Here is a 265,000-nt window from a genome sequence, read left to right on the forward strand (position 1 = left end):
AGAAATGAATTCTTTGACAATGTCATGACAACATTGAGACATTTGGCAAGCTCAGGGGCAAGGGGGCTGGTTCAGAACTGTACACAGAAACGTAATGAAATGCCGAAACACTGTACGGCGAGAATGGTACTAACAAGGAAATGGTACTATTTCATTTGTATCAATCCGTAGTTGGAATACACATGGTTTGAACCGGCACCAATGCAAAATTGAATAGCCATTGCATGACATAGCATGTGTTCAGAATGAGGAAGAGATGAAGCTTAGTTAGGATTCATTTCACTAAAATGAATCTCAACTAACTAATCTAATCAAACAAGGCAGTTTTACATACAGAACGCTGGTTTACCATCAAAATCTGCACTGATTGACTTCCAGATAGTAAACTGAAAGCTGTTGATCTCAAACTTTGATTATAAACAGAACTGAAAGATGAAGTGACAATATTGGATTCAGGATTGCAAACTGACATTGGTGATTAAGCAACTGATAGAGACCATCCATGTAGTTAATCTTGAATTGGCAGCATTACAAGTGACCAGGACAATACCTGCTCTGTAAAAATAAGAAACAGAAGACAACTGAGATGCAAAAATGCGACATTCAATTAGAATTACAAAATACCTTAAGCAAACAATTTTATTTCATTCACATATATTATCTGCAATAATATCCATTTAATATTGGTTCTTCCAAACTGTTGCAGCACTTTGACATTAAAAGAATATTCCATCACAAGTATTGCTTGCAATAAAAATCCCAGCACGTTCTGAAATCCTTGGAATAAAAGTATTTCAATCCGATGGTGCTCCTGCATTATTCATCAGTTCCCCACTCAATGGTTATGTTCTGATATGCAGGAAACTTCTATTGTTCGATATGGGGATGGGGATTAACTTGGCATTGTTCTAATGGAGGCAGCACTGACAGATTATAATTTTCTTCCTGTGGGCTCTGTAGTCCAGATTTTTCTCTCCTCCATTATATTGCATTAAAGATCAACAACATTCACCATTTCCTCAGTCTGAGAACCGACCATGTTAAAAAGTGACCAATTAAAGTGTTGCATTGCCTTCAATTTCACAAGGACTGAACTAATCTGCTGCTTACGACACTGATTGCAAAATTAAACCATGAATTGAGAACAAAAACAGCGGGATTTTGTACTTTGAGAGATAATAGGAACTGCAGATGCTGGAGAATCCAAGATAATAAAATGTGAGGCTGGATGAACACAGCAGGCCAAGCAGCATCTCAGGAGCACAAAAGCTGACGTTTCGGGCCTAGACCCTTCATCAGAGAGGGGGATGGGGGTGAGGGTTCTGGAATAAATAGGGAGAGAGGGGGAGGCGGACCGAAGATGGAGAGAAAAGAAGATAGGTGGAAAGAGTATAGGTGGGGAGGTGGGGACGGGATAGGTCAGTCCAGGGAAGATGGACAGGTCAAGGAGGTGGGATGAGGTTAGTAGGTAGATGGGGGTGCGGTTTGGGGTGGGTGGAAGGGATGGATGAGAGGAAGAACAGGTTAGGGAGGCAGAGACAGGTTGGACTGGTTTTGGGATGCAGTGGGTGGAGCGGAAGAGCTGGGCTGGTTGTGTGGTGCAGTGGGGGGAGGGGAAGAACTGGGCTGGTTTAGCGATGCGGTGGGGGAAGGGGAGATTTTGAAGCTTGTGAAGTCCACATTGATACCATTAGGCTGCAGGGTTCCCAGGCGGAATATGAGTTGCTGTTCCTGCAACCTTCGGGTGGCATCATTGTGGCACTGCAGGAGGCCCATGATGGACATGTCATCTAACGAATGGGAGGGGGAGTGGAAATGGTTTGCAACTGGGAGGTGCAGTTGTTCGTTGCGAACTGAGCGGACGTGTTCTGCAAAGCGGTCTCCAAGCCTCCGCTTGGTTTCCCCAATGTAGAGGAAGCCACACCGGGTACAGTGGATGCAGTATACCACATTGGCAGATGTGCAGGCGAACCTCTGTTTCATGTGGAATGTCATCATGGGGCCTGGGATAGGGGTGAGGGAGGAGGTGTGGGGGCAAGTGTAGCATTTCGTGCGGTTGCAGGGGAAGGTGCTGGTGTGGTGGGGTTGGAGGGGAGTGTGGAGCGAACAAGGGAGTCACGGAGAGAGTGGTCTCTCCGGAAAGCAGACAGGGGTGGGGATGGAAAAATGTCTTGGGTGGTGGGGTCGGATTGTAGATGGCACAAGTGTCGGAGGATGATGCGTTGTATCCGGAGGTTGGTGGGGTGGTGTGTGAGAACGAGGGGGATCCTCTTTGGGCGGTTGTGGCGGAGGCAGGGTGTGAGGGATGTGTTGCGGGAAATATGGGAGACGCGGTCAAGGGCGTTCTCGATCACTGTGGGGGGAAAGCTGCGGTCCTTGAAGAACTTGGACATCTAGGATGTGCAGGAGTGGAATGCCTCATCGTGGGAGCAGATGCGGTGGAGGCGGAGGAATTGGGAATAGGGGATGGAATTTTTGCAGGAGGGTGGGTGGGAGGAGGTGTATTCTAGGTAGCTGTGGGAGTCGGTGGGCTTGAAATGGACATCAGTTACAAGCTGGTTGCCTGAGATGGAGACTGAGAGATCCAGGAAGGTGAGGGATGTGCTGGAGATGGCCCAGGTGAACTGAAGGTTGGGGTGGAAGGTGTTGGTGAAGTGGATAAACTGTTCGAGCTCCTCTGGGGAGCAAGAGGCGGCGCCGATACAGTCATCAATGTACCGGAGGAAGAGGTGGGATTTGGGGCCTGTGTAGGTGCGGAAGAGGGACTGGTCCACGTAACCTACAAAGAGGCAGGCATAGCTGGGGCCCATGCGGGTGCCCATGGCCACCCCCTTAGTCTGTAGGAAGTGGGAGGAGTCAAAAGAGAAGTTGTTGAGGGTGAGGACGAGTTCGGCTAGGCCGATGAGGGTGTCGGTGGAGGGGGACTGGTCGGGCCTGCGGGACAGGAAGAAGCGGAGGGCCTGGAGGCCATCTGCATGCGGAATGCAGGTGTGTAGGGACTGGACGTGCATGGTGAATATGAGGTGTTGGGGGCCAGGGAATTGGAAGTCCTGGAGGAGGTGGAGGGCGTGGGTGGTGTCACGGACGTAGGTAGGGAGTTCCTGGACCAAAGGGGAGAAAATGGAGTCCAGATAGGTGGAAATGAGTTCGGTGGGGCAGGAGCAGGCTGAGACGATGGGTCGACCAGGGCAGGCAGGTTTGTGGATTTTGGGAAGGAGATAGAAACGGGCCGTGCAGGGTTGGGGAACAATGAGGTTGGAGGCTATGGGTGGGAGGTCCCCTGAGGTGATGAGGTCATGAGGTCATGAATGGTGTTGGAGATGATGGTTTGGTGCTCGGGTGTGGGGTCATGATCGAGGGGCGGTAGGAGGTGGTGTCGGAGAGTTGGCGTCTGGCCTCGGCGATGTAGAGGTCAGTGCGCCATACTACCATTGCGCCACCCTTGTCTGCAGGTTTGATCGTGGGGTTGGGGTTGGAGCGGAGGGCTGCCCGTTCTGCAGGGGAGAGGTTGGAGTGGGTGAGAGGGGTGGAGAGGTTGAGGCGGTTAATGTCTCGACGGCAGTTAGAGATGAAGAGGTCGAGGGAGGGTAGGAGGCCTGGGGGTGGTGTCCAGGAGGAGGACTTGTGTTGGAAGCGGGTGAAGGGGTCAGTGGAGGGAGGGTTAGGTTCCCGGTTGAACAAGTAGGCATGGAGGCGAAGACGGCGGAAAAACTGCTCTATGTCCAATCGTGACTGGTATTCGTTGATGTGTGGTTGTAGGGGAACAAAGGTGAGGCCCTTATTAAGGACTGACCATTCGTCCTCAGTCAGTGTGAGGTCTGGGGGGATGGTGAAGATGCGGCAGGGTTCAGTGTGGCTGTCTCCTCTGGGGTTGCTGGCTGTGGAGGTTGTGGGCAGAGCGATGAGGTCGTCGACCGTGGGCGGGGTTCCATCGGCGTCGGCCGTGGGCGGGGTTACGTTGGCGTCGGCCGTGGGCGGGGTTCCTTCATCAAATCCAACCTGTTTTGATGAGATACTTTTGACTGTATAATCATCCCTCCATACGAAAGCCTCTTCCTCTCCATCCATTGAATTCAATACTCTCTGACTTTGCAATGAACTGCACATTAATTGCCCTGGGCAATCTAAAAACATTTCCGAGTTGAAAACTTATGGCCAACTCCCAATGTGAATAGATTCCTAAATGTACAGTTATTAGCTGAGAAAATGGAAGCAGGTTCACTTACATGCCAATGTACAGGCCTAAACATGCACTTTAGTTTTGAAAAACTGAATGGTGGCTGGGAAAACGTCAGTTTGTATAGGTAGAAAATGGGGAGGTGGGTGGGGTCAGGAGCAATCAACAGGGTGGAGCCCAAAGAGAAAGACAGTTGAACAGATTTAGGAGTTGCTAATGATCAGGCTGGGAGGGTGAATAGTTGTTAATGGGGACTGTTAGTCATGAACAATAGCGGGTGTGTCGGGGGAGGCTACGTGGTAACAAGGCCTGGTGTGTGGGGTGGGGGAGGCTGGGACATGGGAGAGTTTCGGCCCAAAAATTATTCAACTCAATATTGAGTCCGGAGGGCTGGAGGGTCCCCAAGCACAAAATGAGGTGTTGTTCCTCCAGCTTGCACTGGGCTTCACTAGAACACTGCAGCAAGCCGGAGACAGAGATGTTGGTCAGGGAGAAAGGTGGTGCATTGAAGTGGTAGACATATTTTTCAAAAATCTGATCTCAGATTTAGTCAAACCCTTCCCTCCACCAGTTTGTCACTGTTAGAAAATTTGGCCAGTTCATTAAATCCCTGAGTCCATGTTGTTGGTGGTAACTCCAAATAGGCAAGATCCTAACATGATCCTCGGACACCACAGCAAGTACTCTTACCAGTCTCAATCTTGATACCACTTCTCAACTGAAAACTCACCGCTTCAGCCAGTTTCAATCCATTCCTGTGTTTTGTTTTAATTCTACCACAATGAGCTTCAATAGCTCTGTTACATGGAACTTTGCTGAAGTTTCTTTTTTAAAGTCTAGATATATGTCAAATCAGGTAATGATCTAAATGAATTGCGAAGCAGACTCATAGATCCAAATGACCTTCTCCTATTTCTGCATCTTGGAATTCCCACAGTCTACCTGGAACATGATTTCCTCTAAAAGTTCAAAGTGGTTCGTCAGCCAGACTGCCCCTTCCAAACCTACATGTTGGCCAATGTTAATTAGATTAGCTGTTCGACCCTCACTCCTCACAATCATTTCCAGTATTTTACTCCGACCTTGGTTAAGTGTAATGAACTTTAAGTTTTAGAATCCTTACAATGTGGAGACAGGCCCTTCGGTCCAAAATGTTCAGTTGGATCCTTGGAACATCCCACCCAGACCCATCCCCCTATAACACACCTAATCTACACATCCCTGGACACGATGGGCAATTTAGCATGGCCAGTCCACCTAACCCGCACATCTTTGGACAGTTGGAGTAAACCGAGCACCCGGAGAAAACTCACACAGACACAGGGAGAACTTGCAAACTCCACACAGACCGTCACCCAAGTCTGGAATCAAACCCGGGTCCCTGGTGCCAAGAGGCAGCGGTGCTAACCACTGCACCACCATGCCGCCCTTAAAGACATGTCCTTTGAGTCAGAAACAAACCAGCAACCAGAGGATCTTTTTGGATCTTTATTTGAAAGTTAACCTGTTTCCAATTTGTATTACCAAGATATTCCCAGAATATAATTTCCTCGTAACAATTACCAGCACATCACAAATAAAATCCCTTGGCTCCCTCAACACCTGAAATACACGCTATTAAAGCCACTTGCAAAACTGAAGACTGCATTCTCAACAAAGCGACTGATAGATTGCCACAGCACATACCAGTAGAAATCAGGAACCATAGACAAGAGTGATCTTTATCGTTACTATCCCAAGGTCCCACAGACAAACTACTCTTATGTTGAGTTGATACAATGTAGCCCCTGATTATTAATTCAACCTGGAACTATTTTGTTACAAATCGACGAGACACTTTCATCACAATGGGAGCAGATTAAATGCTGTCTCATTTCAATGTATTTCAATGCTGTCTCATTTTTGAATGTTTTTTTATTACGTCATTATCGTGTGTTACTGCTTTAGTGCATCAGCAGCCAGGTAACCAACAAATTCTCTGATGTATCACTGGCAATTATGGACTTCGGGCCAGGTTCATTAATGCTTTGATTTTTCTCTCTCCTTCTACTTTCAGGAATCCCAGTGTTTCTTGGCCTTCCAACTGACCTACCAGTGTTCAAGGATATTCTTTTCCATACAGCAAGATATTATTTTCAGAATTATATCCCCAAAACATAATCTAGCAATTTAACACAAGAAATTCAACTGGCATACGCCAGCTAGAGTTATCACATTCGTAACCCTTATGACAATTGTTTGTAGATTCTCTACATCCTCTCAGCATTGTCTGGCCAATACTTTCCTCCATGTACTGTGTTAACAGCAAAGTCACAAAGTGAAATTATATTCTATTTGTGTCAAATTTCAGAAGTACAATGGATTCACTGGTAAAGAAATACTAACTCAAATACAGCAGCTATAGGTAATCAGTTTAACCTTCCAACCAAAGCAGAACAACAACCAAATGACAGACTGCCAAACTATACACCCAAAACAACAGCAAATTCAAAATAAGAAAAGCCATGATTAAACTGCTCTCATGAGAATGCACTTGATAACTGCACTCGGATACAGGGAAAAATGCCAAGCCTGGAGGAAAAGTGCAGCACACCCCTAAGGTAAACTCAGGTTGTTGAAGGCATGCTTCACAAGAAATAAATTAAAGAAATTTTGGCTTTACTGCTGGCAATCACAGCAAATGGCTGGTGAAAACAAATGAGACGTTTCTGAAGGAAGGCTCAACTTCAAAAACATGTGCTCCAAAGAATCAACATGACAAAACAAAATAAGAAAATCAGATGACACCAAAAACAGAAGTTGCTGGACAAGCTCAGCAGGTCTGGCAGCATCTGTGAACAAAAATCAGAGTTCACATTTTGGGTCGGGTGACCCCTCCTCAGAACACAACCGTCTTGTTTGTCCGTTTCTATGCATAATGCAAAATGTAAAACAGTTGTCTAATTGCAAAGATTTTCATCATGTTTTAGTATTTCAGCCAGAACATACTGCTTATTAGATGATTAAATTGGTCTTTCATGACAAGCCTGCTCATAAAGTTGTGTCTAAACTGCAGTGGGTAATCACTTGAGCAATGCTGGATGTGTCAAAATGTCAAAATGCTGCTTGGCCTTCGGTGTCCATCCAGCTCCACACTTGGTCGTCTCTGATTCTGCAGCATCTGCAGTTCCCATCATCACTGATACAATTTTGTGACTTACCCATTTACAAACCAAATATTTCAGAAGATATTCTAGACAATAGAAGAAATCTGTTGAATTACTTTATGTTGAATCTTTCAGGGTAATGCTAAGAGTATGTTTTTGCATGTTTCAGTTTTCAAATCAGATGCACAGCAACAGGACGCCTCCAAGTATTTCTAAACAAGACAGATTTGATTTTTTGTGGTGGCACAGAAGCAGAACAGTTGTTGCCAGTCTCCAAAAGTCTATTACTTTAGCATATCAGAGTCTCTGGGGTAATCTCACAGCATACTCACGACAAGATCACTCTCAAAGCCACACACAAATCAAATCTAATTCTAGACGGATTCTTCTCTTTACTTCTGTTCATTTTAAAGCAAACATTTGTACGGAAAAGAATTTTACAATCAGACTGTTTGAATCAACTGCTTTAGAAAAAGGCCGACAAACAAACACACAGCACGCAGTTCTGGGCAAATTATTGAGGGTCTGTCTACCAGTCCTAACCATTTCTTCATGAGGACCATAAATCTTTTTGAATCCTTATATTTCCTTGTTGACCTTGTCAGCATTTCATGATAAAGTACATATAAATGCTTAAAACAAGTCAAAATCCTGGAATTCCCTCCCTAATGTCATTGCGAGAGTAGCTATATCACATGGCATGCAGCGGGTTAAGAAAGCAACTCACCACCACTTTCTCAAGGGCAACTCAAGACAGGCAGTGATGTCCATATCGCAAAAGTGAATAAAAATTGTATGTTGAAATAAAGATACACAAAAGTAAGTCTCACCTCAGGTGAGGAAACTACTGGAAGCAATTCTGTGGGACAGAATTAATCCACACTTGGAAAGGCAGGGCAGTCATGGTTTTATTGAGGGGAGGCCATGTCTGAATAACTTGATTGCATTTTTTGAAGAAGTAACCAGGTGTGTACAAGAGGGGATTACATTTGAAATAATCTACTTGGGCTTTAGCAAGGCTTTTGTCAATGTCCCAAATGGAAGACTAATAGTGAATAGCCCAAGGGGTCTGAGGAAATTTGGCTACTCGGATCCGGAATTGGTCGAATGGCAAAGAACAGAGGATGATGATTGCTTGGTGTTTTGGTGATTGGAATTCTGTGTTCAGTGCAGGGATCAATGTTGGACTTTTTGCTGTTTGTGTTATTTATAAACAATTTAGATATCTATACAGCAAGACAGATCAGTTAGTTTGCAGATGGTGCAAAAATTGGTGGTGTAGTCATTCATGAGGAGGTTAGCTTTAGATAACAGGGGAATATAGATAGGCTAATCAGCAGCAAATGGAATTCAATCTGGATACACGTGAGAGAATGCACTTCAGCAGGACAAATAAGGCATAGGAATATATGATGAAAGGTGGAAGCACTGAGGATCCCAGGGATTTTAATATACATGTACACCAGTCCCTTAAGGTATCAGGTCGGGTAGATAAAGTAATGAAGAAGGCATAAGGGACACTTATCTTTACTAACTAAGGCATTGAGTTTAAGAGTAGGGTGGTTATGCTGGAACTCTGCAAAACATTGTTTAGGACACAGCTAGCGTAATGGGCACAGGTCTGGAATCCACAGTGAAGGGTTGGGGGGATGTCACTGCACTGGAGAAGGTGCAGGGGAGATTTATCAGGATGCTGTCCAAGGTGAAGAGTTTTTGAAATGAAGAAAGATTGAACAGTCTAAAGTTGTTTTCCATAGAACAGAACAGATGAAGGGAGAATATGATTGAAATGTATAAAATTATGAGAGACATAAACAGAAAGAAACTTTTCGCTTTGGTGCAGGGATCAATGACTGGTCACGTAGATTTAAGGTAAGGGGCAAGAGATTCATAAGGGATGAGAGGAAAAATGTTTTTACCAAGAGGGTGCAGGGATCACTGCCAGTAAGGGTGGCTGAGGCAGAAACCCTCGTAAGATTTACGAAATAAAGGTGGATACTTGCTACGCCAAGGCATACAAGGCAAATGGTACAAATGCCGTAAAATGGGATTAGAATAGTTCGGTGGCTGTTTTTCACAGGCACAGTGCCAAAGGTTCCTTTCCTGAGCTAGAGGCCTCTATGAGACAATAACCAATTCATGAGCATAATAGGTAGTTCATAACATCAATAACTTTGGTTAAAGATATTGGCTGAGAAATTCAAATTCGATTGCCTAACATGACCATTTCTGGGAAATAGCTCAGAATGACTCCCGAAGTGAGCAGTGAATAAAGAAAAGGATTTAATCTAATTACCATTAGATACTGTTTCAACAAATCTCCTGTGCTGTGTTAAAAACCTGCCTGCCCTGCCCAAAATCCACAAGCCTGCCTGCCTGGGTCGACCCATTGTCTCAGCCTGTTGTTGCCCCACCAAACTCATCTACACCTATCTGGACTCCATTTTCTCCCCCTTGGTCCAGGAACTCCCCACCTACGTCTATGACACCACCCACGCCCTCCACCTCCTCCAGGACTTCCAATCCCCTGGCCCCCAACACCTCATTTTCACCATGGACGTCCAGTCCCTATACACCTGTATTCCGCATGCAGATGGCCTCAAAGCCCTCCGCTTCTTCCTGTCCCGCAGGCCCGACCAGTCCCCCTCCACCGACAGCCTCATCCGCCTAGCCAAACTTGTCCTCACCCTCAACAACTTCTCTTTCGATTCCTCCCACTTCCTACAGACAAAGGAGATGGCCATGGGTACCTGCCTGGGCCCAAGCTATGGCTGCCTCTTTGTAGGTGACATGGAACAGTCCCTCGTCCGCACCTACACAGACCCCAAACCCCACCTCTTCCTCTGTTACATTGATGACTGTATCGGCACCGCCACTTGCTCCTCAGGGCAGCTCGAACAGTTCATCCACTTCACCAACACCTTCCACCCCAACCTCAAGTTCACCTGGGCCATCTCCAACACATCCCTCACCTTCCTGGACCTCTCAGTCTCCATCTCAGGTAACCAGCTAGAAACTGATGTCCATTTCAAGCCCACCGACTCCCACAGCTACCTAGAATACACCTCCTCCCACCCACCCTCCTGCAAAAATTCCATCCCCTATTCCCAATTCCTCCGCCTCCGCCGCATCTGCTCCCAGGATGAGGCATTCCACTCCCGCATACCCCAGATGTGCACGTTCCCCAAGGACCGCAACGTTCCCCCCGCAGTGGTCGAGAACGCCCTTGACCGCGTCGCCTGCATTTTCCGCAACACATCCCTCACACCACGCCCCCACCACAACCGCCACAAGAGGATCCCCCTCGTTCTCACACACCACCCCACCAACCTCCGGATACAACGCATCATCCTCCGACACTTCCGCCATCTACAATCCAACCCCACCACCCAAGCCATTTTTCCATCCCCACCCTTGTCTGCCTTCTGGAGAGAGCTCTCTCTCCGTGACTCCCTTGTTCGCTCCACACTCCCCTCCAACCCCACCACACCCGGCACCTTCCTCTGCAACCGCAGGAAGAGCTACACTTGCCCCCATATCTCCCCCCTCACCTGCATCCCAGGCCCCAAGATGACCTTCCATATTAAGCAGAGGTTCACCTGCACATCTGCCGATGTGGTATACTGTATCCATTGTACCCAGTGTGGCTTCCTCTACATTGGGGAACCAACCGGAAGCTTCGGGACCGCTTTGCAGAACACCTCTGCTCGGTTCGCAATAAACAACTGCACCTCCCAGTTGCAAACCATTTCCACTCCCCCTCCCATTCTTTAGATGACATGTCCATCATGGGCCTCCTGCAGTGCCACAATGATGCCACCTGAAGGTTGCAAGAACAGCAACTCATATTCTGCTTGGGAACCCTGCAGCCCAATGGTATCAATGTGGACTTCACAAGCTTCAAAATCTCCCCTTCTCCCAATGCATCCCAAAACCAGCCCAGTTCTTCCCCTCTCCACAGTGCATCCCAAAACCAGCCCAACTTGTCTCCGCTTCCCTAACCCGTTCTTCCTCTCACCTATCCCTTCCTCCCAGGTCAAGCAGCACCTCCATTTCCTACCTACTACCTCATCCCGCCTTCTCGACCTCTCCATCTTCCCTGGACTGACCTACCCCCTCCCTACCTCCCCACCTATACTCTCCTCTCCACCTATCATCTTTTCTCTCCATCTTCGATCCGCCTCCCCTTCTCTCCCTATTTATTTCAGAACCCTCTCCCCATCCCCCTCTCTGATGAAGGGTCTAGGCCCGAAACGTCAGCTTTTGTGCTCCTGAGATGCTGCTTGGCCTGCTGTGCTCATCCAGCTTCACACTTTGTTATCTTGAATTATCCATGTAATGGATTATAAAGTAATTTGAATGAAAGAGAGAGCATAACCCAGGAATATGGGTATAAATTACATAGTTGAGATTATGTTACGAATACTGAGATTCATAAAGCTTTCCCTGGACAAAGAATTCACTAAGCATGTTGGTCACAAATCTGTAAATAGTTTTTTAAGCCACTCAACTCAGAATCACACTGTGTGCTGAACTAAATCTTTTCACATTTTTGACACATGCAATACAATTCATCAAAAGATATTGCTTTCAGCAGAAACACACACGGCTGTAAAAATTGCACAGCTCTTAATAAAAGTCAGTCAACTCACTGTATCTCCTTGAACATAATGAAAACTTGACTGAAATTAACTGCATAGAGCTAATTATAAGCCGAACTCTGGCAGCTCCCGTTCATATGACAGCACCACACAATTAATAAAACAGCTCCACAAAGTGTTCACAATCAAAAGACTGAGATAAGTACTGAATGACCTGGGTAACTGGAGGTCGAGTCTAGAATTTTAACTCATTGTACGAGTCAAGGTTGCGCTTGGTTATATAAATTAATGTTATGATTGGAATAGCGTAGTTTCTCTAACTGTGTGTGACTGAAATTAATCAGAGCTAACATTTCGGGTCCAGTGACTGTTCCTCAGAACTGGACCCGAAACTGGACAATAACCGGCTCGTTGTTGCTCATTTTGGGTTCCATCAGGGCCAACGTAGCTTCTAACTTTAATACAATCTCGGTCCAAACAGAGACAAAAGAATAGTTTTCCAAAGGTGACAGAAAAGTAACTCACCTTGACATCAAAAAGCCTTCCGAAAACTGAAGTCAATTGGGAATCAGGTGGGAAATGGCCGACTAGTTGGAGATATAGACAGCAAAAGGCAGGATTGGTTGTGGTTGCCGGAGATCCATCAGCTCAGTACTAGGTCATCGCTGCAAAGTTCCTCAGTCTGGCCAGCTTCAGCTGCTTTATCAATGAACGTAACTCCTACACAAAGTCAGAAGTGGGTATAGGCACTGATTACTGCAGTCCATGTCCATATGCAGCAAGGCCTGGGCAAAGTTTAGGCTAGGGCTGACAAGTGGTACGAATTATGCATTACAAAAAAGTGTCAGGCAATGACAATCTCCAGTAAGGGAGAATCTAAATCTCTTTACTTGACAAAAACAGAAGTTGCTGGAAAAGATCAACAGGCCTGACAGCATCTGTGAAGTGAAATTGGAATTAACATCTAAGGTCCGGTGACCCTTCCTGAGATATATATTTGAAAGTGCTGAATTTAGAGGCCTACAGAGACACAGCTGGGTAGCTCTTTCAGGAGCCAGTACAGACAGAGTGGGCCAAATGGCCACCTTCTATACTGTAAAATTCTATGATTCTTCAGTTCAGAAATATTAGAATTTGATTGTGATGCAGGATAATGGAGTCGAAGTTGATCACCAAAAAAAAAATCGCTGAGCTCACATTTTTCCGCACTTCAGTTAAAGAATAATTTACCAAAAAATCTCACTCAAATTTTACTAGTTACTTGCGCAATTTTCCTGAAAGGCTGTTACCTTGCTGGAGATGTACCCAACAGTTCCTCCATACTCATCTGTTTTTCAGCTATACTCTACAACAGTGGGTGGCAGTCGCTACATTAATTCAACACAGCACATAACTCTCAACCAAAATGTCTTTGCTGAGGACTTTCTGGCCCAAAATCTTTTCAGCATACACAAATCAAACTTGTGTTAGAATGCCTACAGTGTGGAATCAGGCCTTTTTCTGATCCAAGCCCAGACATAGGTTCAATTGATCAACTGTCAAATTGAGGATCAATGTGGTGATCGGTGACACGACACCATTGTCAAAAAGCAGAGGAACTGTGAGAAAGTCACCTCATTTACCCCGCTTTTGGCTGAGAGTCTTGTTCTGCAGGGTTTGTTCTTTTTACTGATATCTCCCACCCACGATACTGCAGAATAACTGTTCGTCTTGACTATCCTGCCACCTTATTGGTGACAAGTGTATGCATGTCTGCACCTGAATGTAGAATGGTTTAAGTTTACATGTTCATCATTAATAATCCACTTTGTCACTTGTTAAAGAATACATTTAAAATAATAAATGTACTTTTTCCCCCATTAATTGATGAAGCCTGGAGAAAATTTCTTTTATCCTCAATAACGGTAACAGTCAGACATTCACAATCCTTGAGATTACACTCGTCATATTTACAATTATTTATGGAATAGTGGGGTTCAATCTCTAGTAGGCTCTTCCAATATAGATTGTGACAAATCAAAAAAAAATTTACGTCCCAAGAAAATGCTGCTCAAAACAGGTTCATAATGATAAAATCAAATATATATCAAGTGTTTTCACTGAATGTACTTAAGAACAAAATTTACCTTCATTCTCTCAGGGAATCGAGGGACTCAGGGAGCAAGCAGGAAAGCAAATTTGAAGCCCAAGATGAGCCACGATTGTAGTGAATGAGGAAGCAGGCACAGTGGGCTGCACAGTCTTCTCCTGCCCTTGGTTCTTATATTCCTTTACAGTATTATTAGATTGGATCCAAAGCCAAATTGAAACTAAGCACAGCCCTGGATCCTAGCTGAACCTGTTAAAACGAGTGGAAGGGATGCACTGTCTTTAAGTTTTTCACAAAGCCTTTCTTTATTGTTCACAGGAGTGCATCAAAATATTCTGGACAGCTTTTAGTGAAAGAGCATTCCAACTAATATCAAATAGGCAATCAGTATCAAACACCAACAAATCTTAAAAGAAAGGCAGTAAACCTTTAGCAGAATATTGCTGGCCTACTTTATAAAGTACATTGTTGCATACAACATGGATACAAAGTTCCAAAGTTCTTGTCTTGACTAAATCAAGCTTTGTACAGCTTCATTTACTGTTCAGGTTTCATACAAAGTTCCGCTAAATCCTTTCACCATGTATATTTCGTAATCAAACAACAAACTAAAAGGAATTTGTGATTAGTTGCAAATAATTAGTAGCGTGTTATGAAAGTAAAGAGTCAAAATTCATAGTTTCAATGTGCAAGAGTCCACAACACAAATAACCCACAACTCTACAATCTGTGAAATATCAATTGGAATGCAAGCTGATTAAAAAAGCTCAAAGGCAACAGAAATGAGAATTAATGCTATTGGTGAAACTCCAAAGGTTAACATATCACACTGCATGCACCTTTGTATACATGGGAAGGTAATAAATGAGATTTGATTTGACATATTACCGTCACATGTAGACAGACACAGTGAAAAGTATTGTTTTACATGCTAACCAAACTAGGTTGATACGGCATCAGGAAAGCCAGTGCCAGACATGAGACTGCTGAGTGAGAGAGTTTATTTCAGGGGATAATGTTTGGTGTAGGAACCAGAGGAATGTACCTGCATGAGTAACGGGCATGGTCAATGTGAGGTCAGGTTGAATGACATATAAAGATCAAGTAGATGCAACAGCCCTGAACGAGAATGTCACCAAGACCATACGAATGCTGCAAACTCGCAAACAGTGCAGGGGCACAACGTGCCCAGCTCCTCGACAGCCTTTCCAATAGTTTGGGAACATGTGTGTTCGACTTCTCGGTCAAGATTCTCGGAATCTGAGATGGTCACTGCCTCGACGCCTTTTCCGCTTGCAGAATAAAACTGATTTCTTGCGAAATACTCTCGGTGCAAGAGGCAGGCTACTGCACATTACACTCTGCCCGTATCCGAGACAGGATTAGAGGAACCTGACCCGACGCTAGAACATCCAGAAACCACAAAAGAAAAAGAACCAGCCTGTGTCCTTGAACTCAGAAGGGGAGGAATATATTGAATGTAATGAGGTCAGCCAGATGGACAGCACAGAGTGAGTTTCCTGAATGGGGCTTAATCTGGTCCAGTCAGGAAGCCCTGGCTGATTGATAAGAACTGGAGTGTCGGACATCCTGCTCACCCTGAAAGAGTCGGTTGAGTGTCAAGGACTCTCAGTTTGTAAATAAAAGGTGACTTGGTGACAGGATACCAGCTCTGCGGAATTATTTCAGGTCCCTCTTAAAAACAAAATTTTTGATCCCTTCCACTGCGACAAATTAAAAATTCTGAGTGAAAACCCAAGAGGACAGCGGATGCTGTAAATCAGAAATAAAAGCAGAAGTTGCTGGAAAAGCTCAGCAGGCCTGGCAGCATCTGTGAAGGAAAATCAGAGTTACCATTTCAGTGAACTTTCCTCAGTTCTGAACAAGTACATTCATCATATGAATGCTGCAAACTCGCAAACAGTGCGGAAGCATGACATGCCCAGCTTCTCGACAGACTTCCGATAATTTTGAGCATCTTGCTAAATCTCCTCTACACCCTCTCTAAAGCTTCCACATCTCTCCTATAATGAGGCGACAAAAGCTGAACATAAAAATACAAGTGTGGAGGAACCAGAGTTTCAGAGAGCTGCAGCATAACCTAATGGCTCTTAAAATCAATTCTCCTGTCAATGAAAGCCAACACACCATATGCCTTCTTAAAAACCCTCTCAACTTGGGTAGCAACTTGGTGGGAGCTTTGGATATGGACCCCAAGATCCCTCTGTTTCTCCATACTTCCATTAACCCTGTAATCTACATTGAATTTGAACTTACAAAATAAATCAGTTCACACTTTTCTGGTTTGAATTCCATCTGCCAGTTCTTTGCCCAGCTCTGCATCCTGTTGCAACCTGCAACAGCCCTCCACACTATCCACAACTCCAACAACCTTTGTGTCATTGGCAAACTTACTAACCCACCCTCCCACTTGCTCTTCCAAATCGTTTATAAAGATCACAATCAGCAGGCGTCCCAGAACAGATCCCTGCGGAACACCACGAGTCACCGAGCTCCAAGCTGAATACTTTCCATCTACTACCAACCTGTCTTCTATTGGGCAGCCAGCTATGTATCCAGACAGGCAAATTTCCCTGAATCTCATGCCTCCTTACTTTCTGATTGAGCCTACCATGTTGAAGCTTATCAAATGTCTTGCTAAAATCCATAGACACCACATCCATGGTCTACCTTCATCGATGTATTTTGTCACATCCTCAAAGAATTCAATAAGGCTTGTGAGGCCTGACCTACCCCTCTGAAAGCCATGCTATTTCGAATCAAACTGTGCTTTTCCAAATAATCATAAATACTATACTATTCATATTGGGATATACCCACATCACATGGACTGCAGTGACTTATTCTCACCTTCTCAAAGGCAATTAGAATTGGACAATGGACACACTCCATGAATGATTTAAGGAAAAAAAAAACTCCGTGTCTGTCATTTTTGTTCCACTGACACAGTCAACCTCTTCTTTCCACCCTCTACCCAGTTAGAAATTTTAGGTTGAAGCTCCAAACCAGGACTTGAGCACAAAATGATGGCAATGTTGAGGGAATGCTGCAATGCTGACGTACCTACTCTTGGCATTCTTTCCGAAGCCTGAATTCAATGGAAGTCTGCAATAAAAAAGTTAGCCAGAACGTGTCCATTAAACCATTCTCAATTGCCATTTGGTTCACTAATGCCCGACACAGAAGGAAACCTGGCCTAGGATACACGTGATTCCAGTCTTCGCATTCATAAAATCACAGAATCATATGGTACAGAACAAACCCTTCAGTCTAGGCCATGCATCATAGTTTACGCTTAACTGCCTTCTAAGCAATTTGGCATGAGCAATAAACAGTCACCTAGCCAGCAACACAAGGCCCATTTAGAAAAAGTACTGATAATATTGGCTTCCAAGAGTTACTGACGTCGACACCATCAAGAAGCTGAAATAACATAAATATAGTGATGCAAAAATTGACTCAGCGGCACCTAACTAAGCTCCTTGATAATGAGCAGAGACTCAGAATCTCTAAGCTGGTAAACTCAATGTCATTACTAATCAAAGCAAAGGATGCAGAGGTAGATGCTGTTAATCTTAGTTGTGTGTCACTGGTCAAGTTCAAAAAGGGGGCCACAATGATGATTAAGAGCGTCTAAGTTGGCGGTTGGTTGGCTGACTGTCATAAGCCAAGCTCATTATGTGCTGAGGATACAGAATGACTTGTATGAAAATAAATTAATTTTAAAAATTATATTTCCTCATTAGAAGTACAGGATAGTGTTAATAGCCCTGAAGGGAACATTATAAAGAGTCACTTTAGGCTTTATGTTTGTTTTGCTTCTGTCCTACAGGGGTTATGCGTGTAGAACATAGAACAGAGAACAGTACAGCACAGAACAGGCCCTTCAGCCCACAATGTTGTGCCGACCATTGATCCTCATGTATGCACCCTCAAATTTCTGTGACCATATACATGTCCAGCAGTCTCTTAAATGACCCCAATGACCTTGCTTCCACAACTGCTGCTGGCAACGCATTCCATGCTCTCACAACTCTCTGCGTAAAGAACCTGCCTCTGACATCCCCTCTATACTTTCCACCAACCAGCTTAAAACTATGACCCCTCGTGCTAGCCATTTCTGCCCTGGGAAATAGTCTCTGGCTATCAACTCTATCTATGCCTCTCATTATCTTGTATACCTCAATTAGGTCCCCTCTCCTCCTCCTTTTCTCCAATGAAAAGAGACTCAGCTCAGTCAACCTCTCTTCATAACATAAGCCCTCCAGTCCAGGCAGCATCCTGGTAAACCTCCTCTGAACCCTCTCCAAAGCATCCACATCTTTCCTATAATAGGGCGCCCAGAACTGGATGCACTATTCCAAGTGCGGTCTAACCAAAGTTTTATAGAGCTGCAACAAGATCTCACGACTCTTAAACTCAATCCCCCTGTTAATGAAAGCCAAAACACCATATGCTTTCTTAACAACCCTGTCCACTTGGGTGGCCATTTTAAGGGATCTATGTATCTGCACACCAAGATCCCTCTGTTCCTCCACGCTGCCAAGAATCCTATCCTTAATCCTGTACTCACCTTTCAAATTCGACCTTCCAAAATGCATCACCTCGCATTTATCCAGGTTGAACTCTATCTGCCACCTCTCAGCCCATCTCTGCATCCTGTCAATGTCCCGCTGCAGCCTACAACAGCCCTCTACACTGTCAACGACACCTCCGACCTTTGTGTCGTCTGCAAGTGTAATTTTCATCAAAAATGATTAGCTGCTCTAGGCCGGCCCAGATTAAAATTCTAGCAGTTTGGTAGTGGCTTGACCACTCGACCATAAATATAGCATAAAGACCCATTCATTCCTTGGCAGTTTTATTAACTCCAATACCGTTTGTTATTAGAAAGGCTGTCAAAACATATCAGAAAGAATCCTTCAAAGGAATCAGCTGAGAATACAATACTGCAAAGATAATTTTCTCTTCAAGTTGTCAAATCATTTTATTTTTAAGGGTGGACAACTATCGTGGACAAACAAGAGACACAAAATTCTACAGGTGGGGGTGGAGTAGTGATATCATCGGACTATTAATCCAGACCCACAAGTCCTTGGGACTTGGCTTCAAATCTCACTATGACAGACGATATAACATATTTACTCTCTCCTAATGTCCCCTTAACTCCTCAATACCTTGTACCTAAACATTGGAAATTAATTCCCTTTATACAATTACAGGAATAAAAATAATTTACATTTTCGATAGTCAAATATCAAACTTCTAGTTAGATATATGTCACAACCAACTCATACCTGACCTGATCAGAATTATAAAACTTTCAATGAATGTTTAAAACAAAACCAGTGTTATGACAGTGGATCAGAGCTTCAAAATACAAACAGGCCTCTTTTCACTTCGCATTTCAAAATTACTCACTTTTGAAAGAAAAACAGGACTGCTACAGAAAGTATAAACTGTAAATGTGAACTCACTGAAAAGATCCTACAAGAAGCCCACGTAATGCTGTAAAGAATCACAGAAATTTCAAACAGGGACAGACCTCCTAAAAAGACAGACCGAGGGGCTGACTGCACCCCTGTCAGCAAACAGCCACCTCTTTCAGGCATATCTGTGTTAGCCTCCAGAAATGTATGAAAAAGAGGTTAAAAAGTGAATGCAACAATGAGCCTGTCACTATTAGCAGAAAATGTCCTGGTATATGGCCCAGAGTGCTGAGGGACACAGCTTTGAGAATAGCGATTTTTAACAGCCCTATCCTACCAGAAAAAACATAGAATCACCCCTTCTTCCTCCACATGCTGTCAGTGAGTTCAAAAGTAATCACAAAGGAATTTTGATTACAAAATCAACATCAAAACTGTCAGCTCAACTATCAAGGTCAACGCTACTGGCCCAATCCAATCACAGCTGCTACATCTTTGCACTTGCTCCTCACAAATAATTCAGAGGCTCATCTGCATTTTGCTTTTACTTTTATCCAGTTGCACTCATCGCTTACTTTTATAAGTTTAGTAGTTTAATTATGTATTTTTTTATTTTGAAGAAACTGAAAAATGTTTGGGAGGAAACAAATGCTAGGAAAGTCAAGGAAAACTGTCTCAACTCCCCTAGTCAATTTTCATCATGGGATATCACATCCCTGGAATTATTGTAAATTGCTTCTGCTCTGCATCCAACATATTCACAACATTCCCATAGTATTGGAGGTTTTCATCTGCCATGGTGGCATAAACCTATTTAGAAGTAACCTTGCCAGAATCTTCCTGGAAAAGGTAAATCTGACGAGCAGCAATTCTAACATGTGAAGCTGTAAAGGCAACAATACACATTTTCAGCTCAGACAGCAGAAGGGAAGTTCTCCATGGAAAGAGAAAAAAATAGCAAAGAAATAAACTGTAATAATGGCTGAGAGACAGTGGGCAAGTGGCAAATACAGTGAACTAAAAATCCAGAGACCCAGGCTGATGCTCTGGAGAATGTAGGTTCATGTTCAAACACTGTAGCTGGTCAAATTTACAATTCATTAAAAAAATACCCAGAACTAAAAGTTATTTCCAGTAACGCTATCATGAAACTATCAACAATTGTTGGTAAAAATCCATCTGATCCACTCATGTCTTTTTGGGGAGAATTTGATCATCCTTACCCCATCTGATCTACATGTGGCTGCAGAGCCACAGCAATGTAGGTAGCTCTGAACCACCCTCCCAGCCATCCACTCAGTTCAACAGCAATTAGTGAAGGACAACAAATGATACCTTCACCGGTGATAGCCACATCCCTTGCAAGAATGGAACATGTTATAATGAAATGGAAGGACTTGATCAATGTAGTGTGAAATTATCAACAGATGAATGGATAGAATTGGACACAGAATGCAGTTCATCAATATGATGAGATGGTGCAAAACAGAGGATATTGCTTTCAGGATTCCTGTCATTAAGGCAAACTCGAAGACTCAGCAAGCAGTTAGGGCACTCATTAATGTATGAGCAGAAACTAAATAGCCATGAAAACCAACATAAAAGTACAAACAGCAGGCTCTTAAAATTTTTTGGAGATGTGCAAGGCAATATTAAATTATGCCCTGAAGTGGTTAAGTTCAGTTAATCCTATTATAAATAGCACTGAAACTCACTGTCAATTACACATTAGTCCAGAATTTTCGAGGCAATAGATAAAGTGAAGCAGAATACCAGTTTCCATGAGGAACAAACATAATTTGGAAGTTAAAGGGATGAAAGGAATTACTTTTCTGAACAACGTTCTGAATAAAGACAGGCAGAGGGCAGATTGAGAATATGAAACATTGAGGAGATGGTAAGTAAAGAAACAGGTTTGGAAGCAACAGTGTGGTAGAATTGTAGAAGTTCTCTGGCCTCATGCAACATCAGGAATGAATACATTTGATCTTTATAGAACAGAATGTCGGAGAAGGGGGGGCTCTCTTCCAAAATGGTCAAGCTTACAAAATGTAGGAAAAAGGCTGCCTTCCTCTTGGTGCTTCTCACTGGATGAACACTCGAGGAAAGTTGTGCTCATGGGTTGCGGACATGTTGGTGGTTGCTTCGTTCATATCAGGCAGATTCTCCCACAGCGGGTGAAGGTGTGGTCACAGTCTTCACTGGGGGCAACTGAATCTATTCCTCTTCTTTGTTCTTTCATGCAAGTTCTGTGTTTGGATTCCTGATTGTGGCTACAAACTCATCTATCTGTCCCTCGAACGATCAAGTCTCCGATCACTCACGTCCTGTTTACCTTACCCTTTTCCGCCGTGCCCCAGAGCCAATTACACTTTACTTTAAACAAATTTTCAGTCCAAATCACGGTAAAAGGAAGCCATTTGGTCCATCATGTTTGAACTAGCTCTCCAAATACATATCACAAATTTGTGCCTTTTCCTTACCCTGCACATTATTTTTCTTTCATTAATCAACTAATGCTCTCTTGCATCTTTTGCTGAAACTGCCTCCTCCAGGTAATGCATTCTATAGACTGTGATAAAGCTATTTCTTACAGGGCAGTTACTTCTTTTGTCAATCACTGCAAACCTCTGCATCCAATTCTCAATTCTGTCACAAGGTAGCAAAGTCTTCCCGTCGTCTGCTCTGACCAGACCTCAAATGATTTTGCAAGATTCAACATAATCTCTTCTAAGTCTTAGCATCTTCGAGGAAAGCTGTCCCAATTCCTCTAATCAATTTTCATGAGATATCACATCACTGCAATCATTATTGTAATTTGGTCCTGCTCTGTCTCCAACATTTTCACAAAGTTCCCTCAGCATGGAAGGTTTCTGCACCCATTCAGAATGGTTCCTTCCATTTTATGTACTGTTTTTCCGACCGAACTTAACCACTTCACAATTTTCTGTATTACATTTAATGTACTACATCAACTGGTGCCTCTCCTCACCTTGACCTCTAACTTGCAGCCTCTCTCCACTCCCAAACCTTTGGGTTGTGCCCTCTCCTGCTTCTCAATCTCTAAGTAACAGCCTCTTTTCCTTCCCTCCGTGACCTCAGGGATGCAGTCTCTGCCTCCTCACCTCCTGCTGCTATTCAACAATAAATAGAACACAGAACAGAGAACATTACAGCACAGTACAGGCCCTTTGGCCCTCGATGTTGTGTCGACCTATCATACCGATCTCAAGCCCATCTAACCAACACTATTCCATGTACGTCCATATGCTTATCCAATGACGACTTCAATGTACCTGAAGTTGGCAAATCTACTACCGTTGCAGACAAAGCGTTCCATTCCCTTACTACTCTGAGTAGAGGAACTACCTCTGACATCTGGCCTGTATCTTTCACCCCTCAATTTAAAACTATGCCCCATCGTGCTTGCCGTCACCATCCCAGGAAAAAGGCTCTCCCTATCCACCCTATCTAACCCTCTGATTATTTTATATGCTTCAATTAAGTCACCTCTCAGCCTTCTTCTATCTAATGAAAACAGCCTCAAGTCCCTCAGCCTTTCCTAAGACCTTCCCTCCATACCAGGCAACATCCTAGTAAATCTCCTCTGCACCCTTTCCAAAGCTTCCACGTCCTTCTGATAATGCAGTGACCAGAACTGTACACAATTCTCCAAGTGCAGCCGCACCAGAGCTTTGTACCGCTTCACCATAACCTCTTGGTTCCGGAACTCGATCCCTCTATGATTAAAAGCTAAAACACTGTATGCCTTCTTAACAGCCCTCTCAACCTGGTTGGCAACTTTCAAGGATCTGTGTACATGGTACAATTTTATTCATTTCGTTAATCTAATATTTGATATTATAGCAGCACTAAGTAGAGCTGAAGACTAAAAATGGCAGGAGATCCCAGACCTGTGTTATGCTGCTCTTACTCAATGTGGGAGCTCAAGGACGTGGCTGATGTCCGTGACTCCTTCACGGGCAGGAAGTGTGTCCAGCTGCAGCTCTCGTTAGACCACATGATGGCTCTGGAGCTGTGGATGGACTCACTTTGGAGCATCCACGATAGCACATTCAGCAAATTGGTCATATCGCTAATGAGGATAGCTGAGGGAGAAAGGGAATGGGTGACCAAAAGGCAGAAAAAAAAGCAGGAAGGCAGTGGTGTCCCCTGTGGCCATCTCCCTCCAAAACAGGAAGGACAGGAAAAAGAGTGGAAGGGCTATAGCCACAGGGGATTCTATTGTAAGGGGAGGAGATAGGCGGTTCTATGGTCAAAAACATGCTATGTTGCCTCCCAGGTCCACCGGTCAGAGATGTGTCAGATCGACTGCAGGACATTCCAAAGGGGGAGGGTGAACAACCAGCTGTAATGGTGCATATAGGCATCAATGACATGGGTTAAAAAAAACACACAATGAGGTTCTACATGCAGAATTTAGGGAGTTAGGAGCCAAGTTAAAAGGTAGGACCTCAGGAGGTAGTAATCTCAGGATTGCTACCAGTGCCACATGCTAGTCAGAGTAGAAATGAAGAAATAGGCAGGACAAGTGAGTGGCTTGAGAGATGGTGCAGGAGGGAGGGGTTCAGATTTTTGGGACATTGGGACCGGTTCTGGGGGAGGCGGGACTATTACAAATTGGACCGTCTACACCGGGAGCCAATGTCCTCGGGGCTGCTTTTGCTAACGCTGTTGGAGAGGATTTAAACTAATGTGGCAGGGGGATGGGAGCCAAATGCACAGGTTAGTGGGCAGTAACAAGATAATAACTGCAGCCTGTAAGGAACTAGATAACGAAGTCAGTGTGACTAAGAGGAAGAGTAGACACAGAGCAGATGATGAATGCAGACGGACAGGTGGTCTGAGGTGCATTTGTTTCAATGCAAGAAGTGTGTAGTGCGCTATCAACGCAAGGTCGCTCAACTGTGGGGTCCTTACAAAAGTTATCTCAAAACTGAACAAGTTGAACTGCTGGGACCGGACAGATTTAGCAAATATCATGTGTGGCACAGCACAATTTTTGACAAAACAAATCTGAATTCTCAGAGATAATGGGAACTGCAGATGCTGGAGGGTTCCAAGATAATAAAATGTGAGGCTGGATGAACACAGCAGGCCAAGCAGCATCTCAGGAGCACAAAAGCTGACGTTTCGGGCCTAGACCCTTCATCAGAGAGGGGGATGGGGAGAGGGAACTGGAATAAATAGGGAGAGAGGGGGAGGCGGACCGAAGATGGAGAGTAAAGAAGATAGGTGGAGAGAGTATAGGTGGGGAGGTAGGGAGGGGATAGTTCAGTCCAGGGAAGACGGACAGGTCAAGGAGGTGGGATGAGGTTAGTAGGTAGATGGGGGTGCGGCTTGGCGTGGGAGGAAGGGATGGGTGAGAGGAAGAACAGGTTAGGGAGGCAGAGACAGGTTGGACTGGTTTTGGGATGCAGTGGGTGGGGGGGAAGAGCTGGGCTGGTTGTGTGGTGCAGTGGGGGGAGGGGACGAACTGGGCTGGTTTAGGGATGCAGTAGGGGAAGGGGAGATTTTGAAACTGGTGAAGTCCACATTGATACCATTAGGCTGCAGGGTTCCCAGGCGGAATATGAGTTGCTGTTCCTGCAACCTTCGGGTGGCATCATTGTGGCACTGCAGGAGGCCCATGATGGACATGTCATCGAGAGAATGGGAGGGGGAGTGGAAATGGTTTGCGACTGGGAGGTGCAGTTGTTTGTTGCGAACTGAGCGGAGATGTTCTGCTGAATTCTCAGATAAAGATGCATGAAAACTGATGCTATCATAAATCAGGAACTATATTCAGAATTCTCAGAAAGCTCAATGATAAACTGTATTCATCAAGAACTACTGTAATATTTATATTTTATTATATACAATCTGATTTAAGTATTTCACAAACAATGAAAGTGCATATTTTTCACATTTTTCATTTCAGTGGTTCAGCCAGTTATTTTCTAACCATCTTTATCAGGCCGGAAAGCCATAACTAGTGGAGTGCCACAGGGATCAGTCCCAAGACGACAATTATTTACTATCTACGTTCATAACTTAGAGGAGGGGACAAGGCATAAATCCATCCAAATTTGCTGATGCTACAAAAATAGAGTAAGGGAATGTTGTCATGAGGACAGAAAGAATCTGCAAGGGGATAGACAGGTCAAGCAAGTCGGAAAAAAGTTGGCAGAGAGAGTTTAATGTAGGAAAGTACACTTTGGTAGGAGGAATCAAAAGATAGACTCTTACTTAAATAGAGGGGGACTCTAAAAAAATGCAGGGTAGGGGACTTGGATGCTCTCGTCCATAAAACACATAACAGCATGCAGGTGACTGATTGCTTTATCGCTGTCACATGTACTGAGATACTGTGAAAAGTGTTGATTTGCATGCTGGAGAGGCGAATCATACCGTACAAAGTGCAGAATACAGTGTTTACAGCCACAGAGAAGATGCTGAGAGAGAGAGATCAGAATTAACATTTGAGAGGTCCGTTCAATAGTCACAACAGGAAAGAGGCTGTTCTTAAATCTATTTGTACGCTTATTCAAACTAATATCCTCTGCCCGACAGAAGAGGATGGAAGAAAGTATAACCAGAGTGAGGGGGTATTTTGATTATGTTGGTTGCTTTCCCAAGGCAGTGGGAAGTGTAGATGGAGTCAATGGATGGAAGGCTAGTTTGCGTGACGGATTGGGCTGTGCTCATGATTCTCTTTAGCTTCTTGCAGTCTTGGGAACAGCAACTGCCATACCACACAGAGATGCATCCAGATAGGATGCATCTACAAAATTAGGTAGGGTCCTCATGGACATGCTGAATTTCCTTAGCCTCCTTGACCATCATGTTGACATGGGTAGACCAGGACACATTGTTGGTGAGCAACATTCCCAGGAGCTTCACACTATCAACCATCTGCACCTCAGCACCATTGCTGCAGACAGAAGCTTCCTGAAATCAATATCCAGCTCCTTCATTCTGCTATGTTGATGGACAGATTGTTATCTTTCCATCATGCCAGCAAGCACTCAATTGTTTTTCCTGTAATCTGACTTATTGTTGTTTGAGGTCCGACCTACAATGGAAGCATCATCAGCAAACTTGTAAATGGAGTTGGGGCCACACAGTCATGATTCCATAAGGAGTATAGAGTAGGGGCAGCTCTGCTGGGCACCGGTGTTGAGGCTTACGGTGGAGGAAGTGTTGTCATCTATCCTTACTGATTGTGGTCTCTGGGTCAGGAAGTCGAGAATCCTGTTACAGAGAGGGATGCTGAGGCGGAGGTCTCAGAGTTTAGAGAGGAGATTGTTTGGAATTACAGTGTGGAAGGTGGTGCTCTGATCAATAAGTAACAGCCTGATGTAGGTATCCTTGTTATCCAGACATTCCAGGGATGACTGTCAGGCCAGGGAGACGGTATCAGCTGGAGACCTGTTGCAGTGGTAGGTGAATTGCAAAGGATCAAAGCACTTTGGTAGGTTGGAGTTGATGTGAGCCATGACGATGGTGATGCAAGTAATTAAGAAGGCAAATGGAATTTTGGCCTTTATTGGAAGGAGGTTTTAGTTCAAAAATGGGCAAGTTTTTTTGCAACTGATCAGGCTATCGAGGAGGTCACACTTGGAGACATACAAGAAAGGATACACAGCCATGGGAAGCAGTTCAAAAGAGATTCACTGGGCTGATTCGTCGGATCATGATTTATCAAGAATGGTTACACAGAAGGTCTTTATTCATTCAAGTTTAGAAGAATGAGGGGTGATCTTACTGAAACACAAAATTTTGAGGGGGCTTGACAGGCTAGATGTGAAGACAATGTTTCCATTAGTGTGGAAATCTCAAACTCAGCAACATAGTTGGGCAACAAGAAGGGAACATTTATTGAAACCGGAGATGCAAAGGAATTTCTTCTCTCAGCAGGTAGCGATTGTTTAGAATACAAGAGAATTGTGAAAGGTACATCACTGAAAGAATTTAAACAAGGTGGTCGATAAGATTTTTGAAATAGAGAAGTTGAGGGCTCTGAGAAGCTGATATGGAAGAGGAGTTGAGTCCTGGGCAGGTCAGCCATGTTCTTAAAGGATGGTGAGGCAGGGTCGAGAGGTAGAACATCCAGATCCTGGTGCTATTTCTTATGTTTTTGTCTGCTTTCTAGAACTGATAAGGAGTTTTATTGTGCTAAATGGCCAAGCAAGCTACTGACACAGAACAAGACTGAAATAATTTGCTCAATAAAACATTTCATGAGGCTTTATGGGATAAAGAATATTTTCATGTACTACTTTGCTGACATCAATCAAAATCTGCTCAATTGAAAGAAATACATTCAGTTCACACAATTTTATGTCATTCTTTCCTTCAATGTATCAAGTATATCTTTGTTGTAATTCATTAAAGTTTGTCTTTCTCAGGGACTTAAAATATGAAACAATACATAATACTGAAGTGTACAGCAGTGAGCACAATGGTCCAATTCCAAATACTTTTAGATGGATCGGGAAAAATATCTGCTACCTGCAGCTTCATCATGAATATATTCAAATTGTTCCAGTCCTGAACCATTTCAGACTGTAGTTCGGATGCTCACATCTCTCACAATTTGGATTTTGTTTTGCGATTACATTCTAAAGTGCAGACTACAGACCAGAACATTGTATTTTTGGAAAAGAAATATTATAAAACTAAATAACTTCATGAACCATGATAATAAAATATGAATTGCTTGCTTAAATTGAAAGGGTTCTTTATCTTGCTCATATATTTGAAGCCAAATTATTTGTACATGCTTTCTACAACAGATTGGCTAGTTTAGAAAATGTTTTCACTGTTACTTGTATAAATTTCAACCTCATATTTAAGTCATCAAGCTGGTGAGAAATCTTTGGAGAGAAAGAGACATCAAGTGGAGATAACTGACTGGCCAGATCATTTAATATTTTGACTTCTTGTTTGACTGGGGCAATTTCTTCTTTAAAAACCTAATGGAGAGGAAGCGTATAAAATCTGAGAAATATCCTGAAATTAATGATTAAATGTAAAGAAGAAATTAAATTAAAACTAACATCCTAATATTAAATACAAAATACAAAAGCATCTGCTGAAAATGACATTCAATTAATAAAGATCTCGAGTTAAAAGTAACAGTGATGATGAAACTATCATAAATTGTTGTAACAGAAAACTGAATTCACTAAACTATTCTTCAGGGAAGGGAATCTGCCTTCCTCAGCAATTCTGGTAAATGACTTCAAATTCACTGGGATATGGCTGACTCTCTACTGACTTCCAAAATGGCCCACCAAGCCATTCCTGGATGGGAAATGAATGTTAGCCTTGCCAGCAGTGCTCTCATCCTGTGAAAGAATGCTTTAAAAAAAAGTGGATTTAATAAATGTCGAAGTAAGTAACAAAACAGGACAAAACAACTCAAAAAGGCTTTGAAGGATAATACTACTAAGTCCTGTTCTTCTTCCTTACTTTATGCTATCTGTATGCAGAGCTGCATTTGAAATTACAATTTGACACCTGCCTGATGCACATCACACATAAAGACATCCTGAGGCATCCCAAAACTCAATCTGTTAACCAGTTCCAATTCAAGCCATTAGGAAATCAACCTCTGGATGTCGGGTATGCGTTGCCTGAACAAGCATAAACTCTTCCCTTTTTATATATACCACCAAGCAAATAGCAGACAATTAGGTTTAATGCAGAAACGGTTTTAGGTTTTGGTTGGGAAAATCAGGGCAGAACTTATACACTTAATGGTGAGGTCCTCAGCAGTGTCGCCAAACAAACTTGGGGAGCAGGTTCAGAGTTCCTTGAAAGTGGAGTTGCAGGTAGAGAAGAAGGCGTTTAATATGCTTGCTTTTCTTGGTCACAGCACTAAATATAGAAGTTGGGAAGTCATGTTGCAGCTACAAAGGACATTGGTTAGGCCATTTTTGGAATACTGCATTCAATTCAGGTTTCCTTGCTATAGGAAAGTTGTCGTGAAATTTGAAAGGGTTCAGAAAAGATTTACAAGAACATTGCCAGGGTTGAAGGGTTTGACTGTAGGGAGAGGCTGCTTTCTCTCAAGTACCTGCTTCAAAATCTTCCCACCCCCAGCCTCATCTCATATCCAGCCTGACTGATCCAGACTGATCAGAAGGTAACAATGTGACCACCTCTGAATGGCACTTCTCACAAGACATAAGAAAAAAGTCGCTCAGCAACATCATTTCTTTTTCTGGCAACAGAAGTTTTAATTGCAAGAAATTACAAAGAATTAATGAAAAGAAAAGCATGCTGCTGTTCGACTCTTCAGAAATATGACAAATCCCAAATTTCCAGTTAAATCTTGGTAAAAATGGAGTGACGAAAATCATCTGCACACAGAGTGCGAGCAGCAGCGGAGGCAAGACGGACCCGGAAGACTGCAGCTAAGGTAAAGCAGTTTATTTTTAAAATTACTTACTGGTAGCGGGCAGCGGTGTTTTTCCTCTTTCAGAGAAGGAGCGGGAGCAGCAGAGGAAGTGACGAGGACCAGAGGGGCAGCCGGGAAGGAAAGCAGTGACCATATATATCAGCAAGGCGTGTTAGGGAAATGGAGCTGGAGCTGGATGAACTACGGATCATTCGTGAGGCAGAGGGGGTAATTGAGAGGAGTTACCGGGAGTTGGTCACTCCTAAGGCTCAGGACGAGGATAGATGGGTTACAGTTAGGGGGAGGAAAGGGGACAGACAGACAGTGCAGAGATCCCCTGTGGGCATTCCCCTCAGCAATAAGTATACCGTTTTGGATACTGCTGGGGGGGATGACCTACCAGAGGAAAGCCATAGTAGTCAGTTCTCTGGCACTGAGCCTGACACTGTGGCAAAGAAGGGAAGGGGGCAGAATAGAAAAGTACTCGTGGTAGGGGACTCGATAGTTAGGGGAATCGACAGAGATTTTGTGGGCAAGATCGGGATTCCCGGAAGGTATGTTGCCTCCCTGGTGCCAGGGTCCGGGACGTCTCCGATCGGGTGTATAAGGTTCTAAAACGGGAGGGTGAACAGCCAGAAATCGTGTTACATATTGGCACAAATGATATAGCCAGAAATAGGTTTGAGGATATAAAAAGTGATTTCAGGGAGTTAGGATGGAAGCTGCAGAGCAGGACGAACAGAGTAGTGTTCTCTGGTTTACTACCGGTGCCACGAGATAGCGAGGTGAGGAACGGGGAGCGGGCGCAGCTGAACACGTGGCTACGCAGCTGGTGTAGGAGGGAGGGCTTCAGATATGTTGATAATTGGGATGCCTTCTGGGGAAGGTGGGACCTGTACAAGAAGGACGGGTTGCATCTGAACTGGAAGGGGACCAATGTCCTGGGTGGAAGGTTTGCTCGAGTAGTTCGAGAGGGTTTAAACCTGAGCTGTATACCAGAGGTGAGCGTTGATGCAGGTGAGGCAGTAACAGGAGGTAGACCAGCTAGTGGGAAGGATTTTCCTGGGAAGGAACCAAGGGATCGGTTAAAGTGTGTTTGCTTTAATGCAAGGAGTATCAGGAATAAAAGTGATGAACTTAGAGCATGGATCAGTACCTGGTGCTATGATGTTGTGGCCATAACAGAGACATGGGTTTCTCATGGGCAGGAATGGTTGCTGGATATTCCAGGGTTTAGAACATTTAAAAAGAATAGGGAGGGGGGAAAAAGAGGAGCGGGTGTAGCACTACTAATCAGAGAGGGTATCACAGCTACAGAAGCTTCCTTTGTCGAGGAAGATCTGCCTACTGAGTCAGTATGGGTGGAAATTAGGAACAGCAAGGGAGGAGTCACCTCGTTAGGGGTTTACTACAGGCCCCCCAATAGCAGCAGGGAGATTGAAGAAAGCATAGGTCGACTGATTTTGGAAAAGTGCGCACGCAGTAGGGTTGTTGTAATGGGTGACTTTAACTTTCCTAATATTGATTGGAACCTCCTTCGAGCAGAAGATTTGAATGGAGCTGTTTTTGTAAGGTGTGTTCAGGAGGGTTTCCTACCGCAGTACGTTGACAGGCCGACGAGGGGAGAGGCCATTCTAGACTTGGTGCTCGGAAACGAGCCGGGGCAGGTATCAGATCTTGTGGTGGGAGAGCATTTTGGTGATAGTGACCATAACTGCCTCACGTTCTACATAGCTATGGAGAAGGAGAGGATTAGGCAAAATGGGAGGATATTTAATTGGGGAAGAGGAAACTATGATGTGATCAGACATGAGTTAGGAAGCATGGACTGGGAGCAGTTGTTCCATGGTAAGGGAACTATAGACATGTGGAGATGGTTAAAGGAACAGTTGTTGGAGTGATGAGTAAATATGTCCCTCTGAGACAGGCAAGAAGGGGTAAGATTAAGGAACCTTGGATGACGAGAGCGGTGGAGCTTCTAGTGAAAAGGAAGAAGGTAGCTTACATAAGGTGGAGGTCAAGTTCAGCTTGAGAGGATTACATGCAGGCAAGGAAGGAGCTCAAAAATGGTCTGAGGAGAGCCAGGAGGAGGCACGAGAAAGGCTTGGCAGAAGGAATCCGGGAAAACACAAAGGCATTTTACACTTACGTGAGGAATAAGAGAATGATCAAAGAAAGAGTAGGGCCGATCAGGGATAGCATAGGGAACTTGTGTGTGGAGCCTGACGAGGTAGGGGAAGCCCTAAATGAGTTTTTTGCTTCTGTCTTTACGAAAGAAACGAACTTTGTAGTGAATGAAACCTTTGAAGAGCAGGTGTGCATGCTGGAATGGATAGAGATAGACGAAGCTGATGTGCTGAAAATTTTGTCAAACATTAAGATTGACGAGTCGCCAGGCCCGGATCAGATTTGTCCTCGGCTGCTTTGGGAAGCGAGAAATGCAATTGCTTCGCCACTTGCGAAGATCTTTGCATCCTCGCTCTCCACTGGAGTCGTACCTGAGGACTGGAGAGAGGCAAATGTAATTCCTCTCTTCAAGAAAGGAAATAGGGAAATCCCCGGCAATTATAGACCGGTAAGTCTCACGTCTGTCATCTGCAAGGTGTTAGAAAGGATTCTGAGGGATAAGATTTATGACCATCTGGAAGAGCATGGCTTGATCAAATACAGTCAACACGGCTTTGTGAGGGGTAGGTCATGCCTTACAAACCTTATCGAGTTTTTTGAGGATGTGACTAGAAAAGTTGATGAGGGTCGAGCTGTGGATGTGGTGTATATGGACTTCAGTAAGGCATTTGATAAGGTTCCCCATGGTAGGCTCATTCAGAAGGTCAGGAGGAATGGGATACAGGGGAACTTAGCTGCTTGGATACAGAATTGGCTGGCCAACAGAAGACAGCGAGTGGTAGTAGAAGGAAAATATTCTGCCTGGAAGTCAGTGGTGAGTGGAGTTCCACAGGGCTCTGTCCTTGGGCCTCCACTGTTTGTAATTTTTATTAATGACTTGGACGAGGGAATTGAAGGATGGGTCAGCAAGTTTGCAGACGACACAAAGGTCGGAGGTGTCGTTGACAGTGTAAAGGGCTGTTGTAGGCTGCAGCGGGACATTGACAGGATGCAGAGATGGGCTGAGAGGTGGCAGATGGAGTTCAACCTGGATAAATGCGAGGTGATGCATTTTGGAAGGTCGAATTTGAAAGCTGAGTACAGGATTAAGGATAGGATTCTTGGCAGCGTGGAGGAACAGAGGGATCTTGGTGTGCAGATACATAGATCCCTTAAAATGGCCACCCAAGTGGACAGGGTTGTTAAGAAAGCATATGGTGTTTTGGCTTTCATTAACAGGGGGATTGAGTTTAAGAGTCGTGAGATCTTGTTGCAGCTCTATAAAACTTTGGTTAGACCGCACTTGGAATAGTGCATCCAGTTCTGGGCGCCCTATTATAGGAAAGATGTGGATGCTTTGGAGAGGGTTCAGAGGAGGTTTACCAGGATGCTGCCTGGACTGGAGGGCTTATCTTATGAAGAGAGGTTGACTGAGCTCGGTCTCTTTTCATTGGAGAAAAGGAGGAGGAGAGGGGACCTAATTGAGGTATACAAGATAATGAGAGGCATAGATAGAGTTGATAGCCAGAGACTATTTCCCAGGGCAGAAATGGCTAGCACGAGGGGTCATAGTTTTAAGCTGGTTGGTGGAAAGTATAGAGGGGATGTCAGAGGCAGGTTCTTTACGCAGAGAGTTGTGAGAGCATGGAATGCGTTGCCAGCAGCAGTTGTGGAAGCAAGGTCATTGGGGTCATTTAAGAGACTGCTGGTCACAGAAATTTGAGGGTGCATACATGAGGATCAATGGTCGGCACAACATTGTGGGCTGAAGGGCCTGTTCTGTGCTGTACTGTTCTATGTTCTATGTTCTATGTTCTACAACGGGGTGGCCTGTTCTTGAATCCATAGTATTTATGTAGCCGATCTTGTTCAGTTTCTGGTTAATAGTAACACCTCTGATGTTGACAGTGGGGGATGCAGCGATGGTAACAGCAATAAATATCAAGAGATGATGGCTAAATTCTCCCTTGTTGGAGATGGCCATTGCTTGGCACTTGTGTGGTGCAAATATTACCGAGCACTTATCAGCCTAAGCCTGGATAATATACTGGTCTTGCTGCATTTAAACATGGACTGCTTTATTATCTAAGGAGTTGGAAATGGTACTGAACATTGTGGAGTCATCAGTGAACATCCCCACTTCTGACTTTATAGAGAGAAGCTGAAGCAGCACAGATGTTTGGGCCTTGGATGCTGCCCTGACGAACGCTGAAAGAGATGTTCTGGAGGTGAAATGACTATGTCTAACAATCACAAACGTTTTCCTTTGTGCTTGGTATGACTCCAATTAACAAAGACCTTTTCCCTGCCTTACAAGAATCTAAGTCCACCTTAAAATATTCAATGACCCCAACTCTGTCATCTTATGAGGCAGCTAGTTCCAATGTCATACAACTATCAGAGAAAAAATGCTCTGCTCATCTGTCCTGAAGTGGCAAGTCCAAATTTTGCATAAGTGTCCCGAGTTCAGCGCTCGCCAAAGTATAGGAAAAATCTTTCTACATATTCCTCATGAAGACCATTCGGAATCATATATACTTCAAGGAAATCACCTCCTTACTCTTCTCAACCTCAGCAAAAACAAGCCCAGTCTATCTAAGACAACAAAGTGTGGAGCTGGATGAACACAGCAGTCCAAGCAGCATCCCTGGAGCACAAAAGCTGATGTTTCGGGTCTAGACCCTTCAGCCTCTCTGATGAAGGGTCGAGGCCCGAAACGTGAGATTTTGTGCTCCTAAGATGCTGCTTGGCCTGCTGTGTTCATCCAGCTCGACATATTGTTATCTCGCATTCTCCAGCATCTGCAGTTACCATTATCTCTCCAAAATAAAGGCTGATGTCTTTCAAAACCCAATGTCAGATTTTGCAGACAGTCCTCACCATGGAAAAATACTAAATATGTAAAAAGAAGAAAACTGGAGGTGAAACCATTCAAACAATTTTCATTGGCACAACAAATGTTCAAACTGTAAAAGCAGGTTAAGCACCTGTATATGAGGAAACTGTACTCAAACTTTGACCAGACACTTAGAGCTAACAAATGCGAGAAATATCCATTTCTTTCTGGATTACCAATTTTGCTGTTGGGAAAATAGGCCTAGACTTAGCAATGTAAATTCAAACAAGATAGCAACCTCTCAGATCTCAACACTCACAGTCGTAGAGTTCTGTTTTCACAGGTTGGAGTATAATAGCATCAAGTACAATACACCAAATCTTCTTTGGTACCTTTTCCTTCCATAAAACTGTTTTTAGTCGATGCGCACAGAATTCATTTTATACACGTTGAAAAGTTCAAGAGGCCAGTTCCAGCACTTGGACTTGCATCTTCTTCATCATCACAACAGAACAAAATAAAGACCCACTCTTTCGAAGTCACGTTTTCCATTTTTAGTGACAAGGTGAAGTGCAAGAACTGCTCACTTGATGTTAAAATCTCTTAACTATGTACCTATATATTTCAATTCTGTGAAATATGTGGAATGAGTTCGAGAAAAGGATTAATTTTGTTGCTCTGGGAGAGAGCTGGTACAGATAAAATAGGTTGAATGGCCTCCTCCCATGCTAAAAATGTCCATAACTATTCTTGGCCGTGCTAAATTAAAGTGGGCATCCTTTCATTATGACTGTGAGACGCAGCATGTTACGATAGATGGCATAATGGAGAAATCCTTTGTTATTAATGAATTTGTCGGCACTAGGCATCCTTCCGAAGTCAAATGTTTGACATGTACCTGTTGCACTGACTTGGTTCCAACCACTTATAATGTGGAGGTGCTGGTGTTGGACTAGGATAGACAAAGTCAGAAGCCACATGGCATCAGGTTATAATCTGACAGGTTTATTTGAAATCACACAAGATTTGAAGTGCAGTCCCTTCATCACATGCGGTCAGAGAGGAAAACACACAGACACACAATTTATAAGCAGAGAGATCAAAAGATCATACAACTGGTGTGAGTGGAGTGTCAGATAATAAGTCTTCATCCAGGACGTTTGTTTATTTGCAGATATTTTGTTGAAGAAGCACACAACTTGTAGTTACAGTCAGTGTGGTATCTTATAAATTCTTGCTTTTGAAATAAAGTTTAAAACTCTACGACAGATTCTGAACACAAGCCTCTAAACTACAAGTCAGAGTCTGACCTGAGATGTCACCTTTTGTACATTCCTGTTGCGCTGCCTGATTATCATGACAACACAGCACTGACATTGACTTTATAAACACTCTCCTTGCCTTTAACACTCTTGGTCGCCTGGAAAGAGTTATTATCTGACACTCCACTCAGGCCAATTCTATGATCTTTTGATCTCTCTGCTTATAAGCTGTGTGTCTGTGTGGTCACCTCACAAACTGCACCTGATGAAGGGGCTGAACTCCAATAGCTTGTGTGAATTGAAATGAACCTGTTGGACTATAAGCTGGTGTCATGTGACTTCTGACTTCACACAGTTGTAGGATATGTTTTCAATCCTACCATGACTTGACAATAAGCCAACTTAAAATTTATAAAATGAGAAGTATGTCTAACCTTGAGCCTTTAAAAAAGGAAATATTACAACCATAGTATTCCCCATGGTAGGCTCATTCAGAAGGTCAGGAGGAATGGGATAAAGGGGAACGTAGCTGCTGGGATACAGAATTGGCTGGCCAACAGAAGACAGCGAGTGGTAGTAGAAGGAAAATATTCTGCCTGGAAGTCAGTGGTGAGTGGGGTTCCACAGGGCTCTGTCCTTGGGCCTCTACTGTTTGTAATTTTTATTAATGACTTGGATGAGGGGATCGAAGGATGGGTCAGCAAGTTTGCAGATGACACAAAGGTCGGAGGTGTCGTTGACAGTATAGAGGGCTGTTGTAGGCTGCAGCGAGACATTGACAGGATGCAGAGATGGGCTGAGAGGTGGCAGATGGAGTTCAACCTGGATAAATGCGAGGTGATGCATTTTGCAAGGTCGAATTTGAAAGCTGAGTACAGGATTAAGGATAGGATTCTTGGCAGAGTGGAGGAACAGAGGGATCTTGGTGTGCAGATACAGAGATCCCTTAAAATGGCCGCCCAAGTGGACAGGGTTGTTAAGAAAGCATATGGTGTTTTGGCTTTCATTAACAGGGGGATTGAGTTTAAGAGTCGTGAGATCTTGTTGCAGCTCTGTAAAACTTTGGTGAGACCGCACTTGGAATAGTGCATCCAGTTCTGGTCGCCCTATTATAGGAAAGATGTGGATGCTTTGGAGAGGGTTCCGAGGAGGTTTACCAGGGTCCTGGCTGGACTGGAGGGCTTATCTTATGAAGAGAGGTTGACTGAGCTCGGTCTCTTTTCATTGGAGAAAAGGAGGAGGAGAGGGGACCTAATTGAGGTATACAAGATAATGAGAGGCATAGATAGAGTTGATAGCCAGAGACTATTTCCCAGGGCAGAAATGGCTAGCACGAGGGGTCATAGTTTTAAGCTGGTTGGTGGAAAGTATAGAGGGGATGTCAGAGGCGGGTTCTTTACACAGAGAGTTGTGAGAGCATGGAATGCGTTGCCAGCAGCAGTTGTGGAAGCAAGGTCATTGGGGTCATTTAAGAGACTGCTGGACATGCATATAGTCACAGAAATGTGAGGGTGCATACATGAGGATCAATGGTCGGCACAACATTGTGGGCTGAAGGGCCTGTGCTGTGCTGTGCTGTACTGTTCTATGTTCTATGTTCATTGTACAGTCTGGCAGTAAAGACAGAACGAATGATTTAATCGACTGTGTTTGACACCTCACAATTAATCCCCCTGATGGAAGAAAGGTTGGCTGTGTTCTCTTTCTTCAGGAACATCCAGCTAATACCATCTTACTACTGCTTGTTTTATTCATCTGGTGTTCCATCTAATTCCTTTCAGTCTTGGTCAAACCTTCATGTAATTTATTTAAATTTTCAATAAAATAAATTTAACTTTATATTCCACAATTTTAACATTTCCTTTGAAGGTTTGAATGGTTCACTTAGTACACTGCACATGTCGTGTTCATAATTGGAGAAGATGGTGGAAAAATCAAGATATATTGACAAGTAAACAAATGGCTAACTTCTGCTTTCTTGTCAGTAAAGCCTTTTGAACAGAACATAAAGTTGCGCAACTATGTAGAGATAACAATTTAAAAGTGGGAAGACCACTGTTTGTGGTCCCCACACCAATCTCTATTCACTACCTACGGACTGCATTACTCCTCCTTGGCAACAATGTTATGTTACACTTGTCTCAGCACAACCTTGGCATCTTGTTTATCCCACGATGAACGTCCGACCACACATTCATGCAATCCCTAAAGCTGTCTCTTTACATCTTTTTAATACTGCCTACCTGTCTCTTGTCTTGACTCATTAGCAGTGAAACCTTCATCTGGAACTACTTCACTTCTGGACCTGACAACTCCAATGCATTGCCTGTTTGAGTCCCACATTTGCCCATTGAAAGCTTGATGTCGTCTAAATCTCCACTGCCCGAGTCTCATCTTGAACCAAATCCTATTCTCTGTACTTTCTACCTGACTGATAGTATTAACAGTAATTTTATTAAATTCTCATTTTTGTTTCCAAATCGTTCCTTGGCTCTGCCAATCGCTATTTTCGTAATCTCCACCAGTCCAACCATAATTCAGGATATCTGCACTCGTCTAATTATGTCCTCTTGCCCACTCTTGATTTCAAACGGCCCACTACTGGTTGCCAAACATTTAATTGTGTAGGCTTCAAACCCAAGAAGAGACTTCCTACACCTTCAGCGAGCAAACTCACATCCAGAACCTCAACCTGAGCAACAAATCTTCGCAAAACTCACTAACTTCCGACACCTCTTAGCCTCTGTACATTTCCTCTTTTAAGGCACTTTTTAAAAGAATCCTCTTTGATCAAGCTCTTGATCATCAGAACTAACAACTTAATAAGGCTCAGTTGTATTCTGGGATCGTTAATACTCCTTTCAGATGTCTTCAAAGTTTCTCTCCAATAAAGAGATTACATAAGTGGTTGAAGTCATTGCCAAGCAGAGGGGGACGAATTGGGGAGTTATTTCAAAGAGCTATGATATGCCAGGAGACCTCCTTCCACACGCCAACTCTGATTCTACAAAAGCAAAAATGAGTTTCAGACTTGGGAAGATCCTTCAAAAATGTCACAAGTAACCAGCTTTTGGGCAGAGTCGAGCTGCTGAGATGATAGACCAGGATTTAGGGGTACCAGTAGTGATAATATGCTGAACACAATCAAATTTTGAGGTTGTAGAATGATGCGGTCTTCAGCATTTTTGACACTTTGACCATTTTCCTTCCTTTCCACAGAACAAGTCAAATAGCAGCAGCACAATGTTGCATGGCCGCTCAAGCCTGCTCCACCGTTGATGATGATTGTGGCTGGTCTTCCACATCAATTAAACTATTGCTCATATCTCATCCGCTTTTCAAAACATCGATTTATTCACGTGTAGCATCCCTCTCGCTAACTTCATGAGAATTCATTCCAATCACTGAACTCCTAACGCTGACCCACCCCAGGTCAAAAAATTCAGCTGAGATCAGGAACTGATCTCGCCTGTATGGCTGAGCTGGCTTTTAAAAAGTTTGCCAGTGAGATAGTCCCAGCGAGAAACATTCATTCAAAAAAATGGCTAGCACGAGGGGTCATAGTTTTAAGCTGGTTGGTGGAAAGTATAGAGGGGATGTCAGAGGCAGGTTCTTTACGCAGAGAGTTGTGAGAGCATGGAATGCGTTGCCAGCAGCAGTTGTGGAAGCAAGGTCATTGGGGTCATTTAAGAGACTGCTGGACATGCATATGGTCACAGAAATTTGAGGGTGCATCCATGAGGATCAATGGTCGGCACAACATTGTGGGCTGAAGGGCCTGTTCTGTGCTGTACTGTTCTATGTTCTATGTTCTAAAAAAATAGAATTGCATGGATTGCTCTCCAATCCTAAACTCTATTCAAATTCAGTTGGCTGAACGGTTGGTTTGTGATGCAGAGTGATGCCCTGCAGAGAGGGCTCAATTGCCACACCAGTGACCTTACCACAAAGGGTCTTTGCCTCAACCGCTCTACTTGACTGAGGCATGGTGATCTTCAGGTTAAATCATAACCAGTTGTATCTCTCTAAGGAGTGGCCAAATGGCGTGGTAAGGCTTTACCTTTAATCCTGATAACATGGCAACAAGCAGATAACTCAGCTGATGTCACTGACTAATAGAATCCTCAATTATACTAATATTACCGATGTGATATCATCAGAAGGCATGCTCAACGAAGTTTTAATTTGCAAATTAAGTTAACAACCATTCAATCAATATTACTTCACTACTCATATTACTGATCGTCTCGATACAACATTGTGGTTACATCTGTTCATAAGTGAAGTGTAATGTAATTGCACTGACTGTGGTTTTATCAATGTGATCCTGCAATGAGTCAATAAGCAGTTCACCCACAGGTTATCAATCAGTGCGGACCCCTTCAGCTGTTATCACATGAGACTCATGATCATCCAGAGCTTTCTGCAGTTCTTGAAGTTTCTCTAACACCTTTTCCACCTGTTCCTGCCAGTTGCTCGCATGGGTTTTCAATTGCTCCCAAGTTTCCTTCACTTCTATTGACTGTTTGCGGACAGCTTTGGCAATTCTCTGGGCTCTCTCTTCCGGGGTAGGTTCTGGAAATATGAAGTGCAAATAATTTATCAACTATTCATGACTTGGATCTATAGAACTTCAGTTTTCTTTCTAAACCCCTTTCCTCTAAAAGGTCTCTCTGGACTTTCTCCTGAAATTGGGAATATATAAGTATAAGACTAAAGATTTTATGACAGGCACATCAATGACAAATTCTCTAATTAGCTAGCAGGTCGCGGAGCCATTAACAGGGAATCACGGAGAGCCAATGCCAAGCCGAATAAAATTCTGCAGATATTTGAAATTTATGACTCCCAAGGAAACTTTAAAAAAGGAGAAGGATTAGAGTGACTAAATGGGTAAAATTCTCAACAAAAGATACGAACAATCCTTTCAGGATCTCTTTCGTAGCTATGAAACAAACATCCAACATAAACCAACTTTCATCTTTCAGGGCAGGCAAGTTAGAATGATAAACCCAAAGTCTACCCTGCATAGTTCTCTCTAGAGCTCACTTAATGAGGTTCTCAAGAGATATAGACACAACAAAGTGTGCAGCTGGATGAACACAGCAGGCCAAGCGGCATCTTAGGAGCACAAAAGCTGACATGTTGGACCGAGACCTTTCATCAGAAAAGGGGGAGGGGAGAGGGTTCTGAAATAAATAGGGAGAGGGGGGAGGCGGATCGAAGATAGATAGAGGAGAAGATAGGTGGAGAGGAGACAGACAAGTTAAAGAGGTGGAGATGGAGCCAGTAGAGGTGAGTGTCGGTGGGGAGGTAGGGAGGGGATAGGTTAGTCCGGGGAGGACGAACAGGTCTCGGGGGTGGGAAGCGGTTAGGAAGTAGGAGATGGGGGTGGGGCTTGAGGTGGCAGGATGGGCTAGGTGGGCTGGTTTTGGGATGCGGGAGGGGGAGGGGAGATTTCGAAGCTTGTGAAGTCGACATTGATACCACGGAGACGCAGGGTTCCCAAGCGCAATACGAGGTGCTGCTCCTGCAACCTTCAGGTGGCATCGTTGTGGCACTGCAGGAGGCCCAGGGTGGACATCCTATCTGAGGATTGGGAGAGTCAAAACAGTTCACGACTGGGAGGTGCAGTTCTTTAGTGCATTGAGCATAGGTGATTTGCAAAGCAGTCCCCAAACCTCCATTTGGTTTCCCCGATGTAGAGGGGGCCACAAAGGGATCAGTGGATACAGTATACTACATTAGCAGATGTGCAGGTAAACATCTGTTTGATGTGGAAATTCTTCCTGGGGTCTGGGATGGGGGTGAGGGGGGAGGTATTGGGACAAGTGAATTTTAAACAATATGCTGACAATATTTGTGGATATATAGGGAAAAGTGCTGGGTGTAGGGGGTGCTGGAGGCGAGTGTGGAGCGGATAAGGGAGTCACCTAAGTGTGGAGGGAAAAATGTCTTTGGTGTGGGGTCGGATCGCAGATGGCAGAAGTGTCGGCGGACGATGCATGGAATCCGGAGGTTGGTGTGGTGGTAGGTGAGGGTGAGGAGGACACTGTTTTGGTAGTTATTATGGGGAGCGGGTATGAGGGATGAGTTGTGGGAAATGCGGGTGACACGGTTGAGGGCGTTTTTGACTATTGAGGAGGGGGATGTTGTGGTCCTTGAACAACCCTCAACAATTTCTCTTTCAATTCCTCCCACTTCCTACAGACAAAGCGGGTGGCCAGTGTACCCACCTGGGCCCAAGCTATGCCTGCTGCTTTGTAGGTTACATGGAACGCTCCCTCTTCCGTACCGACACTGGCCCTAAACCCCACGTCTTCCTCCGTTACATTGGTGACTGTATCGGCACTGCCTCATGCTCCCACAAGGGGCTCTAACATCCACTTCAGCAACACCTTCCTCCCGAACTTTAAGTTCACCTGGACAATCTCTGATACCTCTCTCCTTCCTGGACCTCTCTATTTCCAACCAACAAGAAACAAATATCCATTTCAAGTCCACCAACTCCCACCAAATTCCCGCAACAATTCATCCACTTTCCCCATTCTTTTGACTCTGCATCTGCTCCCAGGATGAGGTATTCTACTCTCGTATATCTCAGATGTCCTCATTTTTCAAGGACCACAACTTCCCCCGCTCGGTGGTTGATAACGCCCTCGACCGTGTCTCCAGCATTTCCTGCAACAAATCCGTCTCACCCCACCCCACAACAACAACCAAAACAAAGTCTCCCTCATCCTCACGTACCACCCCACCAACCTCCGGATACAACGCATCAGTTCCTTCGAAACTTTGATATTCTCTGGGAGGCTACAGAGGAGGTGGTGGAGCCTTTGGCCTTCATCTTTGAGTCCTCATTGTCTACAGGTTTAGTACCAGAGGAATGGAGGGTTGCAAATGTTGTGCCTTTGTTCAAGAAGGGCAGTAGAGATGACCCAGGTAATTATAAACCATTGAGCATTACATCTGTTGTTGGAAATGTTTTGGAAAGGGTTATAAGAGATAGGTATTATAATCATCGAGCAAGCACCAATTTGATTGGAGATAGTCAACATGGATTTGTCAAGGGCAAGTCATGTCTCACAAACCTCACTGAGTCATTTCAGAAGCTGACGAAGCATGTGGATGAGGGTCGGGCAGTTGACGTGGTGTACATGGACTTCAGTAAAGCCTTCGATAAGGTTCCACATGGTAGGCTACTGGAGAAAACATGGAGACATGGGATTGAGGGAGATTTAGCAGGTTGGATTAGAAACTGGCTTTCAGTAAGAAGGCAACCAGTCGTGGTTGATGGAAAATATTCAGCCTGGAGTCTGATTACTAGTGGTGTGTCTCAAGGATCTGTTTTGGGACCACTGCTGTTTGTCATTTTCACAAATGACTTGGACGGAGGCATTGGTAGATGGGTTACTAAGTTTGCAGATGACACTAAAGTCGATGGAGTGGTGGGCAATGTGGAAGAATGTTGCAGGTTGCATGGAAACTTGGATGAACTGCAGAATTGGGCTGAAAGGTGGCAAATGGAGTTCAATGTGGATAAATGTGAGGTGATTCACTTTGGGAGGAATAATAGGAAGGCAGAATATTGGGTCAATGGAAAGATTCTTGGTAGTGTTGCTGTGCAGAGGGATCTTGGTGTTCATGTACGTAGATCCCTGAAAATCGCCACCCAGTTTGATAGTGCTGTTAAGGCGGCTTACGGTGTATTAGGTTTTATTGGTAGAGGGATTGAGTTCCAGAGCCGTGATGTCATGCTGCATCTGTCCAAAAAGCTAGTGCGGTCTCACTTGGAATACTGTGTACAGTTCTGGTCACCCCATTCCAGGAAGGATGTGCAAACATTGGAAAGGTGCAGAGGAGATTTACCAGGATGTTGCCTGGTCTGGAGTGAAGGACTTCTGAAGAAAGGCTGAGGGACTTGGGTCTGTTCTCGTTGGAGAGAAGATGGTTCAGAGGGGATTGAATAGAGACATACAAGACGACCAGTGGATTAGATAGGGTGGACAGTGAGGGTCTTTATCCGAGGATGATGATGTCAGCTTGTATGAGGGGGCACAGCTAAACATTGAGGGGTGATAGATTTGAGACAGATGTCAGAGGCAGGATCTTTACTCAGAGTGGTAAGGATGTGGAACCCCCTGCCTGCCAATGTAGTTGGCTCAGCCACATTAGGGGCACTTAAACAGTCCTTGGGTATGGATGATAATGGGATCATGTAGGGGGATGGGCTTAGATTAGTTCACCGGTCCGCCCAGATTGTTGCAATGGGCAAAAAAGCACACCATTGTCTCTACTTCCCAGGAGGCTAAGGTCATTCTGTGCGTCCACAAGGACAACTTTCACTGATGTACCACAGAAAGCATCCTATCTGGATGCATATCACAGCACGGTTCCTTCAGCTAAACAATCACAAGTTATTATGGCTCCTGCCTTTCTTCTTCAAGGCAGAATTGTTTCTGCTTTGTCATAACTATATTGGGAGAAAATCCATGCTCAGTCCAAGTTAATTCTTCCAACAATTGAGATACCATGGAATACTGAGCAGTGAGTTGGTGTGAGAGAGAGAGAGAGAGAGACAAAGACAGAGAGGTTGGTCGGGGGGGGGGGGTGGAGGGAGACAGGGACAGAGAGAGAGAGAGAGAGAGAGAGAGATGGGCGATGAGGGAGAGAGAGAGAGACAGTCAGACAGACAGAATGGGCGACAGAATGTGAGCGTGTGAGTGCCTGCATCAGACAGTGTGAGAGATGTTGCTGAGGTGGAGATAGTTGAGAGTGTCGATCACCAATGATCTCTCCTGGTCCACCCAGATCGTTGCAATGAGTGAAAACAGCACACCAATGTCTCTATTTCCCCAACAGCAGCTTCTTCACCGCTGCTATTGGACATCTGACAAAGGAAGTCAGGAAACATATCAAAGAAAAAGAGACAGCCTATAAAATGGCCAAGAGCACTGGGAAATCAGAAGATTGGGAAGGCCACAAAAACAGACAGAGGATAACAAAGAGAGCAATCAGGAAGCAGAAGATCATATATGAAGGTAGGCAAGCTAGTAATATTAGAAATGACAGTCAAAGCTTTTTTCAATACGTAAGAAGCAAACGAGAGGCAAAAGAAGATATTGGGCCGCTCCAGATTGATTCTGGAAGGCTATTGATGGGAGAAAAGGAAATAGCTGAAGAACTTAATAAGTACTTTGCGTCAGTCTTCACAATGGAAGAAATGAGTAGTATGCCAACAATTAGGGAGAGCCGGGGGCAGAGTTGAGTACGGTAGGCATTACAAAAGAGCAAGTGCTAGAAAAGCTCAAGGGTCTAAAAACTGATAAATCTCCTGGCCCCGATGGGCTACATCCTAGAGTTCGGTGGGAGGTGGATGAGGAAATCGCAGAGGCTTTGGTCGTGATCTTTCAAAAGTCACTGGAGTCAGGGAAAGTCCCAGATGATTGGAAAATTTCTGTTGTAACTCCCTTGTTTAAGAAAGGATCAAGGCAAAAGATGGAAAATTACAGGCCGATTAGCCTAATCTCGGTTGTTGGTAAAATTCTAGAATCCATTGTCAAGGATGAGATTTCTAAATTCCTGGAAGTGCAGGGTCAGATTAAAACAAGTCAGCATGGATTTAGTCAGGGGAGGTCATGCCTATTCGAATTCTTTGAAGAGGTGACAAATATGTTAGACCAGGGAAACTCAGTAAATGTTGTCCATCTAGACTTCCAAAAGGCCTTTGATACAGTGCCTCACGGGAGGCTGCTGAGCAAGGTGAGGGCCCATGGTGTTCGAGGTGAGATACTGGCTTGGATTGAGGATTGGCTGTGTGACAGAAGGCAGAGAGTTGGGATAAAAGGCTCTTTTTCGGAATGGCAACCGGTGACGAGTGCTGTCCCGCAGGGTTCAGTTTTGGGGCCGCAGCTGTTCGCCTTATATATTACTGATCTGGATGAAGGGACTGGGGGCATTCTGGCGAAGTTTGCCGAAGATACGAAGATAGGTGGACAGACAGGTCCTACTGAGGAGGTGGGGAAGCTGCAGAAAGATGTAGACAGTTTAGGAGAGTGGTCCACGAAATGGCTGATGAAATTCAATGTGAGTAAATGTGAGGTTTTGCACTTTGGTAAAAAGAATACAGGCATGGACTATTTTCTAAATGGTGAGAAAATTTGCAAATCAGAAGTGCAAAGGGATCTGGGAGTGTTGGTCCAGGATTCTCTGCAAGTTAACTTGAAGGTCGAGTCCGTAATTAAGAATGCGAATGTAATGTTGGCGTTTATCTCAAGAGAGTTGGAATATAAAAGCAGCCATGTGCTTCTGAGGCTTTATAAGGCTCTAGTTAGGCCCTATTTAGAAAACTGTGTCCAATTTTGAGCCCAACACTTCAGGAAGGACATACTAGCCCTGGAGCGTGTCCAGCGGAGGTTCACACGGATGATCCCTGGAATGCTAGGTTTAATGTATGATGAACAGCTAAGGATCCTGGGATTGTCCTCGTTAGAGTTTAGAAGGTTGAGGGGCGATCTAATAGAAACTTACAAGATAATGTATTGTTTAGAAGGGGTGGACGCTCGGAAGTTGTTTCCGTTAGGCGGGGAGACTAGGACACGTGGGCACAGCCTTAAAATTAGAGGGGGTAAATTTAAAACTGAAATGAGACGACATTTCTTCAGCCAGAGAGTGGTGGGCTTGTGGAATTCATTGCCGCAGAGTGCAGTGGAGGCCGGGACGTGAGATGCCTTCAAGGCAGAGATCAACAAATTCTTGATCTCAAAAGGAATCAAGGGCTATGGGGAGAGTGCAGCGAAGTGGTGTTGAAATGCCCATCAGGCATGATTTAAATGGTGGAGTGGGCTTGATGGGCCGAATGGCCTTACTTCCACTCCTCTGTCTTCAGGTCTTATGGACAGGTACATGGATGGGCAGGGAGCAAATGGACACAGACCCTTAGAAAATAGGTGACAGGTTAGACAGAGGATCTCGATTGGCGCAGGCTTGGAGGGCCGAAGGGCCTGTTCCTGTGCTGTAATTTTCTTTCTTCTCTTTATTTGTACTCTTGCCTCTCTCTTACCTTTATAGCTGAAAAAAACTCCTGCAATTTTTTTTTAATATTACCCTCATTAATATTGCCCTCATATTTCATCATCTTCCCCCTTATTGCCTTTTTAGTTGTCCTCTGCTAGTTTTTGAAAGGCTTCCCAATCCTCTGGCTTCCCACTCACCTACACCACATTTTATCCTTTTTCTTTTGCTTTCATCCTGTCCCTGACTTATCTTGTTAGCCATGGTTGCTGATCTTTTCCTGATCTCAACTCCACTCTCCTGCCAGCTCCCCATGGCCCTTGATCCCTATTTTTCATCAGAAACATATTTATTTCTTTCCTGGATCGGTTGATTGGTGCTGCCTCCATTGCATTCAGGGGCAATGAATTCCACAGATTCACAACCCTCTCCTCATCTCCATTTTGAACATTCCATCTCTCACTCAACAGCCACAGCTTCTTGTTTGAGACTGTTCCACAATGCAGAACATGTGCTCAATGCCCATCTTTTCAATCCCCTTTACTATTTTATATACCTCAATCAGAACCACCCCCTCACTCTTTCGAACACCAGCAAGTACAAGCGCAAGCTACTTAGCCACTTCTCATATGACAGCCCTTTCATCCCTGGAATCAATCAGTTAAACCTCCTCCGAACTGCCTCCAGTACAAACGTATCCATCCTCAGTGAGGGGATCTAAACTGGACACAACACTCTGGTCTCACCAACACCCAATGTATGAGGAAAAACACTTTGTTACTTTAATGATCCAGTCCTTTTGTGACAAATGCCAGAGTTCCATCTGCCTTTCTTATGCTACGCTATACCTGCATACCCACTTTCGGCTATTCATGCACAAAGGCAGCCAGATAACACACTTTGAATCTTCCTTCCATTTAAATAATAATTCGCCCTTTTTTCCCCTGGGCAAAATAGGCAAGCCTTGTGCTTATCCACATTAACCACCTGCCAGATTCTGGTCCATTCTCCTCGCCTGTCAATGTTCCGCTGTGTATGTTCTATTTCACATCACAGGCTGTTGTCCCACCTATTTCAGAATCATCCATGCATTCTGTTATGTTACATTTTGTCTCTGCTTACATATCATTTGTATAGGTTACAAATAGTTGAGGTCAGAGAACTGAACCCACAGCACCCCACTAGTGACAATTCACCATCCAGGCAAAGACTCATTTATCCTGACACTCAGCTTTCTGTCAGTTAGCCAGGCCTTTATTCAAACCAATATTCTACCCTTCATCCCCTTGGATCTAACGTTCTGGTTCACATTTTTATGCAGTAACTGGTCAAATTCTTGCTGGAAATCTCAATATGCCACATCCCTCGGATCCCTGTACAATGTCCTCAATTGTGCCACCTCATCAGTTCCTGACTTCATTACAGCTTTTGTTCAAACATGGTCAAAAGACTTGAATTCCGGAGGTGAGCTAAGGATGGCTACATTTGACCGAGTGTGGCATCAAGGAGCGCTACCAAAACTGCAGCTGATGGGAATCCAGCAGAAACTCACCACTGGTTCGAATAATATCTGCACAGAGGACGATATTTTTTCCATTCTTTCATGGGAAAGAGGGCATTGCGGGTTAGACCAGCTTTTATTGCCCATCCCAAATTGCATAACTGATATCTGGAGTTCCATGTAGGCCACACCAGGCCTAGCCCAGTTTCCTTCCCTAAAGAACATAAGTGAATCAGATGGGTTTTTCCAACAATTGGCAATGGATTTACGATCATCATTAGACTCTTAATTCCAGATTTTCATTGAATTCAAATTCCATTATGTGCCATCGTGGAATTTGAACCAGGTCCTCAGCACATTACCTGAGTGTTTGGATTAATAGTCTAGTCATAATACCATTAGGTCATCGCCTCTCCTAATAGGAGGCATTTTGGTTGTTGGAGGTCACCTGCAGGAGGTCCTGAGAGTACAGTCCTAAGCCTAACCATCTTCAGCTGCCTTATCAATGACCTTCTCTCCATCATAAGCTCAGAAGTGGGGATGTTCACCAGAGATAGCAGAATATTCAGCATCATTCACCACTCCTCAGATAGTGAACCTGTCCATGTCCAAATGCAACAAGGCCAGAACGATGTCTAGGCTTGGGCTGCTAAGTGGCAAGTCGCATTTATACTTTACAAATACTAGGTAATGACCATCTCCAGTAAGAGAAAATCCATAAATTGTCCCTCGACATTCAATGGTGTAACCATCACTGAATTGTCCGCTATCAAAATCCCAGGTTTTACCAGTGAACAGAAATTCAACTGGACTTCCTATTTAAATGCAGTGGCTACAAGAGCAGGCCCAAAGTTTGGATTACTGCATCAAGTAACTCACCTCCTGATTCCCCAGGCCTGTCTACCAGCTACATGGAACAAGTCAGAAGAATGGTGGAATACTCCCCACTTGCCTAGATGGGTGCAGATGCAAAAGCACTCAACAAGTTCAACACCACCCAGGAAAAAGCAACCTACTCCCTCCAGTGCTCAAAAGCAGCAGTGTGTACCATCTATGAGATGCACTGAGAAATCTGCAAAAGATCCTGAGATAGGACTTTCCAAACCTATGACAAATTTCAGCCACAAGGGCAAGGGTAACAGATATATGAGAACAGCACCACCTACAACACCCTGTCTAAGCCACTCACCATCTCAACTTGGAAATATATTGCTGTTCTTTCACTATCACTGGGTCAAAGTCCTGGAAATTCACCCCTGACTGACTGAGTCTACCTACAGCACATGGACTACAATGATTCAACAATGACAAGGGTAACTAAGGATGGGAAGTAAATGCTGGCCCAGTTAGTGATGCCAGTGGCCCAGAAACAAATAACAATTAAGTATCACCTATCTCTTCTTAATTCCAGTTTCTCATGCAGCACCATTCTGATTAATCTATAAAACGTGGTCTTTCTATAGCAATGCTCAAAGCTACACACAGTACTCAGTTGTGATCAAATCATAGTCTGCACAATATTAAGAACCATCACTGGCTGATGAGTATGATTGCCCAGCTAGGAAATTCCATATCACAGGCCCTGAGCTCTGTGCGGGTTGATTAGCCTGAACTGGAGCCACATATCTGACCACACGTTTAGGTCGTCTTTCGGAGTGGTGGAAGTGGTCTCGGCCTTGAGAACATTGGCATTCCTTTCTCCAGTTCCTTTCCCACACTTGAACTTCTTGTCTGGTGTTCATGAAGAATTATGTGCCTTCATACAGGAGATTCCCCCAAGTTGGTTTCTTCTGAATGGGGATATCCATACTTTGACCTCCAAGTACTACTTCTTGAAGGAACATTTCAAGGTCTTTGAAATGCTTCCTTTGACGACTTCTTGTTCAGATGCCTTCCTTGAGTTGGCAAAAATTTACTTTGGTAGTCATAACTTCGGCATCCCAAGTACATGGCAATCCCAATGAGGTTTGTTTCAAATCATCATGGCGTCAATGCTGATGCTGGGAGGTTTTTCCTCCTCGCTGATGTGGAGAATCCATGACAAAACTGTGCTGAACGGGTCTTGAAGTGGCAGCTCTATGTTATCCAGGTTTCACAGTCATATAGAAGAGGCTGAACGATGCATGCCTTGAACTCAAGGATCTTGCGATCAGCACAGATGTCACAATTGAGCATTCTCATCCTTAGGAGTCCAAAGGTGCCACTCGCAGATTGGACGTAATGTTAGAATCTCTGTATCGATGTCAGCCTTAAAAGAGAGAGAGCGTCCCATCTAAGGGAAATGTTCTACATTTGGGAGGATTTCTCTATTAATTTTGATGAAAAGATGGACCACAACATGACAGATTGGTAAAGGATTTGAGTCATCTTGAGGTTCGAACACAGAACATAACAGCGCAGTACAGGCCCTTTCGGCCTTGATGTTATGAAACCAACCTGAAGCCCAACAAACCTACACTATTCCATTATCATCGATATGTTTATCCAACAACCATTTAAATGCCCTTAAAGTTGGCAAGTCTACTACTGTTGCAGGCAGGGCATTCCACGCCCTTACTACTCTCTGAGTAAAAAACCTACCTCTGACCTCTGTCCTATATCTATCACCCCTCAATTTGAAGCTATGTCCGGCCCGTGTCAAACATGGCCATCCGAGCCAAAAGATTCTCACTGTCCACCCTATCTAATGCTCTGATCATCTTGTACGGTTCCATTAAGTCGCCTCTTAATTTTCTTCTCTCTAACGAAAACAGCCTCAAGTCCCTCAGCCTTTCCTCAAAACGCCTTCCCTCCATACCAGGCAACATCATGATAAATCTCCTCTGCACCTTTTCCAATGCTTCCACATCCTTCCTGTGATGCGGTGACCAGAACTGTACGTAATACGCCAAGTGCAGCTGCACCAGAGTTTTGTACAGCTGCAACATGCCCTCATGGCTCTGAAACTCAATCCCTCTATGAATAAAACCTAACACACCGTATGCCTTCTTAACAACCCGATCAACCTGGGTGGCAAATTTAAGGTTGAGGCTAATTCTTCAGTATACTTCTGCAAAGGCCTTAAGGGAGATTTGAAGACTTCTGAGAGCGGAAATGACATTGTGAACCACATACTGAAGTTCCATATGCGAGGTCAGTGTCATTTTCTTCTTCGATTTCAACTGGTTGAGGTTAAAAGGTTTTCCATCAATCCTGTCCAGGCCACTGGGAAGCTTGTTCTTCACGAGATTAAGAATGGCGGTGACAAAGCTGGAGAAAAGGGTGGGCGTGATGGCACATTCTTCCTTGAGCCTCAACTTGACCTCAAAGAGCTTCTGCACAATATTGCATTTCTGGTATTGAAGCCTGATTTAAGCTGTTGGCCTTTTATCATTTTAGCAAACTACTTCAACTTTGAGGGAAGATTGTATTTAAATGGTTAAATCCCTAAGTTTCCACTGATTGGAACAATTCTATCAAGTGGAATACTATATTACTCACCGGAGTGCAGTACTCCACCATGGGGCAATGTAACTTGTGTCCCTTTGATGTGCGCCCCGAAAAGAAACAGCTTTGGCAGATGTCAGAATTGAAGTGCTTGAGACTGCGGTACCTATAAAGAAGTAAGAGAAATGTTCATTTTTGTTTAGATATTTTCAACCTTTGAAGGAATGCAAGTTAAGTAGTTAAATTACATATTTCTTTTTATTTTGAAGAAACGGTAAATTGTTTGGGGAGAAACAAATGCTAGGAAAGTCGGGGAAAACTGTCCCAACTCTCCCAGTCAATTTTCATAATGCAATATCTCATCCCTGGAATCATTCCTGTAATTTGGTCCTGCTCTGTCTCCAACATTTTCACAAAGTTCCCTTCGCATGGAAGGTTTTCATCTGCCATGGTGGCATAAACCTATTCAGAAGTAACCTTGCCAGAATCTTCCCAGCAATGGAAAGGCTGGTGATCCCATGGTTCTTTGAGTTTTGTACAAGATATGGCATCTTAAAGATTCTGTGAAATCCTGCCCTGTTCCTCATAGTCCATGAAAAGCTAACAGATCTTGGCCTTCAGAGTTAGGCCACCATTCCTCAAGCTTCAGATGGAATTCAATTGACTCCGGGTCGCTGTTGCTCTTTACTTAGTTATGGCACTCATAGTTTCATCCACAGTTGGGGTCTCACTTCTTAGACAGGGAGTTGTTTGGTCAGATCAATGGCAGTAACACGCACCTTTTCCAAGATGGTCAATCTTAGAAATGTAGGAGAATAGTTAACCAAAAAGGTTCAATTACCCCTTAGAAATCCTGTCCAAATATGCATTTTAATTTACTAATTATGGACAAGAAGTTTTATCGATCATTTAGCAACACCACAGCAATCACTTTCATAGGATGCACACACACTGATTACAGGACTAATAAAAAGGCCTTTCTGTAAATTCCCAATAATTGCAAATTACAGAAGCAACCGCAAGTCGAGTTACAATCCGTTCTGAGCCACAGTGTCTGTGATCAATGCAACTGTGAACAAAATACCAAAAACATGCAGCATTCACCTCTCACAAAAATTAAGGTAAAGAAGTTGATACTTAATTTATCCTAATTACTTCTCTGGTCCATAAATTTGTTGGGATTTTTGACGATTTCAGTTGTATCATTTACTGACAGAGTTTCCAATAGAACATCGAAAGTTAAAGCTTTCTTTAAAAACTAATTCCCACTAACTTTCTGCTGGTTTGCACATCTCACCTGAAACCTACGATTGGGTACTCTTTGCAGATGTTACACTTAGCCTGATGTTTTGCAGTTTCAGCAGCTGCCACACGGTGTCGAACAGGCAGCCAGACCATGGATCGAGGCTCCAATCTCATCCACTCGACAAAGCGTTTAATATCAATCTCTGGTTTGTTCTGGCCCTGGAGGGAAATAAAAGATCAGCTGCATGATTAATTATGTCAAGCTTACGTCCGCTATCCTCAGTGATATGGTATCTCATACACTATCACTGGGGTTTCTGACATTGTTTTTTGTCATTAATCTAATAAAAACATTGACTACTTATCAACATGATAGCCTTGGGTTCGTGGTGGTACATGTTAGCCTCTGGAACTAATTCAAACCGAAAATGAGCACAAAAATCATACTGGCAAGTGAACCCGCTTGACCTTATGAATTGGTGCAGAGCACACTTACATGTTGGAAGCAACTGCGGATACTTGGTTCAATGTTGCAGCCTCCAAATGAAGCTACCTCACCCAGCTGCCAAGGGATCTGGACTGCATCGTAAAGCAAAAGACTCAGGCTTCGTTGGTCACATAAATCTGTGGGTTCAGCGACTTGTTTGAAGAGATCTGCCAAAGTTATCCAGAAGAAAAATATTGATATTCCTCAACTTAAGGGAGGTAGTTGAGAGTTCAATACATCCAATACATCTTCCTCAATTGCCTTGTTTTGTAAATTATGTTAAAAGATTATTTTATGATCTTGATTGGCTATTTGCAAACAACTGTGGAAACAAAAACTTCTGTTTGTTTACAACAATGGACAATGTATGTTGTATGATTCTCCAAGGAAGTCATTTTGTCAATGTCTTTCTTGATTGTAAATCTCAAAACTCTCTGATATCTCCTCATTCATTTCACAGAGGTAATCTTTGTGTGGACCTGGAAAACATGGGCACTGTCCTCAATGAATATTTTGCGTCAATCTTTACAACGGAGAAGGACACTGCAAGTATAGATATCAGGGCAGAGGACCTCGGAACATCAGAGGTTAAGACATAGGGAGATGCAGCTGGTTTAGCAACTTTAAAAGTGGATACATCTGCAGGCCGAACTGAAACGTATACCAGTTAGCGAGGGAAGTGAGGGAGGAGATATCTGGGCCCCTGGCAGCAATTTTCAAACCCTTGTCAATCACACGTGAAGTCATGAAGGACTATTAACATTGTCCCACTATTATCAAACGGACAGAGAAACAGACCAGGAAATTAAAGACCAGTCAGAATAATCTCAGCACTGGAGAAGCTACAAAGAGGCATTCTTAGGGGTAGAATGTACTTGCATGAATTAATCAGGGATAGTCAGTATGGATTTGTTAAGATGAGGTCACATTTCAGAAATTTGATCCAAATTTGAGGAGATGTTGGAAGATTGATGAACTTCTGCATTTGATGTTGACTTAGTAATGTCCCCCTTGGCAGACTGATCAAGAAAGCAACAGTCAACGGGATCAAAGGCAAAGAGGCACACTGGAGCCAAAACTGGCTGAGGCAGAGAGCACAGGGTGATTGATGGTAGAGGGATATCTATTTGACAGGATGTTTGCTTTCAGTGGGGTTGTGCAGGGCTTGCCACAAGGGCCCTTGAAGTTTGTCATGTATATTCTTCATTTGGGCTTAAACACAATTTGTATGACCGTGTCGCTAGCAAATCACTAATTCAGTGAGGAGGATATCGGTGGAATGGTCATGTAAATAACAGCCATGGGATCAAAGGCAAATTGGCAAATTGGTTGACAGACAGGAAGAATAAACTTCAGGAGGAGATCAACAGACTGGTCAGCGGGACACAGCAATTGGAACTCAACCAGGAAAAGTGTGAGCTAACGAACTCGGGAGGGCTAACAAGGCAAGGGATCACACTATGAAGGGTGTGATCCTGGAGATTACTGAAAAAACCAAGATGCTGCCTGGGCTGGGGGTTCTCATGGAATCATAGAGTACAGAAGAGGTCCTACAGCCCACTAAGGCTGTACCTCTAAAAATACACTGCGACATATACTCGTCCCATTTTTACACACTGGACCATTCTCAAAAATATGATGACATTACAAGTGCTCATCCAAGTACTTTTCAAAGGTTGTACGGTTTCTTGTTTCAACTTCCCTCCCAGGCAATGCATTCCAGACCTTTACCACACTCTGGATGAAAATGATTTTCCGCAAAGCTCCTCTAAATTTCCCGTCTTTCTCTTTAAAATTGTGCCCTACCGTAATTGATGCTTTAACTAAGGGGAACAATGCTTTCTACTCAACCTATCTATACCTCTCATAATCTTCTATGCCTCTATCAGGACCTCCACTCACCCCGCCAAACGTTCTCTGCTTCACAGAAAATAATCTGAATTTTTCCAGCCTTTCTTCACAGCTAAAATGCTCCAACACATGCAACATCCTTTTCATTCCCTCCAGTGCAATCACATCCTTCCTAATGGGTGGTGACCAAAACTCCACACGTGACTCCAGCTGTGGCCTAAGCAAACTTTTAAACAGCTCCAAAGTGACCTCCCCACTCTTACAATCTATGCCACGACTGATAAACGGAGATGTCCTATATGTCTTTGTAACAACCCTTACTAGCCTGACCTGACCCCTTCAGGAATTTATGAACAAGTACCCCAGGATCCCTTTTCTCCTCTAAGCTTCCCAGTGTCCTGCTATGCATTAGATTTAGATTTAGGTTTTATTCTCACATGTATTCAATACAGGGTACAAGAGTACAATGTCACCTCAGACGGTGCCATCTCAGGTACAAAGTACCTCGGTACGAAATTTTAGATGCAGATGTAGAAAATTTATCCATCCTTCTTTACTCAGAGTCGTAGGGGAGTGGAATGCAATGCTGGAGAGGGTAGTGGAGTCAGCCTCATTAGGGGCATTTCATCGGCTATTAGTCAAGCACATGAATGACAGTATAAGGTAGGAGTGGAGGTTAGATAGACCTTAGGATGAGGGTAAAAGTTCGGTACAACATCGTGGGCTGAAGGGCCTGTACTGTGCTGTACCGTTCCATGTTCTATGTTAGAAAAATAAATGAATAAGTTAACAAGTTCAGCACGACAGTCTTCTTAATATAACAGTAGAAAAATAAAAACAAAAGTTTAAAAAGTCAAACATTACAGTCCTTTCTGAAGCCACGAGTTTGCAGACACTCTGAACGAGGGCTCCACAGTGACGGCTCGCATTCCCCTGTGCTGGACTCAGGCCCGCCCATCCTTGCCAGTGGACTTCACTGCTGACGGCCGTTGCTGTCCTCCATCGGGCATGACAGGCTTTGCCACATTAAGTACTCTCTTATCTTATTCCTTCTTCAGGCTATATCAATTTTCCACTGACCTGCCCAACTGACCGATGCCAAGATTGGAGCAGACAAGGGGACCTGGTAAAGGTGTTTAAGATTTTGAAGGGCTTAGAAAGGATAACTGGAAGTTGCTTTTTCCATTCGTAGACAGGGGAGGGGAGTTGAGGAGAACCTATTTACCCCAGTGTGGTGGGAGTCCCGAGCTCACTGACTGAAACTGTGACTGATTCAGAAAGTGTCTGAATATTTAAGCAGTATTTAGATGTTCACTTGTGTTGCCGTAGACTCCAAGGCTATGGGCCAAACAGTCAAAAAGGAAATCAATGCCATGTGAGTTCAATGTAGACAGATCTTTGTTGAGTAGTGCAGGAACTACAGACCACATGGCCTCCTCTTGTGCAACAAACATCCATGAGTCTATAATTACACAGCTTTTCTTGGAGGTATTTCTCCACTTGACTGATTCTTTGTAAAAGCAAGGCTAACAAAAATAAATCCTTTCTATTAAAAGCTTCCATCTCACTGAGAAAGCTTCAGGCCAATTTGATAATCTGCTCTCAAAAATCTGCTCATATTTTGATAGTTGGGACAAATTCTACTGTCATGGCTGACACAATCCACAACATTCGAAATCAATCAACAATATTCCAGAAAGATGATCATTTGCCTATCCGACCGATTTTAACTGATGCTTTAAAAAAAGAGAAATAAATCTGGATCTGTCAAAAACTAATCAGTTCTTCCTTTGACCATACCCATACGTACCAGCTTTCATGAAATATGCCCATCAGTTTGTGAGATACATTGTTGACAAACAGTACAACAAATGGGGAAAAACATGACCTCACATTAAGTGTTATCACTGCTGCAAGTGAGCAGTAGAGTCATACAGCACTTCTGAATATTTTTCCCAGTATTCTAATGACGAAAACATTATTGGTAACAAAAACAGCAGCTAAGGTTAGTGCCTTTGAGAAACAATAGCATCATACATATGTAGCGCATCATTTATCTTGCAGGAATGTACTGTGCAGGATCTGCACAGACCAAGTTATGACTTAACATTCATAGTGGCAGTGACTAAATACAGAAATATACTAATACAGCAAACCTTTTGTTAAACAGCACCCGTGGTACCAGGAATGTGCTGAGTAATCAAAAATTCCAGTTGATCAATAGGTCCACACGCACAAAAAAAACACACACTCAATAATAGGAACATAATGCACAGGATATATGCATCACTGTTCTCCTTCATTTACAGTATAAATAACTTCAGTAATGAAGCAACTTTGCCTTAACTAAAACTTACTGGCAGGGAGCCTTCTCACTTGCACCCTCACCAGACATCACAGAGATTATGAGAATACAGTAAACATCTGGTGTATAATTTTTGTCAGTTTATTGAGTGTGCTAGTTTGTTAAACAAAGTTTACATACAGTTAAATCTACAGTTTACATGTGTATCAGCAATGATAGATTTAGTACTGACACTTGTATTTTTCCTCCAGATGATCCTTGAAGAGTCACGTCAAGCGAATTTTCAAAGAAAGCACTCTGATTCTTCCACTCATACCCCTGGAAAAGGAAGTTGCAGAATGTCATGACTGACTTTACTTATTTGAATACAGCATAACATACATAGAACATCGAACAGTACAGGCCCTTCAGCCCACAATGTTCTGCCGAACTTTTACCCTAAACCTCAGGTCTATCTAACCTCCACCCCTATCTTAAACTACCATCCATATGCCTGTCTAATAGTCACTTAAATGTCCCTAATGAGGACGACTCCGCGACCCACTCGAGCTGAAACAAAGATCTCTTTGAATTGTCATTTGTCAGACATGTGTTGAATCAAAAAACAAATTTCTCACTTCCATAGATTTCTACAGCATCTTAATATGATTTGTGAAGATTAAACTCCACCCTTTCATTTAATAAATACAACTTTAAACAAAATGCCACTATATAGAACTTGTAAGTTGGTATTTGTGCATATGCCATTTCAGTTTGTGTGATCTGTTTCGATGCAACGAGTGATAAATACTTTGATTAAAATGGTTGAGAGCAGTATATGTGAGATTTAATACCATGTTTAATCTACAGATAGTCCATCTGCAGGTAGTTATTCATGAGACTCAACTGACATCATGTCTCAGGGGAGCTTGTGATCTTTGGGTTATGTACTGTTTGACCATTGCCGACTGGTCACTAGTTGAGTGGAAAGAGAACTACTAGCTGCTATCCATTTTCAACAAGTGATCACGATAATCTACCTGCGTTTCAACGTCCCATCAACATTCAAGAATTATTGCTCAAAGAGGCTTCTGTGTAACAAATAGGAGCAGAATCAAGATCAGCCGTGTTGTTTTCCCTATCTGAACAAGCTGCCAACACCATACATAAAGGGACCGTCTTAATCATTCTTATACAATTAACTTTTACAATAGACAACAGGGGCAGGATAAGGCCATTCGGCCCTTCGAGCCAGCACCACCATTCATTATAATTATGGCTGATCATCCACAATCAGTATCCTGTCCCTGCCTTATCTCCATAACCCTTGATTCCACTATCATTAAAAGCTGTATCTATCTCTTCTTGAAAGTGTCCAGAGACTTGCCCTCCACTGCCTTCTGGGGCAGAGCATTCCATATATCCACCACTCTCTGGGTGAAGAAGTTTTTCCTCAACTCTGTTCTAAATGCCCTATCCCTTATTTTTAAACTGTGTCCTCTGGTTCTGGACTCAATCATCAGCAGAAACATGCTTCCTGCCTCCAGAGTGTCTAATCCTTTCATAATCTTATACGTCTCAATCAGACCCCTTCTCATCCTTCTAAGCCATGTCCCGGTACATCTGCAGATGGACCTCTTTGCTCCGATACTCAATTCCTCTTGAAGGCCAGCATGCCATTGGCTTTCTTCACTGCCTGCTGTACCTGCATGCTTGCTTTCATTGACTGATGTACAAGAACACCTGCATCTCGTTGTACTTCCCCTTGACCTAACTTGACTCCGTTTCGATAGTAATCTGCCTTCTTGTTCTTGTCACCAAAGTGGATAACCACACATTTATCCACATTAAACAGCATCTGTCATGCATCCGTCCACTCACCTAGCCTGTCGAAGTCACCCTGTATTCTCATAACATCCTCCTCATATTTCACACTGCCACCCAGCTTTGTGTCATTGGCAAATTTGCGAACATTACTTTTCATGCCTTCATCTATATCATTAATGTATATTGTAAACAGCTGCTGTCCCAGCACCGAACCTTGTGGTACCCCACTGGTCACCACCTGCCATTCTGAAAGGGACCCGTTTATCACTAGTCTTTGCTTCCTGTCAGACAGACAGTTTACAACCAAAGTCAGTATTTTGCCCACAATACCATGTGCCTGAATTTTGCTCACTAATCTCCTAAGTGGGACTTTATCAAAGGCTTTCTGAAAGTCCAGGTAGACTACATCCACGAGTTTTCCCTCGTCCATTTTCATAGTTACGTTCCCAAAAAATTCCAGAAGATAAGTCAAGCACAATTTCCCCTTCGTAAATCCATGCTGACTCTGACCTATCCTGTTGCTGCTGTCCAAATGAGTCGCAATTTAATTTTATAATTCTTTCCCACCACTGACGTCTGGCTAACCGGTCGATAATTTCCATTTTCTCTCTCCTTCCTTTCTTGAAAAGTGGGACAACATTAGCCACCCTCCAATCCGCAGGAACTGATCCTGAATCTAGAGAACATTGGAAAATGATTACCAATGTGTTCACGATTTCTAGAGCCACCTCCTTAAGTACCCTGGGATGCAGACCATCAGGACGTATCAGCCTTCAGACCCAACAGTCTATCCAACACCATTTCTTGCCTAATATAAATATCCTTCAGTTCATCCATTACCCTAGGTCCTTCAGCCACGATTACATCTGGGAGATTGCTTGTGTCTTGCCTAGTGAAGACAGATCCAAAGTACCTATTCAACTCTTCTGCCATTTCCTTGTTCCCATTAAATAAATGCACTCGTTTCTGTCTTCAAGGGCTCAATTTTAGTCTTAACCTTTTTTTTCCACACACCTAAAAAAAACTTTTACTATCCTCCTTTATATTTTTCGCCAGTTTTCCTTCGTACCTCATTTTATTCTCTGCGTATTGCCTTTTTAGTTATCTTCTGTTGCTCTTTAAAAGCTTCCCAGTCCTCCGGCTTCCCGCTAATCTTTGCTCGGTTATACTACTTCTCTTTTATCTTTATAGAGTCCTTAACTTCTCTCGTCAGCCACGGCCATCCCTGCCTCCCCTTAGGATCTTTTTTCCTCCTTGGAATGAACTGATCCTGCACCTTTTGCATTATATCCAGAAATACCTGCCATTGTTGTTTCACTGCCATCCCGGCGAGGGTATTGAACCATTGAACTTTGGCCAGCTCCTCCCTCATAGCTCCCTAGTTCCTACAATACTGACACTTCCAATTCTCCCTTCTCCCTCTCAAATTGCAGATCAAAAATTATTGTATTATGGTCACTACCTCCTCACGGCTCCTTTACTTCGAGGTCCCTGATCAAATCCGGTTGTTTGCACAACACCAGATCCAGAATGGCCTCCTCCCTGGTAGGCTCCATACTGACTCTACATCTCCTGATTCTATGTCTCCACTCGCAAGGGACTGGAGATTTTATATTTCTTCACATTCATAATTTCATATTTTTTCACTATTTTTATTATTACTTCATTTCATATTTCTTTACTTCTGACTATTTTAAACACTACACATTGTCTTATGCTACATCAGTGACGACATTTCAAAGGTAGTTTCGCTGCCTATAAAGTACTTTTTATGCCTGAGACCATAAAATGTGCTACATAAATGCAGTTCTTTCTTTTATTAACTGCTGTAGTTGTGTGTTTCTTTGCCAATGGAGGATTGGCTACAATTACGCAGAGTAACATAAGTGAAATACATTTCCATGACAAAATTCCAAACCATGGTTACTCAATTAGAATAATAAAATATTGGCTGTTTGCAACCGAACACTGTAGATGAGCGAAGGTCACTTAGTCAGTGAAGTACCAAATAAATATGTTCCCGACATGGAGAATACAAATGAAAACTACGGTAATGCTCACAGGAATTTGGACAATGTTCTATTTTATGATCACAGCAATGCCATATCATCAACACATGCTTTAATAGATAATAAGTCACTCTGCGATATTTATTCATTTGTTTTTCATTCTCAAGATCATCTTGGCAAATCCTGTGAACCGGGACCACTTTGTTAGGACTTAGTTAGCATTTTTTTCCACCTATAATATCCATGGTTTATCCATCTCCACTCTATGTTTGTCTGCAGGAAGATGAGTTGACAGGGGGTTTACAGTTTTAATTCATACAGATGTATGTCCAATGTTCGTAAATATCTGTCTGTAGCTAGAATCTATGCTGTTGTAATAAATAGGTATTCTTGTTAAGAACAGAAAAGTGAAAACTGCCGGGTTAGAAAGTTCCAGCTACGTGCTTACCTGATGGAAATGCATTGACTGTGATATTAATATATATAATTGTTAAATGAGAATACTGACGAATTTTGCTTATTGTTTCTGTGATGATCTAAACAATCCATTTGTCAACACTATAAAGTAGATATTGTTATTGTAAACACCCCTGAAAATGCAAAGAAAATTTCAAGAGGGGCCAAATAAGTAGTGTTGGGAAACAAAGAAATGGCAGAGGAACTGGACAAGTATTTTGCATCAGTCTTGAGGTTGGAAGGCACCAGTAGTAGAACTTTAAGGGAGTCTGAAGCAGAAGCGAGTGTGGTGGCCATCACTAAGGAGAAGGTACAGGGGAAGCTGAAGGGTCTGTGTGGAATTTGTACATTCTCTCCATGTCTGCACGTGTCTCCGCCAGGTGCTCTGATTTCCATCCACAGTCCAAAGATGTGCAGGCAAGGTGGATCAGCCGTGGCAAATGTGAGCTTGCCGGGAAACAGTACAGGGCTGGGTCTTGGTGAGATGTTCTTTGCGGAGGTGGTGCAGACCCAATGGCCTCTTTCCGCTCTGTAGGAATTCTATAATTCCAAGAAGATGGTAAATTACATGGACCAGATGGACTGTCCCCCAGAGTTCTGAAGGAGGTAAGTGAGAAGACCATGCGGGCATTGGTGATCTTTCAGGAGTTACTGGAGTCAGGGTGGGTCCCAAAGGAGTGCAAAATGGCAAATATAACACCCCTGTTTAAAATGGAGGGAGGCAAAAGATGAGAAATTACAGACCTGTTAGCCTGGCGCTGGTCATTGGGTCAGATTTCAGAGTCTAATATTAAGGATGAGACCAGACAATGCTTGGAAGTACATGGCAATACTTGGAAATACATGGTAAATTGGGCTGAGAAAACACAACTTTGTCAAGAGAAGGTCTCTGTTAGATTCTTTGGGAATGTAACCAGTGAGTCAAAACCAAAGAGAGCCATTGAACTTTATCTATTTGGAATTCCAGAAAGCCTTTGGCAAGGTGACACACAGGAGTCTTCAAAATAAAAAATGAGCTTATGGTGTTCGGGAGTAGGTACTGGCATGGACAGAGGATCGGCTAACTGGCAGAATGCAGAGAGTGGCAATAAAAGGGTCTTTTTCAGGATGGCAGCCAGCAACTACAGGAGTTCCGCACTCATCAGAGATCAGACTACAGCCATTCACGTTATACATTAGCAATCTCGACAAAGGAACTGATGGTATTGTTGTCCACAGGGCGTTGTTGCTAAGTCTGCAGATGACATTTCGATAGGTGGAGAGGCAAGTAGTGTTGAGGAAGTGGGGAGGTCACAGAGAGTCTGTAGAGATGGGCAAGTACAGGCATAGACTATTTTCTAAATGGGGAAAGGCTTCAGAAATCTGAAGCACAAAGATGCCCCAGTTCAGGATTCTTTTAACATGCAGATTCAGTTGGCAGTTGGGAAGGCAAATGCAATGTCAGCATTCATTTCAAGACGGCAAAAATATAAGAGCAGAGATGTATTGCTGAGGCTGTGTAAGGCTCTAGTTATCTTGCATTTGGAATATTAAGAGCAGTTTTTGGCCATCTATCTAAGGAAGGATGTGCTGGCCTTTGTCAGGGTCTAGAGGAGGTTCTCAAACATAATCCTGGGGATGAAGGCACCGTCACGTGAGGAGTGGCTGAGAACTCTGGGTCTGTACTCGATGGAGTTTAGAAGGACGAAGGGGGTCACACTGAAGGTCAGTCAGGCCTGGATAGAGTGGGCATGGAGATGATGTTTCCACGAGTAGGAGAGACCAGGACCTGAGGGCACAGCCTCAGAGTCAAAGGGACCATCTTTCAGGATGGAGGTGAGGAGGAATTTCTTCAGTCAGAAAGTTGTGAATCTGTGGAACTCATTGATGCAGAAAGCTGTGGAGGCCAAGTCAGAGTTGATTTCAGGCATAGATAGATATGTTCTTGCTTAGTGAGGACACAGGAGGTTGAGAATGACAGATCCCACTCAATGGGCTGAATGGTCTAAATCTGTTCTGAAATCTGAAGGTCTAAAACACTGGAATGTTAGTTCAGTGTTATTTTTATTGCACTGCAAGGACAGTATCTTTCCAAAAGACCTAACAAATTTTCCCACTCTGTTGTTGCAAACCTATTCAATAACTAGCAACAATGCTCCTATAGTGCCTCCCTCAGCCGACGCTAGTTAGTTCTACACTCATCGTAACTGCACGTGTTTGCCACCACTGAAACATCCCGGTATTACTGGCACTAGTGCCATGTTTAAAGGCTATTGTGAACCAGTAAAATACCCAGAATCCAGAACTGCCTTGTACAGTTCATAGCATTTGTCCCAGACAGGGCAGGAAAAGGGAAATTAGCACCTTATTTACAGTTAGGGACCTGGAGGTCCTGGTGGATGGATTGGTGCAGTGGAGGACTGTCCTCTTTCCCAAGGACAAGCACAGGAGGCCACAACACAATATTCGGCCAGACTCATCTGAGGCTGTCCAGTGTCAATGCAGTCTCAACCACCAAAAGAACCATACAGCAGTGCTGCAGGATCAGTGACCTCTGCTCCAATGGAAGAGGATCCTCATTGGTCTGTGCTACCTCACATTCACACTCTCTCTAATTCTGCACCACCCTTCAGCACAGCTGAATACCATTCTCACCAAAGCATTCAATGTCTGTCTTCGCTTGCTCTCGTCTACTTGAGGCCCCAAGGCTATTAATCCTGTATGTTCTCTGTGCCTCTTGCTCTCACCCAGGAGACCTCACCTCCCTTCCCAAACATACATGAGCACTAACAAATGCACCAGCTCATTTCATCTCACTCAATTCCTCCCTTTGTTTCATTCCAGGAAAAACAGCCCACAGTAGGGCAGAAAGAGCCAACACAGGTAGTGAGGTGTCTAATGTTTGACTTCTCACAACCTATGACGACAGTGTCCTGACCATGGTCATTCTGAGCAGCCAACTGATTGCATCCAAGCCCCTCGAGTGATATCAGACAATGCCCTGGAGTTACCTCGATCTGCTGCCTGAAACTGCCTCGCTTGACTGGAGACCATTCCCCTCGGAACCTGAAGCATGACCATGTGGTTGGAGACAATGCAATGCCTTCTGTGCTTCTGCAGCTGGCACATACTGCAGGTGTGAGATCAACATATCACGGTGCTGAACGGCAACACATCCACTCCTTTGATTGATGACTGCTGACAAGCATGACAAGCTGTCTGGCTTGGTCTCGATGCTAAAAAGTTAATCAACATAGTAGCGTTATGAGTCTGTTAGATGTGGCGGAGGGGCAAACCTTAAGAAGACAAGGCAAATGAAGACAAGGCAGAGGAGCTGTTAGCATTCATGCAGGGACACAATGAGAGTTGAGAGCTCAAGCAAGGTGTCCTGATGTGTAACGTGGCCCAATACACGAATGGGTGCCTGTCCCTGCATCCAAAAGTGCCCTGGCAGTAGCACTGCAATGTGGGGGGCTGCTGCAATCCAGAATGCAGCAATGAAGTACAGAAGAGTACTGAAAGCAGATCTGTGATGTGCCATGATGTGCTGAGGCTGGAACATGTCACATGTCAAAACTGTGGACATGGGGTGCTCCTGATGGGTGTGGCTGCAGATGCTGCGGACTAGTGCCCAAGTTGGAGGTGCAGAGGAGCATTGAGCAATGTGGAAGCACCACACACCCACTCAGAATTTCATGTTGTTAATTCGGAGCATCCAGTTTCTGTCTGGCAGGTAGAAAAAGGGAATAAGTACTAATGAGGGTGGTACTGAGAAATAGTGCATGTCGTTCAGTGCTCCCTAGCGAGAATTTCAGCTCAATATCTACAACTTCCCTGGAAAAGGCAACATTTTGGTTTTGACATCCTGAAGCAGCTTGAGCTGCTATCAATATGAAGGGTACGCACCTAATGAAGAATGTCAAAATTGACAGTCGCAATAACGATTTAATATTGGAACACATCTCGTGCAGACAAAGCTCAATTTTATATTAACGGTAAATTCAAGGTGATTGGGGTGGATAGGAGGACACCGAAAGTTTAACCCTGGACGTCCATTGCCAAGTCCTTGAATTGTATCCAGCCTGGACTGAAAGAAAATAAAATTCTCTCCGCTTGCAAGGATTCCCCAATATACTGTCACAGTCCTAATACATTTCCAAGTGAAGTGCATAACCTTATTCCTAAATGGAGTTTACTAAACAATCTGACTGAGATAAGCTGAACGACAATTAGTCTGGAAAATACCACAATGGCACAGTTAATGCCCTTCAAGATACTGGCGAGGTAAAAAATTCTCAGTTATGAGAGAGGCTGGTATGCTGGGTTTGTTTTCCTTGGAGCAGAGGAGGCTGAGGTTGAGGTTGGGATCTGATTGAGGCAAAGAAAATTATGACAGGCACTGGCAGAATACATTGTGAGAATCCTTTCTCCATGGCACATGTGTCTAAGACCAGATGGCACAAGTTTACGGTGAGGATTAAATGCTTTGGAGGAAGTCTGAGGAAAAGCTTTTTCATCTAAAAAGTGGTAGACATATGGGGCACGCTGCCTGAGAGGGTAGTTGAGGCAGGTATTCTCAACATTTAAAAAGCATCTGGGATGAGCATTTAAAATGCTCGGTCAAGTAGGCTGTGGAACAAGTGCAGATAAATGAGATTAGTGCAGCTTGGTGTATGTTGGGAGGCATAGACACAGTGTTTCTATGCTGTACGACTCTACGAGATTGAGGGTCACATAAAAATTTATTCTACATCTGGCCGTTTATTCCTTGACATTAACTGGATGATGTTCATATTGTGTACTTTATACACATCTTTCTCCAGCACTAACATTTGTCACCGTGAAGAGCATTACAATCAGAGTGTCAAGATGTCTACATGATCCTGTACAGATCTGACCAAATGGATTCCAAAGTATATCAGTTTCAATTTTACGATTTAAAACAAAAATCGCTAAAACTTTCAACGACTTTATCTGTTTAAGTGAAATGAAATTAGAACATACTGAAACCTTATGTCAGCAATACCAGGATTGATTTTAATCAGTCGACAATCTTCATATTCACTGAACGGATCATGTACATATCAAAATCCAATATGTCGGATGCAGTTTAAATGCACCTTAGGAGAATCTAAACATACTACATTAAAGTGTAAATCATACATACATATCAAATACGTTCAGCAGCCAGTTCAGACACATGTCGACACAGAGTGGCACATTGACCAAGTCCTTGTGGTTTTGTTCCAAAACATCATAAATGGACGTTAAACAGTTGATTACTTCAGTCACATTCAGAAGTTGCTCGGTTTGTGTCAATTTGTGTTGATCAAAGACGCGTTGCGCTGTGTGCAACTCCAACAGATCCACTACAAAGGAGGAAGAAAACTAACTTTGATTACAGTTTTAACTTATTGAGCTATCAAATAAAATTAATTCCTGTATTTGGCCTAGAAATAAATACAATGATTCACAAAAGTACTCTGGAATGAAGGAAACAGGCCATTTCCTTCTCAAATGCACGATGTCAAATCTAACTAGGGAACCGTCAGTGATAATGTATGGTTTAGAAGGGGTGGACACTAGGAAGTTGTTTCCGTTAGGCGGGGAGACTAGGACCCGTGGGCACAGCCTTAAAATTAGAGGGGGTAAATTTAAAACTGAAATGAGACGACACGTCTTCAGCCAGAGAGTGGTGGGCTTGTGAATTCATTGCCGCAGATTGCAGTGGAGGCCAGGACGTTGGATGCCTTCCAGGCAGAGATCGACAAATTCTTGATCCCAAAAGGAATCAAGGGCTAGGGGGAGAATGCAGGGAAGTGGTGTTGAAATGCCCATCAGCCATGATTTAAATGGCAGAGTGGACTTGATGGGCCGAATGGCCTCACTTCCACTCCGATGTCTTATGGTCTTATGATGCTGGTCATATTCTGTCGTTTGGTTCAGTAATTTCTGCAGAACAATGGTGGAGGAACAGTAGCTTTGTATGTTATGAAGCCCTCCTTTATATTTATGAAGCAGGACTCAGTACAATTTAAACTAAAACATCCATCTCTTTCAACCGACGTGCATTCTCACGACACCCAAATCCAAAGTACAAACTAATTGGCTCTTTACTCGTTTCAAATAGTGGATCTTACAACCCCTATTTCACTGCTGGTAATCAGCATTCATTTAAATCACACTAGGTTGCAGCTATGAAGTGTGTTAATCACACATTCTTGTTCATTTTAAAAAGGCGCTCTGTTACCTCGGTTTTGAACGAGATTTCTCTTGTAATTTTGCTCTTTTGTCATACACATGGTATGTTCTACAGCATCTACCAAAAACAATTAGTAGTTAAACAAGTATCAATTCATTTTAGTTCACATGATGCCAACAAAATCTGGCAAACATGGTCAAAACATGGAATGCCAATCGAACCACTCCAAATACAACAGAACCTCCATAAATAAAATCTAATGGCAATATGAGGAATGAAGCTCCCAGAGATATGCATTCATCTGAGTGAAATCGTTGATTTTCTCGGCTTCTAACCCTTTCACAGGCAGAGAGATCCTGGCCCATGAACGTTCACTGCTTGAAAAAAATTCCCCTCTACATCGCCCTACATCTTTTCCCCAAAACATGAATGCATTCCCTTCTCCTTGTAACATCATCCACCAGCCATGGGAACACAGCCTCTCCACGTTTATCTTATCCCAACCAATCATAATCCCTTATGTCTCCATTAACTACTTATTAATCCCCTGTACTCCAATGAAAATAGCATTAGCTAAATTTGTTGATAAAATGTCACAATCCTAAAACAGGTTGGGTAAATTTCATCATTATTACTCAATACTACCAAAATTATTACTCTTGAAGTTTAGTCCCAGATTTGGGTGCATCATTCCAGTCCTATTTCAAGGTTCAGGATAACTTCTTCGTTTTAGCACTGTACGAGCTCCATTATACAGCCCCATCCCACAAATACAAAGGTGGGAAGGAGCACATAAAATCTGGAGGGCACTTGTGCGTACATGTGTGGAACTTCTGGGGAACTGTCAAGCAGCCTGCCTATCCTTTGGCCTGCTGAGACCAATTGATGGCAATTTATTGCGTAAGGAGATAGATGTCAATCAGGAAGGCAGTGAGCTTTACATGCACAATCCAGCCTCGAAAAACTGAGTTGGTAGGGGATCGTCATCCACAGGCCCCTTGGCCTGATCCAAGGCACTTCACGCCCTTAAACTCTCATCCAACGTTTCAACAACCCCTAACAACCCTCGACCACTCCGAACCTCTCGTCCGGGACCTGCCATCCAGCCATCAGCAACTTCAGACTCTTCTGGGCTCTAAGTGGCCAGGAGTTCTACAAGGTAGAACTTCCATCCAAGAGGCGCCCCATGTCCTGCCTCCAGCCATTTAATGCTGCAGGGCAGCTGTGAAGAGCATGGGCAGGGTCCCATTTGGCATTTCAACTGGGAGACACCTGAGCAGGAGTGGGGGCAACAGCACCATGTCGAGTACTATTCACCAGACCAAAACTTCCATATCCTCAGCATTCTCTCCAATGTTCTGCCAATTCAACAGTCAGTGCCCAAGGTTAGTGGGAAACCAGAAATAAGGAAAGATTTCAAAGTCGAGAAATAGAAAAGAAACTGACAATAAGAGCTTATTTAAACAAATGAAAAGGAAGGAAGAAGTCAAAGTGAACGCAGATCCCTTAAAGAATGGAGGCTGCAAAAATAATAATGGGGAATCAGGAAATGGCAAATGAGACAAATAAATACTTTATGTCAGTCTTCACAGCAAAAGGCACAAATACCATCTCAAAAATATTTAGTGAACAAAGAGCAAAAAGCAGACAAGAAATATCACCAGAGAAAAGGTGCTCGGGGAACTAATGGGGTTAAAGGTCGATAGGTATCTGGGACCTGATGTACTCTGTGCTAGTATATTAAAAGATGTAGCTAGTGCGGCCTTACTTGAAATACTGCGTGCAGTTCAGGTCGCCCCATTACAGGAAGGATGTGGAAGCATTGGAAAAGGTTCAGAGGAGATTTACCAGGATGTTGCCTGGTCTGGAGTGAAGGTCTTACGAAGAAAGGCTGAGGGACTTGGGTCTGTTCGCATTGGAGAGAAGAAGGTTAAGAGGGGATTTAATAGAGACATACAAGATGATCAGTGGATTAGATAGGGTGGGCAGTGGGAGTCTTTTTCCGAGGATGATGACTTCAGCTTGTACAAAGGGGCACAGCTACACATTCAGGGATAATAGATTTGAGACAGATGTCAGTGGCAGGTTCTTTACTCAGAGAGTGGTAAGGGCGTGGATCGCCCTGCCAGCCAATGTGGTTCACTCAGCCACATTCGGGGCATTTAAACAGTCCTTGGGTAAGCAGATGAGTGCTGATGGGCTGGTGTAGCCGGGTGGGCTTATATTAGTTCACTGGTCGGTGCAACAACAAAGGCCGAAGGGCCTGTTCTGCGCTGTATCGTTCTATGTTCTAACCCCCCACCAGCACTCATCTTCACTGGTTTCATCCTCGCCGCTTCGAACTGTCTGTCTCCTCTCCAACTATCTTCTCAGCTATCCATCTTCAATCCGCCTCCCCCTCTCTCCATATTTATTTCAGAATCCCCTTCCCCTGCCCCATTTCTGAAGAAGGGTCCAGATTCCAAACATCAGCCGTCCTGTTCCTCTAATGCTGCTTGGCCTGCTGCACTCATCCAGCTCTACACCTTGTTTCTTCAGATTATCCGGCATCTGCAGTTCCTACTATCTCTGAAGAGATTTTCTTTCTCTTCTCCCACAGCAGTCTTGGAAACAACTCATATGGGCGTGGGGATTTGTTCACTTTTAAACCAGCCAATAATTTCAATTTCACACTGCATCTTCCTGCTTTATAGACATCAATGCTCCTCCTTGAAGGGAGGACAGATGGGAGGTACTTGTCGACTGTATCGATGCCCTTCAGTTCTGAACACAGATTGCCCCATCACCCTTCGTACACCCCGGTTTCTAATTGGCCCTACTCTTTCCCTGGTTATTCTCCTGCTTGATATGCCTGCAGAATATCTTGATATTCTTTCCAATCTTGGCCACCACCGTATCTTCACACTTCATTTTTATACGTCACTAGTCATCCATTCATTTGCTCCCTTTGCACTTGTCATAAACATGTCCTGAACATTCCTCAAGATCCAGGGTTCTCCAGGCTTGTTGATCATAAATTTCACCCAAAACGGAACATAGCTGGCCTTTACTCTCCCAGTTCCTTTTCTGCTGTAGATTCGCCCTCAACTAACTTCCCAAAATATTACACCCAGATCCTGCCTTGTTTCAGTCAAATATGCCTTACCCCAAACCAAAAACATTTTTTTTTAAAACAGATCTCCTCTCCCATGTTGAAAAGTCTGTTGTCGTGGTCACTATCACTAAAGCACTTAGCCACTGTCACCTTGAACACTGCCTTTGTGTCCCAGAAGTAGGTCCCTTACAAGCTCGTCTACATGGTGATTTTAAATAATCTCTCAAATGTATTAAAAGAATTATTTCCCAAGTCAAACTTTTATGTTATCTCAATTAATGTTGTGCAGTTGAAATCCACTAATATAATCTTTATATTATTATTTTCTCACCCCTCAGTGAATTACCTGCTCTTCAATTGCCCACTGCTTGGACGCCGACAGCTTAAATTCCTCACCACATTAGCAAACCCTTGTGCAAGGATTTTGGTTCCTTTCTGCTTCAGCTGCAGACCAGCCAACTTGTAGAGGATATACCATCCCCACAAATTGTCCTTCAGATCCATGTGTCTAAATCCCTCCCCAAACACAAACACTTGAGCCAAGCATTCATCTGTTTTCTTCCCCTTTTTCTTGCCTTCTCAGCATGTGGCACCAGGAATAATCCAGAGATTGCAACTTTAGAGGTTCTGCTATTTAATCCACTGCCGAGCTCTCGGAACACTTGATGCAAGACCTCATCACTCATCTTACCAAAGTGTACATCGAGCTGCGTCTTACAGTCCTCCTCCTTCAGGATATTTTTAATGACATTGTTGATCTGGTTAACACGCCATAATGGAGTCACATCAATGACTGTGAAAAATCTGGTCCACCCAGATCGTCGCAATGGGCAAAAAAGCACACCAATGTCTCTACTTCCCAGGAGGCTAAGGCAATTCAAATATAAAGGGCAACTTTCATTGATGTACCAGAGAAAGCATCCTATCTGGATGCATATCATAGCATGGTTTGGCAACTGTTCTTCCTAAGAAAACAACAGACTCCACAGTCATGAACACAGCACAGTGCATCATGCAAATCAGCCTTCCACTCATTGATTCCACCTATACTTCCTGCTGCCTCGGGAAAGCAACTGACATTATCAAAGGTCTTTCTCACCCGCCAATTACACTCTCTTCTACCCTTTTCTGAAGGGAAGGTGTCAAAAAGTTTGTATTCATGTGTGAACAGATCCCAGAAAAGCTTCTTCACCACTGTTATTGGACATCTGAATAGAACACTTAAAATTTTAAATCTAATTTTGATCTTGCTCTCTGTGCATCTTCTCTGTTGCTGTCATTATGTTCCATTTCACTAATGCACCTTGTATGGTATGATCTGTCTGTACTGCATGCATCACAGAACTTTTCACTGTACCTAGGCACATGTAATAATGAATACTCTAAATCAAATTGACTGTGTGCAAGAGAGAGGTGAACATATGATTGTGTTCAAGAGTGCAAAGACAGTGCACGAAAGTCTGAGCGTGCGCAGGACAGAATGTGTGCGCCAGTGACTGTGCTCAAGAGTGTGTAAACGAGAGTCAGCACAAAAGCGAGTGTAACGGCATGCATGAGGCAGTGAGAGTGTCTGTGAGAGCGAGTGAGCTTGAGAGCAAGTGAATTTGTAAGCCCAAGTGTGTGAGGGAGAGTTTTGTGTGTGTGTGTCTGTGTGTAGTTGAGAGTATGAACATTGGCAAAAGATCCCGCGAACAGGGCATGCAAGTGTGCCACGGAATGTGTGCAAGACCATGCATGATTGTGTGACAGTATGGAGAATGAATGAGTGAGAACGTGACTCTGTGTGTGTGTGTCTGTCCGCGTGTGTCTGTCCACGGTCAGTGTGTGTGGATAGTATGTTTGTGCATGAGGGATAGGATATGCATGTGCAACATAGTGTGACTGTGAACTTCTGTTTGTGCCTGAGTGAAGTGTTGGGAGAGAATAGGGAGAGGAGAGATCGAGAGAGCGTATGTGAGAGAGATGAGATGAGGAGAGGAATAAGAAATGATGAGTGGTCAATACCTGGAGGAAAAAAAGAACAGTGTGTGAGTGTTAAGAGAAGCCGCTGGATAGAATATGGAGGCTAAAATAGTATCAGAGATAATGGGAACTGCAGATGCTGGAGAATTCCAAGATAATAAAATGTGAGGCTGGATGAACACAGCAGGCCAAGCAGCATCTCAGGAGCACAAAAGCTTCATGAAGGGTCTAGGCCCGAAACGTCAGCTTTTGTGCTCCTGAGATGCTGCTTGGCCTGCTGTGTTCATCCAGCCTCACATTTTATTATCTTGGAATATGGAGGCTATTGTTTTACTGATGGTACTGAATGAAAAGCAAGTGACACCTCCACTTGTTAGGGGACAGGAGATGTGCATTAGAGAAGGAGATACAGTCAAGCCTTGTTAGAGACAGCAGACACATTGAAAATGCACAGAAACTGAAATTAAAGCTTTCTTGTCAATGTGTCAAGAGGTGAGACAAATATGACGGGCTAATATTGTACCTTTGTGCTCAGTAAAATCATAGAATCATGAATCAGGGAACCCTTACAGTGTGGAAACAGGTCCGTCAGTCCAACACGTCCACACTGCCCCTTACAGCATCCCACCCAGACCCATCCACCCATAACTCACCTAACCTACACATCACTGAACACCTTGGGAAATTTAGCATGGCCAATCCACCGACCTTGCACGTCTTTTGACTGTGGGAGGAAACTGGAGCACCCAGAGAAAACCCATGCGGACACATGAAGAATGTGCAAACTCCACACAGATAGTCAAAGGGTGGAATTGAACCCAAGTTGCTGGTGCCGTGAGGCGGCAGCGTCAAACAGAGCCCCTGTGCTCTTTATTATGCCAATTAAGCTGCAAGCATTATTTTTAAAGGAAGGAAACGTACCATCGTCACAGGATGCCAGTGCTTTCAATTTTCTATCAGCTTTGAGAACTTTATCCATGTCTGTCTTGACAAGGGCAAGGTGATGGCAATGGTGTGAACAGCAATTTGATTCACTCTAAATCAACGAAAACACTAATTTCCAAAACTTTGAAAACTCAATGTCCTGTTTTTCGAAGATGTCTGCATGTTCCATGGAAAATCATGTATTTTCCACTGCCTACCAGGCCAATCATTTCTTCACTCTGATCTCTGTCTCTCCCTGTCTGTCTCTCTCGCTCTCTCTCTCTCTCTCTCTCTCTGTGTCTTGCCCTCTTTGATTTCTGTAATTCCCGCCCTCCCTACCCTCAGCTACCTGTGCTCATATGCTCGAGGCTTCTCCAATTTTCTGATGTTCATGCTAAAGCTTTAAGATCCCCGCACTGAACGTCAGCAAATTTTTCCAGAAGCCTCAAATGACTGCTGCCCAGTGGCTCTTACATCCATTTTCATCACTATGAAGTGCTTTGAGAGGTTGGTCATGGGTCACATCAACTCCACCCTCCCACATTACCTTGATCCACTGCAATTCACCTACTGATGCAGCAGATCCATCGTCGATGTCCTCTCTTTGGCTTTACACACATCTCTGGAACGTCCAGATAACAAGGGCATCTACGTCAAGCTCCTACTTATTGACCACATCTCCACCTTCAATACCCTAATGCCAAACAAACACATCTCCAAGATTTTGAGTAGGATTAATTTCTTATATTTTTATGCCAATTATATGACTGAATTAATTAAGTCGATTTAATTTTCAAACAAGTCTAGGTTTCTTTGTATTTCACCAGAGTCCAAATGTAAACTTATTCACATGCAAATTACATGAATGGCTTCAACATACAAATAAGTTCAGAGCTGATACACATTGTCATATAGGTTATGACACTCAGAAAACTTGATGTAGCAAAGACACCTAACATGTGCTGTCTCCATGATAACAAGGTGTCGAGCTGAATGAGCACAGCAGGCTGAGCAGCATCAGAGGAGTACGAAAGCTGACGTTTTTGGTCCAGATCTTTTGTCAGGAATCGGACACAAAAGAATCTGAGATAACAGGTGTAGAGCTGGATGATGCTGCATGGCTTGTTGTGTTCATAAGACCATAAGACAGAGGAGTGGAAGTAAGGCCATTTGGCCCATCAAGTCCACTCTGGCATCTGAATCATGGCTGATGGGCATTTCAACTCCACTTCCCTGTACTCTCCCCATAGCCCTTGATTCATCCAGCTCTACACTTTGTTATCTTAGACTCCCCAGCATCGGCAGTTCCCACTATCTGTGTGGTCCTCCTCTACGTCAGGGAAACCAAGCGGAGGCTTGGTTCACACTAAACAACTGCACCTCCCAGTCGCCAACCATTTTAACTACCCCTCCCAATCCTCAGATGGACTGTCCATCCTGGACCTCCTGCAGTGCCACAACGATGGCACCCAAAGGTTGCAGGAACAGTACCACTTATTTTGCTTGGGAACCCTGCAGCCTAATGGTATCAGTGTGGATTTCACAAGCTTCAAAATTTCCCCTCCCCACCGACATCCCAAAACCAGCCCAGCTCATCCTCACCTCCCTAACCTGTCCTTCCTCCCACTTATCCACTCTCCCACCTCAAGCCCTACCCCCATCTCCTACCTACCAGCCTCATCCCACCCGCTTAGCCTGTTTGTCCTCCCTGGACTGACCGATCCCCTCCCTAACTCCCCACGTACACTCATCTTGACTGGCTCCATCCACCGCCTCTTTAACCTGTCTGTCTCCTCTCCACCTAACTTCTCCTTTATCCAGAGATAATGGGAACTGCAGATGCTGGAGAATCCAAGATAACAAAGTGTGAAGCTGGATGAACACAGCAGGCCAAGCAGCATCTCAGGAGCACAAAAGCTGACATTTCGGGCCTAGACCGTTCATCAGAGAGGGTGTTGGGGAGAGGGCTCCGAAATAAATAGGGAGAGAGACGGGGAAGCGGACCGAAGATGGAGACAAAAGAAGATAGGTGGAGAGGAGAGTATCGGTGGGAAGGTCGGGAGAGGATAGGTCAGTCCAGGGAGGACGGACAGGTCAAGCAAACAGGATGAGGTTAGTCAGGAGGAAATGGAAGTGCGGCTTGAGGTGGGAGGAGGAGATAGGTGAGAGGAAGAACAGGTTAGGGAGGCGGGACAAGCTGGGCTGGTTTTGGGATGCAGTGGGGGGAAGGGGATGAGTTGGGCTCGTTTTGGGATGCAGTCGGGGAGGGGAGATTTTGAAGCTTGGGAACTTCACATCGATACGATTGGGCTGCAGGGCTCCCAAGCGGAATATGAGTTGCTGTTCCTGCACTCTTTGGGTGGCACCATTGTGGCACTGCAGGAGGCCCACGATGGACAAGTCGTCTGAGGAATGGGAGGGGGAGTTAAAATGGTTCGCGACTGGGAGGTGCTGTTGTTTATTGCAAACCGAGCGGAGGTGTTCTGCAACGCAAACATGAGATTTTTTTCTTCTAGCTTGCACTCACTGGAGCACTGCAGCAAGCCTGAGACAGAGATTTTGCCCAGGGGTCATGATGGAGTGCTCAAGTGACAGGCAATTGGAAACCTGGGGCCATTTTTATGGACAGAATATAGGTGTTCTGCCAAGCGGTTGGTCAGTCTGTGTTTCGTCTCCCCGATGCAGAGGGAGACCATATTGTGAGCAGTGAATACAGTAGACTAGATTGAGTGAAGTGTGGGTAAATCGCTGCTTCTCCTGGAAGCCTTGGATAATGAAGCGGGAGGAAGTAAATGGACAGATATTATGACTTCTGTGGTGGCATGGAAAGTGCTGTCGGGTAATGGGGAGGTGTTGCGAATGGATAAAGAGTGGACTGAGGTGTCCTGACGGAATGGTCTCTGCGGAAGGCTGACAAGAGAGGGGAGGGGAATATTTGCCTGGTGGTGGAATCTTGTTGGAAATCGTGGCTGATGTTCTTCTAGATGTGGATATTGATGGGTTGGGCTTTGAGGACCAGTGCACATCATCAGGGGTGAGGCCAAAGTGTAGGAGATGGGTTGGACACAGCTGAGAGCTCTGTCAACCACGAACGCAAGGAATGCTCAGTTGAGGAAGAATGCAGACATTTCAGAATCCCTCCAACAGAAGACGAAATCATGAGAACAAGTGGATCTGTCTGGACAGTCCTGTTTGAAGATTATGAGAACTAAGACTACGTTGTTTGTCATAAAGGCTATGGTTGAGTGATCATATTCAAACTGAAGAGACCAAGAATGTGAGATTGGAGAATGGGTGGAGAACCATGCCTCGAGAATCCCTCTGCGGGTCTATGCTTGGCTTGGGCTACTATGGTTACCTTGTCCCAGTTTCGTATGAGAGGCGTGATCCTCCACCCATAATGCAGCCAACAAACAGATACAATTGGACCCCCACATACAAAACCATACAGATCAAAACCTGAAATGACAGTACTCATGGTAACAGACCGGACAGTATAAATTCCAGACAGAGTAGAGTAACATTGTTTCGCTGGAGGCTCTACTGATGATGTCACACATCATGGTGACGAAACGTCTCAATGAAAACAAGCCAGCTCGGCGAGCAAGTCAACAACCTCAATCAGAGAGCTGGCTGTTTTGAACTACCTTGTTCAAGTGTATCATTTTGGATCTTGAATGTTAAATCTCGCTCCAACACAGGGACGGAGGATTACTGTTAACAGCTGCATTCTAACTAATTCATATTGAATCATTGTTTTGACCAGTCCAGAGATGTGCAGGTTAGGTGGATTGGGAATGCTGAATTACCCACAGTGCCCACATACGTGTAGTTTAGGTATATTAGCCATGGGAAATGCAGGCTGACAGGGATAGAGTTGGGAATGGGGATGGGTCTGGGTGGGATGCTCTTTGCAAGGTTGCTGCGGACTTGTTGAACTGAATGGCCTGTTTCCACACCGGGGATTCTATAAAACCAGGTTTTACTAAATTAGTGAGAGAGTGAGTTTATCAATTGCTAAATGCAAGAAGTCAGAAGGCACCACAAATACACACAAGTTAGAAACAAGAAATTAGCTCAAAAAACATAACCGTTAAGAGGGATACGGATAGTTCAGCCTTTGGATTGTTTGTGAAGAATAGAAAGTGGGATGTTGTGGCCACTAAGTTGGGCGATCCCCGGAATGCTTATGTGAATTCAGCAGTTAATTTTGAGATTCTTGTTGAAATTCTTTTGACCTTGTTTCCTTTTTGACATTGCCCTGGTTTGCAGAGCTCAGAGCAAGAGATTGTCTTTTCTTCTAACCTGCAGCATAGGCCTATGAAATGGCTGTCCTAGAACTCTGACCTCCACAACTCCATAGACCACACGAGCAGAGTCGCCCAGGAATACACACGATCTGACATTCAAGAACTATTGAGATAACAATACTCAGTGTGGGATTGGAAAAGACAGCATGTAGAAACAGAAAACAGCTGTAAATACTGTCAAGAGGTGAAATAAAGTTATAGAGCTAAATTAATGGCTCTTTGCTTACGTGCTCATTGTATTCAGAACAAAATCAACAAATTAATAGCACACATACAGGTTGACGGGCATGATTTGAGAGCTATTACAAAGACATGGTTATAAGGAGATCAACACTGGGAGGTAAATGTGCAGGGCTACGTGACATTCCAAAAAGACAGGCAGGAGGGAAACTGACTGTAAGCGATGAAATGACTGTGAGAACAAGAAACGATCTTCGATCGGAAGACGTAGAATCCAATTGTATTTATTTGCTAACGGGAGGAGGACATCACTAGCTACGCAGTGTTTGTTGTCCATCCCTAATTGCCCAGGGGTCAGTTCAGAGTCAATCATATGGCTTTGGGTCTGCAGTCACATGTAGGCCAGACCATGTAAGGATGGCAGTTTCCTTTTCTAAAGGACATCAGTGAACCAGGTGGGTTTTTCTGACATTTGGCAATGGATTCATGGTCATCATTAGATTCTACATTCATGATTTTCTTTTATATTCAATTCAAATTCCACCATCTGCTGTGCTGGGATTTGAACACAGGTCCCCAGAATGTGATCTAAGTCTCTGAATTAACAGTCCAGTAATACTACCACTCGGCCATTTCCTCCCCAATCTTGGAACAAGAAAACCTGTAGCTGACTCCCACATGGGGAAAAACACTGAACCAGGAGCTTCTTCAAACGAGGTGATCGCCTCTTCTTACATTTTAAGATAGCTATGAATTATCAGGACTTTGTGGGAAGCTACTAAATTGGGGGAAGGAGTATCAGGTAGGAGCAGAGCAGTATTAATTGGGAGGAGCTTTTATTGTACATGTCGACATTTGATACGTGGAAGTTATTTAAAGACCTCCTGATCAGCGTTCAGATCTGGCCTATTCCAGGGAAGGAGGAATGACAAGGATGGCAATCTAAGGACATATGGACATAAGAAATAAAGCAGGAGTAGGTCATCTGTCTCTTCCAGCTCGCTCCGCCATTCAATAAGGTCATCACTGATCTTTTTGCGGACTCAGCTCCACTTACCCTCCCATTCACCATAATCCTCAATTCCTTTCCTGTTCAAAGATCTATCTGTCTTGGCCTTTGAAACATTCAACCAAGGAACCTCAACTGTTTCAGTGGGCAGAGAATTCCACAGATTCACAACCCTTTGGATGAAGAAGCTCATCCTCAACTCATTCTTAAATCTGTTCACCCTTATTTTGAGGCTGTGCCCCGGAGATGTACTTTCACCCATCAGTGGAACCAACTTCAGTGCTCCTTTCCTGTGTATTTCTTTCGTAATTTTAAAAGTTGCTATTAGAACATCCCTCATTCTTCGAAGTTTCAGTGAGTGCAATCGTAGTCTCCTCAAACTCTCCCCATACAGCAACATTTTCAATTCTGGAATCAATCTTGTGAAGCTCCTTTGCACCCCCGCCAGTGCCAGTACATCCTTTCTCCAGTGAGGAGACGAAAACTGTACAAACTACTCTACATCAAGCCTCACCAGCACCCTATACAACTGGAGCATCCCCTCCCGATTTTTAAACTGCATCACTCGAGCAATAAAGGACACTATTCCATTTGTTGCCTCAATTACCAGCTGCGTCTGCAAACGTTTTGTGATTCATACACAAGGCTGCCCAGCTCCCTCTGCATAGCAGCATGCTACAATTTTTCACCATTTATGTAATACTCCATTTTGCCCGAATTGCCACCAAAATGGATAGCCTCACATTTTCCATCATTGCACTCCATCTGCTAGACCCTTGTCCATTCACTTACACTTTCTGTGTCCTTCTGCAGACGTTCATTATCCTCTTCACACTTAACACTAAAATGTGTGGTAGAGTAATCTGTGAACTGTAATAGAACATATAACAACACAGCGCAGAACAGGCCCTTCGGCCCTCCATGTTGCGCCGAGCTGTGAACTAATCTAAGCCCATTCCCCTACACTACCCCATCGTCAACCATATGCTTATCCAAGGGCTGTTTAAAGGCCCCTCATGTGGCTGAGTTAACAACATTGGCAGGCAGAGCATTCCACGCCCTTAACACTCTCTTAGTAAAGAACCTACCTCTGACATTGTCTTAAAACCATCACCCCTCAATGTGTAGCTGCACCCCCTTGTACAAGCTGAAGTCATCGTCCTCAGAAGAAGATTCTCACTGTCCACCCTATCTAAACCACTGATCATCTTGTATTATCTCTATTAAATTCCCTCTTAGCCTCCTTCTCCCCAATGAGAACAGACCCAAGATCCTCAGCCTTTCTTCACAAGACCTTCGCTCCAGACCAGGCAACATCCTGGTAAACCTCCTCTGCACCTGTTCCAACGATTCCGAGGCCGCACTAGTGTTTGTAGAGCTGCAGCATGACATCACGTCTCCGGAACTCAATCCTTCTACCATTGCAACCTAACACACCATCAGACTCCTGAACAGCACCATCTACCTGGGTAGCAATTTTCAGGAATCTATGCACATGGACACCAAGATCCCTCTGCTCACCTACACTGTCAAGAATCTTTCCGTTGACCCGGTGTTCTGCCTTCCTATTAGTCCTCCCAAAGTGAATCACCTCACATTTATCCGTATTAATCTCCATTTGCCAACTTTAGGGACAATTCTGCAGTTTATCCAAGTCTCCCTACAACATGCAACATTCTTCCACAATGTCCACCACTCCACCGACTTTAGTGTCATCTGCAAACTTACTAACCCATCCACCACTGCCTGCGTCCAAGTCATTTACACAAATGACAAACAGCAGTGGTCTCACAACAAATCCTTGAGACACACCACTAGTAATCAGGCTCCAGGCTGAATATTCTCCATCAACCAGCACTCGTTGCCTTCTTACCGAAAGCCAGTTTCTAATCCAAATGGCTAAATCTCCCTCAATCCCGTGCCTCTGTATTTTCTCCGATAGCCTACCACGGGGAAACTTATCAAAGGCTTTACTCAAGTCCATGTACACCACGCCAACTGCCCGACCCTCATCCACATGTTTGGTCACCTTCTCAAAAAATTCAATGAAGTTTCTGAGACACGACCTGCCCTTGACGTATCCATGTTGACTATCTCCAATCACATTGTTGCTTTCTAGATGATTATAAATCCTATCTCTTATAATCCTTTCCAAAATTTTTCCTACAACACACCCAAGGCTCACAGGTCTATAATTGCCTGGGTCATTCCTACTACCCCTCTTGAACAAGGGCACAACATTTGCAATCCTCCACTCCTCTGGTACGAAACCTGTAGACAATGAGGACTCCAAGATCAAGGCCAAAGGCTCCACCACCTCCTCCCTAGCTTCCCAGGCAATCCTCGGAAAAATCCCATCAGGCCCAGGGGTTTTATCTACCTTCACACGTTGTCGAATTGAGAACACTTCCTCCTTCCTAACCCTAACCCTTTCAATTCTAGTAGCCTCTAACTCAGTCACCTCCTCTACAATATTCTCCTGTCCCTCAGTGAAAACAGATGAGAAATATTCATTTAGCACCTCTCCAATCTCCACAGCGTCCACACACAACTTCCCACTTCTGTCTTGGACTGGCCCTATGCCTACCCCAGACATCCTCTTATTCCTCACATACCTATCGAAAGCTTTCGGGTTCTCCTTTATTTACCTGCCAATGTCTGCTCATGTACCCTCCTTGCTCTTCTTAACTCTCTCTTTAAATCCTTCCCAGCTAATCTGTAGCTCTCCATCACCTCATCTGAACCATCTGGTCTCATCATCACATCAGCCCCCCTCTTCTGCTTAACTAGAGATACAAGTTTTTTTTAGTTCACCACAGTTCCCTTCGCTTATCGCTTCCTCCCTGCCTGAAGGGACGTGCCTATCAAGGACACGCAATATCTGTTCCTTAAACCAGCTCCACAATTCAATTGTCCCCATCCCCTGCATTTTGCTAACCCATTCTATGCCTCCTAAGTCTTGACTAATCACCTTATAAGGGAGGAATTGAGAAGCCGATAGTGAAGAGGACGATCAGAGGTTACAGCAGAACATAGATAGACTGGAGAGTTGGGCAGATAAATGGCAGATGGAGTTCAATCCAGGCAAATGCGAGGTGATGCATTTTGGAAGATCACATTCAAGGACAAACTATACAGTAAATGGAAAAGTCTTGGGGAAAATTGATGAACAGAGAGATCTGGGCGTTCAGGTCCATTGTTCCCTGAAGGTGACAATACAGGTCAATAGGGCGGTCAAGGCGGCATATGGCATGCTTTCCTTCATTGGACGGGGTATTGAGTACAAGAGTTGGCAGGTCATGTTGCAGTTGTATCGGACTTTGGTTCGGCCACATTTACAGTACTGTGTCCATTACCAAAAGGACGTGAACGCTTTGGACAGGGTACAGAGGAGGTTCACCAGGATGTTGCCTGGTATGGAGGGTGCTAGCTACAAAGAGAGGTTGAGTAGATTAGGATTATTTTCATGAGAAAGATGGAGATTGGGGGGGACCTGATTGAGGTCGACAAAATCATGAGGGTATAGACAGGGTGAACAGCAAAAAGCCTTTGCCACCCAGAGCGGAGGACTCAATTACTAGGGGTCATGAGTTCAAAGTGAGAGGAGGAAAATTTAGGGGAGATATGCATGGAAAGTTCTTTACAGAGAGGTTGGTGGGCACCTGGAACGCATTGCCAGTGGAGGTGGGTGACGCAGACACATTAGCATCTTTTAAGATATATTTGGACAGGTACACGGACGGGCAGGGAGCAAATGGACACAGACCGTGAGCAAACAGGTGAGAAGTTAGACAGAGGATCTTGATCGGCGCAGGCTTGGAGGGCAAAAGGGCCTGTTCGTGTGGTGTAATTTGCTTTGTTGTTTTGACTGACTGGAGGGAAGGAGGAAAGGATGGCTGGAGGGAGGGACGGAGGGAGGGAGGAATGGATGGCTGGAGGGAGGGAGGGAGGGAGGAATGGATGGCTGGAGGGGGGGAGTGAGGCCTGACGGGAGGAAGGAATGGATGAATGGACGGGGCAAGGAGCAGGAGGACGGGGTGGTGGGGCGGGGGGGGGGCGGAAGGAGAAGGAGGACGGGGGTGGGGGAGGAGGAGGACGACGGTGGGTGGGGAAGGAGGAGGAGGACGGGGGGTGGGGAAGGAGGAGGAGGACGGGGGGGGTAAGGAGAAGGAGGACGGTGGGGAAGGGGAAGGAGAAGGAGGACGGTGGGGAAGGGGAAGGAGAAGGAGGACGGTGGGGAAGGGGAAGGAGAAGGAGGACAGGGGGGGAAGGAGAAGGAGAAGGAGGACAGGGGGGGAAGGAGAAGGAGAAGGAGGACGGGGGGGGGGAAGGAGAAGGAGAAGGAGGACGGGGGGGGAAGGAGAAGGAGGACGGTGGGGAAGGGGAAGGAGAAGGAGGACGGTGGGGAAGGAGGAGGAGGAGCGGGGAGTGGGGGGGAGGAGGAGGAGCCGGTGGGGGGAGGGAGTTGAACACAGCAGACATCCTGACATCAGCTTCCCTGGCCTCTGATGCTGCATGTCCTGCTGTGTTCATGCTCATGAACACCTCGTTACCTCCCATTCTCTTTTGTTTGTGTTTTCTTGCTATTCCTCCCTCACTCTGATTCTCTCCCCCTCTCTCACCTCTGCTGGCCCTAATTTCACTCCCTTGTCATGCTCCTTTATTTCCATCTTTCTGTCCCTTTTCTCTCTCCCACCACAAATTCACTCTCTCTCACTCTGGCTTTATGAACAGGGGGAGAGACTACAAGAGGAAAGGAAACCAAAGCACACAGCGCCTTCGGCTGAGAGAGAAATTAAGAACTGCCGGAGATTTTCCAAACCGTGACACAGGAGTTGCCTCTCTCTGTCTCTCTCGACAGTCTCTGTCACTGCCTCACCCAACCCCACACCCATTCGTGTCCCATGGTGACTCTCCACAAACCCACCTCCGGGTAGAAATGCAAACACAAGTTGCTGGAAATGCTCAGCACCTGTGAAGAAAATGTACCGAGGTAGCATTTTGGGTGCGATGACCCTTTCCCTCCGAGCTCCGGCTAGAAATGCTCCAGCCTCTGGGACAGGGTCCCCTTGTAGTCGGAGAGCTGTTCGCTTGGCGCAGGGCATCAAGAGCTCCCCTCAGCCCCAGGAAGGGGTATGTTCACCCCCTAACCTTATACTGACAGTGGTTGTGTTCTTCCCTCATCCCCGGGAGCCCCTCTTGCCTTCTAACCTGGTCGTCGGAGTGCTATTCGGCTACGGAGGGCGGTGCGATAAAGATCCCACTTCCCACAGCCGCGGGGGAAGGGGGCATCCCTTCACTCCTAAACCGCCTCCCATCTCATCTTGTGGCAGTGGCTGTTCGGCTGCAGAAAGCAGCGCTGCCCGTGACCCCAAACCTCCCGACAACACCCCTCTCCGAACCCAACCCCCACCACGACCCTTTTGCAGTAGCTGTAGGCCACTCAGTCACAGGGCTGTATGATAGTGACTCTCCCCATGTCCCCTCGCTTCCAGGACGGCTATCCTCCAACGCCTACCCCATCCCATCCCGCTCCTTCCCTTTACCTTGTAGTCGGAGAGCTGTAGGCAGTTCTGCTACGGAAACCCGCGCAGGGCTGTATAATAGACACCCTCCCAATGTCCCCAGCCTTCCCCTCACCCGGGGAGGGGTATTCTCACCCCCAAAACATACATTCCCAACCCCTCGCTTTGTGATAGGAGCGGCGCAGGGTGTGAAACAGGGACCGTGCTCATGTCCCCAGTCCTCCCTTCACCCCAAACCCCACTGTGACCTTGCAGTCGGAGATCGTTGTCGGCTGCTCAGCCACGGAAGGCGTCGCGTACCGTGGCCAGGTACTCGGGGAGCGCAGGCTCGGTGCCAGGCAGCTGTTCAGGCAGGTAGCTTTGCCCAGGAGCCGGGCAAAGAGGCCTTCTCCCACCTCGGATCCCCGGTCCTGGCAAAGGCGGCGCAGGGCCGAGCCACTGAGCAGCGAGCGCTCCAGCAGCCCGGATGCCTGCTCCTAGCCCGGTGGTCATGCTGGAGGCCGCTGGAGAACAGGGGGTTGTAGGGGTCCGGGAGCGTGGTGCGATGATCCCCGCTGCCGAAACCCTGGGTCCTCAGCCCCTCCCGGGAAAAGGGATCCAGACAGCGGACTCGTCGCCGAGGGAGAGGGGGAAAAAGGCGTGAGTAGGAACAGGAGAGGAAGGGGATTGACTGCGAGGGAGAAAGAGACAGAGTGTGTGTGAGAGAGAGAGGGGATTAGAAATGCAGTCTGATTGCGGATGGGCTGGGTTTAAACAGAGATTTTTAAACTTTGTTCGAACGAAACCCAGAACGCTGCCTGCTGAGCGAGTGGAGAGGCTCGGACAGAGAGGAAGAGAGACACAGGGAAAGACAAGGGGGGCGGGGGAGAGGGGACAGAGAGAGGTCACAGGGAGAGACAGGGGAGAGAGAACGGCAGAAGCACACACAGAGGGAGGCAGAGACAAGAGGAGAGACAGAGAGGGGCGCACACACACACAGACCAAAGAGACAGAGAAAGAGAGAGACAGAGAAGTGCACAGCGAAGTGGCAGAGACAAGACGACAGAGAGAGAGATACAGAGACATACAGTGAGGCACACACAGAGAGATGGAGAGACAGAGATTGTGTGTGTGGGGCAGGGGGTGTGTTTGGAGAAAATGGGAGAGAGAGAGAAAGAGACAGAGTCGTAGAGTTGTACAGCAGTGAAACAGACCCTTCAGTCCAACTCCTCCATGCCGACTGGGGGGCCGGGGCCCGTGGGCGGGGCAGGGCCGCGGGGGGCCGGGGCCCGTGGGCGGGACAGGGCCACGGGGGGCCGGGGCCCGTGGGCGGGACAGGGCCGCGGGGGGGCCGGGGCCCGTGGGCGGGACAGGGCCGCGGGGGGGCCGGGGCCCGTGGGCGGGACAGGGCCGCGGGGGGGCCGGGGCCCGTGGGCGGGACAAGGCCGCGGGGGGGCCGGGGCCCGTGGGCGGGACAGGGCCGCGGGGGGGCCGGGGCCCGTGGGCGGGACAGGGCCGCGGGGGCCCGTCCCCGTGAGGGGGACAGGGCTGCGGAGGCAAATCGCCGTGAGCGGGAGAGGGCTGCGGGGGCCGGTCCCTGTGAGCGTCTCAGAAATGCAGGGGCAAGTTGATCCGGTGAATTCAAGTATGAAATTACACGAAAGACAGCAATGAATTTAAAGCATCAAGAGCAAAGAGATTTGGAATCCAGCATTCGTTCATGGGGATGGAGCAGCGCTTGGAATATTGCCTTCAGTTCTGGTCGCTTCATTACAGGGAGGATGTGGAAGCTTTAGAGAGGGTGCAGAGGAGATTTAGCAGGATGCTGCATGGAATGGACGGCAGGTCTTATGAGGAAGGGTTGAGGGGGCGAGGACTTTTCTCATTGGAGCAAAGAAGAATGAGAGGTGACTTGATAGAGGTATACAAGATGATGAGAGGCATAGCTGGAGTGGATAGTCAGAGATTTTTTCCCAGAGCAGAAATGACTATCACGACGGGGGGAAATTTTAAGGTGACTGGAGGAAGGAATAGGGGAGATGTCAGACCTAAGTTCTTTACACAGAGAGTGGCGGGTGTGTGGAATGCGCTGCTGGCAGTGGTAATGGAGTCAGATACATTTAGAGACTTTTAAGCGACTCTTGGATAGGCACATGAAGGATAGTAAAATGAAGGGTATGCAGGGTAGTTTGATCTTAATGGGATAATAGGACGGCACAACATCGTGGGCCGAAGGGCCTGTACTGTTCTTTGTTCTATGTTCAGCCAAAGGTTCTTTTCTTTTCAGGAGAGAGTAATTGATTGTAGTTTTTAAAGACAGAACTGGAGGACAGAGAAAGATATCAAGGAAGGTTGCACGTTAGTGACAGTATCAACAAGTCCTCAGCAAATGTACTCTCTGAGGAACTGCACTGTTTTGAAGGCGAGAGGACCAATGATATCAGTTAAGCCCCCCTTGTTTTTGTATTGTGTATGTCTGACATATGCGCAAATGGACAACCTCACTCTCCTGCAAAGCTGCAGAATGAATAATGCTGCAATATTTGTCAAATCCCAAATGGGCATTGATACATTAGTAAATCTCACATCAATAAACTTACGTCTCAAGGTTCTCGCCTTCTAGAGCTGTTTGTACTGGTAAATAACCCAAGCGAGGATGTTTGGCAAAATATTTCTTACTTATTTTTCAGCACCTTGGTGAAATCACGCACATCTTCACCTGATGTTGTCTAAAAATGTAAAATAAATCAAATTTAGTTCAGAATTAATAATGAACCAATCTACTCAACTCACTCTATAATCCATGCTATCCCTGCTAAATGTCTTTGAGGATGTAAAATTAAAGAGTCTGCAATTCTGAGGGATAAAGTCGCTATCTTTCTGTAAGATTATGATAAAGGTTAGATATGTCTGAATGTGAGTTTCGAACAATTAAGCTTGAGTTTCATAGAGTCATACAGCATGAAAAAAGATCCTTTGGCCCAACCAGTCTATGCTGATCACAATCCCAAACTCAACTAGTTCCACCTGCCTGTGCTTGGCCCATATCTCTCCAAACATTTCTGTCATCTTTCTATCTTCTGGCTACAACATCACCTGAACAGAATTCTCCATCTTGTGGTCAAATACTAAAACTATACAATTAAGTAATTTCAAATGATACACAGATCCAGGATTCACATTAGTGGCCTTTCTGGTTGAATTGCTAATTATTTTAACAACAGTGCATTTTCTGTCCAATTATGCCATGTATAATTACTGATCCAAAATTCATCTCATTGGGTTTCATTTTTTTGGTTTTTTGTATTGAGTCAAAGATGAGATCAATACAGGGGGGGAGAAGGGAGCAGGACGAGGGGGGGAGAAGGGAGCAGGACGAGGCGGGGAGAAGGGAGCAGGACGAGGTGGGGGTGAAGGGAGCAGGACGAGGTGGGGGAGAAGGGAGCAGGACGAGGTGGGGGAGAAGGGAGCAGGACGAGGGGGGGGAGAAGGGAGCAGGACGAGGGGGGGGAGAAGGGAGCAGGACGAGGGGGGCGGAGAAGGGAGCAGGACGAGTGGGGGGAGAAGGGAGCAGGACGAGTGGGGGGAGAAGGGAGCAGGACGAGAAGGGGAAGAAGGGAGCAGGACGAGAAGGGGAAGAAGGGAGCAGGACGAGGGGGGGGGAGAAGGGAGCAGGACGAGGGGTGGGGAGAAGGGAGCAGGACGAGGTGGGGGGAGAAGGGAGCAGGACGATGGGGGGGGAGAAGGGAGCAGGACGAGGGGGGGGAGAAGGGTGCAGGACGAGGTGGGGGAGAAGGGAGCAGGACGAGGTGGGGAGAAGGGAGCAGGACGGGGGGGGGGGAGAAGGGAGCAGGACGAGGGGTGGGGAGAAGGGAGCAGGACGAGGTGGGGGGAGAAGGGAGCAGGACGAGGGCGGGGGAGAAGGGAGCAGGACGAGGGCGGGGGAGAAGGGAGCAGGACGAGGGGGGGGAGAAGGGTGCAGGACGAGGTGGGGGAGAAGGGAGCAGGACGAGGTGGGGAGAAGGGAGCAGGACGGGGGGGGGGGAGAAGGGAGCAGGACGAGGGGGGGAGAAGGGAGCAGGACGAGGGGGGGAGAAGGGAGCAGGACGAGGTGGTGGGGGGGGAAAGGAGGAAGGGAGATGAACACAGCAGACAGGCTGACATCACCTCTACACCCAGAATATTCAGACCCTTCAGAAGCGTTTCTCCCTGCGACTCCTGAAACAGACACTCGCAGCCATGCGCCGGCACCTCCACAGACTGCAATCCAGCCTGCCCCAGCTCAGAGCCTCCCTCTCCCAGACCTGCACAGGACCCCTGCTGTTTTTTATCCGCCGCAGGATCCACAGACTGAACACCCAGTTCCACTCAGCTTTCCTGGACACCAAAAATCGTAAGTACAACCAACTCACGGGCCCCTGCCACCCACAAGAGGATTCCTGCGCCTCCCAAATCCCGAGTCTGTACCTGCCCCGCCGCCATTGAACATGAAGACACGGCCGGAGACCCCACCGATGACGTCACATCCGCCTCTGCCGGCCACACCACTTCCGGAACCGCTGCTGCACTCACCACCTCCACTTCCAGGGACAACACCTCACACACCACCCTCACCGCAGCTGCTGCCGCCCACCCCGATCCTCCAACCGCCGACAGAACCCCGCCCACGGCCGACGACCTCATCGCTCCGCCCACAGCCTCCACAGCCAGCAACCCCAGAGGAGACAGCCACACTGAGCCCTGCCACATGTTCACCGTCTCCCCAGACCTCCCACTGACTGAGGACGAACGGTCAGTCCTTAGTAAGGGGCTCACCTTTGTCCCCCTACAACCACAAATCAACCAACACCAGTCACGATTGGACATAGAGCAGTTTTTCCGCCGTCTTCGCCTCCACGCCGACTTTTTCAACCGGGAGCCTAACCCTCCCTCCACTGACCCCTTCACCCTCTTCCAACACAAGTCCTCCTCCTGGACACCACCCCCAGGCCTCCTAACCTCCCTCGACCTCTTCATCTCCAACTGCCGTCGAGACATTAACCGCCTCAATCTCTTCACCCCTCTCACCCACTCCAACATCTCCCCTGAAGAACAGGCAGCCCTCCGCTCCAACCCCAACCTCACCATCAAACCCGCAGACAGGGTGACAGGTGGCGCAGTGGTAGTATGGCGCACTGACCTCTACATCGACGAGGCCGGACGCCAATGCTCCGACACCACCTCCTACTGCCCCCTCGATCATGACCCCACACCCGAGCACCAAACCATCATCTCCAACACCATTCATGACCTCATCACCTCTGGGGACCTCCCACCCACAGCCTCCAACCTCATTGTTCCCCAACCCTGCATGGCCCGTTTCTATCTCCTTCCCAAAATCCACAAACCTGCCTGCCCTGGTCGACCCATCGTCTCAGCCTGTTCCTGCCCCACCGAACTCATCTCCAGGTGGACTCCATTTTCTCCCCTTTGGTCCAGGAACTCCCTACCTACGTCCGTGACACCACCCACGCCCTCCACCTCCTCCAGGACGTCCAATTCCCTGGCCCCCAACACCTCATCTTCACCATGGACGTCCAGTCCCTATACACCTGCATTCTGCATGCAGATGGCCTCCAGGCCCTCCGCTTCTTCCTGTCCCGCAGGCCCGACCAGTCCCCCTCCACCGACACCCTCATCCGCCTAGCCGAACTCGTCCTCACCCTCAACAACTTCTCTTTTGACTCCTCCCACTTCCTACAGACTAAGGGGGTGGCCATGGGCACCCGCATGGTCCCCAGCTATGCCGAACTGTTTGTAGGTTACGTGGAACAGTCCCTCTTCCGCACCTACACAGGACCCAAACCCCACCTCTTCCTCCGGTACACTGATGACTGTATTGGCGCCGCCTCTTGCTCCCCAGAGGAGCTCGAACAGTTCATCCACTTCACCAACACCTTCCACCCCAACCTTCAGTTCACCTGGGCCATCTCCAGCACATCCCTCACCTTCCTGGACCTCTCGGTCTCCATCTCAGGCAACCAGCTTGTAACTGATGTCCATTTCAAGCCCACCGACTCCCACAGCTACCTAGAATACACCTCCTCCCACCCACCCTCCTGCAAAAATTCCATCCCATATTCCCAATTCCTCCGCCTCCGCCGCATCTGCTCCCACAATAAGACATTCCACTCCCGCACATCCCAGATGTCCAAGTTCTTCTCGGACAGCAACTTTCCCCCCACAGTGATCGAGAACGCCCGTGACCACGTCTCCCATATTTCCCGCAACACATCCCTCACACCCCGCCCCCGCCACAACCGCCCTAAGAGGATCCCCCTCGTTCTCACACACCACCCCACCAACCTCCGGATACAACGCATCATCCTCCGACACTTCCGCCATCTACAATCCGACCCCGCCACCCAAGACATTTTTCCATCCCCACCCCTGTCTGCCTTCCAGAGAGACCACTCTCTCCGTGACTCCCTTGTTCGCTCCACACTGCCCTCCAACCCCACCACACCCGGCACCTTCCCCTGCAACCGCAGGAAATGCTACACTTGCCCCCACACCTCCTCCCTCACCCCTATCCCAGGCCCCAAGATGACATTCCACATGAAGCAGAGGTTCACCTGCACATCTGCCAATGTGGTATACTGCATCCACTGTACCCGGTGCGGCTTCCTCTACATTGGGAAAACCAAGCGGAGGCTTGGGGACCGCTTTGCAGAACACCTCCGCTCAGTTCGCAACAAACAACTGCACCTCCCAGTCGCAAACCATTTCCACTCCCCCTCCCATTCTCTAGATGACATGTCCATCATGGGCCTCCTGCAGTGCCACAATGATGCCACCCGAAGGTTGCAGGAACAGCAACTCATATTCCGCCTGGGAACCCTGCAGCCATATTGGTATCAATGTGGACTTCACCAGTTTCAAAATCTCCACTTCCCCTACTGCATCCCGAAACCAGCCCAGTTCGTCCCCTCCCCCCACTGCACCACACAACCAGCCCAGCTCTTCCCCCCCCACCACCACTGCATCCCAAAACCAGTCCAACCTGTCTCTGCCTCCCTAACCGGTTCTTCCTCTCACCCATCCCTTCCTCCCACCCCAAGCCGCACCCCCATCTACCTACTAACCTCATCCCACCTCCTTGACCTGTCCATCTTCCCTGGACTGACCTATCCCCTCCCTACCTCCCAACCTATACTCTCTCCACCTATCATCTTTTCTCTCCATCTTCGGTCCGCCTCCCCCTCTCTCCCTATTTATTCCAGTTCCCTCTCCCCATCCCTCTCTCTGATGAAGGGTCTAGGCCCGAAACGTCAGCTTTTGTGCTCCTGAGATGCTGCTTGGCCTGCTGTGTTCATCCAGCCTCACATTTTATTATCTTGGATTCTCCAGCATCTGCAGTTCCCATCATCTCTGACATCAGCTTCCCTGCGTCTCTGATGCTGCTTGTCCTGCTGTGTTCATCCGCATCAACACCTTGTTACCCCCCATTCTCCTTTGTTTGTGTTTTCTTGCTCTTCCTCCCTCCCTCTGATTCTCTCCCCCTCTCTCACCTCTGCTGGCTCTAATTTCACTCCCTTGTCATGTTCCCTTATTTCCATCTTTCTGTCCCTTCTCTCTCTCTCTCCGCCCACAAACTCACTCTGGCTTTATTCACAGAGAGTACAAGAGGAAAGGAAACCAAAGCACGCAGCGCCTTCGGCTGAGAGAGAAATGAAGAACTGCCGGAGATTTTCCAAACCCTGACACAGGGGTTGCCTCTCTCTCTCTCGACAGTCTCTGTGACTGCCCCATCAAACCCCACACCCATTCCCGTCCCATGGTGTCTCTCCACAAACCCACCTCCGGGTAGAAATGCAAACACAAGTTGCTGGAAATGTTCAGCATCTGTGAAGACAAAGTCCCGAGGTACCGTTTTGGGTGCGATGACCCTTTCCCTCAGAGCTCCGGCTGGAAATGCTCCAGCCTCTGGGACAGGGTCCCCTTGAGGTCGGAGAGCTGCGGGTCGATCTCGGCTGTTCGCTTGGCATCAGGAGCTCCCCTCAGCCCCAGGAAGGGGTATGATCACCCCCTAACCTTATACTGACAGTGGTTGTGTCCTTCCCTCATCCCCAGGAGCCCCTCCTGTCTTCACACCTTGTCGCCGGGGTGCTATTCGACTACGGAGGGCTGTGCGATAAAGATCCTACTTCCCACAGCGGCAGGGGGAGGGGGCATCCCTTCGCTCCTAAAACACCCCCTCCCATCCAATCTTGAGGCAATGGCTGTTCGGCTGCAGAAAGCGGCGCTGCCCGTGACCCCAAACCTCCCTACAACACCCCTCTCCTAATCCGACCCTTTTGCAGTAGCTGCAGGCCACTCAGTCACTGGGCTGTACAATAGTGACTCTCCCCATGTCCAATCACTTCCAGGACGTCTATCCTCCAACCCCGACCCCATCCCATCCGCCTCCTTCCCTTTACCATGTAGTACGGGAGCTGCAGGCTGGTCGGCTACGGAAACCCGCGCTAGGCTGGATAATAGACACCCTCCCGATGTCCCCAGCCTTCCCCTCACCCGGGGAGGGGAATTCTCACCCCCAAAACATCCATTCCCAACCCCTCGCTTTGGGATAGGAGCGGCGCAGGATGTGAAACAGGGACCGTGCTCATGTCCCCAGTCCTCCCTTCACCCCAAACCACCAACCCCAGCTTACCTTGCAGTAGGAGATAGTTGTCGGCTGCTCAGCTACGGAAGGCGTCGCGGACCCGCAGCCGGGTGCTCAGGGAGCGCGGGCTCGGTGCCAGGCAGCTGTGCCCAGGCGCCGGGCGAAGAGGCCTTCTCCCACCTCGGATCCCCGCTCCCGGCACAGGGCCGAGCCACTGAGCAGCGAGCGCTCCAGCAGCCCGGATGCCTGCTCCCAGCCCGGTGGTCATGCTGGAGGCCGCTGGAGAACAGGAGGTTGTGGGGGTCCGGGAGCGTGGTGCGATGATCCCCGCTGCCGAACAGCTGGGTCCTCAGAACCCTCCCGGGAAAAGGGATCCAGACAGCGGACTCGTCGCCGAGGGAGGGGGGGGGAAAGGCGTGAGTCGGAACAGGAGAGGAAGGGGATTGACTGAGAGGGAGAAAGAGACAGAGACAGACTCTGTGTGTGTGTGTGTGTGTGTGTGTGTGAGTGAGAGAGAGAGGGGATTAGAAATGCAGTCTGATTGCGGATGGGTTGGGTTTAAATAGAGATTTTTAAACTTCGTTCAAAAAACTCACAACGCTCCCTGCTGAGCGGGTGGAGAGGCTCGGATAGAGAGAAAGAGAGAGACAGGGGGGCGGGGGAGAGGGGACAGAGAGAGGTTCACAGGGAGAGACAGGGAGAAGGGGAGAGAGAACGGCAGAAGCACACACAGACGGAGCCAGATACAAGACGAGAGATAGAGAGGGGCGCACACAGAGACCAAAGAGACAGAGTGAAAGAGGAGAGAGACAGAAGTGCACAGCGAGGTGGCAGAGACAAGACGACAGAGAGAGACAGAGATTGTGTGTGTGGCGGGGGGTGGGTTTGGAGAAAATGGGAGAGAGAGAGAGAGAGAGACAGAGTCGTCGAGTTGTACAGCAGGGAAACAGACCCTTCAGCCCAACTCCTCCAGGCCGACCAGATACCGGAACTGACTAGTTCTGTTTGCCAGCCTGTAGCCCATATCCCTCCAGCCCCTTCCTATTTATGTGTCCCTGCAGGTGACTTCTCAATACTGTGAGTATAACAGCCTCTGTCACTCCTCTGGCAGTTCATGCCACACACAGACTACACTCGGGAGAACACGTTGGCGCCAAATCCATCTCCAATCCTCTGAGAAAAGGAACCGGAAATGACATTACCAACCCAAGGAAACCGGAACACTTAAAGAGAAGGCGGGACCTAACTCCAGCGCTTCCCCGGATGCTCACTGATGATTTTACCTGGAATGGTGCCGAAACGTCTGCAAAATAACCTTCCAGCTCAGTGAGCAATCTTACATCCAGAACCTCAACCCTGAGCTACAAATCTTCTCAAAACTCGATAATGCTTTGCCACTTGATTAACAGATGCATCCTATTTTTTGAAAAAAATAAACGTTTTTTGCTGGATGTATGACTGACTGACCAATGTTTATTGTCCTTCCTTAACTGAGCCTTGGGAGCTCTGCAGACCAATGCTATCAACGTGGATTTCACAAGCTCCAAAATCTCCCCTCCCACCACTGCATCCCAAAACCAGCCCAGCTCGTCCCCTAATCTGTTCTTCCTCTTACCGATTCCCCTTCTCCCAGCTCAAGCCAAACCCCCATTCCCTACCTACTAACCTCTTCCCACCCCCTTGACCTGTCCGTCCTCCCCAGACTGACCTATCCCCTCCCTACCTCCACACCCACACTCACCTCTACTGGCTTCATGTCCACCCCTTTTACTTAAGACCAGAAGACATCGGAGTGGAAGTAGGGCCATTCGGCCCATCAAGTCCACTCCACCATTTAAATCATGGCTCAGGGGCATTTCAACTCCACTTCCCTGAACTCTCCCCGTTGCCCTTGATTCCTCGTGAGATCAAGAATTTGTCAATCTCTGCCTTGAAGGCATCCAACGTCCTGGCCCCGACTGCACTCCGTGGCAATGATTTCCACAAGCCCACCACTCTCTGGCTTTACAAATGTCATCTCATTTCCATTTGAAATTTACCCCCTCTAATTTTAAGGCTGTGCCCATGGGTCCTCGTCTCCCGGCCTCACGGAAACAACTTCCTAGCGTCCACCCCTTCCAAGGCAGACATTATGTCGTAAGTTTCTATTAGATCTCCCCTCACCCTTCTAAACTCTGATGAGTACAATCCCAGGATCCTTAGCCGTTCATCGTATGTCAAACCTACCACTTCAGGGATATTCTGTGTGAATCTCCGCTGGACACGCTCCAGGGCTAGTATGTCCTTTCTGAGGTGTGGGGCTCAAAATTGGACACAGTATTCTAAATGGAGCCTAACTAGAGCTTTATAAAGCCTCAGAAGCACATCGCTGCTTTTATATTCCAACCCTCTTGCGATAAAGGACAACATTACATTCACTTTCTTAATTACGGACTCTACCTGCAAGTTAACCTTTAGAGAATCCTGAACCAACACTTCTAGATTCCTTTGTACTTGAGCTTTACGAATTTTCTCACCATTTAGAAAATAGTCCATGCCTGTATTCTTCTTACCAAAGTGCAAAACCCCACATTTACTCACATTGAATTTCATCAGCCATTTCCTGGACCACTCTCCTAAACTGTCTAACACTTTCTGCCGCCTCTCCACCTCCTCAGTACTACCTGCCTGTCCACCTGTCTTCGTATCATCGGAAAACTTCGCCAGAATGACCCCGGTCCCTTCATCCAGATCATCAATACGTAAGGTGAACAGCTGCGGCCCCGACACCGAAACCTGCGCCACCAATCGTCACTGGCTGCCATTCCGAAAAACAGCCTTTTATCCCAACTGTCTGCCTTCTATCAGACAGCCAATCCTCAATCCAAGCCAGTAGCTCATCTCAAACACCATGGGCCCTCACCTTGCTCAGCAGCCTCCCGTGAGACACTTATGAAAGGCCTTTTGGAAGTCTCGATAGACAACATTTACTGGGTTTCCCCAGTCCAACATACTTTTTACCTCTTCAATGAATTCTAACAGGTTTGGCAGGCACAACCTCCCCTTACTAAATCCATGCTGACTTGTTCTAAACTGACCCTGCACTTCCAGGAATTTCAAAATCTCATCCTTGACAATGATTCAAGAATTTGATCAACTACCGAGGTCAGGTTAATCGGCCTGTAATTTTCCATCTTTTGCCCCGATCCTTTCTTAAACAAGGGGGTTACAACAGCAGTTTTCTAATCATCTGGGACTTTTGAAAGATCACATCCAAAGCCTCTGCTATTTCCTCAGCCACCTTCCTCAGAACTCGACAATGTAGCCCATCGGGGCCAGGAGATTCAGCAATTTTTAGACCTTTTAGCTTTTCTAGCACTTTCTCTTTTGTCATGCCTACCATACTCAACTTTGCCCCCTGACTCTACCTAATTGTTGGCATACTACTCATGTCTTCCACTGTGAAGACTGACACAAAGTACTTATTAAGTCCTTCAGCGACTTCCTTATCTCCCATCACTAGCCTTCCAGCATCAATTTGGAGCGGCCCAGTGTCTACTTTTGCCTCATGTTTGTTTCTTATGTATTGAAAGAAGCTTTCACTGTGATTTCTAATATGACTAGCTAGCCTTCCTTCATATTTGATCCTCTCCTTCCTTATTGCTCGTCTGTCTCCTCTGCACCTATCTTCCCCTCTGTCCATCTTCAATCTGCCTTCCCCCTCTCCCTGAAAATTGATGTTCAGGGAGATCTGGGTGTTAAGGTCCATTGTTCCATGAAGTTGGCAATGCAGGTCAACAGAGTGGTTAAGAAGGCATCTGGTGTGCTTTCCTTCGTCGCACGGGGTATCGAGTACAAGTGTTGGCAGGTCATTTTGCAGTTGTATAAGACTTCGGTTCGGCCACACTTGGAGTACTACGTACAGTTCTGGCCGCCTCATTACCAAAAGAATGTGGATGCTTTGGAGAGGGTGCAGAGGAGGTTAACCAGGATGTTGCCTGGTGTGGGGGGTGCTAGCTATGAAGAGAGGTCGAGTAGATTCGGATTATTTTCATGAGAAAGACGGAGATTGAGGGGGGAACCTGATTGAGGGCTACAAAATCATGAGGGATACAGACAAGGTGGATAGCAAGAAGCTTTTTCCCCCAGAGTTATTGACTCAATTACAAGGGGTCATGAGTTCAAACCGAGAGGAGGAAAGTTTCAAGGAGATATGCAAGGGAAGTTCTTTAGGAAGAGGGTGGTGGGTGCCTGGAATGCGTTGCCAGCAGAGCTTGTAGACGCAGACACGATAGGGTCTTTTAAGATGTACCTGGACAGGTACATGGATGGGCAGGGAGCAAAGACCCTGACAAAATAGACAACAGGTTTAGACAGAGGATCTCGATTGGCGTAGGATTCGAGGGCCGAAGGGCCTGTTCCTGTGCTGTAATTTTCTTTGTTCTTGGATCAGATAAGAAGGAAAAGGGAGGTGTATAACAGTTATCAAGGGAATAAATCAACAGAGTCCCTGTGGACACACTAACGTCAACCAGGCCAACATCCCCAGCATTGAGGCACTGACCATCCTCGATCAGCCACAATGGGCTGGACACTTCATCTGTATGACTGACACGAGACTCCCCGCATGTTCTAATCCCTGCTTCAAAACAGCAGGCGAGACCCAGATGTGCAGAGGAAGCACTCGGTGATAAACTCAAGGCCTCAACGGTGAAGTGCAACATTCCTGCAGACACCAAGAATCACCGGCCCAAGACGGTCCGATGCCTGAGGAGCACCTGGGAAGGCATCAACACCTCGAGGCTTGATTTGGAAGCAGCGGAAGCCATGCAGCTACATCAACAACGCCCTCATCCCTTCCCACGACCACCTTCTGCCCCAAGTGCAACAGAGCCTACGGTAGCTGCATCGGTCTGTACAGCCACCCGTAGATTCAGCCTGAGAGTGGGAGACTGTCATCCACATCTGCGAGAAACCACCATGATGATGATGTATAGTTTGCAGGGGGATCTTGTCATAGCAATTAAGAGAACAAATAGAGGGCAACAGAACGCTGGTGACCAGGATTAGGATCAGGGAGAATCTCAAAATCTTCTACAAGTGTCTCAGAGCGAAAGAGAAAATCCAGGGAAAACCAGGTCTCATGAGGGATGAAGAGGCAAATGTATGGTTTGAACTGGACAGCGATTGTCAGGTGTTAAACGAGAAATTCACATCACCTTTTACATGTGAGAAGGAGCATTTCGGCACACAATTCCTGAGCAGAATTAACAGAGACTGGGGACATGTAAGGTGATCCGGTGAATTTAAAATCAGAAGAATTACCTGGAGAACAAGTAACATAGTTCCACTTAACAAAATGCGTGACAAACATAAAGCAGAGTATTACAGTCTGGTGAGTATCACATCAGTAGATCGGAAAATATTGGAGAATATTCTGAACGGCAGGCTTAATTTCCTTGGAAAGAAGCAGGGTTTGATCAGCAACGGTCAGCATAGCTTTGTCAGAGGGAGGTCATGTCTCACAAACCTAGATGATCCTTTCAAAGAGGTGACGGAGTGTGTAGATGGGAATTGATGCAGTGAAAACAGATTTCAGCAAAGACTTGGACAGGATCTCACATGGGAGCCTGGCAAAGAAGGTAAAAGCTCGTGGGGTCCAGGAAAATACAGCAAGTTCAATCCAAAGTTATACATTGGTCAAATGGGCAGGTCAGTGGTAGATGGAGTGTTAACACTGATAAGTGTATGGTAATGCAATTTGGAAGAACTAACATGGCAAGGAATCTTTCAATGGATGCCAGGACACTAGGAAGGTCAGAACAATGGTGTGATCTTGGGGTGCTTGTGCACAGATTGCTGAACATGGCATGGCAGCTTAAAGGGACAGTTAGGAAAGCAAATGGCTGAAGAGCTGTGCAGGAGTTTGGTTAGGCCCCAGCTGAAGGACTGAGTGCAGTTCTGCTCTCGCTTTAAATTGAAGGGTGAAAGAATAGCTTTAAATTGAGGGGTGAAAGATATAGGACAGATGTCAGAGGTGGTTTCTTTACTCAGAGTAGTCAGGGAATGGAACGCTTTGCCTGCAACGGTAGTAGATTCGCCAACTTTCGGTACATTTAAGTCGTCATTGGATAAGCATATGGACGTACATGGAATAGTGTAGGTTAGATGGGCTTCAGATCGGTATGACGGGTCGGCACAACATCGAGGGCCGAACGGCCTGTACTGCGCTGTAATGCTCTATGTTCTAATGGTCTCTTCATTATAGAAAAGAGGTGATTGCATTTGAGCATGTGTGGAGGACATTCATCAGGATGTTCAGAGGGAGTGAAGCATTTTAACTCGATGGAGAGTCTGGATAAGTTTGAGATAACAGGAACTGTCAATGCTGGAGTCTGAGATAACACAGCGTGGAGCTGGAGGAACACTGCAGGCCAGGCAGCATCACTGTTTTATCTGGATAAGGTTGGCTTGTTTTCTTCCCAAGAGAGAAGGTTGAAGAAGGTCCTGAAAATAATGGTCTGCATTCTGATGGGTCTAGGCGAGGGAAGCAGAACGACCATTCATGGGGTGGGAGGTCGGGGGGCCAGGGGGAAGAGATACATACATTTAAACTAAAAGGCTCAGAAGGAATTTCAGGAAAGAAAAGACACCCAAAAGGTGCTGAGTGTTTGGAATTCATTGTTAGGGACTTTAGTTGAGGTGGTGGATAATCTTTTCACATTAAAGAAAAAGGGTTAGTACAGCACTTAAAATGAAACAACATTCAAGGCAACGGGCCTATTGCTAAAACATGAGCCAAATGTGAACTTAGTGTAGCTTCAGTGGTTACAGACACAATGCAATGAAGTGCTTGTCCAATTCACACGGATGATCCCTGGAATGGTAGGCTTAACCTATGATGAATGGCTAAGGATCCTGGGATTGTACTCACTACAGTTTAGAAGGTTGAGGGGAGAACTAATAAAAACTTACAAGATAATGTATGGTTTAGAAGAGGTGGACGCTAGGAGGTTGTTTCCGTTAGGAGGGGAGACGAGGACCCGTGGGCACAGCCTTAAAATTTGAGGGGGTCAATTTAAAACTGAAATCAGACGACATTTCTTCAGGCAGAAAGTGGTGGGCTTGTGGAATTCATTGCCGCAGAGTGCAGTGGAGGCCGGGATGTTGGACGCCTTCAAGGCAGAGATCGACAAATTCTTGATCTCAAAAGGAATCAAGGGCTACGTGGAGAGTGCAGGGAAGTGGTGTTGAAATGCCCATCAGCCATGATTTAAATGGCGGAGTGGACGTGATGGGCCAAATGGCCTTACCTCCACTCCTATGTCTCATGGCCTTATGGTCTAATTCTGGAGAATTCTCTTATTCTATGATTCTGGAGCAGGGGACAGTGAATGGACAGCACGGGACAGTTCACCTATCTTCTCCTTTATCCATCTTCTATCTGCGTCCCCACTTCTCCCTATTTTTTACACAATCCCCTTCTCCCCCCACCATTTTTGAAGAAGGGTGTTGACCCGAAACGTCAGCTTTCTTGCTTCTCTGATGCTGCTCGGCCCGCTGTGTTCATCCAGTTCTACTCCTTGTTCTCTCAGATTCTCCAGAATTGGCAAGTTCCTACTATCTCTCGAGGAAACTGACTTGTTTTTGCACCCAAACTGTGGTGAGAATGTGGAACGCACCGACTGTGTGGGTGGTAGAGGCAGAAACCATGATAACATTTAACAAGTCTTTGATTGGGCATTTGCGATGCCAAGGCATACAAGGCTCTGGGTCGAGTGCTGGGAAATGTGATGAGAATAGTTTGGGACTTGCATCTTGTGAGGGCACATACAATTTGCTGAAGGGTCTGTTCCATTGCCATAGCACTCTACTATGCTGTCCTTCAATGATCCTGTGACAAGCAAGTGAAGGTTTACAGAAACAGATAGTTTTCAAGGACAATGCCAAAAGGAAAAGTGATGCACAGTCAAAGTGCATGTAAGAATTTAACCAAGGATTAACACCACTGAAGAACTGGAATTTGTGCCAATGCACCAAACCTGCAGATGAAAATGCAGTGTCCAGTTTGATTGCAAACTGCAACAACCACCAGTTAGTAACATGATCAATGGAAATATCTGAATGCCTGTTCTTGTGATCTCAAGCATTTACCTGCGTCGAGTGAAATCCACCACCATAGTTCTGTTGCATCGTTAGCCACCTCGCAATCCGTGTTGCATAGTCAATATCATGCCTTGACAATGCTTGAAGCAAGGAATAAGCAGTGGTTTCCACAGTCATCGCAAAAGCCTCTGCTGCTTCAATTGGATACGGCTTCTCGTCCTCCAACCATGGAGGCTTTCCAGGAACCAACATCAGAATCTGTCATTTGAGAAAGGGATTAGCTGAGAATAAAGTTTACATCATATAGATTTTTGTTTGCATTTCACCAACACAACAATGGTTTTGCTGGTCAAGATCCAGCATGATCTCACCACTGATGTCTATAACATTCTCCATACTTCCCGCTCAGTGATGGGTCCTTTTGTTTGGGAAAAATAGGCACCTTCGAATGCAAATGAATCAAGATGAGCTTTAGTTTCTCATCAGGCTACATGGAGTTACTACAAGATGTTATGAACAAAAGGTGAAGGAGCAGATGAAACCATTCATAGCATCAGTCCGGATGATCTTCTTGCGCTCATCCTGTGGAGGCATCACAGATCTTAACTTACACGCAATTCAAATTATTTCACGCAATGACAAGACTGAATGTTCTGGATACTGCAAATGCCATGGCACCTGGCAGTATCCCACAAACTGTATTGGAACAATGTGCCCCAAGGTCACCACACCAACAGTAAATGTTTTCCAGTACATTTTTAAACACTTGCAACACTCACATTTCAGAGAAAGATGACCTATCACGCAATCGGCAGACAAATTGTCCTGACCAATTATGACCTCAATGTATTCTCAATCATCAGCAAAGTAATGCAACATGTGGATGACAGTGCTGTCAAACAGTTGCACACTGAGGCTCAGTTTACTTTTCGTCATGCCACACTTCTCGCAACCTCATTCAGGATTTACCACAAATATGATCAGAGATCCTGAGCTTGAAAAGGAAGGAAACTGCAATCTGTCATTTCCACCAAGGCAACTTCTGATTGAATGTGGTGTGAAGCAGAGGAATAGGAAGTTGAGTCAGTGGCATTCACTGGATACCTGCACTGGTTGAAGTCATGTCTTCACTTGAACCAAAGTGGAGACATGAATGTTCATTGAATATTGTCCAGGTGTCCAGCAGAATTCATGACTTTTCCAACAGTGAAGTCAACGATGAGAAAATACAGTGAGACTTGGACAACGATCAAGCTTGGCCTGACAAAGGATAAGTAACATTTGCACCACACAAGTGCTAAGCAGCAATCAGCTCCAACAAGAGAGAATATGACCATATCACAAAATTCCATGTCCTTACCATCATCCTTCCATTTTTTTAAATGTGCAAGTGTTATCCAAGCCATGCAAGGCTATGGGCCAGGTGTTGGAAATGAGGTTAGAACAATTCAGTGCTTGTCTTTGACTGTCACAGAATCCGTGAGCTTAAGAATTTATTTCTCCTGTACTGTAGACCACTGAGGTGCTTGGCTATCCACTTCATCGAAGTTAACACTGATCTAAAGCTAAACTGGAACGGTTATCTAATCAGCAGTAGCCAGGTCCGTTGTACAACCCGCCCTGCTGTGGGACAGGGTCAGGTAAATCCAAGTGAGTGATCGTGGTTGGAGACTCATTCGTTGGGGGCATAGTTTCTGTAGCCACATTTGAGATACCAGGGCTGTGTGTTGCCTCCCTGGTGCCAAGGTCAAGGAAATCTCTGAGTGGTTGCAACAAATTCTTAACGGGGAGGGTGAGCAGCCAGAGACCATTCTGCACATTGGTACCAATGACGTAGGTAGAAAGAGGGATGTGATCCTGCGGACTGTGTACAAGGAGTTAGCAAAGAGTGAAAGGCAGGACCTAGAGGGTAATAATTTATGGGTTGCCACGAGTGCCACATGTTAGTGAGTTAAGTCAGAGAAAGATAGGTGAGATGAATGCATTGGTTAAGGAGCTGGTACTGGGGGCAGGCTTTCAGGTTCATGGATAATTGCGACCGCTTCTTGGGCAAGGGGTGACCTGTGTAAGAGGGATGGGTTGTACCTAAACTGAACGGGAACAAATACCCTCACAGGGAGGTTTGCTAGTGCTATTTGGGAGGATTTAAAGACTGGCAGGCAGCTGGGAACCAGAGCAGCAGGTCAGCAAGTCGATGAATTGATGGCAGGTACATGCTAGGACCAATAAATCAGAAAAGAATGGCAGTCAGAGACAGGCACATGAACATGATGGCACGAACAAGCTGAAATATGTTTATTTCACTGCTAAGAGTATTATAGGTAAGGCAGATGAGCTTAGAGCCTGGATCAGTATATGGGACTCTGATGTTGAGGCCATTACAGAGGCTTGGTTGAGACAGAGACAGGACTGGGTGCTCAATGTTCCAGGGTTTCATTGTTTCCGACAAGATAGAGGGGAAGATAAAAGAAGGAGGTGCACTCCTAACCTGTGGGAAATGTTACATCTGCACCGAGAAAGGACATTCTGGAGGGCTTGCCCACTGAGGCAATAGAGGCAGCGTTCAAAAATAAGATAGACACAATCACTCTGATCAGATTAAACTAATAGCCTGCTCCCCTGTTGCCACTGACACACTGAGGAACAAATATGTAGGCAGCTTGTGAAACGATGCAATAAGTCAGAGTTGTCACAGTCAGTGAATTTAACCTCCCCGGTATTGACTGGGACTCCCTTACAACAAGAGTTTAAATGAGGCTGAATTTGTTAAGACTATCCAAGAGAGTTTCTTGACACAGTATGTGGATAGAAGATGGGCCATACTGGACTTTGTCCTGGTCAGGTAACTGGTGAGAAGGGTGGGAAAGCATTTTGGAAATAGTGATCACAACTCATTCAATTTTAAGATTGCTATGAAGAAGGATAAGTCAGGACCTTGGGGGAGAGTAAATTATATCAATTTTAGGTAGGAGCTGGGGAGTGTTAATTGGGAGGAGCTGTCACATTTGCCATATGGGAATTGTTTAAAGGCCTGCTTATGAGTTTAGGATCAGGAAGGAGGAAGGACAAGGATGGCAAGGTAAAAGACCCTTGGATAATTGGGGAGGTTGTGAAGTTAGTGAAAAGGGAAAAACAAAAAAATGTCAGGTTTAGGAAGCTAAAATCGAACAGGGCCGACATAAAGAAAGCAGAAAAAGAAAGGCGATGAAATGACCTTGGCAAGGAGGGTTGAAGGAAATCCCAAGGCATTCTGTGCATACATCTAAAACAAGGGGATAAATAGCAAGAAGGTACGACCATTCAGGATAAAGGAGGGAACTTGTGTTTGGAAGCAGAGGATGTGGGCAAGATCCTAAATGAGTACTGTGCATCACTATTCACTCAGGCGAAGGGTATGGAGGATAGTGGGATTTGTGTGGAGCATGCGAATATGATAACAGCATTTTGAAATCAAGAAAGAGCATTAAGGTGGATAAGTCCTCAGGACCCAATGGTATCTACTCAAGGTTTTTGAGTGAGGTGAGAGAGGAGATTGTCGGGGCATTCAGCAAGATCTTTGTATCCTTGGTAGCCACTGGAGGGGTACTGGAGGATTAGCAAGTTGCTAAATGTTCTTCTTCTGTTCAAGAAGGGAAATAGGGTCAATCCAGGAAACTCTCAACTAGCGAGTTTCTCATCGTTCATTGGGAAGCTATTGGAGAGAATTCTGAGGGATTGTATTTATCTGTATTTGGAACAGCATGGCCTAATTAGGGACAGTCAGCATGGCTTTGTGCAGGGCAGGTCATGTCTTACTAACTTGACTGAATTTTTTGAGGAGGTGACGAATGTGATCAATGAAGGTAGAGCAGTGGATATTGTCGACATGGATTTTAGCAATACTTTCAACAAGGTGCCTCATGATAGGATCATCCAGAAAATTAAGATACACCGAGTCCATGGTGGCTTGGATGCTTGGATTCACAACTGGCTTGCCCAGAGAAGACAGAGGCAAGTGGTGGAAAGGTGCTTTTCAGGCTGTAGATCCAGGACGATTGGTGTTCCGCAGGGATCTGTGCTGGGACCTCTGCTGTTTGTGGTCTATACAAAATGACTGAGGTGAAAATATAGATGGATGGGTTAGCAAGTTTGCAGACAATATAATGATTGGTAGAATCGTGATGAGTGTAGATGTCATAAAAGGATACAGATCAGTTGCAGAAACGGCAAGTGGATTTTAATCCATTAAATGTGAGATGCTCCACTTTGGGAAATCAACTATTATGGAAAAATATACAATTAATGGCACCCCTCAGTGCAGACCCCCTCAGTGCAGAATTGTTAAGGTGGGGATGCAGGTGCACTCAATCTGTTCATTGAGAACTGTCGACGTGATATCACCTCAATTTCTCTGTTCCCCGCACCAAACCCAACCTACGTCCTGCCCAACTGACTGCCCTCCACGCACTCATATCTCACCCTGACTTTGTTATTAAGCCTGCCGATAAGGTGGTGCTGCTGTGGTCTGGTGAGCTGAAGTCTACCTTGCAGAGGCTGAGCGCCAGCTCTCAGATACCTCCTCCAACTTCTCCTGGACCATGACCGCACCGGGCCATTGTATCCACTACAGTAACTGATCTTGGTCTATCCGGTGATCTTCCCCCTCTGCTTCCAAGCTGAAAGGCCACAGCTCCCCACAGGTTGCTCCTACGCCCCCTAAAAATCCACAAATGAGACTGTCCTGGCAGACCCATTGTTTCAGCCTGTTCCTGCCCCACAGAACTCATCTCTTCCGACCTTGACTCAATGTTCTGTCCCCTGGTCCAAGCCTTGCCCATGTACATCCAGAAATACTCTGACATCTTACGCAGGTTTAAAAACATCAGTTTGCCGGTTCCAGCTGCGTCCTCTTTACCATGAACGTGTAATTCCTTTACACATCCATTCCCCACCGGGAGGTTCTTCGGGCTGTCCTCTTCATCCTGGAGCAAAGACCTGAACATTCCCCTCCCACCACCACCCTCCTCCACTTGGTCGACCTCATCCTCACCCTCAACAACTTGTTGTTTAACTCCTCTCATTTTCTCCGGCTAAGAGGAGCAGCTCCGGGCACCTGCATGGGCCCGAGTTATACCTGTCTCTTCACGGGGTACGTGGAACATTCCCACCCACAACACTTTCTCCGATACATCAATGATATCATCCGACTGCTTCTCTCTCTTGTCTGAAATTGGAAAACTTCATCAACTACGCCTCCAATTTCCATCCTGCCCTCACTTTCACCTGCTCTATCTCTGACTCCACCCTTCCCTTCCTCAACATTTCTGCTTCCATTCCTGGGGGTAGGCTTCGCACTAATATCCATTACAAACTCTCTGACTCTCACAGCTACCTGATCTATATATCCTCACACCCGACTTTCTGGAAAGACACCAACCTCTTCTCTCACTTCCTCCATCTCCATCGAATATGTTCTCATGAGGCCAACATCAACAAGGGAGCCTCCAAAATGTCCACCTTCTTCCTCAACTGAGGATTCCCCGGCTCCGCGGTCAACAAGGCCCTCAACTGTGTCCAACCCAGCTCCCGCACTTTTGCCCTCACCTTTTCTCTTCCCTCCCAAGACAGCAATAAGCTTCCACTTGACCTTACCTATCAACCCACATGCCCACATCCATACAAACATCAGGCACCATTTCCACCACCACCAGCAGGATGCCGCCACCAGACACATATTCCCCTCCTCTCCCTTATCCGCCTTTACCGGAGGACCCGGGGGAAATGCAAGCAGACACGGGGAGAACGTGCAAACTTCGCACAGACGATTGCCCGAGGCTGCAATGCGAACCACTGAGCCACCGTGCTGCCCAGAATCTTGGTGGTGTGGATGAGCAGAGAGATCTCGGTGTCCATGTGTGTAGATCCCTGAAAATTGCCACGCAGATTGATAGGCTTGTTCAAAAGGCGTACGGCATGTTAGGTTTTATTGGTACAGAGATTGAGTTTCGGAGCCATGAGGTCATGTTGCAGCTGTACAAAACACTGGTGCGGCCGCACTTGGAGTATTGCGTACAGTTCTGATCGCCACATTATCGGAAGGATTTGGAGGGGGTTTCTTAGGATCTTGTCTGGTGTGGAAGGAAGGTCTTATGAGGAAAAGCTTCGAGACTTGAGGCTGTTTTTGTCAAAAGAAGGTGAAGAGGCAACTTAATGGAGACATACAAGATAATCAGAGGATTAGATAGGGTGGACAGCGACAGCCTTTTTCCCTGATGGTGATGGCGAGCACGAGTGGAGATCGGTTTAAATTGAGGTGAGATAGATATGGGACACATGTCAGAGGGAGGTTCTTTATTCAGAGACTAGTATGGGTGCGGAATGCCCTGCCTGCAACAGGAGTAGATTGCCAAGTTTAAGGGCATTTAAATGAACATTGCTAAATATATGGATGGTAATGGAATAGTGTCGGTTAGATGGGCTTCAGGTTGGATTCACAGGTCGGCGCAACATCGAGGGCCGAAGGGCCTGTACTGCGCTGTAATGTTCTATGTTCTATGTCATAATACTTCAGTGAATTCTGGTTACCCTGCCGTAGGAAGAATGCTGTTAAAGTATACAGAGTGCAAAAATAATTACAAAAGGTCATTGCCGGGACTGGAGGGTTTACGATAGAGTGGTGGATAGGCTCGGACTTTTTCCCTGGCGTATCGGAGACGAAGGGGTGACTTTCCAGAGGTGTAAAAAATCATGATGGGCATTGATAAGGGGAATACCCAAGGTCGGGGAGTCCAAAGCTAGAAGGGAGGAGGTTCAAATGTGAAAGGGGAAAGATTTAAAAGTGACCCGAGAGGCAACTTGTCCCACACGGAGGGTGGTGCGTGAATGCAATGAGCTGCCAACAGACGTGGTAGAGGCAGATAATATTACTGTATTTAAAAGACATTTGGACAGGTACGCAATGAGGAAAGGTTTAGACGGATACCAAACGCAGGCAAATGGGACCGGTTAAGTTTGGGACACCTGGTCAGTACAGATGATTGGGGCTGAAGGTCCTGATTCTGTGCTGTGTGACTCTATGAATCTATGACTGAAGAGCTAACTAGGTGTGTGCATGAGGGCAATGCATTTGATACAGTCTACTTGGGCTTCAGCAAAGCTTTTGACAAGATCCCCCATTTGAAGACTGTTAGAACAGGAAACAGTCCATGGGATCCGAGGACACGTGCACAGGAAATCATAACTCATGTAATTTGAATGAGTTTTTTAAAGTAGTAATGAAGAGCATTGATTAAGGCAGAAAGATGGACGTATATAGGCTTCAGTAAGGCGTTCAAGAAGGTTCCTCACAGAGGTCCAGTAGGGAAGTTAAATCACACGGAGCACAGGGAGAGCTAGCCATAGAACATAGAACATAGAACATTACAGCACAGTACAGGCCCTTCGGCCCTCGATCTTGTGCCGACCTGTCATGCCGATCTCAAGCCCATCTAACCTGCATTGTTCCATGTACGTCCATATGCTTGTCCAATGACCACTTAAATGTACCGAAAGTTGGCGAATCTACTACCGTTGCAGGCAAAGCGTTCCAATCCCTTACTACTCTCTGAGTAAAGAAACTATCTCTGACATCTGTCCTATATCTTTCACCCCTCAATTTAAAGCCATGCCCCCTCATGCTCTCCGTCACCATCCTAAGAAAAAGGCTCTCCCTATCCACCCTATCTCACCCTCTGATTATGTTATATGTTTCAATTAAGTCACCTCTCAACCTTCTTCTCTCTAATGAAAACACCCTCAAGTCCCTCAGCCATTCCTCCTAAGACCTTCCCTCCATACCAGGCAACATCCTCGTAAATCTCCTCTGCACCCTTTCCAAAGCTTCCACATCCTTCTTATAATGCGGTGACCAGAACTGTATACAATACTCCAAGTGCGGCCGCACCAGAGTTTTGTACAGCTTCACCATAACCTCTTGGTTCCGGAACTCGATCCCTCTATTAATCAAAGCTAAAACACTGTAGGCCTTCTTAACAGCCCTGTCAACCTGGGTGGCAACTTTCAAGGATCTGTGTTCATGGACACCGAGATCTCTCTGCTCATCTATACTACTAAGAATCTTACCATTAGCCCTGTACTTTGCCTTCTGGTTACTCCTGCCGAAGTGCATCACCTCACAGTTGTCTGCATTAAACTCCATTTGCCACCTCTCAGCCCAGCTCTGCAGCTTATCTATGTCTCTCTGCAACCAATCCTTTGTCACTATCCACAACTCCACCGACCTTAGTGTCGTCTGCAAATTTACTCACCCATCCTTCTACGCCCTCATCCAGGTCATTTATAAAAATGACAAACAGCAGTGGACCCAACACCCACCCTTGCAGTACACCACCAGTAACTGGTCTCCAGGATTAACGTTTCCCATCAACTACCACCCTCTGTCTTCTTTCAGCAGGCCAATTTCCGATCCAAGCTGCTGTATCTCCCACAATTCCATTCCTCCGCATTTTGTACAATAGGCTATTGTGGGGAACCTTATCGAACGCCTTGCTGAAATCCATATACACCACATCAACCAGTTTACTCTCATCTACCTGTTTGATCACCTTCTCAAAGAACTCAGTAAGGTTTGTGAGGCACGACCTACCCTTCACAAAACTGTGCTGACTATCCCGAATCAATTTATTCTTTTCTAGATGATTATAAATCCTGTCCCTCAGAACCTTTTCCAACACTTTACCAACAACTGAAGTAAGGCTCACTGGCCGATAATTACCAGGGTTGTCTCTACTCCCCTTCTTGAACAGGAGAACCACAATTGCTATCCTCCAGTCATCGGGCACTATTCCTGCAGACAATGATGAGTTAAAGATCAATGCCAAAGGCTCGGCAATCTCCTCCCCGGATTCCCCGAGGATCCGAGGATAAATCCCATCCGGCCCAGGGGTCATAGCTGTCTTCACCCTCTGTAGGATTTCGAATAACTCTTCCTTGTGAACCTCAATCCCACCTAGTCCAGTAGCCTGCATCTCTGTATTCTCCTCGACAACACTGTCGTTTTCTAGAGTGAATACTGTTGAAAAATATTCATTTAGCGCTTCCCCTATCTCATCTGACTCCACACACAACTTACCACTACTACCCTTAATTGGGCCTAATCTTACTTTTGTCATTCTTGTATTCCTTAAATACCGACAGAAAAGTTTACGGTTTATCCTGATCCTATTCACCAACAACTTCTCATGTCTCCTCCTGGCTCTTCTGAGATCTCTCTTTCGGTCTTTCCTGGCTACCTTGTAACCTTCAAGCACCCCAACTGAGCCTTCACATCTTACAGTAACAGAAGCCTTCTGCTTCCTCTTGACCAGAGATTCCACTTCCTTCGTAAACCATGGCTTCTGTGCTCTACAGCTTCCTCCCTGCCTGACAGGTACATGCTTATCTAGGAAGCACAGGAGCTTTTCATTGAATAAGCTCCACATTTCTACTGGGCCCATCCCCTGCAGTTTCCTTCCCCATCCTATGCTCTCTAAATCTTGCCTAATCTCATTGTAATTGCCTTTCACCCAGATATAACTCTTGCCCAGTGGTGTACACCTATCCCTTTCCATCACTAAAGTAAACATAACAGAATTCTGATCGCTATCACCAAGGTGATCACCAACTTCGAAATCTAACACCTGGCCGGGCTCATGACCCAGTACCAAATCTGGTGTGGTCACTGCACTCCAACTCCATTAGTCACTGCATCCCATTTCGCTCAGTCACTGCATCCCATTTCGCTCAGTCACTGCATCCCAGTTCACTCAGTCACTGCATCCCAGTTCACTCAGTCACTGCATCCCAGTTCACTCAGTCACTGCATCCCAGTTCACTCAGTCACTGCATCCCATTTCAGTCAGTCACTGCATCCCATTTCAGTCAGTCACTGCATCCCACTTCCCTCAGTCACTGCGTCGAATTTCACTCAGTCACTGCATTACATTTACCTCAGTCACTCCATCCCATTTCCCACAGTCACTGCATCTCCTTTCCCCGAGTCACTGCACATCATTTCCCTTGGTCACTGCATCCCATTTCACTCAGTCACTGCATCCCATTTCTCACGGACGCTGCATCCAATATCCGTCAGGTACTGCATCCCATTTCCAGAGTCACTGCATCCCATTTCCCTCAGTCAGTGAATCCCATTTCCATCAGTCACTGCATCCCATTTCACTCAGTCACTGCATCCCATTTCCATCAGTCACTGCATCCCATTTCCAACAGTCACTGCATCTCCATTCCCCGAGTTACTGCATCTCCTTTCCCACAGTCACTGCATAACATTTCACACAGTCACGGCATCCCATTTCCCTCAGTCACTGCATCGCATTTCACACAGTCACTGCATCGCATTTCACTCAGACACTGCATCGCATTCCAATCAGTCACTGCATCGCATTCCAATCAGTCACTGCATCGCATTCCACTCTGTCACTGCATCCCATTTCCGTCAGTCACTGCATCTCCTTTCCCTCAGTCACTGCATCCCATTTCACTCAGTCACTGCATCCCATTTCACTCAGTCACTGCATCCCATTTCACTCAGTCACTGCATCCAATTTCACTCAGTCACAGCATGGCATTACACTTAGTGATTGCATCGCATTCCAATCCGTCACTGCATCGCATTTCACTCTGTCACTGCATCCCATTTCACTCTGTCACCGCATCCCATTTCCCTCACTCACTGCATCCAATTTCACACAGTCACTGCATCCAATTTCCATGAGTCACTGCATCTCACTTCACTCATTCAGTGCATCCCATTTCATTCAGTCACTGCATTCCATTTCCCTCAGTCACTGCATCTCCTTTCCCTCAGTCACTGCATCCCATTTCACTCAGTCACTGCATCCCATTTCACTCAGTCACTGCATCCCATTTCACTCAGTCACTGCATCCCATTTCACTCAGTCACCGCATCCCATTTCCCTCACTCACTGCATCCAATTTCACAGTCACTGCATCCAATTTCCATGAGTCACTGCATCTCACTTCACTCATTCACTGCATCCCACTTCACTCAGTCACTGCATCCCATTTCACTCAGTCACTGCATTCAATTTCCATCAGTTACTGCACTCAATTTCCATCACTGAATCCCATTTCACTCAATCACTGCATCCCATTTCCAACAGTCACTGCATCTCCATTCCCCGAGTTACTACATCTCCTTTCCCACACTCACTGCATAACATTTCACACAGTCAGGGCATCCCATTTCCATCAGTCACTGCATCGCACTTCACACAGTCACTGTATCGCATTTCACACAGTCACTGCATCGCATTTCACACAGTCACTGCATCGCATTTCACACAGTCACTGCATCGCATTTCACACAGTCACTGCATCCCATTACCCTCAGTCACTGCATCCCATTTCACTGAGTCACTGCATCCCATTTCACTGAGTCACTGCATCCCATTTCACTGAGTCACTGAATCCCATTTCACTGAGTCACTGAATCCCATTTCACTGAGTCACTGAATCCCATTTGTTGTTCTCACTTGAATGAAATGGTCATGAATCTCCTCCAATGCCTTGTCATGTATTTCCAATGCAAAATTTTACCAAGTTTTGATTTTCAATTTTGATTACATGTGTTTCCTCTATTCTATAAGATGCTGCAATAAACTCAAATTTGATCAATCATAATTCAACCACCATTACCTACAGAGTTAATTTCATCAAACAGATCCAATTAGAATTGTCACATTCCCAAATCCTGATTCAAGTTTTTCTAATTATGGGCCACGTGGTTCAGAAAAAAGACACTGAGAATCAGAGAGATGTACAGTCGGGAAACAGATCCTTTGGCCCAATTTGTCTATGTTGACCAGATATCCTAAATTAATTTAGTCCCATTTGCCAGCATTTGGCCCATATTCCTCTCAACCCATCCTATTCATATACCCATCCACATGCCTTTTAAACGTACAAGCCTCCACCACTTCCTCTGGCAGCTCATTCCATACATGCACCACTATGAAAAAAATCCGGTCCATTTTAAATCTTCCCTCTCTCATTTTTAACCTATTCCCTCCAGTTTTGGATTCCAGCAACCCGGGGAAAAGATCTTGGCTGTTCGCTCTATCCACGTCCCTCGTAATTGTATAAACAATTATATGGTCAGCCCTGAACTCCAAAGTTCCAAGAAATAGCTGCCTGTTCAAGCCCACGGTATACCTCCAACCTCCGATGCTCATAACATCCTTGTAGATCTTCTCTGAACCCTTTCAAGTTCACAACATACAACAATACAGCGCAGAACAGGCCCTTCGGCCCTCAATGTTGCGCCGACATCCTTCCTCTCGCAAGGAGACCAAAATCGATTGCAGTATTCCAAAAGCAGCCGAATCAATGTCCTATATGGCTGCTAAGTGATCTGCCAACTCCTATCCTCAATGCACTGACCGATAAAGGCGAGCACACCAAATGTCTCCTTCATATCCTTTCGACCGGTGGCTGTACTTTGATGGAACTACAAAACTGCACTCCAGCGTCTCTTTATTAAGCAACGCTCCCCACAACCTTCAGTGTACATGTGCTGCCCTGATTTGCCTTTCCAAAATGTAGCACCTCACATTTATCTAACCTCAACTCCATCTGCCATTCCTCAGTTTATTGGCCCTTGTCAATGTCCCATTGCATTCTGAGGTGACCTTCTTGGCTGGCTACTACACCTTCAATCATTGGGAAACTTACTAACCACACCTTCTATTTTCATATCCAAATCATTGCATCACATCAACTCCCCCTCCCACTCCCTGGACGACATGTCCATCCTGGGCCTCTTCCAGTGTCACAACCACACCACCCAGAAACTGGAGGAGCAGCGCCTCATATTCCACCTCGGGAGCTTCCAACTCAATAGCCTTAATATGGACTTTGCCACCCTCAAAATCTCCCCACCCGCCAGCCTCATCCCAAGACTAGTTCCTCCCCTCATCCCCACCTCCATGACCTGTCCGCCTTCTCTCCCACCGATCCACTCCTCCCACCTCACTGACCAACTCCCACCACTGCTTGAAATTATTATTCTTTTCACACTTCATCAGCTCGACGTTATTTCTAACATCTATTTTCCAATTGTTGGAAAAAGTGAGATAAAGAGAAGTAAAAGAAGTTACATTCTTACCACTCGTGAAATCTCTGAATATTCTTCTGTTGAAAGGCCGCCAAGGAACGATGCAATTCTTGTGTCACAAACGCTGTGAGGGAGGCATCTTTTTCAGTTCCACTAACACCACCCTAAGGAAGGCAAACCCACGTAACATATCTAGTGACTTAAAACATACTCTATTGTTGCCCAAGGTGGAGAGCTGGATGAACACAGCAGGTCAAGCAGCATCAGAGGAGCAAGAAAGCTGATGTTTCGGGACGAGACCCGACTTCAGAAAATTGGTGCTGGAGAATCTGAGATAACAAGGTGTAGAGCCGGATGATACTGCTTGACCTGCTGTGTTCATCCAGCTTTACACCTTCTTATCTCAGATTCTCCAGCATCTGCAGTTCCTACTACCTCTATTGTTGCCCTTTAACTTTACTGAACTAATATGAGCCAGTAGTTTTGTTTAGGCTCACGTAATCTTACGCTTATTGGCCTGCACAAAATCCTGAATTAATTTTGATCGACTGACGGGAGGAGAGATGAATTTTATAGAAATTTTTGATTTCTACCCATTTGCAGAGGGCATCGTGGGCGATTGAAGGACAGTATTATTATCCTCCAGGTCTGCGGACTGCATCGTTACCAACTTGCCCATTTGCATATACATACATACATACAACATAGAACAGTACAGCACAGAACAGGCCCTTCAGCCCACGATGTTGTGCCGACCATTGATCCTCATGTATGCACCCTCAAATTTCTGTGACCATATACATGTCCAGCAGTCTCTTAAATGACCCCAATGACCTTGCTTCCACAACTGCTGCTGGCAACGCATTCCATGCTCTCACAACTCTCTGCGTAAAGAACCTGCCTCTGACAACGCCTCTATACTTTCCACCAACCAGCTTAAAACTATGACCCCTCGTGCTAGCCATTTCTGCCCTGGGAAATAGTCTCTGGCTATCAACTCTATCTATGCCTCTCATTATCTTGTATACCTCAATTAGGTCCCCTCTCCTCCTCCTTTTCTCCAATGAAAAGAGACCGAGCTCAGTCAACCTCTCTTCATAAGATAAACCCTCCAGTCCAGGCAGCATCCTGGTAAACCTCCTCTGAACCCTCTCCAAAGCATCCACATCTTTCCTATAATAGGGCGCCCAGAACTGGACGCAGTATTCCAAGTGCGGTCTAACCAAAGTTTTATAGGGCTGCAACAAGATCTCACGACTCTTAAACTCAATCCCCCTGTTAATGAAAGCCAAAGCACCATATGCTTTCTCAACAACCCTGTCCACTTGGGTGGCCATTTTAAGGGAACTACGTATCTGCACACCAAGATCCCTCTGTTCCTCCACGCTGCCAAGAATCCTATCCTTAATCCTGTACTCAGCTTTCAAATTCGACCTTCCAAAATGCATCACCTCGCATTTATCCAGGTTGAACTCCATCTGCCACCTCTCAGCCCATCTCTGCATCCTGTCAATGTCCCGCTGCAGCCTAAAACAGCCCTCTACACTGTCAACGACACCTCCGACCTTTGTGTCGTCTGCAAACTTGCTGACCCATCCTTCAATCCCCTTGTCCAAGTCATTTATAAAAATTACAAACAGCAGAGGCCCAAGGACAGAGCCCTGTGGAACTCCACTCACCACTGACTTCCAGGCAGAATATTTTCCTTCCACTACCACTCGCTGTCTTCTGTTGGCCAGCGAATTCTGTATCCAAGCAGCTAAGTTCCCCTGTATCCCATTCCTCCTGACCTTCTGAATGAGCCTACCATGGGGAACCTTATCAAATGCCTTACTGAAGTCCATATACACCACATCCACAGCTTGACCCTCATCAACTTTTCTAGTCACATCCCTGACTCACAGCGCCAGGGAACCAGGTTCGATCCCATCATTGGGCGATCTTCTGTGCGGAGTTTGTACATTCTGCCCATGCCTGCATGGGTTCCTGCTGGGTGCTCTGGTTTCCTCCCACAGTCCAAAGATGTGCACGCTAGGTGTATGGGCCATGCCAAACTTGCCAATTGTGTTTAGGGATGTGTAGATTAGGTGTGTTAGTCATGGGAAATGTAGGGTTACTGAGGAAAGGGTCGAGGGATGGGTCAGGGTGAGATGCCCTTTGGAGGGTGGCTGTGGACTTGTTGGGTCAAAAGGGGCTTGTTTCCACACTGTAGGGATTCTATGATATGAAAGTATCTTTTGAAGTGGACATTCATGGGTATGCTGTAACAGAGACCTTGAAATACTGCCAAACAAATATTTGGAACTAGACTGTCAATTCAGACACAGCAGCAAAAAGGTCATGGAAGTTGTCACCGATATAAAGCAGGATTGATGAAAATCCAGCAGGAAATGGTGTCAAAAGGCTCAGTATCTTTTATTCATCTCCAGTTACTTTGTCCAAGGCACTGGATGCTGGCAGGATTGAAACATTTAAGAAATGCTTCACAAATCACATATAAGGACCTGCACATCTTTGAACAATGGGAGGAAACTGCAGCACCTGGCAGAAGCCCCTCGCAGACGCGGGGAGGACGTGTCAATTCCACACAGATACTTACCCAAGACTGGAATCTCAATTGGCTCCCCAGTGCATGAGCAGCTCTAACCACTGAGCAACTACCTTGCCCAGAAGGGGTTTTATAAGCGCATACTTTATTTCCATTCATAGTTGGGGAAAGACAGATCCAATCCTCTATGTCCAATCAAAATATCATATTGTAGATATCATGACTACAATCATAAATGATTTTGAATTAGTCAATCAAAAAAAATTAAAATTGTTTCCAAGCCTAAATACTAGATAAGGTGCAGTTAAGATGAATAGTGCAACAACAAAAAGGCCATATTTTATGTGACCATCGGTAACACTTGAAAACTTGCAACAATCTCGTCACCAGTAGAGATCTGAAGTGGCTTGATGGTGCACTCCTTCAGACACACTGGAATGAAACTCCAAAGATCACAAATTCTCCTTCAATACCGTGTTATAACAGTGACTGCATCAACCTGTGTTTATGGGCCTGACTGGAAACCCACACAACATGCATAAACAAAAAAAAATCTGAGGTGATAGGAGAAAAAAATGCATGTATGCAACGTCTTTGAAAAGCAATTATTTGTAGCGGCTGCAAGCCCATAAGGAATCTCGTTTCGCAGATTATATTCATTTACACTGCAGGTCATGCCAGTCAGAATCAGTTTTCGTTTCATGACAGATAACTAAAATGTCCAAAACATTGAACTTTGGTTGATCAGAAGATTTTAAGTAAGGACTATGTCTTGTGTGAGCTGACGGCATTACGGGCTGGAGAAGGTACATGCACTGCTGGCATCTTGACACCAGCAAGCGTGGACGCAAAGGTTGTAACAGGTAACAATTGTACAGGCAATATCTTTTGAGCTCCTTCCGAGCAGGCCTGTAATACTCTAAAGCTGTACTAGACCCTCACTTCCTCCACCTTACGTATGCTGCCTTTTTCTTTTTGACAAGTAGCACCTCTGTACCAGTCATCCAAGGCTCCTTAATCTTACCCCTTCTTACCTGTCTCAGAGGAACAAATTTATACATCACTCGCAACAACTGCTCCTTGAACAGCCTCCACATGTCTGCTGTGCCCTTTCTGTGGAACAATTGCTCCCAATCTGTACTTCCCAACTCCTGTCTGATAGCATCATAGTTTCCTTGACCCCAGTGAAATATCTTCCCCTGGTAACTGCTCCTTTCCCTTTCCATGGCTATGGTAAATGTGAGGCTGTTGTGGTCACTGTCGCCAAAGTGCTCTCCCACCACAAGATCTGACACCTGTCCTGGCTCATTGCCGAACACCAAATCCAAAATGGCCTCCCGCCTCGTCGGCCTGTCCACATACTGAGTAAGGAAACCCTCCTGAACACACCTGACAAAAACGGCTCCATCCAAACCATCTGCATGAAGGAGGTTTCGATCTATATTGGAAAAGTTGAAGTTACCCATAACAACAACCCTGATACGTTTGCACTTTTCAACAATCTGCCGGCCAATGAGTTCTTCGATCTCCCAACTGCTATTTGGGGTCCGTAGAAAACCCCCAGTGAGGTGACTGCTGCCTTGCTGTTCCGAACTTCCACCCACACTGACTCAGTCGACAAACCTTCCTGGGCAACCTCAGCCCATACCACCTCAGTAGACGAGTCCTCAAAAGGTTCTTTCATCTGCCGTTATGCTGTGCTTGACCAACAAAGCCACACCTCCCCCTCTTTTACCGCCTTCCCTGACCTTAATCAAAGATCTGAACCCTGGAACCTGCAACATCCATTCCTGACCCTGCTCTATCCATGCCTATGAAATGGCCACAACATCGAAGTCCCAGGTACCTATCCAAGCTGCAAGCTCACCTAACTTATTTCGGATACTCCCGGCATTAAAGTCGTCACACTTCAATCCAGCTTGCTGTCTGCCAGCACACTCCTGTGACAGTGAGGTCCTGACCATGTCCTCCCTATGCTCATCCTCCTGTGTACTAGGACTACACCTCAGTTTCCCATCCCCTTGCTAAGCTAGTTTAAACCCACCTGAACAGCACTAGCCAATTTCCCACCCAGGATATTCGTGCCCCTCTGGTTCAAGTGGAGACCGTCCTGTTTGTACAGGTCCCACCTTCCCCAGAATGAGCCCCAATTGTCCAGGTACCTGAACCACTCCCACCTCCACCATCCCTGCAGCCACGTGTTCAGCTGAAATCTCTCCCTGTTCTTTCCCTCGCCTACACGTGGTACGGGTGACAAACCAGTGATGACCACGCTGTTTGTTCTAGCTCTCAGCTTCCACCCTAGCTCCCTCAAATCCTGCCTGACATCCCTATCACTCTTTCTACCTACATCGTTGGTGCCTACGTGGACCACGACTTGGGGCTGGTCAACCTCTCCCCTCAGGACCCTAAACACATGATCCGAGACATCACGGACCCTGGCACCTGGTAGGCAACACACCAATCGTCAGTCTCTTTCGTTCCCGGCAAATCTTCTATCAGTCCCTCTAACTAATGAGTGAGTCCCCAATGACTATCACTCTCTTGCTGTCCCCTCTTCCCTTCTGTGCAAGAGGGACAGACTCTGTGCCAGAGACCTGCACCCTACTGCGTACCCCTGATAAGTCGTCCCCCGGAACAGTACCCAAAACGGGATACTTATTTTTCAGGGGAACGACCACAGGGAAAGGTTGGTCAAGCTACACCGGGTAACCGTACATTTTTGGCTGAAGAAACATGTGTTTCAATGTGAGCTAATGGAAGAAGCCATGGAGTCAAAGCTAAACATTGGAACCTCCTTCGAGCAGAAGGTTTGAATGGAGCTGTTTTTGTAAGGTGTGTTCAGGAGGGTTTCCTAACGCAGTACGTTGACAGGCCGACGAGGGGAGAGGCCATTCTAGACTTGGTGCTTGGAAACGAGCCGGGGCAGGTATCAGATCTTGTGGTGGGAGAGCATTTTGGTGATAGTGACCATAACTGCCTCACATTCTACATAGCTATGGAGAAGGAGAGGATGAGGCAAAATGGGAGGATATTTAATTGGGGAAGAGGAAACTATGATGCGATTAGACCTGAGTTAGGAAGCATGGACTGGGAGCAGTTGTTCCATGGTAAGGGAACTATAGACATGTGGAGACTGTTTAAGGAACAGTTGTTGGGAGTGACGAGTAAATGTGTCCCTCTGAGACAGGCAAGAAGGGGTAAGATAAAGGAACCTTGGATGACGAGAGCGGTGGAGCTTCTAGTGAAAAGAAAGAAGGTAGCTTACATAAGGTGGAGGAAGCTAGGGTCAAGTTCAGCTAGAGAGGATTACATGCAGGCAAGGAAGGAGCTCAAAAATGGTCTGAGGAGAGCCAGGAGGGGGCACGAGAAAGGCTTGGCAGAAGGAATCCGGGAAAACACAAAGGCATTTTACACTTACGTGAGGAATAAGAGAATGATCAAAGAAAGAGTAGGGCCGATCAGGGATAGCATAGGGAACTTGTGTGTGGAGCCTGAGGAGGTAGGGGAAGCCCTAAATGAGTTTTTTGCTTCTGTCTTTACGAAAGAAACCAACTTTGTAGTGAATGAAACCTTTGAAGAGCAGGTGTGCATGCTGGAATGGATAGAGATAGAGGAAGCTGATGTGCTGAAAATTTTGTCAAACATTAAGATTGACAAGTCGCCAGGCCCGGACCAGATTTGTCCTCGGCTGCTTTGGGAAGCGAGAAATGCAATTGCTTCGCCACTTGCGAAATTCTTTGCATCCTCGCTCTCCACTGGAGTCGTACCTGAGGACTGGAGAGAGGCAAATGTAATTCCTCTCTTCAAGAAAGGAAATAGGGAAATCCCCGGCAATTATAGACCGGTAAGTCTCACGTCTGTCGTCTGCAAGGTGTTAGAAAGGATTCTGAGGGATAAGATTTATGACCATCTGGAAGAGCATGGCTTGATCAAATACTGTCAACACGGCTTTGTGAGGGGTAGGTCATGCCTTACAAACCTTATCGAGTTTTTTGAGGATGTGACTAGAAAGGTTGATGAGGGTCGAGCTGTGGATGTGGTGTATATGGACTTCAGTAAGGCATTTGATAAGGTTCCCCATGGTAGGCTCATTCAGAAGGTCAGGAGGAATGGGATACAGGGGAACTTAGCTGCTTGGATACAGAATTGGCTGGCCAACAGAAGACAGCGAGTGGTAGTAGAAGGAAAATATTCTGCCTGGAAGTCAGTGGTGAGTGGAGTTCCACAGGGCTCTGTCCTTGGGCCTCTACTGTTTGTAATTTTTATTAATGACTTGGACGAGGGGATTGAAAGATGGGTCAGCAAGTTTGCAGACGACACAAAGGTCGGAGGTGTCGTTGACAGTGTAGAGGGCTGTTGTAGGCTGCAGCGGGACATTGACAGGATGCAGAGATGGGCTGAGAGGTGGCAGATGGAGTTCAACCTGGATAAATGCGAGGTGATGCATTTTGGAAGGTCGAATTTGAAAGCTGAGTACAGGATTAAGGATAGGATTCTTGGCAGCGTGGAGGAACAGAGGGATCTTGGTGTGCAGATACATAGATCCCTTAAAATGGCCACCCAAGTGGACAGGGTTGTTAAGAAAGCATATGGTGTTTTGGCTTTCATTAACAGGGGGATTGAGTTTAAGAGTCGTGAGATCTTGTTGCAGCTCTATAAAACTTTGGTTAGACCGCACTTGGAATACTGCGTCCAGTTCTGGGCGCCCTATTATAGGAAAGATGTGGATGCTTTGGAGAGGGTTCAGAGGAGGTTTACGAGGATGCTGCCTGGACTGGAGGGCTTATCTTATGAAGAGAGGTTGACTGAGCTCGGTCTCTTTTCATTGGAGAAAAGGAGGAGGAGAGGGGACCTAATTGAGGTATACAAGATAATGAGAGGCATAGATAGAGTTGATAGCCAGAGACTATTTCCCAGGGCAGAAATGACTAGCACGAGGGGTCATAGTTTTAAGCTGGTTGGTGGAAAGTATAGAGGCGTTGTCAGAGGCAGAGAGTTGTGAGAGCATGGAATGCGTTGCCAGCAGCAGTTGTGGAAGCAAGGTCATTGGGGTCATTTAAGAGACTGCTGGACATGCATATGGTCACAGAAATTTGAGGGTGTATACATGAGGATCAATGGTCGGCACAACATTGTGGGCTGAAGGGCCTGTTCTGTGCTGTACTGTTCTCTGTTCTATGTTCTATGTTCTATTTCGACAATAAGACAACCAATCTTAAAAGCAGCAGACAGCGTGAAAAAGAAATGAGCGGCTTTAATATCCACTTAAAATTTATGTGGAATATCAGATGGAATTTTCTTATTGACTCCATTGTGCAATCATGTCGATCTAAAAATGTTAACTGCATTAATTAATACTAACCAGAAAACGGACTTTGTAGTAAATGGTTTGACGATTTTCTGTATCTGGAACATCCCTTTTCCTTCTCGAACGAAGATCGTACCAACCTATGGTACCAAACTGTGAGTCAAACGGACACGACTCGTAATCTTTAAATTCCTCATCAAAACAGTCTCATCGTATGGTTCTGTGCAATTAAAGAGAAGGAATAAACAGGTTTCCCACAATTTTGCTGATGTTTACGAACAGTATGCACAAATTCAAAAAGTTTGAGCTGGCATGTCTGCTTCCTCCAGCCTGTTGAAACTGTTCCATTCAATGTGAAATTTGTGATAAGTTTTAGCACACAGGTCTATTTGATCTGTGCCACCACCTTCTATTAGTCATACATGCTTTCCCCCTCTTCCTGTAATACATTCCTTGAAGTGTTCAATGAGATTTTGATTTTAAATCTTATTGTCATATTCTTTTGATTCTCAATCATCAATGAATCTGATGTCGCCGCCATTCCATGCAGTGCACAGCACGTCAAACAGGAGTCTTACTCTTGCCATGAGCACTGAGGTAGTATGGGGTCCTAACTGTCTCATAGTTCGGAATGAAATTCTATATACAGGGTTATGTAGAGTCATGCAGTTAATTTTATTTGACATGCTATTTCTTTTCTTCACAAATATGCTGGATTTAAAGTGATCTTCACCTTCATTTAAAATGAATCCAATATCCAACCATCTGTAAAACTGGCAAATCCAAATTTTAATTGGAGTTTAGTGTTTCACAAATATATGACTTTTTTAAAAATTATATTCGAGTCAACATTAACATTTCATTCCCTGACACCGGGTGAACTTACTTTTAAACTCCAATTTTCCTTCGGTATTAACGGAGAGGTGAGCCTTTTTGCAAGCACCGAAAGGCTGCCACAGTTTATGGTAAAAGTAGCGGAACTGTAAGTTTCACAAATATGTTCCTATTAAACACTAATTCCTATTGAAGCAGTATGAAGCTAAATTCGTTCAACAGGACAGCAAAACGGTCAAGATTTTAAAACCAAGCAACTATTTTGAAGTCACTCTTCGAACTAAATTCCATCTTGGTGTGTGAGAGTCCATAGGTTCCTCACTCTCAAAGAACCATTCAAACTGTCATGCAATTACTGAAACAAGACAGACTAAAAACATCAATGTTAACAGTCACTAAGACTTTGACAGTCATGTGGAATTCGTATTCAATGCACGCTGGGGAAAATCTGTTCCAATCTGGATAGTACTCACTTATCACCATCCCACCTACCTTCCCCAGCACCTTCTCCCCCTCCACGCTCCTTGTTTCTGAGCTCCCTTCCACCCTCCATTTCTCAGGAAGGGTCCTGACCCAAAACCTCACCTTTCTTGAGCCTCTGATGCTGCCTGCCCTGCTGTGTTCCTCCAGCTCCACAATGTGTTATCTCAGACACCAACATTGGCAGTTCTTACTATCTGGATAACTCATTCTCACCTTGCAACAAGTGATTTCTCGTCATTTTCTTTTCAGATTACGCATGTACATGGAAATACATAAATATACATTAACACTTTTGTGCCTGAACCACTAACCTGGAGGATATTTTAAAATAGTCTCTTCATATCTGCATGCAAGAAAAATCATCAAGGACAAAACTTTCATTTTAGGAATAACTCGAACATTCAAAGTACTCACAGTCAGTGTCCCATTTCCTTGACCAGTCAATTTGATGTGAATCTTTCTTCCAAACAGAAACTATAACAACAATTATATTTGAGAATCAAACTCTTCATTGCATCACCAATATTTCCTTGTCTGTTTGAAACATAAGATAATGAAATAATCATGGACAGATTGGCCAACAGTGAAATTTAACATGTGTTACGGCAACTGAAAATCACAACCATTGAAGTGATCTTTGAAAAGCTGTTGTCATACAACAGAGCACTTTTTGAGATGCAGTGATGAACATACTTCCTGAGATGCAAATAATATATGCCAAATTAATTCCAAAGAATACCTTTACAATTAAAAAGAAGCTAAAAATCTCTTTACATTGTGATACTTGTCAGATTGCTATTAGTCAATGGAAATCGCTCAGAACAATTATTTATTCCCAGATGAAAAGGAAGGGTACACATTTCATTTTCACATCTTATCCAAGAGAGAAAAAAAAACACCTTTATGAATGCATTGTCAAACAAGAAGACTCACAAAAAAAGTCATTTGACCCATTGAATTTCCTCCACCATTCGGTGAGATCATCGTTGATCTCATTACATTTATCACGACACAACATTTCCACCAAACCCTTCTTATAGCTAATACATTCCGATCCAAGTAACATCCTGGTAAATCTCTGTTTCTGTGCCATGCATTGTCTTTCTAAATAGTTTTGAGTCATCTACAAATTTAGCCGCAGCACATGCACCTCTTTCCTCCAAGTCATTAATAAACAAGCACAAGAGCTGTGGTTCCTTCAGCGCGACCTCATTTCTTACTGACAAGCCAACCCTGGCATCTCTGTCCATTTGTATCGGAGATAATGGGAGCTGCAGATGCTGGAGAATCCAAGATAACAAAGTGTGGAGCTGGACGAACACAGCAAGATGAACACACAGAAGAAGGGTCTCGGCCCGAAACATCAGCTTTTACGGTCCTGAGATGCTGCTTGGCCTGCTGCGCTCATCCAGCTCTACACCTCGTTACCTCAGATTCTCCAGCATCTGCAGTTGCTACTATCTCTGAAGAGATTTTCTTTCTCTTCTCCCACAGCAGTCTTGGAAACAACTCATCTGGGCGTGGGGATTTGTTCACTTTTAAACCAGCCAAAAATTTCAATTTCACACTGCATCTTCCTGCTTTATAGACGTGAATGCTCCTCCTTGAAGGGAGAGCAGATGGGAGGGACCTGTCTACTGTATCAATGCCCTTCAGTTCTGAACACAGATTGCTCCCTCACCCCGTGTACACCCCGGTTTCTAATTGGCGCTACTCTTTCCCTGGTTTTTCTCCTGCTTCATGTACCTGTGGAACATCTTGATATTCTCTCCAATATTGGCCACCACCGTTTCTTCACACTTCGTTTTTATACGCCACTACTCATCCATTCATTTGCTTCCTTCGCACTTGTCGTAAACATGTCCTGAACATTCCTCAAGATCCAGGGTTTTCCAGGCTTGTCGATTATAAATTTCACCCAAAATGGAATATAACTGGCCTTTACTCTCCCAGTTCCTTTCCTGGACGTATCCGACTATTCTGCTGCAGATTCGCCCTCAAGTAACTTCCCAAAATATTTTACCCAGATCCTGCCTTCTTTAAATAAAATATGCCTTTTCCCAAACCAAAGACACTTGGTTTTTTTAACAGACGGACGTTCTCCTTTTCCGTAACATATGTTGAAAAGTCTGTTGTCATGGTCACTATCGCTAAAGCACTTAGCCACTGTCACCTTGAACACTGGCTTTGTGTCCCAGAAATAGGTCCAGCATTGCACTGTCCCTTACAAGCTCGTCTAAGTGTTGATGTTCAATAATCTCTCAAATGTATTTCAAGAATTATTTCCCAAGTCAACCTTTTATGTTATCTCAATTCATGTTGTGCAGTTGAAATCCCCTGATATAATTTTTATTTTATTCCTTCTCACCTCTCAGTGAATTACCTGCAATTGCCCACTGCTTGGAGGTCCATCGCCGAAATTCCTCACACATTAGCAAACCCTTGTGCAAAGATTTTGGCTCCTTTCCGGTTCAGCTGCAGACCAGCCCACTTGTCGAGGATACACCATCCCCGCACATTTCCCTTCAGGTCCGGGAGTCTAAATCCTTCCCCGAACACAAACACGTGAGCCAAGCATTCATCTGTTTTCTTCCCCTTTTTCTTGTCTTCTCAGCATGTGACAACAGGAATAATCCAGAGATTACATCTTTAGAGGTCCTGCAATGTAATCCACTGCCTAGATCTCGGAACACTTGATGCAAGACCTCATCACTCATCTTACCAAGGTGTACATCGAGCTGTGTCTTACGGACCTCCTCTTTCAGGATACCCTCAATAACATTGTTGACCTGGTTAATACGCCATTTGGAGTCACATCCGCTGCTGTGAAAAATCTTGTCCACCCAGATTATCTCCCATTCTGTGTAAGCATTTAACTCAATCTCATTCCTTGGGACCCCTGCTGGACGTTAATGTGTGATGTGTCTAATCTCAGGCTGAATGGTGTTATCGTTACAATTTTCTTTCTTTATTCATGGCATGTGCTCGCTGCTGACTTGACCAGCATTTATTGCCCATCCCTCAATACCTTGTAGAAGGTGGTGGTGAACTGCCATCCGGAACCACTGCAGTTCTTGGGTAGACGAATCCGACAATGCTGCTAGGAAGGGAGTTCTAGGAATTTGACCCAGTGAGACTGAAGGAATAGCAGTATATTTCCAAGTCAAGATGGTGAGGGGCTTAGGCGGGGACTTGCATCTGCAGATGTTCCCTTGTGTCTACTGTCCTTATCCTTCTAGATAGTAGGGGTCATAGGTGTAGGTGGTGTGTGCTGGAGCAACCTTAGTGAATTTACGCAGTGCATCCTGTAGATGGTACACACTGCTCCATCTTTGTGTCAATGGTAAATGGAGTTCATGTTGAAGGTGGTGATTCTGATGCCATCAAGCAGGCTGCTTTGTCCTGGATGGTGTAAAGCTTCATGTGTGTTGCTGGGGAGCTGTATCCACCCAGGCAAGCAGATAGTATTCTATCGCACTCCTGAACTGAGCCTTACAGATGGTGGTCAGCCACTGGCAGAGGGCATGAGGTGAGTTACTCACTGCAGAATTCCCAGCCTCTGATCTGTTTTTATCGTCACAATATTCACATAGCTGGTCCACGTCCAATTTCTAGTTAATGATATCACTCGGGATGTTGATCGTGAGGGATTCAGTGACGGTAATATCATTGATTTTTCAGGGGTAATGGTTAGATTTTCACTTATTGGAGATGGTCATTCCTGACACTTGTGTGGCGCCCACGCTACTTGCCATTTACTTACCAAGTGTGGACCTTGTCCAGGTCTTGCTGCAAATGGGCATTTCAGTATCTGGAGCATTACAAGTGCTGCTCAACAGTGTGTAATCATCAGCAAACATCCCACCTATGACCTTAGAATGGAAGGATATCCTCAATGTGAAAATGGGACTTGAGGAGCTCTTGTCTTAAACTAGATACAGGTTATTACACGACAGTAACCAAGTAGAAGTTGCATTGGAATGATAAACATTGTTTCAAACATTATGAGCAAGTCTTAGAAGGTAGAAACGTCTCCTTTGAGATCCAGACCCATTCTCACGGCCCAGGTCCTTATGACATTATCATAATAGGGGAAGCTGAATCAATACTGACTCTTTTGGAACTAAACATAGTGATTCCTGAATGGATTGAGCAGCACTTACGAAATAAAAGTGAGGAACTACTTCTTTGCCTCTGGATTCTTTGCAATGAAATGGGAATTAATTAAATACCAAGGTGTGGTCACTGTCCATCTGTCCCAGCAGAACGGGCCAGAATTTCAAGAATTTCAGTGAAAATGTCATGATTCAAAAAAATTACATTGTGCATATCTTTGATAAAACTATCCACAAGGGGAAGTAGATCCACAATCTGTTCAGCATTTTTGGTTCAGTTTATCATATGAATGAACATAGAACATAGAACATTACAGCACAGGTAGTTCGGCCTTCGATGCTGTGCTGACCTGTCAAACTGATCTCAAGCCCATCTAAACTACACTATTCCATGTACGTCCATATGCTTGTCCAATGATGACTTAAATGTACCTAAAGTTGGCGAATCTACTACCGTTGCAGGCAAAGCATTCAATTCCCTCTGAGTAAAGAAACTACCTCTGACATCTGTCCTATATCTTTCACCGCTCAACTTAAAGCTATGCCCCCCGTGCTCGCTGTCACCATCCTTGGAAAAAGGCTCTCCCTATCCACCCTGTCTAACCCTCTGATTATTTTATATGTTTCAATTAAGTCCCCTCTCAACCTTCTTCTCTCTAATGAAAACAGCCTCAAGTCCCTCAGCCTTTCCTCGTAAGACCTTCCCTCCATACGAGGCAACATCCTAGTAAATCTCCTCTGCACCCTTTCCTAAGCTTCCACATCCTTCTTATAATGCGGTGACCAGAACTGTACACAATACTCCAAGTGCGGCCGCACCAGAGTTTTGTACAGCTGCAGCATAACCTCTTGGTTCCGGAACTCGATCCCTCTGTTAATAAAAGCTTCAACACTGTATGCCTTCTTAACACCCCTGTCAACCTGGGTGGCAACTTTCAAGGATCTGTGTACATGGACACCGAGATCTCTCTGCTCATCTACACTACTAAGAATCTTAGCCCAGTACTTTGCATTCCAGTTACTCCTACCAAAGTGCATCACCTTACACTTGTCCACATTAAACTCCATTTGCCACCTCTCAGCCCAGGCCTGCAGCTTATCTATGTCTCTCTGTAACCTACAACATCCTTCTTCACGATCCACAACTCCACCGACCTTAGCGTCGTCTGCAAATTTACCAACCCATCCTTCTACGCCCACATCCAAGTCATTTACAAAAATGACGAACAACAGTGGACCCAACACCCACCCTTGCGGTACACCACCAGTAACTGGACTCCAGGATGAACATTTCCCATCAACCACCACCCTCTGTCTTCTTTCAGCAAGCCAATTTCTGATCCAAACTGCTATATCTCCCACAATCCCATTCCTTCACATTTTGTACAATAGCCTACAGTGGGGACCCTTATCGAACGCCTTGCTGAAATCCATATACACCACATTGACCGGTTTACTCTCATCTACCTGTCTGGTCACCTTCTCAAAGAACTCAATAAGGTTTGTGAGGCACGACCTACCCTTCACAAAACCGTGCTGACTATCCCTAATCAATTTATTCTTTTCTAAATGATTATAAATCCTATCTCTTATAACTTTTTCCAACACTTTACCAACAACTGAGGTAAGGCTCACTGGTCTATAATTACCAGGGTTGTCTCTACTTCCCTTCTTGAACAGGAGAAGCACATTTGCTATCCTCCAGTCATCTGGCACTATTCCTGTAGACAATGACGATTAAAGATCAATGCCAAAGGCTCGGCAATCTCCTCCCTGGCTTCCCAGAGGATCCTAGGATAAATTCCATCCGGCCCAGGGGTCTTATCTATCTTCACACTCTGTAGGATTTCTCATACCTCTTCCTTGTGAACCTCAATCCCACCTAGTCTAGTAGCCTGTATCTCAGTATTCTCCTCGACAACATTGTCGTTTTCGAGAGCGAATACTGTCGAAAAATATTCATTTAGTGCTTCCCCTATCTGCTCTGATTCCAGACACAACTTCCCACTACTATCCTTGATTGGCCCTAATCTTACGCTCGTCATTCTTTTATTCCTTAAGTACCTATAGAAAGCCTTAGTGTTTACCCTGATCCTATCCGCCAGCAACTTCTCATGTCTCCTCCTGGCTCTTCTGAGCTCTCTCTTTAGGTCTTTCCTGGCTACCTTGTAACCCTCAAGCACCCTAACTGAGCCTCCACATCTCATCCTAACATAACAAAGTGTGAAGCTGGATGAACACAACAGGCCAAGCAGCATCTCAGGAGCACAAAAGCTGACGTTTCAGGCCTAGACCCTTCATTCTACGCCTGAAACGTCAGCTTTTATGCTCCTGAGATGCTGCTTGGCCTGCTGTGTTCATCCAGCTTCACACTTCGTTATCTTGGATTCTCCAGCATCTGCAGTTCCCATTATCACTCATCCTAACATAAGCCTTCTTCTTCCTCTTGACCAGAGATTTCACTTCCTTCGTAAACCACAGCTCCCACGCTCTATAGCTTCCTCCCTGCCTGACAGGTACATACTTATCGAGGACACACAGGAACTTTTCTTTGAATAAGCTGCACATTTCTAAATGTGCCCATCCCCTGCGGTTTCCTTCCCCATCCTATGCTCCCTAAATCTTGACTAATCTCATCGTAATTGCCTTTCCCCTAGCTGGAACTCTTGCCCAGTGGTATACACCTATCCCTTTCCATCACTAAAGTAAACATAACAGAATTGTGATCGCTATCACCAAAGTGCTCACCTACTTCCAAATCTAACAGCTGGCCGGGCTCATTACCCAGTACCAAATCTAATGTGGCTTCGCCCCTTGTTGGCCTGTCTACATACTGTGTCAGGAAGCCCTCCTGCACACACTGGACAAAAACTGACCCATCTATAGAACTCAAGGTATAGTGTTCCCAGTCAATATTTGGAAAGTTGAAGTCCCCCATGACAACTACCCTGTCTCTCTTACTCCTATCGAGAATCATCTTTGCTATCCTTTCCTCTACATATCTGGGACTATTCGGAGGCCTATAGAAAACTCCCAACAGGGTGACCACTCCTTTCCTGTTTCTAACCTCAGCCCATACTACCTCAGTTGACGAGTCTCCAAACATCCTTTCTGCAACTGTAATACTGTCCTTGACCAACAATGCCACACCTCCCCCTCTTTTACCGTCTTTTCTGCTCTTACTGAAACATCTAAATCCCGGAACTTGCAACAACCATTCCTGTCCCTGCTCTATCCATGTCTCCGAAATGGCCACAACATCGAAGTCCCAGGTACTAACCCATTCTGCAAGTTCACCCACCATATTCCGGACGCTCCTGGCATTGAAGCAGACACACTTCAAACCAACTGCTTGCTTGCCGGTGCCATCTTGCGTCCCTGAAACTTTATTTTGGACCTCCCTACTCTCAACCTTTTCTATGCTTGAACTACAATTTTGGTTCACATCCAAACCCACCTGTATAGCCTGAGTGAATTTCCCCCCCAGGATATCGGTACCCCTCTGGTTCAGGTGAAGACCATCTTGCTTGTAGAGGTCCCACGCACCCAAGAAAGACCCCCAATTATTCAAGAATCCAAAACCCTCTTTCCTGCACCATCCCTGTAGCCACATGTTCAACTCCTCTCTCTCCCGAGCACGTGGCACGGGCAACAAACCAGAGACAACAACTCTGTTCATCCTAGCTCTAAGCTTCCATCCTAGCTCCCTGAATTTCTGCCTTAAATCCCCATCACTCTTCCTACCTGTGTCGTAGGTGCCTATGTGGACCACGACTTGGGGCTGCTCCCCCTCCCCCTTAAGGATCCCAAAAACATGATCAGAGACATCACGCACCCTGGCACCTGGGAGGCAACACACCAACCATGAATCTCTCTTGTACCAACAGAACCTCCGATCTGTCCCCCTAACTATGGAGTCCCCAATGACTACTGCTCTGCTTCTCTTCCTCCTTCCCTTCTGAGCAGCAGGGGCAGACTCTGTGCCAGAGACCTGTGCCCTGCTGCATTCCCCTGGTAAGTCGTCGCCCCCAACAGTATCCAAAACGGTATACTTATTGTTGAGGGGAATGGCCATAGGGGATCCCTGCTCTGCCTGCCGGTTCCCTTTCCGGCCCCTGACTGTAACCCATCTGCCTTTTTCTTGTACCTGAGGAGTGACTACCTCCCTGGAACTCCTCCCAATAACCACCTCTGCCTCCCAAATGATCCGAAGTTCATCCAGCTCCAGCTCCAGTTCCCTAACGCGGTTTTCAGGGAGCTGGCGTTGGGTGCACTTCCCGCAGATGTAGTCAGCAGGGACACTAGTGGTGACCCTTACCTCCCACATTCTGCAGGAGGAGCATTCAACTGCCCTGACCTCCGTTCCCATTATTCTAAATTCCCAAAGAGACTGTTTAAAAATAAAGAATAAAAAATAAACTAGTTACCTTCTGTCGCACAGAACCTTTTTTTTTGGTTCGAGGAGGAGGATGGGTGGGAGACACTACCCGAGTAGTGTTTCGGGTAATGCAACCAACACAATTGGGGATTTATATTCATATAAATATTATATATATGTAATATATAAAATATTATATGTATAAATATTATATACACAAATATAAATTAGTACATATAATTTCTCATTAGGTTTACCCATGCAACAAATTATCTTGGTTAATAGTGACTATGTAGAGTGTTTAAAGGAGTTTAAATTGCTTACTCCCTGTGCACAATGTCCACGAGCATTCATCAAATGCCACTTTAAACAGAAACACATGAGTTAACCACAATAATAGTGAAAACAATGCAAGGTACAATGGCTGGAATATTGAACTCTCATGTTAATGAAATAATAACTTACAACTAGCAGCAGCTAACCACTATTTCACAATACACAGTTCAAATGAGAAACACTCCACTTTCCATAGTGGAGAACAAATTTAAAACAACCATTGATCCAACTTTGTCCACGAAGACATTCTACGAATTCGGGAAATGTTTTCTCTGTGGTGTATTCCTGAGGAAGTTGATGCTAATAATGAAGCATCATTTCACTGAACTCTTGAACTTCCTGGTACGGTTACAGCCAGGAAACGTACAGATTTATCACCAATGCAGCACAGCAGGACAAGAAATGAGAATTGTTACGATTCCAGCTGCTTCAGCAAGTGGAATAGTCAAACCCCAGAATAAAACCTGCCTCGCTAGATCTTTTTCCCCTTTGTCAAACCTTGTGGTCTTTCACTGAAACATAAGCACATCAGACTACAGATTAGATTTTAACAATAAAACAGAAGTTTATTACATTGAAGAAATAAAATAAACCAAAATATCAAATACAGCAGTTTCAAAAATTTCAGAACACATTGCAAAAGAAAGTTATCCATGAGAACTTTCCCCTTGACTACTCACAAACTTAAAGCTTAGCCTTCCTCAGTTTTTTCATAGTCTGCAGAATTCCAACAAAATACTCGGGGTCTGAAAGATTCACAAATAATAACCCTTAGTCTGAGACAACTTATTCCTTTGACTGTTCTAAACAATCGCCTTTTCTAGAGAGACTGTGCTTAATTCTGAAGTCAATGCTTAACAAACAGAGCTTGCAGTACAGAAACAGGCTCATGATGTTATCTATGTTTCACACAAGACTCTTTCTACCCCTTTTTAACCCTACCATCCCCTTTACTTCATGTGCTCCTCTAGCTTCCTCTTAAAAAGTATCTGTGCTATCATTTCAGCCACTCTTCCTGGTTCAAATTTTAACCACTTTCTGGGCAAAGTTGCTTCTCCTGAGTTTCCTGTTAGATTTATTAGTGGCTATGTAGCATCTATATTAATAAAACATTCTTCTATCTGGTCTCAAGAATGAAGCTCCAATAATGGAATTACGAGGTGTGAAGATTTGATAGAGTCTAAAACTTGTGCTCTTTCCCCAACATTTTCCACTGAGGAATGAACAAGGAGAGTTCAAGAGCATCCCTGTTACATCCATTGATCAGGAGACTAAAATATCCATTAAACATTCAGTAGGCATTCCACAGCAGTAACACTGATCATGTTGTAGTATTCCTCAGAGAGTTTCATGACTGATTCACTGAGAAGCAATCTTGGCTGAGGGTTCTCAGTGGATATTATTCAGAATAAAGCACATGTTGTCTTCGGCTGTATTGGAAAGCTGCTGGTAATGGAACTGCTGAAAGCATTCACACCTTTTCTGGATCCATCTTTTATTCCTGTACTTATCTCATTGCTACACTTTTTGCGCTTTACAAAAGCATTTCCTTTGTCATTTCAAACAATGCAGTCTCTGTCTCCTTAACTTCTATCTCTGTCTAATTTTACATTGTTGCATTGTTCTTTATTCATTCACAAGATGAGGGCGTCACTGGTCAGGCAGCATTTATTGCCCATCCCTTATTGCCCGGAGGGCAGTTAAGAGTCAACCACATTGCTGTGGGTCTGGAGTCACATGTAGGGCAGACCAGGTAAGGAATGCAGTTTTCTTTCCTAAAGGACATCAGTGAACCTAGACAGGTTTTTCCAACAATCGACAATGGATTCACGGCCATCATTAGATTGTTAATTCCAAATATTTATTGAATTCAAATTCTACCATCTGCCGTGGTGGGTTTCGAACCCAGGTCCCCAAAACATTACTTGGGTTTCTGGATTAACAGTCCAGCGATAATATCACTAGACTATCGCCCCTCCTCCAACTTTTAGCTGCCTAGGCCCGAATCTCTGGAATTCCCTTCCCATGCCCCTCCATTTTCACTCTTTCCTCCTTAAAGCTGCCTTTTTGGCAATACTTTATGTCACTTGTCCTAATAACTACCGATTTGTAATTAAATACACTCAGTGTGGATTTGTTCATGGGTGATCACGTCTGGGTAGTACAACAGCAAAATACTGCAAATGCTGGCAATCTAAAGTAAGACCAAAACACGCTGGAAATATTCAGCACAATGGACCTATCTTTGGACTTCTGATGACAGGTTAATGAAACATTAATTCTGTTTCTCTGTCCACAGATGCTGCCAGACCTTCTGAGCAGTTCTGGGATTTTCTGATTTCATTTGTGTCTGATGAACTTGATTCTATATTTGAATTGCAGGATTCATAGAATCCCTACAGGGTGCAAGCAGGCGATTCATCCCATCAAGTCAACACCAACCCTCCAAACAGCGTCCCATCCAACACATCCCCTATCCTATCCCTGTAACCCTTCATCTCCAATGGCTAATCCACCTAATCTACACGTCCCTGCACACTATGGGTAATTTCGCATAGGCAATTTAGCATGGCCAATCCACCTACCCTGCACATCTTTGGACTGTGGAAGGAAACCAGAGCACCTGGAGGAAGCCCACACAGACATGGTAAGAGTGTGCAAACTCCGCACAGAGTCTCCTGAGGCTGGGATCAAACCCTGATCCCTGGTGCTGTGAGTCAGCAGTTCTAACCACAGAGTCACTATGCCGCACCAATTTGAATTGGTGTTAAAGAGGGTCAAGGAGAGTAGAGCATTTGATGCAGCTTACATAGGTTTTAAGGTGGCTTTGGACTAGTTCCCACATGATGAATTGGTCAAAACAGAAGGTGGTGATGGAATCTGAGGGAAAGTAGCAAATGGAACAAAATAAACTCAGTGACTGCAGACAAAGGGTAATGCTCACTGTAGTTGTAGTTGAAAGGTCATTTCTATTGGGATGCCACAGGGTTCAGTATTGGGTCCTTTCCCTTTCATGGTATATAGCAAAGAAGCAAACTTAAGTGCAGAGGGCACCATTAAAAATTTGCAGATGATAGACTAAAAATGAGTGCATGGTTGATAAAGAGGAAGAAAGCTGCAGACTTGGAATATAGTAACAATGGACTGATCGGTTAACAGAAAGGGACAAATAGAATTTAATCTGCCGGAATGTGCAGTAAGGCATTTGGGGAGGGCAAACTAGTCAATAGGATACACAATAAATGATACAATACTGATCAGCTGAGAGGCACAGCGTATGTTTCCAGATACTGGGGGGAGCAATGAGCAGCACATGGTTTGCAACTCTATCAGCTACAAGTTCCCCTCCAAGTCATACTCTCAACTCAACTGGGGTCAGAACCAAGTATAATCTATCCTAGAAATGGAGACTGTTCAGAGTGGCTAAGGAAATAAGCTATTTTTGTGAAAGGGTGTAGTTAGTGAAACTTCCAGAGCTGGAATGTCTGGAGAGAACCGTGTGGATTAGTAAAACACTGAGGAAGTCTAAACTCTCAGTTGTGTGAATGGGGAAGGAGGAAGACCCCACAATTTGAGGGACAGAAACTGAGCAGAAGCAGTTAAATCTAACATGCAGATTTGATAGAGAAAGAAAACCGCTCCAGATTGTTAAGTAACTGTAAAGTGACTGTTTTAGGGAGTAGATGGGATGCTGTTTTGTTGTGTTTTGCAACCTTTCAAACTGTGTTATATAGTTAGTTTGGTTTGCTTTATTGTATTTTACTTTCTTTAGTGTAATGAACTGTTTTATTGTTAAAACCAAATGTGCAGCTTTGTGTGCTTATGTTTTAGTGAAAGGCTACCACACTAAATTGAAGAAAAATTGATCATCAAGTCAGATTTCATTCTTGGATGTGGCCTGACTTGTAACAACAGCAGCTGGAATCATAGCACCAGCAAAAGAAGAATAAATGAAAAAACTTTGTTGGGAGCAGACTGTATAGTTTTAGACATTGTAGAAGAGAAAGAGGACTAACAGAGGTGCTTCTGATCCGGAAGGGAAACAACCAATGATTCTGTTGTGCACATTACTTGCCCAAAGACAAGCATTGAATACAAGTTAATTGTGCCCTTGGACACAGCACTGTTTTAGTAGGATATGAAATTTCACTTTAGAATCCATTTTCACTCGCAAATATTGATTGGGAGCACTATTTAATAAAGTGAATTTCTTCAACATCTTCAGAGCTGCATGTTTATCATTCGTAAACATGGGAAATCTCAAATTCATTTTGCAGTTACATGAAAATAATGTACAAGGAAAGGAATTTAAACTCAGTATTTTGCACTTCAATTGAGCACAGGTCTTACTCATAAAAATCTCATCTCCTGAATCCCTCTCCAGAATTGATTGACAATGGATACTATATTCATTACAGACAGTATAGGAGATTTTCCGTGTTGTAGCCCATTCCGAAATCTAGGCAAAGCTTCTTGGCGCCTCGCTGCAGGCGTTAAAGATCTGGGGAAATTGCTACATCTTACATCATTTCCTAAGATAACCACATGTCCATATACATGTTTTCATATTGGGGAGGTCTAAACAGGACACAAACACCTCCAAGGGTATGCCAGCTGACGCCTACATTGAAAGCGTAACACTGAGAATGCTGGAAATCTGAAATAACAGCAAGCGCTGGAGAAACTCAACAGGCCTGGCAGAATTTATGGAGAGAAAAAGGCCGAATTTTACTGTCAGCTATACATCAGTGAGTAATACTATTTATTTCAGAGGAAAGGTGACCGGACATGAAGCCTTAATAATAAAATGTGAGGCTGGATGAACACAGCAGGCCAAGCAGCATCTCAGGAGCACAAAAGCTGACGTTTCGGGCCTAGACCCTTCATCAGAGAGGGGGATGGGGGGAGGGAACTGGAATAAATAGGGAGAGAGGGGGAGGCGGACCGAAGATGGAGAGCAAAGAAGATAGGTGGAGAGGGTGTAGGTGGGGAGGTAGGGAGGGGATAGGTCAGTCCAGGGAAGACGGACAGGTCAAGGAGGTGGGATGAGGTTAGTAGGTAGCTGGGGGTGCGGCTGGGGGTGGGAGGAAGGGATGGGTGAGAGGAAGAACCGGTTAGGGAGGCAGAGACAGGTTGGACTGGTTTTGGGATGCAGTGGGTGGGGGGGAAGAGCTGGGCTGGTTGTGTGGTGCAGTGGGGGGAGGGGATGAACTGGGCTGGTTTAGGGATGCAGTGGGGGAAGGGGAGATTTTGAAACTGGTGAAGTCCACATTGATACCATATGGCTGCAGGGTTCCCAGGCGGAATATGAGTTGCTGTTCCTGCAACCTTCGGGTGGCATCATTGTGGCAGTGCAGGAGGCCCATGATGGACATGTCATCAAGAGAATGGGAGGGGGAGTGGAAATGGTTTGCGACTGGGAGGTGCAGTTGTTTGTTGCGAACTGAGCGCAGGTGTTCTGCAAAGCGGTCCCCAAGCCTCCGCTTGGTTTCCCCAATGTAGAGAAAGCCGCACCGGGTACAGTGGATGCAGTATACCACATTGGCAGATGTGCAGGTGAACCTCTGCTTCATGTGGAATGTCATCTTGGGGCCTGGGATAGGGGTGAGGGAGGAGGTGTGGGGACAAGTGTAGCATTTCCTGCGGTTGCAGGGGAAGGTGCCGGGTGTGGTGGGGTTGGAGGGCAGTGTGGAGCGAACAAGGGAGTCACGGAGAGAGTGGTCTCTCCGGAAAGCAGACAGGGGTGGGGATGGAAAAATGTCTTGGGTGGTGGGGTCGGATTGTAAATGGCGGAAGTGTCGGAGGATAATGCGTTGTATCCGGAGGTTGGTAGGGTGGTGTGTGAGAACGAGGGGGATCCTCTTGGGGCGGTTGTGGCGGGGGCGGGGTGTGAGGGATGTGTCGCGGGAAATGCGGGAGACGCGGTCAAGGGCGTTCTCAATCACCGTGGGGGGGAAGTTGCGGTCCTTAAAGAACTTGGACATCTGGGATGTGCGGGAGTGGAATGTCTTATCGTGGGAGCAGATGCGGCGGAGGCGGAGGAATTGGGAATAGGGGATGGAGTTTTTGCAGGAGGGTGGGTGGGAGGAGGTGTATTCTAGGTAGCTGTGGGAGTCGGTGGGCTTGAAATGGACATCAGTTACAAGCTGGTTGCCTGAGATGGAGACTGAGAGGTCCAGGAAGGTGAGGGATGTGCTGGAGATGGCCCAGGTGAACTGAAGGTTGGGGTGGAAGGTGTTGGTGAAGTGGATGAACTGTTCGAGCTCCTCTGGGGAGCAAGAGGCGGCGCCGATACAGTCATCAATGTACCGGAGGAAGAGGTGGGGTTTGGGGCCTGTGTAGGTGCGGAAGATGGACTGTTCCACGTAACCTACAAAGAGGCAGGCATAGCTGGGGCCCATGCGGGTGCCCATGGCCACCCCCTTAGTCTGTAGGAAGTGGGAGGAGTCAAAAGAGAAGTTGTTGAGTGTGAGGACGAGTTCCGCTAGGCGGATGAGAGTGTCGGTGGAGGGGGCCTGGTCGGGCCTGCGGGACAGGAAGAAGCGGAGGGCCTTGAGGCCATCTCCATGCGGAATGCAGGTGTACAGGGACTGGACGTCCATGGTGAATATGAGGTGTTGGGGGCCAGGGAATTGGAAGTCCTGGAGGAGGTGGAGGGCGTGGGTGGTGTCACGGACATAGGTGGGGAGTTCCTGGACCAAAGGGGAGAAAATGGAGTCCAGATAGGTGGAGATGAGTTCGGTGGGGCAGGAGCAGGCTGAGACGATGGGTCGACCAGGGCAGGCAGGTTTGTGGATTTTGGGAAGGAGATAGAAACGGGCTGTGCGGGGTTGGGGAACAATGAGGTTGGAGGCTGTGGGTGGGAGGTCCCCTGAGGTGATGAGGTCATGAATGGTGTTGGAGATGATGGTTTGGTGCTCGGGTGTGGGGTCATGATCGAGGAGGCGGTAGGAGGTGGTGTCGGAGAGTTGGCGTCTGGCCTCGGCGATGTAGAGGTCAGTACGCCATACTACCACTGCGCCACCCTTGTCTGCGGGTTTGATGGTGAGGTTGGGGTTGGAGCGGAGGGCTGCCCGTTCTGCGGGGGAGAGGTTGGAGTGGGTGAGAGGGGTGGAGAGGTTGAGGCGGTTAATGTCTCGACGGCAGTTGGAGATGAAGAGGTCGAGGGAGGGTAGGAGGCCTGGGGGTGGTGTCCAGGAGGAGGACTTGTGTTGGAAGCGGGTGAAGGGGTCAGTGGAAGGAGGGTTGGGTTCCCGGTTGAAGAAGTAGGCATGCAGGCGAAGACGGCGGAAAAACTGCTCTATGTCCGACCGTGACTGGTATTCGTTGATGTGTGGTTGTAGGGGGACAAAGGTGAGCCCCTTGCTCAGGACTGACCGTTCGTCCTCAGTCAGTGGGAGGTCTGGGGGGATGGTGAAGATTCGGCAGGGCTCAGGGTGGCTGTCTCCTCTGGGGTTGCAGGCTGTGGAGGTTGTGGGCGGAGCGATGATGTCGTCGGCCGTGGGCGGGGTTCCGTCGGCCGTGGGCGGGGTTCCGTCGGCGTCGGCCGTGGGCGGGGTTCCGTCGGCGTCGGCCGTGGGCGGGGTTCCGTCGGCGGTGGGAGGATCGGGGTGGGCGGCAGCAGCTGAGGTGAGGGTGGTGTGTGGGCTGTAGTACCTGGACGTGGAGGTGGTGACTGCAGCAGCGGTTCCGGAAGTTCTGTGGCCGGCGGAGGCCGATGTGACGTCATCGGTGGGGTCTCCGGCCGTGTCCTCATGGTCAATGGCGGCGGGTGCATGGTGGGGGAGGGGCAGGGACAGAGTCGGGATTTGGGAGGCGCAGGAATCCTCTTGTGGGTGGCAGGGGCCAGTGAGTTGGTTGTACTTACGATTTTTGGTGTCCAGTAAAGCTGAGTGGAACTGGGTGTTCAGTCTGTGGATCCTGCGGAGGATAAAAAACAGCAGGGGTCCCTTGCAGGTCTGGGAGAGGGAGGCTCTGAGCTGGGGCAGGCTGGATTGCAGTGCCTGGAGGTGCCGGCGCATGGCTGCAAGTGTCTGTTTCAGGACTCGCAGGGAGAACCGCTTCTGAAGGGTCTGAATATTCTGGGTGTAGAGGTGGTCACGGTTGGGGCCAAATTGGGAAGGCTGAAATGTGGACTGTAGTCCCTTGGGGATGATCTGGTTCCGTAGGCAGGTGCTGAGAAAGGTGATGTGGCTGTGGTACCTGGTTTGCTTCAGGACATGGTCGAGCAGTTTCAAGGCCGAAGAGATTACAAGAGAGTTGCAATGGGAGAGAGATTCCCTGAGGTTGGTCCAGAGGGAGGAGGGTAACTTCTTCAGGTTAGGCATCCCTGGCAGAGGCTTCGCAGTGAGGTTAAAATAGTATCAGAGATAATGGGAACTGCAGATGCTGGAGATTCCAAGATAATAAAATGTGAGGCTGGATGAACACAGCAGGCCAAGCAGCATCTCAGGAGCACAAAAGCTGACGTTTCGGGCCTAGACCCTTCATCAGAGAGGGGGATGGGGGGAGGGAACTGGAATAAATAGGGAGAGAGGGGGAGGCGGACCGAAGATGGAGAGCAAAGAAGATAGGTGGAGAGGGTGTAGGTGGGGAGGTAGGGAGGGGATAGGTCAGTCCAGGGAAGACGGACAGGTCAAGGAGGTGGGATGAGGTTAGTAGGTAGCTGGGGGTGCGGCTGGGGGTGGGAGGAAGGGATGGGTGAGAGGAAGAACCGGTTAGGGAGGCAGAGACAGGTTGGACTGGTTTTGGGATGCAGTGGGTGGGGGGGAAGAGCTGGGCTGGTTGTGTGGTGCAGTGGGGGGAGGCATCCCATTTCACTCAGTCACTGCATCTCCTTCACCATAGTCACTGCATCCCATTTTCATCTCTCACTGTTGCCCGTATCTCACAGACACTGCATTCAATTTCCCACACTCACTGCATCCCATTTCCCATCGTGACAGCATCTCCTTTCCCTCAGTCTCTGCATTGCATTTCACTCAGTGGTTGCAACCCATTTCCCTCAGTCACTGCATCCCATTTCACTCAGCCACTGCATCCTATTTGACTCAGTGACTGCATCACAGTTCACTCAGTGACGTAATCACATTTCACTCAGTGACGGAATCCTCTTCCCCCCCACCCACTGCATCCCAAAACCAGTCCAACCTGTCTCTGCCTCCCTAACCGGTTCTTCCTCTCACCCATCCCTTCCTCCCACCCCCAGCCGCACCCCCAGCTACCTACTAACCTCATCCCACCTCCTTGACCTGTCCGTCTTCCCTGGACTGACCTATCCCCTCCCTACCTCCCCACCTACACCCTCTCCACCTATCTTCTTTGCTCTCCATCTTCGGTCCGCCTCCCCCTCTCTCCCTATTTATTCCAGTTCCCTCCCCCCATCCCCCTCTCTGATGAAGGGTCTAGGCCCGAAACGTCAGCTTTTGTGCTCCTGAGATGCTGCTTGGCCTGCTGTGTTCATCCAGCCTCACATTTTATTATCTTGGAATCTCCAGCATCTGCAGTTCCCATTATCTATGAAGCCTTAACTTTGATTTCTCTTCACAAATGCTGCCAAGACCGGCTGAGCTTTTTCAGCAACTTCTGTTTTTTGTCTCTTATTTACAGTATCCACAGTTCTTTTGGTTTTTAACACTATTTATTTCTTGAGTTGTAAGGTTTTTGGATTTAAGTTCTTGCCCACTGAGGTGAAAGCTATATCTAGCCCATGTAGTATGGTAGTAAAGGGATGGTGCACTGACTGTGGGGCTGCCTTATGGATGTGTGGTTAAACATTAAACATTCAGTAGGCATTCCACAGCAGTAACACTGATCATATTGTAGTATTCCTCAGAGAGTTTCATGACTGATTCACTGAGAAGCAATCTTGGCTGAGGTTTCTCAGTGGATATTATTCAGAATAAAGCAACATGCTGTCTTCGGCTGTATTGGAAAGCTGCTGGTAATGGAACTGTTGAAAGCATTCACACCTTTTCTGGATCCATCTTTTATTCCTGTACTTATCTCATTGCTACACTTTTTGCGCTTTACAAAAGCATTTCCTTTGTCATTTAAAACAATGCAGTCTCTGTCTCTGTAACTTCTATCTCTTGTTTAGAACAGTTAAAGTATTTTGTTAGAATTCTGCAGACTATGAAAAAACTGAGGAAAGCTAAGCTTTAAGTTTGTGAGTAGTCAAGGGGAAAGTTCTCATGGGTAACTTTCTTTTGCAATGTGTTCTGAAATTTTTGAAACTGCTATATTTGATATTTTGGTTTATTTTATTTCTTCAATGTAATAAACTTCTGTTTTATTGTTAAAATCTAATCTGTAGTCTTGATGTGCTTATGTTTCAGTGAAAGACCACAAGGTTTGACAAAGGGGAAAAAGATCTAGCGAGGCAGGTTTTATTCTGGGGTTTGACTATTCCACTTGCTGAAGCAGCTGGAATCGTAACAATTCTCATTTCCTGTCCTGCTGTGCTGCATTGGTGATAAATCTGTACCTTTGTTTGCTCTCCCAGGTGGAAGTAAAAAAAATCACATGGTATTCTTTAGAGGAAAAACAGGTGAGATCTCACTGGAATCAACATTGCTAAAAGTGATTATCAGGTCATTATCACATTACAGTTTGTGGGAGCTCATGCAAGTAAATTTACTGTTTGTAGGAACTTATGTAAATACATTCTCTATGTTACAGCAGTGACTACACTTTGTCTGTTTCAAAGCACTTTGGTTTGTCCTTATTGGGGAATATCAATCAAGTCTGAATCCTATTTGTGTGTTTGGAACTAGGTCAGTGAGTTGTAAATGTTCAGTTTAATTTTATGCTTAAAGCAATGATTAATTAACTACCGGATTATCTATTCCCCTTTCCCAATTTAACATAGAAACAGAGAAAATTGGACTGGGAGTAGGCCATTCAGTTCTTGAGCCTGCTCCACCATTAAGTATGAGCATGCCTGCTCATTCCTGTTCCTGCTTTCTCCCCATATTCTTTGATCTCTTTAGCTCGAAGAACAATATCTAACTCTGTCTTAAAAATATTCAATGATAGAAAATTCCACTGGCTCACCATTCTCTTGGCGAAGGCATTTCTCCTCATCTTCGTTCTACTGTGTATCCTTAGTCTGTGACCTTTGGTTCTGCAACCTCCAGTCATTAGGAACACCCTTCTTCACTTACCCTCTCTGATACTCTCCAGCTCCACGCTGTGTTACCTCTGGCTCCAGCATCTGCAGTTCTTGCTATCTCTGAATGAGGACAGTCCAAAGAGTGTCTTAAGTGATATCGATGGGTTAAATGAGCAGGCAAAATATCTGGTAGATGACGTGTAATGTTTGAAAATGTGAGGTTGTCCAGTTTGGCAGGAAGTGTGGAGAAGTAGATTATTCAAATGGAGAGTGTCTGCAGAATGCCATGTTTCAGGGTGCTCTGGATGTCACCGTGCATGAATCACAAAACGTTATCATGTAGCTACAGCAAGTCTTGGGGAAGGGAAATGGGATGTTGGCTGTTATTGGAAGGAGGTTGAAAAATAAAAGGAAGGATGACTTGCTGCAGCTATACGGGGCATTACTAGGTACAGTTTCCACTGTTCTTCCTGAAAGAAAATATACTTGCGCTGAAAGCAGTTCAGACAAGGTTTTCTAGGCTGAATCCTGGGATAAATGGCATACATGTTGGAATCTAAAGGACTTTAAGTGAGTGTGACTGGGTGGATGCCGAGATAAGGATTCCCCTCATGCAAGAATCTGAAAACAGGCAGCACAGACATAAAACGTGGAGTTTCCCATTTCGGATGGAGAGGAAGATAAGTTTTTTGTCTCCAAGGATCATTACTCTTAGTAATTATCTCTCCCAGACAGCAGTCAAGGCTGTGTCATTGATATTCAAGGTTTGCTTAGAGAGATGTTTCCTCTAATAAGGGAGACAAGGGATACTGAGGGGGTCAGGAAGGAAACTGGAGTTCAGGCCACCACCAGATCATCCATGATCTTACTGACCGGAAGAGTTGAATAACCAACTCTTGCTGCCATTTCTTGTGATTTTATGGTTTTATTTCATCTCCCATCAGCTCACTGGCAGACAGATGAAACAGGAAACCCCAGATTATTAGGTTATTAAAAATGGTTAGTTGGATTTGCTCCAGCAATAATCCAGTGCAAACAGTGATTTAATTAAACCAAACATCTGTAATTCACTGGCCCAGTCCCAACAGAGTCTAACAGAATACTCCTCAAGTTATTAACTTTTGCATTTAAGACAGAGAGGTCGTTGGAAACAGTTATATCATTGTGATTAATTGCTAAAGTTGGTAGATGAAATCAAATATTCAATAGATCAATGCTACAAATTCTCCCTTAAGTTGTCAAGTACAAGCAGAGCTTTTAAACCAGTACATAGACCATATGCCATCATCATAAACACACTGGGTAACAGGCATGCCATCAGAATAATTAATGCAGTGCACAATCTGCCCATAATTTTACTCCAATACTTCCATTACCACATTCAGTCAAATGTACCCCACAAAGGAAGAACAAAAATGGGGTAACATTTTTGTACTGAGTAGTAATAGCTGGCATTTACAAAGCTTCCCAAGCCACACACATATCTCATTTGAGTTTAGATAGCTGAAAGGCACCTATGTGCCTTTCATTCTACAGGACATCTCAAACAGCCGTGCAGCCAATGAATTAAAATTAAAGCGTCAGGTAGAATTTAATGTGAGCAACAGGGGTCTCAGTCCTCAGATCTGGAGAACAGACAGAAGTTCAGGCACCTCTACTGGGGAAACCTGCTGTATAAAGTGCCCATCAGACAATGAAGTGGCCACCATCGACACGCCCAAGGACGCTGTGAGTGGAAATATTGTCCTTGAGGGCTGCCAGCCAATGGGACCTTGGTAGCTCTCTACTGCCCATCAGCACCATTGGAAGAAGTGGCAGATGTTGGTGCTGCACCCACCTGAGTCCAAGTCTCAACAAGGAAATCCCAGGCCAATGGGGAATCAGGGTATGGTGATGGTTGGACTTGGTAGGGACAGTGGTTATCTGTGGTATCACTTCCTTATGCTGGTAATGTACATCAGGCACTGGGTGCGCTTGGACGAGGAATCTCCAGAGTCTGTTAGACTTGCTTTTTGGACACCCACATACCGACTCTCCGATGGAATTAATTATCCCTGGCCACTATTTTTCCTTTAACCAATATCTTTAAAGCAAACTAACCATCATGATCACACTGTTGTTAATGAGGAATTGTTGTCCATGACTTGGCTACATTACAACAACAACTACACTTCAAAAGTCATTAATTACCTGGAACATGCTATGAAACAGCCTGAGGTTGTGAAAGCAGCTATATAAATGCATAGATTTATTCTTTAGCCACTGGTCCACTTGTTGTCGAGATGGGTACCAGTATCAGAAGCAAGGTAGCAGAAGATAAATATTTGAGGCCCATTGGTCAACTTCAATATTTAAACTTTGTAAGAAACCCTTAACAGAGGTCACAGATTTGACATAATCAACAAAATCTGCAGGGAGGGAATGTGAGGTGGTTGGTTTTCAACAAAGTTATTATGAACTAGAATTAACTGCCTTAATGTTTTAAATTTATTTTATTTATTTATTCACAGGGTATGGGCATCACTGGTAGGACCAACAATTACTCCCCATCCCTAATTTCCCTGGAGAAGATGGTAGTGAGCTGCTTTCCTGAACATCACGGGTAGAGACACTCACAGAGCTACTGCGAAGGGAGTTCCGGGATTTTAACCCAGTGACAGTGAAGGAACAGAGATAAATTTCCAAGTCAGATTGGTGACAGGCTTGGAGGGGAACTTGCAGGTGGTGGTGTTCCCATATATCTGCTGCTCTTCTCCTTATAGATATATAAGGTGCAACTTGGAAGGTGCAGTCTAAGGAGTCTTGGCAAGTTGCTGCAGGGCATCTTGTAGCAGGTACAAGCCACTGTCTCTGTGGCGATGGTGAAGGGAGTGAATGTTTGCAATGGTTGACGAGGTGCCAATCAAGTGGGGTGCTTTGTGCTGGATAGTGTCGAGCTTCCTGAGTGTTGTTGGAACCGCACCCATCCAGGCAAGTGGAGAATATTACTTTACTTTCCTGATTTATTGTTAGCTGATGGCATTGAGGATGTGGATTGTCTGCTCTAGAATACCCAGCCTCTGACTTGTGCTTGGAGCCATGGTATTTATTCATCCAGTTCAATTTCTAGTTACCAATAGTCACTAAGTTGTTGGTAGTGGGGGTTGAATGTGTCACTGTATATCAAGGGGGAAAACTTAGATTTTGTCTTGCCATTTATCATCCCAGGTCTGAATGTTTTACTTGGTCTTGTTGCATTTGACCATGGACTGTTTCCATACCCAAGGAGTCACGAATGGTGCTGAACATTGTACAACCATTAGCGAACATCCCCACTTCTGACCATATGAGGGAGGGAAGGTGATTGATGAAGCAGCGGAAGATGGTTGGGTCTAGGATACTACCCTGAACGTAATGAAAGCTGATTTTATCATAACTGTCATTGGAATTGGGCAAACACACAAAAAGAATAAAACAGCAGGGCTCTGGGGTCAGAACAGCACATGTGGGTCTAATTACACAGCTCATATAAAGAGCCAGCAGTGCATGATGGGCTGAATAGCTTCCTGTTGTGCTGCATCATTCTATTCTATAGGTAAACCCGCTTCTGATATAAATTCTTAGTTTGTCTGGGTGTATGAATCAATTAATCTCTTAGACGAACATCTACCTTGTCGTTGCCCAGCACTGTGGGCCTTCACCTTTCACTGTGATTTTGCAATCTTCTTTAAAATCTACTTTATGATTGAAGATAAAGTTGTCTTCCCTATTTCCTGTCTGACACTTCACATGGAACATTTACAATATCTTTAGCAACTGAGGTATCGTACCTTCCTACCAATTTTCCTTTGGCTCCAGTCCAGATTGTACAAGCTCAGCTAAGTTTACAGCTTACCCCCCACTCTCAGCCTGCTCCAGGCAATTCATCACATCCAATACTGGGCTGCACAATTAAGTTACATTAGCAGTGGATATTCCCATATGGTCTGAGTGAGACAGCCAAGGAAAAGATGCATAGTGCACTGCCTCACAATCTTGTCAGAAATAACATGGTGCCCAACCCATCCATAGGGGATAATCGATGTACAGCAACAGCCTATTGGAGGCATGAGGTTTCCCTGTGATGAACCTTTGCTAATTGGCTGAAAAGGCCAATCCTTCAGAAGCAAGTTCAAGCACAGGAGGTACATGAAGCTGCCAAGTGATGTTGTGGATTGCCATTTGTGCCAGGCTGTAGTAGCCACTGGTCATCATGGTGCTGTGTGCCAGCTCACACATAGTACCATTATCATCCTCTCTGGTTTAAACATCTTGTTTCAAGAGACAATGCAGCACTCACTTGGCCAGGGGCAGGGGCAGTAATCTGTAGGCCCCAGTGTTACACGTGGCCTAGGACCCCAGCCCAAGCACAGCAGGCTCCCCGCAACCCACACGCAGTTAATTAGCCCCTGATATACCTCAGTGTCCTGGGACCTGCCCTCAGTCCAGGCCAGCAGTATCAGCATGGACTTTCTTAACCAAGTGTGTGAAGTGGAGCTTGGACTTGTAACCTTCTGAATTAGAGTCAAAAGTGTTACAGACTGAGCCACAGCTAACAATAAGGCCAACAGCTGTCATTAATAAATTCTGCCTTAGCACCACACCTCTCAGTCATCAATCACTGAAGGAATTATAGAACATAGAACATAGAACAGTACAGCACAGAACAGGCCCTTCAGCCCACAATGTTGTGCCGACCATTGATCCTCATGTATGCACCCTCAAATTTCTGTGACCATATACATGTCCAGCAGTCTCTTAAATGACCCCAATGACTTTGCTTCCACAACTGCTGCTGGCAACGCATTCCATGCTCTCAACTCTCTGCGTAAAGAACCTGCCTCTGACATCCCCTCTATACTTTCCACCAACCAGCTTAAAACTATGACCCCTCGTGCTAGCCATTTCTGCCCTGGGAAATAGTCTCTAATTATGTTAGAGGATTGGTTTACTAGCTCAATTAATGGGCTGAATTTTACAGTCCACATCTTCTAGACAGCATATTTTTGGAGGGAAGCAATTTCCAAAAGATATGTCAAGTGGCTAGTCCATTGCCTTCCCACCCATCCCAACCTGGTCCCCATCTTATTGGTGGAGGTTTGAGGGTGGGCAGGGTGGTCAGTGAGGACCCAATAGACTACCTGCTCTTAGACCTACTGAAGCCCTTCAGCGGCCAACTGTAACTTGACTCAGGCCCTCCATCCTTTCTATACTGGCCATCCAGGTCCCCTTGGAGAGGGAGCTCGCAATGTCCAACAATACTCTCAGTGCCTTTAGAGAGAGGTGGGCACTGCAGGGGAGATGCTGCTTTATCTCCCCCAAAAACTCCATTTTGCTTTTGTTCCTTCCCTTGCTCCCTACCTCCTCACTTGTTGATAGTTTGCATTTTCCTCAATGGCCTCGGCAATGTAAACATCTAAATGTAAACATCTTTTACTAGTGGTGGTTAGTGTTTAAAAAGGAAAACAAAACAAAAGTTAAAGTGATTTGGTGGTGGAAAAATCACTCAGCCGTGGGTGATAGTACTTCTGAGCATAAAAATATACACTGATCAGGAGTAGGGTCAGCAAGCTGTTTATCACCAGCTTTGGTGAAAAGGAAAGGAGGAAGAAGATTACTTCTTGTACCCTGTATGCAACAGAGGCCGTTTCCCCCTACTTTATGATCTTGTCCACCCAACCTGCTTCCTACATTCCCATCTGGCCTTCAAAATCCAACAAGTCCGCCCTCTCCCCACTTACACCGCTGACGGACTCATCGCCCAGGCTAGCCTCCCTGATCTCTCTCCATCCATAACTCTTTCAGAGAATGTCTCCAGTGTGAAAACAGGCCCTTCCGCCCAACATGTCCACACTGACCCTCAGAGCAACCCACCCAGACCCATCCCCAATAACACACCTAGTCTACACATCCCTGAACACTACGGGCAATTTAGCATGGCCAATCCACCAAGCCTGCACATCTTTGGACTGTAGGAGGAAACCGGAGCACCCAGAGGAAACCCACGCAGACACAGGGAGAATGTGCAAACTCCGCACAGACAGTCGCCTGAGGGTGGAATCAAACATGGGTCCTTGGCGCTGTGAGGCAGCAGTGCTAACCACTGTGCCACTGTGCCACTCACTAAGGCCAACTCAGGATCTAACAACCCCGGGATCCCAGTTTAGTGGACAACAAACAGTTCTGCTGGGACTAGCATATCTACCAGGTCATTGTCCAGCAACTCCTGAGGAGTGAAAGCCCAATGCCACATTATACAGGCCCCTGGCAGTGGAATACAGTCACCGGACTGCCTCATTTCATGGTGGTCCATTCATGAATCATTTTCAGTATCCACGTTTTCCTATTGTTCACATTCTAATGCCCATTGAAACACAGAGAGTGACCATTCGATCCCGGTGTCTGACTGATTGGTACTTTAACATCATCTGTGTTAACTAGTTCAATATCTTTGAAAACTCTTACCTGACAGATAACCTCAGTCTTGAAAATATCACCTGCTGCAGCGTTTCGAAGGAGAAGCTTCCAGAATTCCACTGCCCTCGGTGCAACTGAAGAAAACAATGAAACCTCTTTCTCCCCTGTCACTGGTCTCTGTTGTCATTAGCGGATTCGTAACTAAGTTTCAATCCGCTTTGAGAGGATCGTGGCAACAAGGACCTCGCAGGAGATTGGCTGATAATTGCAACTGAAACAGATCCCAAGGAAAACACGGCATCTTTACTGAAAGATCTTTAAGGAGCCAGACAGCCTAGAGTGTGACAGAGCTAAAGGGAAAACAGCGCAGACCATTCAAAATACAATCGCTTCTCATGATTGCAGAGTTCTTGTATCAGACGAATGAGCTTCAAGGGCTTGCAAAGGCTTTTGTCATCGCTGGCATACCTCAAATGGCAATAAGATAGGCTTCTAAAGTAGAAATCACCACTAACGCCTTCGATGTACATAAACACATAACGAAGTCTTGGTGCTCGACAGTCTTCATCTTGAAGATGAGAGTAATCCGGCCTATTTGTATATCAAGTGTAGTTCAAGACCTTCATTTTGATATTGTGTTTGACTTATTACAACATGATGAAAGACCATTCCACAGCGCATAATTCAGTAAAATTATGATTCCTATCAAAACTGTTGAGTCGGCAGGATCATATTACATTCATATATTGAGAGGCGCTGCCAGCATAAATGTTAAATAGGACACACTATTCAAAGAAAAAAAAAAATTGAGAAGTCGCTTTGGTGTGACCTCGAGCAGACTGTAGCTTGCCCTTGTAGCACTTTGTACACTGAAAGACAATCTGGCCTGCATTTCAGAACATCTCATTCAGTCATCAACTGATATTGGATTCTGACTCACAAAAGATTTGAAAGTGTTTCAAAGTCTAAAAAGTGCTGCAGATACTAAATAATGAAAAGGAAGCTCGGGATTTATGCGCGCTTAAGTGCAACAATGTGCTGTAGCATTTGAATTTGCCGTTCCACTCAACAAAAAGTTAATAATATTGCAGAACTCCCATTTCCTTTAGACAGTGGAACTGCTTTGGCATTGAAAAGATCAAGTTAAACATTTCTACAGATAAGTTTCAAGATATTTCTGCACAAGAATTGACTCTCCCAGGATTCAATATTTATGCTTTACATCATGATGTGCATTATGTAACAACAACATATCACTAGAATGGAACTGGAATAAAAAGGGGAATGTCAAACTAAAGACACGGTATTAGGAGATTTGCCTGCATGCTGTTTATTGACTGGAACAAGCATGATGGGCTGATTGGCCTCCACCTGTCAAGCCAAAGGCAGTGATTTTAGGAGGTTTGCCCTGGTCTTGCTCATTGACAGGCATAGTCATGGTGGGCTAACTCAACATTTATGATACAAATGGAGGCCAATGACTCCACATGTCTAAAAGTGTGGTCAGAAAGGTCAGCTTGAAAAGAAGTAATTTGGATAATCGGAGATTTGGAGAGAGAATTCCAAAGCTTGCGTGCCAGAGAGCTGAAGGCACCAGTGGTTTGTTGATTGAAGGGAATTACACCCTTAATCTTGATATAGATACAGAACAAGTGCAGAAAGAGCTAAGTCGGGACACCATCAGATCACATGGAACTGTCAGGCTCCAGATAGCATCTCCTTCCTTCCCGCCAGCAAAACCTGTCGCTGTTCACACAGGAGAGTGTCAATCCCACATTACTACATGGTGGATCAAAGTGAAAGTGAGGCATAAGATGGCAGAAATGGAGGAATGGGGCATTATGGGAAGCTTGCAGGCTTAGATGAGGAAAGTGAAGTGGGGAAGACCAAGGCATTTAATGGATTTAAGTGCACAGACAAGAATTTTAAACTGGGGGCCTGGGAACCAAGTCAGGAAAAGCAGGTATGTTCAATGGGAGGTACCAGGAATGGGATAAATACAGGAAGCAGAAGTTTGGAAGCATACGACAGAGGGTAAAGGACAGGAGATCAGCTGCAGGGGCATAAGAGTCATCAAATCTGGAGATAAGGAGAGGGCTTCAGAGGCAGATAGCCTGAGGCAGCTGACATTACAGAGATATAAACAGAATAAATTACATTGTAGAGCCTGAACTACTCTAAAACTGAGCATTTTTTGTGATTTAGTGATAATGGGAACTGCTGATGCTGTAGAATCCAAGATAACAAAGTGTGGAGCTGGATGAGCACAGCAGGCCAAGCAGCATCTCAGGAGCACAAAAGCTGACGTTTCGGGCCTAGGCCCTTCATCAGAGATCTTTGATGGACTCTGAAGTCATGAAAGGTGCTACATGAATGCAAGTTCTGTCTTTCTTGAGGCCTCAAGGTTCAATTGGTTTATACTTTGTGTTTTGATCCCAACAGATGTCATTACTAGACAACCCTGACTGATCCAGACTGAAATCTGGCTTGCCAGATCATTTTTTGTTTTGTTTTTAACTAAGTGGTCTCTTGCTGAAGTAAAGTAAAATGTTGCAAATTTTATTTTAACAATAAAACAGGAGTTTACAATGCAAAAGAAATGAAGTTAAATGGGTAAATCAATCTACTTACACATAATACAAATTCAAGAGTTTTAAACACACTGTAAAAATAGAATCCTATAGTCCCAAAATACTCCTTTATAATATTAAACATATCCCTACAGTACTTAACAACACCCTTCTGCATTATTCAAACCAGAATCTCTTCCCAAATAACTTGGTAGGTTAAAATAACTGTGTCTCCAAGTCTAATACTGGAACCTCTGATAGATAATTCCTGGAACTGTCATACACCTGAGGTTAAGTAAACTCAGCTTCAAGTCTTCTTCACGGTTTTATCCCAACATTTCTGGAGTGGGACTCTCAGTACCTCCTTCCTCCAAGATAATCAAGTTTACTGTATTCCTTTCTCAGATGCATGGCTCTGCACATGCATCTCCATGCAAGGACTTCACAGAAATGCCCAAAAATAAAGTAAAACTGAAATAAAAACCTCTTCCTTCTAAGCTATAGATCCCTTAAGCTGAAAGGAAACTGCCTGAGTCTCAAAATTTCAAATGAAAACCTTGAGGTACAATTATCTACAATGCCAGGTTGTAAAATAATAAAATAAAATAAGAACAAATCACACTGTCAAAGTAGCCCTCACAAACTGTTTTAAAGAAATCACCATGGCTACAGAAATACTTACAAGTTAATTATTAACTTCAAACGCACAGAAGATCCACATGTTACTCACTTAAAGTTCAAAACCCAAACTAAAAAGAGATGATATTTTAAATATTAATCAGAAAGTTTATATCACACTTTGTTTCTTGTCTCTAAGTGACTTTCCTTTTGAATCTTATATTCCACCACAACTTAGATGTCCTTATGTAAACAGAAATAAACCTGCAAAAAATATCGATTAACAGGAGCTTGTGATTGGAGGATTTGTGGTGCTGCAGAGATTCCCTGCAGCTTGAATATAAACAGCTATTAAATCCCTCGTGTCAGAGACAGCAGCCAAGTAAAATCAATGAACAACAAGTAAGGTCAATGATAAATGTGCACTGTATGCTTGGGCATGCATGAAGGCAATGAATCTTTTATCTTCAGGTTTAGTGCTGAAAAACAGTGTCAGAAACTTTCTCCCTCCTCACAAAACAGCTACAAAATGTTAATAGGCTCAGTACGACAAATTTTCTGGGGCAGGCTGGATAAATCAAAGACGTTTTATCTCTCCATCATTAATTACAAGTTTGCGACACTGTTTCAGCAAGTGAAGTGAAATTAATGGCAAGTTTCAAAAGTTCTCCTTTGTTATCAACCTCTTGCCTAGTTTAGAGTGAATCCAAAATGGAACCACTGTTCAATAAAGAGAATGGGTGACTGGGGTCCCCTAGAATGGAACAAACAGCATCACAATTCACTCTGGGTCAGGTTTATCAAGTCAAGTCAATGTCAGCTGTTAAGAATTGAACCCAATTCCCAGGGTGACTTTTCTAAGAGTGTGTCCTCTTAGAGTCCACAGGATTAATGCCTGACTCGCTACATCCCATTTCAATACAGCCTGTTAGAGCTACACAGTCATAGAGATGTACAGCGTGGAAACAAAACCTTCGGTTCAACTTGTCCATGCTGACCAGAGATCCTAAATTAATCTAGTCCCGTTTGCAAACATTTGTCCCATATCCCTCTAAACCCTTCCTATTCATTTACGCATCCTGATGCCTTTTAAGTGTTGTAATTGTACCAGCCTCCACCACTTCCTCTGGCAGTTCACTCGATGCATGCATCACCCTCTGCATGAAAAGGTTGCTCCTTAGGTCCTTTTGAAATCTTTCCCCTCTCATCTTAAACCTATACCCTCTGAAACCTATAAACCTCTGTAAGATCAACCCTGTGCCACCAGCTTCTTTGGTCAAGCATTTGGTCACACCTTTATCTTCACCCATCATCCTCTTCAACTCAGCATCCAATTTTGTTTGCTTACGCCACTGCATAATGGAGTACATCCATGTTTAAATTTGTGGTTGTGTTCCTGAAAATGGTGACAATAAATTAGACAACATTAGAAAATTCTTACAGAGGACTCACCCAGCACAGTGGATTTAGTATCCGGTGCCAGGTAAACCACTGGCAACGTTCCGCAACATATTGCACACAAATGACCAAAAGGATTGCCTTTATGGCTATGACAATAAAGAGAAACAGAGAGCAGGAGGGAAAGTGGAGTTGAAATGTAAGATCAGCCTTGGTCACTATTCAGCGGGAGTTCAGGTCCTAGGCACAATATTGTCTACTCCTGCTCCTATTTATTGTGTTATTTTATCCCTGGGACTGGAAATTATGAGATGAATGATAATCTTTTGTGACCATTCTTCTCATATCTCTAAAATACAGTTTCTCATCTGATTTTCTTCATTTATAATAACTTATAGAACACTAAATCGAAAAAATTACATGGATATCATTTTATGTTGACATAAATTGAGAGCAACATATTGCATTTAGGTACAGCCTGCCTTTCATGTCGGACGACACCTCAAAGTGCTTCAAGGGAGTATGGGCAGCTAAAAACGGATGCTCAGCCAAAAACAGTGATATCGGGATAGGTGATCAAAAACTTAGTAAAGCAAGAGGGTGACGAACAAAAGTGACAGGCAAAGATATTTAGGGTCTTAAGAACTTAAGACTCAGGTAGCTGAAAACGTGGCCACCTGTGATGGAAGTTTGGGACTGTCAGGAGACCAGGTTAAGAGGAGTGCAGAGAACTTAGAGGTTAATCGTGTTGGAGGATATTAGAAAGGGAAAAGGGAGAGAAAGGTCATGAAGTCTTTTTAAAACAAAGACTATAATTTCATGTATTTTAGTTCTGTCTGACGGAAGAAGTGGTGACAGTATTCACAGGAGGATGTTGTTTTAGACTCAGTGGCAGCGTGAAATACTAAAACGTATAGAGGATGTTTTATTCAGTGCAGACTGGATTTCTGTCACCCTGTCACCGTCCCCAGCTATGATCAGCTTCACCAATTCCAGCTTTCTCTTTCCCACTCCAATAAACCTTTGCATTTCTCTGAGAAAGCAATCAGAATCCAACACACAGGATAATCCGTGATAACGGGAACTGCAGATCCTGGAGAATCCAAGATAATAAAATGTGAGGCTGGATGAACACAGCAGACCCAGCAGCATCTCAGGAGCACAAAAGCTTTTGTGCTCCTGAGATGCTGCTGGGCCTGCTGTGTTCATCCAGCCTCACATTTTATTATCTTACACAGGATAATCCCTTGCTATTTGCAGCAGGTTTTGTCCATTTCTCAAAACACTTAAACAGCATCAAATTTTGGTTACCACTCTTGTGAATATTGTTTGAAACACTGATATTAAATATTATTTCTCTATCACAAATCTTATTTTTAACGCCGACATTCATTTTTGCATCTCTGTTTAATGATGAGACAATACCGAGTATAAAGGGAGTGGGTGTTAAGGAACATGTGTTATGCAAATAATCAAGAAATGAAGTACAAAACATGATTACTGCTGAACAGTACAGAGCTGTGATGCTGAAGATATGCAACTTGTACCCATCAGGACAAATGCAAGAATACCACTTTTTGAATGATCATAGCAATTTATACCACAGGAAGAAAAGGAGGGCTGATTGACTGGCAAGTCAACTCTGACTTGTCAAGATGCTGAAATGGAGACAGCAGTAGATAACAATAGGCTCCTTGAGCCTCTGAATAATTCAATAAAGGAATCTTTCATTTGCAGAAAATGTTTCCTTGCATGTGGATGTATGCTGCTTCTAGGAAGCATATTGAATCACATGAAGAGGTCGGGTGATTATCTTGTCTCAGGTAATGTACAAAGTCGGGTTGGATCTGAATTAGATCCAGTATTTCTTTGGGTTTTGTTTTGATTGATGTAAATTGTTATGGTTCTTTGAAATTTGTCATTTTCGCAGTTGCTGTGCTGAGTTTAACTGAAAGGAATGGCATCATGTCTCTTTGTTCAGCAGTATTAACAGGTATTATCCTGCTACCTTCAGATGATAGAGTGGGAACTGCAGCGATTCTGGAAAAGGAAGAGAAAATTAATTTCTAATCATTGAAACAGCTCCAAAATTAACGATAATGAATTAAAACCTGAAAGAACTGAGGACGTTGCAAGTCAGAAACAAAAACAGAAATTACTGGAGCTGCTCAACAGGTCTGGCATATCTAAAATGGGATTTCTCTCCACAGATATTGCCAGACCTGCTGGACTTTTCCAGCAATTTCTGATTGTGTTTCCAAAATTAAGGAGCATGTACTCAGTTGAATTGCAAAACAATATTGAAGGTGGTATTCTTCCTAATTTGATTATTCATGAGGGTGTCTTCAAAATTCAAATGATAAGCTAACCACTCCAGACCACGTGGTTAAATGGCTCCAGTGTACAATTGTGCCAAAGGTGCAGGTTTAATTGCTGCAGCTCTTATCAGGGCTCTCAGGGTCTATCTTTTTGTCTTGCCCTTCAACGGTAACATGGGGTAAGAAATGATGAGCAACTTTTGGTGCATGAAGATGCTGCTTCGAGAGACGACCGTGCATGTCATCGTGTTGTATTCACCAAGTGTCATAACCTGCTGCGGACCATTTTCCTTCACATGCAGTTGAACTGGTATTGCTTTGAATTGGCTTGTTATTGCAAATGGAAGCACTGATTAAATATTTAAAAGTTTTAACAACGTCATTTTACATCCCACCACCCTGCCTCCATAGGCAGGTTTGGGACCCAATTTTAACTTTATGAAAGTGGATGCTTTTTGACTGGCTAAAATTGGGCCCATAAATGTGCTATAAATCAAGTGGGAGGTGTTGGCCTGTTGGTATTATCGCTAGACTGTTAATCCAGAGACCTAGGTAATGTTTTGGAGACCTGGGCACTGCAGATGGTGGAATTTGAATGGAATGAGAAAAAAAATCTGGTGTTCAGGGTCTAATAGTGACCATGAAACTGTTGGGGAGAAACCACCTGGTTCACTAATCTCTTTTAGGGAAAAGAAACTGCTACTCTGGCCTGCATGTGACTCCAGACCCACACAATATTGCTGACTTTCAACTGCCCTCTCGGCAGTAAATGCTGGCGAGCCAGTGCGGTGAAATTTTAAAAAGTAACAGTGCAATTTTATACATTCTAATAGGGTCATTCCCCATCAACACAAGTTTCGCAGAGCAATTGCTTAATGTGGGCCAGATATTCAATGTTGCTGACATTGGGTCAAATTGTACTATAGTGCAGCCAAATCCTCGGAAAGCTTGTAACTAGTTTATCCAAGGCAATTGTGTTCAGAGTGAAATTCAGCTTGGATCAGATATTCTGTCCAAAGCCAGATTGCCAATTTACAATCATTTATTAAATCAGGGTATTTCACAATTTGTTCTGAAATACAATGTGAAGCATATTGAATAGGTCTACTTTTCGGCACATCGATCTGGCGCTTACAGTGCACAGATGTCCCTCAGTGAAGCTGCAGATCGCTCATAATACTAAAGGGAACTTTAGTCGCACAGAACAAATGACTGGGGGCCTGGTGGGAGTTTAACTTTTTTTCCATGTTCATGGATTGTGGGTGTTCCTGGCATGTATTGCACATCCCAAGTTTCCTTGGGCTCGATGGCTTGCTAGGCCATTTGAGAGATAGCAAGAATTGCAGATGCTGCAGTCAGAGACAACACAGTATGAAGCTGGAGGGACACAGCAGGCCAGGCAGCGTCAGAGGAGCAGGAAAGTTGATGCTTCAAATTGGGACCCTTCCTCATAAATGTCCGTTTCTGAGGAAGGGTCCTGACTTGAAACGTCAACTTCCCTGCTTCACTGATGCTGCGTAGCCTGCTGTGGACTATTTCAGAGGCAAGTTATGAGTCAACTACACTGTGGCATGTATGGAGTCACATAAAGACAGACTAGACTAGAGAACAAGGGCAGATTTCCTTCCCTAAAGTGCATTCATGAATCAGGGCTTTCATGACAATCAATATAGCATCACAACTTCAATTCCAGATTTTTACTGATGAAATTTATTCATTGAGCAAATTTAAATTTCACCAAATACCATTGTATGATTTGAGCCTATACTCCTTGGGCATGAATCTGGGCGTCTGGATTAGGTAAAGTCACCAGACCCCAGAGCAGCTGAAGGCTGGTTTCTCATTAGAGAAAGATGACTGGTGCTGGTTTACCCTGAGGGTCACCCCACCTCAGCTGAGGAGCAAGGTTGAGAAGGTCAGACTTTCAATGTGACCTCAGCCAAGGTGGGGATTGAACCTGAGCTGTTGGCATCACTCTGCATTGGCAAACTAGCCATCCAGCCAACTGAGCTAACTAACCTGAGCCTGACACTGTGGCAAAGAAGGGAAGGGGGCAGAATAGTAAAGTACTCGTGGTAGGGGACTCGATAGTTAGGGGAATCGACAGGAGATTTTGTGGTCAAGATCGGGATTCCCGGAAGGTATGTTGCCTCCCTGGTGCCAGGGTCCGGGACGTCTCCGATCGGGTGTATAAGGTTCTAAAAGGGGAGGGCGAACAGCCAGAAATCGTGTTACATATTGGCACAAATGATATAGCCAGAAATAGGACTGAGGATATAAAAAGTGATTTCAGGGAGTTAGGATGGAAGCTGCAGAGCAGGACGAACAGAGTAGTGTTCTCTGGTTTACTACCGGTGCCACGAGATAGCGAGGTGAGGAACAGGGAGCGGGTGCAGCTGAACACGTGGCTACGCAGCTGGTGTAGGAGGGAGGGCTTCAGATATGTAGATAATTGGGATGCCTTCTGGGGAAGGTGGGACCTGTACAAGAAGGACGGGTTGCATCTGAACTGGAAGGGGACCAATGTCCTGGGTGGAAGGTTTGCTCGAGTAGTTCGAGAGGGTTTAAACTAGTATGGCAGGGGGGTGGGAACCTGAGCTGTATATCAGAGGTGAGCGTTGATGCAGGTGAGGCAGTAGCAAGAGGTAGACCAGCTAGTGGGAAGGATTTTCCTGGGAAGGAACCAAGGGATTGGTTAAAGTGTGTTTGCTTTAATGCAAGGAGTATCAGGAATAAAAGTGATGAACTTAGAGCATGGATCAGTACCTGGTGCTATGATGTTGTGGCAATAACAGAGACATGGGTTTCTCATGGGCAGGAATGGTTGCTGGATCTTCCAGGGTTTAGAACATTTAAAAAGAATAGGGAGGGGGGAAAAAGAGGAGGGGGTGTAGCACTACTAATCAGAGAGGGTATCACAGCTACAGAAGCTTCCTTTGTCGAGGAAGATCTGCCTACTGAGTCAGTATGGGTGGAAATTAGGAACAGCAAGGGAGTAGTCACCTTGTTAGGGGTTTACTACAGGCCCCCCCAATAGCAGCAGGGAGATTGAAGAAAGCATAGGTCGGCAGATTTTGGAAAAGTGCGCACGCAGTAGGGTTGTTGTAATGGGTGACTTTAACTTTCCTAAAATTGATTGGAACCTCCTTCGAGCAGAAGATTTGAATGGAGCTGTTTTTGTAAGGTGTGCTCAGGAGGGTTTCCTAACGCAGTACGTTGACAGGCCAACGAGGGGAGAGGCCATTCTAGACTTGGTGCTCGGAAACGAGCCGGGGCAGGTATCAGAACTTGTGGTGGGAGAGCATTTTGGTGATAGTGACCATAACTGCCTCACATTCTACACAGCTATGGAGAAGGAGAGGATTAGGCAAAATGGGAGGATAATTAATTGGGGAAGAGGAAACTATGATGCGATTAGCCATGAGTTAGGTAGCATGGACTGGGAGCAGTTGTTCCATGGTAAGGGAACTATAGAGATGTGGAGACTGTTTAAGGAACAGTTGTTGGGAGTGATGTGTAAATATGTCCCTCTGAGACAGGCAAGAAGGGGTAAGATAAAGGAACCTTGGATGACGAGAGCGGTGGAGCTTCTTGTGAAAAGGAAGAAAGTAGCTTACATAAGGTGGAGGAAGCTAGGGTCAAGTTCAGCTAGAGAGGATTACATGCAGGCAAGGAAGGAGCTCAAAAATGGTCTGAGGAGAGCCAGGAGGGGGCACGCGAAAGGCTTGGCAGAAGGAATCCGGGAAAACACAAAGGCATTTTACACTTACGTGAGGAATAAGAGAATGATCAAAGAAAGAGTAGGGCCGATCAGGGATAGCATAGGGAACTTGTGTGTGGAGTCTGAGGAGGTAGGGGAAGCCCTAAATGAGTTTTTTGCTTCTGTCTTTACGAAAGAAACCAACTTTGTAGTGAATGAAACCTTTGAAGAGCAGGTGTGCATGCTGGAATGGATAGAGATAGAGGAAGCTGATGTGCTGAAAATTTTGTCAAACATTAAGATTGACAAGTCGCCAGGCCCGGACCAGATTTGTCCTCGGCTGCTTTGGGAAGCGAGAAATGCAATTGCTTCGCCACTTGCGAAATTCTTTGCATCCTCGCTCTCCACTGGAGTCGTACCTGAGGACTGGAGAGAGGCAAATGTAATTCCTCTCTTCAAGAAAGGAAATAGGGAAATCCCCGGCAATTATAGACCGCTAAGTCTCACGTCTGTCATCTGCAAGGTGTTAGAAAGGATTCTGAGGGATAAGATTTATGACCATCTGGAAGAGCATGGCTTGATCAAATACAGTCAACACGGCTTTGTGAGGGGTAAGTCATGCCTTACAAACCTTATCGAGTTTTTTGAGGATGTGACTAGAAAGGTTGATGAGGGTCGAGCTGTGGATGTGGTGTATATGGACTTCAGTAAGGCATTTGATAAGGTTCCCCATGGTAGGCTCATTCAGAAGGTCAGGAGGAATGGGATACAGGGGAACTTAGCTGCTTGGATACAGAATTGGCTGGCCAACAGAAGACAGCGAGTGGTAGTAGAAGGAAAATATTCTGCCTGGAAGTCAGTGGTGAGTGGGGTTCCACAGGGCTCTGTCCTTGGGCCTCTACTGTTTGTAATTTTTATTAATGACTTGGACGAGGAGATTGAAGGATGGGTCAGCAAGTTTGCAGACGACACAAAGGTCGGTGGTGTCGTTGACAGTGTAGAGGGCTGTTGTAGGCTGCAGCGGGACATTGACAGGATGCAGAGATGGGCTGAGAGGTGGCAGATGGAGTTCAACCTGGATAAATGCGAGGTGATGCATTTTGGAAGGTCGAATTTGAAAGCTGAGTACAGGATTAAGGATAGGATTCTTGGCAGCGTGGAGGAACAGAGGGATCTTGGTGTGCAGATACATAGATCCCTTAAAATGGCCACCCAAGTGGACAGGGTTGTTAAGAAAGCATATGGTGTTTTGGCTTTCATTAACAGGGGGATTGAGTTTAAGAGTCGTGTGATCTTGTTGCAGCTCTATTAAACTTTGGTTAGACCGCACTTGGAATACTGCGTCCAGTTCTGGGCGCCCTATTATAGGAAAGATGTGGATGCTTTGGAGAGGGTTCAGAGGAGGTTGACCAGGATGCTACCTGGACTGGAGGGCTTATCTTATGAAGAGAGGTTGACTGAGCTGGGTCTCTTTTCATTGGAGAAAAGGAGGAGGAGAGGGGGCCTAATTGAGGTATACAAGATAATGAGAGGCATAGATAGAGTTGATAGCCAGAGACTATTTCCCAGGGCAGAAATGGCTAGCACGAGGGGTCATAGTTTTAAGCTGGTTGGTGGAAAGTATAGAGGCGATGTCAGAGGCAGGTTCTTTACGCAGAGAGTTGTGAGAGCATGGAATGCGTTGCCAGCAGCAGTTGTGGAAGCAAGGTCATTGGGGTCATTTAAGAGACTGCTGGACATGTATATGGTCACAGAAATTTGAGGGTGCATACATAAGGATCAATGGTCGGCACAACATTGTGGGCTGAAGGGCCTGTTCTGTGCTGTACTGTTCTATGTTCTATGTTCTATGTTCTATAACCCCTAATATTAGCTCCGAACAACATTATCATTTAACTAACACCTCCCCTTAAAGAAGAACCAAAAGAACTGCAGATGCTGGAAATCAGAAACTAAAACGGAAATTGTTGGAAAAGCTCAGCGTGTCTGGCAGCAGCTGTAGGGAGAAATCAGAGTTAACGTTTCGGGTCCAGTGGCCCTTCCTCAGAAGGGTCATTTGGAGTTAGCTGGTCAAAGCTGGTCAGCCATGGTGAGCTGAAGGGCCTGTTTCGATGCTGTATGACTCTTTAACTTGATAGAAACATGCAAGACCCTGAGGGGGCTTGACATGATTGATGTGGAGAGGATGTTTCTTCTTGTGGAAGAACCTAGAATAAGGGGTCACTGTTCAAAATTAAGGGGTTGCCGATTTATGTCAGAGCTGAGGTTAAAGTAGCATTCCTGTCTCTGAAATTAAAGATTGTTGACTCAAATCCCACTTCAGATTGACAGTGTAATCTCAGCTGATACTGATGTAGTGCTGCACTGTTGGAGGGGCCATCTTTTAATGAAAGTAACTAGCCAGGCTCTCCTGTAACCCCGATGTAAGAAAATCCAATGTCATTATTCAAAGGACCCTCTCCCAGACATCCTGGCCTGCTGATGTTTATCTCACCCAACACCACAAAAATAGATTATCTGGCCATTACTTCTTTGTCTTTTCTCCCCCTTCAGAGGTTGTTATGTGCAAACCGTAAAAACCCGACAGAGTGGAAGTCAGTCATTCGGCCAATCAAGACAACACAGACCCTCTGAACAGCATCACCCAGACCCACCCCATCCCTGCATTTCCCATGGCTAAACCACCTAGCCTGCACGTCTTTGGGCAATTTAGCATGGCCAGTCGACCTAAGCTGCACATCTTTGGACAGTGACAGTAAACCAGAACACCCAGCGGAAACCCATGTAAATATGAGGAGAATGTGCAATATTCACCCAAGGCTGGGATCAAATCCAGGTCCCTAGTGCTGTGGCTGCTAACCACTGAGCTACCATGCCACCTGAAATCAGTGGCGGGGTTATGTTTCAAAAAGCCCTTCACTGGCTTTGAAGTGCTTTGGGATATTGCCATGTGTATAATGCTATGTAAATGCAGTTCTCCTGTTGCAGTTCTGCTGAAACAATAAAAATGACCATTGAGCAGTTTTCATAACTTCCACCTTCCTACTCCATGCGGGCTCTGGTTGCAAACTGCTTCTGGACTCGTTTGCAAGTCGATTTGTACACAAGTCCTGGCACAATGCAGAGCAATGTAAAATAGCTGCTCATAAATATGGGAAACATTTGTATGTCAGATATTAAAATGACACACTTGTATGGGATCATGTTCATCAGTACATGTATTTGTAAGACAGATGTCCCTAATCCAGGACCCCGTCTACTTTCAAAGCAAATGATGTCTCCAATTTAGATTGCAAATATTTCCAGAAATCCATGCACCCCAAACCTCCCAAAAAAAAGACTTAAAGCAGTGGCAATACTCCTGAGTTGGAGCCATACTTAAACAGTTTGCAGTATACAATCTGAGATCGAGAATTTATGGGATCTTTACAGATCTGAATGAGTCTCTCCCAGTCTCAGAAAGGCATTCCAGTATCATCAACATTACAGTGTGCCCCTGAAAAAGCTGCTGGGAAAAACAGTGGGAAACTTACGAACACACAAATACAGGCACACTCAGATAGGGGCACATGCACACACAGATACAGGCTCAAACCCAGATACAGACACACACACACACATTACATACACAGAGATAATGGGAACTGCGGATGCTGGAGAATCCAAGATAACAAAGTGTGGAGCTGAATGAACACAGCAGGCCCAGCAGCATCTTAGGAGCACCAAAGCTGACATTTCGGGCCTAGACTCTTCATCTGAAAAAACACAGCTGCACACAGATACAGGCATGCATACAAATACAGCATGCACACAGATGCAGACACACATACTCACAGATACTGGCACATGCGCACACACACAGATACAGACACACGCACACTCACACAATGAATCAATCAACCAACCCAGGCTTCTATGAAGAGCCAAACACTACTGCCGTACAATTAAAAACTATTGTAACAACAGTTAAATTTTTAGTTAGGTAAGTGGTGATCAATTTTCAGAGATCGGCAGAAACATTTCAGGCTGTCCATTACATTGCATTTCAGGGGCTCCATGGATTTCTCAAGGGTCGAAAGGGACAGTACAGCTCTGTTAGGGTGTGTGTTTACTAAATGGTTTGCTGGATAAGCTACACTCTGTGGAAAAATATAACTTGTCTGCGGCTGCAAGAATTCATTTACAGCCCTGTTTACAAAGTCACTGCATCCTGATCACGAGTCAGGGAGACCGGTCGAAAAACAGATTTCTGCTGCAGACTTTCTTCAACCAGTTTATATTTTGGGCACTTCTAGGCAACCCGCCCAAGTAATGGACTGATCAGTCGAATGCTGTTTCTAGAAACATCATCAAAACAGACAGCCTAATCCTAGCTGTCTACTTTACTTTCTGTAAAAGACATCATGTTGATACATATTTTTAATGCCATATATATGGGAAGCTTGGCTTGCAAGGTGTCTGTACTGGGTATTTAACAATTCTCTAGATTTGTCAACTTCTTTGTTGTCAAACATGTCCAGGTTTGGAATTGGGAATGAAGTTACAGTTATGGGGATCCTATACTTGAGGCCTAAAGCATCCCTATTACAGTCCTGTGACATTTCCCCAGACCATATTTATCATCTCTGTGAAAACTATTGATTTTGTACCAAGAGTTAAATTATGGGTAGTCTCATCTATTTGACTTCTGTCAAATGGGAACTGAATTCTTAACTGTTATGGCAAACGTCCCTGGGTGGGCTCGAACCACCAACCTTTCGGTTAACAGCCGAACGCGCTACCCGATTGCGCCACAGAGATCTTAACTGTTATGTCCCAGTAAACACTGAAATTGGTGTGCTAATAACTAACTGCTATTATTTCCAGGCCCTCTAGAACATTCTGTCAGTGAATAACAAAGGGACACATGAGAAGTGTGATTGTTATAATGTGCTTACTCCCATCAGGGGGCCAGCTCATACTCATTTAACAACATGCACGTGCCATACACATCAGAAACACAGCAGCCACCCTCCTGTTCTGGAATGGATTTTAACCCAGGTGCCAAAGGTTTAAGGGCAAGCCACCCAAAGAGTTCCTGTGCAGTTTTTAATCTCAGTTTACAAAATGACATTCTCCCCTGCACTCTGACATTTTGTTAAAAATACACATATTTATGTCACAAGTGTGTACACATCACTGACAAGCATTGGCTGATACATTAGGCTTATCCTACACTCAAGATGCCTGAGGATACCTTACAGCCACATCATTTCATGGTGAAAGAATCAGGACTAATGGGGGATTTGGAAAGTGGAGCGGGGGTGGGGGTGGAAGAAGCACCGGAAAATATCTGGCTTCATCCTTTCCCCCACCCCGGGCAACAATCAAGATGCAGGGGCAGTCAAGAGACGTTAGTGTCCACATATTATGGGGTGGCGCAATTGTTGTGATTAATTCAGGAAACTACCAGAATATGACATGTACCAGAGCGCCACCATACTTTAATGACTCCATTTACGTTTTTGCAAAGGAAGGCACGGATTGCAAAGGATCATTTAAGCAATGCAGAGATGTGTTTACATTAAGAGATACAAATGAAAACAGTGCCATATTTTTCAATCTAGTGGGATGTCTGTCTTTTTTTCAATTCACTTGTAGGATGTGGGCAAGGCTGGCTGGACCAGCATTTATTGCCTGTCCCCAGTTGCCTTTGAGAAGGTGATGGTGAGCTGCCTTCTTGAATCACTGCAGTCCATGCGCTGCATATAGAACCACAAAGCCCTTAGAAAGAGAATTCCTGTTACAGTGAGAAAATGGCAATATATTTCAAAATCAGGACAGTGGGTGGCTTGGAGGGGAACTTGAAGGTGGTGGTGCTCCCATGTATCTGCTGCCCTTGTTCTTCTAAATGGAAGTGGTCATGGGTTTGGAAGGTGCTGTCTGAAGATTTCTGGTGAATTTCTGCAGTAAATCTTGTAGATAGTACACACTACTGCTACTGAGCGGCAATGTGGAGGTAATGGATGATTGTAAATGTGGTGTCCATCCAGAGGCTGCTTTGTCCTGGATAGAATCAAGCTTCCCAGGTGTCGTTGCAGCTGTACCCATCCAGGCAAGCAGGAAGTATTCCACAATACTCCTGACCTGCACCCTATAGATGGTGGACACGCCTTGGGGAGTTAGGAGGTGAGTTACGTGCCACAGTATTTCGAGCTTCTGACCTGCTCTTATAGCCACTGTATTTAGTGACAAGTTCAACTGAGTCAATGATAACCCCAAGGATATTGATAGAGGTATTCAGTGATGGTAATCTAAATGACCAGCTCCTACTGGGCTTCAGAAAGCAGTGGCAAAATCCCAGCCTTCAGTATTGAGAAAGCTTTTATTATCTCGCTCCTTTCAATTACAAACTTCACACAAGGCCCTCTGGGAGTAGAAACGTGAGCTAAAGGTCAGCATTCAGTTTTCTTGACAGGTCTATGCAATTGCGAGCAGGAATTAACATTTTGATGCTTTTGCTGTCAAGGTGAGCTTATACAAACGACCTTTGGTTACCCCGCCCCCCCGCCCCCCCAGTCAGTGTTCAATTAGCCGATCTCAGTCAGAATGACATTATTTTGTGTAAATGGAGTTTGAGGGTAAGTGCGGTCATGATCCAACCGAGCAGTGGAGTAGGCTTGATGACCTCCACTTTTTTCCTGTGTTAGCTCTGGCTCAGTTGATAGCCCTCACACTTTAGGAAGGTCCCCGTACAGTGCTGAGGAAGAGCTGTACTGTCAGAAGTGCTGGATTCTGCAGAGAGCAAAGCCAGGGGGGAAAAAGCCATGCCAACATTAAAGACAAAACTGATCTTTTCCATTTTATTGGAATTTTCTTTGCTCATCCCTAACAGAAAGTTGAAGATTCAAAATATTGACTGCAGTGCCATGGAAACAGGGGGTCATGTGATGAAACCTCCAGGAATACGTCCAATCAGTGTTGGCAATCTGGCGGTGAGGCAGGTCGGGGGTAGGGGCATCACTGAGATCTCCAATAGCTTGTGTCCTGACTGAATGTTACCAGGATATAGCTATCAAGGAAGAAGATCAAGCTTAACTGAGAGATACCTCAAGTGATTATCTTCCCTGACTTCATTCTGATGCTAACCAAGCTGATTCCATGAAACATTGGAGTTGGAAACAGAACAAGATAGCATTTCTCTTACTGTTTGTTTGAACCAAACCCCTCCCACTTCATACCTCCCCCACCCAGCTGCCTTGGTGGATGACTCCAGTTTGATATCCCAGTCATAACTGTAATTAATAGGTGAAATTACTGACACCCAAGGCACAAGTAGCATCAGCGACATATCTGAAATAAAGATAAAAATGTAACAAAAATGAAAATAATGCAAAAAGGATACAGCTGAAGTGAAAAGAAAGATTTTCATTTTGCTTTTAAAATCCGCTTTAAAAATTAAGTAATTTATCAGGCTGTCCAATCCAAGTTGAAAATCACCAAACCATCAAATGCCTGTTAATATTCAGACCTCGAAGAGGATATGACATAGTATTTACAGCATTGAAACAGGCCATTTGGCCCAACCAGCAGCTGTCAGCTTTTATGCTTCATATTGACCCTCTTTCCGTCCCTCTTCATCTTATCCCATTAAATCATCCTGCCCCTTGATGCTATTTGCCTCAATCACTGTTTGTGTTGGAGAGTTCCACATTCAAAGCGATACTACATTGAAAGGTTTCCCTCCTGTCAGTGCTGCTTCCCACCCATTGTTTCTGTGCTGCCTATACACAGAAAGGCAGTGATTAACTGATGCCTTGTAGACATTACACAAGAAACCACACCAAGTTAAGGGATATGGAGCAACTGGTCTGCTGGATTATCCCATCTATTCTCAAGGTTACAACATGGGATTCATTTGTACAGTACTTACCTGAAAAAAACAACTTACATATATGTAGTTCCTTCCATGACTTCAGGAATTTTTTTTATTCACTCATGGGGTATTGATGTCGCTGGCTAAGCCTGTACTTATGGATCATCCCACTTGCTCAGAGGGCAGTTATAAGGCAATCACATTGCTGTGGGCCTGGAGTCACATGTAGAACAGACCCAGTAAGGGCAACAGTTTCCTTATCCAAAGGATACTGTTTTCGTGGACCAGATAGGCTTTTCCAACAATCAACAACAGTTTCATGGTCAGCATTCGACTCTTCAGTCCAGACTTTTTCAAGTTCCACCGTTGACCATGATGGGATCTAAACCTGGATCCCCAGAACATTACCTGGGTCTCTGAATTAATAGTTTCACAGTAATATCATTAGAACATCAGCTTCCACTTTACAGCTAATGAGGTACTTGTGAAGTGCAGCCATTGTTGTAAAAATGTGTTAGCCAGTTTATGCGTAGGAAGGTTCCATGAACTACAAGCAGTTAATAACTGGAAAATGTGTTTTTAGCGTAGGGCAAATATTTGTGAGATTCCGCTTGCCTTGCTTTGAAATGGCACCACAGGAATCTTTAACATCTATCTGAATGGGCAAGTTGCGTATCGGTATAAAGTCTTGTTTGAAAGATGGCACCTCAGACGGTGTGGCAGTCCCTGAGTGTAGCACTGGAGTGTCAGCAGGGGTTTTATGCTCAAGTTTCTGGAGTAGGGTTTGAATGCACAACATGCTGGCTCAGAACACAGAATGCACCCAACTGATGCTGTCAGGAGATCTTTGCTGCTGTTTGAACAGGCTATTGACACTCACCCTCCAAGCTCATTTCTGTGAACATTGGTGGCACCCTGATATAAGTCAAAGAATAGCATTGTTAGAGATCCCTCAATTCAAAGCCTAAGGTTACTCATGAACTTGTGCTCTGAGTCTTCGAATAAGCAAACAAGTGAACAATAAATAGGAGCAAAATTGTGAGGACGGGGGGGATGAGTTTGAAAGTATATTCTGGGCAAAAGGATGAGATCTTTAACACTATGAAATGGCTACACCTGACTGCAAGATTCTATGTTGAACTCCAACCCTTTACACCAAGACACATACATCTCCAAAATCATTTGCAATGAAATGTAAACGACTCAAGACGACAGTCCCGCAGGAAGCAATCCCAGTCATTAAAACAATCAGGCAGAGGGCAGGAAAGCTTGATATTCGTCTGATGACAAGAAAATACAGTCAATCAGGCAGGATAGCCACACAGTGGGAGGTTAGCAGTCACTGGAGCATCGGATGGGAGGTGTTAACAGGAGGGGAGGGCAGAAGGGGGAATTGGTAGAGGATGGCAACCCTTGGCTCTAATGTAGAAGCATTCCAAAACACAGTCTAAGCAACATCAAATGACGTGTGGCTCTTGCAGCTCCGTCACATGCAATTATCAGCGCTTGGAAACAAAAACTGTACTGACACTGTGGCATTAGACTGGCAGCAATGGCTGAACACGTGTCTGTAGGTCTTCGAGCTTGGAAGGTGGGGGTAGAGTTAGAGGGCGATATAACTCACTCTGAAAAGAACTGGGCTGAAACTGCTCGTCAATGTTAATTAAATTTTTAATATGCTGCCACATTCAAGACTTCTAGTCCATAATTAATTAAAACCATTTATGGAAGGAGATGGAAATTGGAATTTAAGTACAACCATGCAGTCTGCAGGAACATACAAAGATTGCATTATTCCACGCTAGTGATTCATTAGACAGACCAGCATGTAACTCAACACTCTCAGATCACAAGGTTAAAATTCCTCTGCACTAAAGGCACACTGCACTTCCAAACAAATTGTCAACTATTTTCATGCTCTGTGTGTCAGCCAAAGTCTGAGGATGTATTATCCAACTGAAGGTCACTTTTCCCCTGGGCACAGATCAGAGTGTCGTGGTTTTCTGTAAACAGCACTGACCATTTGAGACATATTCAGGTTCTGTTGACAAAATTGCTACACTCTAATGTTCTTTTTGTTGTCTTTTGGTGCAGTTAATTAAGGATGCCTGATAATCTGACAACCAATGTATTTCTTAAATGCAGAGTTTCCTTTTAATCTTTTAGGGAATATAGATGTTGCTTGCCCACCTTTACTTGGCCCTGAGCAGGAGCTGGTCACGGGATAACATGATCCGCTTCACCAAGAGACAACTCTTACAGAAACATTTGATAAGTAAGGACATTCTCCAAAGACAATGTGAGGGCCTCTTAAGACAACCTAATAGCTTCAAGCGCTCTTACTGATGTTGGAGCTTTCTCCCTTCTGGGGAGAACATGTAAACTGCACGTAGACAGTCGCCCAAGGGTGGAATCGAACCCAGGTTCCTGGCGCTGGGAGACAGCAGTGCGAACCATTGAGCCAACATGGAGGACTTCTGCCAGCTTGAATGATGTTCGAGAAATCCTTTAAGGAATCCTGCTGCTGCAATCCTTCAATTACTACCCCCTGCCAATTCCCCCAGTCTTTTTCCCTCCACTTCACAGAAGATTTTGCAGTAACTTAATTTTATAATTTCTGCTAACTTGCATCTGGCAGAACATCACATAGCAGAACTCTTGTAAAAGCATTAAATTTAGGTCATGGGATAACAAGGTGTAGAGCTGGATGAACACAGCAGGCCAAGCAGCATCAGTGGAGCAGGAAAGCTGACGTTTCGGGCCTAGACGCTTCTTCATTTTACTGAAGAAGGGCCTAGGCCGGAAACATCAGCCTTCCTGCTCTACTGATGCTGCTTGGCCTGCTGTGTTCATCCAGCTCTACACCTTGTCATCCCAGATTCTCCAGCATCTGCAGTTCCTACTATCTCTGAAACAAATTTAGGTTACGTGCAGGAAGTTACATTGGAGTAAGCCAAGCTCGAACAAATGATTCGCTGAGGACCAGAGAGGTCAGAAGAGAGCAAAATGGACAGGGAAGAAAAGAGACAAAGACCAATAAGATTGAAACGAGGCTGGAGAACGGAGAGTGAGGAAGTTGGGAGGTGATAAGAGGGAAGAGAGAGATGAAGTATGAGAGAGGTGAAGAGAAAGGGGACAGAGAGGGGAGAAGAAAAAATGAGCAAGAAGAGATTGAGAGAAAAAGGAGGAGAATGAGCATAAAGGGAAAGATATAGAAGGGAAATAAGAGAGAAGGCGAGAGAAAAAAGGGAAAGATAACACAAAAGAGAGGGAGTGAGAGAAGGAGAAAGTGTGTAAATGGAAGGGAAAGAGAGTGCAATACAGGCAATTATTATCACAGTATCAAAGGCAGAAAATAAATGACCCCTACAAATGCACATAGGATAGCTGCAGGCAGATGATGTACTACAGCAATAAGACATGTTTGGCTCATGGAGAAATCAGAATGTCAGTGCTTCTTTCCTGCCTCAACAGAATTGTGCAATGTTCGTTATAACTGTTTGCACAGACCAGTCTACAACCTCTTAGGATTTGCGACAGTCAATTGTCAGGCGTATGGCTCATCGCTGACTTCCCTGTTTCTGTTGAAAATTACTCCTGGTCTATTCCAAGCTTCTTTTAGTGGTTATTGCAGAGGAATGTGCACACGTATTTAATGGACAAATTATAGGATGGAGAAGGTTGTCAACACATCAGTTTGAGGTTTTACATCATTGCAGCCTTAATTTGTCTGGAATAAAGCACAAACAGGCATTGGGAGTTGTATTATTTGAAGTTGGCCATTCAAACATGCCTGGGTGAGTGCACAAAAACAACATTCAAATAACCCTCCAACAGTCAGGCAAAGCAGACCACTTGATCAGCACCCATTGCACACACTGAAACAATCACTCCCTCCACTAACAGTGCACAGTGACAACCATACACACCATCTACAAGATGCACTGCAGTAGCTTTCCTGGATAGCACCCTTCAAATCCACAACCTGTACCACTCCAAAAGACAAAGGCAACAGATTCTCCACCTTCAGATTCCCCTCCAAGCCACACACAGACCTGAGTTGGAACTATATCGGCATTTCTTCACTGTTGTTGAAACAAAATCCTGGAACTCACTACCAAACAACACTGTCAAAGGAATGGGGTAAAAAGGTTCAAGAAAATGGCTGAGGTGTTGGGCTTAAAAATGATATCTCCAAACTGGGCCATTAAGGGTTAATTGTTATGGGTTAATCGGACATGACAGTCAGCAATTGAAGCAAATGCTGCATTGAAAACGTCCCTGACAGGCAACAATGCGGTGTGAGATCCACCTGTTTCGTATGTACATCAGTGGTTTGAGCTAACCATACACACAGTATAAATTAAATAAATTAGCTATATATTGAAGTGCATACATCTTCTGGTCAGATCTTAAATAGCCTGTTCAGTTCTTACAGTCTAATACAATGGCTCACCATAAACTTGGCAAGGGAAGACAGGGATAGATGATAACCCAACCAGCAATGCCCATCTCCTCAGTCTGAAGAAAGGGCACAAGGGTGTTAAAGTGAATATCATAAAATTGGTGGTTATTTCAATTGCTGAGCATATCAAAGCTGACACTGTAACATGTCAGCTCTATAGCAGAGTGAAGTGGATGGTATACATCAATAAAATGCTGATATGAACGCTGGCTGATGTTGTTGGAGATGGAAAGTTAATGAAAGCAGTTTCTGCAGAGTCTGTTCTGAGACGCAGCTGGATTGGAATAAAATCTGCCAATTGCATCTTCTGACCTGCCCTCCCTCCTCAGGATAGATGTGTACCTGAGCCAGCCCACAATTTACTCGTTCGTCATGAATGTGCTTTTCAGTTTCACTTAGTGGCTTTTAGTGCTCTGGAACATTCCGTCACTATGTCAATGAGCAGTTTAAAGCTCCATTTCATCCAACTTCCTTTTCTTTTCGTTTCAACACAGAAATCAATAATGTTACCCTTCCAGAAAAACAAAACTGACAATATATGAAAAAATAAATTGGAATCAACTTCAGTCATGACATTTTAAGGTGGAAGGTTTGATGAATCAAAGTTAGCCCAATTGCTTTTCTGATCCATTGTGCTCAGACCTCAGTTCATCAGTCACATTTGCATTTACTTTGCCTGAACAACATCAGACTCATTAACTGGGCTTTTTCTCATGTTCATAACAGAGTTCAATGTTGTGTCCTGTCTCAGGGCAAGCATTCAATATACCTTTAAAGGGATAGACACATTATATCGTCACCATAGCACGTGACTAGATGGTATAAAAGATTTCCATCTGTGTTTTACAAATTGCCTAGTTTAAGCCCAGGCACAGAAGTGGCTATGTTTATAATTATAGATACAGATACAAGGATCTGCGGTAAAAGTTTATTATATGCTTCAGTACGCCATTCTCTTTTTTTCCTTTTTGAAACTTTAAAGTGTGGAAGCAGGCCATTTGGCCCTTCGCGTCTGCACTGACCCTCCAACAAGTATCCCACCCCTACCCTATCCCTGTGAACCTGCATTTCCCATGGCCAATCCACCTAACCTGCATATCTCTGGACTGTGCGAGGAAACTGGAGCACCCAGAGGAAAGCCGTGCAGACACGGGGAGAACGTGCAATCTCCACACAGACAATCGGCCGAGGTTAGAATTGAACCCAGCTCCGTGGCGCTGTGAGGCAGCAATGCTAGCCACTGAGCCACCATGCCACCCTGAACCAACTTGTATCTTATGGGAGCTAACCTCAAATATGAATACCCTGCTGAAGGTAAAAAGCCCATTTCCACACCCGCAGCAGGTCTTGCGGGCAGAATAGATCGGGGTTAGCTGCGGTGGGTATTCACAGGAGATGGCTACCCACTTGTTCCAACAACATGTTGCTTGGTAACATTGGATGGGGAATTTCATTAAGAATGAGAAAGTGTGGACAACATCACATTAGAAAAATGAATTGGAAATTTTAAACAGTTTTGGAAGATTGCCAGACCCAAAAAAGGGCTATTTGTCCTTTACAGGTGAAAGGAAACCCAAGATGACATGGAGTCTGAAATAATTTGTTTCTCTGTACCTTTCGAGTCAACATGGCAAATGGTATTTCACACTGGATGGTTACAGAGGAGTGAGCTCCATTTGCTGGATATCACCTGACATTATTTCTGTATGTTATTCAAGACATGGGCCAAGGCATTTGTAACAGAATGCATGGAAAATCTTATCATTGAAGAGCACATTCTATCAACTTAGGATTTCCTGAAATGGTTTGCAATCAGTGATGCATCCTTGGAAGTGTAGGCACTGTGCTTATGTAGGAAGTCCAGCTATCACAGTGGCTCAGTGGTTAGTACTGCTGCCTGGGACCTGGGTTTGATTTCACCCTCGGGTGACTGTCTGTGTGGAGTTGGCACATTCTCCCCATGTTTGCGTGGGTTTCCTCTGAGTGCTCTGGTTCACTCCCACAGTCCAGAGATGTGTAGGTTATCTGGATTGACCATGCTAAATTATGCATAGTGTGCAGGTTAGGTGGGAAATGCAGGGTTACAGTGATGGGTAGGCTTCTGGGTGGGATGCTCTTTGAAGGTGCAACGTGGACCTGATGGGCCGAATGGCCTGTTTCCACACTGTAGGAATTCTATGGCACCTCTCAGGGTAATATCCTAGGCCCAAACATCTTCAGCTGCTTCATCAATGAACTTCCCTCCATCATAAGGTCAGGAATGGGATGTTTGCCAATGATTGTACAATTTACAATCCCTTAGATACTTAAGCAGTCCGTCTTCAAATGCAACAAGGTCTGGGCAATATCAAGGTTTGGGCTGACAAGTGGCAAGTAACACTTGTACCACATTAATGCCAGGTAATGACCATCTCTGTTAAGAGAAAATCTAACCATCACCCCTTGACATTCAATGTGTTACTATCATTGCATTCTCCACTATCGATATCCTGGGGGTTACCAAGATAACAAAGTTTGGAGCTGGATGAACACAGCAGGCCAAGCAGCATCTCAGGAGCACAAAAGCTGACATTTCGGGCCTAGACCCTTCAGAGAGGGGGATGGGGAGAGGGTTCTGGAATACATAGGGAGAGAGGGGGAGGCGGACCGAAGATGGAGAGAAAATAATATAGGTGGAGAGGAGAGTATAGGTGGGGAGGTAGGGAGGTGATAGGTCAGTCCAGGGAAGACGGACAGGTCAAGGAGGTGGGATGAGGTTCGTAGGCAGAAAATGGAGGTGCGGCTTGAGGTGGGAGGAAGGGATGGGTGAGAGGAAGAACAGGTTAGGGAGGCAGAGACAGGCTGGGCTGGTTGTGTGATGCAGTGGGGGGAGGGGACGAACTGGGCTGGTTTTGGGATGCAGTGGGGGAAGGGGAGATTTTGAAGCTGGTGAAGTCCACATTGATACCATTGGGCTTCAGGGTTCCCAAGCGGAATACGAGTTGCTGTTCCTGCAACCTTCGGGTGGTATCATTGTGGCATTGCAGGAGGCCCAGGATGGACATGTCGTCTGAGGAATGGGAGGGGGAGTTAAAATGGTTCGCGACCGGGAGTTGCAGTTGTTTATTGTGAACCGAGCAGAGGTGTTCTGCAAAGCGGTCCCCAAGCCTCTGCTTGGTTTCCCCAATGTAGAGGAAGCCACACCGGGTACAATGGATACAGTATACCAACTGCACCTCCCAGTCGCGAACCAATTTAACTCCCCCTCCCATTCTTTAGACGACATGTCCATCATGGGCCTCCTGCAGTGCCACAATAATGCCACCCCAAGGTTGTAGGAACAGCAACTCATATTCCGCTTGGGAACCCTGCAGCCCAATGGAATCAATGTGGACTTCACCAGCTTCAAAATCTCCTCTTCCCCCACCGCATCCCAAAACCAGCCCAGCTCATCCCCTCCCCCCACTGCAACCCAAAATCAGTCCAGCCGGTCTCCGCTTCCCTAACCTGTTCTTCCTCTCACCCATCCCTTCCTCCTACCTCAAGCCGCACCTCCATTTCCTACCTACTACCTCATCCCGCCTCCTTGACCTGTCCGTCTTCCCTGGACTGACCTATCCCCTCCCTACCTCCCCACCTATACTCTCCTCTCCACCTATCTTCTTTTCTCTCCATCTTCGGTCCGCCTCCCCCTCTCCCCCTATTCATTCCCGAACCCTCTCCCCATCCCCCTCTCTGATGAAGGGTCTACACCTGAAACGTCAGTTTTTGTGCTCCCGAGATGCTGCTTGGCCTGCTGTGCTCATCCAGCTTCACACTTTATTATCTTGGATTCTCCAGCATCTGCAGTTCCCATTATCTCCTGGGGGTTACCATTGACCAGAAACTCAACTAGGCTTGGCACACAAATAGATTGGCTACAAGAGCACATCAGAGGCGAGGAATACTGTGGTGAATAATTTACCTCTTGACTCCCTAAAGCCTGTGCATCGTCGACAAGGCACAAGTCAGGAATATGATGGAATACACCCTTCTCGCCTGGACAGGTGCAGCTCCAACATTCAAGAAACTTGACACCTTCCAGGACAAAGCAGCATGCTTGATTGGTCCCATATCCTTTCCCACGACGACTGACACTCAGTAGCAGCACTCTGTACTATCTACAAGATGCACTGCAGAAATTCACCAAAGACTCTCAGACAGCACCTTCCAAATCCACTACCAATTCCATCTAGGACAAGCACAGCAAATACATGGGAACACCACCACATGCCTGTTCCCCTCCGAGCCACTCAGCATCCTGACTTGGAAATATATCACTGTTTTTTTTCCACTGTTGCTAGGTCAAAAGCCTGGAATTCCCTCCCTAACAGCATTGTGGGTCAACCTACAGCATGCGGATTGCAGTGGTTCAAGAAGGCAGCTCACCACCACCTTCCCAAGGGCAACCAGGGACGGGCAATAATGCTGACCCAGATAGTGATGGCCCACGTCCCACAACTGAATAAAAATAAACATAAGAACACACACACAGTAACATGACAACGACTAGAAAATCTGTTTTTTTTGTTTGCTTTCATGATACTTATTGTGGGAATAAATCCCAGCCAGATTAGCAAGAAGAATGTCCATGATTACATGTGGGATTTTTTGCATCCAGCTGAGAGGGTTAATGTTTCATCTGAATTACAATACCTCAGGCAGTGTAGCACTCTATGTGTCGTCCCTTGCTGTGGGATTTGAACCCCTGAACTACCAGGCAATATATCTCATAAATTTCACTTCTGAGGGTAGGAGATAATAACTTGCAGAAACTATCCTGATGTATCAATGGATTTCCCCTTAGACACAGAACCTTTTCATCATGTTTGTGCAGAAATGACCAAGTTTCTGCATTCAAAGGACAAGCAACAGCTAACACTGCTGGAGAGACTCAGAGAGAGAGAGAGAGAGAGAGAGGGAGAGAGGGAGAGAGAGAGAGAGAGAGAGAGAGAGAGAGAGAGAGAGCACCAAAAGATGAAAGCGCCATGTGAAGAAATTTCAGTGAGAAATGCAAAAACGTTCCAAATGAAAATTCAAACACAGAAAGCACAATTGCAGTATTATACTGAACGCTGAATTTAATGGAAGTGATGGACATTAGGCGAAGAAAAAAAACAACACTGAACGGTTTGTGTCTTGTATTTTATAGCTGTACTAGCATGATAGATTTTCATACAGCTCCTGGTCCATTATTAATTGGTGGGTTTTTAGTGATGGTAGCTATACCCATATTTAAAGCCCACCTCTAGCTGCCCGCAGTGAATTGCATTGAATTATTTATTGTCACTTGCAGTGAATAATACGGTAAGATACAGTGAAAAGCTCCAACTGTTTCCGCAATACAGTGCCATTATGGATGGTCTGAGAATAAAAAGAGTAAAAAGAAAGTTTATGTTCCACTGCCTCCAGGATGACTCTGAGCCGGCTCACCAAAGACATCTGCACTGCCACCCCTCTTGCGCCGTCTTGCACCATCAGTGCCAGGCCCACCAACATAGGTGTCGCCACTCTTCAGGAGCCTTGCCACGGGGCTCATATCACTGTCACCAAGTCCCGTGCTCAACACATAATCGCCCCACATACGGGAATTCCCGATTGCAATCCGTCGCCACCTTGCCAATAACCAGGAGTCCCTGCTCCAGGCCTGCAATCAGCGGTGCCTGCCCGCACTGCCACCTTGATGATGCCAGGAGTTCCCACTCTAGGCCCACCACATCCAGGAGTCCCTGGCTCTGCTGGGACCACCTCGCCAAGAGCCTCACTCTGGCTGCCTTCACCCAAGGTGTTGTCTTGCCGGTGCCGCCATCTTGAAGCGTGCGCAGCAGCTGCTGGCCCCACGTGAGGACATCCCTGATGCCGTTGCCATGGTTTCTGACTGCCAGGAAGCAGCTGCCAGTCTTCACGTGGCCCGTGCTCACTGCAACGTCAATCCGGGTGACTCACACGCCAAAAAGATAATCCAGGAAAAAAAAGCAGAAATAAAAAGAATAAAAAGTGAAAGAAAACAGATGGGAGTGGGTGAGCCCCAGGCAAGAGCCCAATCACAACCCTGCTACTCCCTCCTAGAAGCAGTGCAGTGGTTTCAAGCACTTGAAGAGTTTGAGTAACAGGCTGAGGTCCAGTTCCTGTTCCTATCTCAGCCAGAGATAACAAGGTGTAGAGTTGGATGAACACAGCAGGCCAAGCAGCATCATAGGAGCAGGGAAGCTGACGTTTTGGGCCTAGGCCCCTCTTCAGAAATTTCTGAAGGGCTTAGGCCCGAAACATCAGGTCTCCTGCTCCTATGATGCTGCTTGGCCTGCAGTGTTCATCCAGCTCTACACCTTGTTATCTCAGATTCTCCACCATCTGCAGTTCCTACTGCTTATGTCAACCATCTTGTGTGGAAATGTTGTTCAGTGCAGAAAATACAACAAATGCAGACTAGCGTGATGGCTTGCCTGACAGATATCAGGATGCCATTTAGGAGTTTGCGACAAACCAAAAGCTTTTGTCGTCATTTCCTGATGCCAGTCTGTTGTTTCCAGCATGCACTGAGAGACCACTTACTTACTGATTTTCAATCATGAAGGAGCCACGGGTTTCCATGAAAGACACTTGGAACATTGAAGGCAATGCCAGGGGCTCATGTCTTTGGAGTGTTCTGCCAGTCATGTCTAAAATAGACCAGCAGGTGAAGCAAAGTGATAATGGGAACTGCAGATGCTGGAGAATCCAAGATAATAAAATGTGAGGCTGGATGAACACAGCAGGCCCAAGCAGCATCCTGAGATGCTGCTGGGTCTCTGCTGTGTTCATCCAGCCTCACATTTTATTATTAAGGTGAAGCAAAGGGCAGTTTTCAACCTTAAAAGCTCCAACACGCAGCCACAATCAGCAGCTCTCACTGCACAATGGACGGTTCCTGCTTATTATTTCACGTTTGGAGTGCGCTCTAATGAGTACAGTTCATTTTTAATACACGAATTATTTCAAACATCAATTCAGAATGCGTAAACATTTTTGCATTAATTCAGCTTTAATTGGCCAATTTGCTCTCATAACAAGCATTGTTGCAAAACAATCTGACCCAGATCTGAAAGATTAAAACATCCTGTAAAAGCCAACACATGAGAATTGTTAAGAATGATATTTACTCGTTCACATCACCCATTTGGATCTTTGCAGCTCTTAAAAAGGTGAATCCTGCTCTCTGTGTTTAAATAGGTTTCCAGTGGATGCTTCTGTTGCTGGTCATGAAAGCCTCTGTTGGCATTGCTGAGATGTTGACTGCTCTGCGCTAACCCTCTAATAATTTTGCATTTATGGGCCTTATATCATACTAATGTACCTATCACAGCAACTTTATTCAGAACTGCAGATCATCCAGCTTGTTTAAATCTGAGCAAGGTGAAGAACTTTGAATATGGGAAAAGAAAAGCATACTTTGTGTATCATTGTCAGCTGTCTATCTCTAGCATTAGAAAGTTAGGCAGTTCTGAACAGTTTGATTAGAAAAGTAGGTCAATCATAATTTCTATTTAAAAAAATGGACCAAAAGAGTGGGCACTGCAGGGGATAGGGTGCTTTATTTCCCCATGAGAAGAAAGAAAGCAAAAAGGGGAAAAAATCTAGGCAGTTATGATTCCATTATTTCCCACTCCCAGAGTTCCACTACCTTGAATCAGTATTCAACAACCTTTTGTCATCCAACCATCCTGAGAGACTAATTGGAACAGTCTTAAAGAAAAACTGCATTAGTGCAATGCTTTTCACAAGTTCAGGGCATCTCAAAGCAATCAAAGCCAATGAAATACTTTCTGAATTGTAGTCACCACTGTAAAGTAGAAAACAGCAAACTACTGCAAGCAACAATGTAACCTTGTTTTGCCCATGAAAACACAAATTTTGATTGCATTATGATAACTGTTGAGCTCAATGACATTCAAAAAGAAAGTCAGAATTCCATTTAATAGTTAAAAACAGTAACACTACTGAAACTTATTTTAAAACCTGTACTGCAACAGATGACCAAAACACCATTGATTAAGCATTATTATGAAAGACAACTTAGATTTTGAACTACAAAAAGGATCATTTGCCTTTTAAACTTACCCACACATTGCACATTCCATGCACATTGTAAACCATATGCAGTAGCTCCAACCCTACAATGGATTTGTATTTCCATGTTTGACATTGTAGCAGCTTCAAGTGTCCCTCTCCAGGTACTTCCCTCAATTTTTATAGTTTCCTAATCCACCAGGAGTAGTAAAGTCTATCTCAATGGATTTTCTTCCCCGACCATGTCAAGACAAATCTCCTGCAATCTTTCTATCTCTATGCCTATGAAATGCATCTCTTCAACTAGAGTTGGTCTCATACCACAGCCAGTTCACAAAGTCAAGTGATAATGGGAACTGCAGATGTTGGAGAATCCAAGATCATAAAATGTGAGACTGGATGAACACAGCAGGCCCAGCAGCATCTCAGGAGCACAAAAGCTGACGCTTTGGGCCTAGGCCCTTCATCAGAGAGGGGGATGGGGTGAGGGTTCTGGAATAAATAGGGAGACAGGGGGAGGCACACCGAAGATGGAGAGAAAAGAAAATAAGTGGAGAGGAGAGTATAGGTGGGGAGGTAGGGAGGGGATAGGTCAGTCCAGGGAAGACGGACAGGTCAAGGAAGTGGGATGAGGTAAGTAGGTAGGAGATGGAGGTGCGGCTTGAGGTGGGAGGAAGGGATGGGTGTGGTGCAGTCGGCGGAGGGGACGAACTGGGCCCAGTTCGTCCCCTCCCCCCACTGCACCACACAACCAGCCCAGCTCTTGCCCTTCACCCACTGCATCCCAAAAGTTTAGGGAGGCAGAGACGGGCTGGACTGGTGTTGGGATGCAGTGGGTGGAGGGGAAGAGCTGGGCTGGTTATGTCGTGCAGTGGGGAGAGGGGACGAACTGAACTGGTTTTGGGATGCGGTGGGGAACTAAAAACAAATTTATACAGGTTTTAATCAAACAGAGACACAAAAAAGGAGTGGGTTGGAGGTGAAAATAGTATCAGAGATAATGGGAACTGCAGATGCTGGAGAATTCCAAGATAATAAAACGTGAGGCTGGATGAACACAGCAGGCCAAGCAGCATCTCAGGAGCACAAAAGCTGACGTTTCGGGCCTAGACCCTTCAGAAACGTCAGCTTTTGTGCTCCTGAGATGCTGCTTGGCCTGCTGTGTTCATCCAGCCTCACATTTTATTATCTTGGGTTGGAGGTGATGTTGGTGGTAGGAAAGAGCTCAGAGGGGCAAAATCAAATGATGTTACAAAGGGGGAATTGGGCAGGTCTGACTCTACGTTGTGGATAAGTGATTCGAAGCTCATCTCAGAGTCACATATGACACCACCGAGTGCGCAAACAGGCTCCAGCCTCTGACAGACGCCAGGAAAAGGAATCTGTGGCCAGGAAGCGTAGTTTGTTTCGGGTTTGAAGATAATGGTTTGCAATACAGAATAGAATCACGACAAAAGGGAGATGAAAAATCGAGCACAATATCGGATTCCTCATATAACGAAAATATAATAACAATGACGTGACTGCAAGCTTTCAGGATCTCTGCCATATATTCATAAAGTGGTCATGGAAAACAATGTTGCATTGTTTGGATACAAGTGCATTTTTACAGTAGAAACATTAGAAAAAAAATTATACTGCAATATAGACAGATTAGAGAGAAGTTAAAAATAGTCTTCTGAACTTAAGTTGATGAAAGCTCCGTTAAGCCGATGGTTATGGATCTGTGCCGTTCTTTGCATTAAATCTGTCAGTGCTGGAATTTCACAGAATCTCAAACAGGGCTTTGGGTCAGCTTGGATTGAGGTGAAGTCCAAGACAAATATACACCTATTATCACAATTCTCCAGCACAAAATAGCCACGAAACATTTGGAAGCAAACAAGACCCCATTTTCTGTTGTCAAAATTGGTTCTGCACCAACAGAATATACAGATGCAAAGATGGCATTCTGAAAAGATTCAACACTGACCAGTGGGCCGTCTAAAAACTGGATTGAGGCCATTGGCTATTGTGTGAACAGTCCTTCCACCTCTCAGGAAGAAACTTGTGAAAATGGCAAAGGAAATGAGATGACTTCTTGGCCTGTAGCAATGTGGAACCAATGAGATAAAGGAGAAAAATTGGGTTTCTGATATACAGCGGAAGGGGCAGTACGGTGACTCAGTGGTTAGGCCTCAAGTGCCAGAGACCCAGGTTCGCAGATGAGTGTCTGTGTGCAGTTTGCACGTTCTCCCTCTGTCTGTGTAGGTTTCCTCCAGGTGCTTTGGTTTTCTCCACAGTTCAAACAAGTGCAGGTTAGGTGGATTGGCCATGCTAAATTGTCCATAGTGCCCAGGGATGCGCAAGCTGGGTGGGTTAACCATGGGAAATGCAGGGTTACGGTGATAGGGGGTTGGGTTTGGGTGGGATACTCTTTGGAAGGTCAGTGTGAGCTCGGTGGGTCGCATGGTCTGCTTCCATTCTGTGGGGATTCTATGAACTGAATTATCAGTGAGGAGGACCTGATCTTCAAATTTTACATGAGATAAATCAAAACATCTTCTAGCCACACTCTGATAAATGAGCACATATCAGAAATCAGCATTTAGCATACAAGAGCAGCTACAGCTAAATGCATTGTTACTGTTGATTACTGGCTTTAGATATGTAGAAGAAGTACATCCAACAGATTTTCATGTAGGCAGTGTGGTATTCTGCAAAGCTGCATTTGGTCAGTTGATGAGGACACTACTTCTACAACCTCCTCTTAAACAAGCAGATCTCTGATCTCCTACAACTCAGGCCTTGTGTGCAAGCCTTACTCCTTTGACCCATTGCTGGTCAAGCATTTAGCCATTTCCAACCTGAGGTTTGGAATTCATTCCAGAGACCTCTTTATCCCTGTCTCCTCCTATAAGATACTTCTCAAACACTTTCTTTCACTCAGAATGGCTCCCTGTTTGATTCTGCTCCTCTGACATGCCTTGGGGCTTGGTAGCTATGGCAAAGGCACTATACAAATGCAACTTTGATTACAGATGACAAGTGAATGTGAAATGTACAGAATCTGTTAGTTCGTGCCAGTTTTAGCAGCTCTGCTGATAGGTTCCTAAAGATTAGCCCTTAGGATCATCCAGACACTTGACTGCATTTACTTAATCCTGGAAAGCATCATTTTGGTCCACTTATCAATAACATTCACACTCGGAGAGAAACAAAAAATGTTGCCAAACCAGAAGTTTGTTGATTTAACAAAACAGAAATAAATCAAGAGTTAAAGAAAAATCTGCTCTCATAAAGACAGATCAGAATATCTGTTTATTTGACAATCAACCAGGACTCTAAGGGCAGAGATCTTCACCTCGTCATTGAGCTAGCTAGGAAAACACATTGCATTGAACGGAACTAATTACAATGGGAAACAAAAACACTTGTCAATAGAAGGGTGACAACTGATAGTCAGCATGTGACATTGCTGTGTTGCTGTTGCCAGGTCTATTTAAGTCACCGTAAACCTTTAGGCTCCTTGTGTCTTAGAACAGCAGCAGCTTTCCTGAATAAAATACTACATCAAAGTCATTAGATTTCTGACAGCCTGGAACAGTAGCAAGGCCAGATTTGAAACAATAGCTGGTTGAAAATAGGCCACATAAGAATCTATGCATGAGGTTTTTCTGTACTTGGGATGAAAATCTAATGTCTCATTTAGTTAAAGAACAAAGCAAAACAAAGGTCATTTTAAAAAATTTAAAAATGCAATCAAAGTTCAACAATGAAGAGAAGGAACAATTGCACTCAAACAGGGAAGTTGGTGCTTAATCGTACAAATTGATTGCTTTGGTTTTGTGTGAATTATAATGGCACTTTTACTTCACACTTAAATTTTCAACCTTTTGACTGAGGCGGTCAGTCATATACAGGAAAGTTGAGTTGTGTGTGCACGTGCTCTGTTTTATCTGTCCAGAAAATAAGAACAGGAGGCCATTCAGTCCTTGAACTTCTTCCACTGTTCAATTACATCATGACTGTTCTCTGATTTAACTCCAAAAGCCCAACTTGCTTCAACAAGACTCTTATAAAATCTCAATCACCTTCCAAACTGGTGATCGCTACTATTTAGATAAACAAGGAGAACTGACTCATGGGACCACCACCTTAAAATCACTCACTATACGTACTTGGAACTAGATCGCTGCTTCTTTGCTGCTGAGTCAGATCCTTCAAACTCCCTCCCTGACAACACTGATGTCCTACACCACATCAAAAGCAGACGTTCAAGGCGGCAGTTCATGACCTTTTTCTCAAGCGCAGATAGGGATGAACAATAAATATGCATTCCAAACTCAAACAGACAAAAAGGATTGATCTCCCACCTCGATAGGTTTTGAGGGGAAGAGCTTTCCAATGCTTTCAGCAACCTTTGTTCAAGAAGTACGTCTGGAACAGCCTCGCTCTGATTTCAAGGTTACACGCTCCTTGAGCTGCCATAGGATGAAACTGACATTGAGGGTCCTGAGCTCGCTGGGCCTGACATCAGTGAGTTCCAGCTGGTTTCAGAGCTCCATGTGTAGAAATTGCATTGTAAATGCATGTTTTGCAATGAGTTCGGAAACCACCCCATCTATCAGCATCACTGAGAGCACTTTCACTGCACAAACTGCCAGCAATTCAGCAAGGCAGCCCCTTTCGCAAGTTCAATAAACAATGATCAGCAAATGTCGAGATAATCAAATGTGAGGCTGGATGAACACAGCAGGCCAAGCAGCATCTCAGGAGCACAAAAGCTGACGTTTCGGGCCTAGATCTCATCAGCAAATGTCGACTTTGTCACCAACGTCCCATGAGTTATTTTTTTACAAAAACACATTGCAAAACATTGAAATTTCTTTTACCAAGATAAAGATCTTTTACCGCATGACTGTCAACCGGAATTGCCACTGAACATATTCTTGGACTATAATCACACAAGATGTCCAAGTACTGGACTGTTTTCCTCTATTTCCAAAATTTGTTTAATTAAGAAATTAAAGTATTTAAAGAAACACCATTTTCAATGTCCCTGTATTTTTCTCTCACAATCTTCAATCCTCAAGGAATTCCAGAGAAATCCGAGAAGGTTGGAAATCCTACTCTAAGCCATGTTGATTACAGTTCAGCCACATGAAGACCCACAGCAGAAATTTGCAATCCTGAGTAGACATCATCCTCAAATGCAGGGATAGCTGATGATGGTGACTAACAATGGTGGGCTTACAATGGAAGTTAGACAAGTACATGAATAAAAAAGGAGCAGAAGGACGTGCTGATAAAGTGAAGATGAGGAAGGTATGAGGACTCATACGAAGTATAAATAGCAGCTTACCCTAGTTGAGCAGAATGGCCTGTTTCTGTGCTGTAAATTCAACATAATTCTACACAGGAGTCAGGAAATATATCCTATACGATGAAACATTGAGAAGGCCATGATGAGTCTGAGCTGGCAAAAACCAATTCTATCATACTCCCATATTAAAAAAACCTGAAGAGTTCTGAGGAATGGTCACTGGACCCGAAACATTAACTCTGTTTTTCCCTTTGCAGATGCTGCCAGACCTGCTGAGCTTTTCCAGCATCTTTGTTTTTGTTCTATCATACCCTTTCTGGATAGAAACACAAAAAAATAGGAATAGGAGTAGGCCATTCAGCCCTTTGAGCCAGCTCTGCCATTATGATCGTGCTGGTCATCCAACTCAAGTACCCTGTTCCCTCTTTTAACTATACTGTTTCATCCCTTTCACTGCAGGAACTATGCTTGTCTCCTTCTTGAAAATATTCAACGTATTGGCCCCAGCTGATTTCTTTGGCAGTGAATTCCACAGGCTCACCACTCTCTGCGTGAAGGAATCTCTCCTCATCTAAGTCCTAAATGGCCTACCCATATCTTTACATTATCATTCCTGGTTCTGAACTCCCCACTCCTCAGAAATATCCTTTCTTGGGTTTACTCTGCCTATTCCAGTTAGAATTTTACAGGTGTTTCGGACGCACCCCTCCCCCCCCCCCCCCCCACCCCCAATCTGCTGAACAGCACTGAATACAGTTCAAATTGATCTTGACTCTCTTCATACAACAATCCTGCCATCCCAGGAATCAGTCAATTTCAACCTCAACATTGGATTGAATATTTCATGGTATTATTTCAAGAAATTCAGTAGCAGTGCCCAAGTATGAATACAGTGTAGGTCAATACTTTTCTCTCAGCTTTGCTTAACAATTCCAGATTATCAGAGGGTATTTGGGATGTTTTTGTCTGCACAATGATATTGGGGCTACAAGAGTTAAAGTGTGGGGCAGGCTGCAAAAACTTGGCTTAATTCCCAAATTTAGAAGATTAGGGAGTTTACAAATTGATCTGCTTAAAATGATTTGATGAGGTATATGAAGAGAAACTATTTTTTTCTGGTCATACAGTCTGAAATAAGGGAATATAATGTTAAACTTAGAGCTAGGCTGTTCAGGCTGATGTCAGAAAGCATTTCTTCACCCACTGCAGAGTTGAATCCTGAAATTGGGACCTCACCCCCACCAACTCGAACCCCCTCAAAAAGCTGTTAAATGTGAGGATCAACTGAAAATCTCAAATCTGAGTTTATTTATTTAGGTAAGGGTAGTAAGGAATACAGAATCAAGTTAGGAAATCTATTTTTTTTAAATTCATTCACGGGACCTGGGAATCTCTGGCTACATTAACATTGATTGTTCATCGATAATCACCTTTGACGACCAGCGAAGGTAGTGAGAAGCATTTTTTGAATCACTGCATGTTCTGAAATGTAGAAACACCACATGAAAGGAATTTCCAGGATTTTGCCCCAGTTGACAGTGAAGGAATAATGATAGAGGATTGAGTTTAAGAGTTGTGAGATCTTGTTGCAGCTCCATAAAACTTTGGTTAGACCGCACTTGGAATACTGCGTCCAGTTCTGGGCGCCCTATTATAGGAAAGATGTGGATGCTTTGGAGAGGGTTCAGAGGAGGTTTACCAAGATGCTGCCTGGACTGGAGGGCTTATCTTATGAAGAGAGGTTGACTGAGCTGGGTCTCTTTTCATTGGAGAAAAGGAGGAGAGGGGGCCTAATTGAGGTATACAAGATAATGAGAGGCATAGATAGAGTTGATAGCCAGAGACTATTTCCCAGGGCAGAAATGGCTAGCACAAGGGGTCATAGTTTTAAGCTGGTTGGTGGAAAGTATAGAGGGGATGTCAGAGGCAGGTTCTTTACGCAGAGAGCTGTGAGAGCATGGAATGCGTTGCCAGCAGCAGTTGTGGAAGCAAGGTCATTGGGGTCATTTAAGAGACTGCTGGACATGTATATGGTCACAGAAATTTGAGGGTGCATACATGAGGATCAATGGTCGGCACAACATTGTGGGCTGAAGGGCCTGTTCTGTGCTGTACTGTTCTATGTTCTATGTTCTATAAATATTTCTGAGTCAGGATCATGTGTGACTCGGAGGGGAACCTGCAGGTGGTGGTGATCCTATGTATCTACTGGCCCAATCCTTCGAGCTGGGAGAGGTCGCAGATTTGGAAGGTACTGTCAAAGGAGCTATAGAGAGTATTTCACTGCTTTTTCCACATGGTAGCTGTCACTGTCCATCCTGTGGTTGGAGGGCATGACTATTGAAGTTGGTGGATGGGGTTCCAATCAAGTGGGTTGTTTTAGCTGGGCTGGAGTCACACTGCTCAAGTATTGTTGGGGTTATACTAATCAAGACAGTGACCCCACTTTGCTGTTAGCTGTTTGGATGTGCTGGGAAAGCAGAGCTTAGAGCTGATTTGTTTCTGGGCTGACCTTAGCTCTGTCTATCACTGAATGGCATGCAAGTAGTCCCATGTTGTGGCTTCACCAGGTTGACACCTCATTTTTAGGTATGTCTGGCATTGCTTCTAGCATGTCCTCCTGCCCTTTTCACGGAAGAAGGGTTGTTGCCCTAGTTTGATGGTAAGGGTAGAGTGGGGGATATGTCTGGATGTGATTATGTAAGAGTAAAATTCCGCTGCTGTTGATGCCCCTTCTGAATGCCCAATCTTGAGCTGATGCCCCTTCTGAATGCCCAGTCTTAAGCTGATGCCCTTTTGGAATGCCCAGTCTTGAGCTGCTAGATGTGTTTGAAGCCTGTCCCATCTACCATGGTGTTAGTGCCACATGACAAAATGGAGGGTACACTCAAAGCCAAAACAAGACTTTGTCTCCGCAAAGACTGTGCAGTGGTCTCTCTCACCAATACAATCAGGGACAGACACCTCTTGGTGAGAACAAGATCAAATAGATTTTTCCCTCTTGTTGGTTCTTTCAGCACCTGCCGCAGATCCGGTCAAGCAGGCTCGTCCTTTCAGACTTGACCAATTCGATCAGTAGGGTACTTAATGAAACAGTCCAGAGCGGAGTTAGTAGTGAAGTCCCTCACCCAGAGAGCCCTGTGTGCCTTTAACACCCTCGATGCCACCTCCAGGTGATGTTCAACATGGAGCAGCTGTGGAGAAAGGGTGAGGAGTGGTTGTAGGTAGTAATCAGTGGGATGTTTCCTTGCTCATGTTTGATTTGACGCCAGACTTCATATGGGCTAGAATCAAAACCAGGGACTCGCAGGGTAATTGCTTCTTGGCTGTAGTTTCTGTGCTACCATCTCTGTCAGGTCTGTCCTGTTGGACCGGGCACACCCAGGGTGGTAATGGTGGTGTCTGGGTTATTGTCTGTCCGCTATGACTCAGTGAGTATGAGAATGACAGGTTGTTGATTGCCTCGTTTGTGGAACAGCTCTCCCTATTTTGGTGCAGATGTTAATAAGGAAGGCTTTGCAGCGTCAGGGGGTGTTAGGTTTACCATTGGTTTGACGCTGACCAGTCAATCTACTTTAGTCCCTTTGTACGGGCTTTGTAGTAGTTTGACTGACTTGCCGAGCCATTTCAGGGGGCAGTCAAGAGTGAACCATATTGCAATGGGTCTGGAGTCACATGTAAGCCAGTCCAGGTAAAGACAGCAGATGTCATATCCTAAAGGACACTGGCAAACCAGCTGAATTTTCATGACAATTAGCAATAATTTGATTGCTGCCATTAGTCTCTTTTTTATCTCCAGATTTTATTGAATTAAAATTTCACCATCTGCTGCCTTGGGATTTAAGGCCAATCAACCTTAATCTAACTGCATAATAGCACCAGCTTTAGAATGATGTGTCTTCTAGATATGATATGGTCTGAGTGCTGTCCTATATGTTAGCTCACATAACATACACCACAAAGACTGGGTACTCCTTGAGACAGATGTCTTGAAGTTCATTAACAACACTAACTACTTACACTGCTATAGCATCTCGTACTCATAGTCTGGTTTCAGTGCTTATTGATGTTACTACAAGTTACATGCACGTAGCTGACTGAACATGCCAGACTGACCTAATTGTCTGAGAGCTTGACTGAAGGTGAGGTGGGTATCTTTATGCAAGAGTGTTACACATGATGTCAAGTAACTGTTTTAAAGGTACACTGCCTGTCTGCGCTGGAATCTCTGTAATAACAAACAGAAAAGCTGATTGGCCTACACCAGTTCATATGTCAGACAAGGAAAGGCAGCAAGTTAGCCATTATTTGAGGTTTTTTAGTCAATATGCATCTAGCAGTGCAGTGTAGGCACAGCCATTATACAAAAGCAGTGTTGCACTCCAGTATCCCACAAAGTCTTTAACAGGCTGGTAGAGCTTATAGGCACCACTGCAAAGTATTTAATTTCCATCAGATGGTGTCCTTTCAAGTGCAAGAATTTGTTTGCAGACCATCAGTCAAACCTGGCTGTTAAAATTATCCCCATTACTACGAAACACCAATTCTGCAACACTCTTTAAAAGAACTACTGAGGTGGGAGATCAGCATTTATTCATAGTGATAATGGGAACTGCAGATGTTGGAGAATCCAAGATAATAAAATGTGAGGCTGGATGAACACAGCAAGCCAAGCAGCATCTCAGGAGCACAAAAGCTGACGTTTCGGGCCTAGACCCTTCATCAGAGAGCATTTATTCATACATCTGTTTAAGGTCACGAGTGAGCCGAGTCGAAAAACATCAGGCTCCAAGGTTGGGTACGCATAATTCTATGTTTCTTCCCAAATCTGTCCTCCCCGCTACGTCTGCAAAACTATAATTATTCTTGGCATTTAAAAGCCAGAAGAAAAGAGTGGTGTTTAGAAAGGTGGGGGGACGGGAGGAGAAAGAGGGAGAGCTGCACATCTTATTTGTCATGAAAGGAGAAGCTTCAATTTGTAATTAGATTAAGTGACAGCAGTCGCAAATATGACCATTCTTATCAACAACTCCTCAAGTCAATTAGCTGTAGAGAGCTCTTTTCCAATCGAGTGCTGGGGAGAAAGAGTGATAAAAAGCTGCTTCATTAAAAAAAGACAGAATTTTAATAGCCTGCCAGAGAAGAGTGGACTCACCTCTTAAAGGAACAATGGCAAACATGGACAGATGATTTTTTTTCAGGCAACTTTAGTTCGTGGGAGTTGTCATGTATTAGAGTGTCATCCCAAACCCTGCAGTAGGTACATTTTTGTTTATTTAAAAATATAATGCTGCTTTATTTGAAATGAAATGTCTGTGTGGATTTCCTCCAGGTGCTCCAATTTCCTTCCACAAGATGTGCAGGTTAGGTGGACTGGCTATTTTACATTGCCCATAGTGTCCAGGGGTGTGTGGGCTAGCCATGGGAAATGCAGGGTATTAGGGATAGGATGAATTGGGTGGGATGCTCTTTGGAAAGTCGGTGCAGATTCACTAGGCAGAATCTTGTAGGGATTCTATGATTCTAGGAAATTCCAACAAAAGTGAAGTTGTGGTTGATCTGAAGTCAAGGACAATGATGTTGTTGTCAGCAAATATGGCTGCAAGAGAAGTCACCCTTTAAAATGAAATAGCCTTTCTGCCAGCATGAAGCTTATTTCTGAATAGAACAATTAAAACTAATAGCAAACTTGCATAAGTATTGCTTAAGAATGTATTTCTTCAGGAGGGAACTTTCAAATTGACAGTATACTTGGCAACATTTCCCAGAAATTATTATGTTTTCTATATGCCAGGATGTCTCAGCTGAGAAAAGGAAAGGCTTTCCAGACCTTGCATCTTGTACCAATATCAAGCACGAGGTCAGGTAGAATATGGGTTGATAGTAGGGAATTGGTCCCATACTGAAAATGTATGACATTATCCATCACATGAACTATTGTTTTAGAGATTCTAAGACTGCCAATGCCGTGCCAAGTAATTCCAAATCAGAATTACAGCAGCAATGGTTTACTTTATGTGGACCAATGAATAATCTAATTGCATATATTTGGTGGTTTTCACCACTGTTCTTTTTCAACTAGCATCCTATCCTCCCCATCTGAAATAAGCATCAACCAAATGCACCAAAATGGACCACATCAGCTGAATAGTTAGTTTCTATGCTGTAAAAATCTATGTAAATATTAAATCACTCCATTCCCTATTTGTGGGATCTTTCTGTGCATGGGTAGCCACCAGCTTTGTCTACGAATTGTCATTGTACTGTAAGATGATCTACTGTAAGAGTTACTTTGAAGGATTTCTGAGGGCTAGGCATGTTTTTTTTTCCTTCGAAACTGGCTGGCTCTATGGAAGACATTGGAACATGTTCATTGGCTTCCATCATTGCAAAAAAGATTTCTGACTTCCCGTTGCTCACTGAGGACAACTAGTGGCAGAAACTCAGTGCTGCAGCTTTAGCACAGCACTCCATGTGATCTTTCCCAAAATGATCTGAAACGTTGAGGCCACAAGTTCTGAGGTAGGAATGATATTCACAAAGTTCTGACCATGTTCTATCAACTGTGTGCCTATTCTAACAGTTTCCTGTTCTCACAGGCCACCCAACAACTCACAACTTCCCCCAATGACCCCGCACCCATACATGCCTCACAGAGGGGATGCAAGATGTTTTAGGCCTCAAAATGGGTCACAGTGGCAAGATGTTTAAGGAGCACTGGCTCATTGGATCCTAACTCAGTTCCCAGTGTGTACACCAGCCACAGACTCCAGTTTTAGACAAATGTGGCTATCTGTTTGACATCACTATTAATATGGCACAGTGGCTCAGTGGTTCGCACTGCTGCCTCACAGCACCAGGGACCCAGTTCAATTCTAACCTCTGGCAAATGTCTGTGTGGAGTTTGCACATTCTGCCCTTTGTCTGCGTGGGCTTCCTCTAGGTGCCCCAGCTTCCTCCCACAGTCCAAAGATGTGCAGGTCGGGTGGATTGGCCATGGTAAATTAAGACCGTAAGACCATAAGACATAGGAGTGGAAGTAAGGCCATTCGACCCATCAAGTCCACTCCGCCATTTAAATCATGGCTGATGGGCATTTCAACTCCACTTCCCTGCACTTTCCCCGTAGCCCTTGATTCCTTCTGAGATCAAGAATTTGTCGATCTCTGCCTTGAAGGCATCCAACGTCCCGGCCTCCACTGCACTCCGTGGCAATGAATTCCACAAGCCCACCACTCTCTGGCTGAAGAAATGTCGTCTCATTTCAGTTTTAAATTTACCCCCTCTAATTTTAAGGCTGTGCCCACCGGTCCTAGTCTCCCCACCTAACGGAAACAACTTCCTAGCGTCCACCCCTTCTAAAGTTTCTATCAGATCTCCCCTCAACCTTCTAAACTCTAATGAGCACAATCCCAGGATCCTTAGCCGTTCACCATATGTTCAACCTACCATTCCAGGGATGATCCGTGTGAATCTCCGCTGGACACGCTCCAGGGCTAGTATGTCCTTCCTGAGGTGTGGGGGCCAAATTGTCTGTCGTGTCCAGAGATGAGCAGGCTTCGTAAATGCTGGGTTACAGGGATAAGGCAGGTGCGATACTCTGCAAAGAGTTGGTGCTGACCTGATGGGCTGAATAGCCTCTATCAGTACTGTAGGGATTCTGTGGTATCAATTACAAAACTTACACTTCTAAGGGGTTAAGTACAGTAGCTATCTTGAGTTGGACCAGGGACTGAAATTTTGTGCCTTTCTATTTTCAAGGAACTGCCAGAAAACCAGCCCCATTTTACCTCAGTACCAATCACAGACATTAATGCTTTGCTCTGACGTGTTGAAAGAACAAATCAAGTCCTGCTCGGCCCTCTGCAAGTATAGGCAGAATGGTTTTGATCCAGATAGGGAGACCCAGAAACAGTCCAGGGTTCGTTGTTTTGACCATACAGTGGTCTATTCTTTTCTTTAGGTTTTGTCAAATTTTGATGGAACTGGGTGCCTTGCTAAGCCATCCCAGAGAGCAGGCACCCATCGCTGTGGGTATCAAGTCACAAGCAGGGGGCAAGTGACCAGCTAAGAACAGCAGTTAAAGGGTACTAGTGAACCAAATGAGTTTTCACAACATTCAACGTGGTTGCCACTAATTCCATTTCAGTTACTGCCATGGCAGGGTTTGAACCAACGACCTCAGTACATTGCCCTCGTCCTCGGGACTCCTCAGACAGTAAGACTGTCTTCGCATTGCCGCCTCCCCATTTTCTCAGCACTTCTGTATGATGATGCTTGGCATAAAGGATCCCATGGCTGCTGTTGTCAAGTTTTTCCTGGTATCCTTGCTATTACTGGGATCTTGCTGTGTGCAGCCCTGTCAACCTACATTTCCTCCATCACAACCGCACCTACACTTCAGAAGTGTCTCTTAGGTTGTAACACATCCCAAAATAATGAAATATGCCAAATAAATGCAAGAATTGTCATTTTTTCATCTTTTTGTATAAGGCTAAAACCATGATAAAAGTAAAAGTAGAGGCAAGCTCAAATTAACTTAAATACAAAAGGTTCTGACTACTAGAAGCCACATTGATGCATTGATTAAAATGTATGGCTAGGTCATCAAGCCATAAGGTGAAACACACAAGAATCATGGAGCCATTTAAATTTGTGTTGCATGTGTGACAGGGTCACGGGATCATAACACACTCCTTTACGATGGGCACATATTTCACAGAATGTTACCTGATCAAAATAAGTCAATTTTTTCTCAGATTGATGCTGCATACAATTAACACAATCTGGAAGTGTTTTAACACATGAACATTCTATTTTAATATGGGATGGGAAACAAGAACTTCAATAAAGCCAGTCCATACTGGATGTAAATGCTGTTAAATACAACAAGAATAACTTGTTAATAAAATGTGAGGCTGGATGAACACAGCAGGCCCAGCAGCATCTCAGGAGCACAAAAGCTGATGTTTCGGGCCTAGACCCTCCTGAGATGCTGCTGGGCCTGCTGTGTTCATCCAGCCTCACGTTTTATTATCTTGGATTCTCCAGCATCTGCAGTTCCCATTATCACTCAAGAATAACTTGTTAATATGTAGTGTTTTTAGAGTCCCAAGTTGCTTCACGAGAAGTCATTGGGTAATTTTTTACATTGAGCTACATCGTGATATATTAGGACAAGTGACCAAAAGGTGAGCACTTTAAGTGAGCAGAAACAGATAGTGGAGATTCAGAGAGAGGTTTGTGAGGGAATTACAATGGTAAGGCAGTAGGAACCTGAAGCTAAAACTGCTGGAACAGTGAAGACAAAGGAAAGTTAAGTACATTTAAGACGTCATTGGACGAGCATATGGAATAGTGTAGGTTAGATGGGCTTCAGATTGGTCTGGCTGGTCGGCACAACATCAAGGGCCGAAGGGCCTCTACTGTGCTGTAATGTTCTATGTTATATTCTATGAAATTAAGGATGTGGAAGAAGCCAGATTTGAAGGAATGAAAGAATCACAGAGAGTTTTAGATTTGGAGGGATTGACCAAGATAAGGAGGAATGGGGCCAAGGAGGGCCTTGGACTGTGTAGCCAAAGACCCGAGTAATGTTCTGGGCACCTGGATTCATATTCTGCCGTGACAGACGGTGGAATTTGAATGTAATTTAAAAATCTGGAATTAAGAGTCTAAACAATGACCACGAATCCATCGTTGACTGTCGGAAAAAGCCGTCTGGTTCACAAATGTCATTTAGGGAAGGAAACTGCTTTCCTTACCTGGTCTGGCCTACACGTGACTTCAGACCCACAGCAACATGGTTGACTCTTAACTGGCCTCTGGGCAAATAGGGAAGGGCAATAAATACTGGCTTAACCAGCAACGCCCCCACCCTGTGAATGAATAAATAAAAATTTTGTTTCCCGAATCCTTCAGTTCTCTGATCTTTCTTTTTGTTTCCTTCACTGCTTCATAGGAGGCACAGAGCGACCAGTTCACAAATTACAAAGTCTTTGGCTTATCGGTTAAAAGCAACAGCTTACAACAAGTGTTGAGCGAAACAACTGGTTTTCTTTTAGTTCCAAGTGTTATTTACTGCAGAGACAAAGAGAGACTCTGCCTTCCATTTCTGAGGCCTGAAGGCTTCCACGGTATCATCCACACCCACAAGCTGTTCACTTTCCCAGGAACCAGAGAGCTGTCGTCAGGCTGATGACCTGTAGCATCCACAACTAGTCACAATTCCACAAACCAATCAGCAACCACAGCATGTACTGCACGATACGGCCCAGTCCATAAGCAGCAGGAGGCTGACTTGGGTTTTCAACTTGTGAAAGAAATAGAAAACTGGGAAAGCTAAAGACAATTTCATTGCATTGAAGAAGGAGTGAATTAGCTGAGAGAATGTGTTTTGAACTTTAATTTCAAAAAGAGGCAAATTATTCCACAGGTAAGTCCATGTAATGGACAGAACATTACAGGTTCAATATCTGCCTCAGTTTCGAATACCTTCCACCCCAAGGTACCAACTTGAGGCAAGACATTTTGCTGAGGGGAATCAACAGATCTCCCATTGCTTCCTGGTATGTATGGTGATTAAAGCACTCTATTGGGTAGACAGGGGAAAATGAAATAATTGAATAGGCTAATGGCCTTACTAGAATGCAACAGGATAGAAATCATGCTTCAGTGATATGAAGCTCCAGACAGACCACATCTCAAGAGGAGTTTTGGACACCATGTCTTAGAAAGGATATTCTAACCTTGTAAATGTAGGTTTATCAGAATAATACTTCTAAAAACCTACAAGGGTGAAATAATGAAGAGAGATTACACAAACAAGGGCTGTACCTGCTATAATTCAAAAATATTAAGGCATAAATTGATTGAAGATTTTAAAGTAATAAGGGGAAAAGTCGTAAAAAGATGTTTCTGCTCATTTGAAAGTCTATGGCGGCGAGCGTCTTCAAAAAATTTGAGTCAGGCCTTTCAGGAATAATTGTTTTATACAAAGGGTGGCTGCATTTAGACCTTACTTCACAATTGTTAATTTTTTTAAAAAAATGATTGATTTATTTTTGTTAGCTGAGGGTATCAAAGAATATAGAGCAAAGGTGGCTATACAGAGTTGGGTCACATATTGGCTATGATCTCACAAAGTGGCAGAACAGGCTTGAGAGACTAAATGGCCTCTTCCTGTTCCAATGTTCCGGCTGTTTCATTTGGTTTGGGAATTCTGAACAACACAGCATAAACGTAACATCAGGGCTAGGCCGATCTTGGGCACCGTCAGGAAGCAGCATTGTACACAGTGTGACGGAAATCTGGAACTCTGACATCCAAAAAGGTTAAATTTCAATTGAAAGTTTCAGAACTGAGAGACTGGTAGATTTTCATTTGGCAAAATGAAGCAATATGGAATCAGGGCAGGTCAACGGAGTTCGGATTCAGTTTGTCCGTTATCTAAGTTAAAGGTAGAATAAGCTTAAGGAGCTGTAAGGCCTCCTATGATACAGAAACACCAGTTTGTGTGTGTCTGAGCAGTTTGCCTTCCTGCCATTACCTGGTTAATTGATTCAGTGATCCACTGGGGTTTAAATGAACAGAGAACAGTAAAATAATGTGAGAATTCACAGTGATAAGGGGATAGAGCCTTACAGTCATTACAAATGAGGGGGGCGTTCCATCAATAGTACTTAATCATCATCCATGAGTAATTCCTTCAATCTATATAAATATCATACTGAACAACAGTTAGATTGTCCTATTCCTATTTATAAAATATAATACTTGAGGCATTTGGAGCCTGAAGAGCATATGAAGCAGACACAGGGCACACAGTAATTCCATCAGAATCATAAAGCAATCAAATAGAGAGAAAATAACATCTAAAATCCAGGTTCACCTATTTTAGTTCTACTGTAAAAATTTGGCCCAATATAATTTTAAAAATTAATATAACGAAAAGCATCATATTAAGTTGTCAAAACATAGTCTTTGAAATTAACCTCGAGCTACAGGGAAAATTTGGCAATATTCTACAGTGGTGTATGAATAATATGTTTTCCAGGAGCAAAGCAGAGTCCTCCCACTGAAATACTAATGCACACTTTTTTTTTATCTTTTCCGAACAAAGGCAAAAGTCTATGGTATTTGCATGCAATAGAAAACACCCTGACCTATGTATCGTACACACATTGTTTGTGCATCTTATATCACAGAAAAACAAATACTTTATTCTTCCTGCAATTTAAGGTATTATAACGGGCACCCTTGCATTTAGTCTTCACATCGTCAACTTTTTCACTCCTCACCAGTGATTTCTTTGCTGACATTTACAGTAGCATGTAGATGTCCTTTGGTTTACTACTAATCGGAAACAAAGGCACCCAATGACATGAATCAGTTTCAATTGTGGGTTGACTGCTGATCACAAGTTTTATTGACCATAACTGATATGTGTCAGAGTAGTCAGTTCATCTTATGTCCGTTGAGATTACCATGGGTTTTATATCACATTGATGTTGCCAATTGAAAATACTATTGTATCTGAGCCCGAGTACATACTGAGTTAATTTGGTCACATTGCTTTATTTTAAAGTTCTGTCTTTCTCAGTTTGAAGAGATTAAAGCAAGACGTCATCACCTTGAAACCTCTATGTGATGTACACGCTTCACAAATAATGTTCATTAAAACATTCAAATAGGCCAGCTCCATCATTCAGTTGGATTATTGATGATCCCAGCTCAACTTCATCTTCCCACGCTTTGCTCTAAATTCCTTCAAAACCTCACTGAACAAAAGAAAACTATCAGAAAATTTATACAGAGATAGTAGGAACTGCCAATGCTGGAGAATCTGCTGTGTTCATTCAGCTTCACACCATGTTATCAGAAAATTTAAAATGATACAGACATAGCCTTCTGGAGGGAATTTCAGATTTCCCCTGTCTTCTGGAGAGACAGCTGCTCCTGCTCAGCTTGGGTTCCAATATTAAGTATTCATCTTTTGTTCTGGATTCACCCCAAGAGGAAACAGTTCCTCTATATTTATCCTAATGAATCTATTCATCATGTTAAATATTTTGTTGAGATCAATGTGGACCATCTAAACTGAAGAGATAAGCTATGTCCAGACAACCTGTCTCCATAACTTGACTCTTTAAGCCCTGCTATCATTCTGGTGAATCTACAATTTACCTCCTCAAAAGGCCTTCTCTGAGGCATGCTGACCAAAACTGAACATTGAATTCCAGATGCAGTCTGGCCAAGCTTCATGAATGTGAACTGCCTTGAGATAAAAGCAATCTTTTCTACTTGAACTCTATCCTGTAATGGTCTGTTTGTCTTGACACACCAATCTTTTAAAGCTCCTGGTCTCATCATTAAGGAGATCGGCCTCAGACTTGTCCACATTGCGATGCTTTGACCCATTCCCCTTCTTTTTGTTTCTGCGCTGTATCCTCCTGACTTTTGAAGAGATAACTCGGTGAAAATGCAGAATTTCCTATTGACAGCTTTGTTTTTTCAAATATTATTGAAATTACATCTTCTCCCTGGCATACAGTCCTTCACGGTAAACTCAGCCGGTACAAGAATCGGACTCACACTATTGGTATCATTTTGCATCCCAAACCAGCCATCCAGCCAACTCAGCTAACCAACCAAGTATATGCTGAAATATTTCAAGTTGAATGGAAAGTGCATTAGAATTCAACTTTCCTCCTTACAACATATTCCGCTCTGAGGCATCTCAGAGCAATTTCCGTACTATTAGTATTTACTTCATACATACCATGCCAAACATACAACCTTTGGGAATCTGTGTCGTTTTGGCCACTAGGGTAGAATAGCTGAAAGGCTATGGTGATCCTTCCCCAGTACCATCTTTACTTTATATCCACCAAAGGCTCAGGCAGTACAAAAACTGTCTGGTTTGGAATTGAATGACACAGACCAGTCTGTGATATGTTATCGGATCTAAGTGATGAAGAAGACATTACTAGTAATCTCTGCATGCCAGATTAAAGGAAGGAATGGGAATCAGAGCTACCCACAACCGCTGCTCATAAGTGATATCTCTTTTCAAAAGGTTGCTATGCACAGTCACTTGGAGATATCAAGAGCTGCAGATGTTGGAGTCAGAGTCAACACAGTGTGGAGCTGGAGGAACATGAGAGGTCGGGCAGCATAAGAGGAGCAGAAAAATTGACGTTTCAGATTTACAGCCCTGATAGAATGTATGGTCACTATTCTGTGCCCTGTGATGCTCCCACTGAGAACAAGTCAATTCTTGGTCTCATGACACTCCTGCAAATAGTGGGTGCTCAATTGGAGAACCAAATCCTGGCAGCTGGTGCTCTTTTTCAAATGTTGGCCTCATATAAGATGTGTGAAAGATATGTGAGCCCTCCGATGTTTGTTGGATGAGTGTGCATTCTGCTACATTCAAATACCATGACTCTTAACCTTAATCTTGAATAACTTATACAAAGGGATAATGCAATGATGCACATTAGTATTTAAGACTGCAGACTCAGCTTGACTCGTGAAAAAATACATTGCTCATACTTTGCAGTACTGCTTCATTTTAGCTTGTAATTTAATTGTAAAAGGCTACGTTTTGACTAATCATCGTTTCTTAACATAGAACTTCTATTTCACTCCACAAGAAAGGATCTTCAATGCAGCTGAAAGCTGGGTGAACTTCGCTTTGAAATGGTATTATTTCTCTGTCATTTGATAGTGATTGGTTCATCATGAACCACAGCTCTGGTAAATGCCAGTGTCTTCAGTCAGGGAAAAGGATTGGTTTTGTGCCTTCATGTGTTCCAATATGGTTATGAAATGCAATTGCGATATTAAAAAGAAACATCCACCAGCTCTGCCTATTGGATGTCACAGTCATTCAAATTCACTCACAAGTAATTGGCTACAGCCAGTCATCAAGCATCAATGGGCAGGAGTCTCTTGCTTCTGTCAGGGAGGATCATTCACTCTTCAAACACCAATAAAACATGTCACTCAATGATACAAACTCATCTGATGTTTGTCTGATAGTTCAATAGAGTAAAGCACTTTGTTTTCTTTGCCAGAAATTCTTCACTGAACTATAACCCACATTAACCATCAGGATTGAGAGAGTGTGGGGTAGAAATTACATGTAATTCATTCATTTTATTACAGCATCTGGTACTTTCATAACTTTTCTTTCCACTGGTAGATAGGTCAACACATTGAAATATCAAGCACTACTCTGGTTTGACAAGCTCCAGGCTTCTGTAAATAATAATAAATACAGATAAAATAAGGCCAGCCTCCTCCTCCCATCCAATCGCCACTCCAAATACAATGAGCATCTCTGTATTTTAGATCATAGGATGACTCTGTAAAGCTGCACCTACTCATCCAAATTACACTTAACTGCTCGATGTACCCCACATTATTAAAAAGCATGTAATTTGTATTATCATGACTTCTGCAAAGTGAAGCATGGTGTTTAGTTATCAAATATGGTTGTAATCTCATCATTTTTCTAAATGAAATTATACTATGTCCAATATTATACAAGCCACTGGAGAATCCTCATGCAACAGAATTCCTCTTCTTTCATTTTTAAAAAGATGAACAATACATAGTGCCTTATAGTGCATCAAACATTTCAGGAATAGATTGTAAAATTTGAAAGTTCCGAATATTAGCTTCAAATCACACAGAAGAATGAGCTGTTGAGAAAATATAACTGGAGCCAACTCTCCGACAGAAATCCACAAATAACTTGCCTTTATATAATCTCTCTCTGAGCTTCAGGACATCTCCAAAGCATTTTTTTCAGCCAAATAAGTACAATATTTGGTGAAGGCCAAACCTCAACTTAATTTCTCACCCAATAAAAAGTACCTCTGACATTGCAGCACTCCTTCAATACTGCAGTGAAACGTGCTCATATCTCTAGAAAGTGACTTGAATCCACAACCTTTTGACTCAATGGTGATATTTCTACTAAGCCAATACAGTAACAATGGAATCTGTCATGTACCTTCACATCACAGCTATTTCTTTTCTCCATGACTTCATCTTGATTGGCAGCTTGTAAACAGTCAGCACCATACAATACTAGCATAGTAAGTGGCTCCCTACACTCAGAATAGAGAATCTCGAATGAAGATGCAAGTAGATGCCTTAAAGTGGATGCTCCAACTGGAATCTACAAGATACAGTGCAGTAACGCAACAACATTTCTTCAAAGGTTTCTCCAGAACCCACAACATCTACCAACCAGCAGGGCAAGGACAGCAGGCACATGGGGGCATCACTTCTCAGTTTCCCTCCAATCTTCGGATGTACACACAATCCTGACATGAAAATGTTGCCATTCCATCATCTTTACTGATTGAGAATTCTGCAGCTCCCTCCTTATCATCGCTTTGGGAATACTGTGGTTTTGGAAGGCAGCTCAGGAGCATCTGCTCATGAGCAATTAATGCTGGCCCCGTATCAGTGATGCCCACATTCAATAAATAAATAATATTTTAAAAAGAGGCATTCAGAATGAATCACCTCTCTTGCCACCCACTTTGCCAATAGTGTTTCTGGGGCAACCCAAGCAGCACAATGAAAGCAAGATGCTCTGAGGCAGGAGGAATGAAGTAGTTTAAAATGGGAAATATTTGCAGTGGTGCAGAGAAAAGACTGGGAAGTGGGGCAGATCAGAAATCTCTTTCCGCCAGTCAACCCAGGCATAATGGATTGAATGGACTCATTCTGTGCTGTACAATTTTATGATTTTAACCATTGTGGAAAGTGGATGGCAAAGCACAAAGCCACCTATACAAAGTCTAAGTGCTTCAACAAGCAGCTAGGCTGCCACATTACTTTCTGATTTATTGTGCAATTCCATTTCTTTGGTTTAATAGCTTTTTTAAAAAATAAATCTGTATGTACTTACAAAGTGTTCTGCAAAACCCACAGCAATTGCTATTCTCCTTCCTTGAAGTTATAAGCAGTTTTATGACAAGGTACGAGAGGCAAGCAAAATCAATAAGGCCATACAAAGCAACCAATTCTGTTCAGGCCAGCATTCATTTCCTCAATCTGAATACACCTTTTACTTTCCCTCACCATGATACAGTACATTCCACATGCACCCACAAAAAAACTATTCATTTCCTGAGTTAGATGCTATAACACTTAAAAGACACTTAGAATCGTACATGAACAGGAAAGATTTGGAGAGTTATGGACCAGGAGCAGGCAGTGGGACTAGTTTAGCTCGAAAATATGTTTGGCACGGGCTGGTTTGACTGAAGAGTCTGTTTCCATGCTGTATGATTCTATGACTCTGTTTCTCAAGCAGTTCTCAGAAATATTATAAAAAGATTGAATCTAAAATGAGAAGAACAAAAGGTACTCATATACTCCTTTTTCCTCTCTCCAGGTTTAATAAGTGACACCCAGAAAAAAAGAGTCACAATTTTGGCTATTTGATCTGAGCTTACAAGCTAAGAGATTCTGGACAGCAGCAGGAAGCGGGGTCAACCTATGTGCAGTTGGATGATGGATGTCAGAACGGAATATAGGAACATGTCATTTGAGAGCAACAGAAAGCCATTCAGCCCTTTAACTCTGCTCCACCATTCAGTGGCTGATCTGCTGGTGGACTCAAGCCCCTCTGTCCCTTTTCCCCAAGCCCTCGTCTCCCACATCTATCAAAAAACCATCTAACTCAACCTAGAATAAAGTCAATGGTACAGCCGCCAATACTTTTTGGGGAAGAGAATTCCACAGACCCATAGCCCTCTGATGGAAATCCTCCTCGTCTCCATCGTAGAAAGAAGACCTCCTGTTCTTAAATTGTACCCCCTTTTTTGAGATTCCCTCACAAGAGGAAACATTTTCCCTGTACACAATGTATCAAGTCCCCTCAGGATTTTATATATTGCCATAGGATCAATTCTCATTCTTCTAAGTTCCAACTGGTACAGATCCAACCTTTCCTCACAGGAGAACCCTATCTTCCCAGGAACAGGTCACAAAGTGGTGTCACAGAATGGCTGCCAACAAACCACAACCGATGTATGAGGGTGGCATAAGACAGACAGAATTGTCACACCATGACAGCAGGTCTCCTGGCAGGAGCGGCTACAAGCAGCAGCTTAATAAGAAGGTGCACTCACAATCTACTGGCAAGTTTCTGAAAATTTGCTCCGAGTGAGTGAATGAGAGCAGGCTGCACAGTGTGGTGTTTACACCATTTTCCTTTCACTCACTATACAGATCAATCATTGGATATTAGCTGCAGCTCAGTGGGTTTCACTCCAACCGTTAAGACAGAATGTCATTGTTCAAGTCAGGATCTATAGACCTGAGAAGAAAATCTGGGCTAACATACCCAGTGCTCCATTGTTGGAGGTGCTGACCTTTGGATGATACCATTCGAACCAACACTTGGAAATTGTGGCTTCAGGTGTCTAGTTGTTAAATACTCGTATTCCCTCTCAAGCAATATAATGCCTCTGTTGTCAAGCAGAGTTATCCTGGTGTTTTGGTCAATACTAAGCTCTGAACTGATATTACTGAAGGGGTTTTCTGGTCACTGTGATGTTGTCGTTTGTGAGATCTCACTGTGCACATATGGACTGCCATGTTTCCACATTACGACAGTGACTCCAATTCTCAACTATTCTCTTGGCCAGAAGTTGTTTGGGATATCCTAAAGCTGTGAAATCCACAATGTTAAGAAAGAAAGCCTTCTCTTTCTTCCCTTTCATGACCTCAGGACATTCCAAAGCACTTTACAGCCAATTAAGTATTTTGGCAGTAATCAGTTGGTAATACAGAACTTGAAAAAAAACATTTTGTTTATCCTTTTCATCTTGCACTTATTGGGGCAATTTGCAAGAAGTGAAGGGAAAAGCTGTACACAAAGAGAGTGCTGATTCATTTGGAAGTGGAACCACATCAACATTTAGGAACAGGTACAGCAAATGGTTGAAGTAAAGGTGAATAAAGCAATTACAGTGGACTCTGAGGTGTTTCCACAGGGAAAACACCAGGACTCACTTCTTATTTACTATAATAGTTGATCCTTTTACATTGTATTTGATGTGAATTGTCCTGTTAAGTGCAAGTTGAAAAGCTGTAGCAATATATGCCTTTTCTCAGCAGTATTCATATTTTGGAAGTGTAGTCACTATTGCAATGTCAGGAAATGCAGCAGTCAATTTAGGCACAGCAAACTGCTACAGTTAACAAAGCAATAGTGAGAAAAATTCATTCCCTCCACCAGTGATGGGAAGTAGCAGCTGTGCACATCATCTACAAAATCCCCTGCATAAATTCACGAAGGCTCTTTAGAAACCGACACTTTCATAAATACTACCATCTAGAAGGATAAGGGCAGCAAATTTATGGGAATACCACCACCTGCAAGTTGCCCTCCAAGCCATGGTTCAAGAAGGCAGCTCACCAACACCTTGTCAAGGGCAGCTATGAGTGGGCAATAAATACTGGCCAGCCAGCAGCAGCTCCATTCTAAGAATGAATACAAAAAAACCCCAGGTAATTTATTCAGTGCCAGTTCTTCCTTTCTTTAATGACTATTTAAAGTCTCTATTGATGGTATAACTAAAGCAGCACAAGCCCTTGTTTCCAACTGCTGCATCAAACACATAGAGTTCAAAATGTGCAACCAGAATTAAATGACTGAACAGGCAGCCAAGTCAATATTTAGGAATAGGTTAAGCAAGTGGTCAAAGTAAGGATGAATAAAGCATTCACTGGAACAGAGTGGGCACATGGGATTAAGACTCATGTCCATGTAGAGGGTAAAATCTTTATACAAAAACGTTGGCTAGAGTGAGTGGCAACTGTTTGCCTTTATTCACGTCTTTAATGGATTCTAAGGCATGTCTCAGAAACTGATACTGCAATAACAAGTAGATAGTAGCAAGGGGAAGAGGTAGGTTTTCATCAGACTGATGTTCTATGTCATTAGCGAACTTCTGGAAGAGCTTTACATTCTACTTCAATATTCAAAGGGGAGACCAAAACCTCTCCAAAGTAACGCCACTGATTATATCAAATATCACAAGGTACACACACACACACACACACACACACACACACACACACACACACACACACACAGTATCCATATTGTAATTTCCACGTCATTTTCATTGTGATTGTGTTGAAGGTCAAAAGGCATGGAATTGTCACAGCAAACCTCAAACTGCTGAAGTCTGGCAGAAATCCAAGAATCATCCCAACTGAAATAAAATGCACCTTTCAATCTGTAAAGACATGTCACAGCACAGGAGTTGACATAGGTGCAGTTGGAATTTTGAGTTTTATCATTAAGAGAATAAAAATGTCTCATGATTTTAATTTGTCATACCAACTTGCAGAGAAATCACGTACTACACATCTGGCATGATAGTAAAATAACAGTGGGGCACATAGATGCTCTACAATAGAGATAACAAGGTGTAGAGCTGGATGTACACAGCAGGCCAAGCAACAGAGGAGCAGGAAGGCTGATGTTTCAAGCCAAGACCCTTCTTCAGAAATCTTTGACATGATTTTGGAGTATCGTGGAAATTTGCAGCAATGGAAGGAGAGCATTTGGCCCAGTGCATCTTTGCCAGCCAAATTAAAACTATCAAGTTGAATCCTGTTTTCCAGCTCTTGGCCCTCTACATTAATGTTAGTTCAAATACAGATCCAAGTTATTTTTAAACTCTAGCAGCTTTTATGTCTTCAGTTGCAAAACTTTATGGACCCTCTCGACACTCTAAATATTTTGTCCCATCCTCTCCTAAAAACACTGCTTCGTGTTTTTGGCTGCAAAGTAAGTGACCACAGTCTCAGCCAAGAAACCAATCAGTCAGTACCTCGTATTATCATGGGAGGTGGAGACAGAACACTGGGCTTAGCCAGGATCTGTACTTCCATTAGCATTGCACACACCACACAGAGTTCCCAATTTAATAAAGAAACGTTCTAATTATGTGGATTATGCTGGCAAAGTCACCATTTTATTGCCCATTTTTATGAACTATTTGCTACACTACTTCAGAAGGCAAGTAAGGGTCAACTGCCTCAGGGCTGAATGACACAAGACTCTGGGTTCCCCACCTCTTTGACTAAAAGCACAGAGGTGGGGAAGTCTGCCAAGCTCTGCAACCATCTGATGGGTTGATTGCTCCGCTTGTACATGAAGATGTCCTGCCTCAGAGAGATTCAGGCCAGTAAGAGATTGGCAGCATTCCAGCACTGTACCAGCAGCACCACCAGAAGATGTGGTCATTACTGGTATTGCACTTGGGACTGAGACAATTGTTTCAGATTCAGCTCACCAAGTGAGAAGAATTGGTAGGCCCGAGTGAGGATATGTTGGGGAGTTGGGGTGTTGTCAGAATTTTGAAGACTGGTGATAAGCAAGGCATTACGTATGATCCTCTAATGGGAGCATGGGCTAATTTAGAAGAGACAGTCACCATCTGCCACCCCACCCTCAAACCCAGCCCCAACACAGCTACCTGCTGGGTATTTGGCGTTAGGCCTCTCCAGCCATTAAAATCCCAATGATACCGCACCCTCCCACCTCGACTTATTGTCTAATAACAACAGCATGTATGCATCTTGCATTGGTAAAAGTAAAATGTCTCACAATATTTCATAGGAGGAATGATCTAATCAAACGTGACACTGGCGATATCAACACAGGTAACCGCTCTGGTATTTTATAACCAATAATGTAAAGGAGAACATGGTCGGGTGGGGGGGGGGTGGTGGTAAAGGAGTGGTGAGGTTTATGGAAGAAATTCCAGAGCTTAAGGCATTGTCAGCTGAAGGCATGGTCACCAATTATGGAGCACCAATAGACACGAAGACAGACTTTGTGAAGCATGGAGATTTTCATTATCTGTCCCAAGGAAAATAGCATCACCATCACAGATATGATCATTATTGGTAAACATTGATACAGTGTTGCATTCAGTCAGTGAACTTAGAGAACCAATAGAGAGAAATCCAACAAATGCACAGGCCACGCATTCAAAATCTAAACTCAACAGGGATCATGAGGTCAAAGGGAGAGTCAACCCACAAAGGTTCTCAACACCAGAGAATAAGCCAGAAAATTACAAATCAAAGTACTGTGTGTGACATGATAAATCAGTAAGAAACTATTTTTAAAGGGACATGGTGTCTTCTCCTGAAAGACTTCCACTGCATCCAACAATTGGAGTCTTGTGGAACACAACTGCAGCAGCTCTTCATAACTGGATAGCAGAGCAGCGCATCTCCAGACTATGACAGAATCTCATCCTGGCAAATAATGCTTTTAGTTTATTCCATCATCCTTAATCACAATATGTTTTACTCATGTAGGAGCAAGTCACATCAAAATAAATTAACATTTTCCCACGATTTACTCACAGCGTACCCTTCAAATCCCATTATTCTTTTATTTTTAAGAAAATATCTGGAGTGAAGCTTTAGGCAAATATAGAACTGAATAAGATTCCCCCTCCCACATTGTGGCGTACATTATCAAGTTTCCAGTTAAGCGATACATAAATGTTTCAGAAATCCTCACTGTGCCTTGTTCGGAAAGGGTTGCCCTTTCCTCCTCCTTGCAGCCAGGATAGCTGGGAGAGACATCACTCCTGCGTCTCAGGCAATCTTTCCGAAAATACTATTATTACTACATCATAGATCAGCCAGCTCGAGGTCTCCCCCGTTTAATCCTGGTTAATTTTAGAATTGAAATCTATCAATTAAAGCGTCTCCCAGCAAAACTGCTTCTAATGACCAGATCTGCAGCATCTATTGCTTTGTCATCAACAGGCACTTGTCAGCCCATCAATCAAGGGGTTAAATTTAAAATAGCCCCGGTTGTTTGGGGCGTGCGAGCCAGTGAGCATCCGGCAATAAGGGAACAGCGTCAGAGGCCTGCAAGCTAACGGGGTCCGAATCATGCCTCCGGTACATTGATGACTGTATCGGCGCCGCCTCTTGCTCCCCAGAGGAGCTCGAACAATTCATCCACTTCACCAACACCTTCCACCCCAACCTTCAGTTCACCTGGGCCATCTCCAGCACATCCCTCACCTTCCTGGACCTCTCAGTCTCCATCTCAGGCAACCAGCTTGTAACTGATGTCCATTTCAAGCCCACCGACTCCCACAGCTACCTAGAATACACCTCCTCCCACCAACCCTCCTGCAAAAATTCCATCCCCTATTCCCAATTCCTCCGCCTCCGCCGCATCTGCTCCCACGATAAGACATTCCACTCCCGCACATCCCAGATGTCCAAGTTCTTTCAGGACCGCAACTTTCCCCCCACGGTGATTGAGAACGCCCTTGACCGCGTCTCCCGCATTTCCCGCGACACATCCCTCACACCCCGCCCCCGCCACAACCGCCCCAAGAGGATCCCCCTCGTTCTCACACACCACCCTACCAACCTCCGGATACAACGCATTATCCTCCGACACTTCCGCCATTTACAATCCGACCCCACCACCCAAGACATTTTTCCATCCCCTCCCCTGTCTGCTTTCCGGAGAGACCACTCTCTCCGTGACTCCCTTGTTCGCTCCACACTGCCCTCCAACCCCACCACACCCAGCACCTTCCCCTGCAACCGCAGGAAATGCTACACTTGTCCCCACACCTCCTCCCTCACCCCCATCCCAGGCCCCAAGATGACATTCCACATTAAGCAGAGGTTCACCTGCACATCTGCCAATGTGGTATACTGCATCCACTGTACCCGGTGCGGCTTCCTCTACATTGGGGAAACCAAGCGGAGGCTTGGGGACCGCTTTGCAGAACACCTGCGCTCAGTTCGCAACAAACAACTGCACCTCCCAGTCGCAAACCATTTCCACTCCCCCTCCCATTCTCTTGATGACATGTCCATCATGGGCCTCCTGCACTGCCACAATGATGCCACCCGAAGGTTGCAGGAACAGCAACTCATATTCCGCCTGGGAACCCTGCAGCCATATGGTATCAATGTGGACTTCACCAGTTTCAAAATCTCCCCTTCCCCTACTGCATCCCTAAACCAGCCCAGTGCATCCCCTCCCCCCACTGCACCACACAACCAGCCCAGCTCTTCCCCCCCACCCACTGCATCCCAAAACCAGTCCAATCTGTCTCTGCCTCCCTAACCGGTTCTTCCTCTCACCCATCCCTTCCTCCCACCCCAAGCCGCACCCCCAGCTACCTACTAACCTCATCCCACCTCCTTGACCTGTCCGTCTTCCCTGGACTGACCTATCCCCTCCCTACCTCCCCACCTACACCCTCTCCACCTATCTTCTTTACTCTCCATCTTCGGTCCCGCCTCCCCCTCTCTCCCTATTTATTCCAGTTCCCTCCCCCCATCCCCCTCTCTGATGAAGGGTCTAGGCCCGAAACGTCAGCTTTTGTGCTCCTGAGATGCTGCTTGGCCTGCTGTGTTCATCCAGCCTCACATTTTGTTGTCTTGGGGTCCGAATCATGTTGCCAAACCACTGCCCGGGTGTGGAGTCACTGCATTTGTCACATCCGAGTCCCCCCTCACGTCTCTAGGCTCTCTTTGCAACACAGCAGCAACAACCTGCACAGAGTGGGTCAAACAAGATCTCCAGTTTGCACTTCCTCAGAAGCGAGACTCTGAGCTATTACCTTCTTGACAGCTTTCCACTAGAATTAGCTGTTTAACCATCTTAGTCACTGGCCTGATATTCTCTGGTCGGGCACTTTTTTTGCCGAAACAGAACAGTGCAAACCTCCAGAACCACCTTTCCCCTTATACGAACTGATTCTGTGCGTTGTATCTCAACCGTGGATTCGCTACAAACCATCTGCAATCTCTTGACCGGTTGATAGGGAATCTAGGATTCCCAGTATTGACTTTATCAATCCTCAGCGTCCAATCTGCGCTGTTAGGAGCAGAAAGCGCCGGCTTGTGAAGCTAAGGGATGCAGGGGAGCTGTCTGAGGGAGAGAGAACGCACTATTCAGGCTAATGCTACATTCCCACCGATTGCACTGTATCAAGAGTCGCTAACAGCATCGGTCAAGATAGGAGAGCCCATATTGAACAACAGACCAAACTCCCTCCCCTCCTACTCCACAATAACAGGACATTTGCAAAACACACACACACAAAAAAACGCAGGCACATTCACATCAGCCAATGGAACGGTGTGTAAAGGGTACTCACTCGCTTTGCCTTGTTTCGGCCTTTGCAACAGCTTCTGCATTGCAGCTACATCTTCGGTTTTGACAGCTTGCAGTAATTCCTGATCTTTCCCCATGGCTTGTTGATGTGTGTGTGTGTTTATGTGCGTGTTTTTATATCCGATGCATCTTAGGTTTTAGGAGCTGAAGCGATAGAGAGACACACACACACAGAGGGAGGAAGACTATGCCTGGCAGTGTGTGTGCATAGAGGCAGGGACAGGAGGAGAGCTACCGATGGGTGAAAGGCATAGACAGCCTCGTCTCTTGTATCACAAAACAAAACAGCTCTCTCTCCTAAAATAATAAAATGTGAGGCTGGATGAGCACAGCAGGCCAAGCAGCATCTCAGGAGCACAAAAGCTGACGTTTCGGGCCTAGACCCTTCATCAGAGAGGGGGATGGGGAGAGGGAACTGGAATAAATAGGGAGAGAGGGGGAGGCGGACCCAAGATGGAGAGTAAAGATAGGTGGAGAGGAGAGTATAGGTGGGGAGGTAGGGAGGGGATAGGTCAGTCCAGGGAAGACGGACAGGTCAAGGAGGTGGGATGAGGTTCGTCGGTAGATGGGGGTGCGGCTTGGGGTGGGAGGAAGGGATGGGTGAGAGGAAGAACCGGTTAGGGAGGCAGAGACAGGTTGGACTGGTTTTGGGATGCAGTGGGTGGGGGGGAAGAGCTGGGCTGGTTGTGTGGTGCAGTGGGGGGAGGGGACGAACTGGGCTGGTTTAGGGATGCGGTGGGGCAAGGGGAGATTTAGCATCCCTAAACCAGCCCAGTTCGTCCCCTCCCCCCACTGCAGCACACAACCAGCCCAGCTCTTCCCCCCCCCCACCCACTGCATCCCAAAACCAGTCCAACCTGTCTCTGCCTCCCTAACCGGTTCTTCCTCTCACCCATCCCTTCCTCCCCCCACCAAGCCGCACCTCCATCTACCTACTAACCTCATCCCACCTCCTTGACCTGTCCGTCTTCCCTGGACTGACCTATCCCCTCCCTACCTCCCCACCTATCTTCTTTACTCTCCATCTTCGGTCCGCCTCCCCCTCTCTCCCTATTTATTCCAGTTCCCTCTCCCCATCCCCCTCTCTGATGAAGGGTCTAGGCCCGAAACGTCAGCTTTTGTGCTCCTGAGATGCTGCTTGGCCTGCTGTGTTCATCCAGCCTCACATTTTATTATCTTGGAATTCTCCAGCATCTGCAGTTCCCATTATCTCAGCTCTCTCTCCCCTTCCCCACCCCGGATTATTGCAAATAAAAAGGACAACACAAAATCCTCCTTGCTGTCCTCCCCCGAGAGCCTGGTGGCTGCACTAAGTACACAGCGGCGATGCCATGGTTCTTCAGTCCGTCCTCACTCCCATCGCGTTTCGCAGCCGCTGCCTCACGCTCTCTCCCTCTCCACGAGAGCTGAGATCTGCTTTCAATGCTCCTACCCTGCCGCATGGCGGAGGAAGATTGTACAGGAGCCAAATCATCACATTCGTCTCATACCAAATTCCACTCCCGCACATCCCAGATGTCCAAGTTCTTTAAGGACCGCAACTTTCCCCCCACGGTGATCGAGAACGCCCTTGACCGCGTCTCCCGCATTTCCCGCGACACATCCCTCACACCCCGCCCCCGCCACAACCGCCCCAAGAGGATCCCCCTCGTTCTCACACACCACCCTACCAACCTCCGGATACAACGCATTATCCTCCGACACTTCCGCCATTTACAATCCGACCCCACCACCCAAGACATTTTTCCATCCCCTCCCCTGTCTGCTTTCCGGAGAGACCACTCTCTCCGCGACTCCCTTGTTCGCTCCACACTGCCCTCCAACCCCACCACACCCGGCACCTTCCCCTGCAACCGCAGGAAATGCTACACTTGTCCCCACACCTCCTCCCTCACCCCCATCCCAGGCCCCAAGATGACATTCCACATTAAGCAGAGGTTCACCTGCACATCTACCAATGTGGTATACTGCATCCACTGTACCCGGTGCGGCTTCCTCTACATTGGGGAAACCAAGCGGAGGCTTGGGGACCGCTTTGCAGAACACCTCCGCTCAGTTCGCAAAAAACAACTGCACCTCCCAGTCGCAAACCATTTCCACTCCCCCTCCCATTCTCTTGATGACATGTCCATCATGGGCCTCCTGCACTGCCACAATGATGCCACCCGAAGGTTGCAGGAACAGCAACTCATATTCCGCCTGGGAACCCTGCAGCCATATGGTATCAATGTGGACTTCACCAGTTTCAAAATCTCCCCTTCCCCTACTGCATCCCTCAACCAGCCCAGTTCGTCCCCTCCCCCCACTGCACCACACAACCAGCCCAGCTCTTCCCCCCCACCCACTGCATCCCAAAACCAGTCCAACCGGTCTCTGCCTCCCTAACCGGTTCTTCCTCTCACCCATCCCTTCCTCCCACCCCAAGCCGCACCCCCCGCTACCTACTAACCTCATCCCACCTCCTTGACCTGTCCGTCTTCCCTGGACTGACCTATCCCCTCCCTACCTCCCCACCTACACTCTCTCCACCTATCTTCTTTACTCTCCATCTTCGGTCCGCCTCCCCCTCTCTCCCTATTTATTCCAGTTCCCTCCCCCCATCCCCCTCTCTGATGAAGGGTCTAGGCCCGAAACGTCAGCTTTTGTGCTCCTGAGATGCTGCTTGGCCTGCTGTGTTCATCCAGCCTCACATTTTATTATCTAAGATCCTGGGACAAGGCAGGTTTATTTCTGGAAGCGCTCTTAAAGGAAACCCCTACCAAAGAGTGCGTGTTGGGGGTGGGGTGGGGTGGGAAAGGGGTGGAACTAATCCTTTTAAAATCTCTGGTTTGTAACCATTTTCTGAAAATAACACCGCTTTACTTTCTAACATCCCGCTAATCCTTCCCACCGTTGCAATATCTGTATTTATTGGTCGATAGACAAGAATTGAACAGGTGAAACTGCACATTTAAACATTCTGCTCGTCACAATATTAACTGATGGAAATGGATGCTGTAACTTCAACTTGGCCGGGACTGTTCCAAACTCTCTAACATCCTGGATTAAGAACTGCAAGGTGATGCAGCGTTGGTACCTGGTCCCTTTTCACTGGGGGTTGCCAACCTGCTGTCTCAGGAGTCAGCATAACATTTGGCGATTGCAATTTTACGCTGCAAATAGCGCCAATTTGAAAATAATACCGGCGTCTCCGGAAGTGAATGAAACTTGGACAAGAAGCAAATGCGGCTTCCATCAATCATTCCACCCGCCACCACAGCCCTCTCCCACTTCTTACGCCCCTTCAATTATACTTAACACACAAATACAGCTCAATTCCGATGAGCACGTCTCGTTATTTTTTCACTCCCTTCCCCGCCATGTTAACCAGTTATCACTGAGCACCCTGGCTGGTTCCTTATCTGGTCAATCCATAATTGTACATCCCATCTGTGGTCTGGGATCAAGCTAGTTATTTGGGAATTATCTCCACACCTGTCTGAAAGGCAGTGTCTTGTTCTCCCTGGGTTATTTTTAATCTGGAAGCAATGCTCATGATGCTGTCTGACTTGGGGTCATGCTTGTCATCAAGATTTGTATGTGCACTCTGCGCAGGGCGGCAATTAACTCGGAAATGTTTTCACCTAGCGGCTGAACGGCTCTAAGTGTCTGCACCCCTCTCATGTGTGTAAATTATCACCGACATGTAAATCTCTGATGGTTCTAATTTGGGATACCACATTATCAATGAGTTATTTTCCGTGTCTTAAGATCCAATAACATCAGTATCCACTTGCCCACATCATTTGGATGCTTGAGATAGTCGCAGGTAACAGAGAAGGTTGAAAAGGACAAAGATGCTGTTGTGCTGTGCATGGGCTATCCAAAAGCATTTTGGACAATTTTTGAAGAAAATCTTAGAATGAAAGGGACAGCAGCAAAATGGATCCAAAATTGTCTGAGGGATAACAAAGAGAGTGTAATATAACAAAGTGTGTAGCTGGATGAACACAGCAGGCCAAGCAGCATCTCAGGAGCACCAAAGCTGACGTCAGCTTCTGTGCTCCTGAGATGCTGCTCAGCCTGCTGTGTTCATCCAGCTACACACTTTGTTATCCTGGATTCTCCCGCATCTGCAGTTCCCATTATCTCTGATCACAAGAAAGAGAGTGTGATGGGTGTTTTTCTGATTGAGAGGATGTTTGTTGTGGAGTTCCCCTGAGGCTGGTATTGAGACCCTTGCTTTCCTGATACGGACATAAATGATCTAGGCTTGGGTGTGCAGGGGACAACATTGTACTGTACAGATGCCACAAAACTCCAATGTACTGCGACCTGTTATGAGACATAGAGTCATAGAAATGTACAGCACAGTCGTTGGTCCATTTCATGGGCGCCATTAGACTTTCATTCCTGGGTGTTGTTTTTAAATTGAAATTGGATTCAAACATGCGTCATGGTGAAAGTTGATTCTGATTACCTGAATCTCCGGATTACTAGTCCAGTGATGTTGTCACAACGCCTCCATTTATGAGAATGATTCTCAGGGATGAGAAACTCAGTTATGAGGATTTTTTCAAGGTACTGGGACTGCTTTCCTTGGAAACTTGATAGAAACTTTCCAAAACCATGAGTGCTCAGGAGAAAGCAGATAGGAATAAAATGCTTCAGAGATAGTAGGAACTGCAGATGCTGGGGAATCTGAGATAACAAGGTGCTGAGCTGGATGAACGCAGCAGGCCCAGCAGTATCAGAGGAGCAGGAAGGCTGACATTTCAGGCCCAGACCCTTCTTCATTTTTCTGAAGAAAGTTCAGAAAGCTCTTCATCCAGTTCGACACCTTGTTATCTCGGAATAAAATGTTCCCACTCCTAAAATGAATCTAGAACCAGAGGGCACAGTTTCAAAGATGCTAACAAAAGAAGCAAATGGGCAGTGAGAAAAAATACTTTATTCAGCCAGTGAGTGATCTGGGCCTGGAATCCACTGCCTGGAAATGTGGTGGTGGCAGATTCAGCAAAGGCACGCAAGAGGGATGGTTACTTAAACAGAAAAAAAAAATACATGCAGGGTTTTTGGAAAAAGGTAGAAGATTGGCCTTAAATTAGAGTGCTCAGAGAGCTTGGCAAGTATGATGGGCTGCATGTCCTCCTTCTGCGTTGTAGCAATTCTGCGTTTCTGCCAGGTTCACTCTTCTGTTGTGGGCAGTGATGGATGGCATTTTTGCAGGCAATCACATAGGTGCTGGATTTTGTACATGACGGGTAGAATTTAACACCCCTCTCTTTATGCGGGGTTTGAGCTGGAGAGTGTAAGTACGGACCTGACTGTCTTTCAAGTTTTACCCTGATGCAGTCTCGATTGGGAAGGCTGGTAAATGGTCTTTACTCCCCTGAGTGGGCAATTAATAACTTCGGCTGAACAAATATCACACAGAAAGTTTGAGAAGTAAAACTCTTAATTATACAATCCCTTCAGTGTACAATCAGACCCTTTGACCCAACATTGACCTTTGCAGCATTCCACCCACACCCATTCCACGATAACCCACCTAACCCACACATCCCTGGGCACTCTGGGCAACTTAGCATGGCCAAGCCATCTAACCGGCACATCTTTGGACTGTGGGAGGAAACTGGAGCACCCAGAGGAAACCCATGCAGACATATACAGAATGTGCAAACTCCACGCAGACAGTCACCTGAGGTTGGAATTGAACCTGGGTCCCTGGAGCTGTGAGGCAGCAGTGCTAACCATTGATCCGCCATGCCATATTAGTAGCGATGGCAAACAGATAGCACCGGACTACCTTTTCTTACAACCTCCTGATTCCCTGGCCAGAAAACCTCTCCCACGACCCCAATTTGTTCATGACTCACTAATAGCATTGGATTAATTGCAGTACCAGCATCAGCCACCCTTCCTGGTGGCACCACCTGCAATGGCGAGACACTAGTCTCTGTTTGGCCAGCATCTCTCAGTGAGTGGGGTTTTAGCCACAGACTGCCCCCGAATGGTTAAGTGCTCGGTTGGCACTTCATTCGCTGGAACTTTCCTGACAAGGTAACCTGGGGTTTCTGTCAGTTCTCCAAGTGCTGGGTATAATCCCTGTCATCTGATTCACATTCTGATGGAAGTATGCGTAATGCTGCTTGGATGCTAATGGTATATGTTTTGACCTCAGTATTCCAGTTGCAATCCTCTCTTAATCCAGTGCAGTGAGGATAGAGATATCACCAACTACTTACAGGTTAGATGCAAGTGGATTTCCGCTGACTCTTGTACAAGTGTTTAGTGGTTTTCAGAGCTGTTTAAGCCAGCTGAAATCTCTCAGGAATGGGGAAGCATTCCCTGACTGTGGGGATACTGCACAAGTCAACAACAGGGCTACAGTAGTGGCTATCCCCTCAGACAAGCATGACTGAGAGAATGGGCAGAAATCACACAGAGCAGGACAGGTGACTGGAATAAGGTGAATGATGAAGGAGACAACGATTCTCAGTGGGATACCTGAATCTCCAGAGTCTGAATGGAGCCATTTTTCCCGTCGTGAAGAACTGTGCGTGAGCTTTCACCTTAGTACAGACATCCTCACTGGAATTGATCACTTCTGAAACTGTAACTACAACCTCCAAGCAGGGTCACAAGGTCATGGCCAGAGGATGGGACGATTCCAGGCTGGCCCAAAGATTACTTGCAAAATTTTCCAGCTTGTCATTTTTCCTGTTCCCATAAGGACCTGTAATGGGAATCAAAATTACATGAAAATCAAGTACATTTCAGTTTTCCTTGTCAGAGAGCAGCAGGATACTGAACAGAAGACTTTGTAATAATTCTTCAATATTCTGCCCTGCCATCCTCATTTGAACAACTTGAAGTAATGAGGAGGTGACAAGAGCCTTTGTTTGATGACGTGGTCCATATGGGAGTGTGTATTATACACTCAGAGGGGCTGCATAAAGTACCACAGGAAATGTAATGGTGCAGACCACTGGAGTAGTTCAATGTTGTTTCTGCTGCCTGGAGCACTCTGGGGCAGTCCTGCAGTACAGAGAAGGGCCGGTGTCGTCATGATTCTTGATAGTCTCCAACCTTGGCATCATGAGGGTACGCTGTCGCTGCCAGTGATCGGGCACCAGCTGAGAAAGAGGAGGAGTTGGAAGCAGTGACGAGGTAACCATTGCAGCTTTTTTGTTGCCAGACTTTCTGTGATCCACTCGACCAACTGTAATACAGGTAAATGTAAGCTCAAATTCCACTAACAAGGCTGAACCTTCCCTCTCCTTGGCTGTTGACTACCACTGCACCACTTGTCTACAAACAACAGTAAATGCCATCACAATATCGATATTTCAAAACAATAATGTTGAACGATCTATGCCATAATGCATGCAAATATCAACTGCCCTCATTTATTTCCTTCATACCAGTATTACAGGTGCCTTTTTCTTGCTTAATGCTCCCACAGAGTGCGATCCCTGTGACTGTGGCACTGCAGGTGAAAGCTGATGATTTTTATTGTGTTCATCCTGAGTAACTCTAGCTCCAGAAGGGCCCACCCAGGACTGTACCACAACAGCAAGGTGTGGCAGAAATCAGGGCTGGCTGGCTGACCAGCAATGTTCGCAAGGGCACTAACAAGGCAAAGGATTGGCAATAAGGGAAGGACACTTGCAGACAGGTGGTTCATGACCCATTGCATCACTGCCACTTCTTGCTGTGACTGTCACCCCCACCACCCCACCACCACCCAGCCCTGGGCAGCAGTGCTGGAAATGCACTGCACTTTGAGCACTGGAATTGCTGGGCATGATGACATGAGTCTGACGTTGCAGCCATTTCATTGGCTTCTGCTTTTTCTGGAGCAGAGATACCAATCATGACTCAATCTGTAACTGTTCCCATCAGGTTGGCCACAACTCAGTGCTGGAGTGGATGGGTTCCAAACACTGCGCCAGATTGAAGCCAGAGTCTTTCATGCTCCGTGACATTAATGGCAGGCTTTCTAACCTGCCAATGCACCAATCCTTCTTCTGTCGGCCACCCCATCCCCATTGCAGTTCTCATCTGAATCCCCTGTCGCTGAAATGGAGTGTGACTTCATCCTCTGGTGAACTGGCACCAATTCCTTGAGACCTCACTGCAGGTCACTCATGCTCAGTGTCCGAAATGAGGAATAACTGGTTGAGGGACAGAGTGGTTGAGGAAAGAAATTCCAGTGTTAGTACCTTGGCAGCTCACAGCAATGCCACCTGTGAGCTAACTACAACTGGAAATGTTCAGGAATGAGTTCGTGTAAGACTGTAGATAGCTCTGAAAACTAGGAGACTGGAGGGGATTACAGAGATTAGGGGAGGGATTCAAGACCGTGGAGGGATTTGAAACCGAAACTAGAGTTTATTAATTAATATTAAAATTGAGGATTTGCTCAACTTGGAATTGATGCAGGTCAAGGGGCACAGGATGTGCTATGAACGGTGAACATAAACAGCAGAAGACCCTGATTTTATCGAGAATAGAAAGCGGGAGGTGCGCAGGGTGCATTGGAATAATTAAGTGCAAAGGGACCAATAGCAAGAAAGTCTGTTTCAGCAACAAATAAACTGGGATTGGAACAAAGTAAGATGTTACAACAGCATTCGTTTGATCGTTCTTTGTGAAAGGGGTGGGGAGCGGTTGTGAGGAAAGAAGGGGTGAGGGCAGGACATTTCCATAATTCTTCTTTCTTTGAATTAGAGTTTCTTTATTTAGTTTTACTGTCTTCTGTCCCTGTAGAGTGCACTGGGTTAATGGCAGGAAATGTACAAGGAGAAGTCCCCTCAGTGACAGCCAACTGTGTGAGAGCTATTAAAAGAGGAATTACTAAATAATGGTTACTAAATCTGGAGAACTATGATTTTGATTACTAATGAGATTTATCAGCTCTGGTTTCTTTCAGTTGACAGCAAGAGGTTTGTTGATGAATCTCTAACATTCACAGCTTTGACTTTCAACCAACTTTCCACAAGGGGTGGGGGGGGGGGTGGGGTTCGTGAATGGAAGGAGCTGCCAACAGATGTGGTCGAGGCAGATAAATTGCTGTATTTAAAAGACATTTGGACAGGTACACAATTAGCAAAGGTTCAGACGGATACCAAACACAGGCAAATGGGACCGGTTAAGTTTGGGACACCTGATCAGTACAGATGATTGGGACTGAAGGTCCTGATTCTGTGCTGTATGACTCTATGAATCTATGACTGAAGAGCTAACTAGGTGTGTGCATGAGGGCAATGCATTTGATACAGTCTACTTGGGCATCAGCAAAGCTTTTGACAAGATCCCCCATTTGAAGACTGTTAGAACAGGAAACAGTCCATGGGATCCGAGGACACATGTGCACAGGAAATCATAACTCATGTAATTTGATTGAGTTTTTTAAAGTAGTAATCAAGAGCATTGATTAAGGCAGAAAGATGGACGCATACGGGCTTCAGTAAGGCGTTCAAGAAGGTTCCTCACGGTAGTCCAAGAGGGAAGTTAAATCACACGGAGCACAGGGAGAGCTAGCCATAGAACATAGAACATTACAGCACAGTACAGGCCCTTCGGCCCTCGATCTTGTGCCGACCTGTCATGCCGATCTCAAGCCCATCTAACCTGCACTATTCCATGTACGCCCATATGCTTGTCCAATGGCGACTTAAATGTACCTAAAGTTGGCAAATCTACGACCGTTGCAGGCAAAGCGTTCCATTCCCTTACTGCTCTCTGAGTAAACAAACTACCTCTGACATCTGTCCTATATCTTTCACCCCTCAATTTAAAGCTATGCCCCCTCGTGTTCGCCGTCACCATCCGAGGAAAAAGGCTCTCCCTATACACCCTATCTCACCCTCTGATTATTTTATATGTCTCAATTAAGTCACCTCTCAACCTTCTTCTCTCGAATGAAAACAGCCTCAAGTCCCTCAGCCATTCATTCTAAGACCTTCCCTCTATACCAGGCAACATCCTAGTAAATCTCCTCTGCACCCTTTTCAAAGCTTCCACATCCTTCTTATAATGCGGTGACCAGAACTGTACACAATACTCCAAGTGCGGCCGCACCAGAGTTTTGTACAGCTTCACCATAACCTCTTGGTTCCGGAACTCGATCCCTCTATTAATCAAAGCTAAAACACTGTATGCCTTCTTAACAGCCCTGTCACCCTGGGTGGCAACTTTCAAGGATCTGTGTTCATGGACACCAAGATCTCTCTGCTCATCTATACTACTAAGCATCTTACCATTAGCCCTGTACTTTGCCTTCTGGTTACTCCTACCAAAGTGCATCACCTCACACTTGTCTGCATTAAACTCCATTTGCCACCTCTCAGACCAGCTCTGCAGCTTATCTATGTCCCTCTGCAACCAATCCTTTGTCACTATCCACAAGTCCACCGATCTTAGTGTCATCTGCAAATTTACTAACCCATCCTTCTACGCCCTCATCCAGGTCATTTATAAAAATGACAAACAGCAGTGGACCCAACACCCACCCTTGCGGTACACCACCAGTAACCGGTCTCCAGGATGAACGTTTCCCATCAACTACCACCCTCTGTCTTCTTTCAGCAAGCTAATTTCCGATCCAAACTGCTATATCTCCCACAATTCCATTCCTCTGCATTTTGTACAATAGTCTGTTATGGGGAACCTTATCGAACGCCTTGCTGAAATCCATATACACCACATCAACCGGTTTACTCTCATCCACCTGTTTGGTCACCTTCTCAAAGAACTCAATAAGGTTTGTGAAGCACGACCTTCCCTTCACAAAACCGTGCTGACTATCCCGAATCAATTTATTCTTTTCTAGATGACTGTAAATCCTATCCCATATTACCTTTTTCAACACTTTACCGACAAGTGAGGTAAGGCTCACTGGCCGATAATTACCAGGGTTGTCTCTACTCCCCTTCTTGCACAGGGAACCACAATTGCTATCCTCCAGTCATCTGGCACTATTCCTGTCGACAATGATGAGTTAAAGATCAATGCCAAAGGCTCGGCAATCTCCTCCCTGGATTCTCAGAGGATCCGAGGATAAATCCCATCCGGCCCAGGGGACATAGCTATCTTCACCCTCTGTAGGATTTCAAAAACCTCTTCCTTGTGAACCTCAATCCCACTTAGTCCAGTAGCCTGTATGTCTGTATTCTCCTCGACAACAGTGTGGTTTTCTCGAGTGAATACTGTTGAAAAATATTCATTTAGCGCTTCCCCTACCTCATCTGGCTCCACACCTTACCACTACTATCCTTGATTGGGTCTCATCTTACTTTTGTCATTCTTTTATTCCTTAAATACCGATAGAAAGCCTGAGGGTTTACCCTGATCCTATCCGCCAACAACTTCTCATGTCTCCTCCTGGATCTTCTGAGCTCTCTCTTTCGGTCTTTCCTGGCTACCTTGTAACCCTCAATCACCCTAACTGAGCCTTCACATCTGAAAGTAACAGAAGCCTTCTTCTTCCTCTTGACCAGAGATTCCACTTCCTTCGTAAACCACGGCTCCCGCACCCTACAGCTTACTCCCTGCCTGACAGGTACATACTTATCTAGGACACACAGGAGCTTTTCCTTGAATAAGCTCCACATTTCTATTGTGCCCATCCACTGCAGTTTCCTTCCCCATCCTATGCTCCCTAAATCTTGCATAAGCGCTTCGTAATTGCCTTTCCGCCAGCTATAACTCTTGCCCAGTGGTGTACACCTATCCCTTTCCATCACTGAAGTAAACATAACAGAATTGTGATCGCTATCACCAAGGTGATCAACGACTTTGAAATCTAACACCTGGCCAGGATCATCACCCAGTACTGATGTGGTCACTGCACCCCAATTCCATCAGTCAATACATCCCATTTCGCTCAGTCACTGCAACCCATTTCACTCAGTCACTGTATCCCGTTTCTCACTGAGGCTGCATTCAATTTCCGTCAATCACTGCATCCCATTTCCGTCAGTCAAGGCATCCCATTTCCCATAGTCACTGCATCCCATTTCCCTCAGTCACTGCATCCCATTTCCGTCAGTCACTGCATCCCATTTCACTCAGTCACTGCATCCCAGGTCCCTCGGTCACTGCAACCCAAGCCCGCTCGGGCACTGCACCCCAAGCCCGCTCGGGCACTGCATCCCTATTAACACACTCACTCCTTCCCAGTACCTTAGTCACTGCATCACATTTACATCAGACACTGCATCTCATTTCACTCAGTCACTGCATCCAATTTCCATCAGTCACTGCATCTCATTTCACTCATTCACTTCATCCCATTTCACGCAGTCACTGCATCCCATTTCACTCAGTCACTGCATCGCATTAGTCTCAGTCACTGCATCGCATTTCTCTCAGTCACTGCATCGCATTTCATTCAGTGATGCATCCCATTTCACTCAGTGATGCATCCCATTTCACTCAGTGATGCATCCCATTTCACTCAGTGACAGCAACACATTTCACACAGTGACTGCATCCCATTTCACTCAGTGACTGCATCCCATTTCACTCAGTGACTGAATCAAATTTCACTCAGTCACTGCATCCCATTTCACTCAGTCACTGGATCCCATTTCAAGCAGTCACTGCATCCCCTTTCACGCTGTCACTGCATCCCATTTCACTCAGTCACTGCATCCCATTTCACTCAGTCACGGTGTCCCATTTCCCTCAGTCACTGGATCCCATTTCAAGGAGTCACTGCATCCCATTTCACGCTGTCACTGCGTCCCATTTCACTCAGTCACTGCATCGCATTTCACGCAGTCACTGCGTCCCATTTCACTCAGTCACTGCATCCCATTTCACTCAGTCACTGCATTTCCTTTCCCCGAGACACTGCATCTCCTTTCGCCGAGACACTGCATCCCATTTCCATTAGACACTGCATCCCATTTCCATCAGACAATGCATCCCATTTCACTCAGTCACACCATTCAATTTCCTACAGTCACTGCATCCCATTTCCATCAGTCTCTGCATCACATTTCTGTCAATCACTGGATCCCATTTCACTCAGTGACTGCAACACATTTCACTCAGTGACTGCAACACATTTCACTCAGAGACTGCATCCCATTTCACTCAGTCACTGCATCACATTTCTCTCAGTCACTGCATCACATTTCACTCAGTCACTGCATCACGTTTCACACAGTCACTGCATCTCCTTCACCATAGTCACTGCATTCCATTTCCATCAGTCACTGTTTCCCGTATCTCACAGGCGCTGCATTCAATTTCCCACACTCACTGCATCCCATTTCCCATAGTCACAGCATCTCCTTTCCCTCAGTCTCTGCATCGCATTTCACTCAGTCAATGCTTCCCATGTCCCTCAGACACTGCATCCCATTTCTCTCAGTCACTGCATCTCATTTCACTAAGTCACTGCATCCCATTTCCCTCAGTCACTGCATCCCATTTCCCTCAGTCACTGCATCCCATTTCACGCAGTCACTGCATCACATTTCACTCAGTCACTGCATCGTATTTTACTCAGTCACTGCATCCCATTTCACTCAATCACTGCATCTCCTTCACCACAGTCACTGCGTCCAATTTCCATCAGTCACTGTTTCCTGTATCTCACAGACGCTGCATTCAATTTCCCACCCTCACTGCATCCCATTTCCCATCGTCACAGCATCACCTTTCCCTCAGTCTTTGCATTGCAATTCACTCAGTGATTGCATCCCATTTCCCTCAGTCACTGCATCCCATTTCCCTCAGTCACTGCATCCCATCTCACTCAGTCACTGCATCCCATTTCACTCAGTCACTGCATCACATTTCCGTCAGTCACTGCATCTCCTTCACCATAGTCACTGCATTCCAATTCCATTAGTCACTGATTCCCGTATCTCTCAGACACTGCATTCAATTTCCCACACTCACTGCATCCCATTTCCCATAGTCACAGCATCTCCTTTCCCTCAGTCTCTGCATCGCATTTCACTCAGTCAATGATTCCCATGTCCCTCAGTCACTGCATCCCATGTCCCTCACTCACTGCATCCCATTTCCCTCAGTCACTGCATCTCATTTCACTCAGTCACTGCATCCCATTTCCCTCAGTCACTGCATCTCATTTCCCTCACTCACTGCACCCCAAGTCCGCTCGGGCACAGCATCCCCATGAACTCAGTCACTCCTTCCCAGTACCTCAGTCACTGCATCCAATTTCCATCAGGTACTGCATCACATTTCCATCAGACACTGCAGCTCATGTCACTCTGTCACTGCATCCCATTTCCCTCAGTCACTGCATCTCCTTCACCACAGTCACTGCATCCCATTTCACGCAGTCACTACATCACATTTCTCTCAGTCACTGCATCCCATTTCACTCTGTCACTGCATCCCATTTCACTCAGTCGCTGCATCCCCTTCACCATAGTCACTGCATCCCATTTCCATCAGTCACTGTTTCCCGTATCTCACAGACAGTGCATTCAATGCTTCTCATTTTACTCAGTCTCTGCAGCTCATGTCGCTCTGTCACTGCATCCAATTTCCATCAGTCAGTGCATCTCATTTCACTCAGTCAGTGCATCGCATTTCACTCAGTCACTGCATCGCATTTCACTCAGTCACTACTTCCCAGTACCTCAGTCACTGCATCCCATTTCCCTCAGTCACTGCATCACATTTCAATCAGACACTGCATCTCATTTCACTCAGTCACTGCACCTCATGTCACTCTGTCACTGCATCCAATTTCCATCAGTCACTGCATCCCATTTCACTCAGTGATGCATCCCATTTCACTCAGTGACTGCATCCCAATTCACTCAGTGACTGAATCACATTTCTCTCAGTCACTGCATCCCATTTCACTCAGTCACTGCATCCCATTTCACTCAGTCACTGCATCTCCTTCAACACAGTTACTGCATCCCATTTCCATCAGTCACTGTTTCCCGTATCTCACAGACGCTGCATTCAATTTCCCACACTCAGTGCATCCCATTTCCCATAGTCACAGCATCTCCTTGCCCTCAGTCTCATCATCTCATTTCACTCAGTGATTGCATCCTTCTTCCCACAAATAATGCACCCCATTTCCCTCAGTCACTGCATCCCATTTCCGTCAGTCACTGCATCTCATTTCACTCGGTCAGTGCATCCCATTTCCCTCAGTCACTGCATCCGATTTCACTCTGTCACTGCATCCCATTTCAAGCAGTCACTGCATCACATTTCACTCAGTCACTGCAGCCCATTTCACTCAGTCACTGCATCTCCTTCACCACAGTCACTGCATCACATTCCCATCAGTCACTGTTTTCCGTATCTCACAGACGATGCATTCAATTTCCCACACTCACTGCATCCCATTTCCCATAGTCACAGCATCTCCTTTCCCTCAGTCTCTGCATCGCATTTCACTCAGTGATTGCATCCTCCTTCCTACAAATACTGCATCCCATTTCCCTCAGTCACTGCATCCCATTTCCCTCAGTCACTGCATAGCATTTCACTCAGTCACTGCATCGCATTTCACTCAGTCACTGCATCACATTTCACTCAGTCACTGCATCACATTTCACTCAGTGACTGAATCACATTTCACTCAGTCAGTGCATCACATTTCACTCAGTCAGTGCATCCCATTTCCCTCAGTCACTGCATCCCAATTCCCTCAGTCACTGCATCCCACGTCCGTGTGGTACTGCATCTCATGTCCGTGTGTCACTGCATCCCATGTCTCTCAGTCACTGCATCCCATGTCCCTCAGTCACTGCATCCCATGTCTCTCAGTCACTGCATCCCATGTCCCTCAGTCACTGCATCCCATGTCCCTCAGTCACTGTGCCCCAAGCCCGCTCGGGCACTGATTCCCTATTAACTCAGTCACTCCTTCCCAGTACCTCTGTCACTGCAGCTCATGTCACTCTGTCACTGCATCACATTTCCCTCAGTCACTGCATCCCATTTCACACAGTCACTGCATCCCATTTCACTCAGTCACTGCATCCCATTTCACTCAGTCACTGCATCCCATTTTACTCAATCACTGCATCTCCTTCACCATAGTCACTGCATCCCATTTCCATCAGTCACTGTTTCCCTTATCTCACAGACGCTGCATTCAATTTCCCACACTCACTGCATCCCATTTCCCATCGTCACAGCATCTCCTTTCCCTCAGTCTCTGCGTCGCAATTCACTCAGTGATTGCATCCCATTTCCCTCAGTCACTGCATCACATTTCACTCAGTCACTGCATCCCATTTCCGTCAGTCACTGCATCCCATGTCCGTGTGTCACTGCATCCCATGTCCGTGTGTCACTGCATCCCATGTCCCTAAGTCACTGCATCCCATGTCCCTCAGTCACTGCATCCCATGTCCCTCAGTCACTGCATCTCATTTCACTCAGTCACTGCATCTCATTTCACTCACTCACTGCATCCCATTTCACTCAGCCACTGCATCCTATTTCACTCAGTGACTGAATCACAGTGCACTCAGTGAGGGCATCATATTTCACTCAGTGACGGAATCCCATTTCACTCAATCACTGCATCCAATGTCCCACAGTCACTGTCTCCCATTTTCATCAGTCACTGTTTCCCGTATCTCTCAGACGCTGCATTCAATTTCCCACACCCACTGCATCCCATTCCCCTCAGTCACTGCATCCCATTACCCTGAGTCACAGTATGCCATTTCCCACAGTCACTGCATCCCATGTCCCTCAGTCACTGCATCCCATGTCCCTCAGTCACTCCTACCCAGTACCTCAGTCACTGCATCCCATTTCCCTCAGTCACTCCTACCCAGTACCTCAGTCACTGCATCCCATTTCCCTCAGTTCCTGTGTCACATTTCCATCAGTCACTGCAACTCATGTCACTCATTCACTGCATCCCATTTCACGCAGTCACTGCATCTCATTCCACTCAGTCACTGCATCCGATTTCACTCAGACACTGCATCCCATTTCCCTCAGTCACTGGATCCCATTTCCATCAGACACTGCATCCCATTTCACTCTGTCACTGCATCCCATTTCCCTCAGTCACTGGATCCCATTTCCATCAGACACTGCATCCCATTCCACTCAGTCACTGCATCCGATTTCACTCAGACACTGCATCCCATTTCCCTCAGTCACTGGATCCCATTTCCATCAGACACTGCATCCCATTTCCCTCAGTCACAGCACCCCTTTTCCCACAGTCAGTGCATCTACTTTCCTCAGTCACTGCATCCCATTTCACTCAGTCACTGCAACCCATTTCGTACAGTCACTGCATCCCATTTCCCTCAGTCACTGCATCCCATGTCCCTCAGTCACTCCTACCCAGTACCTCAGTCACTGCATCCCATTTCCCTCAGTTCCTGTGTCACATTTCCATCAGTCACTGCAACTCATGTCACTCATTCACTGCATCCCATTTCACGCAGTCACTGCATCCCATTCCACTCAGTCACTGCATCCGATTTCACTCAGACACTGCATCCCATTTCCCTCAGTCACTGGATCCCATTTCCATCAGACACTGCATCCCATTTCCCTCAGTCACAGCACCCCTTTTCCCACAGTCAGTGCATCTACTTTCCTCAGTCACTGCATCCCATTTCACTCAGTCACTGCAACCCACTTCGTACAGTCACTGCATCCCATTTCACTCAGTCACTGCAACCCATTTCGCACAGTCACTGCAGCCCACTTCACGCAGTCACTGCATCCCATTTAAGAGTCACTGCATCCCAAAACCGTCAGTCACAGCATTCCATTTCTCTCAGTCACAGCATGCCATTTTCCACGTCCACTGCATCTCCTGTCCCTCAGTCACTGCATCCCATTAACCTCAGTCACAGCATCCCATTTCACTCAGTCACTGCATTCCATCTCCCTCAGTCACTGCATCCCATTTCCCACATAAGCGGAATCACCTTTCCCTCAGTCACTGCCTCCCATTACCCTCAGTCACAGCATCCCATTTCACTCAGTCACAGCATCCCATCTCCATCAGTCACTGCATCCCAGTTCACACATTCACTGCAGCCCATTTCACTCAGTCACTGCATCCCATTTCCCTCAGTCACTGGATCCCATTTCCATCAGACACTGCATCCCATTTCACTCTGTCACTGCATCCCATTTCCCTCAGTCACTGGATCCCATTTCCATCAGACACTGCATCCATTCCACTCAGTCACTGCATCCGATTTCACTCAGACACTGCATCCCATTTCCCTCAGTCACAGCACCCCTTTTCCCACAGTCAGTGCATCTACTTTCCTCAGTCACTGCATCCCATTTCACTCAGTCACTGCAACCCATTTCGTACAGTCACTGCATCCCATTTCCCTCAGTCACTGCATCCCATGTCCCTCAGTCACTCCTACCCAGTACCTCAGTCACTGCATCCCATTTCCCTCAGTTCCTGTGTCACATTTCCATCAGTCACTGCAACTCATGTCACTCATTCACTGCATCCCATTTCACGCAGTCACTGCATCCCATTCCACTCAGTCACTGCATCCGATTTCACTCAGACACTGCATCCCATTTCCCTCAGTCACTGGATCCCATTTCCATCAGACACTGCATCCCATTTCCCTCAGTCACAGCACCCCTTTTCCCACAGTCAGTGCATCTACTTTCCTCAGTCACTGCATCCCATTTCACTCAGTCACTGCAACCCACTTCGTACAGTCACTGCATCCCATTTCACTCAGTCACTGCAACCCATTTAAGAGTCACTGCATCCCAAAACCGTCAGTCACAGCATCCCATTTCTCTCAGTCACAGCATGCCATTTTCCACGTCCACTGCATCTCCTGTCCCTCAGTCACTGCATCCCATTAACCTCAGTCACAGCATCCCATTTCACTCAGTCACTGCATTCCATCTCCCTCAGTCACTGCATCCCATTTCCCACATAAGCGGAATCACCTTTCCCTCAGTCACTGCCTCCCATTACCCTCAGTCACAGCATCCCATTTCACTCAGTCACAGCATCCCATCTCCATCAGTCACTGCATCCCAGTTCACACATTCACTGCAGCCCATTTCACTCAGTCACTGCATCCCATTTCACTCAGACACTGCAACCCATTTCCCACAGTCACTGGATCCCATTTCCCTCAGTCACTGGATCCCCTTAGACATAGTCACAGCATCCCAGTTTACTCAGTCACTGCAACCCAGTTCAATCAGTCTCGGCATCCCATTCCCCTCAGTCACTGCATTCCATTACCCTCAGACACAGCATGCCATTTCCCACAGTCACTGCATCTCCTTTTCATCAGTCAACACATCCCATTTCATTCAGCCTCTGCATCCCATTTCACTCAGTCACTGCATCCCATTTCACTCAGTCACTGCATCCCATTTCACTCAGCCACTGCATCCCATTTCACTCAGTCACTGCATCCCATTTCCCTCAGTCACTGCATCCCACTTCACTCAATCACTGCAGGCCATTTCACTCATTGACTGCATCCTATTTCACTCTGACACTGCGTCCCGTTTCCCTCAGTCACTGCATCCCATTACCGTCCGTCACTCCATCCAATTACTGCCAGTCACCGCATCCCATTTCGAACAGTCACTGCATCCCATTACACTCAGTCACTGCATCCATTTGACACAGTCACTGCATCCCATTTCCCTCAGTCACTGCATCCCATTTCCACCAATTACTGCATCCCATTTCACTCAGTCACTGCATCCCATTTCCCTCAGTCACGGCATCTCCTTTCCCTCAGTCACAGCATCCCATTTCACTCAGTCACAGCATCCCATTTCACTCAGTCACTGCATCCCATTTCACTCAGTCACTGCAGCCCATTTCACTCAGTCACTGCCTCCCATTAGACACAGTCACTGCATCTCCTTTCCCTCAGTCACTGCATCTCATTTCCCTCAGTCACTGCATCCCATTTCCCTCAGTCACTGCAGCCCATTTCACTCAGTCACTGCAACCCATTTCCACAGTCACTGCATCTCCGTTCCCTCAGTCACAACATCCCATTTCCATGAGTCACTGTATCGCATTCCCCTCAGTCACTACATCGCATTCCCCTCAGTCACTGCATCGCATTCCCCTCAGTCACTGCATCCCATTTCACTCAGTCACTGCGGCCCATTTAACAGTCACTGCATCCCATTCCCCTCAGACACAGCATGCTATTTCCCACAGTCACCGCATCTCCTTTCCTCCGTTACTGCATCCCATTTCACTCAGTAAGGGCAGCGCATTTCACTCATTCACTGCATCCCATTGCACTCAGTCACTGGATCCCATTTCCATCAGACACTGCATCCCATTTCCCTCAGTCACTGCATCCCTTTTCCCACAGTCAGTGCATCTCCTTTCCTCAGTCACTGCATCCCATTTCACTCAGTCACTGCAACCCATTTCGTACAGTCACTGCAGCCCACTTCACGCAGTCACTGCATCCCATTTAAGAGTCACTGCATCCCATTACCGTCTGTCACAGCATCCCATTTCACTCAGTCACAGCATGCCATTTCCCACAGTCACTGCATCCCATTTAAGAGTCACTGCATCCCATTACCGTCTGTCACAGCATCCCATTTCACTCAGTCACAGCATGCCATTTCCCACAGTCACTGCATCCCATTAACCTCAGTCACTGCATCCCATTACCCTCAGTCACAGCATGCCATTTCCCACAGTCACTGCATCTCATTTCCCTCAGTCACCTCATCTCCTTTCCGTCAGTCACCTCATCTCCTTTCCCTCAGTCACTGCATCCCACCTCCCTCAGTCACTGCATCCCATCTCACTCAGTCACTGCATCCCATTCGCCACAGTCACCACATCCCATTTCCCACATACACGGAATCAGCTTTCCCTCAGTCACTGCATCCCACTTCCATCAGTCACTGCATCCTATTTTCATCAGTCACTGTATCTCCTTTCCCTCAGTCACTGCCTCCCATTACCCTCAGTCACAGCATCCCATTTCACTCAGTCACAGCATCCCATCTCCATCAGTCACTGCATCCCAGTTCACACATTCACTGCAGCCCATTTCACTCATTCACTGCATCCAATTTCACTCAGGCACTGCATCCCATTTAACGGACACAGTGAATCCTATTCAGCTGAGACAGTGCATCCATTTCCCTCAGTCACTACATCCCATTTCCCACATTCATGCATCTCCTTTCGTCAGTCACTGCATCCCATTTCCATCAGTAACTGCATCCCATTTCCATCAGTCACTACAACCCATTTCCCTCAGTCACTACAACCCATTTCCCGCAGTCACGACAACCCATTTCCCGCAGTCACTGCATCCCATTTCACTCAGACACTGCATCCCATTTCCCTCAGTCACTGCATCCCATTACCGTCAGTCACTGCATCCCATTTCCCTCAGTCACTGCATCCCATTTGCATAAGTCACTGCATCCCATTTCCATAAGTCACTGCATCCCATTTGCATAAGTCACTGCATCCCATTTGCATAAGTCACTGCATCCCATTACCCTCAGTCACTGCATCCCATTACCCTCAGTCACTGCATCCCAGTTCACACAGTCACTGCATCCCGTTTCACTGAGTCACTGAATCACATTTGTTGTTCTCACTTGAATGCAATGGTCATGAATCTCCTCCAATGGTTGGTCATGTATTTCCAATGCAAAATTTTACCATGTTTTGATTGTCAATTTTGATTACATGTGTCTCCTCTATTCTATAAGATGCTGCAATAAACTCAAATTTGACGAATCATAATTCAACCACCATTACCTACAGAGTTAATTTCATCAAACAGATCCAATTAGAATTGTCACATTCCCAAATCCTGATTCAAGTTTTGCTAATTATGGGCCACGTGGCTCAGAAAAAAGACACTTAGAATCAGAGAGATGTACAGTCGGGAAACAGATCCTTTGGCCCAATTTGTCTATGTTGGCCAGATATCCTAAATTAATTTAGTCCCATTTGCCAGCATTTGGCCCATATTCCTCTCAACCCATCCTATTCATATACCCATCCACATGCCTTTTAAACGTACAAGCCTCCACCACTTCCTCTGGCAGTTCACTCCATACATGCACCACTATGAAAAAAATCCGGTCCATTTTAAATCTTCCCTCTCTCATTTTTAACCTATTCCCTCCAGTTTTGGCTTCCAGCAATCCGGGGAAAAGATCTTGGCTGTTCGCTCTATCCACGTCCCTCGTAATTGTATAAACTTCTATATGGTCAGCCCTGAACTCCAAAGTTCCAAGAAATAGCTGCCTGTTCAATCCCACGGTATACCTCCAACCTCCGATGCTGGTAACATCCTTGTAGAGCTTCTCTGAACCCTTTCAAGTTTACAACATACAACAATACAGCGCAGAACAGGCCCTTCGGCCCTCAATGTTGCGCCTACATCCTTCCTCTCGCAAAGAGACCAAAATTGATTGCAGTATTCCAAAAGCAGCCAAACCAACGTCCTACATGGCTGCTAAGTGATCTCCCAACTCCTATACTCAATGCACTGACCGAAAAAGGCAAGCACACCAAATGTCTCCTTCATATCCTTTCTACCGGTGGCTGTACTTTGATGGAACTACAAAACTGCACTCCAGCGTCTCTTTATTAAGCAACACTCCCCACAACCTTCAGTATAAACGTGCTGCCCTGATTTGCCTTTCCAAAATGTAGCACCTCACATTTGTCTAACCTCAACACCACCTGCCATTCCTCAGTTTATTGGCCCTTGTCAATGTCCCATTGTATTCTGAGGTGACCTTCTTGGCTGGCTACTACACCTTCAATCATTGGGAAACTTACTAACCACACCTTCTATTTTCATATCCAAATCATTGCATCACTTCAACTCCCCCTCCCACTCCCTGAATGACATGTCCATTCTGGGCCTCTTCCAGTGTCACAACCAAACCACCCAGAAACTGGAGGAGCAGCACCTCATATTCCGCCTCGGGAGCTTCCAACGCAATAGCCTCAATGTGGACTTGGCCACCCTCAAAATCTCCCCACCCGCCAGCCTCATCCCAAGACTAGTTCCTCCCCTCATCCCCGCCTCCATGACCTGTCCGCCTTCTCTCCCACCGATCCACTCCTCCCACCTCACTGACCAACTCCCACCACTGCTTGGAATTATTCTTCTTTTCACACTTCATCAGCTCGATGTTATTTCTAAAATCTATTTTCCAATTGTTGGAAAAAGTAACACAAAGAGAAGTAAAAGAAGTTACATTCTTACCACTCGTGAAATCTCTGAATATTCTTCTGTTGAAAGGCCGCCAAGGAACGATGCAATTCTTGTGTCACAAACGCTGTGAGGGAGACATCTTTTTCGGTTCCACTAACTCCACCCTAAGGAAGACAAACCCACGTAACATATCTAGTGACTTAAAGCATACTCTATTGTTGCCCAAGGTGGAGAGCTGGATGAACACAGCTGGTCAAGCAGCATCAGAGAAGCAAGAAAGCTGATGTTTCGGGACGAGACCCGACTTCAGAAAATTGGCGCTGGAGAATCTGAGATAACAAGGTGTAGAGCCGAATAATACTGCTTGGCCTGCTGTGTTCATCCAGCTTTACACCTTCTTATCTCAGATTCTCCAGCATCTGCAGTTCCTACTGCCTCTATTGTTGCCCTTTCACTTTACTGAACTAATATGAGCCAGTAGTTTTGTTTAGGCTCGTGTAATCTTACGGTTATTGGCCTGTACAAAATCCTGAATTAATTTTGATCGACTGACGGGAGGAGAGATGAATTTTATAGAAATTTTTGTTTTCTACCAATTTGCAGAGGGCATCGTGGGCGATTGAAGGACAGTGTTATTTTCCTCCAGGTCTGCGGACTGCATCATTACCAACTTGCCCATTTGCATACACATACAATATTCATTATGTACCAATGAAACATAATAAACCAATACTGCGTACTAAAAACAACCCTCAAATATCAATGGAAATTTAAATATTTATCATAGAGTTTGAAGGATTGAATTCAATGATACAAAGCAAAAACCAGTGAAGATGAGTTCAGTTGGTCAGCACTTTTGCCACTAAGTGGAGGTTGGCAGTTTGAGGCCACCCAGGAACAAGCAAGCTCTGTCTCACTCCAAGGGCAGCACGGTGGCTCAGTGGTTAGCACTGCTGACTCACAGTGCCAGGGACCCAGGTTCGATCCCACCGTTGGACGATTTTCTCTGCGGAGTATGTACATTCTGCCCATTCCTGCATGGGTTCCTGCTGGGTGCTCTGGTTTCCTCCCACAGTCCAAAGATGTGCAGGCTCGGTGTATGGGCCATGCCAAACTTGCCCATTGTGTTTAGGGATGTGTAGATTAGGTGTGTTAGTCATGGGAAATACAGGGTTACTGAGGAAAGGGTCGGGGGATGAGTCAGGGTGAGACGATCTTTGGAGCGTGGCCGTGGGCTTCGTGGGTCAAAAGGGGCTTGTTTCCACACCGTAGGGATTCTATGATATGGAAGTATCTTTTGAAGTGGACATTCATGGGTATGCTGTAACAGAGACCTTGAAATACTGCACAACAAATATTTGGAACTAGACTGTCAATTCAGACACAGCAGCAAAAAGGTCATGGAAGTTGTCACCGATATAAAGCAGGATTGATGAAAATCCAGCAGGAAATGGTGTCAAAAGGCACTGTATCTTTTATTCATCTCCAGTTATTTTGTCCAAGGCACTGGATGCTGGCAGGATTGAAACATTTAAGAAATGCTTCACAAATCACATATAAGGACCTGCACATCTTTGAACAATGGGAGGAAACTGCAGCACCTGGCAGAAGCCCCTCGCAGACGCGGGGAGGACGTGTCAATTCCACACAGATAGTTACCCAAGACTGGAATCTCAATTGGCTCCCCAGTGCATGAGCAGCTCTAACCACTGAGCAACGACCTTTCCCAGAAGGGGTTTTATAAGCGCATACATTATTTCCATTAAGACAGATCCAATCCTCTATGTCCAATCAAAATAACATATTGTAGATATCATGACAACAATCACAAAAGATTTTGAATAAGTAAATCAAAAAAATTGAAATAGTTTCCAAGCCTAAATACTAGATATGGTGCAGTTAAGATGAATAGTGCAACAACAAAAAGGCCATATTTTATGTGACGATCGGTAACACTTGAAAACTTGCAACAATTCATCGCCAGTAGTGCTCTGAAGTGGCTTGATGGTGCACTCCTTCATACACTGGAATGAAACTCCAAAGATCACAAATTCTCCTTCAATACCGTGTTGTAACAGTGGCTGCATCAACCTGTGTTTATGGGCCTGACTGGAAACCCACACAACATGCATAAACAAAAACATAATCTAAGGTGATAGGAGAAAAAAATGCATGTATGCAACGTCTTTGAAAAGCAATTATTTGTAGCGGCTGCAAGCCCATAAGAAATCTCGTTTCGCAGATTATATTCATTTGCACTGCAGGTCATGCCAGTCAGAATCAGTTTTCGTTTCATGACAGATAACTAAAATGTCCATTACAATGAACTTTGGTTGATCAGAAGATTTTAAGTAAGGACCATGTCTTGTGTGAGCTGACGGCATTACGGGATGGAGAAGGTACATGCACTGCTGGCATCTTGACACCATTGAATGAGCAAGCGTGGACGCAAAGGTTGTAACAGGTAACAATTGTACAGGCAATATCTTTTGAGCTCCTTCCGAGCAGGCCTGTAATACTCTAAAGCTGTGCCAGACCCTCACTTCCTCCACCTTACGTATGCTGCCTTTTCTTTTTGACAAGAAGCACCTCTGTACCCGTCATCCAAGGCTCCTTAATCTTACCCCTTCTTACCTGTCTCAGAGGAACAAATTTATACATCACTCGCAACAACTGCTCCTTGAACAGCCTCCACATGTCTGCTGCGCCCTTTCTGTGGAACAATTGCTCCCAATCTGTACTTCCCAACTCCTGTCTGATAGCATCATAGTTTCCTTGACCCCAGTGAAATATCTTCCCCTGGTAACTGCTCCTTTCCCTTTCCATGGCTATGGTAAATGGGAGGCTCTTGCGGCCACTGTCGCCAAAGTGTTCTCCCACCACAAGATCTGACACCTGTCCTGGCTCATCGCCGAGCACCAAATCCAAAATGGCCTCCCGCCTCGTCGGCCTGTCCACATACTGAGTAAGGAAACCCTCCTGAACACACCTGACAAAAACGGCTCCATCCAAACCATCTGCACTCAGGAGGTTTCAATCTATATTGGGAAAGTTGAAGTCACCCATAACAACAACCCTGATACGTTTGCACTTTTCAACAATCTGCCGGCCAATGAGTTCTTCGATCTCCCAACTGCTATTTGGGGTCTGTAGAAAACCCCCAGTGAGGTGACTGCTGCCTTGCTGTTCCGAACTTCCACCCACACTGACTCAGTCGACAAACCTTCCTTGGCAACCTCAGCCCATACCACCGCAGTAGACGAGTCCTCAAAGGTTCTTTCAGCCGCCGTTATACTGTCCTTGACCAACAAAGCCACACCTCCCCCTCTTTTACCACCTTCCCAGACCTTAATGAAAGATCTAAACCCGAGAACCTGCAACATCCATTCCTGACCCTGCTCTATCCATGCCTACGAAATGGCCACAACATCGAAGTCCCAGGTACCTATCCAAGCTGCAAGCTCACCTACATTATTCCCGATACTCCCGGCATTAAAGTCGTCACACTTCAATCCAGCTTGCTGTCTGCCAGCACACTTCTGTGACAGTGAGGTCCTGACCATGTCCTCCCTACGCTCATCCTCCTGTGTACTAGGACTACACCTCAGTTTCCCATCCCCCTTCTGAGCTCGTTTAAATCCAACCGAATGGCACTAGCCAATTTCCCACCCAGGATATTCGTGCCCCTCTCATTCAAGTGGAGACCGTCCTGTTTGTACAGGTCCCACCTTCCCCAGAATGAGCCCCAATTGTCCATGTACCTGAAGCCCTCCCACCTGCACCATCCCTGCAGCCACGTCTTCAGCTGAAATCTCTCCCTGTTCTTTGCCTCGCTATCACGTGGTACGGGTGACAAACCAGAGATGACCACTCTGCTTGTTCTAGCTCTCGGCTTCCACCCTAGCTCCCTCAAATCCTGCCTGACATCCCTATCCCTCTTTCTACATATGCCGTTGGTGCCTATGTGGATCACGACTTGGGGCTGGTCACCCTCTCCCCTCAGGACCCGAAAGAGACGATCCGAGACATCACAGACCCTGGCACCTGGTAGGCAACACACCAATCGTGAGTCTCTTTCGTTCCCGGCAAATCTTCTATCAGTCCCTCTAACTATTCAGTCCCCAATGACTATCACTCTCTTCCTATCCCCGCTTCCCTTCTGTGCAAGAGGGACAGACTCTGTGCCAGAGACCTGCACCCTACTGCATACCCCTGCTAACTCGTCCCCCGGAACAGTATCCAAAATGGTATAGTTGTTTTTCAGGGGAGCGACCGCAGGGGATTTCAGGGGAACGACCACAGGGGAAGGTTCGTCAAGCTACACCGGGTAAACGTGCATTTTTGGCTGAAGAAACATGTGTTTCAATGTGAGCTAATGGAAGAAGCCATGGAGTCAAAGCTAAACATTTTGACAATAAGACAACCATTCTTAAAAGCAGCATACAGCGTGAAAAAGAAATGAGCTGCTTTAATATCCACTTAAAATTTATGTGGAATATCAGATGGAATTTTCTTATTGACTCCATTGTGCAATCATATCGATCTAAAAAGGTGAACTGCATTAATTAATACTAACCAGAAACGGACTTTGTAGTAAATGGTTTGGCGGTTTTCTGTATCTGGAACATCCCTTTTCCTTCTCGAACGAAGATCGTACCAACCGATGGTACCAAACTGTGAGTCAAACGGATGGGACACATAATCTTTAAATTCCTCATCAAAACAGTCTAATCGTATGGTTCTGTGCAATAAAAGAGAAAGAATAAACATGTTTCCCACAATTTTGCTGACGTTTACGAACAGAATGCTCAAATTCTAAAAGTTTGGGCTGGCATGTCTGCTTCCTGCAGCCTGTTGAAACTGTTCCATTCAATGTGAAATTTGTGATAAGTTTTAGCACACAGGTCTATGTGATCTGCGCCACCACCTTCTATTAGTCATACATGCTTTCCCCCTCTTCCTGTAATACATTCCTTGAAGTGTTCAATGAGATTTTGATTTTAAACCTTATCGTCATATTCTTTTGATTCTCAAGCATCAATGAATCTGATGTTGCCGCCATTCCATGCAGTGCACAGCACGTCAAACAGGAGTCTTACTCTTGCCATGAGCACTGAGGTAGTATGGGGTCACAACTGTCTCATCGTTCAGAATGAAATTCTACATTTCGGGCTATGAAGAGTCATGCAGTTAATTTTATTTGACATGCTATTTCTTTTCTTCACAAATATGCTGGATTTAAAGTGATCTTCACCCTCATTTAAAATGAATTCAATATCCAACCATCTGTAAAACTCGCATATCCAAATTTTAATTTGAGTTCAGTGTTACACAAATATATTACTTTTTTAAAAATTATGTTCGAGTCAACATTAACATTTCATTCCCTGACAGCGGGTGAACTTACTTTTAAACTCCAATTTTCCTTCGGTATTAATGGAGAGATGAGCCTTTTTGCAAGCACCGAAAGGCTGCACCAGTTTATGCGAAAACTTACGGAACTGTAAGTTTCACAAATATGTTCCTATTAAACACTAATTCCTATTGAAGCAGAATGAAGTTAAATTCATTCAACTGGACAGCAAAAACGGTCAAAATTTTAAAAGCAAGCAACTATTTTGAAGTCACTCTTCGAACTAAATTCCATCTTGGTGTGTGAGAGTCCATAGGTTCCTCACTCTCAACGAACCATTCAACAGTCATGCAATTACTGAAACACACAGACAAAAAACATCAATGTTAACAGTCACTAAGATTTTGAGAGTGATTTGGAATTCGGACTCAATACCCGCTGGGGAAAATCTGTTCCAATCTGGATAGTACTCACTTATTACCATCCCACCTACCTTCCCCAGCACCTCCTCCCCCTCCACACTATTTGTTTCTGAGCTCCCTTCCACCCTCCATTTCTCAGGAAGGGTCCTGACCCAAAACCTCAACTTTCTTGAGCTTCTGATGCTGCCTGCCCTGCTGTGTTCCTCCAGGTCCACAATGTGTTATCTCAGACACCAACATTGGCAGTTCTTACTATCTGGATAACTCATTCTCACCTTGTCACAAGTGATTTATACTCATTATCTTTTCAGATGACGCATGTACATGTATATACATAAATATACATATTGCACTTTTATGCCTGAACCACTAACCTAGAGGATATTTTAAAAGAATCTCTTCATATCTGCATGAAAGAGAAATCATCAAGGACAAAACTTTCATTTGAGGAATAACTCGAACATTCAAAGTACTCACAGTCAGTGTCCCATTTCCTTGACCAGTCAATTTGATGTGAATCTTTCTTCCAAGTGGAAACTATAACAGCAATTATATTTGAGAGTCAAACACTTCATTGCATCACCAATATTTCCTTGTCTGTTTGAAGCATAAGATAATGAAATAATCAGGGACAGATTGGCCAACAGTGTAATCTAATGTGTGTTATGGCAACTCAAAATCACAACCATTGAAGTGATCTTTAAAAAGCTGTTGTCATACAACAGAGCACTTTTTGAGATGCAGTGATGAACATACTTCCTGAGATGCAAATAATATATGCCAAATTAATTCCAAAGAATACCTTTACAATTAAAAAGAAGCGAAAAATCTCTTTACATTGCGAAGCTTGTCAGATTGCTATTAGTCAATGGAAATCGTTCAGAACAATTATTTATTCCCAGATGAAAAGGAAGTGTATACATTTCATGACAACAAAATGTGAGGCTGGATGAACACAGCAGGCCAAGCAGCATCTCAGGAGCACTTTTGTCCTCCTGAGATGCTGCTTGGCCTGCTGTGTTCATCCAGCCTCACATTTTGTTGTCTTGGATTCTTCAGCATCTGCAGTTCCCATTATCTCGTATACGTTTCATTTTCACATCTTATCCAAGAGGTTAAAAAAAAACCTTCATGAATGCATTGTCAAACAAGAAGACTCACAAAAAAAGCCATGTGGCCCATTGAATATTCCTCCATCATTCGGTGAGATCATGGTTGATCTCATTACATTTATCATGACACAGCATTTCCACCAAACCCTCCTTATAGCTAATACATTCCGATCCAAGTAACATCCTGGTAAATCTCTGTTTCTGGGCCATGCCTTGTCTTTCTAAATATTTTTTCAGTCATCTACAAATTTAGCCACAGCACATGTACCTCTTTCCTCCAAGTCATTAATAAACAAGCACAAGAGCTGTGGTTCCTTCAGCGCGACCTCATTTCTTACTGACAAGCCAACCCTGGCATCTCTGTCCATTTGTATCGGAGATAATGGGAACTGCAGATGCTTCAGAATCCAAGATAACAAAGTGTGGATCTGGATGAACACAGCAGGATGAACACACAGAAGTAGAAGGGTCTCGGCACAAAACATCAGCTTTTACGCTCCTGAGATGCTGCTTGGCCTGCTGTGCTCATCCAGCTCCACACTTTGTTATCTCTGTCCATTTGCCTGTTCTTTCTATCGGACATGAATCATTGGCTATTTCGTTCCCAACACTTATCCCCTAACAACCACCTCTCTGTGATACCCAGAGTGATGTATCTGTCAATTTCAATCTGCACCACAAAGTCATTCACTTTGTTTCATACACTCCCTGCAATTAAATACAAGATCTTCACTCTGGCATTTACAGCCACCCTTCTTATCTGCTGCAGCTGAAGTGAGACTCCTGACCATTTCCATACTTTTTGTCCTATTACTTGGTCTGGAAACTTTGTTGAGCACTTACCAGCTTCTAACTTTTTCCACAATTTTCCATGCAACTGAGCTCACCCACTCCACACTTTTTATTTTAACGCCCTAGCCCCAGACCTAGCTCTGTATTTTGCCAGGATACTTGTCCCAATATGATTCTCGTCGAGCCTATAACACCAGAACGACTCCCTCCTTCCCCATACTGATGCCAATGTCCCATGAATTCAAACACATTTCTGCCATGCCACCATTTGAACAATGTACATCTATAATTATGTTCACACCGTGCCAAATTGCTCAGATAATAATCCAGAGATTATTACCATTCTGGTTCTGCTTTCTCACCTCAGCACCTCGGTGCTCATAATCCCTCAGGAGAACCTCTTTCCTCTTTCTTCCATATCAATGGTACCTGTGTGGACCACGATAGCTGGATTTCTACTCCTCCCACTTCAAGTTCCTTTGTAGCCGAGATGGAATATCCTGAACCTGGGCACCAGGCAGGCAACACTACTTTCGAGACTCTCGATCCTGGTCACAACGAACAGTGTTCATTCCCCTAACTATACTACCTCTGATTATAACCACATTTCACTTTTTATCCCCTCCTGAATGTCCCACATGTACCACAGTGCTACAGTCAGTTTACTCATCTTCCCGATACCCTGCACTCTCATCCACACAGGAAGAAAGAATCTCAAACCTGTTAGATAAGATCAAAGGCCAAGGTTCCTTCTGCACTACATCCTGGATCCTTCCACCTGCCCTGTTCTTTGTCATTGGCCACTGACCGAGTTTCAGCTAGTTAATCTAAGGTGTGTGACTGCCTCCTGAAGCACAGCATTCCCTGGTAACTCTGCCCCACATGATTTGTTGATTGGTCAAAACTGAGATTCCAGTTCATCAACCGTAAGCTGGAGTCTGGGGCCTGACCACTCGCCCGTCATGTAGGTACAAATCATCATCTGGCCTGGCATCTCCATTTCAATTACTTCGATCTTAATTTGATTTGAAAACATTCTGGTCTTTTAGTTTGTAGCCTGTAAATATTTCTCCGATTTACTTTCAATCTGAAAGCTACCGATAATAGATTCTTAAACCAGTAGCGATCACCAACCAATGAACCTGGTTCACCCTCTCGGTCCCTGATTCTGGCTTCAATTCACCCTGTCTCAAAAAAAATGCTTATGAACTATCAGGCAAAAAAAGCAAGCAAATGGCACCTCTTACCCTCTGCACTGACTTACCGCATTGCCACCAAGTTCCCCAAAATATATATTCACTTGGTGCATTTCACTCGAGATGTGATCTCTTCTTCCAGAACATGCAAAGCATACTGATCCATAGCAATATACTACCTTCAAAACCTCAGCTCTTAGCTTATTACTTTTGAGTACATTCTCAATGCTTTCTCCAAGTCCAAACACAACACATTTCCTGGTTTTCCTCGATTAATTCTCCTCCCAAAGCTTCCTCCAAAAACCCAAACAAATTAGCCAGACATAATTTCTCTTTCATCAGGCTATGGTGATTCTGTTTGATTAGATTATGATTTTCCAAATGTCCTGCTATTATTTTCTTCATAGTTGATTGCCACATATTTCCAACAATAGATGTCAGGCTGTTTCGATTGTAGTTATCTTCTTTTTGCCTCTCTCCTTTTTCAATAGGGACGTCACATCAGCATTTTTCCAGCCCTCAGATGCTTCTCGAGAATCTGAACCTTTTTGGGAAATTACAGTCAATGCATATAATGACTCTGAAGCTCATTGTTTAGAATCTTAGAAAGTAAACCATCACGGCAAAGAGTCTAATCTGCTTTCACTCCATTAGATTGTCTACTGCTCCTTCTCTGATGGTAGTGATGGTGTGGCAGTGATGTGTTTAATTCCTCCCTGTGTTCTTTAGTAATAAGGGGATCCTTGAAGTATCTTCCACTGTAAAGGCTACCGTTATCTCATTGTCATTGTTCATCGATTTAAAAATTAACCTGGCCATCTCAGCCGAGCAGAAAATTAATGGCATTACCTCTAAAACCTTCTCTGCTAAAGTGTTCAATAGATTGCTACAACCTGAAAGAAGTAATTCTTCCCCTAAATTAATAGGCAACCAATTTGAAAATGTGGCCTCTGGTCGTAAAATCTTTCACAATATTAAGGGAGTGCTGCACTGTCACTGGAGGCCCCAAACCCCACCTCTTCCTCCGGTACATTGATGACTGTATCGGCGCCGCCTCTTGCTCCCCAGAGGAGCTCAAACAGTTCATCCACTTCACCAACACCTTCCACCCCAACCTTCAGTTCACCTGGGCCATCTCCAGCACATCCCTCACCTTCCTGGACCTCTCAGTCTCCATTTCAGGCAACCAGCTTGTAACTGATGTCCATTTCAAGCCCACCGACTCCCACAGCTACCTAGAATACACCTCCTCCCACCCACCCTCCTGCAAAAATTCCATTCCCTATTCCTAATTCCTCCGCATCCGCCGCTTCTGCTCCCACGATAAGACATTCCACTCCCGCACATCCCAGATGTCCAAGTTCTTCAAGGACCGCAACTTTCCACCCACAGTGATCGAGAAAGTCCTTGACCGCATCTCCCATATTTCCCGCAACACATCCCTCACACCCCGCGCCCGCCACAACCGCCCAAAGAGGATCCCCCTCGTTCTCACACACCACCCCACCAGCCTCCGGATACAACGCATCATCCTCTGACACTTCCGCCATCTACAATCCGACCCCACCACCCAACACATTTTTCCATCCCCACTCCTGTCTGCTTTCCAGAGAGACCACTCTCTCCATGACTCCCTTGTTCGCTCCACACTGCCCTCCAACCCCACCACCTTCCCCTGCAACCGCAGGAAATGCAACACTTGCCCCCACACCACCTCCCTCACCCCTATCCCAGGCCCCATGATGACATTCCACATTAAGCAGAGGTTCACCTGCACATCTGCCAATGTGGTATACTGCATCCACTGTACCCGGTGTGGCTTCCTCTACATTGGGGAAACCAAGCGGAGGCTTGGGGACCGCTTTGCAGAACACCTCCGCTCAGTTCGCAGCAAACAACTGCACCTCCCAGTCGCAAACCATTTCCACTCCCCCTCCCATTCTTTAGATGACATGTCCATCATGCGCCTCCTGCAGTGCCACAATGATGCCACCCGAAGGTTGCAGGAACAGCAACTCATATTCCGCCTGGGAACCCTGCAGCCTAATGGTATCAACGTGGACTTCACCAGTTTCAAAATCTCTCCCACCGCATCCCTAAACCAGCCCAATTCGTCCCCTCCCCCCACTGCACCACACAACCAGCCCAGCTCTTCCCCTTCACCCACTGCAGCCCAAAACCAGTCCAACCTGTCTCTGCCTCCCTAACCTGTTCTTCCTCTCACCCATCCCTTCCTCCCACCCCTAGCCGCACCCCCATCTACCTACTAACCTCATCCCACCTCCTTGACCTGTCCGTCTTCCCTGGACTGACCTATCCCCTCCCTACCTCCCCACCTATACTCTCCTCTCCACCTATCTTCTTTTCTCTCCATCTTCGGTCCGCCTCCCCCTCTCTCCCTATTTATTCCAGAACCCTCACCCCATCCCCCTCTCTGATGAAGGGTCTAGGCCCGAAACGTCAGCTTTTATGCTCCTGAGATGCTGCTTGGCCTGCTGTGTTCATCCAGCCTCACATTTTGTCATCTTGGATTCTCCAGCATCTGCAGTTCCCATTATCTATGGTGATTCTGTTTGATTAGATTCTGATTTTCCAAATGTCCTGCTATTATTTTCTTCATAGTTGATTGCCACATATTTCCAACAATAGATGTTAGGTTGTTTCGATTGTAGTTATCTTCTTTTTGCCTCTCTCCTTTTTAAATAGGGATGTCACATTGGCAGTTTTCCAGCCCTCAGATGCTTCTCTAGAATCTAAACCTTTTTGGGAAATTACAATCAATGCATACACCGACTCTGAAGCTCATTGTTGAGAATCTTAGAAAGTAAACCATCACGGCAAAGAGTCTAATCTGCTTTTACTCCATTAGATTGTCTACTGCTACTTCTCTAATGGTAGTGATGGTGTGGTAGTGATGTGTTTAATTCCTCCCTGTATTCTGTAGTAATAAGGGGATCCTTGAAGTATCTTCCACTGTAAAGGCTACCCTTTTCTCATTATCACTGATAATGGGAACTGCAGATGCTGGAGAATCCAAGATAACAAAGTGTGAAGCTGGATGAACACAGCAGGCCAAGTAGCATCTCAGGAGCACAAAAGCTGACGTTTCAGGCCTAGACCCTTTTCTCATTATCATTGTTTCTTGATTTAAAAATTAACCTGGCCGTTACAGCCTAGCATATGATTAATGGCATTACCTCTAAAATCTTCTTGACTAAAGTGTTCAATAAATTGCTACAACCTGAAAGAAGTAATTCTTCCCTGAATTAATGGGCAACCAATTTGAAAATGTGGCCTCTGATTGTAAAATCTTTCACAAATGGGAGTAATCTCTACGGATATACACCATCAAGCCTCTTCAGAATCTTACATGTTGAAAAAATCAGATTTTTTTCAATCTTATAAACTCCAATGAATGTCGTCCCACCCTGCCCAACTTTCATAAGCATAGCAATCCCCTACGCCATTTCCGAAATCAACCCAGTCAACATGAGGTGTACGGCCTCCGCAGCACTCGCTCTGTGGCCGTACATGACTTGTAAGTTACCATCCTGCTGCTACGACTCTACTTCTATTTACGATGCAGTCCTCTGTCCATCCTAACATATTACCCTTGAACACATGGGCTCTTTTCATTTGAGACACCTTATGAGCTGTACCTTATCAAATGCTTTGTTGAAATCTCAAAGTACTACATCAACTGGTGGTCCTTCATCAGTAATGTTTGTTTCCTTCTCAAAGCACTGTAACAAGTTTGTCAAGTATTATTTCCCCTTTATGAAAGGATGTTAACTCTGTCGGATGTTATAGCACACTCAGTACCCTGTTATTTCATCTTTCATTGCAGGCATGAACATCTACCCAGGTTGACCTAAATTGGCAATACTGGCTTGCTATTTTGTCGAAGTATCTTTGTAATAATGGTGTTATGTTCACAATCTTTCAATCCTCTGAGAATTTTCCACAATCTAAGGATTCTTGGAAGATTATCATCAGTGCCTCCATTGTATCTGTAGCTGCATTGTTCAAGATGAGAGGATACAACTCATCATACCCCTTGGATATTTTCTCTACTGATTGGAGTCATGTTTGGAATTCTGTGCAGTGACGTTCACTTTTAACAGTTTTCTAAATACTACCAGGAACAGAAATTGTCATCCAGGTGCAACTAAACTAAAGCTTTCAGCACGGAAGAAAGTCTTTCAATTCATTATGAACCTAATAACTCCTGAAAAGGGCAATACAATTTGCCTCAGTCCATAATGTTCTTTCTCGAACATCCTGAGATGTATTATCTGTATTTCAACAAATTTACCACAGATTCTGTTTCAATCACCCTTTCAGCAATACGCATGACAACAATTCGGCATTCTTAGTCCCCCTGTAGCTTCCGTTGCACACGTGCATTGTTAGCTGATTATTTGTTTGTGTGCCTGCTTTATTGCTCAAATGGATCAAGGTAAGTTGGTGTTCTTTTGTCATCAAAACTATTGCCACCTCACTCTCATCCTCCTTGTTTTATCCCTCTGCTGGAATATTTAATTTGTCGACATGTCTGAAATATGTTGTTGAATGGTGATAACAAACTCATATTCCACTTGGGAACCCTGCAGCCCAATGGCATCAATGTGGACTTCACCAGCTTCAAAATCTCCCCTTCCCCCACCGCATCCCAAAACCAGCCCAGTTCGTCCCCTCCCCCCACTGCACCACACAACCAGCCCAGCTCTTCCCCTCCACCCACTGCATCCTAAAACCAGTCCAACCTGTCTCTGCCTCCCTAACCTGTTCATCCTCTCACCCATCCCTTCCTCCCACCCCAAGCCGCACTTCCATCTCCTACCTACTAACCTCATCCTACCTCCTTGACCTGTCCGTCTTCCCTGGACTGACCTATCCCCTCCCTACCTCCCCACCTATACTCTCCTCTCCACCTATCTTCTTTTCTCTCCATCTTCGGTCCGCCTCTCCCTCTCTCCCTATTTATTCCAGAACCCTCACCCCATCCCCCTCTCTGATGAAGGGTCTAGGCCCGAAACGTCAGCTTTTGTGCTCCTGAGATGCTGCTGGGCCTGCTGTGTTCATCCACCCTCACATTTCACTATGTTGTTGAATGGATTGGGTTTTGTGCCATTTCATCCCCCATAGACCATCTACCAATACTGTTGCTTGTTCTAACAGTTATTACCTTGCAGAGTGGAAAATGCAGTTTGAAAGCAATGGAACATTATTGATGAAGAAGTTGATGCATAAATTGCTGTGATCTTCTAAACAACAAACTCACCTTCAATTCTTTCTCAGTCAGAGCATTACGCCGGCACAAACGAATCGTGTTCTCAATGGGACTTCCAAACACATGGAATTGAATTTGCATATTGATTTCTTCTTCCCTCTTCAGAAATGCAATGTCGCATCGTGATGAAGCTTCCAAGGCAATGATTGTGTCCTTCAATGAAGGGAAAAGTGACTTTTAGATTCATGGAAATATTTCAGTACTTCCATATACATGAAAGGCAAACATTCCCCCTGCATGCTGACCCAAGTCCGCAAGACTAGGGCATGACCCAGTCTCATTTTATCGTATCTTGCTGATTTTACATGCCACGGGATCATCATTGCAGTGTAACAGAAATGTTGATCATGGAAATTTATCACCGTTTTCATAAATAATGGCAAATTTTCAACAGCTTGCAAGTTTATGAAGGCTCAATCTTGCCTGCTGCACAAAGACATTCTTACACTGCTTTCAATGTTAGGGCTCAAACAAAACACAATCATTACACAAATGCATCAACACACTACTTTCAATAGGATCTGGCGCAGGCTTGGAGGGCCGAAGGGCCTGTTCCTGTGCTGTAATTTTCTTTGTTCTTTGACCAGATAAAAAGGAAAAGGGAGGTGTATAACAGTCATCAAGGGAACAAGAGTCCCTGTGGACGCACTAACGTCAACCAGGCCAACATCCCAGCACTGAGGCACTGACCATCCTCGCTCAGCGACAATGGGCTGGACACTTCATCTGTATGACTGACACGAGACTCCCCGCATGTTGTCATCCCAGCTTCAAAACAGCAGGCGAGACCCAGATGTGCAGAGGAAGCACTCGGTGATAAACTCAAGGCCTCAATGGTGAAGTGCAACATTCCTGCAGACACCTGGGAATCGCCAGCCTAAGACGGTCTAAAGCCTGAAGAGCACCTGGGAAGGCATCAAACACCTCGAGGCTTGCCTTTGGAAGCAGTGGAAGCCATGCAGCCATACCAAACCTCCCTCACCCCTTCCCACGACTGCCTTCTGCCCCGAGTGCAACAGAGCCTACGGTAGCTGCATCGGTCTGTACAGCCGCCGATCAATTCAGCCTGAGAGTGGGAGAGTGTCAGAGTGTCATCCATATCTGCGAGAAACCACCATGATCATGATGTATAGTGTGCTGGGGCATCTCGTCATAGCAATTCAGAGAACAAATACAGGGCAACAGAACGCTGGTGACCACGATTAGGATTAGGGAGAATCTCAAAATCTTCTACAAGTGTCTCAGAGGGAAAGAGAAAACCCAGGGAAAACCAAGTCTCATTAGGGATGAAGAGGCAAATCAATGGTTTGAACTGGAGAGCAATTGTCAGGTGTTAAACGAGAACTTCACATCAGCTTTTACATGTGAGAAGGAGCACACAATTCCCGAGCAGAATTAACAGAGACTGGGGAGATGTTAGGTGTTTTGGTGAATTTAAAATTGGACAAATCCCAGGTTTGGATGAGGTGTATGCCAAGATGCCCAGGGAGATGAGAGAAAAAATTCTACTCGCCCTCATACAGAGCTTTCACAAGTACCAAGGGACTGGAGAACAGGTCACATAGTTCTACTTATCAAAATGCGTGACAAACATAAAGCAGAGTATTACAGACCGGTGAGTATCACATCAGTAGATAGGAAAATATTGGAGAAAATTCTGAACGGCAGGCTTAATTTCCTTTGAAAGAAGCAGGGTTTGATCAGCGATGGTCAGCATAGCTTTGTCAGACGGAGGTCATGCCTCACAAACCTAGATGATCCTTTCAAAGAGGTGATGGAGTGTGCAGATGGGAGTTGATGTGGTGAAAATAGATTTCAGCAAAGACTTGGACAGGGTCCCAAATGGGAGCGTGGCAAAGAAGGTAAAGCTCATGGGGTCCAGGAAAATACAGCAAGTTGAATCCAAAGTTACAGATTGGTCAAATGGGCAGGTCAGTGGTAGATGGAATGTTAACCCTGATCAGTCGGGTAATGCAATTTGGACAAACTAACAAGGCAAGGAATCATTCAAAGAAATGCCAGGACACGAGGAAGGTCAGAGGAATGGTGTGATCTTGGGGTGCTTGTCCACAGATTCCTGAACATGGAATGGCAGCTTAAAAGGACAGTTCAGAAAGCACATGGCTCAAGAGCTGTACAGGACTTTGGTTAGGCCCCAGCTGAAGTGCTCAGTGCAGTTCTGGTCTCTCCATTCTAGGAAGGAGGTGTTTGCATTTGGGCATGTGTGGAGGACATTCATCAGGATGTTCTGAGCGGGTGAAGCATTTTAACTCTTGGGAGAGTCTGGATAAGTTTGTGTTAGTAATAACTGCCAATGCTGGAGTCTGAGATCACACAGTGTGGAGCTGGAGGAACACTGCAGGCCAGGCAGCATCACTGTTGCTGATCTCTGATTGAGGGTCTAGGCCTGAAACATCAGCTTTTGCGCTCCTGAGATGCTGCTTGGCCTGTTGTGTTCAGCCAGCTCCACACTATGTTCTCTTGGATTCTCCAGCATCTGCAGTTTCCATTGTCTCTAGCATCACTGTTTTATCTGGATAAGGTTGGATTGTTTTCTTTCGAGTAGAGAGGGTTGAAGGAGGTCCTGAAAAAATTGTTTGGATTAATATGGGTATAGGCAAGGTAAAAAGAAGGTCCATAATGGGGTCGGTGGCGGGGGGCGGTGGTGGTAGAGGAAGAGATACGTACATTTAAGCTAAAAGCTCAGAAGGAATTTCAGGAAAGAAAAGTCACCCAGAAGGTGCTGGGTGTTTGGAATTCATTGTCTGGGACTTTAGTTGAGGTGGTGGATAATCTTTTCACATTAAAGAAAAAGGGTTGGTACAGCACTTAAAATGAAATAACATTCAAGGCAATTGGCCTATTGCTGGAACATGAGCCGAATGTCAACTTAGTGTGGCTTCAGTGGTTACAGACACAATGGAATGAAGTGCTTGTTCAATTCTGTAGGATTCTCTGATTCTGGAGCAGGGGACAGTGAGGGGACAGCACGGGACAGTTCACCTATCTTCTCCTTTATCCATCTTCTGTCTGCCTCCCGACTTCTCCCTATTTTTTACAGAATCCCCTTCTCCTCCCCCGGTTTTCAAGAAGGGTCTCAATCTGAAACATCAGCTTTCTTCCTTCTCTGATGCTGCTCGGCCCGCTGTGTTCATCCAGTTCTACACCTTGTTCTCTCAGATTCTCCAGAATTGGCAAGTTCCTACTATCTCTTGAGGAAACTGACTTGTTTTTGCACCGAACCTGTGGTGAGAATGTGGAATGCACCGACTGTGTGGGTGGTAGAGGCAGAAACCACGATAACATTTAACAAGTCTTTGATTGGGCATTTGCGATGCCAAGGCATACAAGGCTCTGGGTCGAGTGCTGGGAAATGTGATGAGAATAGTTCGGGACTTGCATCTTGTGAGGGCACATACAATTTGCTGAAGGGTCTGTTCCATTGCCATGGCACTCTATTATGCTGTCCCTCAATGATCCTGTGACAAGCAAGTGAAGGTTTACAGAAACAGGTAGTTTTCAAGGACAATGCCAAAAGGAAAAGTGATGCACAGTCAAAGTGCATGTAAGAATTTAACCAAGGATTAACACCACTGAAGAACTGGAACTTGTGCCAATGCACCAAACCTGCAGATGAAAATGCAGTGCCCAGTTTGATTGCAAACAGCATCAACCACCAGTTAGTAACATGATCAATGGAAATATCTGAATGCCTGTTCTTGTGATCTCAAGCATTTACCTGCGTCGAGTGAAATCCACCACAACAGTTCTGTTGCATCGTTAGCCACCTCGCAATCGGTGTTGCATAGTCAATATCATTCCTTGACAATGCTTGAAGCAAGGCATAAGCAGTGGTTTCCACAGTCATCGCAGAAGCCTGTGCTGCTTCAATTGGATACGGCTTCTCGTCCTCCAACCATGGAGGCTTTCCAGGAACCAACATCAGAATCTGTCATTTGTTAAAGGGATTAGCTGAGAATAAAGTTTACATCATATAGATTTTTGTTTGCATTTCACCAACACAACAATGGTTTTGCTGGTCAAGATCCAGCATTATCTCACCACTGATGTCTGTAACATTCTCCATACTTCCCGCTCAGTGATGGGTCCTTTTCTTTGGGAAAAATAGGCACCTTCGAACGCAAATGAATCAAGGTGAGCTTTATTTTCTCATCAGGCGACATGGCAGTTACTACAAGATGTTATGAACAAAAGGTGTAGGAACAGATGAAACCGTTCATAGCGTCAGTCTGGATGATCTTCTTGCCCTCATCCTGAGGAGGCATCACAGATCTTAACTTACACGCAATTCAAATTATTTCACGCAATGACAAGACTGAATGTTCCGGATACTGCAAATGCCATGGCACCTGGCAGTATCCCACAAACTGTATTGGAACAATGTGCCCCAAGGTCACCACACCAACAGTAAATGTTTTCCAGTACATTTTTAAACACTCGCGACACTCACATTTCAGAGAAAGATGGCCCATCACGCAATCGGCAGACAAATTGTCCTGACCAATTATGACCTCAATGTATTCTCAATCATCAGCAAAGTATTGCAACATCTGGATGACAGTGCTGTCAAACAGTTGCACACTAAGGCTCAGTTTACTTTTCATCATGCCCACACTTCTCGTAACCTCATTCAGGATTTACCACAAATATGATCAGAGATCCTGAGCTTGAAAAGGAAGGAAAGTGCAAACTGTCATTTCCACCAAGGCAACTTCTGATTGAATGTGGTGTTAAGCAGAGGAATAGAAAATTGAGTCAGTGGCATTCACTGGATACCTGCACTGGTTGAAGTCATGTCTTCATTTGAACCAAAGTGGAGACATGAATGTTCATTGAATATTGTCCAGGTGTCCAGCAGAATTCATGACTTTTCCAACAGTGAAGTCAACGATGAGAAAATACAGTGAGACTTGGACAACGATCAAGCTTGGCCTGATAAAGGATAAGTAACATTTGCACCATACAAGTGCTAAGCAGCAATCAGCTCCAACCAGAGAGAATATGACCATATCACAAAATTCCATGTCCTTACCCTAACTGGGTCAGTTATATAATCAGCAGTAGCCAGGTTCGTGGTACAAACCGCCCTGCTGTGGAAGAGGGTCAGGCAAATCCAAGTGAGTGATCGTGGTTGGAGACTCATTTGTTGGGGGCAAAGTTTCTGTAGCCACATTTGAGACACCAGGGCGGTGTGCTGCTTCCCTGGGACCAAGGTCAAGGACATCTCTGAGTGGTTGCAACAAATGAATGCGTGGTTAAGGAGCTGGTACTGGGGGCAGGCTTTCAGGTTCATGGATAATTGCGACTGTTTCTTGGGCAAGGGGTGACCTGTGTAAGAGGGATGGCTTGCACCTAAACTGAACGGGAACAAATACCCTCACAGGGAGGTTTGCTAGTGCTACTTGGGAGGATTTAAAGACTGGCAGGCAGCTGGGAACCAGAGCAGCAGGTCAGCAAGTAGATGAATTGATGGCAGGTACATGTTAGGGCCAGTAAATCAGAAAAGAATGGCAGTCAGAGACAGGTACATGAACATGATGGCACGAACAAGCTGAAGTATGTTTATTTCACTGCCAGGAGTATTACAGGTAAGGCAGATGAGCTTCGAGCCTGGATCAGTACATGGGACTCTGATGTTGAGGCTATTACAGGGGCTTGGTTGAGACAGAGACAGGACTGGGTGCTCAATGTTCCAGGGTTTCATTGCTTTAGACAAGATAGAGGGGAAGATAAAAGAAGGAGGTGCACTCCTAACCTGTGGGAAATGTTATATCTGCACCCAGAAAGGACATTCTGGAGGGCTTGCCCACTGAGGTAATAGAGGTAGTGTTCAAAAATAAGATAGACACAATCACTCTGATCAGATTAAACTAATAGCCTGCTCCCCTGTTGCCACTGACACACTGAGGAACAAATATGTAGGCAGCTTGTGAAACGATGCAATAAGTCAGAGTTGTCACAGTCAGTGAATTTAACCTCCACGGTATTGACTGGGACTCCCTTACAACAAGAGATTAAATGAGGCTGAATGAACACAGCAGGCCAAGCAGCATCTCAGGAGCACAAAAGCTGACGTTTTGGGCCTAGACTCTTCATCAGAGAGGGGGATGGGGAGAGGGAACTGGAATAAATAGGGAGAGAGAGGGAGGCGGACCGAAGATGGAGAGTAAAGAAGATAGGTGGAGAGAGTTTCGGTGGGGAGGTAGGGAGGGGATAGGTCAATCCAGGGAAGACGGACAGGTCAAGGAGGTGGGATGAGGTTAGTAGGTAGATGGGGGTGCGGCTTGGGGTGGGAGGAAGGGATGGGTGAGAGGAAGAACCTGTTAGGGAGGCAGAGACAGGTTGGACTGGTTTTGGGATGCAGTGGGTGGTGGGGGGGGGAAGAGCTGGGCTGGTTGTGTGGTGCAGTGGGGGGAGGGGACGAACTGGGCTGGTTTAGGGATGCAGTAGGGGAAGGGGAGATTTTGAAACTGGTGAAGTCCACATTGATACCATCAGGCTGCAGGGTTCCCAGGCGGAATATGAGTTGCTGTTCCTGCAACCTTCGGGTGGCATCATTGTGCCAATGCAGGAGGCCCATGATGGACATGTCATCTAGAGAATGGGAGGGGGAGTGGAAATGGTTTGCGACTGGGAGGTGCAGTTGTTTGTTGCGAACTGAGCGGAGGTGTTCTGCAAAGCGGTCTCCAGGCCTCCGCTTGGTTTCCCCAATGTAGAGGAAGCCACACCGGGTACAGTGGATGCAGTATACCACATTGGCAGATGTGCAGGTGCACCTCTGCTTAATGTGGAATGTCATCTTGGGGCCTGGGATAGGGGTGAGGGAGGAGGTGTCGGGGCAAGTGTAGCATTTCCTGCGGTTTCAGGGGAAGGTGCCGGGTGTGGTGGGGTTGGAGGGCAGTGTGGAGCGAACAAGAGAGTCACGGAGAGAGTGGTCTCTCCGGAAAGCAGACAGGGGTGGGGATGGAAAAATGTCTTGGGTGGTGGGGTCGGATTGTAAATGGCGAAAGTGGCAGAGGATGATGCGTTGTATCCAGAGGTTGGTAGGGTGGTGTGTGAGAACGAGGCGGATCATCTTAGGGCGGTTGTGGCGGGGGCGGGGTGTGAGGGATGTGTTGCGGGAAATACGGGAGACGCGGTCAAGGGCGTTCTCGATCACTGTGGGGGAAAAGTTGCGGTCCTAGAAGAACTTGGACATCTGGGATGTGCGGGAGTGGAATGTCTTATCGTGGGAGCAGATGCGGCGGAGGCGGAGGAATTGAGAATAGGGAATGGAATTTTTGCAGGAGGGTGGGTGGGAGGAGGTGTATTCTAGGTAGCTGTGGGAGTCGGTGGGCTTGAAATGGACATCAGTTACAAGCTGGTTGCCTGAAATGGAGACTGAGAGGTCCAGGAAGGTGAGGGATGTGCTGGAGATGGCCCAGGTGAACTGAAGGTTGGGGTGGAAGGTGTTGGTGAAGTGGATGAACTTTTCGAGCTCCTCTGGGGAGCAAGAGACGGCGCCGATACAGTCATCAATGTACCGGAGGAAGAGGTGGGGTTTGGGGCCTGTGTAGGTACTTTCGCCATTTACAATCCGACCCCACCACCCAAGACATTTTTCCATCCCCACCCCTGTCTGCTTTCCGGAGAGACCACTCTCTCCGTGACTCCCTTGTTCGCTCCACACTGCTCTCCAACCCCACCCGGCACCTTCCCCTGCAACGGCAGGAAATGCTACACTTGCCCCCACACCTCCTCCCTCACCCCTATCCCAGGCCCCAAGATGACATTCCACATTAAGCAGAGGTTCACCTGCACATCTGCCAATGTGGTACACTGCATCCACTGTACCCGGTGTGGCTTCCTCTACATTGGGGAAACCAAGCGGAGACTTGGAGACCGCTTTGCAGAACACCTCCGCTCAGTTCGCAACAAACAACTGCACCTCCCAGTCGCAAACCATTTCCACTCCCCCTCCCATTCTCTAGATGACATGTCCATCATGGGCCTCCTGCACTGCCACAATGATGCCACCCGAAGGTTGCAGGAACAGCAACTCATATTCCGCCTGGGAACCCTGCAGCCTAATGGTATCAATGTGGACTTCACCAGTTTCAAAATCTCCCCTTCCCCTACTGCATCCCTAAACCAGCCCAGTTCGTCCCCTCCCCCCACTGCACCACACAACCAGCCCAGCTCTTCCCCCCCCCACCCACTGCATCCCAAAACCAGTCCAACCTGTCTCTGCCTCCCTAACCGGTTCTTCCTCTCACCCATCCCTTCCTCCCACCCCTAGCCGCGCCCCCATCTACCTACTAATCTCATCCCACCTCCTTGACCTGTCCGTCTTCCCTGGACTGACCTATCCCCTCCCTACCTCCCCACCTATACTCTCTCCACCTATCTTCTTTACTCTCCATCTTCGGTCCGCCTCCCCCTCTCTCCCTATTTATTCCAGTTCCCTCTCCCCATCCCTCGCTCTGATGAAGGGTCTAGGCCCGAAACGTCAGCTTTTGTGCTCCTGAGATGCTGCTTGGCCTGCTGTGTTCATCCAGCCTCACATTTTATTATCTTGGAATTCTCCAGCATCTGCAGTTCCCATTATCTTTAAATGAGGCTGAATTTGTTAAGTCTATCCAAGAGAGTTTCTTGACACAATATATGGATAGAAGACGGGCCATACTGGACTTTGTCCTGGTCAGGTAACTGGTGAGAAGGGTGGGAAAGCATGTTGGAAATAGTGATCACAACTCCTTCAATTTTAAGATTGCTATGAAGAAGGATAAGTCAGGACCTTGGGGGAGAGTAAATTATATCAATTTTAGGTAGGAGCTGGGGAGTGTTAATTGGGAGGAGCTGTCACATTTGCCATATGGGAATTGTTTGAAGGCCTGCTTATGAGTTTAGGATCAGGAAGGAGGAAGGACAAGGATGGCAAGGTAAAGACCCTTGGATAATTGGGGAGGTTGTGAATTTAGTCAAAAGGGCAAATCAAAAATACGCCAGGTTTAGGAAGCTAAAATAGAACAGGGCCGACATAAAGAAAGCAGAAAAAGAAAGGGCGATGAAATGACCTTGGCAAGGAGGGTTAAAGGAAATCCCAAGGCATTCTAAGACGATAAACAGGGAGAAAGTAGGACCATTCAGGATAAAGGAGGGAACTTGTGTACGGAAGCAGAGGTTGTGGGCAAGATCCTAAATGAGTACTCTGCATCACTATTCACTCAGGCGAAGGGTGTGGAGGATAGTGGGATTTGTGTGGAGCATGCTCATATGATAACAGCATTTTGAGATCAAGAAAGAGCATTAAGGTGGATAAGTCCTCAGGACCCAATGGTATCTACTCAAGGGTTTTGAGCGAGCTGAGAGAGGAGATTGTCAGGGCATTCAGCAATATCTTTGTATCCTTGGTAGCCACCGGAGGGGTACTGGAGGACTAGCAAGTTGCTAAATGTTCTTCTTCTGTTCAAGAAGGGAAATAGGGTCAATCCAGGAAACTAGAGACTAGTGAGTCTCTCATCGTTCATTGGGAAGCTATTGGAGAGAATTCTTAGGGATTGTATTTATCTGTATTTGGAACAGCATTGCCCAATTAGGGACAGTCAGCATGGCTTTGTGCAGGGCAGGTCATGTCTTACTAACTTGATCGAATTTTTTGAGGAGGTAACTAATGTGATCATTGAAGGTAGAGTAGTGGATATTGTCGACAGGGATTTTAGCAAGGCTTTCAACAAGGTGCCTCACGGGAGGATCATCCAGAAGATTAAGATCCATGGGGTCTGTGGTCACTCAACTGCTTGGATTCACAACTGGCTTGCCCAGAGAAGACAGAGGGTGGTGGTGGAAAGGTGCTTTTCAGGCTGCAGATCCAGGACTATTCTGTTCTGCAGGGATCTGTACTGGGACCTCTGCTGTTGTGGTATATATAAAATGACCGAGGTGAAAATATAGATGGATGGGTTAGTAAGTTTGTAGGCGATAGAATGATTGGTAGAGTGGTAGTTAGGGTAGAAAGTCATAAAAGGATACAGAAGGATACAGATCCGTTGCAGAAATGGCAAGTGAATTTTAATCCATTAAGTGTGAAGTGCTCCACTTTGGGAAATTAAATGTTAAGGAAAAATATACAGTTAATGGCAGGACCCTGAACAGCATTTGTGTATACAGGGATCTTGGGATTCAGTTCATAGCTCCCCGAAAGTGGCCACACAAGTTGATGGAGTGGTAAAGAAGACGCATGGCATGCTTGCCTTTATTAGTTGGGGAATCGAGCACAAGAATCAGGATGTCATGTTCCAGCTTTACAAGACTTTGGTTAGGCCTTAAGTATTGCACTCTTAAGAATCGTATCCAATTCTGGTCGTCATGTTACAGGAAGGATGTGGAGGTTTTGAATAGCGTGCAAAAGAGGTTGCCTGGATTTGAGGGCTTGAGCTAGAAAGGGGAGGCTGGAAAGACTCAGGCTATTTTCTCTGCAGACGTTGAGGGAAGACTTGATAGAGGTTTACAAATTTATGACATGCATGGACAGATTCTGACTGTAACCCTTCTCCCAGATTTGAAATGTCTAAAACTGGGGGCATGTATTTAAGGTGAGAGGGGGAAAGTTCAAACGAGATGTCAGAGACAATTCTTATATTCAGAGAGTGGTCGGGGTCTGAAAAGCACTGCTGGGGTGGCTGTGGAAGCAGATACAATAGGGCCGTTTAAGACACTTTTATATAAGTACATGAATATACAAGCAATGTAGGGATATGAATCAAGGACATTCAGAAGGCTTTAGCTAAATTTGGCACCATGTTCGGCACAACATTGCACGTCAAAGGGCCTGTTCCTCTGCTGAAGTGTTCTCGGATCTATGTTAATCAATGCGACTGGAACCGTAGATCAGAGACAATAGATTCTACAGCAAGTAACTCACTTTGGACTTCTCAACATCTGTCCACTGCCGATAAACTCCAAATCCGGGTGTCAATGAAATACTCTTCACTCAGCTGAACGAGTGCAACTCCGACAACACTATCGATAAACGACAGCAATGCAGTCAAATCATCCCATTGATTGATCCCCCTTCTCACGTAAGGATGTAGGAAAACAAGTAGGCCATTCAACCCTTCAAACACTTTCTACCATCCAATGAGATTATAACTTAATTGTGGCCTACCTCCATATTGCCTTTGGTCCATATCCCTCAATACTTTTTTTCCTTTTGGTCGAACTGAAAATTTACAATTCACAATGGATCTAGAATTAACTGTTGTTTGAGATGGGGAGTTACAACGAGACAATGCACCAATTCATCAAACTCCTTCCACAGTACCTGATAATTGTGTGATCCCTACCACCCAAAAATATTTAAAGAGCAGCTCCAGAATCTGCATGTTCCCTGTCGAAATCAGCAGAATCCTGATGTGGAACTGTGTGACTGTTACTTCATTTCCACTGAGTAAAAGCAATTCATCTCCTGTCCTCAGTATTTCATTAATATATTCATACCACGTGCATTGCAGCTATTCAACAGGCCAATTCTCCACAACCTTCTCAACAGCAATTCTGGATGGATAGCAAATGCAGCCCAAGAAAGCAACATCAATGACATGCTCGTGAATTTTAAAAATTATATTGACAATATTTATGGATTATAACAAATCCCAGACTTCATGACGTCTCAAATCCGTTCTCCCCCTCTCCCCACTGCTTTGATGTGCATTCATGATTGTGATTTACAAAGAACAGCAACTAATTTGAAACAATTAACTTGCAAAAATAGAACAGAAATCTACTTCTGTGCAAAACCAATGCGAAACAGATAGGAGCAGACAGCGAAGGGGACTGTTGGAGAATGCAGAATATAGACAGATTGGAGAGTTAGGTGGAGAAATGGCAGATGGAGTTCAATCTGGGCAAATGCAAGGTGATGCATTTTGGAAAATCCAATTCAAGAGCGAACTGTACGGTGAATGGAAAAGCCCTGGGGAAAATTGATGCACAGAGAGATCTGGGTGTTCAGGTCCATTGCACCCAGACGGTGGCAATGCAGGTCAATAGAGTGGTCAAGAAGGCATACGGCATGCTTTCATTCATAAGACAGGGTATCAAGTACAAGATTTGGCACGTCATGTTACAGTTTTATAGGACTTTGCTTCACATTTGGAATACGGCGTACAGTTCTGGACGCCACATTACCAATAGGATGTGAATGCTTTGGAGATGGTGCAGAGGAGGTTCACCAGGATGTTACCTGGTATGGAGGGCACTAGCTATGAAGAGAGGTTGAGTAGATTGGGATTATTTACATGATAAAGACGGAGATTGAAGGGGGGGACCTGATTGATGTCGACAAAATCATGAGAGGTACAGACAGGGTGGATAGCAAGAAGCTTTCTATCCCAGAGTGGGGGGACTCAATTACTGGTCGTCACAATTTCAAGGTGAGAGGGGAAAAGTTTAAGGCATACGCGTGGAAAGTTCTTTATGCAGAGAGTCGTGGGTGCCTGAACCGTGTTGCCAACGCAGGCGGTAGAGGCAGGCACAATAGCGTCATTTAAGATGTATCTAGACAGAAACATGAATGGGCAGGGAGCAAAGCGAACAGATCCTTGGAAAATAGGCGACAGGTTTACATAAAGGATCTGGAACGGCGCAAGCTTGGAGGGCCAAAGGGCCTGTTCCTGTGCTGTAATTTTCTTTGTTCTTTTCCTCTTTGAAACAGTTTGAAGGCTGGCTATCAGCTAGACAACAGCAGCGATCCCTGGGATTCGTCATTCGAAACAGGAAGGAGTTTCCAACATCAATTGGAGAGACAGCATACTTGAAGATTCAAGTCACTATTTCATCTACAACTTTCCACCCACACCGGTGCAATGCCCTTTCAGAACTACAGTGCACGTTAGTCCAGAACCTGCTGCACTCAAGCCACTTCCATTTTTCCACTTCCTGAACTACAATTTGATCCCTTCATTTCCTGCTTTGTATGCTTTTATGTTTTTCTAGTCTTGAAGATTTCTACAGTACAAATTTATAGTTGCCCTATTATAAGAAGGATATTGTTAAGCAAGAGTGGGCACAGAAGAAATTTACCAGATTGTTGCTGAGCATGGAAGGTTTCAGTGATAAAGGAAGGTTGGGTCAGCTGGAACTTTTTTCACAGGAGCAAAGGGGGATGAAAGGTGACCTGATCGAGGTTTATAAATAGGACAGGGTTGGAGGGATATGGGCCAGGAAGAGGCAGTTGGGACTAGTTTAGTTTGGGATTATGTTGGACCGAAGGGCTCATTTCCACGCTGTACGACTATGACTCTATAAAACAGGCTGACAAGGTAAAGTAACACATACCGTACCAAAACGAGAAAAAAAAAGCACAGCATCCCCTTCAAATTACATCTCACCACAGGACAAGTTGAGGCCAGGCTACTACATAGAACAAACATCAGCACTGCATCTCAAACCTCCACTGGAATTGAATAGTTTTGCATTTATCTTGATAAGTCAAACCACATTCTGTTCTCCAACCCTCTGGTACTTCCCTTGTGAGAGGAATTGAAAAACTGGTCAGGGCCACTGAGATTTTCTTTGAGGTAACAAGGTGTACAGCTGGACGAAAACAGCCGGCCAAGCAGCATCAGAGCAACAGGAAGGCTGACATTTCAGGCCTAGACACTTCTTCAGAAATGGGGGAGGGAGAGGGGGTTCTGAAATAAATAGGGAGAGAGCGGGAGGCAGATAGAAGTTGGATAAAGGAAAAGATAGGTGGACAGGAGACAGACAGGTCAAAGAGGCAGGGATGGAGTGCAGGTGGAAAGTTAGGGAGCAGACAGGTCAGTTCAGATAGGACGAACAGGTCAAGGCGGTGGGAAGAGGTTAGTAGGTAGGAGGTGGGGGTGGGGCTTGAGGTGGCAGGATGGAATCGGTGGGTTGGTTTTGGATTGCGGGAGCAGGAGGGGAGATTTTGAAGCTTGTGAAGTCCACATTGAAACCACTGAGCTGCGGAGTTCCCAAGCGGAATATGAGGCGCTGCTCCTGCAATCTTCAGGTGGCACTGCAGGAGACCCAGGATGGACATGTAATCTGAGTATTGGGAGGGAGAGGTGAAACGGTTCGCGACTGGTAGTTGCAGTTCTTTCATGCATCGGTGACTTGCAAAGGTCCCCAAGCCTCCGCTTGGTTTCCCCGATGTAGAGGGGGCCACAATGGGAACAGCGAATACAGTATATCACATTAGCAGATGTGCAGGTGAACATCTGCTTGATGTGGAATTTCTTCTTGGGGCCTGGGATGGGGGTGAGGGGGGAGGTATCGAGACAGGTGAAGCACTTCCTGCAGTTGCAGGAAAAAGTGCCGCGTGTACGGGGTGCTGGAGGGGAGTGTGGAGCGCATAAGGGAGTCACCTAAGGGTGGGGAGGGAAAAAATGTCTTTGGTGGTGGGGTCAGAGTGCAGATGGCAGAAGTGTCGGCGATGATGCATTGAATCCGAAGGTTGGTGGGGTGGTACGTGAGGGCGAGGAGGACTCTGTTTTGCTTGTTTTATGGGGAGCGGGTGTGAGGGGTGAGTTGTGGGAAATGCAGGTGACCCGGTCGAGGGTGTTTTCGAACACTGCGGGGGGTGGGGGGCGGGGGGTGGGGGGTGTGGAGTTGCAGTCCTTGAAAACTAAAACTTCTCTTTCAAATCCTCCCACTTCCTACAGACAAAGCGGGTGGCCAGGGTATCCACATGGGCCCAAGCTATGTCTGCCTCTTTGTAGGTTACATGGAACGGTCCCTCTTCCATACCTACACTGGCCCGAAACCCCACCTCTTCCTCCGTTACATTGATGACTGTATCGGCGCCACGAATGTGGTAGCTGCATCTGCTGTTCCCATTGTGGGCAGTGTGGAAGAATGTCGCAGGTTGCAGAAAGACTTGGATAAACTGCAGAATTGGGCTGAAAGGTGGCAAATGGAGTTCAATGCGGATAAATGTGAGGTGATTCACTTTGGGAAGAATAATAGGAAGGCAGAATACTGGGTCAATGGAAAGATTCTGGGCAGTGTGGATGTGCAGAGGGATCTTGGTGTCCATGTACATAGATCCCTGAAAGTTGCCACCCAGGTTGATGGTGCTGTTGAGAGGGCTTACAGTGCGTTAGGTTTCATTGGTAAAGGGAATGAGTTCCGGAGCCAAGATGTCACGCTGCAACTGTACAGAATGCTAGTGCGGTCTCATTTTGGAATATTGCGTGCAGTTCTGGTCGCCCCATTACAGGAAGGATGTGGAAGCATTGGAAAAGGTGCAGAGGAGATTTACCAGCATGTTGCCTGGTCTGGAGCAAAGGCCTTATGAGGAAAGGCTGAGGGGCTTGGTCAGTTCTCATTGGAGAGAAGAAGACTAAGAGGGGATTCAATAGACACATACAAGACGATCAGAGGATTA

General features: G+C 45.3%; 1 protein-coding gene and 1 non-coding gene across 6 annotated transcripts; both read right to left on the reverse strand.

Moving 5' to 3' along the window:
• Positions 1-58,059: 58,059 nt before the first annotated feature.
• On the reverse strand, positions 58,060-212,632 carry LOC132209065 (uncharacterized). Of its 5 annotated transcripts, XR_009445166.1 has the most exons (6): positions 212,236-212,632; positions 123,092-123,257; positions 115,230-115,342; positions 102,116-102,325; positions 87,939-88,067; positions 67,185-67,522 (listed from the first exon to the last, which is right to left on the reverse strand). XR_009445166.1 is itself a non-coding variant. In XM_059644274.1 (4 exons), the coding sequence occupies exons 1-4, from the start codon at positions 212,327-212,329 to the stop codon at positions 58,170-58,172; spliced, it is 573 nt and encodes a 190-aa protein (XP_059500257.1). In that variant the 5' UTR covers positions 212,330-212,632; the 3' UTR covers positions 58,060-58,169. The 5 variants fall into 5 exon arrangements, 2 of the variants coding, with proteins under 2 accessions (XP_059500257.1, XP_059500256.1); XR_009445165.1 differs by lacking the exons at positions 87,939-88,067; positions 102,116-102,325; positions 115,230-115,342; positions 123,092-123,257; positions 212,236-212,632 and adding exons at positions 58,060-58,221; positions 65,165-65,389; positions 89,806-90,404 and having other exon boundaries at positions 67,321-67,522; XM_059644274.1 differs by lacking the exons at positions 87,939-88,067; positions 102,116-102,325; positions 115,230-115,342; positions 123,092-123,257 and adding exons at positions 58,060-58,221; positions 65,165-65,389 and having other exon boundaries at positions 67,321-67,522.
• trnan-guu (transfer RNA asparagine (anticodon GUU)) lies at positions 166,062-166,135 on the reverse strand. The gene has a single exon. It is a non-coding gene; the product is annotated as a tRNA-Asn (tRNA).
• Positions 212,633-265,000: the final 52,368 nt, after the last annotated feature.

The sequence above is a fragment of the Stegostoma tigrinum genome, unplaced genomic scaffold, assembly GCF_030684315.1.
Source record: "Stegostoma tigrinum isolate sSteTig4 unplaced genomic scaffold, sSteTig4.hap1 scaffold_64, whole genome shotgun sequence".
Taxonomy (NCBI): Eukaryota; Metazoa; Chordata; class Chondrichthyes; order Orectolobiformes; family Stegostomatidae; genus Stegostoma; species Stegostoma tigrinum.

Excerpts from the sequence above, each read along its gene's own strand:
- LOC132209065 (XM_059644273.1), bottom strand. The coding sequence starts at position 90,375 with ATGTCTCGACGGCAGTTGGAGATGAAGAGGTCGAGGGAGGTTAGGAGG. Across the intron at positions 67,523-89,805 it reads GTTCAATGGCGGCGGGGCAG|TGGATCTGTTGGAGTTGCAC; the intron begins GTACAGACTCGG and ends CCTCCTTTGTAG.